General features: G+C 45.4%; 1 protein-coding gene across 1 annotated transcript; it reads right to left on the bottom strand.

The window, feature by feature from the left end:
* Positions 1-64,175: 64,175 nt before the first annotated feature.
* LOC147710302 (uncharacterized) lies at positions 64,176-253,549 on the bottom strand. Its single transcript, XM_086919974.1, has 8 exons — positions 253,404-253,549; positions 206,786-206,883; positions 132,845-133,028; positions 127,805-127,948; positions 114,572-114,705; positions 98,228-98,436; positions 74,601-74,707; positions 64,176-64,878 (listed from the first exon to the last, which is right to left on the bottom strand). Exons 1-8 carry the CDS (start codon positions 253,424-253,426, stop codon positions 64,806-64,808), a joined length of 972 nt encoding a protein of 323 aa, XP_086776100.1. The 5' UTR covers positions 253,427-253,549; the 3' UTR covers positions 64,176-64,805.
* Between the last annotated feature and the right edge of the window lie 34,809 nt (positions 253,550-288,358).

Raw genomic sequence — 288,358 nt, 5'->3', positions numbered from 1 at the left:
AACAAATCTAGTGGCGGCGAATGCATTTCGGCTCTCGCCTTCCTCAGCGCCCTTCACCAGATAGATGGTCACAGTGAATGTTTAGTCCCGCTTCCTTTAATGCAGTCGGCATGGGTTCGCTCCTCCCCCTAGCAATGGAGCTCACCTGTTGTAGTTCGTGTTCAATCCTCTGAACTACAACACCCAGAAGGCCCCGTTGTGACAGCCCTCCAGGTAGGTGGAAGTTTGGGGGAGACAGTCGTTAGATGTAGTTCCCTGTCGCGGAACCCCCAAGGAGCAAGACGCGATGGAACACCTGTCTGTAGCGAGATCCTGCAGCTTCTCCTCCAGTCCCCTCGTACTATCACAGCCTCAGCCACCAAAAGTCCAATGTGCGGGGGCTGATTGCAGGATGCAACTTGCCACAGGAGAGGTAAATACCTCAACCGCGCGCGTCCTCATAGTAGCTGGGGCGGGTTCCGGACCAATTCCATTACTGAAAGAGAAAAGGGCCCAAAGGCGTGCCAGTTTGCAGTCCGGACCCACGTCGTGACAGCGACTTCTGAAACGCGCTGCTGGCAAGCGCGGAAAGTATCAACAGGAACCTCCCTCCACAGAAGAAGCAGAAGCCCAGAGGAGAACAGGTTTGGAAAGGCTTTATTTTCCCGAAACAAATCTAGTGGCGGCGAATGCATTTCGGCTCTCGCCTTCCTCAGCGCCCTTCACCAGATAGATGGTCACAGTGAATGTTTAGTCCCGCTTCCTTTAATGCAGTCGGCATGGGTCTGCTCCTCCCCCTAGCAATGGAGCTCACCTGTTGAAGTATATATATTTGTACATTTTTATATATTTATAACATTTAAAAATAATTTAAAATTAATAGTTTATTAATTGTTTTAAAGTAAATATATATATATGGCATTTATATATGTATATTTAATTTTTTTAACGTTAAATGCATTTCTTATATTTGTTAAAATGTGTATTCAATCCAATACATTTTTTAAGTTAATTTTATTATTTAATATATTTATTATTATTTTTTGTATATATAAAAAAATCAATATTTTGTACATGTATATTTTTTACATCGATGTTTATTTTTCAATATGTTTATGCTTACTATTATAAATATAGGATGTCGATGTTTTTAACATAGATATTTATGGCTCGATATTTGTGTATGGGGATATTTTGGGCGTCAATATTTTATCAGTGAACCTTATATTTTAAGGTTGTATGTGATTCTGTAGAAAACCACAGTAGAGGAGTCCTTTTCGGTGGAATCTTCCTCTCCAACCTGTTTCCCTGAATTTTTCTAAATGAAAAAATGTTGAATGCATCCTGGAGAATGCCTTTCACAAATAGTGCTTTAATCAGGCCTTTTTATCTCCAGACTAGCAAAGGTCCCCTGTTTGTCTTTTACAGGGAAACCCTTCTACTCCGGGTCCACTATCCACTTTTTTCTATACTCCGTTTCATGCTTCTTCCTACACCCAAGTCGACACCACTCCTTCTTTCGTGTTTGCCTTTTTCTTTATCCCAGTCCCCAGCTGTTGTCTACAACCTAGCACCTCTATTCTATGTATCCTCGAATATCTCTACCTCTCCCATTCCCTAATAACTCTTCCCTTACCTATACCTACATATTTACAGTATACCCTTAAACTTCAACCCATAACACACCTTCACACCTGTTCCCCCACCTAGACTTAAGTACCTCTACCAATACATTGATACCTTTGCCCTGCCCATACACTACAACCTATACCCTAGTAACTCTACCCTTATCGATACCTAGATATCTACAGTGTACCCTAAACCTCAACTAATAGCATACCACCTGTTCTTTTATCTATACCTTAGTATCTCTACCAAGAAATTCATACCTAAACCTGACTATACCCTATTGCCTAAACTCTAGTAACTCTCCCCTTACCTCTACCTAGATAGCGACAGTATACCCTAAAACCTCAAGCAATTACATACCTCAGCATCTGTTCCCCTACCCACACATTAGTACCTCTACCAAGACATTGAAACCCTAACCCTGCCTGTACCTTACTGCCTATCCCACGGTATTTCTAAACCTCATATTTTCTTACCATTCCTATCTGTACCCTAATACCTATAGCCACATCTAAACCAACGAATCTCCATTCCTAGCATGAAATTTAAATGAACATATGTGAATTAAGCATTACTGTAGCCTCAAAAAGAACACTGGTGTTTGGCAGTTCATGCAAACCATTAGATTTCACCAAAGGGCAGGCGGTAAACGTTAACTTTGGGGAGCACATTGAAGGCAGGGGGGGTAGTCGTAAAATCACCCCGCCCTCGCTGGGTTTACTCAACCCCCCAAACTCTAAATCGGGCCGTGTCACTTAAATTTGGCCTGTCTGGTCCTTTAAAAAAAACACACAAACACATACACACACACACATCCACACTTGCACGCACGTAGAAAACGCAGAATCAACACAGCATGGCAAGTAAGCGAGTACATTTGCACTTGACAACCTCTGTATTGTGCACCAAGAACTGTAGCCGAGAATGACACTGTGGGGCAGATTTACGACTTCCGGCGCATCTCTGCTAATCAGCAGAGATGCGCCAGAAGCATTGCGGCGCATCTGCCCACCGTGCACCACCACTGATGCGTCGCATTCACCGTTGCAAGCGCGACGCAGCTCCAGCAAGTCTCGGGGTGCCCTATCTGTAACATGCTGCGTCAATCCTTACGCCTGCTTCAAGCAGGGGCAGGGTTTTGACGCAGCATGGCCTTAAAAGTGAATGAGTGAAATCTAGTAGATTTCACTCAGCCACTTTTAGGAGGTGTGCCTGCACCGGAATGCCCCCCCCCCCCCCCGTGCAGGAACGCCTCCTTGTGGTGCAGGACTTTTCAACGTGACGCATATCCCAGATGCGTCACGTTGTAAGTACCCCGCACCATGGAGCTGGATTTGCGCTGCCGCTGCGTCACAAAAGTGATGCAACGGCGGAGTAAAAGAGGCATAAGGGGCTTGTAAATCTGTCCCTGTGTATTCTCTCTCTACGTAAAGAATGCCATAACAAGCTGTGAACACGCTGCATATGGGTATTTAGATACAGAAGGCATTCTCAGGGTTGTTTTAAGCAGGTACACTTTACATTGAAATACATTTACCAGTACCTTAAGTTATGTGGTCCTAGCAGAGATCAGGCAAGGTGACCTACAATGTCCTTTTTACACAATTTAAGGACTCTTTCATTCCTTATATTACATTATCCAACCATCCCATTCACCCATGCTGTCTTTTAATCTTGAGGGCTCAATAGTTGTTCCATAAATTCTGGGGCAGCAATAACTCTGAATATTCGTAAGGGTGTCTTATTTACTGGGCAGGGAATTCCCCCTTCCAGGTTTTTTTAGTTTTACGCATGATGCAGCACACATTTTCTCAATTTTACACACTTTTCTAATTCAAAGTACACCTATGAAGGGGAATCGTTTTGCATGTGCAACAAATTCAGCAAAACTAGGAATCATTGCACAGAGCGGTGGAGACTATTAGCCACTTTCTGAATATCAATCCAATGCTATAATTGCAGAAATGTGGGCTAAAAATAGAATTTGAAGTAAACACACCAACAAGCAGCTTGTGATTTGCTATTCAATATATTTAAATAGTTTAACATATATAAACATTTTACAGGTTAACACGTCATTTTCAACTCAGAGTATAGATGAGCATGATCCGTAGAGAGGTTTCTCCTTCAATTACCTCCAGCAGTGAAAGAACTGGATATCCAGGAACAAAAAAAGTTCAGAAGAAAGAAAACTATAAAGGTAGTTGTCTCAGCAGTGGTAATTCTGCTCAGCACCTTGCCTTTCACACTGTCTGCTGACTGGCAGGTGGTATTGTGACCTCACAAATGAGTTGTAATAAACACTTGTAGTAGAGTGGTGATGTCATTCTCTTGTATTATAAGGGATAAAGTACCCCCTGTCGTACATTATAGGGATATTGCAAGTCACACAGGAGGTTCATACTCATATAGAGGAACGAGAATGAATGCTGAGTTCCTTTATGAGGTTATGGAACTCCAAGGTGACTTGTAATATCCTTATCAGGGAGAGCAGGGGTACTTTATTTCTTATAGTACAGGGTCAGTATGTGTAGCTCTTTCATTTGAAAGAGAGAGCATGTTTGCAAACAGGAAGAATAAAAGTAGAAACTGGAGTGCAAAATTAAATACATCAAAAATCTGTTAGCTGCTTCTTGCAAAAACATTAAAACAGTGTAATGTAAGTCAGTTTGTTTTGTAAACAAAACCTGCAGTAGCTCAGAATGTATAGAAACATGCAGAAAGTTTCTAACTTTTCTATAATTATTTAGGGAATGCAAAATATAATCATATTCTTTCTGCTAGTCACTGTAAGTAGAAGAATAGAACAGAAGAAAGAAAAGCCACATTTAATTTTGGTTGCTTTAAACAGCTGCTCTGTCACCTGACCTGACTTGCCTTTCCCCTGGCTGGTGACATCAGCACTCGCCTGCAATAACTTTTTACAGTTGAGTTCTGACATCTTTTGGATGTGTCACAGGTAGCCAATTATAAATAAATTAGAGGTATGCTTTTAAACAGGGATTACAGAATCCCATGTATTATGGGTTAATGATGATGCCACATCAAGACTCTAACGTTGAAATGAGGTGATGGCTTTTATGGAGTTATTCCAGTTTTTTGTCTCTTTGAACTCTAGCACATCATGCGAGAATGCGTCACATCAGTTATATTTAGTCTTGGCACTCTCCTCTTCATTACGTTTTAATTTGGATACAGTACAGTCTTTTAGTCCTGAAGTGGCTTCGTAAATTGCACGTTACCAAAAATGAGAACATGAAAACAGCGGGGTTCATCTCAGAACAGCAGAGCAGAAGGGACGCTGCATCTGCTGACAGGAGGGTACAATCTCATGCCCTTATAAGAAGCGTCACTGCGCCAAGACACTTTCAGGGAAAACTTATTTGGTTGGAAAAATCACGTACAAATATTTTTACCCTAAATCAGGCGAGTGCAGTGAACATTGTCAGATGTAGATTAACTCTTCTGCGCAGTGCGCGTTTTGTTACGTATCTGAGGGGTCCACTCAAGGAAGTAGTCAAGAAAATCCCCCCCCCCCCCTACTTTGAACCCTATCCCAAATGGCAGAGGGTGAGTGAATGTGGAGCGAGCCGGGTAGTCATTCAGGGGATTGATCCCCGAGGGAATTGTGGCATTTCCTTCCGACCGTCCTACTTTCTCCTTCTTTCTTTCCTTCTCTTGTTCGTTATTTCTCTCTTCTCTTGCTTCCTAATCTCCATCCTTGTCTGTCCTAATCTCCATCCTTGTCTGTCCTTGTATCAATTAATCCATCCACCCATCATTCCTTCCTTCCATCCATTCTTCTGTCTTATCCATTCATCTCTCCAGAAATCTATCCATCCATCTATTCCAATCGATCCGTTTTTCCTTCCTTCTTTTTTTAGTTTAAGTCTCTCCATCTATCCTTCTCTTCATCGATAAATCTTTCCATTCTTCTCTGCATCCATCCACTCGTCTTTCTATCCATCCCTCACCCCCCTTTCCATCCACACATCATCCTCTCCAGTATCTCACATGCATCCATCCTTCTCTCCAGCCATTCGTCCTTCCATCAGTCCATCCTTCTCGGAGCCCTCCCTTTCTCCCTCGCTCTGTTGTTCCATTGGTTTCCTGGCCCCACTGGTCCCTCACGCTATCCTCTCCCAGGGATAATCATGAGCTTCTGTTTGGAGACAATCCCTGCCAAAGTAGAAGACGTGGAGAGGCCCATGATGGCCCTGGGCTCGATACATCCCCCCATCTCCCCTCTGCTCAATCTGCGCAATCTCACGCTTGCGTCTGAAATGCAGGACTTTACCCAAGATTTCTGCTCAGTAGAACCTGTCACGCCTATGTCATGTGTATATTCTGAGAACTGAGCTTGATGATCTACTAAAGGACACTGGAGACTATAGAGCATATATAAAGGACACTGGAGACTATAGAACACATATAAAGGACACTGGAGACTATAGAGCATATATAAAGGACACTGGAGGCTATATATAGCACACATATGAAGAACGCTGGAGACTAGAACATATATAAAGAACACATGAGACTATAGAGCATATATAAAGGACACTGGAGACTATAGAGCATATATAAAGGACACTGGAGACTATAGAACACATATAAAGGACACTGGAGACTATAGAGCATATATAAAGGACACTGGAGGCTATATATAGCACATATATGAAGAACGCTGGAGACTAGAACATATATAAAGAACACATGAGACTATAGAGCATATGTAAAGGATACTGGAGACTATAGAACATACCTAAAGAACATATGAGACTATAGAGCATATATAAAGGACACTGGAGACTATATATAGCACATATATGATGAACGTTGGAGATTAGAAAACCTATATAAAGGACATGGAGACAATAGAACATATATAAATGACACTGGAGACTATAGAGTATATATAAAGGACACTGGAGACTAGATATAGCACATATATGAAGAACGCTGGAGACTAGAACATATATAAAGAACGCATAAGACTATAGAGCATATGTAAAGGACACTGGAGACTATATATAGCACATATATGAAGAACGTTGGAGACTAGAAAACCTATATAAAGGACATGGAGACAATAGAACATATATAAAGGACACTGGAGGCTATATATAGCACATATATGATGAACACTGGAGACTATAACATATATAAAGAACACATGAGACTATAGAGCATATGTAAAGGACACTGGAGACTATAGAGCATATATAAAGGACACTGGAAACTAGATATAGCACATATATGATGAACGCTGGAGACTAGAGCATATATAAAGAACACATGAGACTATAGAGCATATGTAAAGGATACTGGAGACTACAGAACATACATAAAGAACACAGGAGACTATAGAGTATATATAAAGGATGCTGGAGACTATATATAGCACATATATGAAGAACGTTGGAGACTAGAAAACCTATATAAAGGACATGGAGACAATAGAACATATATAAAGAACTCTGGAGACTACAGAACATATATAATGGACACTGGAGACTATACAGCTTATATCAAGTACATGGAGATTATAGAACATATATTAAGGACATTGGCTACTATAGAGCATATATGAAGGACATGGGAGACTAGAGAACATAAATAAAGGACATGGAGAATATAGAACATTTATAAAGAACACTGGAGACTATAGAACATATATAAAGGACATGGAGAATATAGAACATATATAAAGAACACTGGAGACTATAGAACATATACAAAGGACCCTGGAGACTATAGAACATATATGAAGGACATGGAGACTAAAGAACAAATATAAAGGACAAGGAGACTATAGAATATAGCCGTATAGCCCGCCATAGCGGGATATACCGGCTTATAAAGGCCCGAGCCGAAGGCGAAGGACTTTAACAAGGGACAAGACTTTAATAGCAGGTATAGCCCTGCTACGAAGAGCTATAAGGCTATTAGAACATTCTGCCACTAGAGGGCAGAATGTTCTAACAAATAAAACAAAGGCCTCTCGAAGCTCGAGGGGATTTAAATCCCCTCGAGCTCCGAGAGGCCTTTGTAAGACATTGGAATGTTGCTCTGCGGGCCTTTACCGGCCCGTAGAAGCAGGGAGCACTCCATTGTCTGCAATGGAGCTCTCAACATTCCAATGTTCTAATATATTTTATCCACAATGCCAGTTTCATTATCCATTCACAGTGGGGATTTAATGTTTCAGTTCAGCCCAAGTGGCAAAGCATCTCTCTGCCAATGACAGACCTGCGTCGGAACAGCTGTATTTCTACTATTTCAAAAAAGGTTTCAAATAAAAGGAGGAGCAAGTTGACCTTAGAGTTGAAGAATATGCAATGCTGTTTGTACATCTTCCACTAATGGAGAAGAACCTAAGAGAACTAAACAGCCTTCTGACCCTTCTGGGTGAAATCCACACCAGCATTTGATGTCAAGTTCTGACCGCATCCTTTCAAAATACCAACAAAACATGACTTGCATCATGAATCACATTAAGAGTGCTTTTAGCTTCCCTTCTATCCTTAATTTACTTATCAGATCTACCATGCACACTAAATAATTGTGCATTTACCCCCAAGAATACTTCCTATCTCTATCTCTTGCCATTAATGATTGGCAGACAGCATTGTCCTACTTGAGTTAATGTATATTGACCTCCAAAAGAGTCTGAAGGATGATAAATCTAAAACCAGGCTGTCTCGAATCATCACCTTTCATTGGTACTTGAATACATCTCTTAAAAAGAAAGTTGCTGAGTGTACTTCTCTTTGGCAGCCTTGTCGAAGAAGTAAGGTATTCTGGCCAATTCTAGTCTCAATGAGCTCAGCCTTTAGCTAGTGGTAACGATTTAAGCTGCTTTATTGAGAGTACAGGGAGGAAGATAGAGCAACCACAGAAAAAAACTATAACTTGAAAGAACCACCCATCCTTTTGTATGGGACTGACATCACTGACTATATTTACCCCAAAAATTGAAGCAGCTGAAGGGCCACTTTGGATAAAATATTTGTCAATTAGAAAAAGTTACTTGATTAAGTTGATTATACTAAATCTAAGACTAGTCAGTGTTCTACCAAAAAACAAGGCAACACTTATGACAAATTCCTCCATCACCCTGACGGAGTCCATGTCCTTCAAATTAAAAAAATTACTCCCAAGTCAGCAATCATTTCTGAAGCTTTGGGTAGAAGCACTGTCACGGCGGTTCCTGTCAATGCATATTTCAGTTTGATGCACGGCTCCGTCAACATGATGGAGCTATCCCTCAAACATATTCTGTTCAATTTTCCTCCCAAAAGTCCTGAAACAGGTTTTTTTTTGTAAACACAAATAAATTCATTTTTACTGCCCCTTACTGCTAGGGTTTTCCTGGCAGTGTAGGGCAGTGAAAACTGACCTGCGTGTTCACCGCCAATCTAAATTAGGTGGGCAGACAAAGAGGACAACCTCCAACAGCCCATACTCCTTTGGGCCGTCGGTGGGGTGTAACCATTGCAAAGACTGCAAAGTCTCTGCTATGGTTACACCAATTGTCTGCCTGAATTTAAGTCGAGCGGGCAGACAATTATCTTGGCGGTAAGGCTATTCCGTTGTGATGAGGTTGCCTTACCCCAAGATATAAATCAGACCCTGAGTCCAAAGTTCAATATATTCACTGGGTGAAAGCACGAAAAGTATCCGACCGGAGAGGGGATGTTAAATTCAAAAGTCAACGGATTCACCGAGAGCTCATCCAATGGTTATCCAATGAGGTTGAGCCATCTTTGGCTGAAGTCTGATGCCTGCTGCCTTGTCCTACTGAGAATTGTTGACTTCCATTTCAGTGACTTGGGGCCAGATGTAGGTCGGTCGGTAATGGCCGAAAATCGGTGTTTTCGGCCGTTACCGACCAGTATACATGATTTGAAATGTAGGGGCACAATTTTACAGAATTGGTAACTTTACCGATTCGGTAAAGTTACCGATTCTGTAAAATACCGAATCGGTATTTTTACCGATTCGGTAAATCTCAGATGTAGGTGGGACTCTTCTGAGTCCCAAAGGCCCTACAAAATCTGTATTTTACCACACAATCCTATTGTGTGGTAAAATACCGATTTCAGGTGTGCATGCACACCTAGCCATGTGACAGACAGACATGTCCTTAGGGCATGTCTGTGTGCCACATGGCGCACATGCCTATTTGTGGGGTGCCAGAGGGTGTCAAAGTGACACCCCCTGCACCCTTGCAAAATTCGGTATTTACCGATTCTGTAAATACAGAATCGGTATTTCCCATTGATTCCTATGGGCTTTGAAGCCCATAGGAATCAATGGGAAATACCGATTCTGTATTTACAGAATCTGTAAATACCGAATGTTACAGAATCAGTATTTCCACATCTGGAAATACCTACATGTCAACCACATTGATTTACCGATTTTCAATTACCGAATCGGTAAAATTCGGTAATTAAAAATCGGTAAATCAATATTACCTACATCGGGCCCTAAGTGGAGGGTAAAACGTCCAAGTGGGTCAAACCTGGTTTTAATGTCCAACCAACACTTGATCGCGGTGAGCCTGCACTCGCACATATGTACCAGTCAAGCACAACCAGATGAGCTCTGTTGGTGCTTAACTCTTCTTGGAACTATTTTCACATTTAAGCTTTAAAAATGCATAACTCCAGTTTCCCTTATTGTATTTTTGTTGTTTTGTGCCAATTAAGTTATCAAAATAGTAAACTTTATTTTTCTAAATTGGTTAGGGATTTTTCTTGTGCTGTGTTTTAACTTTCTCATTGGGTTGGCAATGCATAAATATTTACACATCGCCACTAAGTTAAGCCTGTCTGCTCTGTGCCCAGCTACCCAGGGGTTGAGCTCAGATTATTGTAGTGACTTTAAGGGTTCACCCCGACAAGGGTTTTGGCTATTACTTGAGGAAGGTACTCGTTCCCATAAACGAATACTCCAATGTCTTACATGCATGCCTCTACTTAAAGCATTTGCTAAAAGACATTGGCTATGAATTCTGAAAATCTGCGGCAGTCATAGATTTTCAGGTATGCTTCTAATAGTGACTTAGACTTAGACAGGGGTGCGTCTTGGCACCCCTGTTATTTTCAATCTTTTTGGCAGATCTCCCCGCTGCACTTGAAGTAGAAAGAAGTGCAAGTCCAAAAATGAATGGCCATAAAGTTCCTTGCCTTCTTTATGCTGATGACTTTGTGATCATGGATCAAACTGAAATAGGACTTCAAAGGAAATTAACCGCTTTTAAACACTATTGTGATAGGAAAATACTGTCTGTAAATAGGGAAAAAACTAAGGTTTTATGTTTTGGGAAGAGTAAGAAGAATTTCAATTGGTTTTTGGGTGATGACAAACTAGAGACAGTTAAGGAATATAGATATTTAGGCCTCTGGTTTGACAGTGCACTAAAATGGCGCACCCATTTGGAGGCTCAAAAGGCAAAAGCATTCTCATCCACTTGTGGGCTAAAAAAGTTTAATAAATAATATGGAGACATGACACATAAACCAATGATAAAGGCATTTGAAGCAATGATCCCCCCCCCAAGTATTGTATGGTGCACAAGTGTTATACTTGAGCGGTAAACAGACGTGGGATCAGGAAGAGGGAAAATTTTTAAAAATGTTATTGTCTTTACCTAATTGTACAATGGTTCAAGCAATAAGATGGAACTAGGGCTGATTTCTTGGAGTGTACAATCTCAAATGGCCCTAGCAAGATTCTGGAAGCGCCAAGACCCAGGAGTGACACCTAAGGTCTCACAATGGTGTGGAGTAAGGGTGGGCGTAAAATCCGTTTCGCGGGCGAATTTGCGGATTTTCCGCGATTTCGCGATCCGCGAATCTCGCAAAATCGCGGTAAAATCCGCGAATCAGCGGGGACGAATTTTCAGCCAAGCAAGGGTTACAGCAGCAGGTGCAAAAGTTGAACCTAATTTCTTTGTAACCTTTTACAAAAGGGTTACAAACAAATTAACTTCAACTTGGGCACCTGCTGCTAATTGCTTCCTGGCGCCTCGTTGCCTACTTGCAACTATTCTCTGACCCTGCTCTGACCCTTGAAGCAGGGTCAGAGAATAGTTACAAGTAGGCAACGAGGCACCTGTCCAAGGAATTAAACCTCATCAGGAAGCACATACAGATATAAAAAACAGGAAGAAGGGAGAGGATGGCAAATACACCCATTTTGAGTTGTCAGGAGGGGTTAAACTAAAAGAGACCTTTACAGCACAATTTTCATATGCATTTTGCTAAAAATAAAAAGCTGTATGTTCTGTAGGGGCAACTCAGGAATCTGGCCCTTCAGAGATCCGGCCTCTCTTTCTTTCTCTCGTTCTCTCTCTCCCTCTCTCTTTCCCTCTCTTTCTCTCTCTTTCTATCTATCTATCTATCTATCTATCTATCTATCTATCTATCTATCTATCTATCTATCTATCTATCTATCTATCTATTTCTCTCTCCCTCTCCCATAAACGACTGCATGGGTAACTTCGCTATGCAAGCGGCTCGCGAAGATGCAAAAAGCCCCGCGAACACGCAAAAAACCCGTGAACATGCAAAAAAACCCGCGAACACGCAAAAAACCAAAAATCCGCAAATTCGCACAAATTCGCAAATTTTGCGGATCGCAAATTCGCAAATCCGCAAATTTGCGGATCGCGAATTCACAAAATTCGCCCATGCTTAGTGTGGAGAGGAAATCCAGACAAGCAATCTTGGCTGGGCAAAGGAGGTGAGAAACACTCTCCAGAAAGTATCAGGGCGTCTTAAATTGAGATCTATCCATAACGCCCTGATAGGCGACTTTACAAAGAAAGCACTTAGGGAACAAGGCCAGTCGCTCTCAAGGGCACAGGACCTGAATTACATGCAGGAGAAAAAGTCGGTCCAGTGGTTAAAGATCTCATGGGTAAATGAAGGCTGGTTTACTTATCTGGAAACATTGCCTAACCAAGGGTTACGACATGAAATATTAAGGACCCGGGTTGGGATCAACCCCTGGAAGATAGACGGGAAATTAAAATCTGTACTGATTGGCCCAGAAGGTAATTGTAAGTGTGGGCGTGGTATAAGAAACGATATGTTGCACATTTTGCTTGATTGCACATTTGTACAGGATTTAAGGAAATTGTTTTTACGTCCTATATTCCTATCACATAAGACATTTACACGTGCCCATGCGATATGCTTACTAACAGATATGCATTCGCTAGAAATTGCAATTGCATTGGGCAAATTCCTGAAGGCCGTAAAAGATTTTGGAAGGGAGATATCGAAGGATGGGCACTGATTTTAAGTTCTTTTAAGCTTTTTATAAAGTTTAAATTTGTCTTTTTATTCTTCCAGATATGTGAAAACTTTGGTAAAATTTGGGTTTAATGAATTGTGTATCAGGAGGTGTTACCCTCTTTTAACCTTCTCTTTTTTCTTTTTAACAAATATGAATTTGAACTATTTATGACGTAGTAATATTTTGTCTGCTCGTACTTTGTCCGATTCTGTTTGCATTTTGTTTGTATTGTTTAAAAGACTATGGTCTAAATAAACAAGTTTCTCTCTCTCTCTCTCCTAGAAGTGAAGGCAGTCCCATGAGACTCGGGTTATTTCAGTCCTTCTAATGCCTCCTCGACATACAGGGCCTCATATATGAGGTTGTGCGTCACTTTTGCGCTGCCGGTACATCACTTTTTATGACGCACCAGTGGCGTAAAAAATGCACCTTGTTGCGCCATATTTATAAAGTGACGCATCTAGGTAGATGCGTCACTTTGTAAACCCCTGCGCCACATTATACATGCGCTCGGTATAATGTATGCAAGGGGGGCGTTTAACTGTACTTTCATTATTTTCGGCGTGCCTACCTGCTAGCTCGATTGTGCCTGCATCTGCTCATTTATTCAGTGTGCCTGTGCTGCCTAGCCCGCATTGCTGCTTCGTTGGTCTAATAACTGAAATTGACAGAATCTCTCTCTGCCAACCCGGTCTGAACTCGCGTTTTCAGCTGCCATTATCCGTGTTGTTGTTGTTTTTGCCTATAGCCCGCCCCCTCCACCACGCACCCGCCTCCCTGCTGCTCCTCCCTCCCACTAAGAGACTAGGTCTCTCCCGACCACCTAAGCGCTGTGACCGCCCTGACTTCGTTAGAAGTGGTCGCTCCCTGCTGCCCTGCTGACTCCTGCCTAATTGGGACTGGTATCGTTTGCATTGCGCTGTGGATCTCATTAACGCGCTGCTGACCCTTTTAGCGCTCGAAAGTGCCTGTAGCATTACCCTATTGTATCCATTAACTGTACTTTCATTATTTTCGGCGTGCCTACCTGCTAGCTCGATTGTGCCTGCATCTGCTCATTTATTCAGTGTGCCTGTGCTGCCTAGCCCGCATTGCTGCTTCGTTGGTCTAATAACTGAAACTGACAGAATCTCTCTCTGCCAACCCGGTCTGAACTCGCGTTTTCAGCCGCCATTATCCGTGTTGTTGTTGTTTTTGCCTATAGCCCGCCCCCTCCACCACGCACCCGCCTCCCTGCTGCTCCTCCCTCGCCCCTCCCCTCCACTATCCGCATATGATAGATGTACTCTAGCGCAGCGGTCTCGCGCAGCGGTCTCGCCGAAGGTGCGCCAAAGGTAAGCCCGTCTACGCCCGTCCGCGCCTGGACCGCGCCCAGCGCCAGACCCCCTGCCTCTCGCGCCGCCCAGCCCTCCCGCATCACCTACGATGCCGCCTCCCTCCTAGCCCTTAACCCCGGCCGCGCTCCCAACTGCATCCAAGCCGCCCCTGGACAAACCCATGGACCTTTCTCCTGCGTCACCTGCAAATTCAGCAGCACTGTCAACATCTCCGCTACGCCCACAGCACAGATCCCCGACCCCAATCACCTTCAATGCATCCTTCTCAACACCCGATCCGTCCACAGACATGCCATTGACCTTTGGAATCTACTAGACACCATTTCTCCAGACATCGCCTTCCTAACGGAAACATGGATGAATGCTTCCTCCGCACCAGACATCACCATTGCCATCCCTGAAGACTATAAGATCACTCGCAAAGACCGTACCAGCCACACTGGAGGAGGAATCGCGATCGTCCATAAGAAATCAATCCGCATCTCAACCAGCTCTGACGCCAACCTCGCCAACTCCGAACACCTCCACTTCCAGATCCACATCGACCCCAAGACCACACTCAGAGGCACCCTCCTCTACAGACCACCAGGACCCCGCGCAAAATTCAGTGAAGACATCACGGACTTCATCACTCCACACGCGCTCCCCTCCAAAGACTATATCCTTTTGGGAGACCTCAACTTTCACCTTGAAAAGAGCCACGACCGCAACACCACCACCCTCTTGGACAACCTCGCCAACCTCGGACTTAAACAACTAGTCACTTCCCCCACCCACTTCGCAGGTCACACTCTCGACCCCACCTTCACCTCCAGCAATCATGTCTCCTTCAGCCACACTACGGAGCTCCTCTGGACTGACCACAGCTGCGTTCACTTCACCTACAACAAACCAAAACCCAACATCCACCTCCAACCTACCCTGCAAAGAAACTGGAACAAAATCACCACGGACCAAATCTCCGCATCGCTCCTTCAAAACACCCCAGCCCTCTCTTCTAACGCTAACGAAGCCGCCGCCAACCTCACCCTATGGTTATCCAACACCGCCGACACCTTAGCTCCACTGAAAAAACGTCAAAGTAAACCTGGCAGCAAGAAAGCCTCATGGTTCAACGATGATCTCAAGAAGTCAAAGAAACTCTGCCGTTCCCTTGAAAAGGCCTGGAAAAAAGACCCAACCACCAACACCAAGGACGCCTTCAAAAGCGCCACCCGCACTCACCACCAACTGATCCGAAAAGCCAAGAAAACAGCATTCAAGGATCGACTTGACAACAACGCCCACAACAGCAAGGAACTTTTCAACATCGTCAATGAATTTTCCAATCCCTCGGCCAATTCCAACGACATCACCCCCTCTCAAACCCTCTGCGACTCCCTAGCCTCTTTTTTCCACAACAAGATCGCAGACATCCACAACAGCTTTGACAACCAACCCGGAAACCAACCCACCCCACCATCTGCTGACCATCTTCCCCCCGTGAACACCCTTAACGCCTGGAACCCAATCTCCACTGAGGACACCATCCGCCTGATGAATTCCATCCACTCAGGTTCCCCCACAGACCCATGCCCTCACCACATCTTCAACAAAGCAGACTCCGTCATAGCACCGCACCTCCGAGACGTCATCAACTGCTCCTTCAACTCCGCTACCTTCCCAGAAGACTGGAAACACGCTGAACTCACCGCCCTTCTGAAAAAACCAACAGCGGACCCCACCGAACTCAAAAATTACCGCCCCATCTCGCTTCTTCCATTCCCGGCCAAAGTCATCGAGAAAGCCGTCAACAACCAGCTCGCCGCCTTCCTCGAAGCCAACAAATCCCTCGACCCCTCACAATCTGGCTTCCGAGCAAAACACAGCACTGAGACCGCCCTCATCGCAGCAACAGACGACATTCGAACTCTACTGGACAATGGAGACACAGTCGCCCTCATCCTCCTCGACCTCTCTGCAGCATTCGATACAGTCTGCCACAGCACCCTTCTACAACGCCTCAATAACATCGGAATTCAAGGAAAAGCACTTGAATGGATCACCTCGTTCCTCACCGGAAGAACCCAGAGAGTCCGCCTTCCTCCATTCAAGTCCGAGGCCTCTGAAGTCATCTGCGGCGTACCTCAAGGATCCTCACTCAGTCCCACCCTCTTCAACGTATACATGAGCCCCCTCGCGGCCATCGCACGCCAACACAACCTCAACATCATCTCTTACGCGGACGACACTCAACTGATTCTTTCTCTCACCAATGACCCCAGCCAAAACTAACCTACACGAAGGAATGAAAGAAGTTGCCGAATGGATGAAACAAAGCCGTCTGAAACTGAACTCAGACAAAACAGAAGTCCTCATCTTAGGCACATCCCCCTCTGCTTGGGACGACTCCTGGTGGCCGGAAGCCCTCGGAAAAGCACCCATCCCGACAGACCACGCACGGAACCTTGGCGTCATCCTAGATTCTTCACTCTCAATGAACAGACAAGTCAGCGCCGTATCCTCTTCCTGCTTCAACATTCTTCGCATGCTCAGAAAAACATTTCGCTGGATCCCCTCCGAAACAAGGAAAACAGTCACCCATGCTCTGGTCACGAGCCGACTGGACTACGGAAACACCCTCTACGCAGGTACCACCGCTAAACTCCAGAAGAAACTCCAACGAATCCAAAACGCCTCAGCCAGACTCATATTAGACATCCCACGCAACGAACACATCTCTGGCCACCTTAAAGACCTCCACTGGCTACCGGTCAATAAGAGAATCACTTTCCGACTGCTTACCCACGCACACAAATCACTCTACGACATCGGACCAGATTGCCTCAACTCTCGACTGTCCTTCTACACCCCCTCCCGCCAACTACGCTCTTCCAGCCAAGCCCTCGCCACTATACCTCGCATCAACAAGACCACCATGGGAGGCAGATCCTTTTCATACCTGGCTGCTAAAACATGGAACTCACTCCCCGCTTACCTTCGCCTCACCCAGAACCACCTAGCGTTCAGAAAGCAGCTTAAAACGTGGATATTTGACAAATAATCCTCCTCCCCTTCCTAAGCGCCTTGAAACCCTCTGGGTATGTAGTGCGCTATACAAATTTTTTGACTTGACTTGACTTGACATGTGAAAGTACACATTGCTGGAGTTGCATCACTTTTGTGACACATTCCAGCAATGCATCACTTTTGCGCCTACAGATACGTCAGAAATACTGACGTATCTGTAACTCCTTGCTACATGATGCGTCATATTATAAATACGACGCATCAATCATGACACAAGGAGTGCGCACTGAGAAGTGACGCATCGCTGCTTTCACGCAGCGATGCGTCATTTCTCATAAATGAGGCCCACAGTGCCTCCCTCCACTCTGTGAGATGATTTACAGAGGCCTGCGTTGCACCAAACTCGAGAAAAATCACTCCGTTGTAAATTTCTTTCCGAGTAAGATTTTGTGAAGTGAGTTGGACACTGGTAAGTCCAGCTTCGTGCATTTCGACCTGGCGCGTGCTCAGGGCTTTGTAATTTGGGCTTTAAATAAACATCTGGCCTGTTCCGAGTGTGCAGGTGCACCATTCCCAAACCAGGCAATGGAGCAAGATCAAAATTCAGCAGCAATAGAGAAACGGTATAGGAAGATTACCTTCTGGTGTGAGGGAGGACACGTGTATTTTAAACTTGGCAAATATTACTTTGTGTTGTTGAACACTTTCTTTCATTAAAATAATGTTTCACCCTGGTTTTGTCAACTCACTGAGTGTCTGTGTAGTGGGACACAGATGCTCGGTCTCTGTGATGGAATCCCTTCTTAACTTCGCTGCCTTAGAGCATCTGCACCCGCCTGCTTCGTGCATCCCTGGACCCCGTGGACTGATGCTCTGCAGACGTTGTGTTTTATGCAGGTCATGCTGAATCTTGCCTTCGCCCCTGGCAGGCAGCCAATGATGCTCAGCAGCAGGCTGCTGATGGGAAACCATGAGAAGGTGACTCCACCAGAGGTGACCCGGTGCAAAGCAGACACACTGCCCTGGTGCAATGCTTGTTGGAGGTCTGCTTGAGTTATATGCTTCATCAATGCCAGGGGTGCAGACAGAGAAGGTGTGTGAGTAGCTTGTACATACTGGAGACTCCTTTACTGATAATCAGTGCTTGAAGGTCACTCCTCAGGGCGCTGCTGCAATTTGTGCAGTCATTTTGGAGACACTTGTGAAAGCCTGGAAGACATGTATTGTTAATAGAAACCTAAAACCTACACCCTATGACCAAGTATCAGACCATTGAGAGGGGCACAGGGCAGACAAGGGATACTGTGGCCTCACCAAGGGAGCTGAGGTTGTTTGCCGCTCCGCTACTGTCCTGGGATTCTTCCTACTACGGGTCTGCAAAGTGGGCACGTTCACCCTCTGCACTTGACTCTCACTATAGCAAGGGTGAACAGTTCGAGGCTTCTCTGGAAGGTAGTGAGGGGGTAAGAGCTCAGAACTCAAAAGTCAAACTACAGACATAGTACTGTACTGTCCAGCCCAGTGCTTACCTTTCATGTAAAAAGAAAGTATTTCTAACCTCACAGCAGAACTAAGTGCTTAACAAATCGGCGACAGCGTAACAAAGGGTTGTATTCTAAGTTGCTTTTAACAGCGAAAGGCCCTCACACTTGTGTCCTATCTCCCTGGCAGACTGGGGATTTCATGCCTACAGTCCCCAATACAATGCAGTTTACGCATTGATGCGTCACAGATGCTTTGATTTGGCACAGATGCAGATGGCATATAGTGGGCATGTGTACAAGGTACCAATTCACAAAAAAGTGGTCGCAAATTGAGCACTTATTTTTGCAAAATCAATTCTGAGTACTAATAGTTCATTTTGCAAAATCATCATTTCGAGTAGATCGCAATTTGGTCTACCTCAAAATATTTATGAGGTAGTCTCATCGCAGGGATGGTACCCCGCTGGGCTCATCAGAGTCCCATATCTGTAATCACATTAATTAAAGTTTTTTTTTTTTTTTAATGGAGCTCGTTTTCCTTAACGGAAGCAAATTTGCAATAGTTGAAAATATGTAAAAAGTTTGCAGGCATACCCTGGAGCACTACCCCTCCCAATATATTTATTTTTTTCACTGAAAGGGGTAAGCCACCCAAGGGGATCCCTTGAGCTTTGCAAATGGGCACCTTCTATGGTTTGTGACCAAAATTGCGCTTGCAAAGCATTGACAAATAGCAAATCCCAGTCTATGCAATCACTAAATGACTTGGTACATCTGTCCCTTAATTCTTTCACATGTCAAATGCACCTCAGTTAAATGTGTTTTACCCCTTCAGCAAAAGCTGTTGGTAGAGGGTGCTAAACCTTACTAAAGCAACAGCCACAATCAAATAAAAATCAAATCAAATTACCTCTATTGTGTGATTAGTTAAAATCTTTACAAAAAGCAGAATTCATAAAATACTCCATTATGTACATTTGGATAGCAATAAGTCCCTAAAATTATATACATCTTTAGTACAAAAAAGTTTGTAATAAAATTCATGTGTTTAAGACTTTAAAAGGAAAGTAATCATTCTTAGTTTACAGTTTCATGCAGTTCTAATTTTTCCCATACTTTTGCTAAAAATGTTGTCAAAGCAGAATTGATGAGTATATCATCTGGACAGAGACAACGAAACAATGCCTGTCTGCATGTCCTTATCCCTATTTCGTTAAATAGCCTTTTTAATATAATTAGTCTTTCTTTTTTTAGTTCAGGACAGAGACACAAGAGATGGATAATATTTTCCTCACCTGATTTACAAAGCCTATACAATATGGTGCCTTCAAGTTTCTTCCACGGTCGTGCATGGGATTGGCCCGGCCATACTCCAAATCTTGCTTTAATAAAAGTCTGTTTACTTTTCAATGACCATGCCTTGTCAAGATATTGCTGAACCATCTTTTTTGAGTAGCCATTTATTATGGAACATGCATGTTTTCTTTTGACTAAGATGGCCTTGTCGCTTATTAATGATAGGTAATCAGTTGTTTTGTTCACAACTTTCTTAAATGATTCCTGGGTTATGATGGAGTCCCAGATCTCCCTAAGCTCAAATTCGTCCAGAGCCGTGTCCAGATATTTCCAGGCAGATGATTTGTTATTTCCTTTATTTCTTTCCACAGTAACTGGGACATTAAATTGTCTTCGTCATTTTTCACTCTATTCCAAACTTTGATTGCATGGCCCTTTCGTACGTAGAGCTGATTGTTCAAACCAAATTCAAGCCTAATCTGAGCTTGCGATGCATTGCTAGGAAGATGGAAAAGAGATCTAAACGTTTTTGAGATAGCATTGTTGATGATGACAGCAGCTTTTTATTTAGGGCATCACTACCATATGTTAGAGAGCGTAACAATTTGGCAGATATCACCTTAAGAAGAGGTCGGTATGTTAGGTCACTAGTTGATTTTTGGATGGTACTAAATGCAGCTGTTAAAGCATTAGCTTTCCTATTGATATTGAGTTTCTGAGGGATAACATTTCCATTGTCGTTGAAAATGACACCGAGATATCTGTGGGTGTCTACTTGTTCCAAGTGCTGCTTTCTCAAAAAACATTTAGAATTATGTTTCTGTCTTAAGTTTTAGTAATGACCATAACTTTGGATTTTGTTTCATTTATTACTATCCTGTTTTCTATTGCGCACTCAAATGTGCGCGTTATTAAGCGTTGCAGGCCCACCTTTGTATTACTTAGAAGAATAACATTGTCTGCATAGAGAAGATTTGATGTGTGTTTGTTTGCAATCTTTGGTGGATAAGCATTTGTATCATTCAAGGCCTCTGTCAGGTCGGCTAAGAACAAGTTAAATAATAAAGGAGTCAATACATACCCTTGCTTTAGTCTGCCTGTCGTTGGTATTTCATTGGTGAGTGACAGCCCATTCCCGATGCGCACTCTGACCCAGGTATGTAAATGCAAGAGATGAATCAGGTGCAATAGTAAGGGTGAATTCCCCTGAGTTCGTAGCTTTTCCCATAATAGTTCTCTATCCACACAATCGAAGGCCAATTTAAAATCGACAAAGCATAAGTACAATGGTTGTTTTTTTTAAAAATTGCCTTGTCGATTAGAACGGAGAGGGCTAAGATGTTAGTAGCTGTTCCTAGGCCTTTAATAAAACCGGTTTGGTTAGGTGGGAGAATGTTGATATCCTTTGCCCAGTCAGATAAACTCATCAACAAAATCCCTGCAAACAATTTTGCATCCGTGTCCTGTAGGGTTATTAAACGGTAGTTCTCAGGGAGGGCCCAATTTACCTTTTTAAAAATGGGGGATATTAGGGACCCTCCGCAAGATTCAGGTATAACCCCTAAATGGACTACTTCTTTAAAAACCTTGGTGAGATAATCCGCCCATATAACTGGATCCTCCTTGTACAAGGCAAAGGGGATACCATTTGGACCTGGAGGGGCATCTTTTTGCTTTTTTATTAGATTAAGTACTTGATCTTGAGTTATTTAAAGTCCGTTTTCTTGATCTGAATTAGAACTTTCCTTCCTTATATGGTTGATTTAATTTTTTATTAACTTGCAATCCGGGTTCAAATGGTGCGCCAGGAAGTTCACCCATTCGGTCTCAGTTAATACTGATGCTACTACAACTTTATCTTATCCTATTAAGTTGTTTATCATCTTCCAGAACTCCCTTGAATTTCCTTGATTGCAGGCATAAAACATTTTGGTCCATAGATCATTCTTAGCTTTGGTTTTTTCATTCCAGATTAATTTCCTTATGTTTTGATTTAACTCCTTTATGTTGGCTTTTGTTTCTTCTTTGTTAGGGAATTTTATCAGCTCTTTTCTCAGTTTATTTTGAGTGCGTTTCATTTTCCGCACAGTGTATGTAAGGTTGATTTTTGTTTCCTTTTTTTCTGTCAGTGATTCGTATCCCTCCCTAACTTCAATACAGTTATCCTGTTGTTTAACTAACTTACATATAAAGTTTACCCACTGATCAATTACTGATATAGAGGTTTTTTCCTGGAAGCCTTCAATAACCAGTTTTTGTGCTGAAGCTCTGATAAGACCTTTATTATTTGGTTTCCAGATTAATTTCCGATAGTTGATGGTTCCAACCTGACCTTGCATTGATAAGTACAATTGAAGCCACAATCCTTGTCAGGATGAACCACAAAAAGTCACTAATTAACCTTCGCCTTACTCTCTGGTAGGTTGGCATAAAAGTAGTCAGGCTTAACTTAGAGGAAATAAAGTATTTAGACAACATTTCTAACAGTTATAAAGTGAAAATAGAATAATGAAAAATCCCACATCAATTTGAAAAAACAGAGTAAAATTTGAATTAATTATTTGACAACAATCAACAAAAATCCAATCATTAGAACCAGTGGTATGCAATTTTAAAGTTTTCAAATAAGTATAGCGCCTACAAGCCCGAAGGGCCACTCGCAGTTATCTTTTGGTGCAAGAGCAGGTGAAGGTCACAAGATCAGCTCTCTATGGCTCAAGGGTCCAACAGGACTTCATGCTGAGTGAGAGCCAGGCTTCATACTCCTATAGCCTGGCTCCAGCTTTCAGTTGCCCACCCACCTCTACGCTTAACCCAATGGTAGCTTGGCCCAAAGCAGTCAGGCTTCACTTAGAGGCCATGTGTAAAGTATTTAGTTTGAAAAATAAAATGAAAACACAACACCAGAGAAATCCCAAACAAATTTAGGAAAACAGATTAAAAATTGACACTAAAGCTACAAAAATCCAATTAGAAGAACCAGAGTTATGAATTTATAAAGTTTACATTTCAAAATAGCACCAAAAAGCAAGAAGGGCTAATCATAGTCATGTGATTGTGTTTGACTGGGAAAAGAAATAGGCTTAAGGTCAACCGTGATGGAGCACAGGTCAGATACTGGGACCAAGCGTGTCCTGTTGAAAGGTTTTACCTGAAGACTCAGGGACGAATTTATATATAGGCAGGTGACCAGTTTTTCCATCAGGGAGATGGAGTAATTACTCAGTCACACGTGCCAGAGGTGTAGTCTGCCAAATTATGAAATTAACACCAATCTGGTGGTCATTTGTAAAACACTGGCAGGAATCGCCGGCATGGCAGTTACTGTCAATGCTGCTTGTAGTTTGGTGTAGAGTTCTGTAAACATGACGGAGCCCCTTACCAAGCTGTTTTCTTTTTTCTTTTCAAAAAGAAGACCCCAAAGCAGGAGTTTATTTTTGAAAATAAAAAATAAAATGCTCCCCTCGCTATGTGGGTTTCCTTCCATGGCAAAGGGAGCATTTAGCAGTTTTCACTGCCCCTTACGGCCAGGGTTTTCCAGGCACTGACAAGCTGGGAAAACTGACCTACAATTCTGCCCATCTAAAATAGGAGGGAGGAAATAGAGGTCTGCCTCTGAATCCCCTTATTTTCCTCAGGGCTGTTGGAGGGTCTAATGACTGCGGAGACAGAGTGGTCTGCACTGTCATTAAACCTAAGGTATGCCAACTTTTATATTTGGCCAACGGGCCTTTTAATTGGGTGTATTATACTCTGGCGCCATTGCTACTGATTATGCAAGCCACCAAGATATAAACCTGGCCCATAGTCTCTGGGATGGAAGTAAAACCTCCTTGACAGAGCAATGCAGCATGCTGTAGCTAAAGAGGGCTCCACATCGCTGGGCAGCCACTGGAGGAAGTCTTAGAAAAGCCTTTGACTTTTGGCACGAAAGCTCCGAGCAGGACACATTTGAATTTCGCCCCCAGAGAAGGTCCCTCGCTGGCCAGACACCTGTTGTGCCCTCCTTCGGTGGAGATTTCTACCTTCGACGTAGTCACTTTTTTGGAGTTCAGATTCTTCCTGTGGGGTAAGGCTGCAAACTGTAGCTGAAGAGGACTCTACAAAGCCAGACACCTTCTCTGTGAAGTCCCATTGAATCGGATTTGCTGCTCCTGACAAGAGCATAGGGGGAGCAACCTGAATCTTTGGCCCTACGGTGATGCATCTTCTTAGAATTGGCTTTGTAAGTTGATCCCGGTCCCCAGTGGTTCTCAGAGCAAAGGATTAGCAAAATGTTTTCAAGTCCCAGGTTTCAGGAAACATTAGGTGGAGTACAATTTGACTCCAGCCAAGGGTCCCAGACCTTGGGGACAGCAATCGGGGGTTAACACTCACTCCAACAGAGGCCAGCAACACAGTCACAGGCAGTTCCAGTTGGAAGTGGTCAGCTTGCCAGTTGCAGGAAAGGCCTCTGGAAGCATCCTGTGTCCCTGCAGCTTAGCCAACTAACTCTTGGAGTGATTTCTGCGGTTCTGAATTCAAAGCATGCAGGTTGAATCTTCTTTCAGGTACTTCAGACAGCAGACAGTCCTTCTTCCTATTTCTCATAGGTCCAGTAGCATTCTGAAGGTTGCCACGTGTATGCTCAGTGCCATCCTGTGGAAGGGGAAAAGCCCTGACCACTTCCTAACCAATGGGGTAAATGTTTCTAGGGGTGACCTACCCACTTTTGCAAACCTTCCTGTGTATTGTACTGTAGGCTCTCCCACAGTACCCTCTCTACCTAAATCCAAAATGACGGTACCCTTTTTTTCCTGGTCTCAGCTCCCTGTGTCCACCCAGAGGTGTTGCCAGGATAATGGACAAACCGTGCTTTATAGTCATTCAGAACCACTTCTGGGGCTGCTCGTACCTTCCAAAGGTCATTGTGTCACGGTGACTGGGAAGACAAAGGAGAAATGAGGGGGCCCAGTTGTGAGCTACAATAACATGGTAGACCACCTATGAAGCTCAGGAAACAACTGGTACTAGCCCCTCAAGCAAGCTCGATCAAAGAAGAAAAACACCTCTCCTCATCAAAGCCTTTTGTCCACTATATGGATGCAATCAACATCCCACCACATGGGAGCCATTCAATGGTCATGTGACACGTAATGCTGGGAGAAAGGCGCCGCATTTGGGTTAGGCAGGAAAATGGTAACATTCTGAAAGTGTCATTTCAAAATAGTAATATGAAATCAAATGTTACCATTAAGTTGTATTTTAAATTGCTATTAAAATGAGTCCTTGAATTATTTTCTAGCTGCTCCCAAACTGAAATTATGCATCATAAGTTATTCTAATGGAACCTAGTGTTTTCCTATGAGAGAGCCAGCCTAGCTACACTGAAAAACGATTTGGGGGTGTTTCTCTAATAGGATATGTAAAACTTTAAATAGATATGTCCTACTTTTTCAATACACCATGCACCCTGTTCCGGCATTTAGGGCCCACCTAAACTGGCCCTAGGAAACTTTCATAAATACTAAAAAAAGAAGTTTTAGACCTAGCAAAAGGTTTATTATGCTTTATTTTGCAAAATGACAGCTTGATATTGCCATACAGGCTAGCCTAGAGACATGTTGTACAGTCCTACTTTAGTGGTGCAGCCCACTTATAGCATTTAATTTACAGGCCCTAGGTCCATGTAGTACTGTATACTAGGGACTTATACATAAATGACATTTGCCAATTAGTTTTATGCCAATTTTACAATGTTTAAAAGGGAAAGCACAAGCCCTTTACCATTGCTTAGCAGGAAGGCCTAAAGTGCACAGAGTCCTATGGTCAACAAAAACTGGTTCAGTTTAAGAAGGAAACAATATTGGGGAACCCCATGAATAGATGGTCATTTCCAACAGTGCATATATTTAAGAGTCCCTTGTGAGGGCCTGGGTGTCTTTTAGGCAGTACTATCGAGGTCACATAAAATGACGGCATTTTGTGGTTTGCTTTAAAGGTCACAAGTAAGAGTCAGGGTACATTTTCTGTATTATGCTAGAGGTCATTTGTGGAGGCCTCACTGCATTTTTGGAATATTTTAGGATTCACTTGTTATGGCCCAGCTAAATTTGATGCAGCTTTATGATAGTCTGGATGTATTGAGTGCAGCTTTTTAAGGATTGTATGTGAAGATCAGGCTACGTTTTGTGCAGTTTTAAGGGTCACTTGCCAGTGCCTGACGGGATGTTGTGTTGTACTGCACCAACTATGAAAACATGGATGCTATCTGGAAGGCCCTTTTTTTACCCAAGATATAAAAAGAGCTGTCTGCCAGTTTAAAGGGAAAAGAAGGAAGCAATGAAATAGTCTGCTGTGCATGTAACTATGATACACCCTTCAGAAGGTAGGAGGAGCTCTAAGACCATTTTGTATGTAATACTAGCAGCCCGCCCCAACGTTGCCTGGGGCAGAAGGGGCCTGGGGGCAGCATTTCAGGCTTGCGTGCACTCCCGCCCCGGCCCCCGCCCGCCATGACATTGTCAGTGTCCCGGACAATGTCGTGGCGGGCGGGGGCCGGGGCGGGAGTGCACGCAAGCCTGAAATGCTGCCCCCAGACCCTGAGCCTTACCGCAGCTGTTCCGGCCCAACCTCCCGCACCGGCTCCCTCCCGTCCCATGTCCCAGAGCCTTACCTGAGCCGCTGCTCCTCACTTCACAGCTGCTCCTCCTCGCAAGCCTGAAATGCTGCCCCCAGACCCTGAGCCTTACCGCAGGTGTTCCGGGCCAACCTCCCGCACCGTCTCCCTCCCGTCCCGTGTCCCAGAGCCTTACCTGAGCCGACGCTCCTCCCCGAGCTCCTCACTTCACCGCCGCTCCTCCTCGTCATCACGTACGTTGCGGCCAGCGCTACGTTGTGGCCGTCAGCGTCGCGGCCGGCGCTACTTTCAGGGCACTGCTTTTTTTTTAAGTTATATTTTTAAATTTACGTTTTTTTTTATTTTCTATAGCCTATGTCCATCTGCACACCCTGAGGATTACAACAATATATTGGGTGTGTGGATTGGCGCTGTGGTTCCCGAGTTTACCTTGCCAAAAGGTTTGTGTTCTCTCTTTATAATAGTAGTATACATTTTATAATAATCATAACAACACAGAGGTGTAGTAGGTCAGATTTATGAAGGAGTTAAAATGGAGAATGACAGGCCCATAAAGTGGTGGCTGCTGCCTGGAAGCGTCAGTGACTTGGTGTGGGGGAAGGGATGGAGAGGCAGAGGGGAGATGAGTTATAAAAAAATTGCTTACCTCCTGGCTGGCCGCACCCTCTCCTACGTCCTCTTCCTGTCTTCTTTGGGGGACACAGGAAGCAGGAAGCACGAGGACTCCCAGGTTCCCTGCAACCAAGCAGGAAGCACGAGGACTCCCAGGTTCCCTGCAACCAATCACAATGCTGCAATGCAGTGTTGTGTTTGGTCTGAGCTCCGTGACATGACGCTCAGCCAGGGGCTTAGGGGGTGGGCATGTTCTCCATGCTGGCTGTAAGGTAAGGCCTAAATGCCAGAAACCGGTCCCCGGTAGCTTATCTCCTTTCTGGTGAAGAATTGGCTTGGTAGTTTAGTCTGCCCTGTTCCCATGATGCACTGGGCCAGGGACAGACTGATTTGCATATAGCCAGGTTCTGAGCTGGGTTGGTGCAGTGAGATAAATAACGGTGATGGATCATGCCCTGATCTTTGGACTGGGTAAGAGTGGTCTGCTTAATTCAGACACTCTGTTCATCACCACCCCCTTTTCTGAATCGTTTTTGGCCACTATAGGTGTGGCAGGGTATACTCAGACATGAGTCCCTTTCTCACTGCACCATCAGGATTCAAGCAAGCCGGGCCGAAGAAGGCTGAAATGCCAGAAACCGGTCCCCGGTAGCTTGTCTCCTTTCTGGTGAAGAATTGGCTTGGTAGTTTAGTCTGCCCTGTTCCCATGATGCACTGGGCCAGGGACAGACTGATTTGCATATAGCCAGGTTCTGAGCTGGGTTGGTGCAGTGAGATAAATAACGGTGATGGATCAAGCCCTGATCTTTGGACTGGGTAAGAGTGGTCTGCTTAATTCAGACACTCTGTTCATCACCACCCCCTTTTCTGAATCGTTTTTGGCCACTATAGGTGTGGCAGGGTATACTCAGACATGAGTCCCTTTCTCACTGCACCATCAGGATTCAAGCAAGCCGGGCCGAAGAAGGCTGAAATGCCAGAAACCGGTCCCCGGTAGCTTGTCTCCTTTCTGGTGAAGAATTGGCTTGGTAGTTTAGTCTGCCCTGTTCCCATGATGCACTGGGCCAGGGACAGACTGATTTGCATATAGCCAGGTTCTGAGCTGGGTTGGTGCAGTGAGATAAATAACGGTGATGGATCAAGCCCTGATCTTTGGACTGGGTAAGAGTGGTCTGCTTAATTCAGACACTCTGTTCATCACCACCCCCTTTTCTGAATCGGCTGTAAGGTAGCCTGCATGGACAACACGCAATGTGCGCTTGTCTGTTTTGGGTGACCCGAGAGAGCCGGTCTAGCACTCATGCTCACATAGGGAGTGCAAACCACTCATCCCCCTGCTCTGAGATCAGCCCTGTCCCACAAAGACCCAGCAACGGGGAACAGTAATATGATAATATTACCTCAAATGATTATCATTTCATTTTTCCTCCTCAAAATGCAGAAGGACAATGCTCCTCTGCCTTAGCGGAGGAGCCGCCACTGCCCTTAAATTTATATAACATAGATTCCCCGCTAAAGGAACAAAGGGCATTCATGTAGGAGATAGTTTCTAAGACCTTTTACTACCCTTTAGGAAGAATATTTCCAATAGGATCTAATGGCACATTTAAACTTAGGATGTATGTCGTTACAACGCATGCTTTTTCCATGCATGGCTTTACAACGCAGGTTTTACAACGCAAGTCGTTACAACGACTTGCGTTGGGGGCGCTGGATAGTGAATAGTTTAATTTACTATTCCAACTCCAGTCCCCGTGGATAGTAGGGAAGGTTTTGGATAGTAAATTAAACCATTCCCTATCCTACAGCGCCCTCCAGCGCAAGTCGTTGTAACGACTTGCGTTGTAATTCCTGCGTTGTATAGGTACTGCGTGGAAAAATTTTCGTTGTAAAGGATGTTTCCCTTAAACTTAAGAGAATTTTAAACTAGGATGGGTCAAGTAAAGGAACTAACAAAGTAATATGCCTTCCTGTCATATTTGTGGGCCAGCCTTATTATCTAAAGACCAGGAGGCCTATTCATAAAGGTATTTTTGAGAAAGGGAAGCAGCACTCCATCATTAATCATGACCACTACTCAAGGATTTACAGCCACACATCACCACCTCAGCTGTTCTAACTCTTATGTGCAAAGGTCTCTGCCCAAAGTGCAGAGATCTGCATCCATGGATGCCTTCGTTTTGTAGGAAATGTGAGAGGGAATAGGGGTCGCAGGAAACCGGTGAATATTTATTACTGAATGGGTGCTGTCTAAGTAAATTCAAGGAGAGGCTTATGATGGTGGACTTGCAAATAAAACACACTCACCAAACTTTACAACTTTTACCTCTGACAAAAGTTACAGCAAAATCTACTACAGTAGTGCTACTGACAAACAGGCTTAAATCTACTCAGCCAAGCCTTTCTTTGAGAAAGTTAAGCACTACACAGAGCCAATCCCTGGCCACTGAAACACACTCGCTTAAAAGTAGGAAGAAAAATTAAACATAGTTTTGAATCCCAAAAACATTACATTTTACAATTGTATAGATTTTAATGCTATTTTAAACCTACAAAAAATATTTTTAGATACATGTAAAAAATATCACATATTTCAACAATGCATCTGCTACTCAATGGTGGAGGAGCGAGGACTCTGCCACACCCATCAACAGGCGAAACTAAGTAGAACATCAACATAAACTCACAAAGCCCACCCATGTAAGAAAGCTGACCAAAACATACATTTGTTTCACTATATCAGTGAACACCTTTATTGCTTCACCCCTTTCAGGAAAAATTATTAGAGGAAAAATAGAAGGAGAAAGAGAATTTACTAATACGTGTGCTACTTACTAGGTTGGATAGCAGTGCTTAATTTGAGCCTGTGGTTTGCAGCAGGGGCGTAACAAGGCCCGCAGGCCCTGCGGTGGGGGGCGGGGCACTCCCTTCAGTAAATGAAGGGGGCCCCCGGCCCCCCTCAGCTCTTCAGTGAGAGAGGCTTGCTTTGCACTGAAGCTGCTGGGACCCTGGGGTGGGGGTTCCAGAGAGCAGGAGGCAGCACAGAGCACTGCTCGGGACCCTGACAAGGACGGGGGTGGGGGCCCCAGAGAGAGAGCAGGAGGCAGCACAGAGCACTGCTCCCTGACCAGGGTGGGTGTGGGGGCCCCAGAGAGAGCATTCTCCAGGGCAAAGCTCATATGAGAAGGGATGAGGCAGCAAATTGGTGCCCTCAGGTAAACACTCTTGTTGGAAGCACCATGTGGACGTCCGCAGGGGGGTAAAGGGGGGGCCGAGAAGGGTGCAAGGTAGAGAGGATAAGGGTGCAAGGCAGAGAGGAGATGGGTGCAAGGCGGAGAAGGGTGCAAGGCGGAAGGGAGAAGGGTGCAAGGCAGAGAGGAGATGGGTGCAAGGTAGAGAGGAGAAGGGTTCAAGGCAGAGGGGAGAAGGGTGCACCGGTGAGGGGAGAAGGGAGCAAGGCAGAGGGGAGAAGGATACAAGGCAGAGGGGAGAAGGGTGCAAGGCGGAGAGGAGAAGGGTGCAAGGTACAGAGGAGAAGGGTGCAAGCAGAGGGGAGAAGGGTGCAAGGTGGAGGGGAGAAGGGTGCAAGGCGGAGGGGAGATGGGTGCAAGGTAGTACGGGGTGGAAGGGGGAGGGAGAGAAGGGTGCAAGGGGGAGGGGGAGAAAGGTGCAAGGCAGAGGGGAGAAGGGTGCAAGGCAGAGAGGAGAAGGGTGCAAGGCGGAGGGGAGAAGGGTGCAAAGCAGAGGGGAGAAGGGTACAAGGCAGAGGGGAGAAGGGTGCAAGGCGGAAGGGAGAAGGGTGCAAGGCAGAGAGGAGATGGGTACAAGGTAGAGAGGAGAAGGGTACAAGGCAGAGGAGAGAAGGGTGCAAGGCGGAGAGGAGATGGGTGCAAGGCGGAGGGGAGAAGGGTGCAAGGTAGAGAGGAGAAGGGTGCAAGGCGGAAGGGAGAAGGGCGCAAGGCAGAGGGGAGAAAGGTGCAAGGCATAGGGGAGAAAGGTGCAAGGCAGAGGGGAGTAGGGTGCAAGGCAGAGAGGAGAAGGGTGCAAGGCGGAGGGGAGAAGGGTGCAAGGCAGAGGGGAGAAGGGTACAAAGCAGAGGGGAGAAGGGTGCAAGGCAGAGGGGAGAAGGATGCCAGGCAGAGGGGAGAAGTGTGCAAGGCAGAGGGGAGAAGGGTACAAGGTAGAGAGGAGACGGGTGCAAGGTAGAGGGGAGAAAGGTGCAAGGCGGAGTGGAGAAGGGTGCAAGGCGGAGTGGAGAAGGGTGCAAGGCAGAGGGGAGAAGGGTGCAAGGTGGAGGGGAGAAGGGTGCAAGGCGGAGGGGAGATGGGTGCAAGGTAGTACGGGGTGGAAGGGGGAGGGAGAGAAGGGTGCAAGGGGGAGGGGGAGAATAGTGCAAGGGGGAGGGGGAGAATAGTGCAAGGGGGAGGGGGAGAAGGGTGCAAGGGGAAGGGGGAGAAGGGTGCTAGGGGGAGGGTGAGAAGAGTGCAAGGGGGATGGTGATGAAGTTAAAAATGTGCCCCCCCTGGAAACATTTCTGCGGACGCCCATGGCAACACACACTACTTTGTGAGAGAGAGTGGAGTGAGAGAGAGAGTGGAGTGAGAGAGAGAGTGGAGAGAGATAAAGTGGGTAGAGAGTGGAGAGAGAGGGAGTGGGTAGAGAGTGGAGAGAGAGAGTGGGTAGAGAGTGGAGAGAGAGAGTGGAGAGAGAGAGAGTGGAGGGAGAGAGAGTGGAGAGAGAGAGTAGAGAGAGAGAAGGGAGAGTAGAGACAGAGAAGGGAGAGGGAGAGTGGGAAGAGAGTGGAGGGAGACGGTGGAGAGAGAGTGGAGAGAGAGTAGAGAGAGTGAGAGACAGTGGAGAGAGAGACAGTAGAGAGAGAGACAGTAGAGAGAGAGACAGTAGAGAGAGAGAGACAGTGGAGAGACAGTGGAGAGAGAGACAGTGGAGAGAGAGAGACAGTGGAGAGAGGCAGTGGAGAGAGAGAGTGGAGAGAGGGAGAGAGAGTGGAGAGGGAGAGAGAGTGGAGAGAGAGTGGAGAGAGTGGAGAGAGTGGAGAGAGAGTGGAGAGAGAGTGGAGAGAGAGAGTGGAGAGAGAGAGTGGAGAGGGAGAGTGGAGAGAGTGGAGGGAGAGAGGGGAGAGGGAGAGTGGAGAGAGTTGAGGGAGAGAGGGAGAGAGGGGAGAGAGAGTGAGAGGGGGAGAGAGAGAGGAGAGAGAGACACTGGAGAGAGAGAGAGAGAGAGAGAGAGAGAGAGAGAGATAGAGAGAGGGAGAGAGAGAGGAGAGAGAGAGTGGAGAGAGGGAGAGTATAGAGAGTGGAGATGGAGAGAGAGTGGAGATGGAGAGAGAGTGGAGATGGAGAGAGAGTGGAGAGAAAGAGAGTAGAGAGTGGAGAGAGAGAGTGAAGAGAGAGAGAGTGGAGAGGGAGAGAGAGTAGAGAGAGAGTGGAGAGAGAGTGGACAGAGAGTGGACAGAGAGAGAGTGGAGAGAGTGGAGGGAGAGAGGAGAGAGAGAGAGTGGAGGGAGGGAGAGGAGAGAGAGAGAGAGAGAGTGGAGAGAGAGACACTGGAGAGGGAGAGGAAGAGAGAGAGAGAGGCGAGAGAGAGAGTGGGGAGAGGGAGAGTAGAGAGAGTGGAGAGAGAGTAGAGAGAGTGGAGAGATAGTAGAGAGAGAAGGGAGAGTAGAGAGAGAGAAGGGGGAGAGAGTGGAGGGAGAGTGGAGAGAGACAGTGGAGAGAGTGGAGAGAGAGTAGAGAGAATGAGAGACAGTGGAGAGAGACCGTGTGTAGAGAGAGTAGAAAGAGTGAGAGAGTGGAGAGAGAGTGGAGAGAGAGTCAGCAGAGAGAGACAGTGGAGGGAGAGACAGTGGAGGGAGAGACAGTGGAGAGAGAGTGGAGAGATAGACAGTAGAGATAGAGTAGACAGAGTTGAGCGAGAGCATGGAGAGAGAGAGATTGAGTGGAGAGAGAGTAGAGACTGACTGACTCAGAGACTGAATACTGACTGACGGAGACTCTGACTGGCTGAGAAACTGACAGAGAGAGAGAGACTGACTGACTGAGAGAGACTGACTGACTGACTGACAGACTGACAGAACGAGAGATAGAGAGACTGACAGAGAGAGAGAGACTGACTGACAGACTGACTGACTGACAGACTGACAGAGAGACTAAATGACAGAGAGAGAGAATGAGACTGACTGACTGAGAGAAAGAGACTGGCTCACTGAGAGAGAGAGAGAGAGAGAGAGACTGTGATGGAATTGAGGTCAAAGTGTGTATGAAGCTATGCAATGCCTCGTAAGATTGCTATTGTCTACTAATAAAAATGTATTATCAAAATGTGCTCTTTGTAGTTACATCTGCTTTTGAAATACTGCATTGTCGCTTTGTCTAATGTTTTAAAACGGAAACGAGACGGAGCAGTGGATGCACTTTTGTCAAAACTGAACGATGAGTCGGCCCGATATTGTATATCATGACAGGAGTCTGCATCAGGAAACCCACCTAAAATTGGGCAAACTTCCCCGGCCTACTGATGGCAGGGACCCTGTAATGAATGGACCACCACATATGACAGCCTGCTGGCAGACTAAGCCCAACCTTTACCTCCACCATTCAGTGTTACTTATAATGGCTGGATTGGTGACAGTGGTGTAACGATCGACCCGCATCTCCTGCAGTATGGCGGGTCGCTGGCCTGAGAGCTCTAGACTGGCACGGAGGATGGGGGGCCCCCCTCCATGTAGTTTGCAGGGGGGGCCCACCTCAAGTTTCGTTACGCCACTGGAAAAGCCACAATGTTGCGGAAAACACATGGGGCCTCCAAATCCCACATTTTCATTGATCCTTACTATAGGGCATTATTACGTTATCTCAACCCAACAAATGCACTTGCTCCTCTCTTTCACAGGTGGAAATGTGTGTGTGTTTCCAAGACAGGAATCACCCTGCCAGGTTATATGCACACTCACACATGCACAGCTTCCTGGTTGTCCACTGACACCTGTTGGATGCCCGCCGAGAAATAATAGTTCCTGACCTTTCACCTTCATTTACAAGTGTGGAAAATCCAAATGTTGATGGGTTTTCCGTATTTTCAAACATACTCTGTGACGGCAAAATTAATATATGCCAACACTGGAAACAGGTGAGAGGAAGATTAAAAAAAAAATGCTAATTCATTTTCCCTTTTGACTTGCATTGCATTGAAGTGGTGGCAATTTTATGCAGTAAAACCTCAAATAAACCCATTGTTGCATTTAAAAATCAAGAATCTCCCTCCCGAATCGCATGTTTTGGAATGTATTAAAATGTTCCCAGTCATGATGGTTCTGTGAATTAAGTTGATCACTTTTGCTTTTGCAATATGATGTTTTGGGGCACCTAACTTCAATTTGGGTAAGCACTTCTATTTGTAAATTGGGCCAATGAGAGATGAATCTACTATTGCATTGTTTCCCCAGTACATATTTCAGGGTAAAGTCCTGCCTGTACATAAATATGAACCCTAATTAAGGCTCTACGTGGACTCTAGTGCCATCAGTCCCTGAGCACTTGTTAGTTGGACATATAGCGCGCACGGCAACTCAAGAGTGTCCCGGCGCGATAACATTTGGGGAGCAGGAAACTAGCAGATGAAAAGATACGTTTTAGGATTTTTCTTAAATGCAGACAGGTCTTCAACACTGTGTAGAGCCAAGGGAAGTGCATTCCACGCTGCTGCCGCCCTCCTAGTCAGAGACATGCCGCCCAGCCTCTGGAACTGAAATCGAGGAACCAGTGCTTGCTGGAGGGATGCCAATCATTCGCAGCAGTCTTGAGGGTGCGTAGAATGTAAAACGTTTTTTCAGATAAGAAGGGCCAGTGCCATGAAGGGCACGGTGGGTTAGTACCAGCAATTTAAACTTAACCTGTTCAGCTAAGGGAAGCCAATGGAGTGAGTGCAAGTGGTGCTGCACGCTCTGTCTGGATGAAATGCCCATCAGAAGTCTGGCTGCCGAATTCTGGACAACCTGCAGTTTTTTAATCAGGTAGCCAGGAATACCAATGTAAAGCGCGTTGGCGTAATCCAGTCGAGACAAGATGAGGGCACAAGTGACAGCGCCTTGAGACCCTTGCGGGTGAGTAGTGCGCTATACAAGTATCAAATTACAGTTTCTCTGGCTGCTTGAGGCAGGAGAGGGAAACATTTTCTCAGGGTCTTGAGCAGGCCAAAGCAGGTGCCGGCAAGCTTTGTGATGTGAGAAGAGAAGGTAAGAGTCTCATCAAACCAGACCCCCAAGTTCTTCGCCGGCTTCCCATCAGATGATGGCTGGGGAAAATCCGGTGGCCACAGAGTTTCCCTAAACCTAGGAGGGAATTTTCCAAACGGAAGAATCTCCGATTTCTCGTCGTTGCATTTTAGTTGTGCTCCCAAGAGCCACCTAAAAATAGAGCAGAGACAGTGATGAACTACAGCAACCGAATTGTCATCCCTGTCCCAGGTGAAGAGCAACTGCGTATCATCAGCGTAAGCCATCACCTTAGCCCCCAAACTCTCAGCCAGGTAAACCAGAGGAGTCACATAGATATTAAAAAGAAGGGGACTAAGAGAGGACCCCTGACTTACTTCTTGGCCCCACCAGCCTGTGGAATGCCTTTTCCCTTGCCCCTCCACTCTTTATACATTCATTCCTTAAGTGATGAGAAAAAACATTTGACAAATAACTGGGACTAGCAACTCCCAAGGGGAGGTAAATTATGGTACCTTCAGCTGAAATCTGCAAATTCTTCTTTTTGTTTTGAAGGGAGGCAGCGGCGTGAATGCAAGATCATTTTTAGGTCTGGCTTAGAGCCAGCTTTAGCTGTCTCGTCAGCCTCTTGTTGTCTAACAAAATTGGAATAAAAATACATATATGTACGTATGCATCCATGCAGAGTCTTTCACTCTTTCCTCTTCATCCTTTGGTCTCTTCAAGTGACATTCACATTTTGCTTCTGCCCACTGCAGCAGACAGCATGGGCCAATGAGTCAGAACACGTCATTCTTTGGACTGTGAGTGACACCATTTTGTCTGAGCATGTGTGTATCACCTAAAAAAGTGCTTTTCAGTGCCTGGCCAACTGAGCCACTCCCTTATTTTTTAAAGCTTTGATATTCTTGCCAATTGTTTGCATATTGCTTGTTAAAAACAAGAAGCTGAAGGCCTGACTCTTAGAATAACTCTACAAGGACCACACACCTACACATCTGCTCAAGCCCCTGGAACCCTCACAATTCTTACAGTTGCAGACTGTCACTAGGGGGCATATATACAGGGGGATAGCGCCACTAGTACGTTACTTATGATGAAGTTCGGGTGGCGCAATGCTCTGCACCAAATTTACAAAGTGACGTTATGCCACTTTGCGTGGCTTAAAGCACCTTTGTAAACATGGTTCCCTTTCAGGCAGTTTTCTGCGTGGAAGGCTTGTGCAGTGGGTGTTGCTGTGGGCGTCCCCTGCAGCACCCATTGCTTTTTGATTCTGCCCCAGATTTACAAGGATCTGTACATCTGAGGCAGTGCCAAATACTAATGCCATTAAAAAGCAGGCATTAGATTGGCGCAAAGAGGAGAAATACTTTTATTTCTCCTTGTTTCTTCCTGTACATCTAAAATCATTAAATAATGGCAATTTGCTACTTCTAAGCAGCCCACATAGAAGTATCAAATCTCCATTATGGATTGTTTATGTGCAGGAAAGGACACCTTCTTGCGCATAAACAGAAATTTCCTGCAACACAAGCACCCTTGCACTACGGCGCAAGGGTGTCTGTTTTGGCACTAAGGGCCAGATGTATCAAGGCTTTTGCGACTCGCAAACGGCCGATTTGCGATTTTTGTTATGTATCAAAAAAATCGCAATTTAAGGAATCGCAATTATTTGCGATTCCTTATTTTGCCATAGCATTTAAGGAATCGCAAATTTTGCGATTCCTTAAATGATATGTATGACACATTTTTGGTTTGCGAATTTGTGTTAAGAAATGCAATTTACCACCAACTTGTAGTTGGTGGTAAATTGCGATTTCTTTTAAAAATGCCCTAATTGGCATTTGTAAGGTTGGCATGTGACACTCATACATGCCCATAGGGCATGTATGTGTGCCACATGCACACACATGTAGATTTGAGGGGTGCAGCAGGGTGTCTTTGAGACACCCCTGCACCCTTGAAATAATTCTCAAATTGCGATTAGCAATTTGCGAATTCGCAATTTGAGAATTATTGCACTATCATTCCTATGGGCCTCCTGGCCCATAGGAATGCATTGAAAATTATTCTTTATTTGCGAATTCGCAAAATGCGAATTCGCAAATAAAGAATAATAAGGAATCGCAAAAAAATTGCGATTTTGTACATACATACCGTTTTGCGAATTCTAAATAGCGATTCGCAAAAAATCGCTATTTAGGATTCGCAAAACGGTATCTTGATACATCTGGCCCTAAGCACCTATTTTTAGCGCAGCGCTAAGGGAAATAAAGGTGTGCGGCGTATTGTTGTAAATACGGACCATACCTGCGTTTTCTAAATGATGCAGCACTGCCCCATTTCCTTGAAGATTTGCCCCGATGTTCCTTGTGGTTGTACAAACGTTACAGTCAGCCCCTCCCTCGTCATTTTGTGAGGGCATGAGCGTGGCGTCAACATGCTTCCAGAACCACTAGCCTGACCCAAAAGCGGCAAGTGCGTGGACGTTTCACCGATCCGCTACTCCTTCATGTTACAAAATTATGAGAATACAAAATGTACTGCTGGGAAGTGTCTTGAACAATTAGCAAGGAAGCAGTTTACAAAGTTCACCAAAAGAAAAAAACACATTCTCCGATTGCCAGGCAAGCTGAATTGTCCTATTAAGAAGAAAAGAGCGAGCTTTATAAATGTCAGGCCACGAACTATTGATTAATGGACGCTTCAGATGTATTCCCCACAGAAACGTGCCCGTAATCTCCTCTTCAGTCTTCGGGCATCAGGCGGCCCGCCGGGCTCAGGCGCCATCTCTCTGCGGAGTCTGCCACCGCACGCTAGATCTCGGATCCGCACTTTTCACACTTTTTACGAGTATTTGTTTTACTGATACCTGATTTAGCTTAACCTTATTCTCCGGGATCCATAATTGTTTAACATGCCGAAAGGCATGTGCTGTAATTCGTTTATTTCAGACAATAATCCCTTACAAACACTTACACAGTTAATGCTACCAAGATAAAAAAGCTTTTGCTGGCAAGAAGACTCAGCACTTTAAGCAGTCGTTGTTCACATTTCGGACGATTTGCAGATTTCGTATTTCAGTTCTGGCAGGGCCCACTCAGCCTCTCATTCTTCCAAAGTTGATACTCTGCATGTCCATAAAGTAAGTAATGCCAGCACCTGTTAATTACACTGCCTACACACAGCAACATCTGTAGTATTAAGTGCTACAGCAACATCTGTAGTATTAAGTGCTACACAGCAACATCTGTAGTATTAAGTGCTACACAGCAACATCTGTAGTATTAAGTGCTACAGCAACATCTGTAGTTTAAGTGCTACACAGCAACATCTGTAGTATTAAGTGCTACAGCAACATCTGTAGTATTAAGTGCTACGTATAAAACAGTTTTATTGATATTGCCGTCGGTGGACCGTCTGTTCGGCTTAGATAGATGCGTACACACCTGATGTCTCAAAGCCTTAGATTCACTTGAATCTTGACATGTTTTGAGGTAATAATGTGAGGAAATTAGTTTCCACATCTCAAAGCAATTACTTAATTCTTGCAAATTATATGTTTCAGACAATCAAAAGTCTAGAAAGAGAGTTTCTCTGCTTGATTTCTTGGTCGCCATTTAATCTGACTCAAGGCATGAAACTGCCTTTCATAAGGAAATACACTGACCATTCCAACGACCCTGAGTCCACAGGTCACATAACCAGGGTACTGAAAGAAAGATAAACATTGTCTGCCCACTTCTCGCATCTGCCATTTGTAACTTACCTTTCCTGTGTATTTACTCTCATGTTTTCAGTGTTGTTCTCGGATGCGGCGTGTATTCAGGAGGGTTGGGGGGGGGGGGGGGGGGGGGAGTGGGGGGCGGTAACCAGGGCAACTCGAAAAGCCGGCGAAGGCCACAGCTCCACAGCCGCCTTGTTTTCTGGCTAGCTGGTCATTTCCCAAAAGTAACCTTACTCATGTGTTACCACCTCAGCTTTTGCAGCACCACCCTTTGTCACTGAAATACAAGCTTCGCAGTTCACAATAGGGTGGTTTTGCAATGAGGGGGTGGGGGGGACCAAGCGACCCTCCAATGCGACCCATTATCTTAATTCCACGGGGTCAGTCTCAGGGGATCATATGCGCCTCGTCTCTTCTAAAACTTGTTCCTACCTACACATTTTAGATTTGAGGCTCGAAACCTGTGATGAGTAAATGTGTTTCTATATAATAGGGAAAGAGCCCTTCATACACATTTCAACTCCCTTCTTTTGTCATTACTTCAAAGAATTTGAGATGCAGCATTCCATTGTCTTAATCTTTAGTTTAATAAATTGTTTCTATATGAACCGCTTATACACCGTCCCCCACATGCATCAATCTAGGATTTTGCATTTCTTAAATAGCGAAAATTAAGGAATCGCTATTTAGGAAATGCAAAATGCTATGCATCAAGAAATCCTAAAAGTTCTTAGGATTTCTTAATTTTCGGAAATTGTGATTCCTTAATTGCGAAGTGCAATTAAGGAATGGCATTACATTGATTCCTATGGGCCTAGAGGCCCATAGGAATCAATGTAGTCAATTGGAAGGCAGTAGCAAATTGCGAGTGGCACTTAGAAAATTTCATGGGTGCAGGGGGGGGTCCAAAGGACCCCCCCTGCACCCCTGAAATGCATTTGAAAGTGCATGTTTCACACACACATGTCCTAAGGACATGTGTGTCTGTAACTGGACAGTTTAAAAAATGCATTTTTAAGCATTTTTAAACAATTTCGCAAATTACCACGAGGTTGAACCTCGTGGTAATTTGCACTTCCAATTTGAATAATCGCAATTGTTTTTTAAATGATGCATAGCTTTTAAGGAATCGCAAATTTGCAATTCCTTAAAAGCAATCGCATTTTTGGAATTCGGTAAAAATACCGAATTACTCAAAAATGCTTGATGCATCCCAAACACATATTTAGGAAGTGCAAACGGCCGAATTTACCGATTCGCACCGTTTGCACTTCCTAAATAGGTTGATGCATGTGCCCCCGTGTTTCTTCGTCTTCTACAGCTCCGCACGGCACTAACCCATTTAGAGAATATTTTCTTGACAAAAACTCTCCACATCCAACCATGCGCCTGCAGCCATGCTGGTGTATTGTTGAGCCTATCTGACTGACACATTGCAGTCTGTGGGGGAAACAAGCACTAGCAAAGACAGGTGCCTGCCCGATTTGCTGTGCTAATCAGGGCTTTAAGTGTGCCGGGTCTCACCAGTGCTGAGCACTGGCAGTTTTTTAAAGGAGGCCTCGAAACGGGTCCCCTGGCACAGGGGGTCCGTTTTTTTCCAGACTGCTGTGACAGCAGGCACATCGATGTGCGCATGCTCACACAGCTCACTTCTCACAAGCGGAGAAGTTACGTCATGACGTCATGCCAGGTGAGCGTTGTAGGGGAAGGGAAATCCTTTCAAGAGAGTCATTTTCTCTCTGGATTTCTCTTCTCTTTTTGAAACTCAGGAGCAGCAACATTGTTGTGGTGTCACCAGGGCTTTAAGTCGAAGCTTTTTCTATATTATGTACAAGCCATAGATTCTGCTTATTCATCTTATACGACTAACTACCATTGACAAAGCCAATAGTCCCGAATTGTTGTAGGTATGATATTACTTGTTGTATCATATCTGGATGCAATGCCAGAAACAGCAAAATAAAGTCGGGCGGCACACTAAGCACAGGTTTTTATCTTATGTGTTTTTAAGCCACGCCCTTAATTACATTGGCTACGCCCCTTTGAGAGACCCCCAGTTTTTTCATCACACTTAAAGCCCTGGTGCTAATATTTGTAGAACTGTGAACAACTGCTATCCAGTATTTGTTTTCTCAATGCTTTGACGAGCAAGCATTGGCAAAGATTATAGTGCTGGATAGCCATTTTGAAATGGTATTTTCTATTCTTTATTATTGTTGTACAATTCCAAGTTTTTGGAATGGTTCTTAGTAAAGTTCTATGGCATCCTAGGGTGTTGTGTCTAGATTCAATGTGACACTATCTTGAATAGCTACAACAATAATAAATGAAATACCATTTCAAGATGACCACTTAGCGTTACTATGTTGCTCATTGTTTGCGCACTAAAACCAACAGTGAGAAGAGAGAGGGAGAAAGAGCAATAGAAACAGAGAGAGATTGAGAGAGAGAGAGAGAGAGAGAGAGAGAGAGAGAGAGAGAGAGAGAGCGAGAGAGAGAGAGAGAGGAAAGCGTATTCTTGTGTGTGTGTCATAAACTAATGAGATAGTCTGAGAAATGTAGTGTTACATGGTAAGTTGGGGTTTATTATAGCCTTATAGCCCACCATAGTGGGCTATACCAGCAATTAAAGGCCTTTAACAAGGGAGCAGACCGTTAATGGGTGGTGTGGCCCAGCTACGACGGGCTATAAGGCTATTAGAACATTCCACCACTAAAGGGCAGAATGTTCTAACAAATAAAACAAAGGCCTCAGGGACTTGAGGGGATTTAAATCCCCTCAGGCTCCACAAGCCCTTTCTTCACAGTAACAGCTGTAAACAACAAACATTGGAATGTTGGAGCTCTGGGCTTTTACCAGCCATTAGAAGCCCAGAGCACTCCATTGCCTTTAATGGAGCTCCAACATCCAATGTTTTAATCAGTGCCTTTAATGGCTGGTAAAGCCCGCTACGGCAGGCTATAAGACCATATTAGCGATAGGGTGTATTACAACAGTGTCTGTATCAAGTTAGCTTGGGCTTAAGAGCATTCAGCTCAAGCAATGTATCTACTGCCACAACTGTGGGTGCTGAGAGGCCTTGCACTCTCCATCATGGGCCCAAGAAATGGATTGGCTCGCACCTCAAGGATCAGTACCAGAAACCCCAAAACTGATGGTGATGGCTAAGCCCACCCGCAGAAGCTGGAGCTATACTACCCCAGGTTTAGAGACTAGTACCATTAGTAGCAAATTTGTCACAAGTGTGTATGTGTGGGATGGTGGGAGGTGTTGGGGTGTAAACAGCTTAGAAGGTCACACAAAGGTTAAAATAAAAATAAAGCTACCCTTTTCTGTTGTTGGCCTTCAGGGTGGGAAGGAACTTGTATTGGAGAGGAATACATTTAATTTAAAATGCATCTCTGTGTCAGTGGTGTAATATAAAATGATGCCCCCTCCCAACCATTCAGAATGTGAAGAGGGGCTTCTGAGTTTCCAATATCACACAGATATTCATTGATCCTGGGGCAGAATGTGGCCCCCCAAAGGGATGGGGCCACCCTGCACTGCAGAGGCTGTGGGAGCTTGTGTTACGCCCCTGCTCTGCAGACTGGGATGGGAGATATGAGAAGGAGATGACTGAAATGGAATGAGTCCAACGGACAGTGTATCCTAAAAACAAGCAAGGATTTTATTGCGTGTGCTCTTGTCCAAATGGCCTCCCCAATAGCAATATGGTCGCAGCTATGTACACATTTGATCAGACTTTATCCAGCGACAAGGCAGGGCCTTAACCGCACACCACCAGTAGGAGCAACAGCACTGGCTATGATACAAACATTAAAAAGAACGAGAAACAACGCACTGAGGTTGCTCTTAAAATCTCCAGAGAACAGCAACCTCCTTGACACATATCGTCATGCCCAAAAGGCATTTAGGAGGGCAGTTACCCAAGAGAGAAAGGACCAGGAATCTCAATTCTGGGTCAAACTGGTATGGGAAAGTAAACGACAAAACTCAAAGTAATTTTGGTCACTTATCAACAATATCGATCGAAACATAACATCATTCGGATCAGCGAACATTCAGGAAGCAAACTGGATCTTGTACCTAACAGAGCATTTCCAGGCACAAGATAACCCTGACAGCCCTGGATTAACATGGGTTTCTGACACTGGCACGGGTGCAATACCGAATTCTTCATTCAATCAAATGCAGGGGCCTTCCTCATTTGAGGAACTGTCTGAAGAAAGAGTAGTTAAAGCTCTTACCAAAGGAAGACAAGATGGAGCACCAGGCCCGAACGGCCTGCCGCAGAAGCTATTCAAGTCCGATGTCCCTTTCTGGTCCAAAGTGCTACTAAACCTTTTTAACTACACCCTGACCTACCAAACCATCCCGGATTCTTGGAGAGGTGCTATTATCCATCCCATCTATAAAGCCGGTCCACGAGGCAACCCAAACAACTACAGATTAATTGCCTTGTTGGACATAGAGGCAAAACATTTTGCAGGCCTCATTTTGGAGGATCTGAGACAATGGGTAAAGGATAAAAATCTGATTCCTTTTAATCAAACAGGATTTGTTGCCAAATCAGGAACAATGACAAACTTACTGGCAACCTCCACCATCATTGACAAAGCCCTTACAAATTCCAGGTCGATTTTTTTCTGCTTTGTCGACTTCAAAGCAGCATTTGACAGGGTGCCTAGGGTAGCGCTGTGGCAAAAACTGAAGCAGTGGGGAATCCCAGACAACATCTTGAACCCCATCATCCTCCTGTACTCTAATACATGGGTCCGAGTGAAGCTAGGGTCTGGCACGCATCTCTCCCGGAAAATCTGGACCTCTCGTGGAGTCAAACAGGGATGCGTGCTGGCTCCCCTTCTCTTCAATCTATTCATTGCGGACCTATCAAGCACCCTAGAAAAAGTAATCAGTCATCCACCAAAAGTAGGAGGCACAGCATTATGCAATCTTTTATATGCCGACGACTTGGCACTGTTCAGTCTCACCAGAGTGGGGCTACAGAGACTTCTGGACGCCTTAACGCAATACACGGCTAAAAACCAGTTAGAAATTAACATGAAAAAAACTATGGTTGTCCAGTTTGGCAAAAAACGCTACAGAGGTGGAGGCTGGACTATAAACAAAGAAAGCATTTTAATCGGCCAATCGTATAAATACTTAGGGGTCCATTTGGACTCCAGGGGCAGTTTTACTAAACAGAGCACTGTGATTGCAGCGAAGGCAACAGCGTTAATGATATCCCTGGCTAAGTTATCGAGGAGACTCTCTGGCCCCACGGTTTTGCCCTTACTGGAAGTGCTTAGAGCAAAGATCGGGCCTACTCTTTCGTATGGTATAGAGATCTTCAAGGGAAAAATGAACAATTCCCTAAACAAACTGACAACCAAACTCTATAAGAAATTGCTTCACCTGCCAAGGTCCTCCTCGCCAGCACAGGTCAGACTAGAGCTGGGCCTAACAAACTATGAATCCTCTAATGTTGGCTCATATCTTAATCTGATCTACAAACTAATGAAGGCAGAAGCTGGTACCTTGGAATTCCTGGTCTGGAATGAAATTAGTGTGAGCAATCCGGAAGGAACTTACGGTCGCCTCCTAAACGACTATATCCAACAAACGTCTGCTACAGACCTTTGGGCCCTCAACCCAAGTCAGACTGCCTTCAAAAACACAATCAAAAAAGTGATAAGACTGAAATCCCTGATCATGGACAAAGCTCTCCTTGCGAAACGTAGCCATGCTTGGGCAGTAGCCAACTCCTATAAACAACTTCATCCGGCAAATTATCTGTCAATAACATTTTCTTATCATCTAAAGCGATGTCTGATCACCCTAAGACTGGGAGACTGGCGCTTCCTACAAAATCTCCCTGCATGGCGTCAAAAAAAAAGGTTGATCAAACATGCAGAGGGTGTGGGTCAGCAAACAAAACTTTTTTGCACGTGCTTTGTATATGCCCCTTCTTCATTTCCCAACGCAGACGTCTACTCAGGCCGGAATGGAACAGGCTGGGAGTTCGGACTTGCAGACACGCCATTACTGCTGCTCTGTCCTTAGAGAACATTGACTTAAACATAAAATTGTGTTTTCACAGAACAAGGGAAACCCAAAAGGAATAACACTAGGGTCCTTGGGCAGTAGTATATTTTACAGAACAGAGGACCCTAGTAATTAGGGATCAACGGAATGATAGACATATACTAGATAGTATATATGACTTCTGTCCAGCCGGACACAATTTTTATTTTTCACTTTTCAGGTTAAGAGTGTAAATATATTATTTATACAAAAGTGGGCACAGCCTGTGACCCACAAGGGACAAGACAAAACAGGTGACAAAACAATTATGTAAAAGCGCACAAAAGCGGTCTGTACTATTAATCTGTTTTACAGACTAGAATTAGATCGTAGCAACCCATTGTTTTACACAATACATGAATTCAGGCAAACATATGGTGCAATAAGGTCGACGGCGTTTCGATGCAATTACTGAATACATGCATCATCATCAGGACAAGAACTGGTGTGTCAAGTTTGTCTTGAGAGTTTTTTTCAATTTCATTACCCCTATGGCAATTTACATAATGTTGAATTAACATTTAAAGGAAAATGGAAAAAATGGGAGAGAAACATAAAACAAACTGTTTTGTCTTGTCCCTTGTGGGTCACAGGCTGTGCCCACTTTTGTATAAATAATATATTTACACTCTTAACCTGAAAAATTGAAAAATAAAAATTGTGTCCGGCTGGACAGAAGTCATATATACTATCTAGTATATGTCTATCATTCCGTTGATCCCTAATTACTAGGGTCCTCTGTTCTGTAAAATATTAAACATAAAATTGGCCAAATTTGTTCAGTATGCCTACAGACTCTTAGAAAAAGTGGACCACTGTGCAGAATAATGTGCATTTAACTCTACCTGCATTGTCCGGGAGTGCTAATTTCTAAATTGACGTTGCAGTAAGCACTGATAAGAAAGCCACATTGCACTCTGTTTTTATTTTTTTCATTTTTTAATTTCTTTTAAGTTGTAAGATTGTATTAATGTGCTGGAAGAATCTTTTAAAGATATGTTTTTATATATCTAAATAAAGAAAGTTGAAATCTGAGAAGGAGATGAAGGGACGTTCCCATGATGCTTGCGGCATAATGGGAGTCAAATGGAGAAACCTCTAAACTTTAGAGGTGAAATAGACATAGTGCTGCAGAAGTAAAGGAAGTGAGGGGCAAATCTGAGTCTAGGCCTCTTAGTAAGCCAGAGTTTTAGGCAGTCATGTAAAAGGGGGGTGGGGTCGCACACCACTCACTCACCAGCGGGATCGCCCCTAAGGACTATGGTCAGTGTAGTTTAGTATTCCGCGATGTATCCTTCTTCGCCATCCCTGGACACGTGTTTCGGGGTATTTACCCCTCATCAGCAGGGAATAGGCCATCTTCTTATCTTCTGGGGTTGCCGGTGGCTGCCAAATATTACCAGGTCTAGTACCACACAGGCGCGCAGGTGCGGGGTCCCAGGCTCGTCAGCCCGACAGCTCGAGGGAGCTTTAAACATTTCAAAAGGGGGGTGGGGTCGCACACCACTCACTCACCAGCGGGATCGCCCCTAAGGACTACGGTCAGTGTAGTTTAGTATTCCGCGATGTATCCTTCTTCGCCATCCCTGGACACGTGTTTCGGGGTATTTACCCCTCATCAGCAGGGAATAGGCCATCTTCTTATCTTCTGGGGTTGCCGGTGGCTGCCAAATATTACCAGGTCTAGTACCACACAGGCGCGCAGGTGCGGGGTCCCAGGCTCGTCAGCCCGACAGCTCGAGGGAGCTTTAAACATTTCAAAAGGGGGGTGGGGTCGCACACCACTCACTCACCAGCGGGATCGCCCCTAAGGACTATGGTCAGTGTAGTTTAGTATACCACTGTGCAGAATAATGTGCATTTAACTCTACCTGCATTGTCCGGGAGTGCTAATTTCTAAATTGACGTTGCAGTAAGCACTGATAAGAAAGCCACATTGCACTCTGTTTTTATTTTTTTCATTTTTTAATTTCTTTTAAGTTGTAAGATTGTATTAATGTGCTGGAAGAATCTTTTAAAGATATGTTTTTATATATCTAAATAAAGAAAGTTGAAATCTGAGAAGGAGATGAAGGGACGTTCCCATGATGCTTGCGGCATAATGGGAGTCAAATGGAGAAACCTCTAAACTTTAGAGGTGAAATAGACATAGTGCTGCAGAAGTAAAGGAAGTGAGGGGCAAATCTGAGTCTAGGCCTCTTAGTAAGCCAGAGTTTTAGGCAGTCATGTAGTTTATCTGGAATGAATCACACATATTTGACTTTAAAAACACTAGGGGGCAGATGTACGACTGTTTTTAGTGGTCGCAAATGGAGAATCGGGACGTTTGCGACTGCTAAAATGGCTTTCAGCATGTACTAACCCTATTTTGCGAGTCAGTAACCTATTACCGACTTGCAAAATAGGGTTTGTGAGTCAGTATTAGTAAGGGGCATGGCAACGGCATCTCTTTCCAATACTGTGTACCAGGGGCACGTATGAATGTTTTTCGACCGGAATGAGGTTGCAAAACATTTAATTTTTACCGACTCCGTGAAGGAGATGGTAACCCATTCGCAAGCAGAAAGGGTCCCCAAGGGACCCCTTCCCCTTTGTGAATGTGGGTGTCAACATTTTTTAAGAGCAGACAGTGGTCCCAAGGAGCACTGCCTACTCATGAAAAATAAAAAAGGAACTTTTCATTTTTTCATGTTTTTGGAAAAAAAAATGCATCTTGTTTTTCGTTTACGGAACATGGGCTGCATTAAAAAAAATGTGTTTATTTAAAAAGCAATGACAGACATGGTGGTCTACTGATTAGAGGCCATTGCCAATGGGTCGCAAATTGCGACCCGCCTCATAAACATTGATGAAGCAGGTCTATTGAGACCCAATTGGGAATTGCTAAATGTGTCTGAGACACATTAGTACATTTCATTTTGCGAGTCCATAATTGTGAGCCACAAAAATTACAATTAGAGACTCGCAAAATGAAATGGTTGCACATCTGGCCCTAGATTCATTGTAGCTAAACTGCAAAGGTTGTTGGGTAGTCATATAAAGTACTATTCGAGGACCTCATCACCTCCTTAATCCAGAGGCGTAAGCAATTTGTCTGGAATACTCGATGCTACCGGGTGGAGTGATTACTGGGTATACTATCACAGAATGATTATGAGTTGTAGGGTCTGGTTTGAGAAAAAGCCATGGAAATCTCTGTTTCGCATTAATTTCTGCATGTTTTCCCCATATTCCAGGAAATTCTCAGGGGGAAAAATTAATCCAGCAAATGCCTTACCTACAGTTTACTCGGGCAACTCGGATTCTGAATACTCCATGTGGTATTACTAATACAGCAGTGCATGGTGTAATTCTGAGGTGCAGTAATATGGTACCATTAACCCCTTCGCTGCAGGGGGTTATTCCACCGCTGTGCTGGGGGGAGGGGGGCACGCACAGCGCTCGCATGCTCATGACGAGCTGAGCTCGTCACAGGTGCACCGGCTCCGGTGGAACCCTCAGCATAACAGGGGAATTCTCCCCGCACCTGAGCGTTCCACGGGCCATGACGAGCTGAGCTCGTCATGAGCACTGGAGCGCCATGGCTATTGACGAGCTCAGCTCGTCATGAGCATGGGAGGGGTTAAGGAGTTTTAAACTGAGAATTGGAATAATGCCTGAATCTGTTATTGCACATTGAGTCCAAGATGTTTTCCTTCGTTTTCTACCTTTTCTCAGTCAAACATTTGGCAGTTTTTTTTCCAGATGAATTGTGAACACAGCAGCAGCTGGCAACCCCCAAGAGTGATGGGGTAGCCAAATGGCTGGAGGGTTGGTGCAATCACGTAGATCAATCAATCAATGAGCATTTGTATAGCGCATCACTGTCACCTCTAGGGGTATCTGGGCACTGTGGAAGTGACATTTTCATTGAAGAGCCAGGACAGAGACTAGCAGAAAGAGGAATAATAAATGTCAGAAACGAGAATAAATAGGAAAAATGAAGGTAAAAAACGAGCAGCAAGAGAAAAAATAATGGTCATCAACGAGCAGAAAGAGGACAAATAACGGGCAGAAACACGCAGAAAGAGGTAATATAAAGGTCAGAAAAAGGAAAAATAATGGGCAGAAAGAGGAAAAATAAAGGCTAGAAACAAGAAGAAAGGGGCAAAAAAAAGGTCAGAAATAAGCAGAAAGAGGCACAATAATGGGCTGAAAGGCAGAAAAAGTACTTACCCACTCCACTGGCTCGCCTTCTTTAGTCCTCTGCTTCAGTCCCTCAGTGCTAGACGCTTGAAGCTGTTGAGTTTGCAGGACCAATTCAGATGCTGCTCTCATGCAGCTGATAATGTCCACTAGCATGAGAGCAGCACCAGGATTCGCTGGAGCGGGCTGCCTTGACACTCTTACAGGCACTGTGTCCCTGTGCCTGCTCTCGACCAGCTGAGACAGCTGGGTGGAGAGGTTTACACTGCGCATGTCAGGCTGACTGTTGCAAGACTGCCAGCCAAAGTGACATGCACAATGTAAACTGTTGGATTGAGCACCACTACCATGCTGCTAGTCAGCATCAGGGGGCCCACCCCCAAACACAGCCTGGGACTTGGGAAAGGAAAAATAAAATGGTAATAAATAGATTTTTTTTTAGCCATTTCTCCACAAATCAAAGATCTTCCCTTACTATCCGGGTATAAATCAAGCTGAAGATCTGGATAGTAGATCTTTAAGAAATACAGAACATTTGCCACTGCTAATATGGCTGAGATACCCGCCACCCCCTCTCAACACAATCCCCAAGGATGGGAAACCGGAAACGGTTCTGAACTTTTGGAAGACGGGAGGGAGTGACCCTCCCGGCCGTATTTATTAAAATATGAAACAAAATTAAAACATTAAAATAACAGTTTCATATTATGTACAATTTCATTTCCACATTGCTATGTTTGGCTAACCTTAACATATTCGCTAATACAAAGGTTCACCTAGCCGAACTAACATCCTACAAGACATTTAACTTGAAATTGTACATCCTAACGTTTAAGGGCCAACGGCAAGGTCGTAACCGGTGTCAGATCCCTAAACCAGAAATATCCCCCTCACTTGTGAGGGGCGACCACACAGAGGTGTACCTCAAGTGCATCTACCAATTTCCCTTGACTTGACGGGGGCCCCAATAAACTCGACGCCATTTAAAGGTCGTCCGAGGACTCGTGTGAGGTGTCTAGAAGGTAGCGTAAACCCCCTCCCAAACCCCACACAACTTACCACATCTGCCGTCGCAGATGTCCTGGCCCCGGGAAATTCCCCAGGAGGGGGCTGTAGCCCCTCCTACCCAGGAAGGGGCCTTGACCGCCTTTCCTTTCCTTTCGGCGGCCCATCCTTAGAAGGGACCGCCTCCCCGTTGAGGGGCCAATGGCCACCTCCCCCGAGCGCTCCCATCCGTAATGGGTGACGCCCACCCATAGGGATCTTCCAATTACTGCTCACCGATCATGACCTTACCGCCCGACCAAAATAAATACGACAATTCTAACTAAATTCTAAATGACTACATTACTACATGACAGTAACAATTACCGCTTATTAAAAGGCATGATTAGTGATCAACACTAGTGCAGAATTACTTTATTTGCAAAAACAAACTAAAATTGACCATTCTTTATTGCGTACTCAAAGTTATCACGATAGCATCACAACCTGCAAGAAATAGAGTTACCACATCAAAACTTTATTCAAAAACCACTTGCTGTCCTCAGGGGCTGGTGGGTGGGTCAAAATTGGCTCTTCGTTCCGTCTCGAGCTCACGTGCAGCGAGGAGGTGCAGCTTCAGAGCACAGGAACAAGAAGCTGCTTCCTTGGCTTGTTGCTCCTTTTATCCGTCTTCAGGGCGGGCGTAAACCCGCCCCTGCCTGCCCCAAGGGCGTGGCCGGCCGCGTCAGTGTCTAGGCCAGCCCACTCCAGGGCGGGAAAAGGCGCGCCCCGGCTACGCCGCTTCGGGCATACCAGCCGAGACTCGCCTCCCGCCCAAGATGGCTTCCCGGGGGGATCGTGGTACTCCACCATACGTTCGGGGGGACCGAATGGTCGCCCCTTTCCATATGGCTGAGATACCCGCCACCCCCTCTCAACACAATCCCCAAGGATGGGAAACCGGAAACGGTTCTGAACTTTTGGAAGACGGGAGGGAGTGACCCTCCCGGCCGTATTTATTAAAATATGAAACAAAATTAAAACATTAAAATAACAGTTTCATATTATGTACAATTTCATTTCCACATTGCGATGTTTGGCTAACCTTAACATATTCGCTAATACAAAGGTTCACCTAGCCGAACTAACATCCTACAAGACATTTAACTTGAAATTGTACATCCTAACGTTTAAGGGCCAACGGCAAGGTCGTAACCGGTGTCAGATCCCTAAACCAGAAATATCCCCCTCACTTGTGAGGGGCGACCGCACAGAGGTGTACCTCAAGTGCATCTACCGATTTCCCTTGACTTGACGGGGGCCCCAATAAACTCGACGCCATTTAAAGGTCGTCCGAGGACTCGTGTGAGGTGTCTAGAAGGTAGCATAAACCCCCTCCCAAACCCCACACAACTTACCACATCTGCCGTCGCAGATGTCCTGGCCCCGGGAAATTCCCCAGGAGGGGGCTGTAGCCCCTCCTACCCAGGAAGGGGCCTTGACCGCCTTTCCTTTCCTTTCGGCGGCCCATCCTTAGAAGGGACCGCCTCCCCGTTGAGGGGCCAATGGCCACCTCCCCCGAGCGCTCCCATCCGTAATGGGTGACGCCCACCCATAGGGATCTTCCAATTACTGCTCACCGATCATGACCTTACCGCCACAGGCCGGATAGTTGATCGGCTATCCGGACCCCCCCACAACACTCCTGCCTAAAGGTCATGTCATAAAGTCTTTAGCCAAGCTATCAGGTCTCCTATGAGTAACTCGTTCCCCATCCGGGACAAATGAACACCATCCCCAAAATACATACTGTCCCCTTTAATACAACCATGCGAAACAGAATGCAGTGTACTTGAACGGAACAATCTACTCACTTTATTATTAATTTTCCTTACTGAATGGTTCAGAGCAGAAACCGAAATAGCCCCCCGCCACACTTTCCGTGGGATCATATGGGACCATGCAATTGTGCACCCTGGAACTCTTCTCGCTAACCAACTTACAGTGGAAAGCATCGCCTCAAGAAGAAGTCGTCTACCAGTGGTCACCAAATCGTTGCCCCCAAGATGTACTATAACTACAGACGGCGGTGACCTTGTCCGCCCTAACAAACCCTCGAAAAATGATTGAAACTGGTCAATACAGAGCCCGCCCTTTCCGTAGAAGGACACCCTGTACCCGTATTCCCCAGCCACGTGAATCATGTCACCTGCTTTGAATACGTCCGCGGCACGCCTCACGTATGAGTGGCCCACGACCCACACCTCCTTTTTCACAGCCGGAGTTGTCTGACCGCTGACCCCCCGGTGTCGGGTCGACTGCACAGTCCGCCCCGCCTCGCAGGCTCGCGTAACTGAAAACCAAAAACACAAGAAGCGTGAGTACATCATTACAGCTTCACAACATATGCAACCGCACATACCTCTTATAACAGTTCGAGGACCAACGCCCCACACGTTTTACTTGTTCTACATTGAGACCCCTGGCTGTAGCCTCTGTAGCAGCCCCTATACAAAAGGAATGGGTCCCAAACTCGCCGGGGTTCAAGCCCGCGGCCGAAATCGACATCGCAAGCACCCGCTGGAACTGAAACCTCGTCAGTGGGGTGGCGTCAGCGTGCCTCAACAAGGTCCCCCCCCATGATGCCACCCTTTGCGCTAAATATTCCTCTATGCACACTACAGGGCACATGGAAGACCCGGGAATCCTTTGTATGATTATGCAGTCCCCAACCGCACCCTGATCGGTCTTGGACTTGACCAACGAGACAGTCATTGTCTCCCCCCTGACCTGAACGTGCTCTCGGCACAGTCCCCCCATGGCATCCTGCTTGTTCTTCGCCACTAGTTCGCTCACCCGCATAGCCCCATGGAATGCTAGCGCAAAAGCGGCTCGGAATAACACTGTTTCATACTGGGATGAACACGTTGCAGGAAGTACAGATAATAACAGGGCCAACCTATCCAGACCTATCGGGCGCCTTTCATCTACTCTGCGACCCTCAAGGCGTTGCCACCCACGTAGCGCTTTTTGCACAACGAAAGACGCAGTCGGGTCCTGGATCCCATGAGCCCTTGCCATAAAGGAAATGGCGGCCCGGTGCCTCTGGGCCGTAGCCACTGACTTGCCTGCCTGATGTAAAGACAGCAAAAATTTTACTACCAACTCCTCCTGGCCCCAAAGCTCCCCCCTAGCAACCCCCAAAAAGGCCCAATAGGAACGGAACGCCCCTTCATATGCCTTCCTCGTCCTGGGTGCTAAACTCTCTCCCACGAGGTTTTGTAGTTCGGGGCACCGAGAGACCAGAGAGCTTCGGGAAAGGGTGCCGCCACCGGGTCCGCTGTGGGCAGAAAACCCCAGAAGGCCTGCATATGAAAACGAGAAAGCGCATCAGCCGCTTTGTTCATCACCCCCGGCACATGTCTTGCCTTAAATAGCACATTCAATTGCATACACAATAACACGATTTCTTTGAGCAATCTCAGAATCCATTTGCATCGTGCTGCCTGGCTATTGATACACTCAACCACGGTCATGTTATCAGACCAGAACACCACAGAGTGATCTCTGAATCCCTCGGGCCACGTTTGCAGGGCCACCAGAATGGGGAAAAGTTCAAGAAAAGCAATGTTACTTGTCAGTCCACACTCATGCCACCACGACGGCCATCTTTGAGCCGACCATTGTGTGCCGAATATGGCACCAAAACCCATGCTCCCAGCCGAATCTGTCCACAGCCCCAGTTCCTCGGAGGACACCGCCGGTTTGTTCCAAACAATTCGACCATTGAAATCCGCCAGAAATGCCAACCAAATGCGCATGTCCTGGCGAACCTCTGCCGATAGCCTCGTGCGATGATGACCCTCCTTTAGGCCGACCATGGCTTGAGCGATCGAGCGGGAAAAGGGGCGGGCCATCGGCATTACTCTCAGGGCAAAATTCAACTGGCCCACCAATTGTTGTAGTTGATGCAATTTAACCTTAGACTCACTAATACACATTTCAAGGGATGCCCTGAATTTTAACACTTTTTCTCTTCGTAATCGAAAACAGCCTTCCTCTGAGTCGAGCTCGATCCCCAGAAACTCGAGGCAAGTCGAGGGACCCACAGTCTTACCTGGTGCCAATGGCACACCAAAATGATTCATTAAAACACAAAATTCGTCCAAAGCCTGTCCACATTCTGGATCCCCGGCTGCCCCCAGAAACAAAAAGTCATCGAGATAATGCATAACATGTTGAAAACCCGTCTTCTCTGTGAAGACCCATTGCAGAAAACAACTGAACTTTTCAAAATAGGCACAAGATATAGAGCATCCCATTGGCATACATCTATCCATGTAATAGCGACCCTGAAACATGAAACCAAGGAGACGCTGATCGTCTGGGTGTACCGGGAGCAACCGGAACGCTGACTCGATGTCTGATTTTGCCATCAGCACCCCGGACCCTAGGCGATTCAACATGGCGACGGCCTCATCGAAAGATGCGTACCGCACCGAACACACTTCCGGGTCTATCGCATCATTCACGGAAAGACCACGTGGGGCTGACAAATTATGTATCAGCCGAAACTCACCCGGGTCCTTCTTGGGGACCACCCCTAAAGGGGAACAAACAAAGTTAGCCATCGGTGGCACATCAAATGGACCGGCGACTCGACCTCGAGTAACCTCCTTCCCAATCTTTTCCTGTACCACGGTCGTATGTTGCAAGACCGACAGTTGGTTCTTACATTTTGCTACACCCTGAAAATCCCCCACTGGGATGCGGAAACCATATGAAAACCCGTTCCGCAACACCCCAGCGGAAGCATGATCCGGGTATTCGTTGAGCCAAGGAATCATTGCCATGGTATCAATCGGAGTAGGTAAAGGCGCCCCTCGGACTATTTCAGACCTGTTTGGCGCTTCCCCTACCACCGTTATCACCCGTTTTGGCTCTGCACATGGACTCAGGATGGGATGGCTGCCCACACCATCCACATTCGTGTCTAAACTTGCATGACCCCTGGGGCCTCGTACATTTACCCCTGTTGAAATTCCAACAAATCCCCCTTTTACCTGCATTGCCATTCGGCTTTGAGTGATAGTCGTTACCTGCACCCGACCGAAAGGGTGTCCCAGCGTATTGGCAGGAGGATTCACCCCCGCTACTTCCCACCAATGGTACTTTTAACATTCCTGTACTCTCCATTTTTGACCATGAAACGGAGTCGTAACAATCCCAAGTCAAGTTTTTGTCGTGTTCTTTCGCCTTTCTAAAAATATTATCGTAGCAGAACCACTGATTGCCCCCATATGATACGTAATACTCCATGATGCGTGACTGATAAATAGGCAATTCGGTCAACAACTCGGGCCTACGTTCGCCCATGATGGAGGTAAAGATTCCCCATGCCCTGCCCCAAGTGCCAATGTTTTCGTCGACCTTAAAGGCGGCCATTTTTGCGCGCCAAACACTCGGATGCATGAGCTCCTTTTGGCTCTTAACATGCTCCATCTCATAATGGTCGGTAAGCAAAGAAAAAATGTTTACATACTCATCCGCCCACATCTTTTCCTTAATTGCCAGAGGAACATGCTGACCAACCTTCTCCCTTCGTGAAGGTGCAGACCCCTCCCTCGCCATCGGCAATGGCCGCTTACCTGAACCAGAAGCTGCATCTGCCGCCGGACCTGGGCCTGTTGCTTTTTCTGCCGCCGGAGACAGCGGGGTAACTGACGATGGTGCCTTCACCGCCTCCCTAGTTTCACGCAGTTGTCTCATTAACACCCGGGCGTCGTCAGCCGTGGCGCCCTCGCTATCTTTCCCCAACCACGCTGCCAATTGTGCTGCCAACTCGGGAGGCAAATCCTCCCCGGATACGGGAGTGACCACCACGGGAATCGGATTCCCCTCCTTCGGCACTGGAGTTGGCTCTTCAAGTGGGATATCGGGAACCGGGGTTTCCCCCCCAGCTGCCCCCCTTCTGGACCTCTTGCCTCTCCCTCCGGGGGCTGCTCCCGACAAAGGTCGTTTCGGTCCCCCTTCCCCGTCCTTAGCTGCCATCTGCTTCTTCAGATCGGTTACTTCTTTCATGAGCATGCGGAGCATCTGATCAGTGCTGACTCGCTTTCCGACTTTCTTGGGCATTCTCAGACAGAGTATCTGTAAGACAAAAAGAAAGATTACCACGCTCAAAATTGGCTCTTCGTTCCGTCTCGAGCTCACGTGCAGCGAGGAGGTGCAGCTTCAGAGCACAGGAACAAGAGGCTGCTTCCTTGGCTTGTTGCTCCTTTTATCCGTCTTCAGGGCGGGCGTAAACCCGCCCCTGCCTGCCCCAAGGGCGTGGCCGGCCGCGTCAGTGTCTAGGCCAGCCCACTCCAGGGCGGGAAAAGGCGCGCCCCGGCTACGCCGCTTCGGGCATACCAGCCGAGACTCGCCTCCCGCCCAAGATGGCTTCCCGGGGGGATCGTGGTACTCCACCATACGTTCGGGGGGACCGAATGGTCGCCCCTTTCCAAGATGCGATGTTACGCTGTTGTGATGCGCCTTATTCAGTTGCAAAGTAAGGGCCATTTTATGATGTTTAATTACTGAAGAAAGTGCAAAAAGAGCATGTACATCTGTGCAAAAATTCTATTTTGTTTTCTCTTAAAGTGCACATTAGTTTTATGTTGTTTGGTTAAGTTATCTTACGCTAATTTGTCCTATTGTATGTTGTCTTAATGCATCCTATCTTATAATGCACTTTTATACCTCTTGGAGTTTCTTAGTGCTAATGGAAAACTGTAAATGACTGACATAACTAGAGCACATAATAAAAGTGGGCGAGAGGAAGCAGATGTATTGTATATTTATTTCTGTAATTTTAGGTGGTCAAGTACATGCCCCACTTTTTCATAACGTTTTTCCGAGTTTAACAGGGGAAAATTGAAGAGGCCTGTATACCTTTAAAAAACTTTTTTTTTTAAAAAAGGTTTTTCATTAAGACGTGATTTCATTTAGAATTTGATAGCCTGGGCACCAAAGAGTTGGGTTGGTGGAAGCACACCATCTGCTACCCTGGGGTTGGCTAGCCCACCTTATTTTTAGTGAACCACCACCTGAAAGTCAGAAAAGAATAGCCACATTCAGGGAGTCTCTCAAACTTTCCTCAGCATTACCTTCTCATTCCCTCCCAAAGCAATTCATGGTCCCTGCCACCCACTCTCAGCACCATCTGAATTTACCCTCCCCATCATCCAACAAAGTAAAAAAAATGGTGTCCTGCCGTCCATATCACTATCTCTTCAATCTCTCTTCAATTTATCTCCTTACTGCCACTCAACGATAAAACAAATATTTCCTTGTTGTAGGGAATCCACCTTTTCTGGGTGACCGCCCCAGACTTTTCATTGTTTGTGGACCTCCTACTTATATTTCTGCTGGTTTTAGTACTCTGTGCACTTTACCCCTGTTAACCAGTAGCAAACTGCATATGATCTCTCATTAAACATGGTTTAATTGGCTTGCTACTAATTGGTATATTTAACTTGCCTAAAAGTCCCTAGTAAATGGTAGAAAATTTAAGTAGGGTCTAGAAGTGGAATACCACTTGTAGACTGCGGCAGCTATTGTGCCATCCACCATAATGGCAGTGGAAACACAGCTTCAGGCCTACCCTGTGTAGCCTGACTGTTGTAGTGTAAATCTGCAGTGCGACCTGGTAAAATAACCTTTTTGACAGGTAAAAACCTCCCTTTTAAAGAATTGGTTGCCATGTCCCTGCTATGACACTGCCCTAAAAAATGTTTTCACTGTGGCAGGCCCAGCTGTTGCAGTAAGTAAGAGTACATATTAAAATACAAATACTGTATCTCGGGAATGAGACTACTTAAAACAAAAATAAACAACTATTATTAATGGTTATTAAAATCCAATTTATTGGTGAAGTTGGATGTTTAACAAATACGAGAAGTATATTTTATAAAGTTACACTTTGCCTTCTAGAACTGTCAGAAAGCATATTACCATACCTCAACCAGCTCCCAACCTGCGCTCAGCCTTGAATTGGTGTGAAATAGGTGAGAAAACAATAGGCTGACCTGAATGAGCAGATAGGAATCCTCTGAAAGCCACACAATATGCAGGGTAGGGGCTGCGGGTATTTTTTAACATCACACTGCCAAATCCTGCAGGAAAGGTCTGTTCAGTTACATGTAACACTCGGGGCACACTTAAAAGGGAGCAGAAATGCCCTGCACGTGGGATGTTGTGCCTGTTGCAGTAAGACAAAAATAAACAACTAAGGGGCATATTAGCAAGAACCTCGTTAAAATTATCGCCGTTTTGGCTGCAGTAAATTGCCGCTAAAACGGCGATAATGGGCTTGCTAATATGCGTTATAGAATTCCAATAGAAGCCCAGGTTAGATGTGCAAGACATCTAACCTGGGCTTCTATTGGAATTCTATAACGCATATTAGCAAGCCCATTATCGCCGTTTTAGCGGCAGTTTCCTTTCGCTAAAACAGTGATAATTTTAACGAGGTTCTTGCTAATATGCCCCCAACAAAAGGTTGGGATTGGCCCCTTTAACTTTTATCCCATGGATTAGAGAGTGCCCAGGAGTTTCCTTACCCACCAGTTGGTGCGAGGCATAAATGTTTCACCTCCAAGCACCCACTTCAGAACACTTTCTTGACCTGAGGAAAATCTGAAGAGGATTGGACCTGCTGTCTGTGACCTGAGAGGAGCCCTGAAAACTGGCCCTGCCCCTTCTTGTACCCAGGACAAAGAAGTGGACTCCAAGAGTGAGATGGCTGATCTTCTATGTGGATTCAGTTAGACAGCAAGCTCCAAGAGGCATTTTCCTGGAAGAAGTACCTAGCTGACCAGCGGCAATGGGACCTGCATTGACCCTGCTGTTGGCCTCTGATTGACACCTGTAAATCTTTAAGTGCCTCATTTGAGGTCACTGGGGGACTTCCGAAGTGCACTCCTGGTGTTAATATAAGTGATGCTTTATGCTTTTCTAAGCTATTTTTACTTATAAATTTAACAATTCATATCTCTGGCTACCCTTATTAAATTTTTTGTCATATTGGAGTCATTGTGTTCATTAAATTCTGCTAATTTGTTCTAAATCGGCTAAGGGTTTTCATTGTTTGGTAATTTGACATTATTACTCTTTTGGTAATGCATACAAACTTTACACATTGCCCTAAGTCAAGATTGACTGTTCTGAGCCATAGGGACTGGCGGGTGAGTTTAGATTAATTGATCAACTTTAAGGGTTGAGCCTGACTTTCATAATAGACAAATCAGGCCTACAGCCATGTGTCTGGGCATTTTTATGATGGCAAAAGTCTTCAATCACACTAAAGCCTCTGGACCCTATCTTCTCTTCCAGTGACACTTCCACATAACAGGGCATCAAACATCCCTACAGAGTCTAAGAACACCCCAAGTCGCTGCTAGAAGATTGTTACTGAAACCTAATGGCTCAATGCCCTCCAACTGAACTACCCAGAGCCCACCAACGACCTCATGAACAACACAAACAACTTCAACAACCTGGCGCCCCTGAAAAACACCAAACCCAAAAGATCAAACAAACAAGCTAGCTAGTACAATGCTGACTTCAGAGAATCCAAGAGAGTTTGCAAACAACTTAGAAGGAAATAAGGAACCACCCAAGGAACCATCACAAGAAACATCTACAAGGCAGCTCTTAGACATTATCACCATCAAGTAAAAGAGACCCAAAAAAAAGCACTGACCCTGAGAATCGAACCAAGCTACAACAATGGCAAGGAACCTTTCGCCATCATCAAGGAATTCACCAACAAAACAGCTGCAACTCAAACCATCACCCCTACACAAGAACTCTGCAACAACCTCTACGACTTCTTCCATGAAAAAAATCACCAAGATCTATAGCAACTTTCAACCGCAGCCATCTCCCATCGACCTTACCAGCCTGCTAACCTCATCCACCAAAGACTACCAAATGAACCCACCATCCTTCGAAGACACTGCAGCAATAATGAAGGCAATTCATTCAGGGGCTCCCTCAGACTCCTGCCCGCACCATTCTACAACTTGGGAACACCTCCCTCAAAACAGCCACCTTTCCAGATAGCTGGAAACATGCTGAGATTACCGTCCTCCTCAAAAACCCTCAGCTAACCCCAAAGTAAACGGCAACAACCGACCCATCTCGCTGCTCCCGTTCCCAGTCAAAGACATCAAGAAGACCATCAACAGACAACTCTCTGACCAGCTAGAATGCCACAAACTCCTGGACGATTTGTAATCGGAATATTGAAACAATCACAGGACTGAAACAGCCCTCATCACTGCCACAGAAAACATACACACCATCCTAGGCCATGGACAGACTGCCACCCTCATTCTCCTCTACCTCTACGCCACTTTTGACACCATCTACCACCATACAATCATCGCCGGCTACAAAAAGTGAGAATACAAGGAGCAGCAGTCAAATGGATAGCCTCCTTCCTCTTCGTAAGTACAAACTGAGTCAGGCTCTAGCTGTTCTCATCAGAACTCAAGGACATCACCTGCAAAGTCCCATAGGGTTCATTACTCAGCCCTACACTTTTCAACATGTACATGACGTGTTTGTCAAACATCATCAGATCCCATGGAATCATCATCTTCTTGGCCAGCTAATTTTTTCCTTTGCAGATGACACCATCACCACCAAGACAAACTTCAAACAATGCATGACCAGCGCGGCCAATTGGATGGAAGAAAACTGCATAAAACTCAACACTGACAATGCTGAGGTGCTGATCTTCTTGAATAAAAGTTCACCTTAGGGCTCCATCCTGGTGGCCCACCGATCTTGGACCCACATCCACCTCAACCAACCGTGTTAGGAACCTAGGCCTCGTCCTGGATACCAACCTCCCCATGAAGTCCCAGGTCAACGTTATCACCTCCTCATGCTTCCACATCCTCAGCATGAAACGTAAAATCTCCAAGTTTTTCCACTAGACACCAGATGTACCATCACACAGGCCCTAAACATAAGCAGATTGGACTATGGCAATGCACTCTATGGGCCCGATTCACAGAATGAACTTAAGACTCAATCCTAAACTTACTACTATTTTGGTATTCACAGAATGAACTTACTACTTTTGGTATTCACAGAAGTTAGGATTTTGTCTTAAGTTTGTCTTAAGACAGACTTAAGACAGACTTAAGACAAAATCCTAACTTCTGTGAATACCAAAAGTAGTAAGTTAATTCTGTGAATACCAAAATAGTAGTACGTTTAGGATTGAGTCTTAAGTTCATTCTGTGAATCGGGCCCAGAGTCATCATCCCAACCCATCTTCTTCACAGACTTCAAACCATCTAAAAAGCTGTAGCTAGACTCATCCTCGACCTCCTGCGCCTAACCCACACCACACCACTCCTCCAGGAGCTCCACTGGCTCCCCATCCAGAAGCGCTGCCAGTTCAAACTTCTCACTCATGCATTCAACATGGGACTCGCATACCTCAATCATCGTCTTTACTTCTACCAAGCCACCAGACAAGTTCACTGAGCATCACTCTCGCTTGCACACACCCCACATCTGCAGAAGCACAATGGGAGGTCATTCTTTCTCCAACTAAGACCCCATGTCCTGGAATTACCTACCCCAACACATCAGGACTCCCTCATTACTTTTTAAAATCTGCAAGAAGCTGAAGACCAGGCTATTCAATCAGTCTTCTTGCTGGACCATCAAGATGGCCTGTATTTCATTCCTAGCCTCACCACACGCCTGCACTCACCTACTCAGCACCTGGATATCCTCATCAGCCTCTATCAGCAGTACTCTGAAAGCTCTTTTTTTGTTAATCACATAAGGTCAGGCAGCAGCTGTACTTTCGAGCCAGGCCTAAAAATCCATGCAGATTATCGTAGTCCTGGGCATCCCTCACTGCTCATAAACACACAACTGCACTCTGAAGTCTAAAGTTAATGATGGAAGGGAAGGATGCTGGGACTGGAATATAGAAATACATTCTTCAATATCACATTCTTCCCATCGGTGCTATGCTAGAGAAAACAAACGCCATAAATGATCAACTTATCTAAGACAGTTTAACAACTTTACAGTGCCATGTGTGCACAGTCAAAAGGTCACGTTCTATACCATTGTAAGCTTGATACTTAATGTGTGTTAGAGAGACTCCTGTAGGCAGCCATACTGCTGCTGGCTCAGGCAGCAGGATTAACAAGCACATTGCTAACAGCTGTATGGCAGGAAAACACTTTTTCTGTGGAAGTACTCCTCTCCACCAGCATGTGGGCAGAGCCAAAACTCCACTGTCAAGCCAGATCTAAAAATATGTAACAATTATCCCACTAAACAATGGCATAGCACAACGGTTGACACTTTCTTATATTATTTTGTGAAAACAGACTCTCAAATCATGTGTCTGTCCTCATAACATTTGAAACTATTGTAGCTGAATCTTCTGTAAATCTTCTCCTAGTCATGTGGGAAACTTTTAAGAGGCGGTGGATTCATGATATGGGTGGACTGAACAACCACCACATTTTACAGTCAACGTCTGTATGCACTCCTTGAAACTGAGAACACTGTGTGCAGCCAAAGATATATGTTAGGAGATAACTGGCCCACAAGGAGGAGTCTTGGCTATAGATAGTTCACCGAACAACACACAGGGCCTGATTCACAAAGGTAAACTAGCACTTTTGTGTAAGTTACCTTAGTAAGTTTATGAGTGTGGAGAACTTCACACACAAAAAGATACGACATGCCTACCTTTTCATGTGCTGAGTTCTCTGCCCTGACTGTGTAGTCGCCACACTTGTAAACTTACCAATAAAATGTAGTTTTGTGAATTCCAAAACAAACTTAAACTTTCACAATGTGTAAGTTTACCTTTATGAATCAAGCCTAAAGTGTCTTGGAAGGGTGAGAGCAGAAAGGGGAAGGCATATAGACACCTATTGGCACTTACAAACATAAAAGGCATGGAAAATAGCCCTGTAAAAAATAGGCTGTTGGGTGAACACATTATAGCTAAGCAGTTGTTGCTATGAAGAAGCAAGTTAACAAGAGGACTATTGTAATTCTGAATGAGAAGTTAACCTTACCACAAATTCTAAATATTAATCCTTGAGAAGATTCCGACTACCAGATCAAAAGTGCAAGGCTTAATTTGTCAAGCTCAGAGGGGTCAGGAAGATTAGTGAAAGTGACTTTGTGCTATGGCTACTATGTCTAAATACCTTGATGTAAGAAAAGGAAAGTATAAAAAATATAGGTGATGGAGAATGAGGCCATATGGCTGGTAGGGAGGGGGAACATCCTTTTACAACGAAACTCTAACAACGCGGTACCATTACTACGCAGGTTTTACAACGAAAGTCGTTACAACGACTTTCGCTGGAGGGCGCTCTAGGATAGGGAATAGTTTAATTTACTATCCAACACCTTCCCTACTATCCACGGGGACTGGAGTTCGAATAGTAAATTAAACTATTCACTATCCAGCACCCCCTACGCATGTCGATGTAACGACTTGCGTTGTAAAACCTGCGTTGTAACGGTACACGCGGTATTACCACGTGTTGTACCGTCATACATCCGTAGGGAGGGGGAAGGTGATCTTCAGTTAATCATGGATCCATTTCTATTCTCGATTCAAAGGTTTACTGTGGAACATACAGGCCAATATACCCTATTTAGGTAGGAGAGTCCCAATTTTTAAGCCCAAAATGGCCTTATCTTGGCTGTCTCAAGCCTGAAATTGCCTCTTCCTCAATAGAACTCAGTGGGGGAAATACATTCACCTGATTATTTTTTTTAAATCTCCCATTTCCTCATCTAAAATGTTGCCATATATGTTAGAGGTCTTGCAGCAGGCTGGCCTTGAAGGCCAAGGGATCTGCACTGTTTATAAAATGAGATTATTCCAGCTACAAATAAATTATTTATACGCATCATTACTCTTCATCACCACAGTTGAGGTGGGTTCATCTCTGAGCGGCAAACACAAGTGAATCTACACCATTAACGTTGATAAGGGAGATGACCGGAGCAACTTTAAAGGCTCTAATCGTGGCTTGGAACACCTGAGGCCAAGAGGCGAATCCCGTGAATTTATGAAACTGTTCTTCAGCTTTTCTATCAAATATCAGCCTTGAACACAAAGTGCTCTAGGCTCTTTCGTTGAAGAAGGTTATTTCTTGTTGCATTCCTACAAAAAAATATGAAATGAACTGTTCCCCAAAAAGTTTTTCGTTTCAGCTTCCACTGCTGATTCAGCCTCTTCTGTGTGCAGTCGCCTGGTCAGACAAAAGCCTCCATTTCCACAACAGCAACTCCTCCCCCTGGATGGCGGGACTTCATATTTCCAAATGACCTAGAAAGGAAGAAATAACAAAATACTTTTATTCAATGTATGTAAGTGGTTTTAGTGCCTACACCTCACTGTTTGGATTTGTTTTGATTAATGAGCTCCTTAAGTATTCTTTAAAAGCTACCAATGATGTTGTGTATGGGACACAAGGAAGAACTTCTGACTCACTACCACTCTCTGACTCTTTGAGTTAGGTCAGGAGTGAACATGCTGTGGCTGACAGTTCAGTTAATAAGATACTGACTAATCATTAGTGAATTATTTCAACCTTCTGGTGATGACAATACAGCAGTTGGAACTGTGGTGCTAAGTGAATTGAGCTTTTTCTCACTCTTTTGATCACCCATGAATGGTTGGATGCCCATCAAGTCCTAAGGATGGTCTCCATGAATTGCTAATAAGGGGACCTAAACGTCAACAGAAAAAGAGCTCCCAAGGGCAGTACTGAACTTAGATGAAGGAAGATATCCAAGCTCTACTTTTCAAAACTATCAAGGCTTGACTTCTTGAACATTACCCTTTGGCCCTTGGCTGACTTCCTATATATTATCTACTAGCGGTCACCAATAGGTAGTTATAGTTAGGACCCAGTTTCCATAGGAAAAGCAATTTTTGACTGTAACTTTGGCGCAGTTTGACCAATCTTCATGACATTTTCCCAAAAAAGTGTCAAGGTAGGTTCTGGTTGTCATAGAAAGTGTGGGGGTGATCCGTGAACTAAAGACCAAGAATTTGGGGTGCAAAATAAGGATGTGTTTGTAATGTTAATTTGCATAGAAACCTTTAGCCACAGTTACAGCCCAATACCCTCAACAGACTTCCACCAAATTTTACAGGGAGGTAGATGTTGGTTCAAGTAAGTACCTTTTTCCTATTTGGTGCTTATACATTTGGTAGATCTTGTGAAATTTAAGCAGAAAATTATAGTGATATCTCTGGTTGTGGATATTTCACAATGGTTACACGAGTAATCCGATATGCATACGCAGGGCCGGACTGAGACTAGCATCGAGCCCTGGCAGGTTGCTTCTCCACTGGCCCTGGTAATGAGAGGGGAGGGGGTTGTTACCCGCAAAGCACTGCTACCGCTTTTCTTACAGAGGGCCGATTTTGCAGCGCTGCTACAAAATTGGCACTCTGCAAGAAAAGCGGCCCCCTGCGGCCACACAACCAGCCCCCACCCCTCCAGCCCACCGGGGAAATGCCCGGTGCCCGCAAATGCCAGTCCGGCCCTGTGCATACGGAAATGTTCTGATTGGCTGGACGGAACCTGAACAGAAAGTTGTGCCTGCCAGTTTATTGATCGGGAATGGTTCCCCGGGCTGAACAATTGTGAAAAAGCTAACATAAGGAGTCAGAGTAGAGGTACTCCTTCCCCATGTTTGAGAAATGGGAGTGTTAGTGACACAAGTTATGTGTCCAAAATAGACCTTTTAGTTGCACTTGACATTTGTGACGATGCCACGACTGCCAGCGCGGTCCCCCGTGTACCATCGCGGGACATCACGAATATCACAGCGACACCGCGAATATTGGTGGAACGATGAAGAAGTTTATCGGGGAATCATTAATACGCATTGTTATAGACATATTGAGATTCTGATCATTGTTTTTATAGAGTTATTTATATAGTGAGTTATCTATTGTGATGGTTAGAATGAATTATATAGTTATCATTTTTTTATTTGGTGGTGGCTATTGAATTCCTGCTTTTGCTTTTTTATCAATCAAGACGTAACCACAGGGATCGCGACAACCAATGTCATTGTGATCTCCAGCCTCACTGCGAAAACGGAAAAAAGGTTTTAGAGATGGTTGTTATAGAAATACAGTAGAAAAACATGATTTTAGAGAATTTTATAAGAAACCCCTAGTGTGTATAATACTGTAATATGTGTGGATATATGTGTTTCAGACTTTATGGAACAGGTGCGGTCAACGACGTCATCACGACGTCCTGAATAACTGCGAAAATGGAAAATAGGTCTGAAATATGGTTTTAAAGAAACTTAGTACAAAATATGAGTTTAAACATGCTTTGAAAGAAGTATGTAAATAGTAATATGTGTAATGCAATGTTCAGAATGGATTTTTAAAAATATTTTTGGATATGTTGTTGGTCACTGAATGTCAGGTTACTTAGAAAAGCCCTGTTGCCTTCATCTGTAAAGTGCACTCCATCATTTCTATAAATTTCATACATGTCAAAATGCAGATTGTTGTTATAGATACCACCTATGCGATTGTCTCGGAGGAATGAAGAAACAGATTTATTAACTTGTTTCCAGGCTTTGTCAATCTGGGGACAGAATTGATTTGACAAATTCCATTTCTGTCATCAGTGATGTCATTTGAGATGTCATCAGTGATGTCACTGACCATGTCATGAATGATGTAATATGTGACATCATCAGCAGTGGATTGTGGGCGCGGAGTTATAGTTAGTACAACTAACTGTAACAGGGGAATTTCAATGGTTTAATATGAGTGAAATGTCTAGCTAACTATAACACGCCTAAAACCTATGTTTTTTTCAGTGAATTTTGATGGTTTAAGCAAAACACTACATGTCTCAGAATGCCGTCAGGCAGGGCGTTCAGAAGGAAATGAGGTAATTCCACTTGTGTGTTGTGAAAGGGTAAAAGGACAGCATGAATTGTAACGCATTACCGTGAACAAGGCATTTGCAATGCCGAAACGTGTAGGGAAATATCCGGCGTCTGTCTTTGCATAAAGATTGCAAATGCTCACAGAAGTAAAAGAATAAAACTTGGATTACCAACTTGACAACGAGTGCGGCCCATTTTCCCTGGGAGATTGGGGAGCTTTGGAATTATATATATATATATATATATATATATATATATATATATATATATATATATATATATATATACGCCCAAAAACGAAGGAGGGGTTTCCGCAGGTGTCAGCTAAGCAATCCGACACCGCAATATTCTCGTACTTCACCCAAACCTTTCTCGTGCAAGTAGAAAAAAGGATGAACACGCGGACCCAAAGTACTTCGTGCCGTTTATTCCAAAACACCCTGCATCAAAGCCGCCATGACGCGTTTCGGTCCCACCTGGACCTTGATCACATGACGCGTTACGTACAATTAAACGCCCTTTTAAAGTGCTAGTGTTAATTAAATTACAATCAGCTATGCCATGCCAAGAATTGTAATGGAAAAAAGACTGTACATATGTAATGTCGGCATAAGTGCACCATAATATTACATTTGATTTTGTCTGTACAGATAAATATAGCAGCATTAATAAACATTTGTTAGGAATGTGATACATATGGCAAATAACCACGGTAGATGGATATAAAACCAAAAATGCGTGTCTGTGTTTAAAATTATAAATATTAAAATAGAAATATTTATAAAATTGCTAAATAAGCACGGATTCCACCATTAAAATACATAGGCGGTAAAACTGGGCGAAGTTCAATATAAAATACCTCAAATCTATATACATGATTGTCTGAGAGATCTCAATGGTTAGGGTGCCTGTAGTTTAAGACACCTCCCAACAGATCGGGGAGCTTTGGAATTATATATATATATATATATATATATATATATATATATATATATATATATATATTCTTTCACCAAAGCGATCCTTAGACTCCGTGCGCTCAACTGTGGGTGCTCAGCAAAGGGGCCGGATCCTGGCCCAATTAATTATCCACCAAGAATGGGGCATATATATATGCTATAGCTCTGGCCCCTGCAATGCACTGCTTATGACCTCACATATTCCATCACTCACATGGTAAGTGACAATACTGATGACATCTCAAATGATATCACTGATGACATCGTCCAGAATCTCTAATGCACCCACTCACACCCCAATATAACTTTTCATAAACCCACTCCAACGTCTAAACTAGCAATCTCTAAAACATTGACACATCCATACCAGTACTTACACACCCACTTACTGACTCATAGGTGTACACACACATCCACTTAGTTACCCATACTGCCACTGATACACCAACTCACTCAGTAATACAGACACTGATATATCCACCCATACAGTCACTCACACAGTCAGTCACTCATAGAGCTACTCACACACCTACTCACTCACCTATAGAGTCAATTGCATTGCCATTTACTCACCTATACAGTTATACACACACGCACTCATTTATTCATACAGATACTAACACTTACTCACTCTCCTATACAGTCACTGACACAAGCACACACTCACCCACACAGCCACCCTCACAATGCAGTTACTCACCCATATACCAGTGACACATCTATTCACTCACCGACACAGCCATACACACACTAACTCACCCATACAGCCCCTTATACACACACTCACTAATCCACAGAGGTACTAACTCACCCACGCACTCATCTATATAGGCAATTACACACATCTTGGCCCACGGACACAGACATTGAGACACCCATGCAGATACTCAGACATCCAACCACTCACCCATACAGAAACTCACGAACCCACTCACACACCAACTGACAGACAGATACAGACAATAACACAAGTTACTCACCCATACGTTCAGTGAGACACTTAATTATTCACTTATTCAGTTACTCACTCACCCACTGAATCATCCAGTCAGGCTCTTATACACCCACTAATTCACCAATACACCTGGGTATGTATACTTAACTCTCATAAACTTTTAAAAACACTCAGTCACTGGATGATATCATTAGTGATGTCATCAGTGATATCATTTGAGATGTCACCAGTGATGTCACTGACCATGTCATGAGTGATGTATTATGTGAGGTGATAAGCAGTGCTTTGTGGGGGTGTGAGTTATACTTAGCTCAGCGAACTTTAACTGCTGAATTTCTCAGGTTTTGTACAAGTGAAATGTCAGCCTGACTATAACGTCCCTGTAACCATTGGCTTTTCAGTGAATATATAGATATATATGTAGTGATGGAGTTCAATTGTGCCACCTAAAATGGGACATAAATAGGATACTTGTACACTAAAATATGTTTCTACGTTAAAGCATTGAATAATCAAAATGATTTCCCCATTTTGTGAATTGGGTAACATGAAATGTAAAATTATTAATAGATTTATTTGTTGATTTCAGTACTTTGCTTCCATCCTAGCCTTGAATTTAAACTCCAGACCAGACTTGGGACCTAATTTAAATGACGGTGTGAACAGGAATTTCAATAAAAGTTGAAAGGTTCCCTATCCACCCTCTTCTCAGTTCTCCTGCTTCATTTCATGGTCATGAAATGAGGTTTTCCCAAAGATAGAGCAACTGTCTATCACCTGTAATAGCACAAAAAAACACAACATTAAGTCCAAACCCTTGAGAGTACCACAACCTCCTTTCACTGGCACACCAGCATTGTAAACATCAAGGATATTTGATAATCTTTCAAATTGAGAGAGACTTCACAGTTCACCTGGCGATCCAGAGACACTGTTATCCTTAATAATCTGGGGGGCCAAGCTGAATCAGTACAGACTAAAGCATTTTATTGGTGGCCAGCAGCTGTCCAATGCTGATGTAGCTCCACCCTTTTTCCCAATGGACCAATGGAGGCAAGTTACTTCGGGTCATGAAGGTAGACTGACATTAAAAGGACTGAAGAGTGTTTACTAGGGAAAGGTCCCCCACCCATACCCAGCACAAAACAAGGATCCTAAAACCCATCACCCTTTAATCTATATCTTGGGGTCTTCTTTAGAGCCCCAGTAATATTTTTGTTTTGTATGATGACTCAAGATTCCCCCCAAAAAGGAGCTCTATTTAAACACCTGGAGATTTTAACATTACCTGTACCTTACGCTTTCTACAGAATATGTAGAACAAGAATTCTTTATAGTGACTGGGCGGTCCTTACTCCAGGGTCGGACTGGCCTATAGGGTACTCAGACAGTGCCCGATGGGCTGGTCTAAAAGATCAGTGTGTGGGCTAGTTTTTGGCTGCTTGAGTGCCTGTTATATGGTCTGCTGGCAGGTTTTTGCTGTTGATGTCCCTGATTTTAAAGCAAACTTTGCTTGCAGCAAGCTTCAATCCATACAGTCTTCTATAATTTGCAAAACACTAACGTGTGGGCCTGATTCACAAAGAGACTTACGACTCTTAAAGTTATGAGTGTGGAGTCTCCCAACTCGTGGTAGAACTCTTCACTGTAGTGCTCAGTGTGGACATTTCAACCCGAATGCTGGGATTCCGCCCTAAGTAAGGAGACTCCGAACTCATAACTGTACCAGTCGTAAGTCCCTCTGTGAATTGAGCCTGTATCTTTACACGTTCAAAACTGCCCTCGTTTGGAAACTTGGCCCACTTTTTTAGCTTTCGAATTTGCTAGTAGGAGACTTTTATTTTGGTGTCTGGGCCTATTTTCTGTCCCTAATCCGTCCCTGGCAGTGGCACTCCCTGAGCATCTTACCTTGATGGCCCACCTGTGATGGTGCCTAGTTTAAGGCAGTACCATCAAATTTGACTCCCTAAAACCAGGTTGTGGCACCAACAAACAAAATGAATATAAAGAAGATTCCACTAAAAAATAGATTAATGAATGGACCTGCAATAACCTATCCCCCTCTCCAACCCTCATTCTTCTGCTGATATGAGTATGCTTCATGAAAAAGGTGCTTTAGGGGTTCATTTGCATAGCTTGGTCCTCCACAAGAAGCAGCCTGTAAACACGTAGGTCACAGACACCGACACCCACAGAAGGATGATGGGATAAGACCTACAGGCTATTTCCTAGGATCACTGGTCCTCAGACGATGGCATATGCCCGCTAGTCAATGACATGCAGTGCACAGGGAATACGCAAGTGGTCAGCACATGAGTAGGGGCAATTTAGAAAGAAGATTTTCCAAACAGTCAGTAATCTGGGCAATGCTATGTGCATAAGCAAGCAACACTTTTATATTTTATGGTTGGACACTTAGTACAGACAATCGATAGCATTTCACAGTCACCTCTCAAATCCCCCACTACTAATGACTATTACAGGCGCCCCCCCCTTCCGACTGATAACCATTTCCACTCTGCAACCACACTGGAGCCTTCAAACTGAACCACTCTAATATTATGCTCTACACTTCACCCAAATATAAAGAGTTATGTTTACTAAGAGTATGCACCAAAGTCTTCCTTCTCAAAAAAGCGGTTCTTAGCATTTGTTTTAGCTTTGGGTCACATGTGGATCTCTGTTTTTATTTCTGCTTGATCTTATTTTTATTTAAAGCATTTACAAAGCACATGAATGCTTGCAGACATCCTGGTGCTCCACTTGAGGTACAAAAAAGCAGTGCCAAGCACTAGTAGATAGAATTAGTGCTGGGTTAGCCATGTTTTAAGGCTTTCCTGAAATTCAAATAGTTTGACCTTGGACAATGGACATCTCATGAAGGCCTTTCAGGTAAAAAATACATGATTTTATTTAGGTGAATTTCCAGCTCCAAAGCAACTAAAGGTTGTCCTATGAAAAGAAAGCATTGTGTTCAGATTGAACTGTATTTGCCCATTATCCTGTGGAAAACCACTATTCATTTACATTTTAGAAATGCTTTAATACTTGGTTGGACTGTGTGTAATTCTTCTTCCAAATGGTATTTTTAGGATTGAATTGATTTATGCTTTTGTAAGTTTGGTGCTTTTGTAGGTCCAGGTTGATATAGTAGCTTTTGTCTTTTGCTGTTTGCGTGCGTATAAAGCATGACCATAAAATAAAGCTAGGAAAAGAGAAGTTTACATATTATCTATGGGTATTTTTGTAATTAAGAGTTTATTGGCTTTGGTTATTACATCCTATTAGGCAGGAGAGAATGGACTGGTGTGCTGGAATGCAGAGCCGATTTGTAATGTATTTTATGTCCATGTTTATGTTTAAGAAAGAGTTTTGACAATCTACAAAACACTACACACAGAACCATCTAGTGATAGTGATAGAGGAATATATGCACAAGCGTTGCAGAACCTGTAGGTCCATTGTCCAGCAGCAAGGGTTTAGGCACTGGCACAGAGTTCCAAAATGTATGAATTGAGCATTAAATCCTAACTATAATGCAATAAGCAATGTTTCGGCACAATGCTTCATCAGGAAAGCCTTCCACTGGATGGGTAGTTGTGAGTAGCAAAACCTATTGTAGCAAATTGAGCACAGGAAAAAAAACTACTGCAGTGGCTCACAAGAAAGCTTTTGCAGTCCTCATAACCAAGTAGAATAAGGGTTTTGCTAATGAGAAGAAAGGGGCATGGGCATATCTTTGAACTAATTAATAGATACAACTTAGTGGCTGTGGCTACGAAGGTCAGAAATGATGTCAGCCTCATTCTGCTGTTAAAGTAACCAGTTAAGCCCTTAGTGGAAAGTGAAAGTGAAAGTGCGTTGGGCTTTAAAAGGAATTGAAGTAGGACAGGCCGTAGTTTGGCATTAGGGAAATATGTTGGAGGAGCTAATCCATTTGGAGCAGAAAGTGAACCATACACAGAAAGCAGTGATGCAGTCTGGTGTTCTGTAGTGATGAAAGGAGGTGACGTGTGAAAAGGGAATTTGAGATATGAATGTTGTAAGTGAAAAGTTGATTCAAGAGTATGACTCAAGAGATGATGTAAACAAAGGAAAAGATGTACAAAAAAGAGAGCCAAGACTAACCATTGGTCGATGACCAGTAGTATGGTGGGGATGAGAAGTTCAAATAATACTGCAAGACAGAGAAGAGGTGGTCATGGAGAGAGGAAGAAAATGAATCATGGGGTGAAATAGTGATCCCAAGAGTGGTGAAAACGTCTAGCCTGTGTATTGGTCAAGTGCATCAGATGTGGTAGAGAGTTTTCCAATAAAAGAAATATGATGTTGGTGGCCAGTGATGGTGAAATAGCACAAGTGTGAAATCGGTCTCAGTTGAGGGAAGGTTGTGAAGCACAGACTGGAGAAGTTAAAAAGGTTTAGAAAACATGTAGCTATGAGACAGTAGAAATGTTGATTGGGGAGGAGAAATCCACCATTAGTTTATTAGGAGTGCGGCTAAGCACAGCTGATTTAAAACAATACAAGCAGATCAGATTCAAGGCAGAGGTAAAAGATGTTGGAGAGGAGAAAGAGAACATGGTTGAAAATTGAGAGGGCATAATAGTTTAGTGGCCCAACACTTCAGAGAGGGGTGCAGGGGTGGCTTGAGGTTAGGAGTATGAGAAATAGTTCACCGAACATGCTATCTGGAAGAGAACAAGTTTAGTGTTCTCGATGGGATGAGCACTAGCTTGGAGTGAGTGATAACGACTTGGTGATAGCATGCTCTGGGTGTATACAGGGCACTCTTTATACGCTTACTCTGCTTGTAGTGTAGAGTGCAACGTTGGGTCTTGCTGCAGTAAAATCATCTCTTACTTCAGTGATATTTAGGCAAATTCAACTTCCATTTCCCACACAAAAAATGTTTTTTACAATCTGACCGTAAACCTTGTCCACCACTCTGGACATGTCATGTTTCGGTACTAGATACTCCACTTTCAAAAGGTCAGTGAGTGTCCTTTAGTCAATTTCAATGGTCATATACTGAAACAAGATACATAGAAACTCTACTGCAGAAATTATATTAACTTTCAGAACCAAATAGAAGTGTCTTTTTTCCATATTGGTAACTCCTAAATTAGTACTAGAATTCAGTTTACAATGATATTAGTCCATTTAAGAGATGCTGGAAGTTGTAAAGACCTATTACATTACCTCCATGCTCTTGATTCCGAGTCAAATGCTTCAACGCTTTGCAGATTGACCATTCCATCAAACCCTCCTATGGCCATCAGGCGTCCGTTGGCAACAGTAAGACACACCTGAAGAGAAGACGAATTGAACATTGAGTAGGGAGGCATAATAGGTAGAGTGCAGTTATCTGTATTGAACTGTGTGTGACTGTTTTTAAACTCTTCTTTTCAAAGTGTCAATGCTTTCCTATACATTTCATGACAAGTGTAAGCATCATGGCAATAGGGCAGCTCCAACACGTTTTTGTTTGAAGAAATATTCATTTGATTCACTGGAGTTTAATCCTGGTCTGGCGGGTGGTGCTTTGGCGGCACCAAGGCGGTGACTTTCTAAGACTCATTGGAAAGGCCCTGCATGAGTGCGCGACAGCACATTCCTGAACGATATGGACTGTGTAGTCCAAGCCACGCAGGAAGGGATAACCCCTTCGTGGCGTCATCCGGGTCTGCAACAGCAGCTGGCTTCTTCCGCGGCCGGGTTTCAAATGGCCAGACCGGTTTCGGGAGTGTTTCCCTTCATCAATGACAGACTTTTCGACGTTATCACGATTGGGAGGTATTTTCCAGAAGGCAGCTGAAAATGACATTGGTGCTTAGATGAAAGGAACATCATACCCACTGGGGTGTTTATTTTTAACTATTGCTGGGATTTCTGATGAACTCACTCGAGAAAGACGGCATAGCACTACAGGAACCAGAAGGCTGTGAATACAGCCACGCCCATGAGGCAGGCTCTTCAAAAGTAATTAGTGCAAATGTCGAAAAGTCTGTCATCCTACAGCGTGCCATTGATGAAGGAAAACACTCCCGAAACCGGTCTGGCCATTTGAAACCTGTTGACTGTTTCCTCCGTTTTCCCACTGTATGCTGCTGCCCTTCAATAAAGAATGGAATATTTGCACTTACCTGACGGCTTCTTCCATGTGGGTAACCTTGTGTGAGTAATATATATATATATATATATATAAATATGTATATATATATATATATATTACCTACTGGCGGTCGCCAGTAGGTATATATAGTTAGGATTTTTTTGAATAGGGATTTCTGAAAATTCTATGTTGAATAACTTTGGCGTTGATGGACGTAATTGGCTGAAATTTTCAGGAAAATGGCACATTTTGTTTCTGAGTGTCCCCTTAAAGTTTGGGGGGGTTTCGTCAAGCGGGCCGAGAAAAAAAGGGGTGTCCCAAAACGTGTTTTTAACATTGAGTTTTCCATAGGGCGGTTGGACTCACTTTTAGCTCGAACGGCGGAATGGATTTCCACAAAACTTGGCAAAATTGTAGGGACTGGTAGCCCGATGTGCCTTTGCTATGTCTCAAGATATATGCTCCAGTGGTTGTTACGAAAATTAACTTTGAAAAATATATATTGGGCTACATTGGGCTATATATATGTTAGAGCCCAAATGTAGCCCAATGTAGCCCAATGTAGCCCAAAGATGGCCACCAGAGACAAAAAAAACAAATGTAGCCCAAAAATCAGCCAGATGTAGCCCAACTATAGCCCAGTGACAGAATGTCCCAGAGTGTTCTAAAGAACAACTAGAGCGCTAACAGTCTTACTTATGACAAAAGTATGGCACACCTGAAGTCATCTTGATTGGAATAAAGTGTTAACACTTAAAACATTTAATTTGCAAAGGAACAAAATGAGGGGGTTCATTTTGCCATAGAAATTATGATTAGTGCTGAAGAAAGAAAAATTAGGGCACATTTTGAGTGACTTCTCAAATCCTCTTATATTTCATTTAAAAAATTCTGATATGCAGTCCCCCAAGATGGCCACCAGAGACAAAAGAGCCCAAATGTAGCCCAAATATCAGCCAGATGTAGCCCAACTATAGCCCAATGACAGAATGTCCCAGAGTGTTCTAAAGAACAACTAGAACGCTAACAGTCTTACTTATGACAAAAGTATGGCACACCTGAAGTCATCTTGATTGGAATAAAGTGGTAACACTTAATACATTTAATTTGAAAAGGAACAAAATGAGGGGTTTCATTTTGCCATAGAAATGTTAATATATATATATATATATATATATATATATATATATATATATATATATATATATATCCTACTGGCGGTCGGCAGTAGGTATATATAGTTAGGATTTTTTTGAATAGGGATTTCTGAAAATTCTATGTTGAATAACTTTGGCGTTGATGGACGGAATTGGCTGAAATATTCAGGAAAATGGCACATTTTGTTTCTGAGCGTCCCCTGGAAGTTTGGGGGGGTTTCGTCAAGCGGGGACCGAGAAAAAAGGGGGGTCCCAAAACGTGTTTTTAACATTGAGTTTTCCATAGGGCGTTTGGACTCACTTTTAGCTCGAACGGCTGAATGGATTTCTATGAAACTTGGCAAAATTGTAGAGACTGTTTGCCCGATGTGCCTTTGCTAGGTCTCAAGATATGTGCTCCAGTGTATTTTGAGAAATTAACGTTCAAAAAAATATATATATCTGTGACAGCGTCCCGGTTAGCGCCCCGGTTCGCTTACCAGACGCGTAACGGAACTTCGCGAGGAGAAGCGGATTGGCTCTCCGGTGACTGTCAACATTCTAAACAGTCCGGAGAGGCCGCCATCTTGTCTCTCGGTAGGATCGAGAGACACGAGGTGGAAATAAACGAAGGGGGAAATGAATGAAAGGGGGCAAGGTAGAGCCCTCCTGACCCCCTAGGATTGATGTGGGGGCTATTAAAGGGCCCCGGGGGCAAAAAAATAAAATACATTTTTTTTCGATTTTTCGCGGTGGAAGCGCTACCCGGTAGGCGAACCGGGTAGCTCACCGGTAGCGTAACGGGAGTCCGCCATCTTGTGTTTCGGACGAATTTAGTCAGCAAGATGGAGGATAAACAATGTTGGGAATGGGTATAAGGGGGCACGGGAGACATATCCTGAACCCCTAGGTTTTCTGAGGGTGGCTGAGGAGGCCCATATATGTAAAAAAAAAACAACTTTTTTTTTCAAATTTTCGCACGGTTAGCGCCCGGTCCGCGCACCGGGTAGCGTTCCGGAAAGCGTAACAAGGGGAAAACCAAGGGAAATAGTAAAATAATATTTTAGAGTGCTTTGAGGTAGGGTAGCTCTGAATAGAGCTGTTGTGTTGTGTGGGTGATGTAAGTACCAACATGTAGGTACCAATGAAGAGTCTAAAATTCAATGTACACCGTCTCCTCTGTAGATATTTTGTATGTTCTAATATGGGTTATTTAAATGTAAATGTGTGGAAAAGCACTTCATGCTTTAACACCTTAAGTGCTGCGCCCGTCCAATGGCCGACGGCACCACTACCTCGGGATTGCTGCCGTCGGCCATTGGACGTTCCAACTGCACCTGCGCAATGGAACGTTCAGCACTGGAGCTGGACGTTCCATAGCCGTTAAGGTGTTAAAGCAATTGTATTTTTGAACTGATTGTTCTTTCCTCTTAGTCCTCCTCTTTGGTTTTTTTCCCCACACTCTTCTTCAGCATGATAGTTGATAAATTCGTTCCCTCAAAAAATGTATATACATAAAAAAATTATATTAAATACATATAAAATATATTTTTCCTTTAAAAGAAGAATACATTTTACAGCTTTTAATATTTGCTATTAAAAAACCATTGAAATTCACTGAAAAAACCATAGGTTATAGACCATATATAGTTAGGAATTAGCATTTACAAAACCTTGAAAATTCACTGAACAAACCATAGGTTATAGACCATATATAGTTAGGAATTAGCATTTACAAAACCTTATTTTACTCACACAAAACCATTGAAATTCGCATATATAGTTAGTTGCACTAACTATATATCGCGCACCCGCAATCCACTGCTGATCATGTCACATATTACATCATTCATGACATGGTCAGTGACATCACTGATGACATCACTGATGACATCTCAAATGACATCACTGATGACATCACTGATGACAACATCCAGTGACTGTATGTTTCTGTAAAGTTAAAATATCTCTTACATATTGAAGAATGAGTGGATGTATAAGTGTCTGGATGAAGGATTTAGTAGGTGCATGACTGACTGTATGAGTGAGTGATTAAATGTGTCTCACTGAGTGCATGGGTTAGTGACTAAACTGTCTTAATTTGTGCATCATTATGTCTGTTGTTCTGTAAACTGCTGCATGTGTTGATCAGTAGCTATATGAGTAACTATATGGGTTATTGATTGGTTGCCCAAGTATTTGTATGGGAGACTGAGTGTGTGTGTGGGTGGCTGGGGGGTGTATGACTCTGTGCATAGATGTGTGAGCAGTTGATTCACTAGATGTATGGGTTCAAAAGTGCATGTGGAAACAGCTGTATGGGCGGTTGACTGTGTGCATGAGTGTATTGGTGAGTGAATGGATATCTCAGTGCTACATGTCAAAGTAAGTACATATGTAAAACACAGTACATGTGAGAGTTGACATATATAAATAACTGTGCATAAGAGCCAGTTAATGTGTGAGTGGCTGTATGGATCATTGTGAACTTGTATCAGGGATTGTATAAGAGAGTAAATATGTGTTAGTATATGTTTGAATAAGTAAGATGTGTATAACTGTATAGTTGAGGAAATGGAGGTGTGATTGATTCTTTGCATGACTGACTAGGTGTGTGAGTAACTCCATGGATGAGTGACAGTCTGTGAGTGTCTGTTTACACTGAGTGTATCTAAGGTTATATTAGAGTCTGAAGAGGTTCATCGTATAATCACATGAATTATGTCATCAGTGATGTGATCAGTAATGTCAAATGAGATGTCATCAGTGATGTCATCAGTGATGTCATTTGAGATGTCATCAGTGATGTCATCAGTGATGTCATTTGAGATGTCATCAGTGATGTCATCAGTGATGTCACTGACCATGTCATGAATGATGTAATATGTGACATGATCAGCAGTGGATTGCGGGTGCGCGATATATAGTTAGTGCAACTAACTATATATGCGAATTTCAATGGTTTTGTGTGAGTAAAATAAGGTTTTGTAAATGCTAATTCCTAACTATATATGGTCTATAATCTATGGTTTTTTCAGTGAATATATATATATATATATATATATGTCGTCAAGGTATATATATGTGGAGTTAGGTATAGAAAACCTATAGTTACTTACCTTTCGATATTTTGCCATTCTATATTGTGTCCACAGTGTTTGGTGCCATCAAGATACCTGACTTGATATTCCGGGGGCACACAGCTCCACTTATTATAGATATCAAAATATCTTAATGCAGGACATTGCTCAAGACCAGTCAAGCAAGCAAGGATCACCATACGGGTTCCTTGCTTGATTCCTATCAAATCTCCTTTTATGATCCAAAGTGTCGAAGGCTTCTCATTTACCCTGATCCAGTGCTGTCTCAGACCCACCTGGTGAGGAAATGATGATTTTAATAAAGATAAGGAGAATGATGTAATATGACAAATACCTCTTTAACCGTAATCCAGAGAAGCAGTGATATCAACAAAAAAGGAACTCATAGACCAAGCCCTCTCTTTTGATTGCAGCTTTGACACATTTATATAGCTCCTTCTCATCTCTCTTTATACAGCCTTTCTTTTTTGTCTCAGATTTTCATTGTCGTAATTGTCATGATTTTTCTGGCTCTTATTTACAAGAAAGTGCTGCAGCGCTGCACCACAGCCCTTAGGCTGTGCCACGCTGCTGCACTTTCAAAGCACAGGGATGCGTCATATTTACAACAATATGACACATCCCTGTGGTATTCCCCTGTGCTGGCGCACAATTGGCAGCCATGCGCTGGCACAGGCATCCTTGCGCCATGGTGCAAGGGTACCTGCGTTGTGCGGAGATTTTTTTTGTGTGCAGGAAGTGACGCTTTACTACGCAAAAACAATCACAAAAAGTAATTTCCACTTTGCATGTGTGCTGCAGAAAGCAGCAGGCATAGAAAGAGGAAAAAACGAGGAGAAATGAAAACATTTCTCCTTGTTGCACCTCCCTACACCTCCCTAAGGGAGGCGTAGGATTCTGACCCATTTCCAGGTTTACAATTTCTAGTAAATCCGGAAATGAGGCAGAAGCCATCGGTGTTGCATGGGAACACCCACAGCAATACTCATGACATGCCCCTTTAAGGCAAAGTGCTGCAAGTAAATGGGCCCTATTTACAAAGACACGAAAAGCCATGAAGGGCAGCAAGATGCGCCACTGGTGCGTCACAAAAAGTGACGTACCGGTGGCACAAGGGGCTTGTACATATGCCACTTCTGTCTATAATGTATATTGCCTTGATGGTAATATGTCTCATAATTTCTGAGTTTATGCCTCATTTATTACCCTTTAGCACTTGCATCTGAGCTCTACAGGCATATCCTTCCCGCTTCTGTTCCATAGATGTTTTCCCAATTTTCATGCCTTTTTGATGATTTTGTGCTCAGTGCATACTCAACCTAGTTACTCAACGTTTTGGAGCTCACCTTTAGTCTTCACAGTACATTATGCCGTTTTCTAACTCATACCAGTGAACATGGGTCCAGCACACACATCATGCCACTTATGGCCTCTCTCCCCATTGTTCCCGGTGACAAATTTCTCACAGCTTCACTCACACGCAAGTCTCATGGGCCCCATGAGCACATCATGATGCTCAAGCGACCACTGAGAAGGTGAAAGATATGTACACTTCTGATGAGGAACTGTTACTAGCCTTGCCACGTTTCAACTCTGGATATTTGTATCAATCTTTCCGGACCTCAATCGAGAATCACTTTTCAGTGCACCAAAGCATATAACACCTAATATCCAGGGAGTGGTTATCTATTCTTCATGTAGCCCAATCCACCAACTACAGACCTGTTCATCCTTTGGATAGAGGTCCTAGATCTACACTTCAGGCCAAATGCCCAATGACTCAGATTCTCATGATCATAAATTGGTGTCTTTCTCCCGAGATTTGCGTGGACCATAAAACAGGCACGTACACGGGGTCAAGAATGTGGTTGCAGACTTCTTGAGCCGAATGCCTATTCCTACTTTGGCATTGTGTGAGCACGAAGAGGAAGATGAATCTTGCATTGCCAACATACATGAAGAATTACATGGAGTATCTATGGATGAATGGATGCATGAGCAAAGTAAAGATGCAGTTGTTTCTGAGGTTCTGAATATGTTGTCCAAAGGCTGGTCTAGTAAAAGTACTATGTCTGAATCACTACACCCCTTTTGGGTAGTCAAACACGAACTATCTGAAGAAAATGGTTTGCTGTTGAGAGGTGGTAGGGTGGTTCCCCCCTCCAGCCTTAGACTGAGAATACTAGACATATGCCATGAAGGGCATTTGGGCATCTGAAAGACTAAGAGTAGAGTAAAAAACCTGATTGTTGGCCTGGCTTCAGCATTGCAGTCGGAAGAATAGTCAGGGACTGTGCACTTTATGACGATTCAGACAAACCCACGTCTCTTTCAGACCTCCCCTACATCCCATCACATATTCAACCATGCCTTGGGAAAGAATTGGCGTGGACATGATGGGGCCCATTCTTGACCAGGAAGAGCAAGTGCACCCAATAGTTCTCACAGATCATTTTTCTAAATGATCTGAGATAAAGTTTGTCACCAAGCCCGATTCACACAGTGTCATCAGTTTCCTTGGTGACGTTTTCACCCGTGAAGGCTTACCTACCATAATTAGTGATAATGGACCCCAATGTACTTCAGACCTATTCAAGAATTACCTTGAAAGAAACAAAATATGCCATAAAACCACCTCAGTCTATCATCCAGCTGGTGATGGTGCCGTTGAACATTTTAACAGGCTCATGAAGGGCATCATCCAGTTAGCCAATAATAACAAGTTGGAGTGGAAACAAGACATCCTCAAAACACTTTAAGTCTATCGTATTACACCTTGCAGCAGTGCTGGCCACAGCCCCTTTGAAACCATGGGGGGGGGGTAGGACACCCTTGTCAAAGGACAATGTGGGTTGTTTATCGGCTGCCAGGAGAGTTAATTGGTCTTCCGACCAAGTGAAAGGTAGGCTTGCAGAGGCAGAATCCTGTTACAAGGACCGTTATGACAGGAAACATGGTTGCAGGCCGGTTAGATTAAAAAGGAGTGGAGACACAAGCAAAGGAATGAACAAGTTCTCTCAACCCTTATGCAAGGTATTTTGCAACACAGCACTCCTTAGTGATGGCAAGGTATGGCATTTCTCTGCGCTCTCCTTGAGCAAACAAATACCTGCAGAGGGTGCCAGTGCCAAAATCAGCAGTCACACAGGGATAGTGACTGCAGCAATGAGTCACATACACCCACCCAGGGAAGAGCATTTTGTGATTTCAAATGAGGACATGGACTGTGATTCCTTTCAAACCAACATTGAGGTACAGGCTTTACCTTCCGAGTCCAATGCCACACCTTTGCTAGAGACTCCCCATACCTGTAACACAGGTAGAGTTGGAAGAAGGTTGGTGACTCCAATGAAACTCTCAGATTAAGTTTGTGAATAGTACCCATCTGTACTCTATGCTATCCTATGCTCAGGCTCACAGGTTTTGTTACTATTTAGTACCCCTCCTACCCTTGTGCTTCCTTCCCCCCATCTTTCCTTCCTCCTCCCTTGGGGTGAAGATGTGTTGCGATCTGTATTCTAGTGTCCTTTCAAGGACACCGTAGTTTCACATACCTTGTCACCAGCTGAGTTCTGTAATGTTGACAGTTCGCAGTTGGTGACCGAGTGAGCTGTTGTCTTTTCTTGAGCTCCGCACCTTCGCGGGGTACGTGTTGGTATTTCACAATAAAGGAAGTTCTTCACCTCTACGTTGTACGAGTCTAATTCTGTACAACATCACAGTCTATGTTGCTGCCAACACCATCTGTTATAAGTTTGGGTCTCGCATATCAGACTCCTTGACATGCTTGAATTTGCTCTATTTTTCCTTAGAAGAATGAAGATTAGAGTATATTGTATTATTCTTGATGTTACCGGCACCACAATCACTGCTGAGCTGTGAGAGTTTGTCTTCATGTACATGGATTGCAAAATTGCTAACATCTACTTCAACCCAAGTGGGTTCTTTCAGTGGAAACCATTTTCTCAAGGAGATTTCCAAAAAAGTCTGGTAATGCCCAGACCAAATGTGACATGTCCTGTACAAAAGAGTGCTTTTGCAGGAACAACAACAGATGAGGGCACTTCGCCAGCAAGAGAGGCCTTCCTTGCTGTGGTTGGGGATGCAGCAGGTGTTTCAGGCCTTGCACTATCCATAGACTCTTCAACCAAAGAACCAGCTCCTGAGGTGGTCAGAGCACGGTATTGCTCTTTCAAACATCTTCTTTTTCTCAGTCAAGTCTCTTGTTCCCCTTCAATTGAAAGTGGGTGACTGCATAATTCATTTTCTTCATAGATTTTAGAACTTCACGTTCAGTACCGCAGACCACCCATGCCACCTCTTCTCTTCTCTTCTCAGGAAAATGCACCGGTAAATAAAGAGATGGCAGAGTTATGCAGGAAGAGAGTGATCAGTCCCATCTCCCCTTTCATGGATTCACCACTTAGATTTGTTTGCATAGCTTGCATCCCACCATAAACCTGAGGTCAAACAAGTGGGTTGGGTATCATTGCTTCAGAATCGAAGGAATCGGATTTCCAAGAAAGACCATTCTTGCCATAAACTCTGTGGTGCATCTGGCCTTAAAAGACCTTGCTTCTCAATTCCCATCTGTGAGGCTTATCAAGAGTTCATCAACTTCCAGTGGGGCATTACATTTTGGCTGTTTTCTTGTCTCCCCTTTAGCCTGTTCATTGTTCCTTGATGTTTTCTAAACCTCTTTGCAAAGTAGTGACTCATCTTTTTACCTATGGGCTCTGATTAGTGATGACATTCTTCTGATGGCTAGGCACATCTAGTTGCATCTGGAAAATCTTTAGTACACCATGTCCCTATACTCAACTGGAATTTTTGATGAATTTTAAGACTTCGGCTTATACCATACCACTTCTCCGGTGATATTACAGCAACTGGCATTGCCTAATCGGACTCAAGCCACCACATGCCGGTATCACATTTTTAAGAAGGTAATATGAGAAAAGGGGGATATTTTTTTAGTGAGCTGGGGATGATGAACGTGGATATATGAAAGGAAATTGGGTCTCAGCGGTGGTAAGGGAGAAGGGAAATTAGAAAATGGAGAATGTTCATGTAGGTTTTCACAGAGCCGGTCAGGGCAGGACATGTCAAAATGGACACACGCTTTTGAAATATACACTCCAACACAAAGGGTGGGAGTGTAAAAGTTTACATCTAAATTATGTCATGGACTGTGAGGGGACTCAATGACAGAAAGAAGTCCCATAATGTCTTGGCAAATGCCAGAAGACATCACATCACTGTTCTGTTATTACAGTGGGCTCACCTTGACCCTGAGATATCTGACTGGGTACCAAGGAGTTGGAGCGCACATCGCTGTTTCATGGGGTACTCTACCTATCTAGTTGGGGTTGCAGTACTTTTCCACAAGGGCTTCCCACATCAACTTCTTACCACTGTAGCTGACCCAGAAGGTAGCTACCTAATTGTCCAGGCCATGCTAAATCACATTCACACTCCCATTGTAAACATCTATGTCCCGAACCATGACAGCCCCTCATTTATTCTCTGAGCTGGTGACACAACGAAGTAAACTGAAACACTAAATGATTATAAGGGGAGGAGACCACAGCATTACACTCGATATCACATTAGATGGCTCTAATATTACTGACGGGCAGAAAGGGGGGATGAGAATGGCATTAGGAAGACCCTTGTAACACCATAATTTCCTGGAACTGTGGAGAGCTGTGTATACATTTAACTCGGCAGGGCACGGGCCATCCTAGAGGTTAGATGTTTGGATTGAGAATAGGGATGTAGCAAGATGGACCAAAAGGATCGAACATCCCCGCGAACATACTTGGATCACTCCCCATTTGCACTTGCACTTAACCCTCCTGAATGCCCACAAATGAACACAAACTGGAGAGTCTATCCTTCCATGCTGCTTGACTGCGCCTTTACAGAAGAGCTCAGACCCAGCATAGTTGAATACTTCCAGCATAACAAAGACTCTGCGGGCAACAAGGGAGTGATCTGGGAGGCATTCAAGGTGGTGATGAGGGGGGAATGCATCATCAAAGGCCATGGCATTCTATAATCTACCAGACTGGCCACACAGAATTGAGATCTCCAAAATGTAGAAATGAGGCACAATGTATATCCGGACTCAACCTTACGAGCGATCATGCAGTGCACACTCATGGAATATAGAGAGGAACATAGAGGGAGGTGCACTATCTAGGGAAATAGGAAGGGGCTAGGGGATACGGGGAGGGAGACCATCCTGGACGCACACTGTCCAGTTTTCAAAAACCTATTTCGCAAGTAGACCACATTGTCACTATCGAAACAGGGGATGGGATCACACACCAGACAATCTCTCCACATTTGCGGACTAATACACCAGACTATGCAGCTCCCCACACAGGAAAAGACTGACAATGTTGACTGATTCCTGGATTCAGTAACACTGGTCTGGGTTAAGTTGGCCGAAAGAGAGATACTATGCTCTTCTCTCACTAATGACAATATTAAAAGAGCCATTGCAAACTTGAAGGCCAGGGTCTATAAAGATTACACTGATTTATTAGCCCCATGTTTCCTGGAAATGTACAGAGAAGATATCCTGAAAGGCAAACTATCCCTGACAGTATGAGAGGTGATCCCCATCAGCTGGACCTGGACCTACATGACGTGACAGTCTTTCTAGATGTAGCCAAGGTGTTTGACTCTGTTGAGTGGCCCTTTATAATGGTGACGCTTAATAGACTGGAACTGGTCAGAGATATGATGCGCTATTTAGGCCTCTTGTACAGACACCTTATGGTATGAATACAGAGTAATGGGCTACTCTCTAACATTTACAAGTACAAATTATATCCACTAGCGTGCAAACTAGAAGTACTTGTCCATGAAGACAGGAGTATACAATTCAGCATGTGATGGATACTGATATTTCTATACACAGATGAGATCCTCGTAATAGTTCAAAAAAAGCAGATGTAAACCTGCAACCATTAATATATGCGATCACGGCATTGGGGAATGGTAGGATTTGACCATCATTTGGTCAAAATTCATCATTATACCGCTCACAGATAACACCACACGCTGGCAAGAGACCCCAATTTGTTACCTGGGGGTGCAATTCGAACGGGACCTGGGAGTCATAATAAAGGAGAATTATGAAAAAATAATGGATAAAATTACGACCAATATTTAGATATGGATAAAACTACCACTATCCATGGCAGGCAGAATCGCAATAATAAAAATGGTTATCCGACCACAATTACTATACCTATTTCAGAATGTACCCATACCTTTCAATAATGATATTTTTATATGGCTTTAGTCAATAATGATACAACTGGGACTCACGTCTGAGCATACCCATCCCAATCGGGGTGGCAAAAAAACGATGGATTTAGGCCCAGATCTCTGTCCTGGGGCGAATGTATGACATTGTTCTGCATTCTGCCCATCAACTGTGGTTTTTGCATTTGTCACCCCGAGTGGGATGGGTATGCTCAGACGTAAGTCCCATGCTCTCCACACCACTGGAGTGAAGCTATCCTGGCTGAAGACGGCTGATAGCCAGAAACCGGTCCTAGGATGCTTGATTCCGGTCCAGGAAAGACATGGCTTGGCAGTTCGGGCTGGACTGTTCCCATGAGGCACAGGGTCAAGGCTGATTTGCATATGGCCATGTCTGAACTGGGGTGGTGTGGAGTGCAAAAAAACGATGGATTTAGGCCCAGATCTCTGTACTGGGGTGAAAAAATGACATTGTTCTGCATTCTGTCCATCAACTGTAGTTTTTACATTTGTGGGATGGGTATGCTCAGACGTGAGTCCCATGCTGGCATGCTGAGCAAAAACAAACAATGGATTTAGGCCCAGATCTCTGTACTGGGGTGAATGTTAAACATTGTTCTGCATTCTGTCCATCAATTGTTCTTTTTGCATTTGTCGCCCCGAGTGGGACGCGTATGCCCAGACATGGGTCCCGTGCTCTCCATGCCACTGGAGTCACGCTATCCTGGCTGATGAGGGCTGAAAGCCCGAAACCGTTCCTAGGATATTTGTTTCCGGTCCAGGAATGACCTAGGCCTGACAGTTCGGGCTGGACTGTTCCCATTGGGTGCACGGTCAAGACTGATTTGCATATGGCTTGGTCCAAACTAGAATGGCATGCTGAGCAAAAACAAACAATGGATTTAGGCCCAGATCTCTGTACTGGGGTGAATGTTAAACATTGTTCTGCATTCTGTCCATCAATTGTTCTTTTTGCATTTGTCGCCCCGAGTGGGACGCGTATGCCCAGACATGGGTCCCGTGCTCTCCATGCCACTGGAGTCACGCTATCCTGGCTGTTGAGGGCTGAAAACCCGAAACCGGTCCTAGGATGCTTGTTTCTAGTCCAGGGAGGACCTGACCTGGCAGTTCGGGCTGGACTGTTCCCATTGGGTGCAGGGCCAAGACTGATTTGCATATGGCTGGGTCCAAACTAAAATGGCATGGTGAGAACAAATTCGATGGATTTAGGCCCAGATCTCTGTACTGGGGTGAATGTATGACATTGTTCTGCATTCTGTCCATCAATTGTTCTTTTTGCCTAAGGCTATTTGGGGCCCCCTAAGGACACACCTGGAAATTTAAATGGCAGACCCAGAGGATGACACACTAAACTACAGGGAACCTGCAGCCTAGTCACAATAAAAACAAGGCTCTTAGCATGCGACAAGAAATGTAGGAAAACACACTTGCTGTTAAGTGTGTGTATCATATTGATGCTCTATATCTCTTTGCTAAATAGCGGTATTGTAAAATGGAACATGTATGCATGTACTTTAAAAAGGTATTGAACTGGTTGGTATTGTATATTGGCAGTTCGATAAATAAAGCATTAGGCAAAAACATATATTAAACATATGTTTCATTTCTGCTCTCTTCTTGTGCTAGTGCACTTGTTACAGCCTAGATCCAACACAGGCACCTTAGCGCCATGGTGCCATAGTGTCTGCGTTGTAGTAAGGATTGTTTTTGTACAGGTGGGGATACTTTTCAGCACCACAATTTTTTTACCCGTACTGCAGAATGCAAAGAGAAAGTAACAGGGAGAAATAAAGATATTTTTCCTTGTTATACCAAGGACGGATAGACGCACAATTTTTGCGGAAACCCTGGTTTACAGGCGTTAGTAAATCTGGGTTTGCATTCAAATTCATGGGTGGATGAATGGGGATGCTTATGCTCCACCCATTGAACACCTCCCAGAAGCAAGGTAATGTCAGGCAAACCTGTGCACTGTGAGACTTTATTTTTAACTGAGTCACGCAAATCCACGTAAATCGGGCTCTGCCTGGCTTAGTAAATCCTGCCATATATTTTGCATCAAGGTTGCATCAAAAATGTGAAACAACCCTGATGCAGAATGTTTGTAAATCTGGGCCTTGATCTTCTTGACAAAGATTCATTGAAAGAACTGCATTCATGGTTGAATAATGTGGAAGCAAGAATTATATGAGTCTGGAATCGAACACATGAATTCTCGGTTCAAGCTCCAACCTTCAGGGTTGAACGGCTGGAAAACTGCTCTTCACATCAACAGTTTGGAGCTTGTGACTTAGACACTCACCCAGAGCTTAGTGAAGGAACACTACTATTGCAACTTTCCCCTCCAAATAGACATCTCAGCTGTCCATTATCTCATCATGTTGGTCGGAAAAGAAATAATCTTCCCTGGCCGATGATCTGAGGTCTTACTGTTTGGTGAGACACTGAACTCTGCAAGTGGTGTTTCTTCTGGGACTTTAAAGTAATACTTGAGACACCTGAGGCACTCCATAAACTGGATTCTATGGGCCTCATTTGTTAGAAGTGACGCATCGCTGCGTGATAGCAGTGATGCGTCACTTCTCAGTGCGCCCTCCTTGCGACATGATGGATGCGTCATATTTACTGTATGACTCATCATGGCACAAGGAGTTACAGATACGTTAGTATTTCTGACGTATCTGCAGGTGCAAAAGTGACGCTTTGCTGGAGTGTGTCACAAAAGGGACGAACTCCAGCAATGTGTTCTTTTACATGGGGCAAGCCCCATGTGAAAGGGCCAGTGTCAGTGTTACGCCTGCTGTGAAGCAGGCGTAAGTTTTTGACGCATTTGCACCCTAGAAGTGACGCAGTGAAATCTCGTAGATTTCCCTGCGCCACTTCTATGAGGCTTACTTACGTGGGAACGCCCACCCTGCATACATTATACCTGACACAGATATAATGTAGCGCAGGGAATTACAAAAAGGCGTAAAACGCATCTGTTTTACGCAGCCGATGCATCACAAAAAGTGACGCAACGAAAGCGCAAAACTGTCGCAAGGCCTCATAAATAAGGCCCTATATGTCCCACTTCTTTTAGGCAATCTTACTGCTTCGGGCCCACCTAGAGCTAGACGTCTTTGCTTACCAACTGAACCATTTTGTGAGATGCTGCCCAGGCTCAGAAGCCTTGGTGACAGATGTCTTTCTCCAAGACAGGAATCTGTATTGGACCTATGCCTTTCTTCCATTTGCCATGATGCCCAGAGCCATGGTCCAGATTCAGTGTTCTATGGCACACCTGGTCCTAGTGAATCTTCAGCCTTCTCAAGCCCAGTGTCCAGCCCTCATGGAGCACTGAATGGATAGCTTCCATCTGCTGCCCAACCAAACCACCATTTTGCATGATCACCAAGGAAATCCTCACGCTCTAGTGCTAGGGGATCACTTTCCCATTAGCCTTGGCTTGTTTCTAGAGTTAAAGCAGGTTCCTGGTATTTTTATTTCAGGCTTTGAAACTTGAGTTCAAGTTATGTGCCATTGGCATTATGAGAGCATGCAAATCGGTCTGGTCAAGGTGGATAGGCTGGTGCATCGAACCAGGTGTTGATCCCTTTGGATCCACTCTTGCAAGTCGCCAACATTTTTAGGTTTCCTTCTTTGTCTATGGTCTTTCTTACCATTAATCTGTACCATTCAGTGGATTCCTCTGGCCACACTTTCTTGGACTCCATTCCCATTTGAATGGATCCCTCGAACTGTAAGTTGATGAGGGGTATTTCCCTTTTCTGTGTTCCCCATAATAGGGACTTTTTGATTTGGGACATCATCCTAGTGCCTTTTGTTTTGATGCATTGGTCTGTGGGCCCCATCTTCTTACTGAATAAGCAATCACCCAAATGGGCCATTCTTCTTTGCCTCCTCTTCATCAAAGTCACCAAAGGTCATTAATGGTAGTAGAGCATATGGAGTGGGTGGTTGTTAGGGTACAGGTAGGTAGATCACCTTAATTGATTTTATTGCATTACTTTATTTAGCAATTTACACATAGTCATATTTATGGCACATTAGAGCCTTGGTTATAGCTAAAAAGCAAAACAGATATTGTAAAATTCAGATGAGGCTCTCTTTGTTTAAAATCGAATAGTTAATGTGGGTTTGCTTTCAAAGTATGAAAAGGTCTATTTTAAATGGTTGAACATTGAACAAAAGTAAGTGTGATGCTAGCTTAATAATTTGTATTCTTAGTGTTGATGGGGAAGTTCTTTCTCCTTTTTATTTCATTTTATTTTATTTATTTTGCATATTTATAGAGCGCTCTAATACCCGGAGGTGTCCTGGCGCTAGAAAGATAGACTGGTGTGACGGCGCATGCTTACTGAGTGAAGAGCCATGAGACATACTAGAGTTATTGTTTATTATAGCCCTGTCTGCATTTGGTGTACACATATGTTTGTGACACGATTATTGTTTTAGACAATGGGGAATATGTAGGTGTTTACTTGTTTTATTGGTGTATGAGGTCATGATTGATTTTCTTAATGATTTGTGATATGAAAGCGCCTAATTTATTATATTTCTTTAATTTATAAATGTGAAAGGTGTGAAATGTCTTACCTATTATTTCTATTTATTTACCAGATTTGATTTAATTTGAACATGCAAAATATGTTTTTTTAAAGTGTATTATATTCCAGCCTTTTGCATCAAGGATAGATGCAGCTCAACTAAAGCTGTCGATTTGACATCTCCTTGAGAACCAAGACTGCCCGTCTGTCTTGTATTCATGTTTTAGAGCGCATACCAAGTTGTGTGTGGTTGCCTTTTTCAAGCAATATGAGAGGTAAATGTTTTTTTAATATCATAAGTCACTTGTATAGCGCACATACACCAAAAAGGTTTCTTGGAGCTGAGGTAAAGAGAGGCAACATCTATCATGAAATTAGAAATATGCTTGTCTGAACAGCCAGGTTTTTAGGACCTTCCTGAAGTTTATATAGGTGGTTGACGATCTGTCTTCAAGAGGTAAGGAGTTCCATGTGTGGGGGCCTATCACTGAGAATCTTGCCTCGCCCAAGCTCCTTCTCTTGAATCTGGGTATCATTAAAAGGTTCATGTGGGCCAATCTGAGACTACGCTTTGGGATGTAGCTCTGGATTCTTGAGGATATGCACACCGGAATATAGTTGATAAGTGATTTCAAGTTGGTGCAGCCTATTTTGAAGATGGTACGCTGAGCTACCAGGAGCCAATGCAGCTACTCCATCAGAGGTTTAAGGTGACAATACCTGGGTTGTTGAAAGACCAGTCTCGCCACTTGATTTTGCATCATTTGAAGCCTTTGATTTAGGCCAATTGGAAGGCCCAGATAGAGGGTGTTTGCATAGTCAATTCTAAGGCAATACTGTCTTGGATGGTGGCTTCTACCGTGAAAATTTACCTAACTTTCATAAGTTGAAGGTAGCACAAGGAAATCACTGTTCCCATCTGTGATTTAATGGAGAGATTCTCATCAATTTAAATACCCAGACATGTTATGACTTTCTTTGGTATATGGGGGTCCCATCTAAGGTGGCCAGTAGGAAAGATTTCAATGGTTGATCTTGTTGTTTGCAACGACAATCTCTGTCTTGTCTGAGTTCAAATTCAACTGATGACTGTTCATCCAATATCTAATGTATAGCATGGTGTTTTGGGAGAACTCCATTGATTTCAAGGTGTTGTCAATGTTGAGAATTAGCTGCACATCATCAGCATTAGAATATATTTTCACCTTCACCAGCTGAAGAGAATGTACCAGAGGGGGAATGTAGAGAGTGAGAGATGGGGGGATAGGAATGATACTTGTGGTACACCGCAGTTTAGTTGGACCTTGCATGTGCAGGACATCTAACCTGGGCTTCTATTGGAATTCTATAACGCATATTAGCAAGCCCATTATCGCCGTTTTAGCAGCAGCTTCCTGCTGCTAAAACGGCGATAATTTGAACGAGTTTCTTGCTAATATGCCCCAGTATCTTTTATATCCGTTATTTTGTCAACAAAGAAGGAGTTTAAAGCATAGCATAATTTTTGTGTAGGAATGACTGGTAAGGTCACTTGTTTTGGGTTGAAGAGATCACTGCCAATTTCGAAATGTCTTTAGTTTTATTTTCAGAGTTTATTATTTTGTTTGAAAAAAAATTAGTTTTAGTCTGCAGAACAGATGGTTTGTAGTCTTTCTGAGGTGGCAAAGTGAGCTAAAGAATGATGATGGATTCAACTCAGATCTGTGACTGGGGGTGAGTGTCTGAAAAGTTTCAGCGCTCCGTCCATCATCTCCTTGTGTTTCCTTTGTTTGCCCTAAGTTGGCATGGTATGCCCAGACGTGGGTCCCTTGCTCACTTGGCCACTGGATTCAAGCTAGCCTGGCTGATGAAGGGTGTTACCCACAAACTGGTCCCAGGATGCTTGTTTCCGGTTCAGGTAAGACCTGGCTTGGCAGTTCGGGCTGGACTGTTCCAATGAGGCACAGGGTCAAGACTGATTTGCATATAGCTGGGTCTGAACTGAGGTGGCAAAGTGTGCTAAAGAATAATGATGGATTCAACCCAGATCTGTGACTGGGAGTGAGTGTCTGAAAAGTTTCAGCGCACCGTCAATCACCTCCTTGTGTTTGCTTTGTGGTCTTACAGGCATTGGACGAAAGTTTACTTATTTTCGGTAGGTATTTTGCTGTTTCTGTTCTGCTTGGCGAAGTTTTAGTTTGGCTAGCTTTAAATCTTCTGAAAACCATTTCAAAGCCTCATGTCTTCTAAATGATTTGGTTCTTTGAAGAGGAGCATGAATATTGATGGCCAGTGTTTGTCTGTCTGAACTTGCGTCCTCAAATTCATCCAGGCTCTCAGTAGAAGTAGGCTGATGAAGTGCCAATGTGTCACAAAAGTAGTTAAGTATTATACAAATACAATTTCTGGAGAAGGTACTTGGACAGGTAGCAGGTTTCGATGGAGTTAGATCATCTAAGGTGAATTTAATTAGATGGTGGTTTTACCATATACATGGGGAAATGGAAAGATTAAGATATTGTTAAATTAATGTACCAAACTTGGTCTAATATATGCCCTTTAATGTGTGTTAAAAAAAAATGATTAAACAACAGGGGGTGGTGATGGACAGAGTTTCTGAATTAAGCAGAATACTCTCACCCAGTCAAGAAATCAGGGCTTAATCCAACACTGTTTTTTAGCTCACTGCACCATCCCAGCTCAGAACCTGGCTATATGCAAATTAGTCTGTCCCTGGCCCAGTGTATCATGGGAACAGGGCAAACCAAACTACCAAGCCAATTCTTTCACTGGGAAGGAAACAAGCTACCGGGGACCGGTTTCTGGCATTTCAGCCGTCTTCGGCCAGGCTTGCTTGAATCCTGATGGTGCAATGAGCAAGGGACTCACGTCTGAGTATACCCTTCCACGCTTATTGTGGACAAAATAATTAAACAACAGGGGGTGGTGATGGACAGAGTTTCTGAATTAAGCAGAATACTCTCACCCAGTCAAGAGATCAGGGCTTAATCCAACACCGTTTTTAGCTCACTGCACCATCCCAGCTCAGAACCTGGCTATATGCAAATTAGTCTGTCCCTGGCCCAGTGTATCATGGGAACAGGGCAAACCAAACTACCAAGCCAATTCTTTCACTGGGAAGGAAACAAGCTACCGGGGAAGGTTTCTGGCATTTCAGCCGTCTTCGGCCCGGCTTGCTTGAATCCTGATGGTGCAATGAGCAAGGGACTCACGTCTGAGTATACCCTTCCACGCTTATGGTGGACAAAATAATTCAATTTTGTTTGAAAAAAAGGTAGTTTTAGTCTGCAGAACAGATGGTTTGTAGTCTTTCTGAGGTGGCAAAGTGAGCTAAATAATGATGATGGATTCAACTCAGATCTGTGACTGGGGGTGAGTGTCTGAAAAGTTTCAGCGCTCCGTCCATCATCTCCTTGTGTTTCCTTTGTTTGCCCTAAGTTGGCATGGTATGCCCAGACGTGGGTCCCTTGCTCACTTTGCCACTGGATTCAAGCTAGCCTGGCTGATAAAGGGTGTTACCCACAAACTGGTCCCAGGATGCTTGTTTCCGGTTCAGGTACGACCTGGCTTGGCAGTTCAGGCTGGACTGTTCCAATGAGGCACAGGGTCAAGACTGATTTGCATATAGCTGGGTCTGAACTGAGGTGGCAAAGTGAGCTAAAGAATAATGATGGATTCAACCCAGATCTGTGACTGGGAGTGAGTGTCTGAAAAGTTTCAGCGCACCGTCAATCATCTCTTTGTGTTTGCTTTGTGGTCTTACAGGCATTGGACGAAAGTTTACTTATTTTCGAGCAGGTAGGTATTTTGCTGTTTCTGTTCCTCTTGGCGAAGTTTTAGTTTGGCTAGCTTTAAATCTTCTGAAAACCATTTCAAAGCCTCATGTCTTCTAAATGATTTGGTTCTTTGAAGAGGAGCATGAATATTGATGGCCAGTGTTTGTCTGTCTGAACTTGCGTCCTCAAATTCATCCAGGCTCTCAGTAGAAGTAGGCTGATGAAGTGCCAATGTGTCACAAAAGTAGTTAAGTATTATACAAATACAATTTCTGGAGAAGGTACTTGGACAGGTAGCAGGTTTCGATGGAGTTAGATCATCTAAGGTGAATTTAATCAGATGGTGGTTCTTCCATATACATGGGGAAATGGAAAGATTAAGATATTGTTAAATTAATGGACCAAACTTGGTCTAATGTATGCCCTTTAATGTGTGTTGAAACAAATAAATGTTGGTCAAAATTTCAACTATTTAGCATATCGGTCCGGTCCGTGGAAGTTAGGCCACCAGTCTCTTCATTCGCCCAATAATTCGGATCTCCAAGATGCATAATTTTTGCATGATCGATGGCCAGGGAGGACATAGAGTCAACTAAGCATTGAGAAAATTCCTGCATATGACCCGGGGGTCTATATATGAGAATACAAACCAAGGGAGAGGTGGGTGACTCCAATGCAATCAAGATACTGTCAACTGCCGAAATGGATATTGGGGTAAGCTTGGTAAATGTAAGATGCTTTTTAACAGAGGCAATCCCTCCACCTTTTTTCCCTGACGATCTACTGGTATTCAGCAGATAGTCATTTTCCGGCAGGGCTCTTAAAATATCAGAGCTTGGATTTGTCAGTTAGCCATGTTTCAGTCATTAGCAGTGTATCCGGAGATCCTGAGTTGAGTGGAGTAAATATCTCTAGTTGATGCTTAACCAATGATGGTGCATTGAGACAGGTGATTAGTTTTTTGTTTAGTATGAGTGGGGGGGTAGTATTATTGACAGTGGCAATGTCGATGGCTAAGCTCTGTTTTAGTGAAATGGTCAATGGCGGGTTAGAGTTTAGAATGTCGAACTTGCTAAGTTTAGACAGTAGGGAATGCTCTAGTTGGTTTCTTTGTAGAGAGAAGAGTTTTAGATTGCTAGAAGTGTAGACCAAATTTTTAGCATATTGGCTGGCCCCTGGCCCGGGGTGGACACAGACTGAGGCAGACGGTTTGCCTTTGGTACGCCGGCGCTGCACCCGCTGTGCATGTCCATGCTCCCGCCAGTGTTTTGAGTGCTTGGGGCTCTTACGGACTCGGCCCCTTGGCATTCCAATTGGTTCCCTCCTGCTCTAAGCCAATAAGACTTGAGACTAGCACATCTTGAACAGCAAGGACACAAGTGCAATACAGCGATTTAAAACACTTGAGGTGCATGTTTCACATCAAGTGAAAGTTTTATAAGTAGATTATGGCAAAAGTATAGCCGAATGCAACCTCCTCTACAAGCATGTCTGCACTGCCGCAAGTGTTTTAAGGGTTTGGAGCTCAAATAGACTCAGCCCCTCTGCGTTCCAATTGGTTCCACCTAACCCAATATGGCTGAAGCCTAGTGCGTCCTTAACAGCAAGGATTCAACTGATATATGGCGATTTAAAACAATTTAGATACAAATATCACACCATTTTTTTAAGTAGATCCTTTTGTGCACTGACACGCATTTGGCGTTTCAGCGGCACAGTGAAATTCGTTTTATTTCTTTATTTCTTTACATTACTCCGGTCGTCCGTGAGCTGGATTTTACCACTCCTCACCCTCCCCCTCCCCCACCCGCTCCACCCCCCCACGGCACTCCCTCCACGAGCCGCTACAAATTTGTTCATGACTTCTCCAGATCTCTCAAACATCCCAGGTTCATGTGTCAGTAGCTCCTACAGTCTTGTTTCTGTTTTTCTCTTGCAAACTGGTAAGTGTAGTGCCAAATTTGAAATGAAACGAAAAGGAAAAAGTGCCCACAATGTATAATAAGCCCTGAATGGGTTTTGCTATTTTGACATGGAACTGAGTGCTCGTATTTCCTTAGAGAGTTCCGATATATGTAAGGGTGGTATCAGAATAAATGATTTAACTTTAGCAAACAAGGTTTGTTTGAAAACTCAGGGCCTCATTTATGGGGTTTTGGCATAGGACAGCGCAGCTAGTCACTTTGCTGCCCTACATCAAAGTAAATGTCAGGATTACTCACTATTCATCTAATACAGTGAATTCCTGTCCTTTCCCCCAAAGCTGGCGCCATTTCGGTAATCTAGCGCCATTTCAATTACTCTTGCACCATGGTGCAAGGGTACCAGTGCTGTGGGCATCTTTCTGCACAAAAACAATCCTTAGAGGCTTTTCATTCTTTCTATATGTGCTGCAGAAAATAAGTTATTTCTCCTCGTTGTGCTTCCCCTGGGATGGCGTAAGGTTTTGGCACATACCCATGTCTACATGTCTTTGTAAATCTTAGGAAGCATCAAAATCCATGGGTGTTGCGTGGTAGCACCCATGGAATGCCTGCCTAGCACAGAGTAAGGCAATTTAGCGATTTACACTGCCTTGCCTTACTCTACAACTATGAGGCCATTCAGAGTCACGCAAAGTGGCTTTGCAAAGCCTCATAGATACGATTTTGTAGTTTGCGCTGCTGGAGTGCCACAAAATTGACACTCTGGCGGCAAAAGGGGGTCATAAATATCCCGCTTAGTGACCCTTTTTTAACTCTAGAGTTTTACATCTTGTGGACTTGGGCAGTTAAGCGTCATGATCATAATTTTTTTACATTTCGCTGTACTCCCAAACATCAGTATCACAATAATACATTTTACCATACCTTATTCCGTTTGGATTTCATCGGCGTCAAAGGTGACCACTGAGTGGATGAGGGGTCAAATCTTTCAGCACTGCAATGTTCTATGATGTCATCACGTCCACCAGCGACATAGATTTTTCCTTCAAATACTGCACAGCCCAAGCTCTCCCGGCAGTTCCCCATTGGAGGGCAAGTGAACCAGGTGTTCTCTTCCACGTTGTAGCGTTCCACTGAAATGAAAACAGAGATCTAGGCACGTCAGGTGTGACATCATAATGTTTTTCATTATTTTATTCCACGTCCGTTTCACTTCCCCCTATATGCTATAGCAGAGATGACGGGGCATATTAAAAAGGGATGTAACTCTGCTTTTTTTACTTAAAAAGCCAAAAAAGCGGAGATAAAACTATCGCCCTATTTACAAGAGGGTAATAACATGCATAATCGCATGTTAGCACCCTTTCTCCCCGACGCCTCCCTTTGCATCTCTAATGAGATGCAAAGTGGGCGTCACTGGGCGTACCCCTGATGGATTACCTTGTAAAATATCGCTGATGTGCACATCGCAATATTTACAAGGCAGCCCACAGGATTTTAGCACACGTTAGATTTTGGCGAAAACTGCGGTTTTCGACAAAAACTAACATCTGCTAAAATCCTGACTAGCCCATGCTTAACATAGGGGCTGGATTATGCTGATACGGCCACATGGTCGTATCAGCAAGGTTATCGCCGTTTTGCAGGGAACACAGCTGGAAAACCAGCGATGTTCCCTGCAAAACGGCGATTTCCCCGCTATTGCTGGATTTCTTATCGCCGTTGTGAAAAGCGGTGTTGATACAGCGCTCTCGCGGCGATGAAATCCAGCGATAGGATAAACATTGCTAAACGTGCTTAGTAATGTTTATCTCTAATCGTTGTGGATATGCCCGACATCCTTTGTGCTAAAACAGCACTAAGCAGTTGAGCACGCTGTGTAAATTGTCACATGCATGCACTTAGAACACATTATCCGAAAAAGGGAGAGTTAATGCAATTAACTCCTATTCGCCAAAATACCAGGAATGTTTAAGTGATATCACACACCCTTTGAACCCAAATGGCATCATATAGTTGACCCCATTTCCTTCCCGGAGCCGCCCCCCCATACCCCCATTGCTGAGGGGCAATTGCTGCTGCCTTAATGAGTCTTGAGGCTAGGGGTAACGAGCAGTGAAGAAGCCATCAAACAATAAGGGGGGGTAGCATCTCAACCCCAGCTAGAGTAAATGATTTTGGGGACCATAAAATAGTGCAAATAATTAGCCAAATTGCTGAACTATTCCACTAAAGGTCCGTGTACACACGTGTTTCCCACTTCCCACCTCATGCTATGTAGTTTGTTGAGTACAGGGGACATCCCTGCGACTCCAGTGCATTCTCCTTAAAACACGAACGCCAAAATAAAACAGCAAGCCCAGCTCCCTGTGACATTATGCCCCTTTTCCACAAAAACTCACTGCGATAAAGGTGGCACCGGGCACAGTAAGCTTTTATCATAACTCATCTTTCATAGGCCTGAGCAAAAGTGTAATACACCAGCGAAATGTCCAGAAGCATGTATCAGCCACATTTGTGAGATTTCGCACTGTGTCATTTTCTGTGCTCTTCTCACGTGAAAAAGTCTCTGGAGAAACCGACAGGTGAATGACTGATACAGAAAATGTCTGACTGATTGACATTTTGTGCTCAAACCAGTCTTTACACAAGAAGGGCGCTCAGATTATATAGTGGCAGAGCTGCTGGCAAATCTCATTCTGCTACAACAGTCTAGGTGTAAGAAATGGGGTTACTGGTTAAGGGTGGTGAAATCATTATTAAGCAATAACCACACCTCTCTTCAGGGTTAAGCCTGACTGTTCTGAACCAAGCTGCCAAAGGCTGAGCACAGGTTAATTTAGAGTTGCTTGTGACTTTACCCTGTGAAGAAGTTAACCTGTGATCAACTTTGGGGTAGTTTGGCACAGAGCAGTCAGACTGAACTCAGAGGCAATGTGTGGAATATTTGTGAATCACTTCAAACAGTAACCCAGTGACAAAACACAACAAAAGGAGCCTGCAATAGAGTTAGAAAAATAGAGTAAATAAACCAAGACCGAAAGGACAAATATCCAATCAGTAGAACCAGAGAAATTAGTTTTGAAATAGTTCCCTAAAAATAGCACCAAAAGGTCTAATGCTCCAACTATGCATATCTGGTTGTGCTAGAACTGGAAAATATCATGAGTTCAGGCCAACCACAATGGAGCACGGGCCGGCTACAAAGACCCAGTTAGGCCCACTGAACAAAGTACCTTCAAACTTGATTTGCAGAGATTGGGAGGGTCTGTGTGGAAGATGCTTCACGCAGCAGAAGTCATGCATCGGTTCTGAGATGTAGCGAGGCTGCAGTGCAAAGTCCTGCTCCGTAGGCGTCAAAAATCCCATCCACGAGGACTTGCAATGTGAATTCCAGAGTCACGGTTGCTTCGTGCAGTTGGGACGATGCTTCAGTTTCGAGGCGCTGCAAGACTGTGATGCGGAGTATATCGTCGTCATCGAGGCTGCCGTCGACGATGACGAGGTCCTGCACTGATGAAGCATCATGCAGCAGTGATTCCGATGTGGTGACTGGCTGCGATGCAATGGCAGTTCTGATCCACACAGCTGCAGTGATGCGTTGGTTCTGCTTGGGGTTGTTGTCCCACGCAGCAGAGGAGATGCATTGGTTACACTGAGATGACTGAGCACCTTAGGCCAACCTCCAAGGGTCCTGGACTGAGGTGACACTACTTGACAGGCTAGACTAACAGATGACTGAGCCCAGGTGCAAGGTTGTTGAAGCCTTCTTTTACTGAGCCTCAAGCAAGGAGGTCAGCCAACTAGCCCTTGAAGTCATGTTGGAGTTCTGGTTTCAAGAGATGCAGGTCAAGTCCTTCTCATCCAGGCAAGAGGGCAGCAGACAGCAGGTTAGCACAGCAGGTCAGCAACACAGCAAGACAGTAGTCAGCAGAGTGCAGTCTACCAGAGTGACAGTCCCTCGGCAGCAGAGGAGTCCTTCTTCCTGGCAGAGTGTACTGGAGAGTTGGTGTCTGAGGTCCAATTATTTAAAACCAGTTGTGCTTTTGAAGAGGGGGAGAAGCTTCCAGAGGTTTCCCTTTGAAGTCCCCAGGAATCAGGCCTTCCCTGTCCTGGCTCCAGACTAACTACAGGGGTATGCAGACCATTGAGTGGGGGAAGGACAAAGCCTATTCAGGTGTTAGTGGGACTGGGCCCAGCCCCTCCCTCCCTCCCATCCTGCCAGTGACGGCCTATCCAGGCACACCTAATATCTCTATTGTGTGTGACTGTCTAGGAGGAATGCACGAAGCTCATGTCAGCTTCATCCAGTCATGTAATCTAGGTATAGACCACAGGCACTAAATGGCTATGGCAGGAAAATACCAAATTTCTAAAAGTTACATTTTAACAATTGTAATGTAAAAACTGACTTCACCATCAGTTAGGCTTTTAAAATCCAATTTCAGAGACACCAAACATAAACTGGTTACCAGTTCCCATTTTAAAATTACCCTTATAAGATGCAGAATAGGGTAATTCTACCTCTATTCTATGAGAGAGGTAGGCCTAGAAGTAGTGAAAAACTATTTTAAGAGTGTTTCCCTACCAGGACATGAAAAACATAAAAGTACACGTCCTACCTTTTAAATTTACTGCACCCTGTCCTCTGGGCTGTCAGGGCCTACGCTAGGGGTGTTTTATATGCATAAAAAGGGGAAGTTTGGTCCTGGAAACAAATTTACTTTCCACGGTAGACAAGGCAGTTAAGTGCTGCACCCATAGGGAGCAAGGCAGCCCTGAGATGTTTTAACTCCATGGCTGCTAGAGCAATTCCCGCTGGGTGCTGAAATATTCAGAAACCCATGCTCCATGACGAGCTCAGCTCGTCATCAGTGTATGAGAGGTGTACATCATGACGAGCTGAGCTCGTCATGAGCGTCGAAGGTGTTAATGACTACTTAAGTGGGTGGCACAATCAGTGCTGCAGACACACTAGTAGTGTTTAATTTCCAGGCCCTGGGCACATGCAGTGTCATTTTAGTAGGGACTTACAAGTAAATTAAGTATGCCAGTTGGGTATAAGCCAATGTTGCCATGTTTCAACCACATCGATGCTACAGCAATTCCCCTGCTGTGCTGAAGGGTCTTCATATCCATTATACGTAGGCTGAGGGGTTTTAGGTTTAAACCTATAATAACTGATAAAACCCCACTGAAAGATAAATAGCCCTCACCGGTGGAAACATATAAACACTGAAAAAACACCTGCACAACCACAAATTAAATGCCATTCAAAGAAACGAAAAAGAGAATGAAAGAGTCATTTTTTTCTTCCTGAAGTTGTCAATACAATGTAACTTTGTTATACAAGCTAGCAGTAAGGAAGACTGGCTAACATTATTCTGCTTGAGTTTTGTTCTTTAGGGATGCCACTAAAATGTTGTTTCTTCTTCCTTTTACTTTTTTCAGTTTTGTGGCCTTTGGTCTAAACATGCAGGGTTTAGTTTCATGTTTTAGGTCTAGTTTAATTATTTTATAAACTGTAGAGATTCAGAAAATTTCAAACTCATATTTGATATTTTGGCTGCATTTGATTCTTTCACTGATAGGTAAAATGGCTGGTTTCATAAAAATATTTCCTAATATGTGTCATCACATTTACCCACAGAGAATGGGTAAAAACCCTTAATACATCAGACCATAGTTTCTAGTGGGTCAGTAGTGATAGTAGGTGAATTGCCAACACCTCAGGCTTTAAATATTCAATGCAAGGTATAGTGACAAGTATATATATATATATATATCACCAAGCATCTGGGATAGTGGTGAAAACATGACACCAGACATTTAGAAAGCATTGAACTCAGTGTCACTTGTAATGCTCTGCAAAAATGGTTCTTTCCAAGTTCAACAAATATTGGAGTCATATTGTTTGTATTTGCAGTGATTCAGCTACCTATATTAAAAAGTTGTGTGATGACCTGTCAAAATTGATACCCGAGCTGAAGTGATTCCCTGTAGGAGATCCTTGCCACTTGTTAGATGGTATGCTGAGAGGGGCTTTTCACAGAAGATTACATGGGAAGGAAAGAGCGAGTGCACATGACCCAAAGACTCACTGAAGAAGTATTGTATGGTGCACACAATAAGATTAATTTGCAAAAATCTATTTGGACCTCATATACACTATAAGTACACTGTCTAAATACCGTGTTCTTTCAGTGCAGAAAGCAAGCAATAACAAAAGGAAAACGTTCTATAAACACAGGAAAAACACTTTTTCTGTGGTTTTTAGTGGCGCGAAAATGTGTAACCACTGATAACAACTGTTTTTTAAGATATTGAAAACACTGAAAAAACCCCACCAGAATTTACCAAAAATAGAAACTGAAAACAGGAAAGCCTAATTATACATGACGAGCTCAGCTCGTCATTAGTGCAGCTCCACTGTGCCTCATGACGAGCTCAGCTCGTCATTAGCGTCGATGTGGTTAAGGAGTGATCACACGCACTTTGGCACTGGTTAGCAGTGGTAAAGTTCACAGAGTCCTAAGGCCAACAAAAACTAGATCAGTAAAAATGGAGGAGGAAGGCAAAAAGCCAGGTGGAAGCCCATACTATGGCTGACAGGTCTAACAATAAGTTTGTATGTTTTCATGGAATTTGTTGAAAGAAATGCAGAGGTTCGCACATTCCTAAAAATGAATTTAAGTGATGCCTATCAATGAATGTTTGTGCTAAAACAGCACTGGGGTACATGGGAATAGTAATTTTTACCCCTACACTATCCAACACTTACCCTACTGTTGCATTTACTGGAGTGGGAATAGACATTTTTACCCCTACACTATCCAACACTTACCCTACTGTTACCCTAAAAGTATTATGTGTTGTAATGGGTTGCATTGTAATGGTATGCGTTGAATTGGAATGCGTTGTAAAGGTATTTTAAAATAAATGTGTTGTAATGGCATACGTTGTAAAATCATGCAATGTAATGGTAGTTGTGATGTAAAGACTGCATTATAAAAGCATGCATTGTAATTGCATGCCTTGTAACGTCATATATTCGATTGCCTGAAACCGTTGTTTGTTTGACCGGGGTGGATTAAAGGAAAAAGCTGAATTTGGTAAGTTTTTTGAAATGCCTATAAACGTGAATGTGGTAACATCAGAGATTACAGAGGTCTACAATCTAAGGTTACAGTGCTCGGGTGCCATAGTGGATTCAAACGTCTGGGATTCTGAACGCAATAATGTGTCCATAGTCCGGGTGCAATATCTGCATGTTATATTAGGGCACTCAGCGTTGTGTACAGCAAAAACCCTACATGTAACATACTTGTTTCTATGCAGCACCTCAACCACTGTGAGGTGAAGGGTAGAAGCAATCTCTCAAAGGCCTTTTGCTCTCAGCTCTACTATCATCTTTCGGCTGATGACGGAATGATCAGCAGAAACTGTGTCCTCAACCTGGTACAAATAAAATGTGCACCAAGGAGTTTTTTCACCCACTTTTTCACAATGTTCTAAATGACCAACTATGTCCCCAGTTGCTCTAGAAAAGGGGGGGCCAATCGGCCCCCACGCATGCATGGCGGGGCCCGGCCCCTCCCATATCCCGTTCCCTTCGTGGTGGCCTGTCCCCGCCCCCTCGCCCCGGAAGTAGTTGTGCACTTCCGGGCCAAGGGGGCGGGGCCGTGACCGCGAAGGGGTTAAGAGCCTGGGGAGCGCGGGTAGTGGCCTCTTTGTGCCCGCGCTCCCCAGGCTCGCTCCTCGCCCCACCGTGGGGCTGTTTAATTTTCTCCCGTTTTTCTTGCAGATGTGCCTATGTGCCTTGTAGCTGTTGAGGATTGCGGTGATTTCGGGAGTTCCAGGGATCGAGGAGCGTTTTTTCGTGGCGGAGCGGGAGAATCTGCCATGACCGGAGATCGGGCGAGCTGTTGGGCCCCCAGCGGCCCGTAATTTCTTTTCTTCTTTGTTCCCTCTGCAGGTCTGCGGTCTCGTACCTGGGGAGCAAGCAGAGTCGAGGAGGATCCTGGTCTCGGGAAGGAGCGGATAATGGCGAACAGAGGAAGATTCCATCCGGAGGCCCCGAGGCATGGTGGACAGCCTTTCAGCAACGCTGGAGCACCGGGGAACGTTCTTCCCCATCACTTCTCCTGCCTCGTCCCTTCTCCTGCCCCGTCCCTTCTCCTGCCCCGTCCCTTCTCCTGCCCCGTCCCTTCTCCTGCCCCATCACCTCTCCTGCCGCGTCACTTCTCCTGCCCCGTCAACACTCCTGCCCCGTCACCACTCCTGCCACGTCACCACTCCTGCCACATCACCACTCCTGCCCGTCACCACACCTGCCTACTCACCTTACCTGCCTAGTCACCTCTCCTGCCCGGTCAACTCTCCTTTCCTGTTGCCTCTCCTGGCCCGTCACTGCTCCTGGCCCGTCACTGCTCCTGCCCCGTCACTGCCCCTGCCCCATCACTTTTCCTGCCCCATCACTGCTCCTGCCCGTTCACCGCTCCTGCCCGTTCACCGCTCCTGCCCCTTCACCGCTCCTGCCCGTTCAGCACTCCTGCCCGATCACCGCACCTTCCCCATCACTTCTCCTGTCTCATCACTTCTCCTGCCCCATTCACTGCTCCTATCCGTTCACTGCCCCTATCCGTTCACTGCTCCTGCCCGGTTACCGCTCCTGCTCAGGACTAATCACCGCCCCTGCCCCTTCAATTCTCCTGCCCCGTCACTTCTACTGCCCCGTAACCTCTCCTTTCCTGTCGCCTCTCCTGTCCCGTCACTGCTCTTGCCCAGTTACCGCTCCTGCCCAGTCAATTCTCCTGCCCCTTTACTTCTCCTGCCCCTTCACTTCTCCTGCCCGTCACTTCTCCTGCCCCATCACTTCTCCGGCCCGTCACTGCTTCTGCCCCGTCACTGATCCTGCCCCGTCACTGCTCCTGCCCCGTCACTGCTCCTGCCCCGTTACTTCTCCTGTCTTGTCACTTCTCCTGCCCGTTACTTCTCCTGCCCTGTCACTTCTCCTGCCCTGTCACTTCTGCTGCCCATTACTTCTCCTGCCCGGTCACCTCTCTTGCCCCATCACCTCTCCTTTCCTGTCGCCTCTTCTGTCCCGTCACTGCTCCTGCCCCGTCACTGCTCCTGCCCCGTTACTTCTCCTGTCTTGTCACTTCTCCTGCCCGTTACTTCTCCTGCCCGTTACTTCTCCTGCCCTGTCACTTCTCCTGCCCATTACTTCTCCTGCCCGGTCACCTCTCTTGCCCGCTCACCTCCCTTGCCCCATCACCTCTCCTTTCCTGTCGCTTCTTCTGTCCCGTCACTGCTCCTGCCCAATTCACTCTGTGTAGAACATTGACAAATTACACAAGGGGGCAAGTTCCCCACAGTACTCTGTTTGGGGAAAGCTCCTCTGTTATGCCCTCCTCTTTCTTTTTTTTTATTTTTTTTATTTCAAGTCATTTTTATTGAAATAGAAAGACAAAAGGAAAAAACAGTACAGTAATTCTTCCAGTACACAAGATGTTCGATTCATCTATTGATAAACACATACAGAAAATGAAATTAAATTAATAGAAAATAAATCAACTCTTGCTTGCATTATCATAACATACATACAGACATAACTCTCAGTGCGTAGGTGTGGTGGAGTGGGCTCTAATGGATGACAGCAAGTGTATTCACAGGTGGCATAGGCCGTTGCAACAGGATCGCCTGAATTGCATCAAGGCGGCTCATAATGGAATGAGGAAGCATCTAGCGATTTCCACAGCTTCCTATTGGATGGTTTCCACGAAGCTGCTTGTAACGCTGGATTATTAGCACCTCTCAGAAATGATAACCACTCTTGCCAAATTTTAAAGTTTACCTCTTTCGCGCATTTCCATTTGCAAAGAACCACTTTGCACGCTAGTGTCAGCATTAAGTCCAAAAGCAGGCGGTCTTGGTCATTCGATAACTGTGGGTCAAGTGCTCCTAGAAGTACATATACAAAGTCCTGTACAGGTCGTATCTTGAATACGTATTGAATGCTGTCAAATATTTTCCCCCAATATACACGTAAAGAGGGACAATTGAAAAGCATGTGCGCAAGGTCGCCTGAGCCTGACTGGCAGTTCCAGCAGGTAGGCGAATCCCTTAATTTACACTTGAAGAGCCTATCTGGAGTCCAAAAAGCCCTGTTTATTAGCATGTACTTTGTTTGAAATAGGATAGGTGAGACTTTATGGGTAAGGGACGTCTTATGAATCATCTCCCAGTCAAATTCTATGCCTGTTAAATTCGGCTCAGCCTCCCATTTCAATTCGACCTTTCTGTGAGTCTTCCTGGGCAAGGGCAGTAAAAGTTTATACACCTTAGAGACGAAGTGACCTGCGTGAGCAAGACGTGGAAGATGAGCTACTAACCATGGTGTGTATGGAGAGAAGTTACGTGCCGTTAATACCGCTTTGATTTTCAAGAAGTCATAAAAATCCATCGGTGTGAGATCATGCCTCTGTTGCAGAGTCGAGAATGGGAGTGGATTTTTCTCATCGTATAAGTCCCTTGCCATGTTGATGCCCCTCTCGGACCATGACTTCCAGAAGAGTTCACCACCATTAATTTTTAAATATGGGTTTCTCCAGAGTGATATAAAAGAGGACTTAGCGAATGTTAGCTTAGTTCTATGTGTCTGATCTAGTCTGAGTAGAGCCCGTCTGGTGTTCAGCAGTATGTATTTGGAGTGTGGCAAATGCGATAGGTCCATAGTGAGGAGGGTTTCAAGTGGGGCATGGTTTATTAGCGACTCCTCAATATTGATCCAAATGGGTGTGTAGCTTGGTGATCTAATGAACCATTGGGCTCCCTGTTTGCAGAGAAAGGCTGTTTGATAATTCCTGAACGAAGGAAGACCCAGGCCTCCTTTGTCTTTGGCCAATTGCAATTTCTTTAGTGATACCCTGGCCTTCTTCCCACGCCACAGGAAACTACCAAACAGCTGGTCAACCTTGGTGATAAAGTTGTTCGAGAATGTCATAGGAAGCATGCTAGCCAGGTAGTTAACCAATGGAGTAGACATCATTTTGAGCGTCTCTGCCCTACCCCACCAGGAGAGAAATTTTGGAGACCAGCTCTCGAGCAATGTGGATATCTTCTTTAGAGTTAGTTCCTCGTTTATTTTCAGGGTGGAGATCAAATCTTTGTCAAAGTCTAACCCCAGGTATTTAAAACACTTAGGCTGCCAAGTAAGGCCGGAGTCCCCAATGATTCCCTTATCACCAATATTGTTCAGAAGTTTAACCTCCGTCTTGTCTTTATTGAGTTTATACCCAGAGACCTTGGAAAAGTCGTCAATGTCAGACAAGAGCGCAGGTATTGCCTCATCGGCTTTCTCTGACACAACAAGCACATCATCCGCATATGCCGTTAATTTAACCGTGCAATCCCCAAAAGGGATGCCTACAATGTTAGGGTTGTTTCTTATATGGTATAAGAATGGCTCGATCGCTAGTAAGAACAATGATGGAGACAGGGGGCATCCCTGTCTCGTGCCCTGCTTTAGACAAAAGGAGGAAGAAAAGGATCCACCGGCTCTCACTCTCGCTGACGGGCAGCAGTATAGGGACATCACTAGTCTAGTAAATGTTTCCCCTAAGTTAAACTTATGGAGGACTGCTCTAAGGAAGGACCAATCAACTTTGTCAAAAGCTTTTTCAGCGTCCAATGTTATTGCTGCCGTGGGTGTACCTAACAACTTTGCCTTTTCTAAAACATGAGCCAGAATCCTTGTATTATCGCTGGACAACCTATTTTTAAGGAAACCTGCTTGAGACGGGTGGACTAACTTGGGGAGAACCTTCTGGAGGCGGGCGGACAATATCATAGCCAGGATCTTGCAGTCTATATTGATCAGTGAGATAGGTCTATAGTTTTTCGGGAGCGACGGGTCTTTTCCCTCTTTAGGAAGCACTGCAATTATTGCTTCAGCCATTGTGCCTCTAACCTCACCTGTGTCATTTATTTCCTGAAATAGATGTTGAAGGGGCTCTATCAGGAGGGAGGGGAAGGTTTTGTAAAATTTAGCCGTGAAGCCGTCCGGGCCTGGTGCTTTCCCCGATTTCAGACTTTTGATTGCATTCCCTATTTCCAAAGCACTAATCGGACCATTAAGATTAGTCTGGTCCTCAGCAGAAAGTCGTGGAAGATCACAATCATCTAGGTAACCCTTGATCTTATCTTCCTCCACCGTTTTATTCTTAGCATAAAGGTCCTCATAGAATGCCCTAAACACCTCTGTTATCTTGTCTGGGTCCGAGTGTGAGGAGCCTACGGTATCTTTAATGACACTGATTGAATTCTTTTGGATTTTAAACTTCAAGTATGAGGCTAGGCTTTTACCAGCTTTATTAGAGTCGCAGATCCTGAACCTCCTACTACTATCAAGCCAAACTCCCGCTCTTTCGCTGACTATTTTATTGTATTCGTATTTTTTATTCGCCAGGGCATGAAGTGACATATCATCTCTGTCTTTCAAATGTTTACTTTCTAGGTTTACAATTTCACTTTCTAGGGACTCCAGCTTTGTGTTATAATTTTTGTTCATTGCTGATCTGATTTTAATACAGACCCCCCTTATGTTGCTTTTCAAGGCCTCCCATCTAATGAGATCAGATGTATCCCCTTCTTTGTTAACCTGCAGATAAGAGGAAATCTCCTCTTGTATTGTGGTCCGATGTTGTTCATTACTTAGAATTTCGTCATTTAGGCGCCAAGACGTCTGACGAGAAGAGGGTTTGACATTGGCTATGGACAAGGAGATGCAAGAATGATCAGACATTACTCGGGGTTCTATGGTAGAGGACTCAATTCTAGGGACGCCGTTCTGTGATATGAGGATATAATCGATTCGGGAGTACGAGTCATGTGGTGCTGAATAAAAAGTGTAATCCCTCCCTGTAGGATTTTGAAGCCTCCACGCATCCACTAAGTGGAAACGTTGACATAAATTGATAAAGGCCTTATGTGATTTATTTGATTTGAAGGGACAGTGGGAGTCTCTATCTAGCGTTGCATCCAAGGGGAGATTAAAGTCTCCAGCCAGTATGTGGACAGCATTATCTGGGATGTTTCCAATATGCCTGTTAAGCGCCTCCCAAAAATTAAGGTCGCTAGTGTTAGGAGCATAAATGTTTGTGACGTAAAACTCTGTGTTGTCCTTACTCAACTTGGCTGTGACCCATCTCCCATCATCACTTGCTTCAGAGGATAGAAGCTCAATCTTAGATTTCCTCGCCAAAAGAATCAAGACACCATTCTTTTTGTGCACAGCTTCTGCACCCACAACCTCATTATAAAACTTGTTCCTCATATGGTAGAACTGTTTAGACTCAAGTTTCGTCTCTTGCAGCAAGACAATATCACCTCTCAATCTCCGTATGTAGTCTAAGATCTTCTGTCTCTTAACAGGTTGGTTCATTCCTTTAACATTAAGAGATAATATCTTCAGCTTATCTACGTTACATGCCCCTAACGGAGTACCAATAGTTCTATGCGACATCAATGGAATGAACTATCATATTAGAGTCATATATCACACAAGGCATTAGTAGTAGTATGACAGAAAAACAAAATTCCACGGAATCAATAAGGCTCATATAAGTGATTGTACGATAACAGAGCTCACGACCTCCCCTACCACCGAGCATTAAGACAGTAATCAATATGCAAGCACAAGGAAACAAAATCAAAAAACATAGAACATATATCCCTACCCATAAACCCCACAACCCCCCACCCTTCCCACCCCACCTGTACTTAGTAGGCATGGTGACTGGAGAGAGATTGTAGTGCATCCTCCCCGTGCGTGTACAAGATTGAACAAGTTTGGAACAAACCAATTTCCACATCGTACCTGTGGATTGCCGCTAACTAGGGTAACCTGGATGAACAGCGGTCTAGGGACCATAACTAAGGACTTCTCGAGAAGAGACATTTACATCATACTATAGTTCCTGTTGATCTTAAGGTAACTGATTAAAACAACAGCAATATCAACATACACAGACCCTCGGAGTACGTATGGTAATCGTAGCAACTATCGGACAGATATCCAGTATCTGATGAACATTATATTAACATGCTATGGTAGAGCATACTCTTTAACCAATGGAACAAAATCAATTGCAAACCTTACAGTCGTTATTATGCCAGCAGGCATTGTAGGACTTTCTCCTTATCTATTGAAACAATACCAATTGTAACCATCACAAAAGCCTTAAAAGTGTAATATAGCATATGCAAAGTTTAGAGGCTCAGAGCCCCTCTCTGTAGAGGAAAAAAGGAGTACATAAAGAACTGCCTTGAAGACGTGGATGAGGACCATTCACTTGTAACCTGAGGCCGAAGGCTGGCCTGCTGAGTCCTCAGTGTTGCTCGTTTCCATATCCAGATCGTCCGGACCATCTAACATACGCTTCAGTTTCAATGGATCTGAGAAGATGTGTGGAGATCCTTGGATAATCACACGATATTTTGCTGGGCCCATGAAGCCATACTGGAAACCTCTCTTCTTCAACATTGGTCGCAGTGCTAAGAACGCTTTCCTAACATCAACTGTCTCCTTGCTAAAATCCTGTGATATGTAGATTTTAGATGACTTCCACAGGATATGGTTGTTTTTCCGCATAAAGCTGAGAATTTGCTCTACATGTTGGTAGCGTAATGGTTTACACACAATGGCTCTAGGGCCTTTTTGATTCTTACTTATCCTGCCTGGCACTCTATGCGCTCTGTCAAATTCCAACGGATGGACAAAGGTCATGTTAGTAGCTTGGGTGAACCATGACTCAAGGAAAGCCACACAGCTCCCCTGTTGATCCTCCGAACCTTCCGGAATACCAAAAATTCGTAGGTTCCCCCTTCTGTTCCTGTCTTCCAACTCTGCGAGTTTCCGTGTCGTTTGGTCTGCCGCTATGCACAGACGTTTAATGGCTTCACCTGACTTGACTTCCCTATCTTCGAGTTTGCTAATCCTCGATTCTGCTTCCAGCAATTTTGCATTGGTATCCCGGTTATCCTGCCTGATCGCCGCCACTTCCTCCTTGGTTGCCTTTGCCAGATCCCTTACTTCATCCAATCTGCTGAGTATCAGGTCAATCGGGTCTGGGCTGTTTTTCCCCCCTTTGCTGGGCGAATTCGGATTCGACTGATCGGATTTAAGCCTCTTCAGGCTTTTCACAAGTTCTTTATTGTCCGCCATGACTAATTAGGCGTAGATTCCTTTAGTCGAGGTGGGTATTTTCTCTTTACTCCCAGCCGCCCTTTAAGGAGTGTTAACAGACACTAATCATACCATCAGCTACCACAGTACATGGAGATGAGAGTTACTATATGATTCGCACATTAGTCGCAATGATCGTCTCACCTGTGGTCGTTGAGCGCCGTAAGGAGGTGCGCACATTCAATCGCTGCATTAAGCCTGTGCCGCCATTTTGAGAGCCACCATTTGCGTGAGGCATACACTTTTGGGGACACTCTAACAGCCTCATTCCTGTACTCACTGAAAATTGCGACATGCACAACTTGATTTGTCAGTCTAGAGCTTCATGATGCAGCCCAGGACTCATTCATAGGTTTGCTGTTCCCCACACGACTGCGCAGCAACTGTTTCACCAGTGAAGCAAACCCTGCCTCTATGAGACGTCATACACACTGCCATATATTTTGGGCCGTATTGTTCTATGAAAGCATTGCTATATTGCAGCGACCTGTGCTGCAGTAATTATGCAAGTGACCACCGCTACTGGGCTGTAGCTTAAGCCGACCTTGTTCTTCTCATCACATCCGGCATCGGTATAAAAAAGAAAAAGAAAAAAAAAAAAAAAAAGCACCGATAATAAGGGCTGACTTCACTGCATTTAAACGCCCTATTTTATGCCATAGTGGTACACAACTGCCACTGCGCCCGTTGGTTGCATTACAGTGTCCGACAGCAAAGTCTAATCTCCGTGTGTAGCATAGGGAGTCCTCGCATAAAGAGTAGCGCGAGCCGCCAAGTGTTCTTTCACGGGTCTAATCTCGCCCGGTGGGGGTTGCGTTTACTCACGATTTCAGAAGCCAGTTCATTCAGCGCTACCTCCAGTAAACATGTTTGACTCCCGTCAGGGTCCTATGACTCAGCCGCCGATACTTGGGCGGCCATGCGGTCTCTTCTTCCGCCTCACTCGCTGCAGCCTTCGGGGCGGGCCGCCCGATTTAGCTGAAAAGCTACTTCTCGGCCACGGAAAACCACGGGAATACTTCCTGGATGATCCCCTCACATTCCGGTGCTCGATTCCGCCGCCTTTGACGATGTAGGGGTGGTGAGGTGCGTTCCACCTTTGGATTTCGGTCTCCGCACGGGTAGAGAGATTCACCGAGCCACCATCTCTCCCGGCGTCCAAACCACGCCCCCCCCATGCCCTCCTCTTTCTTGAGCTCCCATGTGCTTCTCCCCATTACTTCCCCACAAGCGGCCTCCGTGTTGCTTTCCACCAATCCTTGAATTGCTTTTTCTCCTTCCTTTCCACTCTTGCTTTTGCGTCCCCTGCAGCTCTCTCCATCTGTTGCTCCTGCGTCCCTACTGTCTTGCTGCGGTGCCCCCCACCCTCCCGTTCACTTACAAAAAAAACACACCTTTGCACATTCATTTTTTTAGTTACCTGGTACAACTTGGATCAGTAATAAAAAGGTTTTTAAAGCAACACGTAATTTTGTAGGGGCTCACATGTATGGTGCATGCGCCTCTAAATATACACAGGTGGTCATGTCGAAGGCTTTCGTATTATTTTTTTTTTACTTTAGCCACCCTGCCTTGGATCACTGATGCTGTGAAGCATTGCTGAAAACTATTGCCATTTATTATGGCTCACACAGGCGAGACCTAACGGCTTTGTCTGGCACATGATATGCAAAAAGGCAGGCAGCGGGTGGGCGCATTGTCATTCCAAAGGGGATAATCAGCCTCAATCGGAATGACAATGGGCCTGCCCACAGTCTGTGAGAGCTCAGGGAGGGGCTGCTGCAGCCTCTGGAGCTCACCAGAGAAGTGCGAGCCGCCCCTGGGCCACCACACAAGCTGAATGAAAAAGTTATTGTTTTAATAAAGTACAACTATTCTTGCTGTCCCGGGATGCTCCTTTGAAAGAAAGAAGTAGGGGAACGGACTGAAATATTTTTTTTAAGTAGGGGCACGCTGTGCCCTTCCGTCCCCGCCCACTTCTACCACTGCTGCTATGAGACAGCGAAGTAACCACTTCTTACCCGAGTTTAGCGCCGATCTGCCGTCCGAGCCTCCGACAGCATAGAGGCAGCCATTCAAGACGACAGCCCCTAGTTTCATGCGCCGACTGTTCATAGGAGCCACCTTGGACCATCTGTTTTCCTCCGGATCGTACCTGATTGGACAGAAAATGAACAAGCAATCAAAGGTTTCCAGGGATGTCTAATACATGCTGAACCTAGACGGGCACAAGGGCGACAGGTTCCTAGGTTACTAAACCCTTCCACCCATGACCCCCACACTCAGCTATCATGTACCCAAAACCCACACATACCCTTTATGACCTCTGTCTGTTCTATTGCTCTATCTAAACCTCCCTGCCTATCTCTACCTTTGACTCTGCCTCTCTGCCACATGTCATCTTACTGAATTTGGGGATTCATATTTCAACTGTTTGCATGTGACCCATTAAAGTGTAACATATTATTTAGTATTGTTTGGGATCGTGGGCTTGAGTTAGCAGGAAAAGGGTAATAAAATAAAATAAAATTGTTCTGTAAAGAGACCTCCAAAATATGTCTGGGCCCGGGTCCCCCAGACCCTCAAGATGGCACTGCAGTCGACCTCTGTCATTGTCCTTTACAAGCACTAATGTTTAGTCACCACTCTTCGCAAGCACCCATCCTCAGCCCTCGCCCTTTACAAGCACTCATCTTCAGCACTCACCCTTCGCAAGCACCCATCCTCAGCACTCTCCCTTTAAAAGCACCCATCCTCAGCCCTCGCCCTTTATAAGCCCTCATCTTCAGCAATCACCCTTCGCAAGCACCCATCCTCAGCTATCGTCCGTTGAAAGCACCCATCCTCAGCCCTCGCCCTTTACAAGCACCCATCCTCAGCCCTCGCCCTTTACAAGCACCCATCCTCAGCCCTCGCCCTTTACAAGCACCCATCTTCAGCACTCACCCTTTGCAAGCACCCATCCTCAGCCCTCGCCCTTTACAAGCACCCATCCTCAGCCCTCGCCCTTTACAAGCACCCATCTTCAGCACTCACCCTTTGCAAGCACCCATCCTCAGCCCTCGCCCTTTACAAGCACCCATCTTCAGCACTCACCCTTCGCAAGCACCCATCCTCAGCCCTCGCCCTTTACAAGCACTCATCTTCAGCACTCACCCTTCGCAAGCACCCATCCTCAGCCCTCGCCCTTTACAAGCACTCATTACCTCCTCGTCAGCCCTCCCCGTCCCAGTCCTAACTACATGAGCATAGCTCCTCCCACCAGAAACTCCCAAGCAACTTGAAACCCATCCCTTCCCTCCAGGCCACACCCATACCCTGAGGCATATAACCCCAAGACCTGCCAATCAACAACCTGTTTGTTTTTTCTGCGGAATCACTTCCGAGCAGACTTCATCGAGGGGGGCACTGGAATTGGCCTCCTGTCTGGTAAGTGTGAGACGGGATGTTAAGCACCTGTTTTTAACCCCTATTGTGCCCGTTTTTATTTTACCTTGTGGGAATTTGCTTTGAGTCCCTGCTGTAGCGGGACCGTGGGGTTGGGGGTCCGGATGTGTCCTCCCTGAGGGCTCAGTGGGCTGCTGTTCGGGCCTTTCGGGGTTCGGTCTGTGACCCGGTGGTTCCCCTGGTGTCCCGTTTGTTGCGGAGTTGCTTCCTTCAGAAGCCTGTCATTCGGTCCTTTGCTCCTAGTTGGGATCTGCCTCTGGTTTTGGGGGCTTTGCAGGGGGCTCCCTTTGAGCCTCTACTGGAGGTGTCTTTGAGGTTTCTGACGATCAAGGTGCTGTTCCTGGTGGCTATTACGTCGGCTAGGCGGATTGGGGAGTTGGGCTCCTTGCTTTGTTCGGCCCCTTTTTTACGTTTCTTTCCTGATCGGGTGGTACTGCGGCCTGATCCTTCCTTTGTTCCCAAGGTCACTTCCTCTTTTCACTGCTCTGCGGATCTGGTTTTGCCTGTTTTATGTCCTGATCCTCTTTCAGAGGTTGAGGTGCGGCTGCACTGTTTGGACGTTCGGAGGGCCCTTGAGATCTATTTGTTGCGTACTGGGCCGTTTCGTAAGGTGGAATCCCTTTTTGTGACCTTTGGCCTGGCTGGTCAGGGTCTTAAGCCTTCTGGGGCTACCCTCAGTCGTTGGCTGCAATGGGCTGTGGGTGCTGTGTATGAGGCCTGTGGTGTGTTGGCTCCGGGGTCTGTTCAGGGAAGGTCGACTCGGGGGGTGGCGGCTTCCTGGGCTTGTTTTCAGGGGGCTTCCATGGCTGAAATCTGCAGGGCTTCTACCTGGAGTTCCCCGCACACCTTTATGTCCCATTATCGTTTGGTGGTTGGGGGGACTGATTCTGCTGGGTTTGGGGACGCTGTGTTGCGTTCCACTCCAGTGGTGTGACTTTCTGTGCTTTAATAAAGTCTGTTTTTTGCTACTGAGTGAAGCCGGTGATTGCTTTGGTATCTGCTCATGTAGTTAGGACTGGGACGGGGAGGGCTGACGAGGAGGTAATGACCGGTTACTCACCGGTAATATTCATTACTCCGAGTCGTAGCCCTCCCCGTCCCAGTCCAGGTTCCCATCCCTCCCTCCCTGTTTCGGCTTCTTGTGCTTGTTGGGTACAGGTTGTTGATTGGCAGGTCTTGGGGTTATATGCCTCAGGGTATGGGTGTGGCCTGGAGGGAAGGGATGGGTTTCAAGTTGCTTGGGAGTTTCTGGTGGGAGGAGCTATGCTCATGTAGTTAGGACTGGGACGGGGAGGGCTACAACTCGGAGTAATGAATATTACCGGTGAGTAACCGGTCATCTTCAGCACTCACCCTTCGCAAGCACCCATCCTCAGCCCTCACCCTTTACAAGCCCTCATCTTCAGCACTAACCCTTCGCAAGCACCCATCCTCAGCCCTCGCCCTTTACAAGCACTCATCTTCAGCACTCACCCTTCGCAAGCACCCATCCTCAGCCCTTGCCCTTTACAAGCACTCATCTTCAGCACTCACCCTTCGCAAGCACCCATCCTCAGCCCTCACCCTTTACAAGCCCTCATCTTCAGCACTAACCCTTCGCAAGCACCCATCCTCAGCCCTCGCCCTTTACAAGCACTCATCTTCAGCACTCACCCTTCGCAAGCACCCATCCTCAGCCCTCGCCATTTACAAGCCCTCATCTTCAGCACTCACCCTTCGCAAGCACCCATCCTCAGCCCTCGCCCTTTACAAGCCCTCATCTTCAGCACTCACCCTTCGCAAGCACCCACCCTCAGCTATCGTCCTTCGAAACCACCCATCCTCAGCCCTCGCCCTTTACAAGCACCCATCCTCAGCCCTCGCCCTTTTCAAGCACCCATCCTCAGCCTCGCCCTTCGCAAGCACCCATCCTCAGCCCTCGCCCTTTACAAGCACCTATCCTCAGCCCTCGCCCTTTACAAGCACCTATCCTCAGCCCTCGCCCTTTACAAGCCCTCATCTTCAGCACTCACCCTTCGCAAGCACCCATCCTCAGCCCTCGCCCTTTACAAGCCCTCATCTTCAGCACTCACCCTTCGCAAGCACCCACCCTCAGCTATCGTCCTTTGAAAGCACCCATCCTCAGCCCTCGCCCTTTACAAGCACCGATCTTCAGCCCTCGCCCTTTTCAAGCACCCATCCTCAGCCTCGCCCTTCGCAAGCACCCATCCTCAGCCCTCGCCCTTTACAAGCACCCATCCTCAGCCCTCGCCCTTTACAAGCCCTCATCTTCAGAACTCGCCCTTTACAAGCATCCATCCTCAGCCCTCGCCCTGTACAAGCACCCATCCTCAGCCCTCGCCCTTTTCAAGCACCCATCCTCAGCCCTCGCCCTTTACAAGCACCCATCTTCAGCCCTCGCCCTTTACAAGCACCCATCCTCAGCCCTCGCCCTTTACAAGCACCCATCCTCAGCCCTCGCCCTTTACAAGCACCCATCCTCAGCCCTCGCCCTTCGCAAGCACCCATCCTCAGCCCTCGCCCTTCGCAAGCCCTCATCTTCAGCACTAACCCTTCGCAAGCACCCATCCTCAGCCCTTGCCTTTTACAAGCACCCATCCTCAGCCCTTGCCCTTTACAAGCACTCATCTTCAGCATTCACCCTTCGCAAGCACCCATCCTCAGCCCTCGCCCTTTACAAGCCCTCATCTTCAGCACTCACCCTTCGCAAGCACCCATCCTCAGCTATAGTCCTTTAAAATAATTCATCCTCAGCTCTAACCATTTACAAACACTCATCTTCAGCACTCACCCTTCGCAAGCACCCAGCCTCAGCCTTCTGCATTTACAAGCACCCTACCTCAGCCAATATCGTTCTAGAAGGGCTCTCCTTTAGTCCTAACCATTTAGAACTTAAGCAGCCATCCTCAGCCCTCGCCATTTACAAGCACTTATGCTCAGCCATCACTCTTTACAAGCACTTATGCTCAGCCATCACTCTTTACAAGCACTCATCTTTAGCCATCGCCCTTTACAAGGACCTATCTTCAGCCATCACACTAGACAAGCACTCATATATACTGCTCGCAATTCACAAGCATCCAGCCCCAGCCATCTGCCTTTACAAACACCCTTCCTGAGCCACCACCCTTTAAAAGCACCAATCTTTAGCCATAACCTTTTGAAAACACCCATCCTCAGCCATCAGCCTTTACAAACACCCGTCCTTAGTTATAACCGTTTACATGCACCCATCCTCAGCAATTAGCCTTTATAAGCAACCATGTGTAGGGCCTCCATATGGATTAGGATGTCTGTTTCCACTGCCCAAACAGGGCCCCCAATGGGCCACCGATAAGTGGCCAGGGGGGCACATGTGGTGCACCCAAACATCCATGCACCATGTGCCAGGCACCACAAGGTGCCTGAACTCGACACATGGATGTTTGAAAAGTGCCTTTTTCTTCTATGGCTTGTGATGCAGCCCTTTTCCTGGCTGCAGCAGAAGCCGCAGTAGAATAATGCATTTTATGACCGCCTGCACGGTAGTTGTGTTATGATGGAGCAGGCGAAACCACTGAGATCTTGTCGGGTGGTCACCTGCCCGCAGCAATGGCGGCCTGATGCTCGTTCACCTGGCATCGTAATAAGGCCCTAAGTCACTACCTTTACAAGCACCCAAGTTTAGCCATTGCCATTTACAAGCACCCATCATCGGCCATTTCCCTTCACAAGCACTCATCTTTAACATTGCCCTTTACAAGCACCAATCTTCATCCATCGACCATTACCGGTTGCCAACTTTAGCCATCACACTTTTCCTACACCCATTTGAAATCATTGCAATTTACAAGCACTTGTCCTCAACCATCGGGCTTTACAAGTACCCATTTATAGTCACAGCCCTTTACAAGCTCCCAACCAGAGACACCGCCATTTACAAGCGTCCATCTTTAGCCATTGCCTGATATAATCACCCAGAGAAACAACAATTTTAGGAAGGGTCAAGGGGATAAATATTTATAGACTCTCCATATTCAAACACCCCTACTTGAACTATGAACAAACAAAAAGAATTGGAGGGTCTGTGAGACAAGATGCTGAGCCTGTAGGGTCCTTAAGATACCACACAATTGGATTGCACAAGACCAGCCCAAGTGGTCACGCGACACTCAATGTATCATCAATATCCTATCCGACCACCCATTTGGCGGAACCTCGTCATATAGGACACCTGGAACCAGGGTAGTGCGTCAAGGCCCAGATGAATTGGCCATACACCCCATAGTTCTGGTTCAAACGGTGAAAGTGTCCATGCCACTGAATGGTGCTGGTCATGTGCAGTGCAAACGAAAAAGTGAGTGGGTGATGTTAAAATGGCGTTCCAGGCAAAAAAAGTTTTTTATTAGTATTCACCTGGACGTCAGGTTAAAAACAGGTGTAGAACAGTGTGAAAAAATCACTGTTTGCTTAGCTTATGTTGTGAAATCGGCCAACATGTTTCTGCCAACTGGTGTGACTACACCGGCATTCTTCAGGGCCATATAAATAAGCTATTGCTACTGCATAGAAAACACTCTAATATTTCTAAAGTGATGAAGACAGACCAGGAATCCTCGAGGACTGTCAAACTAATGGTGTGGTCAAATTGACCATCCTACCGTATCCCCTTGTGCAAATGTCTTGATGGAGGATACATTCCTGTGAAAGAAACAAAGAAAACCAAAAACTATTTTGTGTTCAATAAGCAATGTAAGTATAGAAAATGTCATAAGGACCAATAAGAGGCTCAGCGAGGCTAATCCTAATTAGAACAGCCAATGAATTTTATTTAGTTGCAAAAAAGTAAACCACAGACACTGCTAAATGTAATTTATCAAACATCAAACAGGACTTACCCATCAGTATGTGGGAGTCAAACCTCACCTCACCCGGCAACGGCTCGGAGAATGAGGCCCCGCTCTAAGCACAAAAAACATATATAAACATGTAAGCCTAAGCGACTCAAAGGGCTAGAATAGTGTCCTGAGTCACAAACTATGTTTTTTTTAAAAAGGATTTGTGCATGCAAAAAACTGGTTGTTAGATTGCCCACAAAGATCATGCGTCCCATGGAGAGTAAAAGAGGGCTGGTGAATTTGATATAGAAATTATTAAAAATACTAGACTGACTGAAAAAATCCTCTGTGAAAACTCATTCTTCACTGATGGCAATCGTCACATGAAAATGTACTGTGGTATATTTCAATCCCAATACAGTATCAGGTTTCCAGGCTATGAATGACAGGTCTAGCCCATGCCTGCATCTAAAGTTTCATTACAAATCTAAGGCACATTGCAAGTCCTCACTCAAACCATCAGTTGTAAGTAGTTACTCTTATGAAAAGCAGGTGATTTTAACCAAGGCTAAGTGATAAAATAAAAACCAAGGCTAAGTGATAACATAAAATGCCCCTGCACTAGTTTTGGCACAGCGCGGCGCTCCTACCTTACCTCTCCGTCGGTACCTCTCGACTGGATGCGAAGCCGAAGGGGAGGCGACGAAAAGGGGCAGGGCGCGTGGTTATATACCCGCCTTGATTGAAGCAATCACCCGTAATAGCAGAAAGCTGTTGTTAATTTTACGGAGACGATCTGTAAGCGTCAGGTGTAACGCGCATGCGCACCTCTCAGATAGAGACGATCTGTAAGCGTCAGATGTGACGCGCATACGCACCTCTCAGACATAGATCTCTGTGACGCGATTGACGCGATAGATACCCTGGGCATGCGCAACAGGATAGAGGCGTGCCACTGGTGTAGTAAACAAAATCCACCGCTCAGTCGCGCATGGTTTGTTTTAACAGTTTCAGCAGGAGAAGTGGCTCGCCAAGTGAGCGTGGCCGCTCATCGTGCTGTGAATGATTATAAACACAAGACAACCGCAGAGTGTGCGGTGGAGGAACGGAAACGCGCTGGATATAAGTGTCAATACCATAATTTAGATGATTTAGCAAGGGCACTGTGTCAGTTCCGAAGGAAAATAGCAACCCTCGTGTTTCTGGCAGATGTTGGAAAGTCTTTCAATATTATTGAAAAAGAAAATTGGAGGGCTTCATGAAATATATGATGCACCACGATTATTAAGGCTGATAAGAAGCACCACAAGGCTAAGCCTTGAACAACCCTAACACTTAATATAGATCGTGTGGTTAAGTGTAAGCTAAAAAGGAGGGTATAATCTAGCCATGAGTTAAGCTCCTAATAAAACAGGGCGAACACCTCTAAGGGAACCAAATGAATAGAGCCAACCATGATGTATAGGCTATCCCCCCAGAAAGGATTCCAAAGGGATGATTATAATTAGTGCCCAACCTCAATGGCATATGGTTTTGAGGTTTATAGAAAGACCATTTGCGAATTTCTGTACTCAAACTCAGGAAGTGTTGACAAAACCCCAGGGTTAAGTTTTCATGGAAAATCAAACATGGTCATATGGACACCCAAGGGATGTTATCGTTCAATCCTGATATATCAGTCTTCATTTTAAAGATCCAGCGTTGTTCCTTAATGAAAAGAAACCGTGAGACATCTGTTATGTGCGCTGGGATAAAAGGTTGTTCCAATACCACCCACCTCAATTCATCTGCTTTGTGTTTCTTGGTTAGAAAGTGGTTCGTCAGGCAGGTGGACTGTTTGTTGCACCTTATCGTGCTCTTGTGTTCGCCGATACGCAGCTTCACTTTTCTGGTGGTATGTCCGATATACGCCAGACCACACGGGCATGTGATCATATAGATCACTCGCTCCGAGTTGCAGTTCGTGTGGTTAAACAATTTCCAGGGTTTAGATGTTCCAATGTCAATGGAAAGAGTCTTGCGGGTCTGCGGGCAAGCCGTACAGCTACCACAAGGGTGGTGCCCCTCTACCGGTGTAGTATTCCAGATGGTATCAAGAGTGGTGGTCTCTCTCCTCTGTGTCTTCGGTCTCGTGTGAACCAGGCTGTCTCTAATACTGGGTCCACGTTTAAAGGCAAACAAAGGCCTGGATATCGCACCAGAAGCTGTGTTGAGCATTTTCCAGTGCTTCAATACTATTTTCTTCACTGTGTTAGATCGGGTACTGAAGGTATGTACCATTGTAATCCTGTCAGTCGGTGTTCTGTTATGTTGCTGTTCAATCAATGCCTCTCGGTTATTATTGAAGGCCCTCTTGTGCGCCTTGCGTATCAGATGATTGGGATAGTGCCGTTCCTTCAGGTTTCGAGATAACTCTTTAGCGTGTTGTTCGTACAGGCGATTAGAGGAACAGTTTCGCCGAATCCTCAGAAATTGACCCACCGGTAAATTGTCACGTAGTGACTGTGGATGAAAACTCCGGTATGACAGTAAGGAGTTTCGAGCCATGGGTTTCTTGTATAGTCGACTCTGTAAGCCATCTTCGCCCGGAAAAATGAGAAGATCCAGAAATGGAAGTTGCTCCTTGCTGTGTTCGACTGTAAATCGGAGATATTGATTTCTCGAATTTAACCACGTATGGAAGTCTTTGACCTCCGGAATAGTGCCTCTCCATATGACAATGATATCGTCTATATATCTGCGCCACAGCAACACCTGATGAAAATAAGGGTTGCTGTGGTTTAGGACATGATGTTGCTCAAATTGATGCATATACAGGTTTGCCAAACTGGGGGCAAAGACACTCCCCATTGAGGTCCCGGAGACTTGGAGATAGAGGTCATCTTGATATTGGAAATAATTCTCCATCATAGCCAATCTGGCGCACTCCATGATGAAAGGTATCGGGGTGATAGTCTCCGGAGGTTTGGATTCAAGTAATCCCCTGATACAGTCCAAAGTTTCTTGCTGAGGGATGCATGTGTAGAGGGACTCAACGTCGAAACTCACCAACAGGTCGGTCTCGACGTTGAACTCGGTCTCCGCAAGAAGTCGTAGAACATCACCAGTGTCCTGACACCTACGTACCTCCAGGACACTGGTGATGTTCTACGACTTCTTGCGGAGACCGAGTTCAACGTCGAGATGGAGTGCGCCAGATTGGCTATGATGGAGAATTATTTCCAATATCAAGATGACCTCTATCTCCAAGTCTCCGGAACCTCAATGGGGAGTGTCTTTGCCCCCAGTTTGGCAAACCTGTATATGCATCAATTTGAGCAACATCATGTCCTAAACCACAGCAACCCTTATTTTCATCAGGTGTTGCTGTGGCGCAGATATATAGACGATATCATTGTCATATGGAGAGGCACTATTCCGGAGGTCAAAGACTTCCATACGTGGTTAAATTCGAGAAATCAATATCTCCGATTTACAGTCGAACACAGCAAGGAGCAACTTCCATTTCTGGATCTTCTCATTTTTCCGGGCGAAGATGGCTTACAGAGTCGACTATACAAGAAACCCATGGCTCGAAACTCCTTACTGTCATACCGGAGTTTTCATCCACAGTCACTACGTGACAATTTACCGGTGGGTCAATTTCTGAGGATTCGGCGAAACTGTTCCTCTAATCGCCTGTACGAACAACACGCTAAAGAGTTATCTCGAAACCTGAAGGAACGGCACTATCCCAATCATCTGATACGCAAGGCGCACAAGAGGGCCTTCAATAATAACCGAGAGGCATTGATTGAACAGCAACATAACAGAACACCGACTGACAGGATTACAATGGTACATACCTTCAGTACCCGATCTAACACAGTGAAGAAAATAGTATTGAAGCACTGGAAAATGCTCAACACAGCTTCTGGTGCGATATCCAGGCCTTTGTTTGCCTTTAAACGTGGACCCAGTATTAGAGACAGCCTGGTTCACACGAGACCGAAGACACAGAGGAGAGAGACCACCACTCTTGATACCATCTGGAATACTACACCGGTACAGGGGCACCACCCTTGTGGTAGCTGTACGGCTTGCCCGCAGACCCGCAAGACTCTTTCCATTGACATTGGAACATCTAAACCCTGGAAATTGTTTAACCACACGAACTGCAACTCGGAGCGAGTGATCTATATGATCACATGCCCGTGTGGTCTGGCGTATATCGGACATACCACCAGAAAAGTGAAGCTGCGTATCGGCGAACACAAGAGCACGATAAGGTGCAACAAACAGTCCACCTGCCTGACGAACCACTTTCTAACCAAGAAACACAAAGCAGATGAATTGAGGTGGGTGGTATTGGAACAACCTTTTATCCCAGCGCACATAACAGATGTCTCACGGTTTCTTTTCATTAAGGAACAACGCTGGATCTTTAAAATGAAGACTGATATATCAGGATTGAACGATAACATCCCTTGGGTGTCCATATGACCATGTTTGATTTTCCATGAAAACTTAACCCTGGGGTTTTGTCAACACTTCCTGAGTTTGAGTACAGAAATTCGCAAATGGTCTTTCTATAAACCTCAAAACCATATGCCATTGAGGTTGGGCACTAATTATAATCATCCCTTTGGAATCCTTTCTGGGGGGATAGCCTATACATCATGGTTGGCTCTATTCATTTGGTTCCCTTAGAGGTGTTCGCCCTGTTTTATTAGGAGCTTAACTCATGGCTAGATTATACCCTCCTTTTTAGCTTACACTTAACCACACGATCTATATTAAGTGTTAGGGTTGTTCAAGGCTTAGCCTTGTGGTGCTTCTTATCAGCCTTAATAATCGTGGTGCATCATATATTTCATGAAGCCCTCCAATTTTCTTTTTCAATAATATTGAAAGACTTTCCAACATCTGCCAGAAACACGAGGGTTGCTATTTTCCTTCGGAACTGACACAGTGCCCTTGCTAAATCATCTAAATTATGGTATTGACACTTATATCCAGCGCGTTTCCGTTCCTCCACCGCACACTCTGCGGTTGTCTTGTGTTTATAATCATTCACAGCACGATGAGCGGCCACGCTCACTTGGCGAGCCACTTCTCCTGCTGAAACTGTTAAAACAAACCATGCGCGACTGAGCGGTGGATTTTGTTTACTACACCAGTGGCACGCCTCTATCCTGTTGCGCATGCCCAGGGTATCTATCGCGTCAATCGCGTCACAGAGATCTATGTCTGAGAGGTGCGTATGCGCGTCACATCTGACGCTTACAGATCGTCTCTATCTGAGAGGTGCGCATGCGCGTTACACCTGACGCTTACAGATCGTCTCCGTAAAATTAACAACAGCTTTCTGCTATTACGGGTGATTGCTTCAATCAAGGCGGGTATATAACCACGCGCCCTGCCCCTTTTCGTCGCCTCCCCTTCGGCTTCGCATCCAGTCGAGAGGTACCGACGGAGAGGTAAGGTAGGAGCGCCGCGCTGTGCCAAAAGTAGTGCAGGGGCATTTTATGTTATCACTTAGCCTTGGTTTTTATTTTATCACTTAGCCTTGGTTAAAATCACCTGCTTTTCATAAGAGTAACTACTTACAACTGATGGTTTGAGTGAGGACTTGCAATGTGCCTTAGATTTGTAATGAAACTTTAGATGCAGGCATGGGCTAGACCTGTCATTCATAGCCTGGAAACCTGATACTGTATTGGGATTGAAATATACCACAGTACATTTTCATGTGACGATTGCCATCAGTGAAGAATGAGTTTTCACAGAGGATTTTTTCAGTCAGTCTAGTATTTTTAATAATTTCTATATCAAATTCACCAGCCCTCTTTTACTCTCCATGGGACGCATGATCTTTGTGGGCAATCTAACAACCAGTTTTTTGCATGCACAAATCCTTTTTAAAAAAAACATAGTTTGTGACTCAGGACACTATTCTAGCCCTTTGAGTCGCTTAGGCTTACATGTTTATATATGTTTTTTGTGCTTAGAGCGGGGCCTCATTCTCCGAGCCGTTGCCGGGTGAGGTGAGGTTTGACTCCCACATACTGATGGGTAAGTCCTGTTTGATGTTTGATAAATTACATTTAGCAGTGTCTGTGGTTTACTTTTTTGCAACTAAATAAAATTCATTGGCTGTTCTAATTAGGATTAGCCTCGCTGAGCCTCTTATTGGTCCTTATGACATTTTCTATACTTACATTGCTTATTGAACACAAAATAGTTTTTGGTTTTCTTTGTTTCTTTCACAGGAATGTATCCTCCATCAAGACATTTGCACAAGGGGATACGGTAGGATGGTCAATTTGACCACACCATTAGTTTGACAGTCCTCGAGGATTCCTGGTCTGTCTTCATCACTTTAGAAATATTAGAGTGTTTTCTATGCAGTAGCAATAGCTTATTTATATGGCCCTGAAGAATGCCGGTGTAGTCACACCAGTTGGCAGAAACATGTTGGCCGATTTCACAACATAAGCTAAGCAAACAGTGATTTTTTCACACTGTTCTACACCTGTTTTTAACCTGACGTCCAGGTGAATACTAATAAAAAACTTTTTTTGCCTGGAACGCCATTTTAACATCACCCACTCACTTTTTCGTTTGCACTGCACATGACCAGCACCATTCAGTGGCATGGACACTTTCACCGTTTGAACCAGAACTATGGGGTGTATGGCCAATTCATCTGGGCCTTGACGCACTACCCTGGTTCCAGGTGTCCTATATGACGAGGTTCCGCCAAATGGGTGGTCGGATAGGATATTGATGATACATTGAGTGTCGCGTGACCACTTGGGCTGGTCTTGTGCAATCCAATTGTGTGGTATCTTAAGGACCCTACAGGCTCAGCATCTTGTCTCACAGACCCTCCAATTCTTTTTGTTTGTTCATAATCACCCAGAGTCCTTCTTCACTGATTGCATGCCCTTCTCCCGAGCAGTCTGCCTTTGGCTCCTTGTAGATTTTGTACATCAATTGTTACTGTACCGTTCCACAGTGCTGACGCAGGTTACTCCATCATGGCCGCCAAGACAGTACAGGTATCCTCCCATCACTGCCACTCCAACATCACTCCGACCACCGCTCAATGGAGCCACATCATGTCTCCATTCGTTTTTCTTGGGATTGTACCTTCAAGTGCAAGTAGCAACAAAAATACTTTGTAAAAGAAAGGCTCATTTAGTAAGCACATTGTACATTAATTAAATCAAATGTGAGTGGAAATTAGGTAAGAGTATGAAAAGAAAAAAATGGCTAAGTCTGGACAAACCAAAGTCTTCGGTGAGGAGTCCTTTATTGTTGAGCTGCAATGATTAAGGTCCCAATTAGAAGTCTGGAGGACAGAAAACTCAGTTACAATGGCAATGGAGTACCTTGTCCATCAAATTCTCAGTCTGCCTACCCTATGTTGAGTCGAGTGGACCACCAGGATTACGCACATGGAGAAAAATGTACTTGGTTAGTTAAAACCTTTGTTAGATGGCCCAAGAGAGCAAAAGGTGTTGGAGGTAAACCGTTCGCCTTCTTTAGATTAAGAGGTTGAATGGTTTTTTTTGTCAGTGGTGGAGTTCTCCTTATGGTAAAGTATAAGGAAAAGTAAAGAAGTTTATTAAGAAAGATTTTGATGTTAAATACTTATATCTATTTATTTTAAATGTAAAACAAATAAAAAATGCTAAAGAACTATTGACTTCATATTGAATTAGATATTTAATTAATTTAACTATACTAAATTAATTAAAATAATATTCTGAAGTATAAATTAAAAAATCCCACAAAAAGTAAATATATATTTTTATCATGTATTAAAACATCTTAAAAGTGGTGTATATGATTATTTAAAAGTAATTTAATTATAGTTTAATGAAAATGAATGCTACATTTAGGTTTAAATTGAAAAAAGATTTTACAAATAGTTTCAACTAAAATAATGAATATGTTTTATTTTTAGATACTTTTTTAAAGATAAAAATATATGTACTTATATTTTTAAACAGTTTAAATAATTTAATTTGACCTTCTTTGATATGTGGTTTTATTTTATACCCTAACTTCATTATTTTCCACATAAGGGTGTTACAGTATGAGTGGCTGGCCATGTGTGGTGTTGCACTTGTGACGTCTCTGAGTTAGACTACATTTACTACTGATTTTTTTTTTTTTTTTATGAATTGACTTTAGAATTGTTGTTTCTGTATTGCAACGGGTTTACTAAAGTGCTTACTTTTAGCCAGTGGTTGCTGCTGGGGCCCATCAGCTATCATTTTTGGTGTACAAGCACTTCTTTTTCCTCATAATTGTCTTTACATTTAATGAGAGCACAGAGGAAAACTACATAAAGGGGAAAAAAGGAGAAAGTGAAAGAAGGAAAAATCATCACAAAGGTGAAAAGCAGGAACCTGCAAAAGTGAGATAAATTGGTAGAGAGTGTCTGGTAGTCGATTAGAGAGGCATGAGGTGGATTCAAGACTATAGAGCCTCTGAATTCAATGCACCGGTGCCAGCCAAGGGCTTCTGAGCAGAGCTTTGGGCACTGCCACATATTGTTTTATAAATTGCCCTACTCTTTTTGTGTGTGGGTTATTGTTTTGTGCGCAAGGTCCCACCAAAATCCCCCTAGACCCCCTTAACCCATCCTTACGCCTCCTCAAACCTTACCTTGTTTGAAGTTAGAGCGCCCCATTTTCCAACCACTCCCCTCGTCTTGCTGATATTTAATATAAGGGCCCTATTTCAATGTTGGTTGGAAAGCCACCGACCTGTGGTCCGAGGCTTTCCGACCTACATCTACAGTTTCACTTCCGACTGCCTGCGGGGGTACACTGTCACATGGGATACATACCAAATATTAAGGGAATTAAGGTATTCGGGATCTGAAGTCTCTCTCTCGCTGGATGAAACAAGCGCTCGCCATAACAGACAGTTTCCTCTCTTACTGCCGTCCCTTTGAGACTGACTTGGTCTGACTTACGTTTATGGTAAAAGCTTTCTTATCTTCTTTATGGGGCGAAACAGATGGCCCCATAAAGAAGATAAGAAAGCTTTTACCACAGCAGTAAGTCAAGGAACCCAGTCTGAAAAGGACGGGGCTTAAGGAGAAAGAAATACGTCACTGGGACCTCTTCTCCAATGGCTGGCCACCGTTTAGCATGAACGGTGATGCCAGCCAATGGAAAAGAGGTGCAGGGCTTAACCTTGCTAGTGACAATACCTCTATCTCATTAAGTCTCGCCAGCGATACTGCGCATGTGCGCAGTCTTACGCTAGCCAAGACCACCTCTTCAATGCTAATGACAAGGGTAACTCGTCATGCACTGCCCATTCATTTCAATGGAAATCTCATTAAATGGACCTGATTCCCTTAGCGTCCAAGTGGTTAAAAGGAATTTGAAGTGGTCACATTCATCATTTTGTAGGGGCATGTACCAAGTGATGCGGGGAGGGGGCATCACGTGGAGGAAGCAACAGGAGGAGGTGGACAGGGCCAACGTACTTGGTTCTATTGTAAAGCGCTCTGACACCTTTGGGTAAGGTCTGCGCTATATGAATAATAAATGAACCAACATCGGGGGGGGGGCAGGCACGGGTGGAGGAGCGGAGAAGCAACATACTATGTGCAATGTGGAGCAGGTGGGGGAGGCACATGGGAGAGCAGGTGAAAGGGGTAGTAGTACTGCGGAGGGAGCAGAAGCAAGGGGCATCAGAGCTGGGAGGGGGAAGCAACATGGAGTACAGGGTGGGGAGGAGAGGCAATAGGTGAGAGAGCAACATGGAAGCGGATGGGAGAGAAGCACACAGAAAGGAGTGGGGATGTACACAAAGGCGAGCGCAACATGGAAGGGACCGGTGAGAAGTGCACGGATGACAGAGAACAACACAGAGTGCAGGGGAGAGACGCACATGAGGGAGACAGCTGGAAAAACATGAACATAAAAGTTGGTGGGGAAGCACATTGGTGACCAGGCAAAGGGGGACTAGTAAGGTGGTGGGAAGGAGAAGCAAGAGACAAGAAAGGAGGACTTGGGAGAGGGTAGCAACATGGAGAGGGGCGTGAGAAGTACACGGACGAGGGAGGGCAACATGGAATGCAGGGGAGAGAAGTACACATGCGAAAGACTACTGGAAAACACATGCAATCTCTTGGAGTGATTAACCGAAAAGAAAAAAATACTGCTTGAAATACACGCAGTGGAAGCATAGACGTCAGTCAATCAAAAGTGATTTGCAAAGAAACAATGCTCCATGGGGGAACAAACACAAGATTGACAAACTGGGACATGAATAAGAAACACAAATCAGAGGACCTAAAAGCTATTCGAGGATTAGAATTAGGCTCCAAACACCTGTATGTTCTTGGTAAGCCCACAATATTTCAAGCAATAGACAGCATAGGCGAGACCTAACAAGCCAGTGGAGCACCATCGCAGACCTTGCAAAAAAAAAAACATTGATGGATTGGTGCCATAGTCCAAGATACCGCTTGCATTTAAATGTGCTTTATAGAAGTTATCTTTCATTTGTACGCCTTTCCCTATGACTGCCATGCCCTACAACTGGCCAAGTGGTCTAATAGATTGAATGTTGGTCTAATGCCAGGAATGCCATGAAACATAATGATGTGATATACGAGACCCTATCCGAAATACACAATTGGAAAGATAAATTACAAGTGGAAAACCTGCCCACTGCCAGGCGCATACCATCCAGCAGCAGAGGAACCATCAAAGGGAACAAAGCAGCTTGGAACCGTCCCAGGAACAGGACAAACTGGCCTTCATCGATGCTGTCCGCCCCTTCTCGTCTTACTGATTAATGAGGTACACAGCAGCAGCGACGTGGCCGGCCCTCCCTGTGACATTCCAGCCGGTGGCCAGGGCATCTAAACTTACCCACACTGACGGCGCCACGCCTGCAGCATGCCGTAGAGTCAATGCCACGGCCGTCTGCTTAGCAAGACTTCAAATGTGCATCCACCAAGGCACACAACAAGCACTGACAAAGCCAAGACGTTTGGCTTGTGCATGGTGCAGGTATGCAGAAGCACAACAAATATATACGTGTTTATCTAGAGCTTGCACAACGATGAACAGACACTCAATACCCGTTTTCACAAAGTTGGCAACACAACAGTCACCTGTGCAGAAAAACATACAAGCACGAATGCACATAGACTAACAATCACACAAAACCGGCATAAGCATGTGCAGTACTGGGTACAAGGTGATGAGCATCAGTGGAGCAAAGGGTGATTTGCAAAATGTGGCACAAGGTAATGTGATGTGCAGGAAAGTAAAGGAATGCCAGCGATGCAGCTGACGAGAGAACTGGGAAAAGATGATGCAGGGAATGCTCGCTAAGGCAGCTCAGAAGAGCTGGGGGAGATGGAAGGGGGGCCCTCAGGGGCACCACTAGAAGAAATGGCAGGGCCCTATGCCATGCACTTTTACAGGGCCCTGCATTCCTGATTCAAGAAATATTTATAAATCTATAAAGCAAGATTGGATATTTTTTTTATTAATGATGAGGAAGTTAACATCCAAATGCCACTAGGTTGTGCTAGATGGTGTGCAGAAACCAAGCAATGCCTGTGCTCTTTCGGTGTAAGACATTTATGTTTTAAATCAGGTGCTCGCAACACCTGGCATAAATTGAAGAAGTGGGCCCCATATATCGGGTCCTGATACATTTCTGACAAATCTAGAAGCTCTGGGCACTTTGAATCCAGGGAGCACCTAAAGATACCTCTCAATGGGGGGCCGTTCATGTTGGACCCTGTATCAAAGTATCCCCTGCTGTAGGAATAATATGGTGCAGAGGCCAAACCCAGTGTATGAAGCACAGAGACTGAATTTAAGTCTTGCTCAACAAATGACAAAGCTAGTGATTCCAGACAGCTCACTTGAGTCCCCTATTTATATATCTTCAAAGGAGTTTACATAAAAACCCTACAATCTATAGCCATAAAGCCACAACTTAAAGAATAATAGGTTTCCAGGAAATCAGTTTTCGTTATAGGCCAGGCGCTACCTTTCCACGCTGCTGAGGCAGGAGGTACCATCATGGCCACCCACTGTGTAGATGAAGTTTTCCAAGGTAGCCACACCAGCGCCGCAACGCTGCCTGCGGACGGGCGCCACCACCTTCCATTCATGCGACAGAGGACTGTAGCGCTCCACGTTACAGGCTGTGTTCTTGGGACTCCATCCTCCAACTGCAGAAGGAATTGCAAGAGACACATAGGTTTCAAGTTGTGATAATTAAGGAAAGAACAATGTGGCTGTATGGCGGCTAATAGTTAACATTCTGCCTAATGGAAAACCAAAAGGCAAAGAAAAATGTTAGTAGGTTGGTGTATAGGGAATTTTTCTTTCTTACCTGCCAGCAGGAGCATGCTGTCAGCTGGTAGGGGCAGGAGACTGCTTTGTGAACTGTAAGGTGTTATTTACAGGTGACTGGAGCAACTACAACCAGTGGACAGTCATGGTTTTTGGTTTATGGGTTATGTGTTTTCTAACTCCCAAAAGATGATCTCACCTTTTAGCCTGGTATGATGTTGGTCCACATTAGTTTATGCATATTTATTTAAATAAGCATCAACTGGAAGTGCATCTGACCCTTTTCATCATTTGGACCCACACACTTTCAAACATGTGGAGCAGTAGCACACCTCCCAACAGACATATTTGACCTGTTGTATCTCCACTGGGGCCTGCCCCCAACTCTCAAATTCACAGCTTGCATGCTTGATCTACCCATGTATCCAATATTTTACCTCCCACATGTTTAACCTCTTTCCTGTTCCTTCAACATTTGCTCTTTGTCTCTTCCAGGTGCTACGTGGTATCTGCCTCTCCTCAAAGCCACCAAGACATGTCGGGGCATATTAACAAGGACAAGCGATAATTATCACTAAATGCCCTTAGCCCGTTTTTCATTATTGCCATCTATCGCTGGAATACAACGGCGTGTTAGCATCGTATCAGCAACGCTTAGCTCACAGGCGATGTAAAATCCTGCGATAGACGGTGAAAACCGGCAGTAATGTTGGAAATGCAGCGATAATTGTACATCGCTACTGAACAACTTGCTAATAGGCAAGTGTGCACTTAACCATTCAATCCACCTCCCATGCAAATTATGGTTAAAGTCAAGAATAATGCAGGTGTTAAAATCCTGCGATAAACCCACTTAGCGCAACTTTTTTTATCGCGACGTGGGTCCGGGACCACATTGTAAATAGTGAGTCTGCGACTGTTTCAATGTAGGTTTAGTGAGGAACGCCCACTTTGCATGTCATTAGCGATATATATCGCTGACATGCAAAGTGGAGAAAAGACGGCTGCTGACTCAAGGAAACACGCGTTAGTGTGTCCTTGATAATAGAGCGATATTTAAATCGACGCTTTTCGGCCAAAAACGGCTGCTAAAGTGGCAGAATCGGGGTTAATAATATGCCCCGTCTTCTCTTCTATTTCCGCAATCTCCATTTGGTCAACTCCTAAGGGTGTGCTCCTCTCCTTGGCATAGATTACCAGTGCCCTTGTTCCTCCCTCTGTTTTATCTGCCTTCATGCAGCCTTGCTCACTCCACCCTCTTCTAATTCCTCACCCGCTGAGTATCAGTGGGCCTGACCGCCTCTTGCGTTCCTTTAGCGATCTTCCTCTCCTTAACACCCTCCATGCCCTCACTTTTTGAGCTTCTCTCCTGCCTTTTTGCCTTGCCCATCAGGATATGAATTCTTACTTACCCCTTACCCCATGATTGTTGTATCTGCAGTTCTGTGACAACATCTCTATTGCCCTGATCCTTGTCAAGGGCAACAAGTCAATCAACCTATGTCAACGTATGACAGCCATTAGTGCATAACATGTACCTACACTTTGTTGCTAGTGGAAGGAATCATCACATGGCAATAATGGCATGACCCTTCAGACAGCACTTTGTATTCAGCAGACATTCAACCTCATCACAACCAAGAGCACAGCCTGGCCTAAGACGCAAGTCCTCACTGAGTACTTCTTCTTGGCATCTTCACTTTTATCCAATGACACGGTGTGGACCTAAATATACGATTCAATCCAAGTAGGGGGATGCACTGAAACAGGGTGGCCCATTAACTGAGCTTGTAACAGACGGACATGAACTCATAAAAATAAAAAGGCTTAAACCGTGTTTAACCCCTTTGCTGCGGGGGTTATTTTCCAGCTGTGCTGGGGGGGGAAGGGGGCACGCAAGGCGCCCGCATGCTCATGACTAGCTCAGCTCGTCCTGGCCACACCCGTTCCCGTGGAACACTCAGCACAGCAGGGGAATTATCCCCGCATGCGAGCGTTCCACGGCTCTTGACGAGCTGAGCTCGTCATGAGCACCGGAGCGCCGTGGCTCATCGTCATGAGCATGGAAGGAGTTAAGCAAAACAGACATGAGAAACAAAACAAAAAAAGTATATGTGCTCGATGTAAGTTATACAAGCAGTGCATAACTTTTACTTATGTGTGGATGGGTAGCCTGCTACTCTGTGGAGAACAAGTTTTGTAGTGTTAGTTGTAAATGTTTCAACATGGTGCCTGTTAGACCTGACATCATTGGCTTGAGTCTCTCCTCCATTTTTTCTGTTTGCCTCTACTGTTTTACGATGTTTTGCTGGTATATGCTTTGGGCGCCGTGTCACTGCTGATCAGTGCCATAGCGCAAGTGCTCCCTATGTTAAAATGATGTATCTATTGTATCCATGTTTGGCTTATTTGGTTTACTGTCAGTCCCTAGTCTAGTGCACCAGGAGTGCCGGGGCTTGTAAATACAAATGCCGCTCGTGGGCTTGCAGCACGTGTTGTGCCACCCACAGGAGCGGCCTTGTAAACGAATGTCTACGGGTCGGTCATTGCGAGACCCACGTGCAGTCTTGCACTGTCACGTCGGCTGCGCAGGTATACCTGCCTGCCAGCCCCTCCAACCTTCCCTTAACTTCATGTTAGTCACCCCTATGGTAGGCCCATGGGCAGGGTGCATTGTAAGTGTAAGGTAGGACAAGCCTGACCAAGTTGGCATGTCCTGATAGTGAAGTGCCGCCATCTTAGGGCTTCACTATTGCGAGGTAGCCTGCTCTCCGTTGGATAGAATGGGCCGCCGGGATTATTACCGCTATAATCCTAGCTGGCTCGGGGAGCATGGTGCAATGTCGAGTTTGGTATCCCTGAACTCGGGGTTTAATTACGCATCCATTGGTGTGGATGGTTTTTGGACTCTGGGTTCGAAAATAGCACTTTTAGAAAGTGTCTATTTTCTTGTCTAACCATATTTGGTCTCTGCTAGTCTGCGTGTATGTGACAGGAGCTGGGTGGCTCCAAGAGGTCTGGATGAGTCAGTGCGGGATGAGTGGGACGTTACGTCGAGAGTAGGGGGAGAGTAGTTGTTGATAGCCTGCCTTGCCTGATACAATGCTGGCTCCACCTCCTGCCGAGCGACTGATGGCTCTGTACCTGCCATGGACGATCCTAGCCCCACCTCCTGCCAGGAGGGTGATAGCTCTGCTCCTGCCAGTGTCAATGCTGGCTCCACCTCCTGCGGGGCGTCTGAGGACCCGGCCCGGCTCAATGAATAGGCCAGGTGCTACTGCCTAGCTCCACCCACCACGGACCCAGGGTGTTGGGAAATCCCCGGCATAGACAAAGGGATCAAAGACGAAAAGGGGTATAAGAGAAGGACCCCTGAACTAGGAAATCAGATCACTTCTGACAAGGAACCCTGTAACCAAGGACAAGAAGCCTGCTGATCTAAAGGACTGCTTACCCCTTCTGCCGGTGTGCTGCTGTTGGGGGAATCCTGCGGTGCTTCTTTATTTTTGCCAAGGAACCAGGAGAGAGGAACTGTGTGTGTACTCTCACGCTTGCTAAGAAAATCTCCAAGGACTGGAAGAGTGCCAGTCTCCTGCCGAAGTCACAGGGCTAAAAGACTTCACCTGCTAAAAAGTGCTATCCGCTGGAAGTGTGAATCCAGCACCTCTGAAAAGAACAGCAATCACGACGACCGGACGCTGGGCCCAACCGACGCCAGCAGCAACGCCAGTGAGTAGGAGTACGGCTCTAACTCCAGAGGACCTTGTGTCTGCCCCGCTGCTGATCGCATCAACCGTGTGCCCTCCGACGCCGTGAGCGCTGCTCACTCTGTGCAACTGCATCATTGACAACGCCTGCTGTGGCCTGATCGACACCGAAGACGCGACGCCGGAGTGCTCGACGCCGCTGATCATCGTGTGCTTCATTTTCCTAAGGTACTGTGTTGTTGGGGGTCCGTGTGACTCCCGGCCCGACGCAGCGCTCCTCGCGGTCGACGCCGAACCTGTGGATTACCTTTGCCCCAGCGTTGTGTAGCTCCCGTGTGAGTTACCCTGTTGCTAAAGAACTGTGTTTCCAAGAAGAAGATTTGCTTGATACTAAAACACTTTTGTGCTAAAGAAGAAACTACCTTTGAACTATCCTTTTTCCTTCCCGAACGTATTTATTCCGATTGTGTACAGTTTTGCCGTTATTTTGGTCTTGTGCTAAGCCTTATATAAAAATACTTATTTTTATAATACTACGGTGTCGTGTCCATTTGTAGTGTATTCACTGTATTACTGTATGTGGTCATAATTGCTTAACACACAGCCTCTGAGATAAGCCTGTTCTGCTCTGCCAAGCTACCAAGGGGGTGAGCAGGGGTTATCGAAGGGTGTGATCCCCTTGCCCTGACTAGAAAAGGAGTGTCCCTATTTGTCAGAAGTGTATACCTCTGCCAACTAGAGACAGCCGGTTCTAACATTGGTGGCAGCGGTGGGATTTGGACCTTGCATTTATGACCCATGTACAGTGATTAGTGTGCGCTACGTAGTGAAAGCAGACCATAACGCAGTCACAATCTGATTCGGAAGGATCCTATTTTTGTTCTCCGCTTTCCTGAAACTTGATTTTCTGAACACTGCCAGTTTAACCATGAGTGACAACGGAGTCACTGCCCCAGCTATCGTTGTTGTTGAAGAGTTCGATAGGAGTAAACTCAAAAGATACAAGAAAGATGAGCTGAAACACTTTTGCAACCAGTTTGAAGTTCCTACCACCGGCCTCTCGAGAAAAGATGATTTTTATAAAGCATTACAGGCCTGGTGGGAATCCAGAAATCCCTCTGATGTGGTGGTGGTACCCACAGAGGAAGGGGATGAGGAGGTGCCAGTGAATGGACCTGTGCCCTCTCCCGGAAGCAGTGTTTCCTCCAAAGGTCTTTCCCCTGAAGAAAGAGAAGAAAGGGCGAAAGAGCGAGCTTACAACATGGAGATGGCAAGGCTAAAGATAAATGGGCAGTTGGAGTTAGAAAATGCAAGAGGTAGAAGGGAAGCTGATTTAGAGGTCAAAAAGTTGGAGTTTGAACGAGAGAAGTTAGCTTTGGAGCGTGAAGCCAGGTTGAGGGAACTGGATATCCAAGCTAAAAAGTTAGAGTTGAATCCCTCTGGTGGCAGCATTCCATCCGAGCCTGCAGAAAGTAAGTTTTACTTCCCGAAAGATGTGATCAAAGATTACAATAAGAATGAAGATATTGGTCAATGGTTTAAAGCATATGAGTTAGCATTGTTGGCCCACCAGGTCCCTGAGAAGAATTGGGGAGCGGGGTTGTGGGGTCGCTTTGTGAATGAGGGAAGAGATACCCTGTTAGACATGCCTGTTGCGGATAGGATGTCGTATGCTCATATGAAAGATGCTTTAATGTTGCGATATGGTTTAACCCCTGAGCAGTACAGACAAGCTTTTAGAGAATGTAAGAAGTTGCCTGGTACGACGTGGGTTGAATATGTGTCTTATTTTTGCAGAGCCATGGATGGTTGGGTAAAGGGCAGCAAAGTGGAAAGTTATGAAGCTCTTTATGATTTGTTTGCGTGGGAGCACTTGTCTAATAACTGTTTTCCAGAGCTGCGCCAGCACCTGATTGATAGCAAGATATCTAACCCTAGAAAACTTGCTGAGGAGGCGGACCGCTGGGTCAGTACCAGGGTCCACAAGGGTCCAGTGGGAGACTCAGCCAAAGGTGGGCAGGGTCCCCAGCAGAAGAGTGGGGGGGACAAGGGAAAACAGAAGGAGTCTCAGAAAGGGCCCCAAAGTAATCCCCAAGGGAACCAAGGGAAGGGTTCCCAGCCTCCCCCTGAGAAGAAGTCAGGGGCCCCGACGGGTAAACCTGTTCATAGGGGCCCCCTAACCTGCTACGGTTGTGGGCAGGTGGGACACCGGTTTTATGACCCCCAGTGTCCCAAGAAGGATTTGAATGCACCGCCGCGTGCACCCCCTCGTCAGTTGGCAAGTGTAGCCTTGGGAGGGGAGGAGATGGTTGTCCATGGTGGGAGGGGTCCCGCAGAAATGTCCCTGGTCTCGCTAGGAGACATGCAAATGGTCCCTCCACCCCCTCTGCCTAGTAACACTAGTAAATATAGGCAGTGGGTGACCATCAATGGCCATAGAGTGGAAGCCCTCAGAGACACCGGAGCGAGTGTGACAGCTGTCAAGTGTCACTTGGTGTCCAGAGAGCAGGTGGTTCCCCACGCATTCTACCCCGTGATAGCTGCCGATAACTCCCAGAAAGAGTGTGAGGTGGCTCAGGTTTCATTTGAATGGGGGGGAGTTTCAGGTACTCTTCAAGTTGCTGTGAGGCCCGCCATGCCTGTCGACTGTCTCCTGGGCAATGATTTGGAAGACTCCCCTTGGGCTAAGGTGGAGAGAGCGGCGCACTTGAAAATGTTGGGTGTACCAGAGTGGGTGTGTGCAACCACTCGATCCATGACAGCGAGTAAGGGTGTTGATGGGGTCCCGGAGCCTGAAAGTACGGCCCAGGACCCAGCTGTGAAGAGAAGAGGCAGGAGGCGCGGGAAACCGGCCCCGTTGTTCCCGTGGTCCAGAAGGAGGTAGACCCTGAGGGGGATGCCCTGGAGCCAACCGGGGAACAAATTGCCGAACTGGGAGATCTGCCCGAGCTGACCCACTGGCAGCAGGATGGTGGTCCCTCCAGGGAGGAATTCTGTGCGGAACAGAAAGAGTGCCCTTCTCTTGTGGGCATGAGGCAGCAGGCCTCAGCCCAATCCTCAGGTGATCAGTCAGGGTCACATTTTGTGTACTGGGAGAACGACCTCCTGTATAGCGAGCCTAAGGCTGCTGAGCCTGGGTCAGCCCGTGTGCTGGTGGTACCCCAGCGCTTCAGAGCCTTCCTACTGGGTTTGGCTCATGACGTACCGTTAGCTGGACATCTGGGGCAGGACAAGACCTATGACAGGCTTGTCACCCATTTTTATTGGCCTCAGATGCGTAGGGATGTAGACATCCATTGCAAGACTTGTCGCACTTGCCAGGCAAGTGGGAAAAGCGGAAGGAAGCAGAAGGCTCCCCTCCAACCTTTTCCAGTGGTCAGCACCCCCTTTGACCGGGTGGGTATTGACATTGTTGGGCCCCTGGACCCCAAGACAGCCCTGGGCAACAGGTTCATCCTGGTCTTGGTGGACCATGCCACAAGGTACCCGGAAGCCATCCCTCTCAGGACAGTGACGGCCCCCGTGGTGGGACGGGCACTGATGGGTGTTTTCTCCCGGATGGGGTTCCCCAGAGAGGTGGTGTCCGACCGAGGCACCAACTTCATTTCGAACTATATGAAGTCTCTGTGGAAGGAGTGTGGGGTAACCTACAAGTTCACCACTCCTTACCACCCTCAAGGGAATGGGCTGGTTGAGAGATTCAACCGGACCCTGAAAGGCATGATTATGGGTCTTGAAGAACCAATGAGGCGGAAATGGGACGTCCTCTTGCCATGCCTGTTGTTTGCTTACCGTGAGGTGCCGCAGAAGGCTCTAGGGTTCAGCCCCTTTGAGCTCTTATACGGTCACCCGGTAAGAGGACCTTTGAGTCTGGTCAAGGAAGGCTGGGAGCAATCTCCCAGGAAACCTCCCCAGGATGTATACAGCTACATGCTGGCCTTTCGGAACCAGACTCGGCGCTTCAGAGAACTTGCTCAGGCAAATCTGGAGGCCAGCCAGGAGGAGATGAAGTGATGGTACGACCGGAATGCCACTCTGGTAGAGCTTCAGCCTGGTCAGGAAGTGTGGGTCATGTCCCCTGTGGAACCTTGTGCGCTCAAGGACAGGTGGACTGGACCGTTTAAGGTTGTGGAGAAGAAGAGCGATGTCACCTACCTGGTGGACTTGAAATCTCCCAGGAACCCCTTGCGGGTCCTGCATGTCAACCGTTTGAAGCCCCACTTAGAAAGGTCCGAAGTGGGCATGCTCTTAGCCACAGATGATGGAACGGAGGAGGAGAGTGAGCCTCTTCCTGACCTCCTGTACGCTAAGGAGCAAGACGGGTCAGTGGATGGTGTGGTCCTCTCTGACACACTAACCCTTGAGCAGAAACAGGATTGTCGCCACCTGTTGGGACAATTCCCGGATCTGTTTTCCTTGGTTCAGGGTGTCACGCATTGGTGTGTCCATGACGTTGACACCGGAGACAGCCCTCCTGTGAAGCACAAGGCTTACAGGGTGACTGACAAGGTCCGAGCGTACATTAAGGAGGAGGTCTCCAAAATGTTCGCGTTGGGGGTGATTGAGTCCTCTAGCAGTCCTTGGGCCAGCCCAGTGGTCTTGGTCCCGAAGGCTGCGGCGCCTGGTGCTTCACCAGAACTCCGGTTCTGCGTGGATTACCGAGGACTCAATTCGGTCACGAAGACTGACGCGCACCCCACCCCCAGAGCTGATGAGCTCATCGATCGGTTGGGGGCTGCCCGGTACCTTAGTACGTTCGACTTAACGTCTGGGTACTGGCAGATCGCCTTGACTGATGGGGCAAAAGAGAGGTCAGCATTCGCCACACCAGATGGGCTATACCAGTTCCGGGTGATGCCCTTTGGGATGAAGAATGCCCCCGCCACCTTCCAGAGGTTGGTCAACCAGGTCTTGGCTGGACTGGAGGACTTCAGTGCCGCCTACCTGGACGACATCGCAGTGTTCAGCGCCAGCTGGGAGGAACACGTGCGTCACCTCCAGGAAGTGTTGTTGGCCCTGCGCGGAGCAGGCCTCACAATCAAGGCCAGTAAGTGCCAGATTGGGCAGGGTTCTGTGGTGTACTTGGGGCACCAAGTAGGGAGCGGCAAGGTTGTTCCCCTGCAACCCAAGATTGATACCATCCTTGCTTGGGCACCGCCCAAAACCCAAACACAGGTGAGAGCCTTCTTAGGACTCACGGGTTATTACAGGAGGTTTGTCAAGGATTACGGTAACATTGTGCACCCCTTGACTTCGCTGACTTCCAGGAAGCAGCCACGAAACGTGATCTGGACTGATGCCTGTCAAACGGCCTTTGACACCCTGAAAACTGCAATGTGCACAGCACCTATACTCCAAGCACCCGACTTTTCGAGAGAATTCATTGTTCAGACGGACGCTTCAGAGCATGGCGTGGGGGCTGTTCTAGCTCAGGTGAATGAAGAGGGCCGAGACTTGCCTGTAGCCTTCATCAGTAGGAGGTTACTTCCCAGGGAAACGAGGTGGAGTGCGATAGAGAGAGAAGCATTTGCTGTGGTCTGGGCGCTGAAGAAGCTAAGACCCTACCTGTTTGGGACTCACTTCCGGGTTCAGACAGACCACAGGCCCCTCAGATGGTTGATGCAAATGAGGGGTGAGAATCCAAAACTGTTGAGGTGGTCCATTGCTCTACAGGGGATGGACTTTACGGTGGAACACCGCCCTGGTACAGATCACGCCAATGCTGATGGTCTGTCCAGATTTTTCCGCCTTAGTGATGAGGACTCCCTAGGTTAAGGGTAGTTCTCCCCACATTTCAGCTGGAGGGGACACGTGTTAGACCTGACATCATTGGCTTGAGTCTCTCCTCCATTTTTTCTGTTTGCCTCTACTGTTTTACGATGTTTTGCTGGTATATGCTTTGGGCACCGTGTCACTGCTGTTCAGTGCCATAGCGCAAGTGCTCCCTATGTTAAAATGATGTATCTATTGTATCCATGTTTGGCTTATTTGGTTTACTGTCAGTCCCTAGTCTAGTGCACCAGGAGTGCCGGGGCTTGTAAATACAAATGCCGCTCGTGGGCTTGCAGCACGTGTTGTGCCACCCACAGGAGCGGCCTTGTAAACGAATGTCTACGGGTCGGTCATTGCGAGACCCACGTGCAGTCTTGCACTGTCACGTCGGCTGCGCAGGTATACCTGCCTGCCAGCCCCTCCAACCTTCCCTTAACTTCATGTTAGTCACCCCTATGGTAGGCCCATGGGCAGGGTGCATTGTAAGTGTAAGGTAGGACAAGCCTGACCAAGTTGGCATGTCCTGATAGTGAAGTGCCGCCATCTTAGGGCTTCACTATTGCGAGGTAGCCTGCTCTCCGTTGAATAGAATGGGCCGCCGGGATTATTACCGCTATAATCCTAGCTGGCTCGGGGAGCATGGTGCAATGTCGAGTTTGGTATCCCTGAACTCGGGGTTTAATTACGCATCCATTGGTGTGGATGGTTTTTGGACTCTGGGTTCGAAAATAGCACTTTTAGAAAGTGTCTATTTTCTTGTCTAACCATATTTGGTCTCTGCTAGTCTGCGTGTATGTGACAGGAGCTGGGTGGCTCCAAGAGGTCTGGATGAGTCAGTGCGGGATGAGTGGGACGTTACGTCGAGAGTAGGGGGAGAGTAGTTGTTGATAGCCTGCCTTGCCTGATACAATGCTGGCTCCACCTCCTGCCGAGCGACTGATGGCTCTGTACCTGCCATGGACGATCCTAGCCCCACCTCCTGCCAGGAGGGTGATAGCTCTGCTCCTGCCAGTGTCAATGCTGGCTCCACCTCCTGCGGGGCGTCTGAGGACCCGGCCCGGCTCAATGAATAGGCCAGGTGCTACTGCCTAGCTCCACCCACCACGGACCCAGGGTGTTGGGAAATCCCCGGCATAGACAAAGGGATCAAAGACGAAAAGGGGTATAAGAGAAGGACCCCTGAACTAGGAAATCAGATCACTTCTGACAAGGAACCCTGTAACCAAGGACAAGAAGCCTGCTGATCTAAAGGACTGCTTACCCCTTCTGCCGGTGTGCTGTTGTTGGGGGAATCCTGCGGTGCTTCTTTATTTTTGCCAAGGAACCAGGAGAGAGGAACTGTGTGTGTACTCTCACGCTTGCTAAGAAAATCTCCAAGGACTGGAAGAGTGCCAGTCTCCTGCCGAAGTCACAGGGCTAAAAGACTTCACCTGCTAAAAAGTGCTATCCGCTGGAAGTGTGAATCCAGCACCTCTGAAAAGAACAGCAATCACGACGACCGGACGCTGGGCCCAACCGACGCCAGCAGCAACGCCAGTGAGTAGGAGTACGGCTCTAACTCCAGAGGACCTTGTGTCTGCCCCGCTGCTGATCGCATCAACCGTGTGCCCTCCGACGCCGTGAGCACTGCTCACTCTGTGCAACTGCATCATCGACAACGCCTGCTGTGGCCTGATCGACACCGAAGACGCGACGCCGGAGTGCTCGACGCCGCTGATCATCGTGTGCTTCATTTTCCTAAGGTACTGTGTTGTTGGGGGTCCGTGTGACTCCCGGCCCGACGCAGCGCTCCTCGCGGTCGACGCCGAACCTGTGGATTACCTTTGCCCCAGCGTTGTGTAGCTCCCGTGTGAGTTACCCTGTTGCTAAAGAACTGTGTTTCCAAGAAGAAGATTTGCTTGATACTAAAAGACTTTTGTGCTAAAGAAGAAACTACCTTTGAACTATCCTTTTTCCTTCCCGAACGTATTTATTCCGATTGTGTACAGTTTTGCCGTTATTTTGGTCTTGTGCTAAGCCTTATATAAAAATACTTATTTTTATAATACTACGGTGTCGTGTCCATTTGTAGTGTATTCACTGTATTACTGTATGTGGTCATAATTGCTTAACACACAGCCTCTGAGATAAGCCTGTTCTGCTCTGCCAAGCTACCAAGGGGGTGAGCAGGGGTTATCGAAGGGTGTGATCCCCTTGCCCTGACTAGAAAAGGAGTGTCCCTATTTGTCAGAAGTGTATACCTCTGCCAACTAGAGACAGCCGGTTCTAACAGTGCCACAGGATGTGCAACACACTGTAATGTGTTTGGGTGTTTCTAACACTTAGGGGCATATTTACAAGCCCCTATCACAGCAAGAACGTCACTTTTTAAAACGTTCCTGTGGCAATAGGGGCTTTCCCTTATTTACAAGGCATCATTAAGCCACTTCACATGGCTTAACGCCACCTCGTAAATAAGGCCCCCTTTCACACTATACTTAGAGTGAAAAGGGAGGGCAGTGGTTGTTGCAGTGGGCGTTCCGCCTCAACACCCATTGATGTTGATGCTGCCCCATATTTACAAAAGTGGAGTAAATATGGGGCAGGGCAAACCTGGTCCTAACATGGTGAAACGAGGAGAAATGCTTTATTTCTCCTTGTTTTTGCTATTTCTAAGTGTGCAAAATGCCATGAATGATTGCTTATGTGTAAGAAGGTGTCTCTTCCTGCACATAAACAATCATTAAAAAAATGGAATTTTGCAAATTTCTTATGTGCTGCATTCTGCAGCACACATGGAAGTTACAAACTGCCATGTGCATGGAAGCGTCCCTTCCTGAACATACACAATCATTCCCCCCAATGCAGGCACCCTTGTACTATGGTGTAAGGGTGCCTGCGTTGGCGCCAGGCAATTTAATTTAGCACCAGCACTAGGGGAAACACAGGGGTGTGCAGTATCTTTGTAAACACAGTGCATCCTTGCGTTTTCAGAATGGCGCAGCGTGTGGTTAGCAAGTTTTGCTTAACGCCATGCTCCATCATTCTGTTGTACATATGCCCCTTAGTTCGAACAGTGAAAAGGGTTTTGTTATTCAATGAACGAACATTAGTCGTAGGGCGTAACTCAGGGAACAGTCCATGTAGGTTTAAAGTCGAGATGTCAATCATTCTTGTCTTAAGTATGAAAAGGTCATCGTCAAGACAGATATGAAAAATCAATCACTTAAGTCATAGCTGCCAAGTTTTCATTGTATGTGGCACATTTCTGTGCATTGTGTGACATTTTGAGTGACGTTTTATCACGAGCGGATCAAGGCGGTTATAGCAGTGTGATGAGATTAACTTTAGGAACAATCCCTTTTCTTAGATGCACTGGTCCAGAAGGGGCCTTAGAACACTTGTATTCCGTTTCTTTTTCACATTTTTATTTTTCGTTTCCCTAGAAGATACAATAGTTGAACAGGCTGTCCTTACAGGCCATTAGTGTGTCATCAGTACCGTCAATCTTTGTTGGTCTTGCTCCCACGCCAATGCTGATCTCTTTCACATGTTCTTTCAATGTCCCCCTATTGTTGACCTATGGTCCAGAATATGGTCTAAGTTAAATGATATTCTTATGCCAGATATTCCTTCTCACATGGAACATGTTTTCTTAGGTCATTTGTCCCCTGCTTTCGATAATTACAAAGAATGCAGTAACTTTGTCAATCTATTTATTGCTATTACCCTTCAGATTATTACTTCTAATTGGAAAGATTCATCGAACATTTCCTTTCTAGCATGGTGGAACTTACTTTGTCATCACCATAGAATGGACAGAGCTTACGCTACCTCCACTCCCTTGTTGATTAAAAGAGACTTATTGTGGTTACCTTTGACAAACTTTTTGTTTGGGAAGCTACCTTAACTGTTTATTCTGTTATTTAATATGATAGATTGTTGCTTCATTTGTTATTGTTTTCCTCTTCTTTCTTTCCCCTTTCCTTCTTTCTCCGTTTCCTTTCTTCTCTTTTCTTCCTTCCTTTCTCCTCTTCCTTGTAATAATACTCTAAAATGCACTTGTATTAAGTATGGTTTTATTTCATAGGGTTACATTTCTACTATTGTTTTTCATCATATTCTTAGTTGTCATTGTTTCCTGCTAATATTGAATCTGTACTGTTGTTGTACGTCGTTTTACTCTTTTAATAAAGCATTTTAAACAGAAAAAGTACTGTCAATCTACAATCAAGTACATATTTATATACAATTCATTTACACGTTATCCATGACTTATCTTGGGCATTTATTTAGTAACTTCCTGTGTGAGGCTTCAAGCTCCCATGTGCTTCTCACAGAGTACTTGTGGCCTGAACTTCAACTACAGACTTTGTTAAGCGAGCTGCTCCCTGTGAGACAATTTCAGTCTCCCACACCACTGCCTGCAACACCCCCCCCATGCTGCCAAGCCCTCTGCTATTCTATTGTCACGCCTCACTGCCTTCAGCCAATGCCCACTCAAGAACATCTTTCTTCCAGTCACTTTCTTTGGGCCCTCGTGGGTTAAGCAGTGCTTGAAATGGAAAAATAGAAGTGCAGGTACTCTGTACCAGAGTATTTGCTTGTTTCTGAGAAGTGCCGGTACTCTCCAATTGAAAGTATTGCACTTCTCTTGAGAAGTGCCAGGACTCTACCTCTCAGAATAAAATAGTGGCGGTACTCTGTCCCGGACAGTACTGGCCCATTTAAAGCACTGGGGTTAAGCCAGCCAATGGCTATACGTCTCTCCTCAGACACTAAGCGCAGCTTCACACATCTGTCTTGGACCTTTCCCAGCTTGGGTTTTGTGAAGAAGAGCTGCGATTTTGAAGTGCTGATACAAGATATAATACCGAAGGTGCTCAGATTAAGCACAGACCCCTTCCCTGCAGCCCACCTGCAGTTTTGTCACCAGGGGACAGGTAGGCCTAGGTGATCGCACATGGGTATATCAGCGCTGCCGGGGCATTTTAGAGCCTGTGGCCACGAGCAGGAAGGGTGTGTGTGGGTATATACTGGGAGCCTGCCCTGCAGTGTCTCAGCCTGTCAAGAGGGAGACATAATGGTGTAGCGAGGGTGCCATTGGCCCTACTGGAGGCCGGCAAAATGGTTCTCCTTCAGCAGTAGAAGAGGAAGAAGTAAAGCTTTATTCGAGTTATATACTCATAAAAGCACAACATACATATAAAAACATCACACTTGGTCAAAACATTTCATCCAGTACATATTAAAATGGTTGCGCAAGCTTAATCGTTGTAAAAAAATATATATATACAAGCTAAAAACATTAATCAAGAAACATTAAGAGAAAGAGCTCTCCGCCTAATGGACCAAGCCCACCCCAAGTACTTAGATATTCCCATAACAATAGGCTCCTCAGAAGTAGTACAAATAATTCTCTGAGCCTCAACTGCACTAGATGTCCCAAGATTCTTGCAGACAGGGGTTAACCATACCCTTCTTGGGGAGGCATAAGCATTACAAGCAAATAGAAAGTGTCCTACACTTTCGTTGATTGCGCCGCACGCTGGGCAGCACAGGGTATTCAAACTCTTCCATCTGCCTGTTAAATATCTCAACGGGAGGGAACCAGATCTTAATTGGAAGAACAACTTCCTGTCCATAGGGACAGTTATACTGTCCCAATACTGTTCTGTTACAGGACACATTTTACTTTCCAGAAAACGACCACCCATTGAGTCCGATTTAACCCCCCTCCAAAGCCTGCCGTCTATCCACTCCCAATATAACATTTTAAGTGTATCTTTGCTTGGGAATACTTACCCCGATGGATTGTCCCAAAGATTGGAAAGACCTAGTTCACCTAGCATTACCCTTAAGTTTTTCAACCATGATATTTTATGGAAGGTATCAATTTTGATTATTGCCAGGAAACCTTCCGCATAATGCCTAATTTCAGGGGTGGACCAAAGTCGTCTCCAGTATAAAATGGGACGTAATCTGGCTTGGTCACTAACCGATCTTCTCCCCAAGTCAAGACTAAGAGGGATTTATGGGGTACTCTGGGGCAGTCCCGTAATTCCCCTAAGACTGTAAGAAATGTGTTACCAGGAGCCCGCAGCAACGAGGGGGAACTCGTCAGAGTTTGACAGGACCTGACGTCTGAGGCAGGGAGGAGCCAGGGATTATTCCCTTCAGGGTGCACCTGTCACAGCTCCGCATGGGAGAGAGAGCCCCTGATGGATCACGGGAGACTAGCACACAAGGAAAGACAGGCTCATTGAGAACCAAAACGATGCAAAGTGTCATGAAGCCAAGGCACGGGCGAGTCTGGAGTGCGAACACTGCGAGCGCTGCTGCTGGCCGTTCCCAGCGAGCTCTGCCACTCGTGCTGCCTGTTCGTACTTTGGCCCTGCATCAAGCAGGGCTGGAGTAGGAAACGCAGTGCTGCCTCAAAGGCTTAAACCGGTCTCGCTCTCTTCATATCCTCGTGCAATTTCTCACTTTCCATCCATCCATCTATTCTCTCTCTCTCTCTTCTCAGGGTTTCATTTGTAAAAATAAAATAGGTGAGAGGGCCCTTGTCAGGAGGCCACTTCAGCTTACACCGCCCATTGTGGCTGTCAGGGCTGCCAAACAAGGTAACAACACAACTGCTAACCATCAGACTCCTCCTACGAGTGTGACAATTCTGCCTAATCCAGGCCCCCAAAGCTCTAAGAAGGGCTTCGGCGGCATGTATTAGTCACCTTAAACCTATAATGAACAAATAACAGCTGTTGTTGGGCTTGTCTTTAAAGTAGACAAACAACGCCATCAAGTGGCAGACTGTCATCAGTGCAGGTGTTGAGAGTTAAGTGCCGGAGCGAGCACCACTGGCTCAAATTAAGCTCTTTCTCTCTCTTTCTCTATCCTCTCCCTCTTTGATCACTTACTCTCTACCTTCTTCCTCCATCCTTTATCTCTCTCTTGAAGCCTTCAACAACCTGCTGAAATAAACCTCGAGGAACTGGGAAAAGAGACAAGACAAGAGCGGTTGTGGACTTTAAAACCAGCCTCCAAGGGCTTCAGCCCACTGTGGAAATGGCCCATGGATTAAAATCCTTGTCCAACCCTGCATGTCTGACTTCAAAATTATGGCAGCAGGGCTGTCACAGCTGGTCACAGCCAGCATTTCTCCACTGACCTGTGACTTCTTGCGTAGAAGACACTCACACACCCAGGCAGGAGGTCCAACCCATGGTAATAGTGTGGGTGGCCAAGGTGAGCAGCGCACCAGAAGTGAGACAATATGTTAGTCAATGGAGGCCTGTTTAGTATTTCAGGCACACACAGAACCATCCAATGAGGGTGGACGCTTAGCCATGTCCCAATTGGCTACAGTGAGCCAGGCTATTTTTAGGGCGAGCCTGGGCAGCCCATGCGCTGCTCCGCGAGGCATGCCGTATTCGAGTATGGACTTGAAACTCCACCCACTCTCTGCCCACTCTCTGCCCATATTTATTGTTGGGCTGTATCATTGTCCCTTGAAAATGCTGGATTCTGATTCGTTAATAGGTTTGTTAGTCGCTCCCTACTACCGCCTTGTCTGCATTTGTAACCTCCCATGAGGACTGACCCTTTTACTTCTGTTGTTACACGGTAGGTCTTACTTAGTCTGTGAGCACTATTTTCTTTAATAAGTGCAGGCATGACATGCTTTCCTGCAACATTCATCGCACCATGCACGCTTTCACTTTCCAAGCAGCCCGGGACAATGGTGGCCTCCTCTTGGAAATGTGTTTGCACTTGTGAAATATGATATTCCTTTTGGGCCTACTAGCAGAAAGTCTTGGCTTTTCTGACAGCAGGACTCAACGTCCGACAGCATTCAGCCAAGTAAATCCACGGTATGGGTCTATTTATTATTCAGTCCAATTAGGGAAATGAACAGAAACCGGATGGCCTATTCACTGTGTTGGTAACAGACGGACGTCAACACATAAACAAAAAAAGCATAAACTGTGCACGAGTAAAACAAACATGAGAAACAAAACAAAAAAATAAAATGTGCCATAAGTAAGATATGATAGCAGTGAATCATGTTGATTCAGGCTGTGGAAGTTAAGTGTGCTGAAACATCGAATGGGAGACCAAAGTACGAGCTGAGAGGGTGGGGGAGCGCATACTAATGTGCACGATTACCCATGGTGTCAATTGCCCCATGTTTCAGAGTGCCCTACATCTGGAAATAAACTGGAGCAAATTGAATAAAACATTTTGTAATAATTCCGAACAGAGGAGCAAATTACTTTTCAAAGTGAACAAGACATCAAATATATTTTCCACACATTTCAATGTGTGTCTTACATCATGCGTAATTTAAGAATGGTACCAGTGGTGGCATTGGTTGATTAGAATAGTACATGTTAGAAATGCAAATATTTACAACGCATGCTTTTACAATGCGTTTTTTACATCGCAACATTCATTACAACGCATGATTTTACATCGCATGCCATCACAACGCATTTTTAGAAAATATTTTAACAATGCATTCCATTAAAATGCATACCATTAATATGCAAAATCCTTTTAGGGTAACAGCAGGGTATGTTTTGGATAGTGTAGGGGTAAAATTACTATTCCCACTCCAGTGAGTGCAACAGTAGGGTAAGTGTTGGATAGTGTAGGGGTAAAAATTAGTATTCCCACTCCAGTGAGTGCAGCAATAAGGTAAGTCTTGGATAGTGTAGGGGTAAAAATGACTATTCCCATGTACCCACAAACCCATACCCACCCTAAAACTTTAAAAAAATCCATTACTTACCTTATAATGCGTTGTAATGGCATGCGTTGTAATTCTATGAATTGTAATGGCATGCAATGTAGTGACAAGCGTTGTAATGCCTGCGTTGTAATGGCATGCAATGTAAATGCAGTTGGGTTGTAATACCCGTGTTTTAAAGGTACTGCGTTGTAATGACTGCATTGTAATGGTTGTTTCCCGGTTGATTACTACAACATAAGCATTTTACAATCAGAAGCAAGCTAATTTTGCACTGGTAGAGCCCATTTGCCACAGCTATTGTGCCGATAAGTTTTTTTTTTAATGAATATAAATGATTTACTCAGAGTAATTTTTTTGTGTGAGTAGATCTATTCACAGGGTCGAACAGAGTAAAGGGAGTGGTCATAAGTGACCATACCAAGGCTGGTATATCCTGTGCGAGTTGGGAAATACAAGTGTGTATTAAAAACTCCTTTCCAACTACTTCCACACTGAAAAGGTTGGAAATTGACTCCCGGTATCTAAAGTTTTTTTTATAACACCCAACACAAATTTGTCTTGACCCGCTTTAGACTGGATATTTTTCATCGCTCAGTTACCTTCCCCAATCAGAATGATTGGTCAAAAAAACTTTTAAGACTTTAGGAAACGCTACATTGTACCGATTTTATGCAACCTCAATTTTAAACAATGTCGCCCAGCTCTCCTGCACTTTCAAACGTTACTGTCTCTGTCAATTTGTTATTATGTAGCAAATTGCTTATGTAGAGTTTTACAATCCAGGAGAAAAAAATAGATTTCATGCAATGATTTTAATATAGCAATAATTGTTACTGCGGACTGTTTTTATATAAGGTGTATACGTTTACGATTTTTGATGAAATCGAATAAAGTTGATTTTTGAATGGATTTTTTGATTCATGGCAATGTTAAAAATAAATCAAAGTGAGTGTGGCCAATGGGTCATTGGAAACATCCCTGAGGCACTCAGGGATGTTTCCAATGACCCATTGGCCACACTCACTTTGATTTATTCACACTCGCCCAGAGTGATGGGCGACACCTGAGAGCACCTATAAATCTTCTAACTTTCCACAGAAATTTACAAATAGCAGTGCCTGGCTCTCTCCACTTTCAGACTATAACAATGTTAAAAATAAAGACATTACCATAAAGGGAGGGGAGGTACCCCAAAACTTGCAGTGTGTATGATTGCCCCATAGAAAAGAGAACTGTCAATAGTTGCAGTAGTTGCAGGCTACCAAGTGTAACCTGTCTAACCATGTGATCGAGGGCCTATGGGCCCGAAACGCGTCATGGCTGCAGTTTGTAGCTGAGCTGCCAATAAACTACACTGAATTGCACAAAATCGTGGTCCGGGCTCCTGTTCTTCGCCGCAGTAATTGCACTAGGAGAGGAGTTCCTGTCATAAATATATATATATATATATATATATATATATATATATATATATATATATATATATATATATATATATATGTATATATATGTATATATATATCTTTTTTTATATATATTTACATATATACACAAACACATGCACACATTTATATATATATATATATATATATATATATATGCTGCATGTTTGCGTACATTCGGTGTGCTGCCTGAACACGGGGGTGCTTGTGATACACCCAGTCCTGAGCGTATAAAATGCACTTGTTTCCGTTGTTCATCCCACACAAAATGGCCCTCCGGTAGCATTAGCAATCCTTTATTTTCAGTTCAGCACTATGGCAGGTCAATACGGCAGACGCGTTTCGGCATTCTCATGTCGTGACAAAGGCAGGAATGCCGAAACGCATCTAACGTCTTGACCTGTCATAGTGCCAAACAAAAAATATGGGAATGCTAACTCTGCCCGAAGTGTCATTGCGTGTGTGACGAACATTGTAAACAAGTGTATATATATATATATATATAGATATATATATATATATATATATATCTATATATATATATATATATATATATACTAGCGGCCCGTCCCGACGTTGTCCGGGTAAAAAAAAGGCTAGGCAGCAATGGTTTTAGTATCATTGTACATTCGTCCCACAAGATAAGAGAAACATTTTCAAGCAGTGTCCCCAAAGGTCCGTTTTTCCGAATAGAGCATATTGAATCCCTTTCAAGGGAAACTGTTAGAGGCAGTTCAAAGGTAGAATGTGCTCTTTTCCCGGCTGTTAGCAAAGTGGCAGCTATTCCAGATGAAGCAACAGCTAGAGCCAAATTCCCAGAAGATCGAACTTTGGCAAGTATGAGGTTGATTAGGTAAGTCTTTCCTGTGCCACTGGGGGCGTCTATGAACAATAGTTTGCCTTGCTTCTTTTCAACACTATCAACTGTGGTGTTGTAGGCGAGTTGTTGATCGGGAACTAAGTTAGGCAAGTGTTGAGCAAGGTAGTTATTTAGCTCTGGAATATTGTGTGCGGTAGCGATATTGTGGTATCCAGTTAGGTTAGTTCGGACCGCTGGCGGCAGGCTGAAATCTTGTAAGGACTTCTCGCTTAATAGATACAGTGAGTCTTCAATTTCTATAAGTCCTTGGTTTATGATTTCATTGTTGATAGCAGCCTGTGCCAACGTTGTCCGGGTATGAATTGTTGCCGGCCAGTAGTATATTGTTTTGTAGGATTTCGTTTTGATAGCATTTCTTATCTGTGACAGGCCTGTGAAACGCTCCGGTTCACAGTGCACTGCTGATGCACTTATGAGTGCGCGTTCAGTAGTGTGTGAACTCGAGTTTCCCTACTTTATATTTCTTTGCAATATTATATAGCGCAAACTCGACAACATGGCATGAGCACAATTTACATTACAGAAGAACACATTCATTTGTGGTAGGCACGGGGAGACAAAGCCATTTGCCTGGAATCTCAGGATGTTGAGCTGATGCCGAGATTCGAACGTAGCTCCCCAGCTCTAAAGTTCGCAATTCTAGAACTTGTGGCGGGAGATGTGTCTAAAAGTGTATGTTGGTGCTGGCCATCAATGAGAGAGACCTGTGCATTTTTCAAATGGGTGGTGAAAAAATATGAGTATGTTGCTGGAGATGTGGGCCGCCGTGCCACCATTGTACTTACCGGGGGAGGGTAAACACCGATTATTCCGCAACTTTCTTTCCGCATACCAACACTCTGCATACTTTCATTAGTACCATGACTCCGCAATGCCATTATAACGCATGGCATTACATTTTATATGCTTTTACTACGCATACATTTACAACAACATTCGTTGTAAATGCATGAATGGTAAAAGCATGTTTTTTTTAATGTTTGGATAAGGTAAGTATGGGTATAGGGGTATATGTTTTGGGGTACTGAGGTATATGTTTTGGGGTGTTTGGGTATTTTAAGGGTTCAGATATAGTTTTGGGTTATGGGGTACAGGGGTAGTTTTAGGGTTTAGGGATAGGTATGGGTTTTGGGGTACAGGGGTATTTTTAGGGTTCAGGGCTAGGTTTGGGTTTTGGGGTATAGGGGTATGTTTAGGGTTCAGGGGTAGGTTTGGGTTTTGGGGTACAGGGGTATTTTAAGGGTTCAGGGCTAGGTTTTGGTGTACAGGGGTATTTTTAGGGTTCAGGGCTAGGTTTGGGTTTTGGGGTACAGGGGTATTTTAAGGGTTCAGATATAATTTTGGGGTATAGCGGTATTTTTAGGGTTCAGGGGTAGGTTTGGGTTTTGGGGTACAGGGGTATTTTGAGGGTTCAGATATAGTTTTGGGGTATAGAGGTAGTTTTAGGGTTATGGGGTAGGTTTGGGTTTTGGGGTACAGGGTTATTTTAAGGGTTCAGGGGTAGGTTTGGGTTTTGGGGTACAGGGGTATTTTAAGGGTTCAGGGCTAAGTTTGGGTTTTGGGGTACAGGGGTATTTTTAGGGTTCAGGGCTAGGTTTGGGGTACAGAGGTATTTTAGGGTTCGGGGTAGGTTTGGGTTTTGGGGTACAAGGGTATTTTTAGGGTTCAGGGCTAGGTTTGGGTTTTTGGGTACAGGGGTATTTTAAGGGTTCAGGGCTAGGTTTGGGTTTTGGGGTACAGAGGTATTTTAGGGTTCAGGGGTAGGTTTGGGTTTTGGGGTACAGGGGTATTTTTAGGGTTCACGGCTAGGTTTGGGTTTTGGGGTACAGGGGTAATTTTAGGGTTCAGGGCTAGGTTTGAGTTTTGGGGTACAGAGGTATTTTAGGGTTCAGGGCTAGGTTTGAGTTTTGGGGTACAGAGTTATTTTAGGGTTCAGGGGTAGGTTTGGGTTTTGGGGTACAGGGGCATTTTTAGGGTTCAGGGCTAGGTTTGGGTTTTGGGGTACAGGGGTATTTTTAGGGTTCAGGGCTAGGTTTGGGTTTTGGGGTACATGGGTATTTTTAGGGTTCAGGGGTAGGTTTGGCTTTTGGGGTACAGGGGTATTTTAAGGGTTCAGGGCTTGGTTTGTGTTTTGGGGTACAGGGTATTTTAGGGTTCAGGGGTAGGTTTATTTTGGGGTGCAGTAGTATTTTTAGGGTTCAGGGCTAGGTTTGGGTTTTGGGGTACAGGGGTATTTTTAGGGTTCAGGGGTAGGTTTGGGTTTTGAGGTACAAGGGTATTTATAGGGTTCAAGGCTAGGTTTGGGTTTTGGGGTATAGGGGTATTTCTAGGGTTTATGGATAGGTTTGGGTTTTGGGGTACAGTGTGTATTTATAGGGTTAAGATGGGTTAGTGTTTAAGGGTTTTGGGGTATTTTAAGAGTAAGGGTGGGTTATGATCATGGGGTGCAGGGGTATTTAAAGGGAGCAGGGTGGGATTAGCACACAATATGAGGCATGGCCACACGCCCCCAGTGTTTGTCACGCCCCCAGCACACGCCTCCAGCACACGCCCACAGCACAACGCAGACACGCCCACAAGGGACTACTTTGCTGGCACGGTTCTTTTACCTTTTAAATGTATATGGTGGGCGTCTGTATAGCCTATGTCCTTCTGCAGCATCTGCCCTTTCCAACGCTGTATTGGGTGTTGTGATTGGCGCTGTGGTTCCCGAGTTTACCTTGCCTAAAGGTGCAAGTTCTCTCTTTATAATAGTAGTATAGATATATATATATACTAGCAGCCCGTCCCGACGTTGTCCGGGTATGAATTGCTGCCGGCCAGTAGTATATTGTTTTGTAGGATTTCGTTTAGATAGCATTTCTTATCTGTGACAGGCCTGTGAAACGCTCCGATTCACAGTGCACTGCTGATGCACTTAAGAGTGCGCGTTCAGTAGTGTGTGAACTCGAATTTCCCTACTTTATTTTTCCTTGCAATATTATATAGCACAAACTCGACAACATGGCATGAGCACAATTTACATTACAGAAGAACACATTCATTTGTGGTAGGCACGGGGAGACAAAGTGATTTGCCTGGAATCACAGGATGTTGAGCTGATGCCGAAATTTGAATGTAGCTCCCCAGCTCTAAAGTTCGCAATTCTAGAACTTGTGGCGGGAGGTGTATCTAAAAGTGTATGTCGGTGCTGGCCATCAATGAGAGAGACCTGTGCATTTTTCAAATCGGTGGTGAAAAAATATGAGTATGTTGCTGGAGATGTGGGCCGCCGTGTCACCGATGTACTTACCGGGGGAGGGTAAACACCAATTATTACGCAACTTTCTTTCTGCATACCATCACTCCGCATACTTTCATTACAATAGTACCATGACCCCGCAATGCCAAATGGCAATACATTTTATATGCTTTTACCACGCATACATTTACGACGAAATTCGTTGTAAATGCGTGAATGGTAAAAGCATGTTTTTTTTAATGTTTGGATAAGGTAAGTATGGGAAAAGGGGTATATGTTTTGGGGTACTGAGGTATATGTTTTGGGGTGTTTGGGTATTTTAAGGGTTCAGATATAGTTTTGGGTAATGGGGTACAGGGGTAGTTTTAGGGTTTAGGGATAGGTATGGGTTTTGGGGTACAGGGGTATTTTTAGGGTTCAGTGCTAGGTTTGGGTTTTGGGGTATAGGGGTATTTTTTGGCTCAGATGTAGGTTTGGGTTTTGGGGTACAGGGGTATTTTAAGGGTTCAGGGCTAGGTTTGGGTGTTGGGGTACAGGGGTATTTTTAGGGTTCAGGGCTAGGTTTGGGTTTTGGGGTACAGGGGTATTTTAGGGTTCAGGGGTAGGTTTGGGTTTTGGGGTACAGGGTTATTTTTATGGTTAAGGGATAGTTTGGGGTTTTGGGGTACAGGGGTATTTTTAGGGTTCAGGGGTAGGTTTGGGTTTTGGGGTACAGGGGTATTTTAAGGGTTCAGGGCTAGGTTTGGGTTTTGGGGTACAGGGGTATTTTTGGGTACAGGGGTATTTTTGGGTTCAGGGGTAGGTTTGGGTTTTGGAGTGCAGGGGTATTTTTAGGGTTCAGGGCTAGGTTTGGGATTTGGGGTACAGGGGTATTTTTAGGGTTTAGGGCTAGGTTTGGGTTTTGGGGTATAGGGGTATTTTTAGGGTTCAGGGGTAGGTTTGGGTTTTGGGGTACGGGGTTATTTTAAGGGTTCAGGGCTAGGTTTTTGGGTACAGGGGTATTTTTAGGGTTCAGAGCTAGGTTTGGGTTTTGGGGTACAGGGGTATTTTAAGGGTTCAGATATAGTTTTGGGGCATAGGGGTATTTTTTAGGGTTCAGGGGTAGGTTTGGGTTTTGGGGTACAGGGGTATTTTAAGGGTTCAGATATAGTTTTGGGGTATAGGGGTATTTTTAGGGTTCAGGGGTAGGTTTGGGTTTTGGAGTACAGGGGTATTTTAAGGGTTATAGGGTAGGTTTGGGTTTCGTGGTACAGGGGTATTTTAAGGGTTCAGGGCTAGGTTTGGGTTTTGGGGTACAGGGGTATTTTTAGGTTTCAGGGCTAGGTTTGGGGTACAGAGGTATTTTAGGGTTCAGGGGTAGGTTTGGGTTTTGGGGTACAGGGGTATTTTTAGGGTTCAGTGCTAGGTTTGGGTTTTGGGGTACAGGGGTATTTTTAGGGTTCAGGGCTAGGTTTAGGTTTTGGGGTACAGGGGTATTTTTAGGGTTCAGGGGTAGGTTTGGGTTTTGAGGTACAGGGGTATTTATAGGGTTCAGGGCTGGTTTTGGGGTATAGGGGTATTTTTAGGGTTTAGGGCTAGGTTTGGGTTTTGGGGTACAGTAGTATTTTTAGGGTTCAGGGGTAGGTTTGGGTTTTGGGGTACAGGGGTATTTTTAGGGCTCAGGGCTAGGTTTGAGTTTTGGGGTACAGAGGTATTTTAAGGTTCAGGGCTAGGTTTGAGTTTTGGGGTACAGGGGCATTTTTAGGGTTCAGGGCTAGGTTTGGGTTTTGGGGTACAGGGGTATTTTTAGGGTTCAGGGCTAGGTTTGGGTTTTGGGGTACAGGGGTATTTTTAGGGTTCAGGGGTAGGTTTGGGGTTTGGGGTACAGGGGTATTTTAAGGGTTCAGGGCTAGGTTTGTGTTTTGGGGTACATGGGTATTTTAGGGTTCAGGGGTAGGTTTGGGTTTTGGGGTACAGTAGTATTTTTAGGGTTCAGGGCTAGGTTTGGGTTTTGGGGTACATGGGTATTTTTAGGGTTCAGGGGTAGGTTTGGGTTTTGAGGTACAAGGGTATTTATAGGGCTCAGGGCTAGGTTTGGGTTTTGGGGTATAGGGGTATTTCTAGGGTTTAGGGATAGGTTTGGGTTTTGGGGTACACTGTGTATTTATAGGGTTAAGATGGGTTAGTGTTTAAGGGTGTTGGGGTATTTTAAGAGTAAGGGTGGGTTATGATCATGGGGTGCAGGGGTATTTAAAGGGAGCAGGGTGGGATTAGCACACAATATGAGGCATGGCCACACGCCCCCAGTGTTTGTCACGCCCCCAGCACACGCCTCCAGCACACGCCCACAGCACAACGCAGACACTCCCAGAAGGGACTACTTTGTTGGCACGGTTCTTTTACCTTTTAAATGTATATGGTGGGCGTCTGTATAGCCTATGTCCTTCTGCAGCATCTGCCCTTTCCAACGCTGTATTGGGTGTTGTGATTGGCGCTGTGGTTCCTGAGATTACCTTGCCTAAAGGTGCAAGTTCTCTCTTTATAATAGTAGTATAGATATATATATATTTTTTTTTTTTTTTTTTTTTACATTTTTTTTGCACACAAAGAAAAGAAAGCAAGTGTAAATGCTCTTAATTACTTTTTTCTATTGGTCACTTCTCTTTTTGACCATGGAAAGAGGTTTTCCCCAGCCTTTACCAGGAGTAAATCTCCAACCATTTCCAGAGTGAGAAATGGTCAACAAAAAGGGTTTCTGAATTCCTATAAACATTCACACATTTCTAGGTTGTCCTAACCAGGGAATGTCTCTCCCCACCCTCATAGAAGGAGATTTACTCACATGGAAAATGTGCAAAAAAATCCTTTTACCACTGCGATACTGACTTCAGTGAGTCAGAAAATAAAATCGTTTTGCACTTCTAAAAAAAGATATTTGACATTTCACGTCACTTTTCGAATGATGTGCTTTAAACGCTTTTACTGAATCATGCCTAGAGGATTTGGTGCAAGGGAGTTGATTGATGTGATTGAGTGCGGAGGGTGGAAGGTGTTAGGAGTAATTCCCAAAAGGCCCAAGACATCCAGACGACATTTAGAGACACTGGGAATTGACACGTGCCAGGGAGAGGAATTCACAAGTGCAGCAAGATGATACAGAAGAGGTCAAAGGGCACACTGTGGTACGTGCTGAAGGGAGGCCAAATCAGTGAGTGGGAATTTGGAAGCGGAATGAGGAAGCTCAGGAAGGGGAGGATTGGGCAATGCATATCTAGTGATTAGAAGTAATTGTAGGTCTGGCCTTAAGAGAGGTTTAGCTGTGCGCCTTTGAATTTTCCCCTAAAAATTCACAATAACAATACATACATGTATATATATATATATATATTCACTGAAAAAACCATAGGTTATAGTCGATATATAGTTAGGAATTTGCATTTACAAAACCTTGAAAATTCAATGAAAAAAACCATTGGTTTTAGGCCATATATAGTTAGGGATTTGCATTTACAAAACCTTATTTTACTCGCATAAAACCATTGAAATTCCATATATAGTTAGATGCGCTAACTATATATCGCGCACCCGCAATCCACTGCTGATGATGTCACATATTACATCATTCATGACATGGTCAGTGACATCACTGATGACATCACTGATGACATCATCCAGTGACTGTATGTTTCTGTAAAGTTAAAATATGTCTTACATATTAAAGAATGAGTGGATGTATAAGTGTCTGGATGAAGGATTTAGTAGGTGCATGACTGACTGCATGAGAGAGCGATTAAATGTGTCTCACTGAGTGCATGGGTTAGTGACTAAACTGTCTTAATTTGTGCATCATTATATCTGTTGTTCTATGAACTGCTGCATGTGTTGATCAGTAGCTATATGAGTAAATATATGGGTTATTGATTGGTTGCCCAAGTATTTGTATGGGAGAGTGAGTGTGTGTGAGGGTGGCTGGGAGGTGTGTGACTCTGTGCATACATGTGTGAACAGTTGATTCACTAGATCTATGGGTTCAAAACTGCATGTGGAAACAGCTGTATGGGTGGTTGACTGTGTACGAGTGTATTGGTGATAGGCGTGGGCGGAAAATCCGTTCCGCTCGCGGATTTTGCGGATTTTCGGGAAATCCGCAATCCGCGAGATTTGCGAATTTCCCGCAAAATCCGCAAATCCGCGAGCAGCGGATTTTGCTCGCACTGCTCGCACTGTTCGCGTGAGTTCGCGCCCCGCGAATAAGTGCAAAATTGCAGAAATACGATTTTAGCAAAACTGAAAGTAACTACTTACCAGGTTCAAAAGTTCAGGCTCATCATTAGTAGCCATTTCCTGGAGTGCTTCCTGAGGGGCCCCTCCAGAGTTCAGTTGCCAGTTGAAACTAGTATGTGACCCTGCTCTGAACCTCAGAATAGTTACACATATGCCACAAAGGTCCTGAATTACAGCTAAGGGAGACAAGCAGGAGCCAGGCTGGAAGTTAAAATCCATTAATCAGCCCCTAATTCATTATTGTCAGTTGGGGCAGGGCAGGTGTTGTAACTAATTTTGCAACAATGAAAGCACTTAGCAAGTGCAAAAGATCACTAATCAGGGCGCACTAAGGAAGCAGGTGCCAGCTAAAAAAATATTCTGTGACACATGAATCAGCCCCAAATTAATTCAGGTCACTTGAGGCAGGGAAGGTGTGCTTTGCTTTGCCGAAAATAATGTACACTGGACAACCAGAGGGTGTGGTGATGAAACAGAGGGTGGCATGGGTGGGCCAGAGGGTGGCATGAGTAGTCAGAGAGTGGCAGTGGTGACAGAGAGTGGCAGTGATGAAGAAGAGTGTCCCAAACAGGCTGGACACGTAGAAACAACAAGTTCGCGAAACTTGCGACCCGACAGGTAAGTTCGCAATTTGCGAAAGTGTACAAAACCCTCGCGAACTGGCAGAAACACGGGCGAACACAAAAAAAAAAAAAATCCGCAAATTCGCGGGAATTCGCGGATTTTGCGGATTGCGAATCCGCAAATCCGCAAAATTCGCGAACGCGAGATCCGCAAAATTCGCTCATGCTTAATTGGTGAGTGAATGGATATCTCAGTGCTACATGTCAAAGTAAGTACATATGTAAAACACAGTACATGTGAGAGTTCACATATATAAATTACTGTGTATAAGAGCCAGTGAATGTGTGAGTGGCTGAATGGATCATTGAAAACTTGTATCAGGAACTGTATAAGAGAGTAAATATGTGTTAGTATATGTTTGAATAAGTAAGGTGTGTATAACTGTATAGTTGAGGAAATGGAGGTGTGATTGATTCAGTGCATGACTGACTAGGTGTGTGAGTAACTCCATGGATGAGTGACAGTCTGTGAGTGTCTGTTTACTCTGAGTGTATCTAAGGTTATATTAGAGTCTGAAGAGGTTGATCGTATTATCACATGATTGATGTCATCAGTGATGTTGTCAGTGATGTCAAATGAGATGTCATCAGTGATGTCATTTGAGTTGTCATCAGTGATGTCATCAGTGATGTCACTGACCATGTCATGAATGATGTAATATGTGACATCATCAGCAGTGGATTGCGGGTGCGCGATATATAGTTAGCGCATCTAACTATATATGGAATTTCAATGGTTTTATGCGAGTAAAATAAGGTTTTGTAAATGCAAATCCCTAACTATATATGGCCTAAAACCAATGGTTTTTTCATTGAATTTTCAAGGTTTTGTAAATGCAAATTCCTAACTATATATCGACTATAACCTATGGTTTTTTCAGTGAATTTCAATGGTTTTTTAATAGCAAATATGAAAAGCTTTAAAATGTCAAGTACGTGATAGATAAAAACTTTTTCGTGTTTATGCACTCTGATGTGCTTTGAACGCTGCCCCCCTCCCCTCTTTTCTCTTAGTAGTACTCTCTCTTTGCAGATACTGAAGAGTAGTTAACGCAGGCCTTTACCCCCGTTGTAATCCGTCCTGCCTGCTTGTCTCTCCATTTGATTGATTATTATCCAAGCATTTACTGTTTTACAATTGATTCTCTTTGGTTCATTCTCTATTTACAAACAAGCACAAAGTCGCAATACTCTGTTTAGTCTTTGCAGATCGGGAAAAATCGTGTAAAAAAATTAAAGTAATCGAGCAAAATCAGTACGCCACTAATTGGATCTTTTTTTGACCTCGCTAAAATAGAAATATTATAAACAACCCTTCATGAGAAATACGAAAATAGTGAGATGAACTGAGCTCCACACCATGAGGGCTGCAAGACAGCTCGGCTCCATCACCCATCCCGCCCAAAATAACGACAAACTCTATGCAAATATTAAAAATATAGACAACACACCAGCAAAGAAACAGGGTAAAACATTTTATTAAATAACTATTTACATAACGTTGGTTTATAAGATGATGTCAGTAGTGGACCGATGTGTGAATAGGTCAAAAGCAGCACAAGGCGCCAAGATCCGGATGGCAAGTCCTGGATGTTGGGTGCCATAGTTCAGAGTTCTGAGTTTGAGCCTTTTTCAATGCCTGTGCTTTGTTGTTTCCCCTCCATCAAAAACAAAAAAATATATAAAACTGTGCAAAAATACCAAAAAAACAAAAAATGTTTACAAAAGCAGTGCTTGTAAGACTGTCTGAAGCTTATTTCCACCTACTGCAGCTTCACTATTCTCAAAGTAAGTGAGGGTCGTTTGTGGACCTGACTGCATTTGAAAACAATGTTATATGGTACCTCCCTAATCCGCTTGACGGAGGCCCCCGAGGGACGGTGTGATGGCACGGACTCGGAGAAGACGCTTGGCTCCGACCCCCTCCCCAAGTCTTATAGCACTGGTGTAGCCTGAGATGGCCCCCGACATAGGCGGCCGGCTCCCGGGGTCCGGCGGAACTTTTTGCCTTTTGATGACTCTTCTATTCTGGACTTTGTCCCACAATCCGTTTCACCTGAAGACACGCTGTAGTGGGGCGCCCCTTTACCGTTTTAGTTGCCATTCCGCCCGCTTTTGCTACACTGTGCATCTTCCGCCATTCAGCTGTTTACCGCCCGCTCTTGCTACTACAGCGTCTCGCTCACCATGTAGTTAAGTTGCTCCCGCTCTTGCGGTGCAGCGATAGGCGGCTGCCACAGTACTCTCAAAATGGCGGCCGGCTCTTCGGTTTTGGGCCTGGACCACTAAAATGGCCCTGGGACACCTTGGAACTCGGACGCTTCCCTGATAGGGCTTGGGTCCCATTCTCGAAAGCGTCCCCTCAGCCGTGAAGATTCTACAAAAGTCTTGGGGGCCCCCGACTCCCGCAGGCTTCTGGTGGGGAGCGGCTGCCATGTCTGCTCGTGGAATGGCCACGACGGAGCTACGAGATGGTAGTGCTCTCACGCTTTTCGAGAATGGAGCCCAAGCCCTAGCAGGCAAGCGTCCGAGTTCCAAGGTGTCCCAGGGCCATTTCAGTGGACCAGGCCCAAAACCGAAGAGCCGTCCGCCATTTTAAGAGTCATGTGGCAGCCGCCTATCGCTGCACTGCAAGAGTGGGAGCAACTCAACAACATGCTGAGCGAGACGCTGTAGCGGCAAGAGCGGGCGCAACTCAGCTGGATGGCCGCCACCTGGGGAGGCCCGTTCACGCCGCCTCCCCCCCCCCCCACCCCCCCCCCGGGCCGCCCCACGCCAATTTTCGGAGCAGCATTGTAGGATACCAAAACCAGTGCGGCAGTTTACTGGACATCACCTGGGTGCCATCAACATCTCAGCGCGTTCTGCTGCCTTGGGACTATTCGCACAACAGACCGCTACTGACGAGGCCTCCCCCCGCACCACCCGGGACGCCCCACGCCAATTTTCGGAGCAGCATTGTAGGATCCCAAAACCAGTGCCGTCCAGAACTCAGCACGTTGTGCTGCCTTGGGACTATTCGCACAAAAAACAGCTTCTGACCATTGTTGCTTTTTTGGGTGAAAAATGTTTAAATGTTTTTACAGTTTTTGTTCCGTTCATTATATTTAAAAGTTAATAAAGTTTTATAATCTTACTTTGTTGGAGTGTTATATATTTTTTTTAAAAACGGGTGAATGGGGCCTTGAATCGGGTTATTGTCATGTGTGGGCTTTGGAAGTGTGCTGCTGCAGGATCGGACATTTCAAACTCAAATGCACGTTCTTTTTCTTACCTTTCCGAAGCATGGAGCGCAATAGCAGGCAGAGAAAGGGTGATGCACGTGTTGAACACTACCTGACCTGGCAAGTTGCTGGCAGTGCCCCCCCGCCCGCTCCTGAAAGAGAGCACACACACACAGCCGCCCCGAGTACTTCACAAATCTTTAAAAGACCATGCGCTTGTTCATGAGGCTTAAATGGTTTATCACCTCTTCTAGAACCCCTGCATCGAACCTCTGACGTTTCCTGGAAAAATTACCACGTAACACAATACCAAGCCCTGTCAGCTGAAACCCCCGAGGAATCGTGGGGCATATTATCAAGGGGGTTTATCGCCGCTTTTTTGGCTTTAAAAGCCATGAAAGCGGAGATAAAATTATCTCCCTATTACCAAGCTGTCGCTAACACCAGTTAGTGACAGCTAAAAGGAGATAGCGACCATCTTGGGCCCCGCTTTGCATGTCAGTGATACTTATCACTAATGACATGCAAAGTGGGCGTGCCAAGATGTTAGCGACTGGAAACAGTCCCTAACATCGCTATCTCCTATTACCAACTTTTTGAGATATTCGCGCTAAGCGCGAATATCTCCAAAGCTAACACCTGCCCTGAGCAGTTCTTAGCCATGTTATCCAATGGGAGGTGGATAACATGGCTAAGAGCATTTGCTCGATAATACATGAATATCGCTGACTTTTCTGCGATAATAGCAAGGTTTATCTGCGATAAAAATCGCCGATGTGCGGCGATAATTTTTGTCTCTAAACAAGTTAGAGACAAAAATTATCGCTAGTTGTTCGTAATATGCCCCCGGGTTTTTGCTTGCAGAAATCGGGAGGCGGGAGACTAGCACTAAAATCAGTAGTCTCACGCCTGAATCGGGAGGGTTGGCATGTCTGGATTCTCTACAGCTGGGGCCATAAACTACATCCGCAGGGGTAGGTGATAGCCTGGGACCAGCCTGGCATCTAAAATGGCTGCCGTGCACGACAAAATTGTGGCATTGGAAAAAAGGCAAGATGGCGCAGCCGCTGGAAGAGATGTATCAACATATATGAGCCTCCTCAGCCACCCTCAGGAAACATAGGGGATTAGGATACGTCTCCCGCACCCCCTCATACCTAGTAATTTAATTAACGAAGCACAAAATGGCGAATTCCCGTTTCGCTACCAGTTTGCGGCCCAGTTTGCGGCCCGTGAAGCGCTTCTACCGTGAAAAATCGTTTTTTTTTTTATTTTCCCCACGGGACCCTTTAATAACCCCAACAACATTCCTAGGGGGTCAAGAGGGGTATACCTTGCCCCCTTTCATTAAATTCCCCCTTCGTTTTTCACCTCTTCTTCTCTCTCGATCCTACCGAGAGATAAGATGGCGGCCGCTCCGGACTGTCACGCAGCAAAAAAAAAAAAAGCTCACGCACAGCCGCTGGAAGAGATGTATCAACATATATGAGCCTCCTCAGCCACCCTCAGGAAACATAGGGGATTAGGATACGTCTCCCGCACCCCCTTATACCTAATAATTTAATTAACGAAGCACAAAATGGCGAATTCCCGTTTCGCTACCAGTTTGCGGCCCAGTTCGCGGCCCGTGAAGCGCTTCTACCGTGAAAAATCATTTTTTTTTATTTTCCCCACGGGACCCTTTAATAACCCCAACAACATTCCTAGGGGGTCAAGAGGGGTATACCTTGCCCCCTTTCATTAAATTCCCCCTTCGTTTTTCACCTCTTCTTCTCTCTCGATCCTACCGAGAGATAAGATGGCGGCCGCTCCGGACTGTTTAGAGTGTTGACAGACACCGGAGAGCCAATCAGCTTTCTGCACGCAAAGTTCCGTTTCGCGAAAAGTAAGCGAACCGGTGCGCAGCCTGGAGCGCTGTTACAGATATATATCTTGTTTTAAACGTTAATTTCTCAAAAACTACTGGAGCACATATATTGAGACCTAGCAAAGGCACATCGGGCTAACAGTCCCTACAATTTTGCCAAGTTTCGTGCAAATCCATTCAGCCGTTCGAGCTAAAAGTGAGTCCAACCGCCCTATGGAAATTAACATGGGAAAAACGCGTTTTGGGACCCCCCTTTTTTCTCGGCCCCCCCTTGATGAAACCCCCCCAAATTTTCAAGGGCTGCTCAGAAACAAAATGTGCCATTTTCCTGAAAATTTCAGCCGATTCCGTCCACAAACGCCAAAGTTATTAGACATAGAATTTTCAAAAATCCCATAGGGAATAAATCCTAACTATATATACCTACTGGCGATAGCCAGTAGGTAATATATATATATATATATATATATATATATATATATATATATATATATATATATATATATATATATATATATATATATATATATATATATATATATATATATATATATATATATATATATATACATACAAATGCTTTCTGTCACCCTTCATCTACTGGTCTGTTCAAGTGTTATTCACATTTGGTTTCCACCCGAACCTGCATGGGGCAATTGGTCAAACCTCTCCTTTAACGGTCTCTCTTGCACTGTGAGTGATGGCAAGTTGGCTTTTCACAATATAATCACACGCACAACAGCCAGGAGTTTACAACAAAAACAGAATTAGCCCCCTATTTACAATCAGAGACCTAGGATGATATATATAGCAAAATGTCAGAGTGCGGTGTTACACCAAAATTGGTAACGCAGCGCTCCGACATTTTTAAAATGCATGGTCCGCCGTATTTACAAAAAAAAAGCACACCCCTGTGTTACCCCTATCTTGAAAGGCATCGCTCTTTCCATGTGTGCTGGTGAATGCAGCACACAAGGAAAGAGCAAAAATGAGGAGAAATTATTAATTTCTCCTCATATCGCCAGTCTAAGACCAGGTATTCCCTGGTCTTAGTTTTTAGCACTGCCCCACCCTTGTAAATCAGGGCAGCGTCAAAAAGCAATGGGTGTTGCGTCCTACTGCAACACCCATTGCACGCCGCTTTCATGCTAAGTGAAGCGTGAAAAGGGGCCTTATTTACAAGGCGGCATTAGGCCACGTTAAGTGGCTTAACACTGCTCTGTAAATAAGGAGAAGGGGATATCGCCACCAGAACATTGGTAAAAGTGACTTCCTGGTGGTGATATCCCCTTGTACATATGCCAGATGTCTACATTTAGTAGTGGTGAAGGCAGCAATACAGTACGATTGGACTGATTTTTCTTATATTTGCTTATAACGTTGTTTGTCGGTGTTAAGTGGTGTTTACTATATATAAAGTTCCACGTCTTCAAGGCCTAGGATTCTTGGCAGTAAAGGTCTGGATTCTGGGAGTGTTCTTATTGATGTGTCCCACTGGCAGTGTTGGTGCCTGCCCGTCCTAGTGCCTGTGCTCCCCTGTACATTTGCTTGTGCTTCATATCCCAGTGTCCGTACACATGTTGCTCTTTGGTGGTAAATGTGGTTTCTCACACTCTTGCAGTATCTGTGTCCCTCTGTTTCAGTGTCATATCTGTCTCCTACTGTCATGCCTCTCTGTCATGTCTGTCCATGTCTCCCTGTCAAGTACATGCATGTCCCCTTGACCTAGAGCCTGCTATGCTGTCCCAGTATATCCGAGCATCACTGTCCAACTTTCTGTGTCCCAGAGTCGGTGTCTCCCCATATCCCAGTACTTATCTCATTCTTCCTACCCCAGTGTCTGTGTTTCTCTATCCAGGAGTATGCGCCTCCCTGTCCCATCGCCCCGTCTCTCTCTATCCCAGTGGCCCGGCCTCTATGTTGTAGTTAAAGCTTCTGTATCTGTTTCTCTATCCCAGTGGCACAGTCTCTGTATCCCAATGCCTTTATCCCTATATGTGTAACCCTTTCCCAGTGTATCTTTCTTCCTCTCCCAGGGCTCTATCAAAGGCTCTCTTCCCATGGTCTATGTTATTTTCAACCTATTCTTGTCTCCCTGTCCCAGAGTCTGTTTCCGTGGCCCAGCCCTCGTGTCTCCCTGTTCCAGTGTGTTTGATTAACTGTCCTATGTCTGTATAACTCTGCTCCACTGTTCGTGAATCCTTGTTTTAGTGACTGTGAGTCTTGCTCCCTGTGTCTCTGTTTCCCTCTTGCAGGGATGTCTTCTGTGTCCCAAGATGCTCTCCTACCTTCTGCATCTCCCTGTTCCAGTGTCCCTTCTTACTCTGGTAGTGGCTTGATCAATGACTCTCTGTCCCCAGGGCCTAGCTAACTATTCATAGTGGTGTAGCTATCGGTGGTGCAGTTAGTGTAGTGTTACCAGGGTGGTGGATTTAAGGGTTTACACATCCTTGGAGGTTGGGGGATGCTTTATTAACTAGTACAGTGTAGTTGCTAGCTTTCACAGGCAAGAGGCCAGGACAGAGCATTATCATCATCTGGAGAATGGCTGTGGTGAGGGGAAGTAACATGCTTTAGGGCTCAGATCCGCACTTACCGTAGGGCAGGGTCTCGTATGTGTCACCAGCGGTGTGTTTCCTCTTGCTTTCCTAGTTCCTACTCCAGAATGATTAATTTCTGAAAACCTGGCAGGGGGTGACAAGCTTTACTTCTGTGCTGAGTGGCCCAGTGAGGTATTTCACTATTTAAATCTAACAGGTGTTTAAAGGGAATGTTTTCACAGAGGAAGTGTTTAGTAACATCATTCTGAAGCACAAAAGCTCATTTTAATTGTCATGATGTCACTAAGAAAACCAAGGTGACAAGCACCTCAGTTATTCAGTTATTTGTTGATAGAGCTGTCAGCCTCAGTGTGGTCTTCTCCCAAACTTTTTGCCTCCACCCTCCTATTTCTGCCCCCATTTTGCTGGCTTTGCACATTGCCACTGCCAACCAGTGCTAAAGTGCCTGTCCTGTCTCCTTTAAACATGGTGAAATTGGCTTACTCCTAATTTACGGATTTAATTAACTTTTAAGTCCCTCGTAAAGTGCTACAACATGTACCCAGGGCCTGTAAATTAAATTCTACTAGTTGGACTGTATCACTGATTGTGCCACCCACTTACTTAGCCTTGGAAACTTGTCTCAGGCCTGTAATTGCAGCCTGTGTGTTCAGTTTTAAACTGTCCTTTTGAGCTGGCAAAATAACCCCTTTTGCCAGGCCTAACCCTTCCTTTTTAATAAAATAAGTCACCCCTTCGGAGGATCTAAATAGTCCATGGGCCAAGGTGCATTGTATTTAAAATGTTGGGTATTTACTTTTAAGTTTTACATGTCCTGGTAGTGCTATTGCAAGGCCTACCTCTCCCATGGGATACCATTGGGTTTTGGTATTGCATTTGATAAGTGAAAACTTTTGTTTAGTAGCAGATAGAAAAGTCATATTTGCTATCTGAGGAATTGTAATTTAGAACCCTCTTTAATGGTAATGATTTGTAGGTCATAATTCTGAAAATGCCACTTTTAGAAAGTTGGCATTTTTTGTCCTATTCATTTGGTGCCTGCCACCTGTTTCTGGGTCACATTACTAGTTGTAGTTGACAGTTGGCATTTGTGTATTTCTCCTGTACAGCGTCACAATAGAGGGTCTGGGTGTTGACAGGACAGCCGATCTCTGACTTGAGAGGGGCAAAGCTTTTACCTACCACATCTGCATTTAAAAGGCACTGGCTCCGCTCAGACACCAAGGATTCGCACTAGCCTATTGTGCCGTAAACAGACTGGGACCAGGCCAGAGAGACAGGAAGTATCTGACATCTCTGTAGGGGGAAACTACAGAATCTTCTCCCACTTCAAAGCTGACAAGTAAAAGTCCTGGACCCAACTCTTCAAATCACTTCTGACCTGTGGAAGACTCAGAAGAGAGACTACTCAGCTGCTGTGCTGCAAGAAGGACTGCCCAGTTGCTCTGCCTGCAAGAAGGACTACTGTCCTGCTCTGCTGCCTGAAGAAAAAAGACTGTACCTGCACCTCGAACCCAGGACCACCAAAGTGGCTCTAAGACCTTGAATCCTGCACCTGGACTCTGCCTACTGTGAGTCCTAACCCAGAAGTGGTGCCTCCACAGTCATAGACCCTTGGAACTGTGGATAGAGGTGCTCTGCCAGATGAGCTGTGGTCCCCACCAGTGACCCAACGCAGCCCTTGCAGCGCCCAACTGGAGCCGTCATAGAGTGACGCAGCTCAATGCGGACCTTGCATCAATTGCAGCTCATCATCGGAACTGATGCAGTGTGACACAACTCGATGCAAGACCCCGCATTGTTCATCTGAATCGGCGCTGAGCTGCTCAACACCCTGCATCCAGGATATAACGTACAATTCTCAGTGGGCCGAACCTGGTCCCTGTATCTAGCCCGCACCCCAGCACGGACGGCCAGAACTTGTGACTTTGTCCTTGCCTGGTTTGTCCAGATAACCACAGTTGACGCCTTGTGTTTATAGGCACTACTTTTACCTAAATCTTTAAAATTACATATTTCTGGTTCGACCAATTCAATGTTTCTCATTTTTGTGTCAAATAATTTATAATATTTTATTATATTTTTCTAAATAGGTGTGGGCTCTTTCTTATGTTGTGTTTTGACTTTATTAGTGTTTGCGTGCTGCATAAAAACGTTACACATTGCCACTTAGTTAATCCTGATTGTTTTTGTGCCAAGCTACCAGAGGGTTAAGCACAGGTTAATTTAGTGACTGTTTTACCCCTCCAACCAACAACCCAATTTCTCACACCTGTCTACAAATGTATGTTATGTATGCCCACCAAATAAAATGTCCCTGCTTTCAAAAGCTTTATACTACGGGACCTCACCTGCTTCAGCCCCTGCTCTGGGTTACTCCTGATATCCTGCCATAATTCCCACCACCCTCCGGCCACCACCCCCCCCCCCCCCCACACCTAAAATTCAGAGAAGAATAGTTGCATCCTGGAAATCTCCCAAATATCATTACCGTCTCACTGCTCCCAAACAAATACCTAGTGCAGTGGTTCCCAAACTGTCATCCGTGGACCACCAGGGGTTCCTGACACATTCCCATGGGGTTTGGAGGCAGCAGTTTTAAAAGCACTGCAAAGTTTCTTGTATAATCAGCATTCCTCTGGCAACAATAAAAGTGTCAAATAACTTAGGTGATTAATATACCTGCTGGAGGGAGTTTTGTCCCTTGGCAGCTTTACTCATTTAAGGGAGTGCATATGATTAATATGCCAGCTGCAAATAATGTGCACCATGCATTTAAGAAAATTGTATTTAAGGGCACAGCTCAGTAGGTTACTGCTTTTGTCACAGAGATTCTTTTGTTACTGTGAAGTTCATGGGTTACAATTGTAATCCAGCCCGGTTAGCCAGGGACTGCCATCAACGAGCAGCATGCAAAATGCATGATAGAAATTAGTAAATTATGTTTTTTCCCTGCCTTTCATTATCCTGATGTTGCTAATACTGTTTCTTTGGGTACAAATACATTCTTATTATTAAAGTCAGCGCTAACCACTGTGTTATGTTCTGAATCAAGAGTCTATGGGGCCCATTATGATGTCAGGCGGATTGCCCCCGCCAGGCTGGCGGTAGCCACCGCTGGCTTGGAGGAGGCAATCCGCCCGACATACTCTCCAGAATTCCCCCCGCCATATTAGAATGGCGGGGGGACCGCGGCGGACGGAATGACCGTCTGCCGCTATTCTGTCCCGGTCGCCTTGCGGCCGGGGCGGAAAATGTTTAATATGGTGGCAGTGTCTATTAGACAGCGCCAGCCATATTAGCATGGGCTTTCAGACATGCCTTTCTGTGGTGGCAATGCCGCCATGGAAAGGCATGAGGTCTTCACTCTGGGGGCCCCCTGCAGGCCCCCAGAGTGTAGGAGGGGTGGGGGTTGCACACGGGGGGGGTACCTGCATTTTTAGCATTGTGGCTGGCGGTGCTGAGAGCACCGCCCGCCACAATGCTAAAAATGCAGGATGTGCCCGCCACTATGGCGGGCACATCCTAATACCCCCACGGGACCCCTGCCCTTATGGCGGGCGGTCCCAATCCCCGCTAGGATGACGGGCGGACTTTGTCCGCCCGTCATCCGAATAGGCCCCTATGTTTCTCCAGGCCAAGCACCCTTAAAAAATGCCTACCAGTATAGATGACATGTGAATCCTACACCTTGTAGTCCCCTTTGCCTTGTGTAACATTTTCTACACACTGATTTACACTTGCATGATTCATGGTCTCTGTATGTGTGTGTGTGATGTAAAATGCTCGAACACCTTACACTGGTATGAGAGGTGTTATAAAACAGTTGAAATCCACGGGGGAGAGGGGCTGTTGAGAGATAAGAGACACTGTTGGATAGCAAGGGAACCATTGAAGAGCCCCAACAAGGATTATCGTATCCCTGTGCATAGTAAGGTGAATGCACTATTTATTCCAAAATGTTCTTGGGGAGAGAGCACCCCAAAACCTCTTTTATAGTGGTCAGGCTCACTCGCTACACTTGGTGTGCCTCGTATGGGGACTGGTCTGATAACATTTCCCAGGGTTTCCAGTCCAGCCCAGGCAGAAGCGAGAGCCTCGTACTGTGAAAGAAAACAAAACATGGATAAGTAGGTCACCGAGATGCAGCACCAACCTTCCCATTAAAGTTTTTAACATTTGCAAAATTTTCAATTTAAAATACTAAAGAGTTTAGTATTTTAATTATTTGTTTAGTGTGCACGTGTGTTTTTATTTTTTTCAAACTATTGTTTTAATGTTAAATAATTAAATCGCACAAATTGCTTGGGTGTCCCAGCTTCCAGAAGTGACTCAATGGGAGTCCTCGGGAGTCAAAAGTTTGGGAACAACTGACGTGTTTTGTATTGTATTGTGGCATACTTGTATAGCGCAACCTGTCACCACAAAGGGCATCCTGGCGCTTTGACCCGTACTCAGTGAAAGACAGTAGCTCAGCCTATCCTGGGAAAAAGATGAGTTTTTAGAGCCTTTCTGAAAGATAAGAGATCTCCAAGGCTTCTCAAGGATATAGGCAGAGAGTTCCAGAGTTTGGATGCCGCTACTCTAAAGGAGCGGCCCCCCATCCTCACTCTCTGGAATCGCGGGACTACCAGTAGCCTGGATGACGAGGAGCGTAAAGCTCTAGCTGGACAATACCAGGCAAACATTCGCCGCAAAGGAATGGGGCCCAGATCATGAACAGCCCTAAACACAATACATGCTGCTTTGTAGCGCACTCGTAGATGAACTGGCAGCCAATGAAGTTCTCGCAGTGCTGCCGTAGAAGAGCTGTGGTAGGGGCGCGAAAGGGCGAGTTTAGCAGCAATATTTTGCACCCTTTGCAACTTGCCCAGGAGTGTTACCGGGGCCTCCAGAAGTAGTGCGTTACAATAGTCAAGTCGACTTAGGATGGTACAACGCACTACTTCTGGTCTGGCTTGCGCAGGGAGGAGAGGAAGGACCTTGCGCAGCATGCGGATCAGCATCATACATGTTGAGGAGATCTTATTCACATGTAGATCCAGCTGCAGATTGGGCCCAAAAGTGACACCCAAATTGCGCGCTGATTGTGCCGCAAACACTGTCTCTGAGAAGGACGGAGGCCAGAAGTCCACTGGAAGATCGCGAGGAACCCGATCCGCGGAACAGTGTAAGACCTCCGTCTTCGTTCCGTTGAACTGTAGCGAGTTCAACCGGAGCCATTCCGCTGTCGCCTGCATGCATCGGTGAAAGGTCTCCAATGAGACTGCATCCTGTCCCTCCAGAGAAAAGACCAGCTGGGTATCATCCGCATAATTAAATGCGGAGATACCGAAGGTTTTAATGAGCTGGACTAGGGGGCGGAGGTAGACATTAAAGAGTATGGGGCTGATGGCCGAGCCCTGAGGTACTCCTTGTCCCACTCTCCGCTCCTCAGAACTGAAGGGGGGTAACGAGACCCGTTGCTGACGGCAGTCCAAATAGGAGATTAACCAGTCCCTGGCCTTGTCACTGACCCCGCACTCCTCCAGCCTAGAAATCAGGGTGGGATGGCTGACCGTGTCGAACGCGGCCGACATGTCGAGCAGCACCAAAAATGCTGCCCGACCGCTGTCGACTCGCGCCCGCAGATTGTCTAGCACGGTCACCAACGCGGATTCCGTCCCATGCGCTGGGCGAAAGCCAAATTGCGTCTCATCCAGCCAGCTGTTCCCTTCTAGAAAACTGGACAGAGCGCGGGTGACCAACTTTTCCATAATTTTAACCGGAAAAGGAAGCAGGGAAATTGGCCGGTAGTTAGAGAGGCAAGCAGGGTCGAGCGTAGGTTTTTTTAACAGCGGGGATACCACTGCCTTCTTCCAGCAGCTTGGAACAATAGCTGTCTCAAATGACTGACAGCAGATAGCGTGCAGGGGTTGGAAGAGGTCCTCTTGAAACACCTTCCATAGTCTTGGAGGGAGAGGATCCAAAGGCGAACCAGAAGAAATCGTCAGGGCTAAGTCGCCGAACTCCTTCAGGGATGGAAGGGGGAAGCTACTCAGCTGGGGTCGACTGGCCTCGCTCGCCGGAGCTCCCAAACTGAGAGCCGGCTCCAAGGAAGGAGAAAAGGGACTCCTCTGCTGGGGTCGACTGGCTACGGTCTCCGGAGCTCCCAAGCAGAGGGCCTGATCCAAAGTGGGGACAGAGGGGCCACTCAGCTGGGGTCGACTGGCCTCACTCGCCGGAGCTCCCAGGCTAAGAGTCTGCTCCACAGGAGGAGGAAGAAGGCTACCCTGCTGAGGTCGACTGGCTACAGTTGCCGGAGCTCCCAAGCAGGGAGCCGGAACGGGGGCTGCGAGGGGAGAGCAGTTCAGCTGGGGTCGACTGGCCGCAGTCGCCGGAGCTCCCAAGCTGAGGGCCTGATCCAAAAGAAAGAGAGGAGGGCTACTCAGCAGGGGTCGACTGGCTTCCGCCGCCGGAGCTCCCAAGCTGGGGGGCTGCTCATTTGGTCGGGGTCGACTGGAGGGCATGACCGGAGCTCCCTGACAGAGATTAGTAACCCTCTGCAGGGGTCGACTGGCCAACTCCTCCGGAGCTCCCGCCTCAGTGGTGGAATTCCGTGGGTCCTGCAGACCAGCTAGAATTTTACGGATTTTTTCCTCAAAGGCATCCGCCAGAGAGTCACAGAGAGCCTGCGACGAGGGAACAGCACTGGCCACGCACGTAGGGTGAGCCAGGTCCTTAACGATTTTAAAAAGGGCCTGAGCCTTGTTTGGGGCCTGATTCAGAGTGAGTTCAAGGAAGGTCGCTTTCGCTATCTTAATTTGAGCTTTATATTTATGCATAGCAGACCTAAATGCGGTTTTCTCAGAGTCTAGGTACTGTTTCCTCCAGACCCTTTCCGCGCGTTTGCAGTCGAGTTTGAGCTGGCGAAGTTCACTTGTGTACCAAGGACTAGCTCGGTTCACCCTCCCTCGCGACTTCCGAAGGGGCGCTAACTTATCCAGCGAGCTAGCAATAGACTGACAGAAGAGGGTATAACTTTCTTCGACTGTATTGCCAAGTTTGAAGTCCTCGTCTAAGATGTTCGGCAATGGTGTGAAAAATAAATACAAACTTGGTGAACATTATCGGCGCCATCTTGCCCCTTTCCAGGCCCATTCGTGCGCGTAAGCGGCAGCCATTTTGAGCACCATGGCCTCCCTGCCCCTCACTAATAGCCAGCGCGTCTCTCTCTCTCTTAACCTCGCAAGCATTCCCCCGCACGCTGACAACCCCCCCGCTCTCTCATGCCTTGGGTCATAAACCCCTCTCCAGCGCAGCTTCACCACGGAACCCCATCCTGTTCCCAGCGCGACACCTCCCTTCATTCCTTTCATGGCCTCAAACCCTTTTGATGCAAACCCCCTTTTCCTGTGTCCCCGTTTGTCTTCCTCGTTCCCAGGCTGCCACCTGACCCTGCGGATACTGTTTATTACCCCGTACAGTAGGAAGCTTCCCCTCCCCATCAAAAGACCCCCGAACCGATCAAAGCCCCCACCCCATGAGATCCGATCAACCCCACGCATTCCGTGAATCGGCGGAATGCCCTGCTGTGCGACCACCATCACCTGTTGTGACCGGGGTGGGGAATCCAACTGTAAATGTATGTGGGAACGGGTCTGGAGGGGAGATTCCGAGGATGTTCTTTCAAGTATTAAAATATTACGAGAATGTGTTATGTGCAATAAAGGTCGTAAACTCTAGTATAAGAGGCCCGGCCTCAGAGATGTGGTTAGAGCACCTCGTGACGATACTTGCTGTCTGAATTGATGTGTTCTCCTCCGGAGAGAATAAAATCCTCGTTTCCCGCCTTCCAGTCTCCAGCGCCTGCTTCTTCATTGATTAATATTGGTGGGTCATAGAGGCGATACCGCCGGGCAACATAAAAGGGTCTTTGGTTACCGGTTGTCTTTGGAACCCTTTTTAACAATTGGCGTCCCAAACGTGGGGCCCATCAGCGACTCGTGGATCCAGTGGGAGAGGTCCTGACGACAGAGTGAACGACTGCAACGATCGGAAGGTACCCTGTCCGATAGACCCTTGTCTGACAGCCGATCATCCGAACTTCACTGGTTCCGAACAGACCTCTCTCGAGTGATCTGCGGTCCTGACTGGGAACCATCAGGAGTGCCACGAGAAGTACGAAGAGAAGAGGACGATCGGGCGCTGGATTCGGAAGACGAGAAACTGTCCATGCGGTCCGGGTAAGGTCGTGTAAACACGACGAAATTGCGATAGTGATAGATAATTGGAAGTAATTGATAATTGTTGTGAAAATACTAGTATTACTCTTTGTTAATTTATTGGAGATTCGCTGTCTGCAAACGGAGAAACAACAGGCTCTCCCTTTATAAACAGCGAAGGATAGGTACGCACCCGTCGGACCTATTTTCCCCCTCCCCATTGAACAAATTGCCCCCCCCCCCATTGATTAATTGTTATAGATCGTTTTCTGGAGATTCTCTGTCTACAAACAGGGAAGATTAGGTCCCCTCTTTGCAGATAGTGAAAGGGTAGGTGACGCGAACCTTTGCGAGCCTACTTATTCTCCCCATTGACCATATTGATTTTTTATTTTTGACCTAACATTGATTAACTGTTATAGATTGTTTTCTGGAGATTCTCTGTCTGAAAACAGGGAAGATTAGGTCCCCTCTTTGCAGATAGTGAAAGGGTAGGTGACGCGAACCTTTGCGAGCCTACTTATTCTCCCCATTGACCATATTGATTTTTTATTTTTGACCTAACGTTGATCGATCGCTCAGAATTGGTTCATGAGGTATTCACTACGTGCAAACAACGTAGAATAGAAATATTCTGTCTAGTCTTTGCGCGCAGTGATAAGATAGGTAGTGCTGACTATTATCCCATTGTGATCCGTCATGCCTGTCTTCTCCCCACTGGTCAGTAGCCTGTTTTACCCGGACCGCTTATTAGAGATGAACCATCCGGCTCCGCTGGAAGGCACCCCTAATAAGGACATGTTCATGAAGCATGGATTAATTGCTATAGCCTATAGTGAGCTGTGGCATAAATATACGAAAAAGGATCGAGAAAGACAGTGGCCACTGAGAGGATCCTTTGATCTCGACAAAATAGAAACAGTAGAAATAGCCCTTCGTAGGAATGAAACAACACCTATTATGCTCGATAGTCTCGGTATGTGGCGCAAAGAAGCCACGCAACGAAGGGAAAGCGACGAATTTAGAAAAGGTGAAGGGACACGACGGACAAACCTCCAAACGTCTAGTAGGCAAAGGGAAGGGCCAGCGATGGCACAGCCCCGAGGAGTAGACATGAAAAGCGAATGGTGTAAGGGGATGTGCCGACAAGCCAACCCCGGAACACAACGACCTGAAGGTAATCCCCCGACATTACGCACAGGACGGACAGATTTAAAACAAAACCAATGTGCTTTCTGTAAATGTCTTGGACACTGGAAAGCCCAATGCCCGACTCTGCAAAGCATAGGTAAGAATGAAGGGGTGACAGAAAGGACGGACCGACGGAAAGGAAAAAGACGTGAGATAAAAACCAATCAGACTAGTGCAGACAGAACAGACAGGACCACCCCGTTCGATTATGCTCGGTGGCACAGATTTCGTCAGACCAATTTTAACGACATGTTAGAGTTCTGGGACTGATTGCTCTCTGTTGCTCCCCCACTCTGAAAAACAAACACAACTGCAGGTCAGTGTAAACAACCCCCCGTTAGAGAAAAGATTCAAGAAAGCCAAACGTCTATTATATAACTTAGGATTTAATTACGGTAAAACACACAACCAACAGTAAATAGAATAACTAGTAGAACTCTCTAAAAAGCAAACTTGACTAATAGGAAAAATACAAAACATGTTATGCTCACTCCGGAAGTCCTCGAAATGTAACAGTTCGATGGTCCCGCCCATCCGAAACACATAGCACGTGTGGGGCGGGGCCTGCCAGCAACCATGGGCCAAAAAGAGATCGCCGGCGAGAAGGTACTGGAGACTCCACCAAGCAGGCAATGAAATGGTCTTCCCATACTGCCCTTCCAGGGATGGCGTCCCCCGGGCCGCGAGTAGGGAGGGGGCGGATGAAAATGACCCCCTCCCTCATATCTCCTGGTCCGGCCATCACGAATTCCTCCATCGAACGGATGCAGGGTGGGCAGGGAGGAAGAGGCGACGCGGACGAGCCTCTTCCACCTCCACAGGTAGGAGGCTTCCCTGCCCTGGCCCGACGCCGATGTCCTCCAGCCGGGCGACGGCCATATACCTACGCTGCACAGGAAATATAATGTCCGGCTGGTATATTTCCGTAACACAGGACATATAATGCCCGACTGGTATACTTTCTCAGCACAGGACATACAAGACCCGGCTGGTATACTTGCGTAGTACAGGACATACAATGTCCGACGGGCATATTTACGGAGTACCGGATGTACAGTGGTCCCCCAAGAGTCGGAATCAGGGGTGTAGGGTGGTCATCATGTGCGCCCCTGATTCCAAGAGACGGCGTAGGATGCACCGGGAGAGGAAGACGGCACGGTGAGCCTCCCTCACCTCCCCAGATGAAGGCTCCACTGCTGCACCCTGGCGCCCCGAACCAAAATGTCCTGCTCCAACCGCATGATGCTCTGTTTTTCGCCATCACAAGAAGCTTTCCTCCGCTCCTGATGGATACGGCAAAGGTTGCTGCAGGGCCTCAAAATGGCGTCTGGGCCCTTGAAAGGCGGGTCTAGGCCGCTGGAGTAACTTTGTCCGAAATTGCAACTCGGGCGCTTGCCCACCTGGGCGCAAGCCCCCACCATCAACAAAACATCCCCTCGACTTTGAAGATTCTACCAAAGTCCCAAGAGCCCTCGGCCCCTTCAGGCTTCCGGTGAGGAACAGCTGCATTGATCTCAAATGAAATAACCACGGCACAGCAACAAGATGGCGGTGCCCTCGTGTCTGCATCAGCTTCCGTCTGAACCACCCAGGAACATTATGGGCTAACGAACTTGAACAAGTTCCGGCTGAACATCAACATGACCCGGTAAGAGAGACTCTACCCCCTCCCTCTCTTGATTGACGGTCCGCACCACCAGCCCCTCTGTTAGCACAGTTTTCTTTTGAACTGCCGAAAGGGACTCTGGTCCAACCGCCAATTGCCGGGGATATTTTTGCCCCTGATGCTACTTCCGGACTAAACCGACCTCGCCCAAAATGGCGCTGGTACCAATGGAAACTAATGAATGCCTCGTGGTGTTCCTTAACTAATGAAACTTGATGTACTAAGATATACATATATATATATACGAACCATTGCGCACTCGATGTTAAAGGGAGGAGGGTTCACTTGGCGAACATTTAAGAAGGGTTCCATAAAATGTTGATTTCAATGAACAATTTATTTTCGATATTTGTTGTAACTGATACATAACGTCGCTTATGATGCACACCCGCGGTTTACATCTAGGAAATGTGATTACGATGAGCTTGACTGTGTTTCCATTTATGAACTGAAATGCCCCTGATTCCTTTTGTCACGCAATGAAATGTTTTTGGTTACTTACAAATAATTAATTAGACCTTTTTACATGTTCTTGTACTACAAAATAACCCCCTACTGTATGTGCTTCCATCGACGACATGTCAGGCCAAAATATGAATTGCGCTCTCACCTTTTACGTACTGAATAACTCTACAAATAAAAGTCTTAGAAGCTATGGATAGGCTCCGCGTACTTTTGTAAATACGGGTATCGGTGGGAGGGTTTTTCTGTGCGCAACTGTTCTGCTCTCTTTTTAAGGTTATCCGAGAAATGGTTGTTCGGCCCTGGGTTGATGGTCAAAACGAAGGTATGATACGCTGCTTATGAAGAAGGACCTCGACTTCAGAGAATGGGTAAAGTAAAATGGTGTGATTGATAAATTGCTATAAGGATATGGTGGTCGAAGGTACTAAGGTACAGGGTTGAACAAAGAACTGGTATGCCTTAAGAACATCACAGCTTTGGGAATGATTTTGGGACCCCGATGACCGGATACATCTACGAAACCGGGTACCTCGCGCTAGGCACCTCTGATTCCTCTTTTTAGCGTTTTTCACTACACACGATCCTTAACGCCATCCTCGAACCTCCCCATGAACCACCTATCACATTGCCTGCCCCCATGACTTTAAGAAACCAGAACCCTAAGGGATTATATCCCGAAGAGACAAGTACGATTATGTGGTAAGTAAAGGATTTTCGTGCCCTTACATTTGATGTGTTCGAATGTTGTCCCCCTACCTCCCCCTTTTTCTCCCCCTTTTTCCCTCTGCAGGTTACATTAAGAATCCCGATTAGAGTATCATAAGGGATCTGGAACCACGTCACGCCCGATGCATGAAGACGGACTAGCGCTACAAAATGGCACAACAAGGACGCTCTCACGACCTTTTTACCAAATCTAACGCTTTTCTGTCCCAAAACTGCATGCTTCCCACCTCCTAACACAGACCCGAAACGTCTAACGTTGGGTAACGCACTGAATAGCCCAAACAATACACGGTCATTCTCTATGTCACACGTGTACTGTTCGGCCTATTGTCTCTCTCTCTCTCTCTCTCTCTCTCTCTCTCTCTCTCTCTCTCTCTCTTTCTCTCACTCACTCTTCCACCCCTCCACACTTTCCCTCTTCCTAGCAACTGGCACCTAATTGGCGAACCTGGTGCACCTCCTGATTGGCCCCAAATACCACAAGTATTTGTGCAAATCTGTCCTAAATAAAATTGTATTGGTACCACGTTACTACCTCTCCTTTTCTACTAAAAATATGGATGAAATTTAAATTGGCCGATAGGAAAGGGACAGGTAAGACGACTAAGGTTCCCTAAATTTGGCCCACTCCCAGGGAACTCTTTGTCAGTGGCTCCTATGATAAAAATGTGTCTGTGGTGATGCGACCATCCCCATTGAAAATTGTCTCCGTACCCCAAGCTGTAAGAAATGATCGAGACACCCCCATCTACCCAAAATGCCCCCAGTTTGGTATCCATCAGATCCCTCCTTCCCCGAGGATAAGTTTAATAATTATTGCAAACCACCCCTCCCGAGTTTTTGTAGTAACCAGGTTGCGAGGATTTATATAGAAAGTTAGAAGGATGTGTGCAAAGTTGAAAATTAGATTGAAAAACGAAAGAACTTGTTGCAGTAGGCATGGTTGAAAATAAGATGTTTTTATGTAATGCAGACTCGTTTAGCCTATGTTCATCCCTCAGAAGGATGCTTATCAGACTATGGTGAATAGCACGTTGCACTTTTTGTAAAATACAAGGCCCTGAAGACTAGCCTAGCCTTGCAAGACTCGTACTAGGGAAATGGGTCTCTGCCAGAAGAACTGACATCTACTATAATAGACATATGACAAATGAACGTAATAATCATCAAAGCGTCAAAGAATTAGCCAACAAAAGGAAGTTGCAAGGAATCCAGCAAACCCATCATCAATTGTTTATACGTAAGCCGCAAAAAATCTCAAATGTAGCGAGTGCTTACGCTAGTCGCTTGGTGTTGGGAAAGAAAATAGATTCATGTAATTACCTTTTTCTGCAAAATCTCTAAAGACTGTCTTTTCAACACTCATTTAAGGATATCACTGTCGGAGGAGAAAGAGACCGGATGTGGGAGCACGCGGCCTGACTGCGGATTGTGGAACGTCAGCAACGGAGGCCGAGGCGAGACCCCAGCAGTAAGGAGACGCCGGACGGGGCATTGTTTCAGACAAAGCTAAGGAAAGGGCTGACCTGAAGCCCCTGCTATGTGATCAACGTGTGCCAAAAGCCCCCGCTCTCTGAACATGGTTGCGGACTCGCCTGTCGCAAACTCTCCGCCTCCCCCTGATCTGTTCCCGACTTGGCCTTGCTCCATCCCCTCCTCCTCCGATCTACCATAAGGACTGTTCACACCCGCACCTTTCCATCCGAACTCCCAAGTTCCTCCAAATCCTACTGAGCTCCCCAGAGAAGAGTACTCCCTACGTCAGAAGGGAGGGAGCTCCGACTAAGTAGACCACGAACTATGTTAATCTTAGAACGGTGACCTAGAACTCCACCAAGGGTCGCCTCCAAAGAAAAGATGAACGAAGTATGTGGTTCTACCCGCTGCTGAACGCCTCGAAGATGATGGAAGCGACAAGAAATGCCCACCACAGAGACTCAAGAAACAAACAGATCTCACAATTCAGGAACAATCGCATTTTTTTTTATTGCAAATCTATGCTCTGCATTACGGAAGAAGATGCATCTGCTCCAAAACAGTAACGCATTGCTCCTATGAGGCCTGGCGAAACAAGCCCCTGCCCGCAGACCTCCAACGACTCAATCCACATGAACATTCCTGTTGACAGACCGAATTGTAATCCAGGTGCTTAACAGTGCCGACAGAAGACGACAAAAGACAACGAGAACTCTGATATTTTTTCTATCTCTCCTTTCTCTCCCAATCACCATTGGACTGACTATGCACCCGCCGTATACAAAAAGGACTTACTTATATGATAACTTACCAGTTCTTATTCTATGATCTGTACCCAACGCCCTCGCTACGTGATTCTAGTCTGATATTGCATTATGATGACTTTTTCCTGCAACCAACTTAACAATGAACCCGCCTACTGACTGATGAGATTTTTCAATATGATGTTTATAATGTGATGTTTACGTACAGTTCTTCCACCCAAGTCCTCTCTCTCTTACTTATGATCACTGCATATAGGGGTAGATAGGAAATAGGCCAGCAAGATGTCTTGGAAATGTTAAAGGGAGGACTGTGAAAAATAAATACAAACTTGGTGAACATTATCGGCGCCATCTTGCCCCTTTCCAGGCCCATTCGTGCGCGTAAGCGGCAGCCATTTTGAGCACCATGGCCTCCCTGCCCCTCACTAATAGCCAGCGCGTCTCTCTCTCTCTTAACCTCGCAAGCATTCCCCCGCACGCTGACAACCCCCCCGCTCTCTCATGCCTTGGGTCATAAACCCCTCTCCAGCGCAGCTTCACCACGGAACCCCATCCTGTTCCCAGCGCGACACCTCCCTTCATTCCTTTCATGGCCTCAAACCCTTTTGATGCAAACCCCCTTTTCCTGTGTCCCCGTTTGTCTTCCTCGTTCCCAGGCTGCCACCTGACCCTGCGGATACTGTTTATTACCCCGTACAGTAGGAAGCTTCCCCTCCCCATCAAAAGACCCCCGAACCGATCAAAGCCCCCACCCCATGAGATCCGATCAACCCCACGCATTCCGTGAATCGGCGGAATGCCCTGCTGTGCGACCACCATCACCTGTTGTGACCGGGGTGGGGAATCCAACTGTAAATGTATGTGGGAACGGGTCTGGAGGGGAGATTCCGAGGATGTTCTTTCAAGTATTAAAATATTACGAGAATGTGTTATGTGCAATAAAGGTCGTAAACTCTAGTATAAGAGGCCCGGCCTCAGAGATGTGGTTAGAGCACCTCGTGACGATACTTGCTGTCTGAATTGATGTGTTCTCCTCCGGAGAGAATAAAATCCTCGTTTCCCGCCTTCCAGTCTCCAGCGCCTGCTTCTTCATTGATTAATATTGGTGGGTCATAGAGGCGATACCGCCGGGCAACATAAAAGGGTCTTTGGTTACCGGTTGTCTTTGGAACCCTTTTTAACAATGGAACCGTGTTTAAGATGCGGGACCAAGGTCTCTCTAGCTTAGCTAGAGGTAGTCCAGCCTTACGCGAAGTAGGGTCCTCCGACCAAAGGGAAAACCTAACCAGAAAATGGTCCGTCCAATATTGGCACTTGATGTCCACGAGTGATGCCCATTGAGGATCCGCAAACACCAGGTCCAAGGTGTGGCCTTTCTGATGCGTGGAGGCGTTCACCAGCTGTACTAAGTTGAGATCTGTACAAGCTTGGCTAAGAGAAAAAAATGCATTGTCCAGCGAGCTGCCTGCCCACAGATTGAAATCTCCAAGAACTAATAACCTGGAGTGGGAGCTGGCAAGTTCATAAATCAGGTCAATGAGAAGAGCAATGGATGGTGCTGGTCCCGGGGGACGGTAACAGAGGACACCCGAGCAGCAGATCGACTCCTGCTGTTTGACTGAGAAACCCATCAGTTCAAATCCCGGTACCTCTCGGATCTTTAACAGGGAGAGGGAAAGCGAGTCTCTGTGAATGTATCCGATTCCCCCTCCTCGGTTGAGTGGGCGCGGTGAATGGCTGATTTTATAGCCTGATGGGCAGGCTAAGCCCAGCTCTACCTCACAGTCCTCCCGAGTCCACGTTTCTGTGAGAAAGAGGACATCGAGCTGTTCAGACTCAATGAGGAAGGCTATTTCCGTGTGGTGCTTGCAGAGGGATCTGACATTAAGCAGACCACAGGTAATTGGCTTAGAGGTGGAAGGTCTGACCGGGTCCTGACCAGGTCTGAGGTCGAAGAGCTCACTCCGAGTGTAAGCTATGCGGTTTGAACTAGAGGGGCCAGAGGTAGCGGCCCTAAGCGCGTCCGTTGCGCGAACGGGCGCAAACGGGCTTACCTCTGGCGCACCTCCGGCGCCCCTACGGCGCCCCCGCTGCGCACCGTCGCTGCGCACTTGTCTAGTGGCCATCTTAAATGGTCGACTGGATGTCACGTGGGTCCTGTCAGGGCGAGTGTCTCTCCCTCACCAAGATGGCGCTGAGAGTGGAAGGACTTCTCCCCACTCCAAGATGGCGCTCACAACCGGCGCGCTGATGCTGTAGAGCCCCCGAGTCCCTTCTAACCCACAAATGTGGGAATGTGGCGAATTATGGTGCGGGTAAGACTCCCTTATTTCCCCCTAAGCGGTAGAAAATACAAATTAAAAGCGCGAAGCGCTCGGCGCAATTTAGATAAAACAGTGCAAGGCAAGTAAGCTTTAAAAATTCTACAGACAGGGAATAATAAGCGCGCAGCGCTAGAGCAGCGTGGCACTAAGCACTAAGTCAAGGTCTGCCTGAACAGGGTAGGAGGTCCTACTTATAATACCTCCTCCTCCAATGCGTGGGTCCTGTCAGGGCGAGTGTCTCTCCCTCACCAAGATGGCGCTGAGAGTGGAAGGACTTCTCCCTACTCCAAGATGGCGCTCACAACCGGCGCGCTGATGCTGTAGAGCCCCCGAGTCCCTTCTAACCCACAAATGTGGGAATGTGGCGAATTATGGTGCGGGTAAGACTCCCTTATTTCCCCCTAAGCGGTAGAAAATACAAATTAAAAGCGCGAAGCGCTCGGCGCAATTTAGATAAAACAGTGCAAGGCAAGTAAGCTTTAAAAATTCTACAGACAGGGAATAATAAGCGCGCAGCGCTAGAGCAGCGTGGCACTAAGCACTAAGTCAAGGTCTGCCTGAACAGGGTAGGAGGTCCTACTTATAATACCTCCTCCTCCAATGCGTGGGTCCTGTCAGGGCGAGTGTCTCTCCCTCACCAAGATGGCGCTGAGAGTGGAAGGACTTCTCCCCACTCCAAGATGGCGCTCACAACCGGCGCGCTGATGCTGTAGAGCCCCCGAGTCCCTTCTAACCCACAAATGTGGGAATGTGGCGAATTATGGTGCGGGTAAGACTCCCTTATTTCCCCCTAAGCGGTAGAAAATACAAATTAAAAGCGCGAAGCGCTCGGCGCAATTTAGATAAAACAGTGCAAGGCAAGTAAGCTTTAAAAATTCTACAGACAGGGAATAATAAGCGCGCAGCGCTAGAGCAGCGTGGCACTAAGCACTAAGTCAAGGTCTGCCTGAACAGGGTAGGAGGTCCTACTTATAATACCTCCTCCTCCAATGCGTGGGTCCTGTCAGGGCGAGTGTCTCTCCCTCACCAAGATGGCGCTGAGAGTGGAAGGACTTCTCCCCACTCCAAGATGGCGCTCACAACCGGCGCGCTGATGCTGTAGAGCCCCCGAGTCCCTTCTAACCCACAAATGTGGGAATGTGGCGAATTATGGTGCGGGTAAGACTCCCTTATTTCCCCCTAAGCGGTAGAAAATACAAATTAAAAGCGCGAAGCGCTCGGCGCAATTTAGATAAAACAGTGCAAGGCAAGTAAGCTTTAAAAATTCTACAGACAGGGAATAATAAGCGCGCAGCGCTAGAGCAGCGTGGCACTAAGCACTAAGTCAAGGTCTGCCTGAACAGGGTAGGAGGTCCTACTTATAATACCTCCTCCTCCAATGCGTGGGTCCTGTCAGGGCGAGTGTCTCTCCCTCACCAAGATGGCGCTGAGAGTGGAAGGACTTCTCCCCACTCCAAGATGGCGCTCACAACCGGCGCGCTGATGCTGTAGAGCCCCCGAGTCCCTTCTAACCCACAAATGTGGGAATGTGGCGAATTATGGTGCGGGTAAGACTCCCTTATTTCCCCCTAAGCGGTAGAAAATACAAATTAAAAGCGCGAAGCGCTCGGCGCAATTTAGATAAAACAGTGCAAGGCAAGTAAGCTTTAAAAATTCTACAGACAGGGAATAATAAGCGCGCAGCGCTAGAGCAGCGTGGCACTAAGCACTAAGTCAAGGTCTGCCTGAACAGGGTAGGAGGTCCTACTTATAATACCTCCTCCTCCAATGCGTGGGTCCTGTCAGGGCGAGTGTCTCTCCCTCACCAAGATGGCGCTGAGAGTGGAAGGACTTCTCCCCACTCCAAGATGGCGCTCACAACCGGCGCGCTGATGCTGTAGAGCCCCCGAGTCCCTTCTAACCCACAAATGTGGGAATGTGGCGAATTATGGTGCGGGTAAGACTCCCTTATTTCCCCCTAAGCGGTAGAAAATACAAATTAAAAGCGCGAAGCGCTCGGCGCAATTTAGATAAAACAGTGCAAGGCAAGTAAGCTTTAAAAATTCTACAGACAGGGAATAATAAGCGCGCAGCGCTAGAGCAGCGTGGCACTAAGCACTAAGTTCTGCCACTCACCCTCACACCCTCTATATTTACTCCCCCTTCCCCCTCCTAAATAAAAGAAAATTATGTTCTGCCCCATTTATCTTCTACTACCACTCAAATATAAAAACAAATATTTCATTGTCTCCTGCTATACTCTCACACTTGCCATCTGCAGCTTCCCTCCTCCTCTTCGGTTGATGCTGTTCCCTTTACTCTCCATGAGTCAGCACCGCATTGACAGGCTCTCTGAGAACCCTGTAAGAAGTATGGCCTGTGTTAGACTTGGCACCATTGGTGTTGGTCTCCCTTCCATTTTTTGCTGTTGCCTCCTGTGTTTTTGCGGGTCTAGATGCTTTGGGCACTTTGCCACTGCTGTTCAGTGCCAAAGTGCAAGTGCTCCCTGTTGTAAATTGTTGTTATGGATTAGTGATTCCATGATTGGTTATTTGATTTACTTGTCAGACCCTAGTACAGTGCTCCATGTGTGCCCAGGGTCTGTACATCAAATGCTGCAGGTGGGCTAGCAGCACTGATTGAGCCACCCACAGAAGCAGCTTGTAAAATGTGGCTCAGGCCTGCCATTACAGAGCCTGTGTGCAGTCTGGGACTGCCATGTCGACTTGGCAGGTACACACACTTGCCAGTCCCTAAACCTTCCCTTTACTTCATGTTAGTCACCCCTAAGGTAGGTCCAAGGTTCTGATAGTGAAATACTGGCAATTTCGTTTTTCACTATTGCAAGGCTATCTGCTCCCATAGGCCAGAATGGGCAGTTTGTTTACAACATTATATAAACATAACTGACACTGGTAACAAGATGGGAGACTAAAGTATAGTATGCCTGAACTCAGAATGTTAAAGTGCATCTTTTAGTGTGGGTGGTTTTTACATTCTGTGTTTGAAAATAACACTTTTAGAAAGTAGGCATTTTCTTGCCTAATCAACCAGGATGCCTCTGCTAGGCTTGTGTATTGCATGTCTGGCTTTTGAATGACAGGGGCTGGAGGAGGGCAGTGGCTCCGGCAGTCTGATGAGTCAGGGCTGGGCTGCATGGCCCTTGGTTGAATTTAGAGTAGGGGGGGATATTTCCTTTCACCTGCCTGGGCCAGGTCTGCTTTCAACAATGCTGTCTCCACCTCATGCCAGTAAGCTGCACCAGTGAGGACAGAACTGGTTTTGGCTGGGTACAGACAATCTCTGCCTTCAGAGAACAAATAATTTGTGTATATAAAAAGTGGGACCCAGACCCCAGAACTTTAGATCACTTCTGGGAATCAAGAGGAACCTTTGCCAGGGAGAAGAAGTTGAGAAAGAATATTTCCCCAGGGATGTTGGCTGTCTGGGGTTGGCCTGCAGTGGCTGCTTGCTGCAAAGGAAAGGAGAAAAGGACATGCGTGATCATGCAAAGAGGGATTGTGCCTGTCTATTTAAGTTTGACGGCACATGAATCACCTTGATATTCATAGGTGACCTTTGCTCAATATTAGGTTTGTGAATACGTGCCAAGTGAATGGAACACTGTGCCATGATTCATTTTGTTATTTTATTTCCCTCCGCTCTTGTGCCCTACCCATTTTGCCCTCCTCTCCTCCATCCCCTGTGCTTTGTCCCTCATATCTATAAATCTTTTACCTTTTACCTTTCCAACTAAACCTTATCCCCATGTTACCCTTCCCTAACTGGTACTCCCAATATTCTAACTATCCTTTCACGCTGTAATTGTCCGTACCCCCCTTATCTTAATACACCCTTTTTTCTTTTTTCCTTTCTCCTATATCCACACCCTCTCAGCCTTGAAACACCCTCTCAGCCTTGAAAAAGCCCTCGGCCGATGGACCATATGGGTGAAACACGTGTCGGCTGTTTCTTTATTTTTGTTCCTGTTCCATGTTTAAGAATATAAATAAATATTACGCAGTTGAAAAAAAAGAAAGATTGGAAATCATTCCACTTAAAGACATATAATTCGAGGAGGCATAATCCTCCATCCCCCTCCAGGCATATCTGTGTTCCTGCTCTGCCATCTTGCTGCCATGGCAGAGCAGTTGCCACTCTATATGCATAGCGGCACATAGAGTGGCAACGCTGCAAAAGGCTGTTCAGTGGAAGGCAGAGCATGTGATGTAGGGCAGAAAGAGTGCAATGAAGGGCCAGGGCAGGGATGTATCTATCTGTAGTGCAGCAGGTGCAGTGGCACCGGGGTCCTTTGGTCTAACAGGCCCACTGTATGCTATGGCTCTCTTAACTGAACCAAGAAGTACCAGGAATATTTTTCTCACTTGTTTTAGTACACAGGGCACCATTGCTTTGTCTCTGGCGGGTCCCTTGTCTGTCTCATTGGCGCCCTGACCGCAGCTCCCTGTCCCAAAATCAGTTTTTTTACCTTGTCCCTTGTGGCCATGTAATCTTACATTTCATCCAAATGTTTTGATAACTTTCTTAACATAAAATAATAATTTTAATAAACCATTGGCCATAAAAACCACTGTTGCTACATAAAACATAAAAATATATTCATAATCGAATAACATGTATTTTTAGCTATTACGTTTTCTTTTCCAAGGTCAGATTTCTCCCTTGGATGCTCATATTTTTGAAGCCATGCCGGTAAAGCAGTCTGTGACACCTGAATAGGCCCAGCAGTCTTCTGGGAGTGGACGCGTCTGTCAGATGTAGTGTCAGGAATGCCATGATGCATTCTGCTTATCCGGGTGTGACGCGTGGTGTTCCCTTTTTAGCATCATTAGTAAGTGGGGACTCGAGTTTCACAACCAATGACACTGGACTACAAGTATGCTCAAGAGAATGTGAACTGCTCCTTCTCACATGTCCTGTTTAACCTCCCTTGTGATCCTCGACTGCTGCAAAGGTGGAACTGAGGGGTTGTTGTCCAGATCATATACCATGAATCTTCATCACTCTGAGTCCTACTCTTCCTCATCACAGTCCTTATATGTGAGGTTAATCATCCTTTTCATAGGTGACTAGCACGATTAACAACTTTTAATGTGTATTCTTTTGACAACTCCCTCTATAGGGAATAGCCTATTAAAGGCTGCCCTTTCTCCAAACATTGCTTTCAAATATTAAGCAAGATGCATCCTACAGATTTACCACCCAAATGTAAGAGACTAACAATGCATCACTCCTTAGGAAATACTGTCCAGGGCAAATAAACCAGAAGAGAAGTTCCTGTTTACACCCACAAAGGGCGCTGTGGGTCGTTGTGTCAGAGAGGACCCAGATATAACCCCCTGGTGTTGCCTGTAAAGCGTATAATGTAAACAACAAGGACCCCCTGATCGGAATTATCAGTTCCTATAACAGGGACATAACACGTGTGTGAATAGTAGCACAATTCTAACAAGCAAAAGGGAAGGTTATTAACATGAAAAAATACTAAAAAAAATTCTTCAGATATAAAAACTCTATTCCATTTAATAGTTATTCATATGAAAAAAACACATACATTACATACATAAATGTTACTTAAAAAATAATCACAAGGACCAAGAAAACATAATGTATACAATTATCATAAAAAATATAATCACAGATGTTTAAAAAAAGGTTAACAAGTGGCAAACAATACTTTCTCAATTTGTATTGTTTGCCACTTGTTAACCTTTTTTTAAACATCTGTGATTATATTGTGTATGATAATTGTATAAATTATGTTTTCTTGGTCCTTGTGATTTTTTTTTAAGTAACATTTATGTATGTGTTTTTTTATATGAATACCTATTAAATGGAATAGAGTTTTTATATCTGAAGAATTTTTTTTTAGTATTTTTTCATGTTAATAACCTTCCCTTTTGCTTGTTAGAATTGTGCTACTATTCACACACGTGTTGCCTGTAAAGCGATCAGAGCTGGTGCGACTAGGAAGGACGGTCTCCTGCTGGAGAGGTGTCACAGCAGGTGGAGCACTGGGGTCTCTCATCAAACAGTTGTCTTTTCAGTTACCACTAAGCTTCTGTAGGAAGGACACTGACAGGGCCGGACTGGCCGTAGCGGGCACCTGGCATTTTCCCAGTTGGCCGGTTTTGGACCCTCATGGTCTGGTTTTTCAGGAGTGCTGCAATATAGGCCCCCTGTCACGAATGCGGGAGCGGTGCTTCCCACTAGCACAACCCTCACAGACACCCCCATACCCCCCACCCCCGCCAGGCCCGATGGAGCACATTGGCGAGGTCGGTTGCTGTTCCCAGTCTGTCCGTGAGCAGTGGGCTGTGGACACTGCTGCGTTGAAAAGCTAAACTCTGGTGTCATTCCCATACCTATGAGTTCTATCTCCATTTTGTGGAGAGACAAATTAAGCATGGTGAAGCAGGCCATCAACTTCCTGTTTCAAATGTGATGCTTCCGGTGTGTTTCTCTACCACTCAAACACAGACACCCTCTCTTCTTGTCATATTAAATTTTATATTTAGAAAATGAGCCTGTTCAGCAAAAATGCAAGCGGGTTATAAATTCTGCAACTAGGCATATTCCCTAATGCAGCAACTCCACACATTGAAGTGAATGATATCTAAAGTGGGAGGTAGACAGATAAACTCTGGCGCGGAATCTCATTTAAATAAGTCCCTCAGCTGCCACAGTGCTTGTTAAAGTTATTTCATGATGTCAGGTCTGCAGTTCTGTAAGGGAGATGTCAACACATGATATATAATCTTTATAGGCCAGACACTTCGAGAAGGACTGTTCTTAGTGGAACACGACCTAGTCCGATTTGAATATGTTCGATCCCCATCTGAAGTTACAAAGTGGGCTTAAAAATAGACAGACTGGGATGCGGACAAGTTATTGCCAGTGGCTGAGATTAATTGAAGCTTTTCACCCATCACCTTTTTATTTCTATGCATCCTTTATTGGACCAGGCAAACATTTTAACCAAGCACTGGCAATGCCATTAAATTTGGCTTTAAAGAAATGTATGGTAATGTAAAGCATAGCAAGGAAATAGCATAGGGATAGATATGTATTTGTTTGGAAGCAAAGAACTGTGGAATAATATTGGTGTTGGTTAAAATGTCAGGTGATAGTTGCACTGTCAAGCCGGACCTAAAAATCCATGTGGGTTAATGACTGCTCTCTTCCCATTTATGCTTCTGCCGGTGAAAAGCAACATAAATTATGTAGTTATCTAAGACACTTTAATAACATTACAATGTCATGTGTGTGCCCTTGAAAGTTCAACCTTAGGCAGCTGGATAGATAAATAAAGTGATCTCAGCTGTGTGAAGGGCAAGGACTTTTTTGTGGGCACAAACAACTTCTGCCCAATCAAAAGAAGTACTCCTGATTCCCAACATGTGAGCGGAGCCAAAGCCCCCCTCTGGTAATGGTCACACAAATTCTAGTGACAGCTGCGCTACCAATCCAGACCATAAAAAGTGCTCTTGGTGTTTTGCAAACTCCTAAATTGTTTAAAAAGTACAGAATCTCCTTCACAAATCAAAAATGTCAAGGGACTAATTTGTATTCAAAGGCAGAAATTAGTTAAAACACATAGAAATGGAAATTCAAATGGAGTAACATCTACCTGAGAGGCGGCTAGAAGAAAGGGATTCGTATTAGAATTATCGGACTAGACGGCAGACACAGGGAAAATAATGGTGTGTATTTATGCTAGTTATCCAGGCAGGTAAGCTATTTAAACACTGTTGTAAGATATGTCATTAGGTGAAAGCCCCATAGATCTGTGAGTAACCTGCAAATCACAGGTGTGAATGTAAGAGCTGATGACTCAGTATTTGAATGTAGTAGTAGTTGTAATTGTAGATAAATTTGTTAAGCGCGGTTGCTGCCCACGGGCGTCCAAGCGCTGAGTTGTACCAGAGATGTGACAGAGCAGAGGAGTTAGAACTCGGAGGATTTAGCAAACAGTAATGTTTTCAACTTTTTACGGAACGAGAGCAGGTCTGGGTTGGACCGAAGTGGAAGGGGGAGAGCATTCCAAAGCTTAGCGGTGTTCAGGGAGAACATCCTACCCCCGGTCCTGGCTCTCTTTACTCTAGGAACAACTGCCAAGAAAGCCTCCGTGGAGCGGAGGTTCCTGTTTGGGTGGTAGGGGATGACAAGGTTGTCATTGATTGCTGGGCCTGTCTTCCAGAAGGCCCGATGCGCAATGCATAGCGCCTTAAATGCCACTCTCTGCCTCACTGGCAGCCAATGCAGACTTTTTAGTCCAAGTCTGGCTGACTGGGTTCGCGGAATCTGTAGCAGGGTACGTGCTGCGCAGTTTTGTACCACCTGCAGCTTCCGGAGAGTCATCTCAGGGGCCCCTACATATAGGGCATTGTTTGAGTCTAGGCGGGACTGGATGAGGCCTTGTACTGCCACTTGTTTGGCTTCAAGAGGTAAAAACGGAAGGACCTTCCTCAAGGTTCTGAGTAGGCCAAAGCATATGGCGGACAACTTGGTGGCCTGGGTGGAGAAAGAGAGCTTTTTGTCCAGCCACACTCCTAGACTCTTTACGTTTTCCTTAGGGGTGGGAGGAGAGCCTAAACCGCGGGGCCATAAGGAAGTGAAAGGCACAGGCGAGGCTGGACCTAGAAGCATGAGCTCTGTTTTTTCTCCGTTTAATTTGAGGGAGGAGTTGGTCATCCACTCCTTGACGTCCTCTAAGCATTTCAACAGACCTATCGGGGATTGCCTGTTGTTCTCCTGGGCCAATGAAACCACTAGCTGAGTGTCGTCGGCGTACGACACGATTTTGATGCCGTACGGTTCGACGACCCCAGCCAGCGGTCTCATATATACATTAAATAGCGCAGGGCTCAGGGAGGAGCCCTGCGGTACTCCGCAGCTGAGTGGTTTGCTGGATGACACTGTGTCACCGTCGAAGATCTGAAAAGATCTATCAGACAGGAAGGAGTCAAACCACCTTAATGCGTCGCCTGATACTCCGATGTCATAGAGACGGTTCAGCAAGGTGGCATAGCTGACCGTATCGAAGGCAGCACTTAGATCAAGGAGGATCACTGCCACTGATCCTCCCTGATCTAGTACCCTTCGAGATTCTTCGGTGACCGCTAATAAGGCGGTTTCAGTGCCGTGCTTCGGTCTGAAGCCTGTCTGGGACGTGTGTAATAGGGAATAGTTCTCAAGGAACTGGATCAGCTGAGCGAATGTAAGGATGAATGACTCAGCATGTAATTATTTATACAGCTGACAGAATAAGTGCAGTTTAAGGGAGTAATTCTGAAGGTTATTCTACAAGCCAATCACATATTAAGAGTGCAGTGTTCAGCGTTTCATCCTTCTTAAGGTGCTAAACAAATCATTTTTCTTATTACAACGTAAGAGAGTCCCTGTACCATATTTCTCACACCTGTCAAGTAGCAGTGCTTAATTTGAGCCAGTGGTTTCAGGTGCTCGGAACCTGCACTTATTTTGTCAACATCGCACTTATGACAGTCTGCCACATGGTGGCACTGTTTGTTTAATTTAGAGATAAACACAACAATAGTTGTTTCTAAATTCAATATGCATTAACAATGACGAAGTACTGCTGCCCAAGACATTCTTATAGCATTGTGGGTCTAGAATAGTCTGAATTGTCACCCTTGTAGGAGTGTGATGGTTAGTTATTGTGTGTTGGTACTGTCATTGGCAGTTCTGTCAGGGGCAATGAATAGGTGGTGCAAGTGCCAGTGACCCACTGAGGTGGGCCCTGGCACCTATTTTGTTACAAATTAAGCACTTTTAAGTAGCCCCATACCCCATGTCATTAGCGTGTTTGCAGCAGTGATGTAGCAAGGCTGACAAGAGCCCTATTGCAGGCAGTGACAATGGACCTGCTAACCCTGATGGATATTAAAAGACTTACATAGTTTGGATGCGAAGCCCCCTCGCTCCCTTCGGCCCAGTGCCACTGCACCTGTTGCACCATTGACAGCTGTGTCCCTGATATGTAGATCTCTGCTATGTTCTTTCTTTAAAGGGCACATTCATTTGTCAGCTGAAAACAAAGCTGCAGTCAGTGGCATGTTGTTTGCAGTGAAGAGCTGCAGACAGCACCTGGTCTGACCTTCCCTCATGGGGGGCAGAAATACTGAGCAAGCTGGACCTGGCATGTCCCTCTGTACTCACTCACCACTGGAACTGAGGGAGGCAGAGACCATTGTCTGCTAATGGAATCATCTCCACTTGACCTCAAGAATGATGATAATAATACAACATTAACAACTGTAGACCCATGCACGATAACATGATCACAAAAAGAATGACAATAATGCAGCATGCATGTGCACGCTCATAGCATGTTTAAACAACAAAAAACAATTCAAATCACTTAGAAAGAGCTAAAAGACGCTCATTCTTCCAAGGACAGTGCAGAGACCAAGGCAACCCCATGGCACAACGTGCGTCACTAGTACATACACAATAACCTCTCAAGTCATATAGTGTTTCATGTCTTTGAATGTAGTCAAATGTGAGGTCATAATAGGAGCACCATAAAATATAATGCCATACAATGCTCGGTAGATAAAAGCACAAGACAATATCATGCAATGCTGTCCTTAATCAGTATAAATAAAGTTGATTAACATGCCATAATATTTTATAAATATAAATGCAGTAATGTGCATTGTCATATTGTTCTTAATAAATGCAAGCACCAGAGATATAACCTAATAATATGATACAAATATAATATAATATCATGTAATATAATATAATATAATATCATGTAATATAATATAATATAATATAATATAATATAATATAATATAATATAATGTAATATAATATAATATAATATAATATGTACACTATAATATAATATAATATTGTCCCATGAATATAGATATGTAATTACAAAGAAAATTCCATTCAAACAAAAGTGAAGAGTCAGTAATGTGGCTTGTTTCATGTTCTGTTTTTCAATCATAGACTGTTGTATTAAATTATACTGTAGTTTTATAGTGCTTAATTCTGTCTTTTGTAAGCACTCACTTGTTTGGCAGATGAGAATACTGAGGGAATGTTTTTCAAATAAAAAAGCACATGTGCACCACGTAATCAATAGTTCATATACGGCTGATTATGTGGTTCAAAAAGCAATGGATAACAAAGGCAGAGATCTTCAATTTGATTTCTTTATTCCATTTTCTCGTTGTGTAGAAAAAACAATACAGCCTGTATTGTATTTTTCTACACAACGAGAAAATGGAATAAAGAAATCAAATTGAAGATCTCTGCCTTTGTTATCCATTGCTTTTTGAACCACATAATCAGCCGTATATGAACTATTGATTACGTGGTGCACATGTGCTTTTTTATTTTAACTTGTTAAATTCCTGAGGGAATAGGCACTGTGGCAGTGGGTGCCGTTCGGTGTGCACACTGACCACCGTGAGAATAAAAGAGGTAAGATATTGGGAGCGGATAGCAGGTTAGGTGCTGCCAGTGAGAAGGTTCCACTGTCTTCCGAGGGGAAACATCCTTTACGACGCAACTTTTACAACGCAGTGTCTTTACAACGCGGTATTTACAACGACAACCATTACAACGCATTGCGCTGGGGGGCGCTCTAGGATAGGGAATAAGTTTAATTTACTATCCAACACCTTCCCTAGTGTCCACGGGGACTGGAGTTGGAATAGTAAATTAAACTATTCACTATCCAGCACCCCAAAGCACTATGCGTTGTAAAGGTTTTCGTTGTAAATACCGCGTTGTAAAGGCCTGCGTGGTAAAAGTATGCGTTGTAACGTCATACATCCTCTTCCGAATATTCTGACTGAGAGAATGTTATTGAGTTACCTGCTTATGAATATCTGAACTCCATCTGTTACCTCATCTTTAGATTTTAAAGAAATATGTACGAGCCCCATAGGAAGTTAGGAAAGTCTAAAGTGCACCAGACTTCAATGTGTTAGGAGTGCTGATTGTTCTGAAATTAATGTTGACTTAAGACAAAAAGATGCATCGGCCTGGCATGTGCTAGATATTTAGTATACCTTTTGAGTTTTCTACATTGCTACCAACTGATGAAATGAATGCAATGGATATCCTGAAAATATCTGATAGTTTTAGCTATCTTGGAATAGCATTGTGGATCACCATAAAAAGTACATTATTTCAGCTTACATATCATTGACAATTTCAATAAGGAAGTAACCAGCTACAACTGCGGATGGCAAATTATGGAAAGATGGCAATATAAACTCAGACACTGTGAAGGGTTTTGGAAAACCCCTTCAACTGCACACAATTGGAAACATTTGAAAAATAAGGCGCAAATATGTCAAGCCCTTTTTACAGGATTAAAGCATAGGTTTGTTTATCTCTGATTATTGACCTAGCCGTATTTCGTGAAGTTTTCTACTTTTTCGATGCACATCCACTCACCTAGATTTTTCTACTTGTATTAGTTGCCACTGATAACTCGTAAGCATAGTGTATGTAAATGTCTAGCATGCCTAGCTTTCTCTTGCAAGTTACTTTAAAACCTTCTCACATTGCTATTCGAGTGCATTTTGTACCCTAGTGAATACATTGCATAGATTTTTCGCTCAGTGACTCAACACAAGTTACACTTGTGCACAAAATGCTTGCAAAAGTCCTGATTTGCACACAAAAGGTCCTTGAACCAAGCATTGGCAAAAACAATAGGTATTGCCTGTGGGACCTGTAAGTTGGTACTGTACATCCATTGCATACTTTATGAAAGTAACGATCTTGAATTTGTTGACATTGGTAAAGTTTATTTGCTTAGTGCAATTTTGTATTGTATTTGGAATTTACTTTACTAAGTTTTGGCAAAGCCAAGAGGTCTTGGCTCTAAAAGGGTGAGAACATTGGGTTTTTCAATGCTTATAGGGAACATGTGAGCTGAGTTGCATGTAGGTGTCAGGTGAGTTCTGGTTGTAGTAGGGTGTTCAGAATGGAGCATGACTGACAGCTCTGGAGCTGAGGCCAAAGGCAGTGTGAGCCAGTATTCCATAACAGAGTTCAAATTACATGCTCATCCAAACCTTGTCCTCTCTCCCTTGCACACACAGAATTATATGTACCATTTGTTACTACCATTTCTAATTATTTACAATAAAATCATTCTTCTTGCTCATTTATGTTAAACTGATAACAAACAATCCAAAACCAATAGGGTTGCTTGTTTGAGGCATATGTTTGTCTGGATGCAAAAGGACAAAACTCACAAGGAGGCACCTAAATCCTGGCCAGGCAGCATGCTGTGATGAGCACAGGATTGTAGTATATATTAAAGCCAAGCTCTTAATTAATTAGGCCTTTTAGATAGCCCCCACGCCATTTTCATCCCTCTTAAAGCACTGTGGTCAACAATAAGCTTTTGACTAGAAACAGAAGAGGGCATTGGAGAAGCACACAGGCGAGAGAGAGAATGTAACGTGGTGCACGGAGAGCGGAAAAGAAGCACACTAGGGAGGTAGCTGGAAAACATGCACTCCCGAGTGTTTTAACAAAAAAAAGAAGTTCCTAAAAAATGAACAGTGGAAGGACACATGTAATTCAGCGATACTCCGAGGATAGGGAAAAAACAAGAAGAGAAGGAAAGTCTACACACGCTAACGCATAAGAAGCAAGCAAATTAGAGTTGCAATGAAATCAACTAATGGTAAGCAACGGATGGTCTCTAAACCCACTGTAAGCCAATAATATGTTTCGCAATTGGCAGAGCATGTGATGCTTAGCAGGTGAGACCTAAAAACTATAGGTACTGTGAATGCTTAATAGTTTCCGCCAGAATAACGTGATCTTTGTAAGATAAAAACGTCATAACTTTGAACACCCTTAAATATATTTCCATGGAGATTATTAGCATATTTGTTGGTCATTTGGAAAACTCACCTGATTGTTGCCGCCCCTGGTCGATATGGTATGTGTAAAGACCAACCAAGCAGTTCTCCCACAAACAAATGAGGTCAATGTGGCAGATGGCCGTACCCACCAAATCATAAATGACGCCCGCTATCATTTATATTAAAGTTTCAGCGTCAGGCAATGGACTACAGCGCAAAAAGTAAGATGCTTTACTTGGATATTTCTGTGAGAAGTTGGCCTGATATATGATGCTCACTAGTTCTAGTGATCACCTTGTATCAGTCCAAACAACCCTTATGGTGATTGGTTGTAAGTCAACCTTATAGACCAGCTATCCTAATGGTAGCATGGACAAAGCAGTCTTAGGCTAAACTCTTTTGGCATGTGAAGCCAGCTGTTTTACCACATATAACCCCTTGAATACCAAGTGAAAGGACACCACACAGGTTGTTATGAAAATAAACAAGTATTTATTAACTAACATACACCTCTGAACTCTTTATGAGATCAGAGGGCTAAGCACATGACAATCTCTTAGGAATAATACGTTTAAGTTGTACAAATTACAATGGTGCCCTAGGGGCACGACAAACCATATACTAAGTAAGGGGAATGTGAAAGTCGATAAAAGGAATGGAGCTGTCCAGAGGGTGTAGGATCGCTGGGACCACGCTATACTAACTCTAGGTAGGTAATAGGAGGCCCACGGAACGCGTGTGCAGAGTGTGAACTCACACGCGAGATGCGTAACAGTGTCTATGGACAGTACAGTTCAAGAAAAATGTGAGAACGGACAATCCTGACTAGGTAGAACTAAAACGACTGTGGAACTGGACACTAGGAGAGTCAAGCTACCCTTGAGCACCGAAATGCTCGTGTTACCTCACCCCAGGCTGCGGGTGCATAGGTGCCAAGTCGTGTCGGGTACCGGCGTTGAAGTCTATGGAGCCTGGAAGAAAAGATGCTGCAGGCGATCAGGAGGAAGATGTCCGGTGTGATCTAAGGGTGGATCAGTGAAGAGAAGAACCTGAAAGCAGAGGGGACAATATTCAAAGTCACTAGCCAGTGACTGGAGTGGAACCAGGTGTCGTCGTCGCGATCAGGTGAGGGTGGACGCTTGTCTCGGTAGCCATGTGGACCAGGTGGTGTCTTCAATGACCAGGATGGAGGCACGAGCTGTCCCACGCAGGCTCTCGCTGTCGGCGGTGTCGGCTTCGGATTCGGAGTCAACAGGCCTTGGCAAAGGCAACCCACGCGGTGAGTGGAAACGGCATCAGGAGTGGACCAGGAGGGTCCGGGGTGTTCCTCTTTTGGAATGGAGCAAGGGCCAGTCTGGAGCAACCAGACCAGCAGTGAAGATTTCAAGGTTCGTCGTCTAGGAGGTCACTAGCCAGCCGGCAAGTGACCAGATAACGCGTCGAGCAGCAAACAGGCAGAAGGGCCCCACGCAGATCTCGTGGATGCTGGAGGGCTGGTCTTCGGTGCAGGAGCTGCTCGGGGTCGGGGCTTCTCAGTCCCCAAAGCACTTGGATGAGGTTACCTCAGAAGTCGTGCTGGAGCGAAGTGCTGCTTCTTTCAAGATGGCCGGTCCCACATGTCTCGTCGCACCCACGGATCTCAGCTGTGCTGCAGATGTAGGTAGAGGTCGGAGAGGTCTGGGAATCCGGGTCTCGTCGGGCTCTGAAGTCTGGATCCTCGAGGGAAGACGACAAAGGGAAGCCGCTGGACGCTGATGGTGCCTGCTTGTGCAGGGTGGACACTCCTTGCCCACAAGGGAGATTTATTCAGTCTTCTGTGGAGCAGAACGTCGAAGTCCAGAGTTTCTTCTTGTAAAGTTGTTCAGGATAATCTAATTTGGAATGGGACCAGCTCCTACCTTTATCCGGCTAAAGGGGGCTGTACTATGACTAGGTCCCTCCTCTGGGTGGGACCAGGAAGGGGGGTGGTTACACCCCCTATCCTTTGTCCGGTCTTGCGCCAGAGCTGGGGCTGGAGAGCCCCAGCAACTGGTATAGACCGGAGTATGCACAGGGACACCTTGTTTGCCCCAGGCATGTCTCATTCCTTTCTGCCCTGTCCTACCTAATACACAAAATCCTGTCTGGGGTGGTGCTAGCACCTCCCAAGGCAAGAAACCCTTTACCCAAGCCTCCCTCGCTCAGTGCTTAATTTGTAAAATTTGAAGTGCAGGTGCTCAAATCTTTGTCGGAGGCCACACCTACTTTTCTCTGGCCCACCCACTTTCTCGATTGGCTCCACCCACTCCCTCTATTAGCTCCGCCCACATCCTCAACTGGCACTGCGAAAAGACAGATGAATTTCAGCAAGGGAGTCTTTCTCATAGAGAGGAGCGTCAGAATCATCTAGGTCACTGTGCTGGCCTGCTCTCTTCGGACTGGCAACTGTCTCTAGCACATCACAGCCCTGCCCATAGTCTAAGCAGTAAGCAGCTGTCTTCAGTGAGAGTGACCCCACAGGCTGCAGTATACAGGTCAAGCAGCATAAGTTATTTTCCCAGCACTAACTCCATTAATTCAAAGAGAACGTGGGGTTTAATGTTCCTCCTGGGAGAGATCAGAGGTTTGCCCAGTGCAAGTTGACTCACCAGAGTAAAGGGTTAATGTGCCTGCTGCGAAGAACGTGCTTCATGCATATCACAGAACCTAATGTTGCTAAAAGGTATTACTTTGGTTAGAAATGGATTCTTATTAGCAAACCCAGCCCCACAACTACTGTGGTAGGTTTTCAATCCTCAGTTGTGCCCCCTCCAGATCAAACACTTAAAATATACTGCACATTTACACAATTATTTTACTGTGCAATCAGCTCACAAGGATACTAGATAAGTGCCCTTCCATATATGTTCCGATCGTCTTCAACGCTCGATTGTGCTTGCAAGAAAGTGTCACTCATAGTTGTTGAATGTCACTCATAATTACACTGAAATTACGAAAATGTCACACATAGCAATCTGGAACCTTGGCAGCCATGGCTCACCAATAATTAACGTTTACGCTTCTTAATCCTCACCCGTGTGCTAGAGTAGAGACAAGGAAACAGGTGACACTACAGCTCAGGAAGACAAACGGAAACCACACTTCCATGATGGCCCCCCACCCAGCCTGCAAAGACCCCTTGAGTGCAAAAACGCTCGTGTGTGCTGTTGTTACAGCGGCCGCCTCGGCCACTGGTAGTATCACACACTGGGCTGGCTACTGTACAATACACAGACACAGTGTACTAAGTAGCTGCAGTCAGCAACCACAACCAGTGACCAACGTCGGGTAGCGCTACTGGTCTGGTGGTGAAGTCAGAGTTGTTGTTGAATCAATACCCGACCGCCCGGACCCAGCCAGAGCAGTGATGGATCACATGGCTGATGACTCGGTGTTCGGCCGGTATGCTTGGGCATGGCAAATCAAATGCGCGCAATCTACAATCTATCTAAACAAATAAAACTGCGTAAGCACAACTCCAACCGCCAACCCCCTGCAGAACCAAAAGTCAAAACCAGTTACCAAATCCCAAATCATTCACCCGGCACTCCCTCCCTCCCCGCCCACCGGGCCGGAAACACGCCATCAACATAGAAGATAGGTCATTCCCATCCCAATCATCATCCCACCATAAAATACAAATTGAGGAAAAGAAACTAGAAGTTAGAACCGAGTAGTCTCAGATTCATTCAGCATCATGAATCTCCCTTCTCGGCAGCCTGGCTTCATTGTGATTTTATGATCCTCGTGGGGTAGGCCGCGGCCGCATGAGGCGATTTTGTGACTCACAGTTCACTGTGATTACATACAGTACTTATATACACTACTACACTAACGCCGGTACTAATTAAAGACGGTAAAGTAGTGTCCCGCCGGGACACACGTCTGATTGCAGGGCACTGGTCTGGCAGTCAGTCTGAGACTGTGTCCACAGTCCTGCCTTTCAACCTGCTGCGCTGCACAGTAGTAGCTTGTTATTTTTTTAGTAACAGATTGGCTGGCGCGGGCTGGTGGCAACTGCAAGGCCTACCAGGTGCCATGCCAACTTACCTGCGGGCAGCGGTGCCTGCCTCACCTGGGTCACGGACGGACGGTGCTGTGCGTTGACTGCTGGGCGGTACAGTCTGGCTACCGTTAGACACACAGTACTTGAAGGCCGTGGCCTGTGGCGTTGATTTAAAACACGAGTGTTGGTGGGATGCGGCCGTGCGGGTATGCTTGGGCGTGGCAATGCGCAATGAAATCTGCGCATGTTGCCTGCTTCCTGCCGCACAGCCCTAACCCTGGCCATCCCCTGCAGAACTAAAAGTGAAACCAAGCCCAATTCAGTGTTCCGAGTCCGACCCGCCCACCGAGCCGAGAAGTTGAGAACACTGTAGTGCTGCTAAGGGCGGCCTTCATGATGCCATTGCCATTAACACAGTATCAGACATCAACAGTACTGGAGGGATCATCAATGAGTCAGACATACACACTGGCTAGAGAATTTGAGTTATACTTATTCATGAAGATTGAGATTCATTCATTCACATTTCATGATGAATGTCAATCTTCATTTATTTTTTCTCCACTGGGTGGGCCGAGTGCAGGCCAGCCAGGCAGACTGCTCCCAGATGCGAATGTGGCCAAGTCGAGGCCTACGACGGAGTCTACAAGTAACTACTACCCACTGGTGCTGACTGAGTGTGAGTGAGTCTGTGCTGCTGTGACCGCTGTGCAGTCAGTGCGTGTGTGCGTGGGACTGAGAGTCAGTGGGCGGGGACCGTCACCGGACCGAGTGACTCGGCACCAGGGATTGCGCCTTTTGCGGACGAGAAGCACAGCAGTCAGCAACACAGCACTGGGACACACACACTGCACTGGATGGTTGTTGTTGGTCACGGACTGAGTGACACTGTGACACTCGGATGATGGACACTGTGTTGCGGACTCTAACTATCTCTTCAGTCCCAAACCAGTCCCATCCAGCCAGGTACGGTACTACCGGCAGCGCACTGCGCAGCATTTTGCAACCATCAACTGTCACCACCTGATTGTGTACGGATTTAGGACTACAGACGTCGCACCTGACCTGGCGCAGTGGTGTGGCGCCTTCCCAGCACCGCAGCAGCACCCACCACTCCCAGACGTGTTTTTTAGTTTCCTGGACCCGGGCCGGCATCGTCGAAACAGGAGAAGAGAAGAACAACACACTCAATCACACAGACAGTTTTCCCTGAGTCATGCCTCGTGACCATGATGATAGAGGGCTCAGGGCTGGCTTGCCAGTCGGACAGTGGACTCCTCCTGCTGTAGTATCAGCAGTTGACTGTGTGTGTGTTTCTGTTAAGTTCCGTGACAAAAACAAACACTCTGTGCGGAAAAAGCAATAGAAATGAATGCAATAATGCAGCATTGCAGTGTAGACCCGGCCCTGTCAATTAAGTGCCGGTGCTAAGCACTGGACAGCACCGGCACAAATTAAGCCCTGCCCTCGCTGGAAGGACTCCCAGCAGCAGGAGGTCAGACTTGTGTCTGTGGTGGCAGCATCCATTTTGTGATGCTGAGGCTCGAGTTAACTTTAACCGGGGCTCACAGTTACATACATGTTGTGTCCCTCTAAAAGGGTGGAATGCTACCCCCGTCGCCAGAATTGGCGCGGGGGTAGTAATCCAATTTGTATGACACCTTACTCGACATTGTTTGATAATGTTATACCAAAGTTGGGAATAACCGCGAGGATTATAATGCACTTAAGAGTATATGGTATAGCGTTATCATGGAAACAGCTAAAGGACTTGGTTCCGAAAGCTGCAGACAGGCTCAGCGCATGCTAGAGCATCCTCTCACATAATTCCAAGCACTCTGCCTTCAGGATTGATAAGGCCTGCCATATGAGTGACTGATAGGAGGATATGTGTCCATTTTAGGGTTAGATATAGGGATACTATATCTAAAGCAAAGGGTGATGACACCACCTTGCCCCAGCTGATTGATCAGCCAGTTGTGTCAGATTTGGATGGCCAGCCAGGGGTGGCATAATACATGCTGCAGCCCCTGGTAGGCCCTGAGTGCACCTATGCCCTGGGTACCTAAGGTACACTGTATAGGGACTGATAAGGTGACTCAGTATCCAATTAGATATGCACCTAAGGTACATGGAATCCATTTTACAGAGAGAGCAGGGGGCCTGGGGTCCTGAATAGAAGGGCCCCAGGTCAAGTAAGTCGAAAAACCAGCAAAACACCAGGCAAAAAGTTGGGGGCAACCATAGTCAGATATCCACCTTCCTACAATTTCTATATATCCAAGACAGATGTGATCCTATTCTATAGGCATGCAAGTGTTGAAATCCTGTGCACACTGCTCCATCACTTCCTGTATGAAGATCAAGATGCAGAAAACAAGCTCGAAAAACAATTTCTGTCTGCTTCAAAGAAGTGTTCAGTGGGTGTCTTTCCTATATTGGTTTTCTTTTATTTGGATATTCATGATTTGTTCATTAGTACACTAAAGTTATTTATTTTCTCCCTAGTTGAAACTTTTGTGCATCACACCTTGCATTACATTCTTACTGTGACTTAAAAGACAGCAGCATGAACTTTCAATGGTGATACTTCAATTGTACTTACTAGCAAATATCACTTCCACATTTCTGCAGCTTGTGGGATATCCAGAGGAGGGCACCCTTTCCAATCTGGGGGGAGTCCTCTCCCGCGCCAGTTGCTCCCTGAAACAAAATACATTATTATTTAGAGGGATCCCAAAAGTTGTCTAATGTGTCAGTCTCAAGGAATCCACACTTGGCTCAGGAAACATCCCTTAAAGGCAGGGGGACTCAGGCACAGTACAAGACACCGAAATGCATCACACATGGGAAGCACAACAAGGTTACTATTGATCAGAGCATTTCAAGAGTTGTGCACTGGGAACACCATCAAAAGGGGAATCGGTCAACAAAACATATTTATTTACATTATTGCTCCAAAGTATTGCCTTATTTTTTCATTTCTATCCTTGCTGCACCTTTGTTGCAGTCTTCTGATACAGATGAATAATATTTGCATACAAAGTAAGCCAACGTTTTTCATTTCTTGATCACCATTTGTCACTTGGCCAGTTTACAGTGCTTAATTTAAGGCGGGGGTTTTCCAGTGGTCAGCGCCCGCACTTAATTGTCAACACCTGCCATTATGATGGTCTGCCACATGGTAGCGCTGTCTGTCTAATTCAGAGATGAGCACAACAGTTGTTTACTAAGTACATGTACATTTAAAAAGGCTTATACCTGCCTCCCAAGCCATTCTTACAGCGATGGGGACAGGACCAGACTTGGTGTAGCAGGCACAGGGCGTTTCCCCGGTGGGCCAGAAAGTGGTGGGGGCTGTTTTTTGTTAGCAGGGGCCAGTTGTAACAAAAGCGCATGCAGCAGCGGTGTTCCTGCCAGCACCCCCTCCCTCCTCCCCTGGGGAGGTCGGACCTAATTGCCAGGGCTGGTTTGCAATCCCAGTCCGGACCTGGTTAGGAGCCTGAATTGTCACACTTGTAACAGTGTGATGGTCAGTGATTGTCCTTTGCAACGGTGGCTGGAGCAATGGGCGATGCAGCCTACAGTGATCTCCTGACGAAGGCATTTGTACTTCTGTTTTTCACAAATTAAGAATTGGCAGTTTATATGACCTCTATGGAGGCAAGAATGAATTTTCTACCAACATGTGTTACAATAACAATAGCGTTGACTTGCTCCCTACTCCTAATTTACAAAATCAAGACTTGGCTGATCTCTGTTATCTCATGTTTATTGACTATGTTCAACAATTTAAGAGATCAACGAGAAAGGAAAAAGAAGGCAAGTGTTACAGATTATTTTCCCACAGTGTTTCTGAATTGGAATCAGTCATACAGGTGTATCTTTGGCATGCATGAGCAATATATGTTCCACCATCGACCGATCTGTCCTTCACCAGGAGGTAACAGTATACTGACGAGGTCTGCACCCACCCTGTCAAAGACATCTGGGCTTGTTACATTCACATTACACTTACTGATGTGTGCATTAACTTTTAGCCGCTGCAGACATTGTCTTTGTGCAGTTCTCGTTTTGGAAAGGTTCTGCTGCTTTTGGGATGTATAGTTTCACAACTAAACAGTGCTGAATAACACTGTCCCAAATCATGCTGTTGAGATTTTGCAGACTTTGGGTAAAATCAGGAACGTCCCTTAAGCTTCTCATCTTGTGATCAGATACATTTACACCTCTAAAATAGTTGGTGCAAAATGTCACTTTCATGGCTCCTGTGCACAATCCAAGTCAAGGCGCAGGTCAAGCAGAGTGTCAGCCATAAGAAGCGCCATCCATGGACCTTTGGGTCCTCTGTTCATTATTTTTCACACATGGAGCTCCAGGTGGAGGATGGACACCAGAAGCAAGCAGAACACTGCACTATCTCAAACAGGTGGACAGGAAACTAGCTTCCTCTAGCCCATTAGGTACAATAGGTCAAGGAAGAATAGCTCTATACTGATGTACAGTTACTGGAAAAACAAAAGTTATTGTTAGCTGAAAATACCAGTGAAAACATACCGTCTTACAATTTTAAAGAACCTGAAATTCACCAGTTATAGTCAGGGCCACTGGAATTATGTGACAGGGGAGCACCAAATTATTTGGCACGGTTGACTAAATTATGTGGCAAGAAAAGGCAAATTATGCAGCATAATGCAGCATATTTGTTCATAGTACTAGTTCATTATTTTGTATGTTATACACATGGTGCATCATTATGATGGCGGGCGGACAAAGTCCGCCCCCCACCGCAACGGCAAACGGGACCGCGCGCAATAGGTGCGGCTGTCCCGCCATGTCAATCAGGATGCGTCCGCCACCATTTTTTACATTGCAGTGGGCAGTGCTGTAAACAGCATCCGCCGCAATGTAAAACATGCATATTGTGCATTTGCATTCAAAAAGTGCCTGCCACCTTGTGCATGCAAATGTAGGCGGGGTACCATAGGTTCCCCCTCATGTGCACGCCCCACCCTGCAACATCCTGGGGGCCCGCCGGCATCGCCGCCATGGAAAGGTGATGTTCCGCCTTCATCATAATATGGATGTCGGTGTCTTGCAGACACCGCCACCATATTGTGTCCCTTTTCCCTCAGGTCAAAATTTCGACCAGTGGAAAAACGGCAGACGGTCTTTCTGTCCACCGCGGTGTCCCCGCCATACTAATATAGAAGGGGGCTAACCAGGGACTTATGGCAGGTGAGCCCCGGCGGTGGCGATCCACCCGCCGTCGTAATGGGGCCCATGGTAATACACTCTAGTCAAATATTTGCCTTGTTAGTGATAGTTTAACAGGACGTCACATAAATAAGCAACTGAAAGATGAACAGTTAACCTAGGCAAAGGGTCTAGAGCACATATCATAATTTTATTGTAATCTAGAAACAATTTACTTTGTTATAATCTGCAGATCATGTGCAGATGATGGATATGTGGCAAATGTGGCCAATACTTACTTATGTAAAAAAGATATAGTTATAGTTTACTGGGTTTCACTAGGACTTTTTCCCCACAATGCCCAGTGGATCACCAATAAACCTGGGCATTGAACTACGCTCGCAAGAGGATTCAGGCGAAAAGCAAAAACTCTGTTCCGGAGTCAGCTACTAAACTACAACCACAAATGCTTTGATAAAGCAACTTTACATGCTAAAAAGCATATAACCAATTCACAAAAGTAAACATATATATATATATTTGGATATTTTTTTCTTTTTTTTTCTTTTCATCAGGTGTGTACCTCAAACGCCATTTGATTCAATTGATTGTTTCCATGAGACAATAATTAAGGAGTTGAACAAACTAAAGAAAACCACTAGTCCAAAATCTACTAAGAGGGAATGCAATTTAAGGAAGGCCCCTTGGCAATCAATACTGTTATTCAAAAACAATGCATCTTTAGTCATAAAACCTTTGGACAAAGGAGGAAAGGCTGTGTTACAAAATAAATCCAATTATCTTGAAGAGGCTCTTGAGGCTATTGAGTGGCAATCAATGTTACTTGCCCATAATAAAGGAGGTATACAATATAAGCATACAGAAATGTTAATATCTGATAACTGTCTGGTGAGACAGGAGTGTCCTAGATCAAGTTGAATATACATTTTTTGAAGGAGGACAATCCGTTGGTTCCCACCTTTTATCAGATACCAAACATTCATAAGAACAGGGATAGGCCTCCGGGAAACCCTATTGTGTCTTCTATTGGAAGCTTGCTTGGAAATGCTTCCACCTTTATAGATTACTTCTTGTTGCTATTTGTCAAGGATTTGAGCTCATACATTAAACATTTCTAATTTTGTAAGAATTATTCAGGATAGGGTTTGAGCAGAGAACTTTTTATTGGTCACCATGGATATTGCTAGCTTGTACACATGCTTTTCACATCAGCAGGGTTTACATACAGTGGAATTCTTTTTGTAAGGGAAATCCCTGAAATTCCAAGAACACATATGATGGTGTTACAGCAAATATACTTCTGTCTTACCAATAATATTTTTGTTTGCCCTGGGCCGCTGTACTTGCAAAGACAGGGAACCGCAAGGGGCACGTGCTTTGCCCCAGCTACACAAATCTATTCTTGGGCTGGTAGGAGAAGCATGTGGGCTGGGCAGAACCCTATGAGTTGTGAGTGGAAAATGTGGTCCTATGGGCCAGGTACATTGATGACCTGTTTATTGTATGGCGAGGCTCACAGAAAGAAGTTGAAAACTATATTGCAGGTCTAAATAACAACAATTTAAATTTGAAGTTTACAAGTTGTATCAACAGCCCCAAGGTAGCCTTCCTAGGTTTATTAGTGTATGACAAGACTATTTGACTGCGGAACAAGAAGGTGTTAAGAGATTCACTAGTAGAGGATATTCTAGGAATGTCTTGAAGGAAGCAGCTGAGAAAGTTCAGGCAGTGGATAGGCAGGAACTATTGATCCCCAAGTTGAAAGAGCAAGAATGGAAAACAGCAGTAAGGTTCATTTTGAATTTCTCTGCAGAATCCAAAGAGATCCACAACGTAGTAGAGAAACATTGGGGTATTTTACAGGCTCATTCCATCATTGGCCCCACCCTGCCCTTGAGGCCAAATATCACACACCGGATATGCACCTCATTAAATGATCTCCTAGTTCACAATCATTGCACTGAGAAGTTGAAAGAGAAGCCGAAGGTGATCGGTTTCTTTCCTTGCACCATATGCAAGGCATGTAGAAACAGTAAGAAGGTAAAGGAGTATGAAGTCCCGGGAACTAGAGAACCAAAATAGATCGCAAAGATTTTAATTTGTAACACAAGCTTTATGGTGTATTGTCTAATATGTCCATTTGACAAAAAATATGTCAGAAAGAAAAGAATATTAGAACATTCCCAGGCCGTAACAAACACGGATGAATCCGACTCAGTAGCAAGTATTTTGCTGTCACACATAAGAGTGACAGCAGCCTCTTGTGCTTCTTCTCTGTGGACCAGGTACCACAGAAGAAAGGGGAGGAGATAGAGTGAAATCCCTAAGATGACTTGAATCTAAATACATTATTGAAATGAGAACCTGAACTCCTTGTAGTCTAAACAGTGACTAAGAACTGTGGACACTCATAGGTTGAGTTTCCTGTAGAGAGATGTACTGTCACCTTCAACAATATTTTACAATTTTGATAGACATTTTCTTAATTTTAGGTATTTTAGGAATATTTGTTTTGCACTGAGCACATAGTCACCTCATTGATAAGAAGAGACACTTTTGATGGTGGTCTTGCTACAAATCCACCCAGGCCCTTTCAGGGTGTAACATAGGGAGCAAGCCTAATACATCTTTTTAGGATTCTTAGCCCAGTCAGGTCAATATTGTTGAATCTGGAATCCCATGGGAGGCTGATCTGTATCATTTGTACTGTATATATTTGGTACTATTGGGGAGAATTGCATGATGAATTGCGCAATATTAAGTAACATCACTTTATTATTTGTTTTAATTGGGCAAGTGCAATCATGAACCAACTTGAAAACCCTGTTTAAAAATAATATGATCTCCCAGTCCGGGTAATGAATTGGTTTTATGAAATGCATTGTTTTTTAAAGTATATATTTTTGTCGATTTTTATAAACAGTAATTATTGATATAGATGGTATTTATTAATGGAACCTAAATATAAAATTTGGTATGTGGATTACCAGATATAACGGACTAAAGAACAAAAAAACACTATATATTTAAACATGTTATGCAATGTTTAGATGTCAGAAGCCCATCTTTTGTTTCTATGCCATTCTAGCCATCCTGTCGTGGTCATTTGAAAATAAAAATGTATACATTGATTACTCCTGAGTGTGTGGTGTTCCTTGGAGGAGTGAAACGAGTGTAACGCAAGACCATCCTTGTGAGACGCACCACGCACCACGCTTGAGAGCGGCAGCCTGGTAATCAAAACAGACTGCACTTCACAGCGTAGTGTAAGATTCATACTCTTTATTGTTTATCCATTTATTATAAATTCGGTGCAAAGTAATGGTCAATGTGTTAGAAATGGGGGTCTCTAGTTGGCAGAGGTATGTACCTTTGTCTAAATAGGGACCCTTGCTTCTAGTCAGGTAAGGGGGATACACACTGTAGCTAACCCCTGCTCACCCCCGTGGTAGCTTGGCACGAGCAGACTTATCCCAATGGTAATGTAAAAAGTATTTGTACCAACACTCACAGTAACACAGTGATAACACCACAACCGGACACCACACTGGTTTAGAAAAATAAAGTACCTTTATCTAAAATTAACAAGACCAAAACGACAAAAAATCCAACGTACAAGTATTAAGAAAAATGACTTTTAAAAGGTTTTATAGAAAACCATGGATGCGTGACTTCTTGCAAAGTACCTGCTGTTGTGACAAAATTCACTTAGCCAAACAGCCGCAGCGATGGGAAGCGTCGAAAAACAAACAGATGCGTAGATTTCTGAGACCTTCATGAATGCGATGCTACAGTTCTGCTGGACACAGAGGAGCAGTGGGTCGGGTCCGGTCTGTAGGTGGAAGCGATGCGACGATTCTGAGATGACTCCAATCCGCAAGTTATGCGTCGGGGAAAACTTGCTGCACATGGACGATGCGTGGAAATCCAGGATGCGTCGGCAAACGATGCAGAGGCATTGAGCAGTGCTGCATTGATTTCTTCAGCCGCGATCCCACGATGCGTTGATTCTTGCAGCGGCAACAGGTGCTGTGTTGGTTTCAGCAGTGGCGCTGCGTTGCGGGGAGATTCTTCTTGCACAAAGGCATTGCGTCGGAAAAACTGTCACAAGACGAGCAATGCGTTGATTTTCTTGTTGTTGCTTTGCTTTCCAGCTCCCAGTAGCAGAAACAACCTCCAGAGGCCACACACAGCCACAGGTACTCCTGTCAGGTCAGAACTCCCAGCAAGGAAGTTCAAGGGAGCTGGAGGTGAGGTCTTTGTGTTCCTGAGACTTAAAAAACAGGAGGCAAGCCCTACTCAAGCCCTTGGAGACTTTCCTCGAGCAGGGGACACAGCAAACAGCAAATTTCTTCTCTTTTCCTTGGCAGAAACAGCAATTGCAGACCACCCCCAGACTCACAGCAAGGGCAGTACTTCTCAGTTTCTCCAGCTCTTCTCCTTGGCAAGGGTTTCTCTTGATTCCAGAAGTAGTATAAAGTTCAGGGGTTTTAGGTCTAAATCTTATACCTCAAAATGTATTTGTTCCCTTTGTGCAAGGGTCTCTGAGCCCAGTAAAAACCAGTTCTGTCCTCTCTGGTGTAGCTCCCTGGCAGGAGGTGGAAACAGCATTGTGTAAGGCAGACAGGCCCTATTCTGGTGCAAGGGAAATCTCCTCCCACCAGCAATGGTAAAGTGCCCAGAGTCCTAAAACCAACAACAGTAGGTTAGGAAAATTAGGAGGAGGAAGCAAAAAGTATGGGGTTACCCCTGCCAAAAGGGCCAAGTCCAACACCATACATTTTGGTTTCTCCACCTTCCACTAGGCCATAGAGCCAAATATATGTTCCAAGTGCTTGTGTAGTCCTTTCACCCATTTAATAAAAGACAACAACTAGACCGCTGGCTTTCTTCTCATCATAGTAAAAGAACAACACAATTGCCAGTACTAGATATGACCGGATATGAATGAGGTATGTATGATTTGGCCAAAGTATGGGTAGGATGTGTGTCAACTCGGTAATGATATTGTTTATTGAAAAAATTTATTGATGTTATTAACTGTATTGTTTTTTCATCTGACTGTATAGGCACAAACATTTTCTGTAACGTGAAAAAAATGATTTAAAAGAGTTTTTCATTAGTGGAATAAATAAACTAGTGACGTAATTGATAAAACGGACCGGTATGTTTCATTCATAAAGGTCACTTCAAAATAGACTGAAAGTCAAATCCAGTACTGGCAATTGTGTTGTTCTTTTACTATATAGGGCTTAGCCTTACTGGGTCAGAGCCACGACCCTGTGTTGTTTTCTAGTTTCTTCTCATCATGGCGGAACCATGTGGATGGCATTTTTTCTCTCAAGGGATTATTCTCTTTAGTATTATAAGAATGTCCTGTGCCATCATACATGTATTATATCTCTGTCAATTTTCCTTTTTTCTTCTACCTAAGACTTTTCAGAAGCACGTTCTGTTCATGAATGAAAGAGTTGATATTGAGTCCAATAAAATCTTTAAATTTCCTTTTTATTTTCATTAAAGTGCATTGTGCTCATATTTTATAGCTTCTCGTCTTCTCCATTCTCATATGATAGATGAGAGAACTGATATATCAATTGACATTCAGTGTATAATTGTCAGTAAAGCACTTGCTTAAGCATATCCAAGACAACATGGTGTGATTAATGGATAATTTCATGATCCATTCTTAAAGTGTAATGTGCAGAAAATGAAACCAAGGATTGTCCTTTTCATTTTTACTAAAATCGATTTTGTCCATACTATGGGGGTCATTAGGATGTCGGGGAGATTGCCTCCGCCAGGCTGGCGAAGCCAACCGCCGGCCTGGTGGAGGCAATCCGCCCGACATCCATTGCCCATTTTCCCCACCATATTAGGATGGCGGGAGGGACCGCGACGGTGAAAAACACCGCCCGCCTGTTTTCCGCCCCGTTCGCCTTGCGGGCGGGGCGGAAAATGTTTAATATGGTGGCGGTGTCTGTTAGACACCGCCAGCTATATTACAATGGGCATTTTGGCAAGCCTTTCGTGGCGGCAATGCCGCCACGGAAAGGCAGGCGGTCTTTGCTTTGGGAGCCCCCTGCGGGCCCCCGAAGGTGAAGGCCGAGGTGTTTGTTGCAAAGGGGGGTACCTGTGGTACCCCCTGCATTTGGATACACCAAGCAGCAGGCACCGCGGGGTGCCTGCCGCTTCGTGTATGCAAATGCGTGCATTTCATTTTAAGATTGTGGCGGGCGGTGCAGTGAGCACCGCCCGCAACAATGTTAAAATAAGGATTGCGCCCGCCACTGTGGCAGGCGCATCCCAATGCACATTTCGGGACCCCCGCCCTTAAGGCGGGCGGTCCCGTTTCCCGATAGGGTGGCGTGTGGGCAAAGCCCGCCCGCCATCCTAATGAGCCCCTATGTGTCTTCTTGTCTTCTACATTTTCAAGTCACATGGAGAAGATGCAATCATCCAATTATTATTGGGCATTCAATATGCGGTGAAGTAGTTAACTGAACATGCTCAAACCTGCATAATGCAATTTAGTTAGGAAACCTCATACACCATTCAAATCGTATCCTGTGTAAAAATGATCCTCCGTGTTATTTTATTGCAACTCTATTATTTTCCCTTTATCTATTTCTTTTTTTCCACCATTTTCGTATTATCCATTGTTTTGTATTATAAATTTGATTTTAATAGGTGTAGGTGCAATTTGTCCCATCTATCCAATACAGCAATCTTATTTTACCACCCATTATCCCCAACTATATGGAGTGTTTCCTCCGATAGATGTATAAATGGTTCTGCCTCCTTACTGTGGCTCCACCGTTCCTCTGTGCCTATTAAAAAGATCATCCTAGATTCCGTTTTTCTCAATTTTAGCTCACTATTACCTCCAAAGTATTTCAGATCACTTATGTTACCTGCATGTTTCTCCCAGTAATGTTTGGCAATTGGATAGCTGAAGTCCTTGTTTTTTATAGCTCTGAGGTGCTGCAGTATTCTCAGTTTCACTGCAGACACTACATGTTCCATTTCACAATATGTTCTCTTTAATTGTTTACTTGCTCCCGTTCAAAACGTAAACATAGATGTATTTATTCCATGTTTGAATGCTTTACATGTGGAGCATTTCCAGAATCCATTTTTGTTGCAGCTGGTCAATCGATTGGTTGATTCCTTTTGCATTGCTTTAAAATTACTAGTGGTCAGCATATTCACTAATGATGGCACAGTATGTAATTTACAGGAATAGTGGTTATTTATTTTTTAGGTATTCGTCTATCAGTAATATCCGCCAATTCTCTTGCAATATGTTGGACATGGCAGTTCTTGGGGGGTTTCCCTAAAATGTTTTGCTTTTTGTGCTCCTGGTTTTTTCTGTTCGCGTCCTTAGGACTCTCTGCACTTTCCCACTGTACTCCAGTGGGAAAGTGTGTGGGCTAGTACTACACATTCAAGGAAGGGATGCATAGTTGATTGGTTTAGGTGTTGTACATGTGAGTGCCCTGTAAAAGGTACATCATATGCCCAGGCTGGGTACTGCACTTGCTAGTAGAGGTACATGACGCTGATTGTGCCACCCACCGGAATAGCCTTTCAAACATGTATCATGCTCAGGTGGGCCTTTCTCACTCATTAGTCAACCCTGAGGGGGCCTTTTATTGCCACCAGAGCACCCCTAGGGTAAGTCCAGAAGGGGTGTAACACGTGGTAGGTAATCGGCAGGGTAGAAGCTCGTGTGTTCTCTCCCCGGGTAGAGAAGAACCTCCATGTGGGTTTTCCCTACCTATAGGTTTCAAGTCTTCCCCTGGGAATCCTCCTACGTTTTGCTGATTCTCTTGTTGTGGCCTTCGGGCTCTGGGCACTTTCCCATTGTAAATGCAGAGTGAAAGTGTGCGCGCCCTTCCTACACGTTAGACAGTGGTGCTTACTTGATGTTTTTAACACATCATACAAGCCTGCCATCGTGTGTGCGCACTTGCACGAATTATGTTTTTAAAACATGTCATCAGCCTGCCATTGCAGGCCTGTGTGTGTGCACTTGCACCAATGATGTGCTTAAACATGTGCCCAACCTGCTATTGCAGGTCGGTGTGCACATTTTCTCCCACTGTGTTTTTAAACATGTGTCCAAGCTGCCATGGCAGGTCTGTCTGTGTGTGCACATTGCGCTTATGCTAAGGCTGGCCATTCTAAATCACTAGCCATCATGAGGGGATCTTTCACTACAGTGAGAGCACCCCTAGACTAAGAACAAAGAGATGATGCAAGTGGTAGGTGAACGAACGGGCAGGTACACATGTGTGTTCTTTGCCTAGGTAGTGAGGACAGAGGCAATCTTGCTTCATTCCCCATTCCTCGATTGTTACCTTTTTGTCCCTCAGTGCAGCGGACCAACAGTCCTTTCCTCACTCAGGCCCCAATGACATTGTGTTGCCAGTAGTATTGCCTGGTTCGGGCCTGGGTAATGAGAGTGATTGACTGGGCTGAAAGAATGCTTCAGAAAGCAATAGGAAATGGGTCAAGAGACTATGGGCCCGATTCACAGAATGAATTTAAGACTCAATCCTAAACTTACTACTGTTTTGGTATTCACAGATTGCACTTACTACTTTTGGTATTCACAGAATGAACTTACTCATTTCCGTATTCACAGATGTTAGGACTCCTAACTTTAGGACTCCTAAATGCCTTCTGTGAATACCGAAAGTCTTAAAATTAGGATTTTTCTCAATTTAGTAGTAGTAAAGTTAGACTTTACTACTACTAAATTGAGAAAAATCGTAAATTTAGGACTTTCGGTATTCACAGAAGGCATTTAGGAGTCCTAAAGTTAGGAGTCCTAACTTTACTACTACTAAATTGAGAAAAATCCTAATTTTAAGACTTTCGGTATTCACAGAAGGCATTTAGGAGTCCTAAAGTTAGGAGTCCTAACATCTGTGAATACCGAAATGAGTAAGTTCATTCTGTGAATACCAAAAGTAGTGAATGCATTCTGTGAATGCCAAAAGTAGTAAATACATTCTGTGAATACCAAAAGTAGTAAGTGCAATCTGTGAATACCAAAACAGTAGTAAGTTTAGGATTGAGTCTTAAGTTCAATCTGTGAATCGGGCCCTGTGTGACCCTCCCCTGTGCTTCACAGAACTGGGCTGGTGATGGAAGGTCCTTGTGGAACCCTTTTGAGTGACTGACTATTGCCCTGAGCCCGTTTCTGCTCTGCATCCTGTGGGTGAACTTCCAGAGTGGGTGCAAAAACCCCCCATTTGATTCTGCTTCCCTGGGAATCTGACTAAGCGTTGCTTCTGCCTCGAGCAGCCTAGTGTCCTGGGGAGGGCTGGTTATCTCCAATATGTGGGCGTAGGGTAGTCAGGGTGAGTTGGTGGGTGCAGGGAAGCTTGAGTCATGTGATCTGCAATGTGCTATTAATTGACCTGCCGGGTATCAGTTACACTGCATTACTGTGCTGTGTACGTATGTGTGCAAGCATATACTGTAAGGACCTGCCTGATATCCATTGCGCCACATATCGGTGCTGAGTTAGAGTGTGTGTGTGTGGGAATGAGAGCCTGCAGACTGCCTGTGATTCACTTGCTGTGTTGCCTTACATGTTGATTTCTTGCCAGAAGAAAACTACATTTGACATTGGTGTTATCCATGCGGCCACGGCCCGCCGTGCTGCTGAAAAGTGTTATAATTCTTTGTATATACATATGTCTGATATTGTTGTGACCTATGGTGCCCCCTATAACTGTGTTGTATTGAATTATCAGATTTGCTAGGGTGGGCCTAGGTTTGACAAACTGTTGCACAGCATAAGGGTGCTCAGGTGGGGGGTTAGAATATAGGATCTTTCCCAAGTGTGCATACTACTGATGTCATTTCAACACGGTTGGGGCTAGTACTGCTAATAATATTTCAAGTGTGATCTATGCCCAGAAATATATGATGTTCATGTTGTGTTGATTATTGTATGTGTTGAATACCAACGTTATTCAGATACATCACATGTGACGCCTATTTTGTGAAGCTCAGTGTAGGTATTGTGAGTGAGTGCTGTGCCTGTGCTTTACACTTTGCCTCTGTGATATGCCTGACTGCTCAGTGCCAAGTTACCCAAGGGTGAGCACAGGTTATACAGTGGGTATAATCACCCACCCCTGACGGAAGTGTAAGGCTCTGCCTGGCTAGGGCTTTTCCTCAGCTAACCAGAAAGTGCCAGTCCCAAGACAACATTTTTTTGATTTCTTTATGTGAGTGGTTATAATCTAGGTTGAATCTTAGAGTTGATCCCTTCTGTGAGCCGATATATATATATGCCTACCTTAACCTGTGATGGATAATAAACTTCATCTGTAACACTCGAAGAGCAGCGTGGTGGTCCGTGATTTTTCTGTGGTCCGAACCTTTGCCAGCAGAAACTGACCCATATATATATATATATATATATATATATATATATATATATATATATATATATATATATATATATATATATATATATATATATATATATATATACTAGCAGCCCGTCACAACGTTGTCCGGGTATGAATTGCTGCCGGCCAGTAGTATATTGTTTTGTAGGATTTCGTTTGATAGCATTTCTTATCTGTGACAGGCTTGTGAAAGGCTCCGATTCACAGTGCACTGCTGATGCACTTAAGAGTGTGCGTGTTGGTTTCAGCAGTGGCGCTGCGTTGCGGGGAGATTCTTCTTGCACAAAGGCATTGCGTCGGAAAAACTGTCACAAGACGAGCAATGCGTTGATTTTCTTGTTGTTGCTTTGCTTTCCAGCTCCCAGTAGCAGAAACAACCTCCAGAGGCCACACACAGCCACAGGTACTCCTGTCAGGTCAGAACTCCCAGCAAGGAAGTTCAAGGGAGCTGGAGGTGAGGTCTTTGTGTTCCTGAGACTTCAAAACAGGAGGCAAGCCCTACTCAAGCCCTTGGAGACTTTCCTCGAGCAGGGGACACAGCAAACAGCAAATTTCTTCTCTTTTCCTTGGCAGAAACAGCAATTGCAGACCACCCCCAGACTCACAGCAAGGGCAGTACTTCTCAGTTTCTCCAGCTCTTCTCCTTGGCAAGGGTTTCTCTTGATTCCAGAAGTAGTATAAAGTTCAGGGGTTTTAGGTCTAAATCTTATACCTCAAAATGTATTTGTTCCCTTTGTGCAAGGGTCTCTGAGCCCAGTAAAAACCAGTTCTGTCCTCTCTGGTGTAGCTCCCTGGCAGGAGGTGGAAACAGCATTGTGTAAGGCAGACAGGCCCTATTCTGGTGCAAGGGAAATCTCCTCCCACCAGCAATGGTAAAGTGCCCAGAGTCCTAAAACCAACAACAGTAGGTTAGGAAAATTAGGAGGAGGAAGCAAAAAGTATGGGGTTACCCCTGCCAAAAGGGCCAAGTCCAACACCATACATTTTGGTTTCTCCACCTTCCACTAGGCCATAGAGCCAAATATATGTTCCAAGTGCTTGTGTAGTCCTTTCACCCATTTAATAAAAGACAACAACTAGACCGCTGGCTTTCTTCTCATCATAGTAAAAGAACAACACAATTGCCAGTACTAGATATGACCGGATATGAATGAGGTATGTATGATTTGGCCAAAGTATGGGTAGGATGTGTGTCAACTCGGTAATGATATTGTTTATTGAAAAAATTTATTGATGTTATTAACTGTATTGTTTTTTCATCTGACTGTATAGGCACAAACATTTTCTGTAACGTGAAAAAAATGATTTAAAAGAGTTTTTCATTAGTGGAATAAATAAACTAGTGACGTAATTGATAAAACGGACCGGTATGTTTCATTCATAAAGGTCACTTCAAAATAGACTGAAAGTCAAATCCAGTACTGGCAATTGTGTTGTTCTTTTACTATATAGGGCTTAGCCTTACTGGGTCAGAGCCACGACCCTGTGTTGTTTTCTAGTTTCTTCTCATCATGGCGGAACCATGTGGATGGCATTTTTTCTCTCAAGGGATTATTCTCTTTAGTATTATAAGAATGTCCTGTGCCATCATACATGTATTATATCTCTGTCAATTTTCCTTTTTTCTTCTACCTAAGACTTTTCAGAAGCACGTTCTGTTCATGAATGAAAGAGTTGATATTGAGTCCAATAAAATCTTTAAATTTCCTTTTTATTTTCATTAAAGTGCATTGTGCTCATATTTTATAGCTTCTCGTCTTCTCCATTCTCATATGATAGATGAGAGAACTGATATATCAATTGACATTCAGTGTATAATTGTCAGTAAAGCACTTGCTTAAGCATATCCAAGACAACATGGTGTGATTAATGGATAATTTCATGATCCATTCTTAAAGTGTAATGTGCAGAAAATGAAACCAAGGATTGTCCTTTTCATTTTTACTAAAATCGATTTTGTCCATACTATGGGGGTCATTAGGATGTCGGGGAGATTGCCTCCGCCAGGCTGGCGAAGCCAACCGCCGGCCTGGTGGAGGCAATCCGCCCAACATCCATTGCCCATTTTCCCCACCATATTAGGATGGCGGGAGGGACCGCGACGGTGAAAAACACCGCCCGCCTGTTTTCCGCCCCGTTCGCCTTGCGGGCGGGGCGGAAAATGTTTAATATGGTGGCGGTGTCTGTTAGACACCGCCAGCTATATTACAATGGGCATTTTGGCAAGCCTTTCGTGGCGGCAATGCCGCCACGGAAAGGCAGGCGGTCTTTGCTTTGGGAGCCCCCTGCGGGCCCCCGAAGGTGAAGGCCGAGGTGTTTGTTGCAAAGGGGGGTACCTGTGGTACCCCCTGCATTTGGATACACCAAGCAGCAGGCACCGCGGGGTGCCTGCCGCTTCGTGTATGCAAATGCGTGCATTTCATTTTAAGATTGTGGCGGGCGGTGCAGTGAGCACCGCCCGCAACAATGTTAAAATAAGGATTGCGCCCGCCACTGTGGCAGGCGCATCCCAATGCACATTTCGGGACCCCCGCCCTTAAGGCGGGCGGTCCCGTTTCCCGATAGGGTGGCGTGTGGGCAAAGCCCGCCCGCCATCCTAATGAGCCCCTATGTGTCTTCTTGTCTTCTACATTTTCAAGTCACATGGAGAAGATGCAATCATCCAATTATTATTGGGCATTCAATATGCGGTGAAGTAGTTAACTGAACATGCTCAAACCTGCATAATGCAATTTAGTTAGGAAACCTCATACACCATTCAAATCGTATCCTGTGTAAAAATGATCCTCCGTGTTATTTTATTGCAACTCTATTATTTTCCCTTTATCTATTTCTTTTTTTCCACCATTTTCGTATTATCCATTGTTTTGTATTATAAATTTGATTTTAATAGGTGTAGGTGCAATTTGTCCCATCTATCCAATACAGCAATCTTATTTTACCACCCATTATCCCCAACTATATGGAGTGTTTCCTCCGATAGATGTATAAATGGTTCTGCCTCCTTACTGTGGCTCCACCGTTCCTCTGTGCCTATTAAAAAGATCATCCTAGATTCCGTTTTTCTCAATTTTAGCTCACTATTACCTCCAAAGTATTTCAGATCACTTATGTTACCTGCATGTTTCTCCCAGTAATGTTTGGCAATTGGATAGCTGAAGTCCTTGTTTTTTATAGCTCTGAGGTGCTGCAGTATTCTCAGTTTCACTGCAGACACTACATGTTCCATTTCACAATATGTTCTCTTTAATTGTTTACTTGCTCCCGTTCAAAACGTAAACATAGATGTATTTATTCCATGTTTGAATGCTTTACATGTGGAGCATTTCCAGAATCCATTTTTGTTGCAGCTGGTCAATCGATTGGTTGATTCCTTTTGCATTGCTTTAAAATTACTAGTGGTCAGCATATTCACTAATGATGGCACAGTATGTAATTTACAGGAATAGTGGTTATTTATTTTTTAGGTATTCGTCTATCAGTAATATCCGCCAATTCTCTTGCAATATGTTGGACATGGCAGTTCTTGGGGGGTTTCCCTAAAATGTTTTGCTTTTTGTGCTCCTGGTTTTTTCTGTTCGCGTCCTTAGGACTCTCTGCACTTTCCCACTGTACTCCAGTGGGAAAGTGTGTGGGCTAGTACTACACATTCAAGGAAGGGATGCATAGTTGATTGGTTTAGGTGTTGTACATGTGAGTGCCCTGTAAAAGGTACATCATATGCCCAGGCTGGGTACTGCACTTGCTAGTAGAGGTACATGACGCTGATTGTGCCACCCACCGGAATAGCCTTTCAAACATGTATCATGCTCAGGTGGGCCTTTCTCACTCATTAGTCAACCCTGAGGGGGCCTTTTATTGCCACCAGAGCACCCCTAGGGTAAGTCCAGAAGGGGTGTAACACGTGGTAGGTAATCGGCAGGGTAGAAGCTCGTGTGTTCTCTCCCCGGGTAGAGAAGAACCTCCATGTGGGTTTTCCCTACCTATAGGTTTCAAGTCTTCCCCTGGGAATCCTCCTACGTTTTGCTGATTCTCTTGTTGTGGCCTTCGGGCTCTGGGCACTTTCCCATTGTAAATGCAGAGTGAAAGTGTACGCGCCCTTCCTACACGTTAGACAGTGGTGCTTACTTGATGTTTTTAACACATCATACAAGCCTGCCATCGTGTGTGCGCACTTGCACGAATTATGTTTTTAAAACATGTCATCAGCCTGCCATTGCAGGCCTGTGTGTGTGCACTTGCACCAATGATGTGCTTAAACATGTGCCCAACCTGCTATTGCAGGTCGGTGTGCACATTTTCTCCCACTGTGTTTTTAAACATGTGTCCAAGCTGCCATGGCAGGTCTGTCTGTGTGTGCACATTGCGCTTATGCTAAGGCTGGCCATTCTAAATCACTAGCCATCATGAGGGGATCTTTCACTACAGTGAGAGCACCCCTAGACTAAGAACAAAGAGATGATGCAAGTGGTAGGTGAACGAACGGGCAGGTACACATGTGTGTTCTTTGCCTAGGTAGTGAGGACAGAGGCAATCTTGCTTCATTCCCCATTCCTCGATTGTTACCTTTTTGTCCCTCAGTGCAGCGGACCAACAGTCCTTTCCTCACTCAGGCCCCAATGACATTGTGTTGCCAGTAGTATTGCCTGGTTCGGGCCTGGGTAATGAGAGTGATTGACTGGGCTGAAAGAATGCTTCAGAAAGCAATAGGAAATGGGTCAAGAGACTATGGGCCCGATTCACAGAATGAATTTAAGACTCAATCCTAAACTTACTACTGTTTTGGTATTCACAGATTGCACTTACTACTTTTGGTATTCACAGAATGAACTTACTCATTTCCGTATTCACAGATGTTAGGACTCCTAACTTTAGGACTCCTAAATGCCTTCTGTGAATACCGAAAGTCTTAAAATTAGGATTTTTCTCAATTTAGTAGTAGTAAAGTTAGACTTTACTACTACTAAATTGAGAAAAATCGTAAATTTAGGACTTTCGGTATTCACAGAAGGCATTTAGGAGTCCTAAAGTTAGGAGTCCTAACATCTGTGAATACCGAAATGAGTAAGTTCATTCTGTGAATACCAAAAGTAGTGAATGCATTCTGTGAATGCCAAAAGTAGTAAATTCATTCTGTGAATACCAAAAGTAGTAAGTGCAATCTGTGAATACCAAAACAGTAGTAAGTTTAGGATTGAGTCTTAAGTTCAATCTGTGAATCGGGCCCTGTGTGACCCTCCCCTGTGCTTCACAGAACTGGGCTGGTGATGGAAGGTCCTTGTGGAACCCTTTTGAGTGACTGACTATTGCCCTGAGCCCGTTTCTGCTCTGCATCCTGTGGGTGAACTTCCAGAGTGGGTGCAAAAACCCCCCATTTGATTCTGCTTCCCTGGGAATCTGACTAAGCGTTGCTTCTGCCTCGAGCAGCCTAGTGTCCTGGGGAGGGCTGGTTATCTCCAATATGTGGGCGTAGGGTAGTCAGGGTGAGTTGGTGGGTGCAGGGAAGCTTGAGTCATGTGATCTGCAATGTGCTATTAATTGACCTGCCGGGTATCAGTTACACTGCATTACTGTGCTGTGTACGTATGTGTGCAAGCATATACTGTAAGGACCTGCCTGATATCCATTGCGCCACATATCGGTGCTGAGTTAGAGTGTGTGTGTGTGGGAATGAGAGCCTGCAGACTGCCTGTGATTCACTTGCCGTGTTGCCTTACATGTTGATTTCTTGCCAGAAGAAAACTACATTTGACATTGGTGTTATCCATGCGGCCACGGCCCGCCGTGCTGCTGAAAAGTGTTATAATTCTTTGTATATACATATGTCTGATATTGTTGTGACCTATGGTGCCCCCTATAACTGTGTTGTATTGAATTATCAGATTTGCTAGGGTGGGCCTAGGTTTGACAAACTGTTGCACAGCATAAGGGTGCTCAGGTGGGGGGTTAGAATATAGGATCTTTCCCAAGTGTGCATACTACTGATGTCATTTCAACACGGTTGGGGCTAGTACTGCTAATAATATTTCAAGTGTGATCTATGCCCAGAAATATATGATGTTCATGTTGTGTTGATTATTGTATGTGTTGAATACCAACGTTATTCAGATACATCACATGTGACGCCTATTTTGTGAAGCTCAGTGTAGGTATTGTGAGTGAGTGCTGTGCCTGTGCTTTACACTTTGCCTCTGTGATATGCCTGACTGCTCAGTGCCAAGTTACCCAAGGGTGAGCACAGGTTATACAGTGGGTATAATCACCCACCCCTGACGGAAGTGTAAGGCTCTGCCTGGCTAGGGCTTTTCCTCAGCTAACCAGAAAGTGCCAGTCCCAAGACAACATTTTTTTGATTTCTTTATGTGAGTGGTTATAATCTAGGTTGAATCTTAGAGTTGATCCCTTCTGTGAGCCGATATATATATATGCCTACCTTAACCTGTGATGGATAATAAACTTCATCTGTAACACTCGAAGAGCAGCGTGGTGGTCCGTGATTTTTCTGTGGTCCGAACCTTTGCCAGCAGAAACTGACCCATATATATATATATATATATATATATATATATATATATATATATATATATATATATATATATATATATATATACTAGCAGCCCGTCACAACGTTGTCCGGGTATGAATTGCTGCCGGCCAGTAGTATATTGTTTTGTAGGATTTCGTTTTGATAGCATTTCTTATCTGTGACAGGCTTGTGAAAGGCTCCGATTCACAGTGCACTGCTGATGCACTTAAGAGTGTGCGTTCAGTAATGTGTGAACTCGAGTTTCCCTACTTTATTTTTCCTTGCAATATTATATAGCGTGAACTCGACAACATGGCATGAGCACAATTTACATTACAGAAGAACACATTCATTTGTGGTAGGCACGGGGAGACAAAGCGATTTGCCTGGAATCACAGGCCGTTGAGCTGATGCCGAGATTCGAACGTAGCTCCCCAGCTCTAAAGTTCGCAATTCTAGAAGTTGTGGCGGGAGGTGTGTCTAAAAGTGTATGTCGGTGCTGGCCATCAATGAGAGAGACCTGTGTATTTTTCAAATCAGTGGTGAAAAAATATGAGTATGTTGCTGGAGATGTGGGCCGCCGTGCCACCAATGTACTTACCGGGGGAGGGTAAACACCCATTATTACGCAACTTTCTTTCAGCATACCATCATTACGCATACTTTCATTACTAAAGTACCATGAATTCGCAATGCCATTATAACGGATGGCATTACATTTTCTATGCTTTTACCACGCATACATTTACAACGAAATTCGTTGTAATGCATGAATGGTAAAAGCATGTTTTTTTAATGTTTGGGTAAGGTAAGTATGGGTATAGGGGTATATGTTTTGGGGTACTGAGGTATATGTTTTGGGGTGTTTGGGTATTTTAAGGGATCAGATATAGTTTTGGATTATGGGGTGCAGGGGTAGTTTTAGGGTTTAGGGATAGGTATGGGTTTTGGGGTACAGGGGCATTTTTAGGGTTCAGGGTTAGGTTTGGGTTTTGGGGTATAGGGGTATTTTTAGGGTTCAGGGGTAGGTTTGGGTTTTGGGGTACAGTGGTATTTTAAGTGTTCAGGGCTAGGTTTGGGTTTTGGGGTACAGGGGTGTTTTTAGGGTTCAGGGCTAGGTTTGGGTTTTGGGGTTGAGGGGTATTTTAGGGTTCAGGGGTAAGTTTGGGTTTTGGGGTACAGGGCTTTTTAATGGTTCAGGGCTAGGTTTGGGTTTTGGGGTACAGGGGTATTTTTAGGGTTCAGGGGTAGGTTTGGGGTACAGGGGCATTTTAAGGGTTCAGGGCTAGGTTTGGGTTTTGGGGTACAGGGGTATTTTAGGGTTCAGGGGTAGGTTTGGGTTTTGGGGTAAAGGGGTATTTTTGGGTTCAGGGCTAGGTTTGGGTTTTGGGGTACAGGGATATTTTTAGGCTTCAGGGGTAGGTTTGGGTTTTGAGATACAGGGGTATTTATAGGGTTCAGGGCTAGGTTTGGGTTTTGGGTTACTGGGGTATTTTTAGGGTTAAGGGATAGGTTTGGGTTTTGGGGTACAGGGTATATTTATAGGGTTAAGATGGGTTAGTGTTTAAGGGTGTTGGGGTATTTTAAAGAGTAAGGGTGGGTTATGATTTTGGGGTGCAGGGGTATTTAAAGGGAGCAGGGTGGACAGCCGGAGCTGGAATGTACAGAACCTGGGAAGAAAAAACAATGAAATATTGGGCGAAACGCTCGCTTTTTTTCCGTAATCCCGCGCCCCGCCCACACCCACGCCACAAGCACACGCCCACAGCACACAATATGAGACATGGCATGAAGGGCGGAACGTACCACACGCCCCCAGCGTTTGTCACGCCCCCAGCACACGCCCACAGCACAATACAGACACGCCCACAAGGGACTACCTTTTAAATGTACATGGTGGGCGTCTGCATAGCCTATGTCTTTCTGCTGCAACTGCCCTTTCCAATGCTGTAATGGGTGTTGTGATTGGGGCTGTGGTTCCTGAGATTACCCGCCTCAAAGGTTTGGGCTCTCTCTTTATTATATTAGTATATTTGTATTACCGTCCTTATCAGAGGCTTCTGAATAGGACTTTTTAAACCACATTAAAATCTGTCCAGAAACACACAAGTGGCCCCAACAAATCAATTTCATGGATACTAAACATATGTAATGTGAAAACTGATAGAGATATTATCTTGCACATGCGAATTTGCACAGAGCTAGAAGAGAAATGAGTCTTTTTAATCAAATGTATATATATTTATTTATTTATATATTTATTACACTCTTTTAGTAATCTGCTCTAGGGTATTTATACCGTGATACAATGCACTTTATTGCGAAATTTGCACAGAAAGATAAATTGATTATGTACATATTACTATGTAAATGTGTCTTAAGGTATTTATACCGATATGAAATGTATGCCAAAATGCAATATGGAGCCAAAAATGCTTTTATAGCGAATGTACAGATTTGTTATTATAATTAGAGCACTGTCACTTTAAATTGCATCACCAACAAAAGAGAAAAAAACGTAAATGTTGGTATATAAGAAACCAGGTGACCATTTACTGTGTCATGTGATCAAGGTACGTCAGTACCGAAACGCGTAATGGCCGACTGAGTAGCAGCTAAATAAACCAACGATTTTTCTACTAACCTGGGTCTGTGCTCCATGTGTCTCTTCGGGAGAAGAGAGCGCCTGCGTCTTGCTTGCGAAGTGGAGTGGCGGAAATATATATATATATATATATATATATATATATATATATATATATATATATATATATATATATTCACTGAAAAAAACAAAGGTTTTAGGGGTGATATATTTAGTTGGGCATTTCACTCGTACAAAACCATTGAAATTCCCACTTTACAGTTAGTTGTACTAACTATAACTCGCGCACCCGCAATACACTGCTGATGATGTCACATATTACATCATTCATGACATGGTCAGTGACATCACTGATGACATCTCAAATGACATCACTGATGACATCACATCATCCGTGTTGAAAAGACCCCACGCCATATTATTATTGCTGGGGGGTCCGCGGCGGAACGGAAAGACCGTCCGCCGCATTTCCGCCCCGGTCGACTTGCGACAGGGGCGGAACGGCTGCAATATGGTGGCTGTGTGCTTGTATGAATGCCCCGGAAAGGCATACTGTGCCTGGGGGGTGTGGGGTGCACACGGGGGGGTACCTATGGTACCCCCTGCAGTTCCCTGCACAACATGGCAGGCACCGCACGGTGCCTGCAATGTTGTGCATGGAAGTGCACCACATGCCTCCATAACATTGTGGCGGGTCGTGCTGAGTGCACCGTCTGCCACAATGTTAGGGATGGAGGATGCTCCCACCACTGTGGCTGGCGCATCCTAATGGCAGGCACGGGACCCCGTGGTTCCTCTGTATGACGCCATCCTAATGTGCCCCTTAGAAACTTTTCTGCTGAAAACCACACAATGGATTCCTATGGAACGAAATAGAAGTTACTGGTAAGAACGCATAGAATTACTTTTCAGGGTCAGTGCTGGGCTAAAAGATGCCACACTGGGTTCTCTCCTGATAACAGGTGAGTAAATCGGAATTCGTAGTTCGACTGATTTTACAGGAATATTTGTACAATGGTGAAGGAAGAGGGCGGGCCTGAGGTGACGTGGTAACAAACACGCCCTGTGGCGTGTTTTAAGTTGCAGGATTAAGTGCCCTTGAATACTGAGGTCCCCTGGGGGCCAACTAGCCCACCAGGTACATCTAGTATACATCAGGGGGCTACGATGCAGAGTGGTGTTCTGAGGCCATGCCCCTTTTTACAACACTCTGCAATTCAGCTCCATGATGCTTACTAGAGGTACCCGGTGGGCTAGTTGGCCCTCAGGGGACCTCAGTATTTAAGGGCACTTAATCCCGCAACTTCAAATGAGCCACAGGGCATGTTTGCACAGATGTCACCTCAGGCCCCACCCCCTCCCTTCACCACTGTGCAAAAGCGCACTATGGCGCATTTTAAGTTGGGGGATTAACTCCCCTTGAATCTTGAGGGTCCCTGGAGTGCACCTAGCCCACCAGCTACCTCCAGTAAGCGCCACAGAACTGCATTGCAGAGAGGTGTAAAAAGGGGAGAGGCCTCAGAACACCTCTCTGCAACGCAGCCCCCTGGCACATACTGGAGTTACCTGGTGGGCTAGTTGGCCCCCCAGGGACTCCCAGTTTTGAAGGGGAATGTGTTCCCCCTCTGCAAATGCGCCAGGGGGTACGTTTGCAGGGTGGTGCAATAGGGGGGCGTGGCCTCCGACCACGATCCCTTTTTTTAAAAAAAAATAAAAAATTTAAGAAGGGGGACTGAGTAGCCACCCTTCTTTTAATACTTTTTGGGCCCTGAGGACCCCATCCCCCAGGGCCTTCCCCCAATTTGTTTTCTTTTTAATTTGGAAGGGGGCCCTGTGGCCCCCCTCATGCGGTCATAGTCTGTCCTAGGGACCCCATCCCCCGGGGCAAGGACATTTAAAAAAAAAATTGTTACGAGGGGCTGGCCCACTCCTTTGGGGACCGTGGGAGGTTCCCCAATCCCCCAACGGTCCCTCAGGAGCTAGCATTGCTTTCCCTCAGGGTGAGCAGCTAACATGCTGCTGCACCTGAGGAAAAGCAATCTGCTTTCCTATTTGGAAGAGAGAGCAGGTTTCCGGCTCTCTCTTCCAAATAGGAAAGCACTTTGCAATGACAGGGTGGGAGCCGTGAGGCTCCCGCCCTGTCATTGCAAACGGCAGTGTCTCAGGGGTGGGCACCCCGGGACACTGCAGGAGTTGGCCCTGTAGGGTGTCGGTCCCCAGGGCCCTCAAGGAGGGGGGCCACGCGGCACCCCTCCCATCATTTGAAAAGCCCCGGGGTGGTGGTCCCCGGTGCTTGGGGTCCATAAAGGACCCCCAAATTAAAAATGCCCCAGGTAGGTGGTGATCCCAGGGGCGTGTGGGGAGGGCTCAAACCCTCCCCACACAGGTTTATTTATTTTTTTAAAAGCCCCAGGGTGGTGGTCCCCGGGGCTGCAGGGGGCTCACGGGCTCACGGGCCCCCCCATGCATTTAAAAGAATCCCTGGGGGGTGGCAGTCCCCGGGGCTGGGGGCCTCAGAGCCCCCCACCCATTTAAAAAAAGCCCCGGGTGGCGGTCCCCAGGGCTGAGGGGAGCCCCGTGAGCCCCCGCATGCATTTAATTAGAGCATCGGGCGGTGGTGGTCCCCGAGGCTGGGGGGACCTCAGAGCCCCCCCACCCATTTCAATAAAGCCCCAGGGGTGGCGGTCCCCAGGGCTGCGGGGGGCCCGTGAGCCCCCTGCATACATTTAATTAGAGCCCCGGGGGGTGGCAGTCCCCGGGGCTGGGGGGGGCCTCAGAGCCCCCCCACCCATTTCAAAAAAGCCCCGGGGGTGTAGGTCCCCAGGGCTGCGGGGGGGCCCGTGAGCCCCCCGCATACATTTAATTAGAGCCCCGGGGGTGGTGGTCCCCGGGGCTGTAGGGGGGGCCTGTGAACCCCCTGCAATCATTTAATTAGAGCCCTGGGGAGTGGCGGTCCCCGGGGATGGGGGGCCTCAGAGGCTCCCCACCCATTTCAAAAAAGCCCCGGGGGTTGCGGTCCCTGGGGCTGCGGGGGGCCCCATGAGCCCCCACATACATTAACAAAAGGGGCAAATTACCATATCTACAGGGAGACCGCCTTTCTTTTTTTTCTATTGCTAGGATGCGTGGATACTACGTGCATCTCCTGATTTTTATTTTTATTAAAAACATTTTTGTTGGCCCTGTGCGTCCTTGTGGGACCCCCCGATTAGGCCTAGGGGGTCAGGGTGTGTCTACCCTGCCCCCTTTTCGCGTTTTGCTGCGTTTGTTTTTGGTTTCTTGTGCCTCGGTTCTACCGAGGCACAAGATGACTGTCAACACTTCCTAATTTTGACAGTTGTCAGCCAATTAGCATTCAGCTCGTGCACGGCACGGTGCTTGTAGGCTCCGTGTAGGGTACACAGATAGATACGTGGATCCACCGCACCCATAGATATAACTGTCATTTTCTCAGGAACTACTGAACGGATTTACACCAACTAAGCAAAAGGCATGAGTCTGAACCAAGGACTACCTCTTTGCCAAATTTGGTGTAATTCCGTTTAGCAGTTCGGGCTGTAGCTACAGCTAAAGGTCCTAAGGGAAATTGCATGGGGAAAATGAGTTTTGGGACCCACCTTTTTCTCGGCCCCCGCTTGACCAATCACCCCCAAACGTTCAGGGAAGGAGCAGAACTGAGCTGGCCAAAAGTTTGGAAAATTTCACGCACATTCATCAAGCGGCGCCAAAGTTATTCCAAATAGAATGTTGCAGATTTCCTATGGATAATAGGTCCTCACTATAACTACCTTATATATATTTATTTACTTCCAAAGGGGCGATAAAGGCTCATGCACTCACAAGGTCGTTCTCATTAATTTTATTTTTCCAGGACAAACGCTTTTCACCAATCATGCCTTTTTCCATCTCATTTTCTCGGCGCCATATTGTTCTCTAAATACATAACATAACAGGTGTATTTGTAAAGCGCACATTCACCCCAGCAACGGGGCATCTTGGTGCTGAAATAACAGATGTATATTGTTATCCAACTCAATGGTACTGATTTTATCGCCCTCAAACGGATGAAAGGCTGAGTGGACCCACCGGGATTTGAACCTGTGACCTTGAGGTCGAACACAGGCCCCTGCAGTGGATGCATTTGTCCACTGAGCCACCAGACCCTGAGATCATGTGACTTGAAATGTTTCTCAGCCCTTAAAATGAACAAGGACTGGCACTCTACAATTGCTCATATCCACAGTGTGGCTGCCATCTTTTACTTCTTTTTTCGCATATAATTTCATAATTCAGTTTTCTTAATGCATATAACACCGGCAGTTTTTCTTCCTGTTTTTTACAACAAACTTCATTGTTATGTTTTTATCGATCTCCTGGTTGTTAACATTATGGGCAAATTCAAAAGACCACAATGGAGCGCGGTGAAATACATAAGGTGGGTTAGGCCCGGTCTCGGTTCACCTTTGGACTTAGAAGAAATTTTGAAGAAAAGTTGAGGAGAAGGTAGAGTTCGGTGTGAAAGCAGCAGGCTGTGTCTGAGGAGAAGGCATTAACACAGGAAACTGCAGGACAAAGTCTCAGCGAAGCCATTGAAGAGGGCAGGAATAGCTCCATGTCGGAAATGCTGGATTTTCCGGGCAAAGAGGTCATCGTTCTCAATAGGGAGCCTCTTGCTGTCATGCCTGGTGAAGACTTTTACCTTTGGACTCAAGCGGGAAGAAGCTGCTGAAGAAGGCTCATCGAGGTCGGATACATTGATGTATTAATCTCAGTTTTTAAATATTTTATGTGTAAAAAATACCCTCCCAGTCGCCAATGAACGCCACACTCTGACTTTAAAGCGTTAATACATAACTTAACAGGCTATAATACATTTAAACAAAGTAATGCCAATATAAATATTTTGTAAAAGTAACTAATCAATTAGCCTAAATGAATATATAATTTAAAAAAATTAGCCATCAAATACTCAAATAAATCCCACAACTGGAGCTTATAATGTAATGCATAAATTCAACATTTAATAAGCAATTAATCCAATAAATAATAATTCAAATACATAAAACAATCAACAATTTCATCAGAGATCATTAATTCATATATATTTCCTGAAACCTCCACCTACCTAATTCACCAAAAAGCCTAGCAGCCTGATATAAAAATGTAGGACAGAATCAAGAAATGTATAAATCCTTTAAACGAATAAGTAACACGACAAAGATAAAGCATAATTAATAAATTGATTAACATAGGTGAATATACATTTTAAAATAAAAAAAATCTCCAATACATCAAACAGCCTGAGCAAATATATAAATAACAGTGAAACTGTATACAATAATAATCATACAATAACACATATAATAAAATAAAAGAATACAATAGAACATCATAATAAAAAAACAATAGTAAAATAAACAATACTTGAACCTCGATATAATAGTAAAACAACAGTCACAGCGATGGTAATCTTCCCGCACCGGTCTAGTGCGTCCCGCAAACGAACAATGCGATGGCTCTGGCAGCGGCAACAGGCGCTGCGACGATCTCGGCCTTCGTAGCGGGGGGAATTTCCTCGCACTGTAGGGGATGCGCTCCGCAAGCGAGCGATGTGACAAAACTTACAGAAAGTCTTTAAAAGCTTGGTTTCCAGCTTCCTAACACAGGTACAACTTCCAGAGGCACCACAACTGGGCCACGCACTCCAGGAAGGACAGAACTCTCTCAGCAGAGTTCAGGAAAGCTGGGGGTGAAGTCCTTTTGTTCCTGGGACTTCATAACAGGTAGCCAGCTCTTCTCAGGTCCTTGGAGATTCCTTCAAGCAAGGGAACATAGCACAAAGCAAAGTCCTTCCCCTCTCCTTGGCAGCAAAGCAACTGCAGGTCAGTCCAGCAGAGCAACAGCAGGACAGTCTTCCTTCTTCAGATTCAGCTTTCTCCTTGGCAGAGGTTCCTTCTTGATTCAAGGATGATCTAATTTTCTGTAGTCAGGGGTTCTGTACTTATACCCCTAAAAGTATTTGTTCTCTTTGTGCAAGTGGGCCCTGAGCCCGGTCTGAACCAGTTCTGGGTGTTCCTTGAGCACTTTTTTTTCCTGGCTTCTCCTTTCCTTTTAGAGTAAGGGGCAGGGTCATCAGCAGGAGGTGTAGCCAGCATTGTGGAAGATAGGCACAGCCCTATTCAGGCCCAGATGCTATGCCCTTCCACCACTCAAGATGCAGATGCGGTCATTCAGCCTATGGCTGACTCAGCCAACCTCCCGGCGGCTCCCCAGCCCCTGTCACTCTCAAACCAGACAGTCAATTCACAAACAGGCCAAGGCACACAGAAAGGTCAGACAAGAGAACAGCAACTTTCTAAAAGTGCTGTTCTCAAACACAGGATTTAAAAACAACCTTTAATAAAAGATGTGTTATTAAATTCTGAGTAGAGGGACACCAGACTTTTATGTCCTATCTTGTTCCTATGGGACGATATGTTGGTAGCAACTGTAGCCAGCATCCTCCATGATAGCCTATAGAGCAAGATAGCCTTGCAGCAGTGAAAAACGAAAATGTTTGTAATTCACTACCAGAGCATGTCAACTGCACAAGTACATGCTCTACCTTTCACATACACTGCACCCTGCCCAAGGGGGTACCTTGGGCCTTCCATAGGGGTGACCAATGTGCACAGAAAGGGAAGGGTTAGGCCTAGTCAGTGGGGACACTGACCAGGAGGACATGGCAGTTCACAGACTGCACACAGGCACTGCGGTGGCAGACCTGAGACACCATTTTAGGGCTACTCATGTGGATGGCACAATCAGTGCTGCAGGCCCACTGGTAGCATTTGTCATCACCAGCCCTGGCACACCCAGTGCACTTTACTAGGGACTTCTTGGTGATACAAATATGCCAATCGTGTATATCCAATTACAATAACAATTTACACAGAGAATATCTACTTTTGCACTGATCAGCAGTGGTAAAGTGCGTAGAGTCCTATTGCCAACAGCTATAGGCCAGGGAAAATAAGGGAAGAAGAAGCAAAAAGTTTGAGGATAACCCTGCAAGAAGGGCCAGTTCCAACACAACCCCCTTCCAGCCTAAAGCGAGGATAGACCAAATGATACCTTGATGGGATTCCCTGCTTAAGGCGATAGAAAACGGAAACTGGCCCAAACAGCAGGGCACAATTCCTGTTCTATGCCGACCTGAACCTAGTTGGATCACTTTATCCATACTCTCAGGGTCCACCATGCCAATCCAGGTGGAACCCTTCTCCTCACCTGTGGACACCACCTGTGCAGCACCTAACTTTAACTTACTCACAGGTGTATCCCAACAGACAGACAGCAAGCCACAGTGACCACCAACAGTGATCAGGGACGAGACCCAGGCCTTATGCCCCTCAGGGCTCTCAAACCCCTGTGGTGTCAGAGGGTGGGGGGCAGTAGCCCCGGGTGCTTGGCACCCTTTGTCCACTCTCCCACCTGTCAGGTCTGGTCTAACATCCTGGCACTGGCCCACCAGTCCCGGACCTGTATCCAGCGGCTGGACAGGAGGCTGAGATGGGCTTCTCCACACCCGATCCTCCTCTTCCTTGGAGATCTGTACCCTCCCACCTGGAGCAGTTCCCACTTCTAGAATAGTCAGGGCACCTGTGGCAGGTGTCCTGTACCATTCACCCACCAGTTCAGGGGTTCTATCCTGCAACTGGTATTCCAGGTCAGGGGGGACACCCAGGACCTGGCCCTCAAACCTAGGCTCCAAAGCCTCCAGGTCAGACAACAACTGAACCTGCCTTCCCCACCCAGGGACCAACCCCTGCAGTGGAACACTTGCCCGGCGCACGAGGACTTCACTCACAGATGTGCCCAAACTGGTAGAGAATACCCACCTGGCCAACACAAGGGTGTGGCCTAGTTCACCCCCAGGGTGAGACTCCTGCCCCCCTTCTAGGGCAACCCTATCCACCAGGACAACCAAGAACACAACTCTCCTACCAGTTCAGGACCTCCCTCCAGCAACTGGTCTCCCAACCTAGGGTTTAAACCCTCAGGTTGCACCGGGGTCAGAGACGAGGACTCCCTCCCTCTGCACCCCCTTTCCAGAGCGCTGCACTCTCCCTACTGGAGGGGTACCCCTGGAAGCAAAACTGGTTAGGACACTAGTTACAGATGTCCTTCCTTCCAGGTCAGGTAGATCCTGAACCTGGTCTCCCAACCCAGGGACCAATACCTGCGGTTATGCATTTTCCTGGCACGTCAGGACTTCTGGGGACTCACATAGTACCTCCTTGAGGGTGACACATGACCCATGTGTCTTGTGACAGTCTGCCTGGCGCAGATCTCCCAACCCCTGACCATCTCACAGCATGGGAAGATCCCCCAGCGCAGAAGTGAGGTCACAATGGTCACTCACCAGGGACTCAGCCCTTCTGGCTGATGCCTGACCCACCGGTTCTCCCACTGGGGACTCCTTCCCCCTCTCATCGCTCAGTCTCGACTTCTGTACCCTCCCAAATAGAGCAGCACCGCCAGACACCAGAACCACTAGAGCCCTGTTTACAGAGACACGAGGTTCTTCTGACACTAGGAGATCCTCTTCAAATGGCCTACTAGCACCTTCTAGGCCCTCAACCTGGTGTGCCCTTATGGAACCCTCCAGGCCCTGAGACTGGGTTTCGGGCACCATGAGACACACCGTCCCACACTAACTCCTTCTCCAATGAGATCTGACATGAGCCCCTACACCCCTCCCACTACACTGGGACCTAACTGGGCTACACTGAACCTCTTCCACCTCACAGGTCTGGAAGATATCTAAGCCACTCCTTTTGGGATCACTCCCCAATGCCTCCTCAGACTCTCTGGAATTCACCAAGAGGTCTGCTTCCAATGCAAGCTCTCTGGAGTCAGAGAACGCACACTCCACCGGGTGTTGGCATAGCTCTGGAAAACAGGGACTTAAAATATGCTCTCCAACAAATGAATCACACAGCCCCCACAGTTGTTAACCAAGCTACCCTTTGCCTCACCCTCCAGTGCCTCATACAAGTACCTCACACCACTCTCCTGAGAATGGCAAGACAGTATCTGACTGTCCCTGTCACACAACCCACACTCTTTTGGCTGGTCTTCACACACACACACCAAGGTTTCTACCATGGGGGGAACCCCTCTCCCTGTACCTCTCATCTAGAGTCATTAAAGTGTCCCTCCCACCACTAGGAATATGGTCCCATGTGCCAGTCCCCCAATCTATTTCAGGGACATTGCACTCCACTGGAACTACATCATAAACCTGAACCCCTTGGTGTATGTCAACCCCCTCCCTCAAGTTAGGCGCCACATCTCTGGGTGTTTGTACCTTTCTCTCAGCACTGGAAACTATAATCTTGCTGCCACCATCTGAGATGGACTCCACCTCCAACTCAGCAAAGCTCACCTCTTGAGCTACCCATGTTTCTTCTTCAGACGAGACCCTCATGGCCTCACGCCTCTTGAGCTCCAACTCAAGCTTCCTCATTCTTAATTCATGGGCCAAGGTAAATTTCAATTCCTCCAGGGCATGGGCATTTTTGCTCTCCTCCGCTGCCCTTTTTCTCTCAGCTCTTTGATTCTCTTTTTCCATTTCCAATTGCTTCATTTGGAGTCTCAACATTTCTAACTTATGATCTCTAGCCCTTTGGTTTTCCTCCAACTCCTCTGGGGAAAACTTTCAGCTGAATGGTTGCTGCCAGCCCTTGAGGCTGCTCTGGACACAGGCAGATTCTGTGACCTGAAACCATCCCTTTGTTCATCCTCATCCACTTCTGCTCCATATGTCTCCCCAGCCTCTTTGGTCTCCCACCAGGCCCTTAAGGCCTACTGTAGCTCCTCCTTCTTGGAGAGGCGCTTCATGGGGCATCCAAAGTTCCTGCAGAACTGCCTGAGTTGACCTACTTTGTAATCACTTAACATTTCAATGTCAAACTCCAGTTCTGCAACATCACTTGCTGGTTTACCATTCAGAGACATGATACTTGGATTCCTTCAGGGTTACGATCAAAAATAGAACAAAAAATAATAAACTCAACCGTAGTATCTGGTGGCGTAGTGGTCTGCACTCACTAGTGATTTACACCAATCACTGTGGGTCTAGTACAAATACAAGTTTAAATCCCACTGCTGCCCAACATTGTTAGAACTGGGGGTCTCTAGTTGGCAGGGGTAGATACCACTGTCCAAATAGGGACCCTTGCTTCTAGTCAGGGTAAGGAGGGAACATTCTTTAGAGAACCTCTGCTCACCCCCTTGGTAGCTTGGCACAAGCAGTCAGGCTTATCCAAAAGCAATGTGTAAAGTATTCGTACCAACACTCACAGTAACACATTGAAACCACCACAAACTGCCTCCACAACAGTTTAGAAAAATAAAGGTATTTAATTTAAACTACACAAGACCAAAACCACAAAGATCCAACATACACAGTTCAAGAATATGGTTGCAAAAGAGTTCTTACGGTTGCGATAAAATAATCCACAGTTGTGTGAAAAGTTCACAGTTCCGTCATGTTTAGCCAACAGTACCTCTTAAATGCGACAAAGTTCCTAAGCAGAAGCTGGTGTGGTGGAAAACAAGCGATGGCTCCTGAGACCCTGGGAAGGTGATGCGACAACTCTGCTGCAGCAGCGGGCGTGTTGTGACGAATCCGGTCTGTACGGGGAGGAAGGCGGACTTGTATAGATTCTGGTGCGTAGGTTCCGTAGGAAGTTTTCTCTCGCAAAGGCACAATGCGATGATCTTTGGAGTTGCGATGATCTCCGGGGCAACGATGCATGGACCAGCGGTGATCTCTCTCTCGCAGCTCGATGCGATGGCTTCTGCAATGACACTCGCAGCGATGTGATGCGGTCCGCAAGCAAGTGGTGCGGCGATCTCACCCAGCGACGACACTCATAGCGATGGTAATATTCCTGCACCGGTCTGGTGTGTCCCGCAAACGAACGATGCGACGGCTCTGGCAGCGGCAACAGGTGCTGCGACGATCTCGGCCTTTGTAGCGGCGGGAATTTCCTCGCACTGTCGGGGATGCGCTCCGCTAGCGAGCAATGCGACAAAACTTGCAGAAAGTCTTTAAAAGCTTGGTTTCCAGCTTCCCAACACAGGTACAACTTCCAGAGGCACTACAACTGGGCCACGCACTCCAGGAAGGACAGAACTCTCTCAATAGAGTTCAGGACAGCTGGGGGTGAAGTCCTTTTGTTCCTAGGACTTCATAACAGGGAGCCAGCTCTTTTCAGGCCCTTGGAGATTCCTTCAAGCAAGGGGACACAGCAGAAAGCAAAGTCCTTCCTCTCTCCTTGGCAGCAAAGCAACAGCAGGTCAGTCCAGCAGAGCAACAGCAGGACAGTCTTCCTTCTTCAGATTCAGCTTTCTCCTTGGCAGAGGTTCCTTCTTGATTCCAGGATGATCTAATGTTCTGTAGTCAGGGGTCCTGTACTTATACCCCTAAAAGTCTTTGTTCTCTTTGTGCAAGTGGGCCCTGAGCCCGGTCTGAACTAGTTCTGGGTGTTCCTTGAGAACTTTGTTTTCCTGGCTTCTCCTTTCCTTTCAGAGTGAGGGGCAGGGTCGTCAGCCGCCCAGCAGGAGGTGTAGCCAGCATTGTGGAAGGCAGGCACAGCCCTATTCAGGCCCAGGTGCTATCTCCTCCCACCACTCAAGTTGCAGATGCAGTCTTTCGGCCTAGGGCTGACTCAGCCAGCCTCCTGGAGAATCCCCAGCCCCTGTCACTCTCAAACCAGACAGTCAATTCACAAACAGTCCAAGGCACACAGAAAGGTCACACAAGAGAACAGCAACTTTCTAAAAGTGCTGTTCTCAAACACAGGATTTAAAAAGATGTGGTATTAAATTCTGAGTTCAGGGATACCAGGCTTTTATGTCCTATCTTGTTCCTATGGGAAGATATGCTGGTAGCCACTGTAGCCAGCATCCCCCATGATAGCCTATGGAGCAATATAGCCTTGCAGCAGTGAAAAACGAAAATGGCTGTAATTCACTACCAGAGCATATCACCTGCACAAGTACATGCTCTACCTTTCACATACACTGCACCCAGCCCAAGGGGGTCCCTTGGGCCTTCCATAGGGGTGACCTATGTGCACAGAAAGGGAAGGGTTAGGCCTGGTCATTTGGCACACTGACCAGAAGGACATGGCAGTTCACAGACTGCACACAGGCACTGCAGTGGCAGGCCTGAGACACCATTTTAGGGCTACTCATGTGGGTGGCACAATCAGTGCTGCAGGCCCACTAGTATCATTTGTCATCACCAGCCCTGGCACACCCAGTGCACTTTACTAGGGACTTCTTGGTGATACAAATATGCCAATCATGTATATCCAATCATAATAACAATTTACACAGAGAGCATATGCACTTTAGCACTGATCAGCAGTGGTAAAGTGTGCAGAGTCCTATTGCCAACAGCCACAGGTCAGGAAAAATAAGGGAGGAAGAAGCAAAAAGTTTGGGGATAACCCTGCAAGAAGGGCCAGTTCCAACAGTTTCTTTCTGGCAACAGCTGGCAGGAGGTAGGTTTAAGGATGCTCTTTGTCCTGCTGTTCTACAGGTGAATGGGATGTGCTTATGGTAGAGGATTTTGTGGGTATCTAGGCCTATGGTTCTCCTCAAATAAATCCAAAACATTGAAATTGAATTTTGATCACATCATCAAAATTTTATCTGACACTATTGAACTTTGGCATCCACTCTTTCTCTCTTGGAGGGAATATTGGATTCCATCAAGATGATGCTCTCCCCTTTGATTTTATATATTCTTTTAATGATCCCTGGACATATTCCTGCATTTTATTTTAAGAAAATTGACTATTAACGAAATTCCTCATGAAGGGTAAATTTCCCTGCATAGCCTTAACTTCCTTGAAAACAGACAAATCTTCTGGTGGACTTAAATTTTCTGACTTCAAATCCTATCACTATGCTTTTTCTTTAAAACAGTCTTCTTGTTGGCTTTCCTTTGATCAATGTATTCATCCTCCTATTTGGATTTCTATAGAAAAGTCTTTTATATCCCCTTTTGATTTAACTGAATCTCTCGTATTTACTAATATAGCATCCTTTCGTCCTCCAGTTATTTCCCATACGCACAAAATTCTCAACCCTCTTTTACCCTCCTCTTATCATTCGCGTTCCGCGTTAGATCAACAGCCTATTTGGCATCATAACTTATCTATACTACTATTATTAAGTAAGAACTGGGCACCTTTGAGGCGGGTAAACTCGGGAACCACAGCGCCAATCCAAACACCCAATACATCATTGGAATGGGCAGGGTCTGCAGAGTGACATAGGCTATAAAACCCCCAAAAATATACGTTCTTTAAAAAATATAACTTACAAAAAAAATAGTCCCTTGGAAGTAGCGCCGGCCGTGTGCGCGAACATGCTGACATCATCAGCAGCGCGAGGAGTACAGCTAATGCGGCGTTCGGCGGGAGGAGCACGGAAGAGAGCAGCGGCGACAGTGGGGACGCGAGGTAAGGGACTTCCTGGAGCACAGAAAGGAGCAGACCATTTGTGACGGGTGTCAGTATTGCAGGGGGCCCTGAAGCAGGCCTGTGGTTACTCGGAATCGGAAGAAGTGTGCAGGAATACAGGGACTGAGGCCCGGATTGACCCTCCTCCCCCCCCCCCCCCCCCCCCGAGCTACCGAGACTCACAAGAGGCAGAGATAGTTGATCAAAACCCCTGATAACGGAACATGGACGCAGCAGGCAGGGGAGGGAGGGTGGGAGGGAGAGAGAATCAGTGGTTTGTGATATTCATCGGGTGAAGTCATTTCATATTTGTTTGATTACGGTTTTTTATTATTTCCCCTTACATGGGGCAAATGTCACTATATGTGTACATGTAAGTAGGACGAAAATCACAATAATTTAAAGGGCATTAACAGAGTACACATGCCTTTTGCCCCTTTGCTATCAGTAGTTGGGATGATGAATACATAAAAACACAACACATTTCTTTTCAAACCACAGCAAAGGGTCTGGGTATTCCGTACAACACCTGCCCAGACTGACACACAAATCAATTTAGAACAGCAGCAAGTATGAGATCCTGTGAGAGAAAGAGAAAAATAATGTATGATGGAAGTAAAAAGAAAAAAAACGGAGGTATGATAACCAAAGTTAGTGAAAGCTTGTGTACCATCTTGTGCTGTCAAACTTTCAGACAGCTGCTGGCATCGTTCATAGCATATGGGCCCCACTGCCCAAAGGATTCTGAGACTTTTTGAAGTGGACCCACTCCCAAAACAAGTTCACGATATTCCAAAATGGCACTCATTTGCCAGAGGAGACTGGAAACTTCCTTAAGCATCTCAGCTCCTCAAAGTTTCCCAAAGTTTCTGAAAGTTTCCGAAATGGCCTAAACTCCCACAAGGATTCTGGGACATTCTAAAAGGCATTCACGCGCCAAAGGATTGCAGTAAATCCCAAAACGGCCATAACCTCCAGAGTTTCCTGGTTCTCCCTTAAGGCATCATGGTTTCAGCTTTTCTCTGGGCGGTTGCGATTCAATACGGCCTTGGGTTTGAATTCCATTTCATATTTGTTGCTGTTTCCACTTTAACACCACGCACAGTAAATGTCTCTCCTGTTATAAAATCACATTTATAAAAAATGGAATTCTACATCGCAAACAATTTGGGTGCTGAGTTTTTATCAGGTCTCTGCCAAAGCGCTGCTTTACAGTGATCAATGAGGCGTTTAATCAGGGCGTGAAGATACCAGCATCACTTCGACCAGAGGCCCCAGTTTACGGGAATTGTGGCATTATAAATTGTCTGCACATGTTAAGGTTTGTCAGCATTACAGTGACATTGCAACATGCGTTTTTACACACCCCCTGGCGACGGTTGCAGACACCACTGCGACCAGAAGCCCAAGTTTATGAGACTGTGCCGCTAAGCTGTGTGCAAGTTATATGGTCATCAAAATACATGAATGATGGATGCAGGGTGGGTGCATTAATGATTTCTGGGTGGATGGGTGCATGGATGGATGGATGCATGCATAATGGGTGGATGGATGCATGAATGATGGATGCAGGATGGATGGGTGGGTGGGTGGATGGATGGGTGGATGCATGAATGATGTATGGATGGATGCATGCATGATGGGTGCATGCATGATTGATGGATGGGTCGATGCATGAATGAATGATGTATGGATGCAGGATGGGTGGGTGGATGGATGGATGGATGGATGGGTGGATGCACGAATGAAGGATGTATGGATGCAGGATGGATGGGTGGTTGCATGGATGCATGCATGATGGGTGGATGCATGATGGATGGGTGGATGCATGAATGAATGATGTATGGATGCAGGATAGGTGGGTGGGTGGATGGATGGATGGGTGGATGCATGAATGAATGATGTATGGATGCAGGATGGATGGGTGGATGCATGAATGATATATGGATGGATGCATGCATGATGGGTGGATGCATGATGGATGGATGGATGGGTGGATGCATGAATGAATGAATGATGTATGGATGCAGGATAGGTGGGTGGGTGGATGGGTGGATGCATGAATGAATGATGTATGGATGCAGGATGGATGGGTGGATGCATGAATGATGTATGGATGGATGCATGCATGATGGGCGGATGCATGATGGATGGATGGGTGGATGCATGAATGAATGATGTATGGATGCAGGATGGGTGGGTGGATGGATTCATGAATGAATGATGCATGGAGGCAGGGTGGATGCATGAATGAATTATGGATGGATGCATGATGGGTGGATGCATGATGGATGGATGGGTGGATGCATGATCGATGGATGGGTGGATGCATGAATGAATGATGTATGGATGCAGGATGGGTGGGTGGATGGATGGATGGGTGGATGCATGAATGAATGATGTATGGATGCAGGATGGGTGGATGGGTGGATGGATTGATGGATGGATGGGTGGATGCATGAATGATGTATGGATGGATGCATGATGGGTGGATGCATGATGGATGGATGGGTTGATGCATGAATGAATGATGTATGGATGCAGGATGGGTGGGTGGATGGATGGGTGGATGCATGAATGAATGATGTATGGATGCAGGATGGATGGGTGGATGGATGGGTGGATGCATGAATGATGTATGGATGCATGGATGCATGCATGATGGGTGGATGCATGAATGAATGATGTATGGATGCAGGATGGTGGGTGGGTGGATGGATGGGTGGATGCATGAATGATGTATGGATGGATGCAAGGTGGTTCGGGCTCGCTCGCTGCGGTGCAATATGCAAATTAGTTTACGCTGCACCACTTTCAAATGTCACCAGCCACCCCTGATTGTCTGCACTTTTTAGTTTATTCCTGCATAACGCTTGCGCTGTGCTTGTGAAATCAATTGTATCTATCCATAATCTATACTATCTATACTACTATTATAAAGAAAGAAGTCTGTCCTTTGAGCCAGGTAAACTCAAAAAGTACACCACCAATCTAAACACCCAAGACATCTATGAAAACCTCAGGGCAAGCAGAAGGACATAGGCGATATAAAAATAAAAAATATACGTTACTTTAAACATTTACGAATGAAAATGAAGTAGGCCCTAGAAAGTAGCGCCGGCCGCGACGTCTGCCTGATGACATCGGGAGCGCGGGGAGGAGCGGCGTTCAGGAGCAACAGGAAGAGCGGAGGACATGAGCGCGGGGAGGAGCTGCGGAGGACAAGCGGAAAGGAGCGGCGAGAAGCGGAGGAGCAGTGGCAGCACGGGGAGGAGCGGCGGATGAGGTAGCAGACAAGCGGTCAGGAGGAGCGAGAAAGCAGGGGAGCAGTGGAGCGGTAAACACAGCAGCGCGGGGAGGAGTGGCGGATGAGGTAAGTCAAGCCGCCGCAGGTGCGCAGAGAGGGACGGGCGGGGGCCATGAACAGAGAGTGAAAGTCGGGACGTCGGGGGAAACAAAGATTGGGCAGAAGCGGCCGCTCTGCTGCGCCTCTCCTGCTGCGATGCTGCACCCATCCCCTTTCTTCCCCGGGCAAGGCCGGGGCGGGCTGCTAGTTACGTATAAAAAAAATCGCACCATTTACTGGACATCTTGGAGACTCAAAGGATTACTTTGGATTTCACAACTGTTATTTAATGATATTTCCTTATTGTTTTCTGAACTTCAAACAAAATTTTCATTACCATCATCTTTTTAAGGCACAGTATAATCTTTTGCTTCCTTCTCTTACGCAATTTCTTCTTTCTTTATCATCTGCCCCCAATCCACCCTCAAGGTGCTCCACCCTTTTTCCTATATTACTTTCTTCTCCTTCAGCTTCCTCTCTATTTAAACATGTATTTCTTTCCTCGGAAAGAGTCAAAACGAAGACTGAGCTGACATGGGAAAAGGATTTAAAAGAGTGCTGGTCGACTCTCATTTGGGATAAACTGTGGCTCAAAATCCATAAAACTTCTAGAGCTGCTAACACCTCTCAAACCCTCTATTTTATTTACCAACGCCTTTTATTTTCCCCAGCTAAGCTTTCCTCCTTCACTCCAAACTCTTCATCTACATGCTGGTCTTGTCCCTGCACCCATGCTGATTTATGCTTTTTGAATGTCCCTCTATTTCTCTTAATAAAATCTTTAAAACGAATGTGTCTCTCTCCCTTTCTACCATTTTCTTAGGCTCTTTTTCTCCTCACTGGCCCCAATCACCATCTAATTTTAAAATAGTATATTTATTACTAGCAGTAGCCCTCCATTTAATAACCTCTAACTGGAAGCAGGCAGACAAAGTTACTTTTAAAGCATGGTGGAATGCCATCTGTTTTCATCACAGACTTGATACTAATTACATTACTCCTATATCTTTATATCTATCTATAAAAAGAGATCTTTTATGGCTCCCTTTAACTACTTACTTAACCTGGGTAGCCTCTTCTACTGCTGCACCAATCAACACTCCTGATGAAGTTCGGAAACCTCCATAATGAACTGTGTTGTCTTTTATTTTACTTTTTCAATTATCTTGTTATTATTACTCCTTACATTGTATTCCTTATCACAATGTGGTTTTTACTCTTCCGATGTTTTTTATGCTTACAGTGATTAGTTTCATAAGATATTTCTTATTTTGTGATATAAAGTTATCATATGCTTTTCTTCCTTTGTTTTTCTCCCTCCCTTTCTATCCCCCCTCCCCTACTTTCTTTTACCCTTTTTTAAATTCTATAAAATATGTTATTTGATAGATTGAATTTTGGTTTTACTTCTATCTTTAGAAGTATTTTATATACTTAATGGACTGCCAGTGTCCATGTGTTAGACGGACCTGGCATCATTGGCATGGGTTTCCCCTGTATTTTTTCCTTGACCTCCTGTGTTTTTTGCTGTGTGTTAGACTCCGTTTTGCTGGTTTAGATGCTTTGGGCACTTTGCCACAGCTGTTCAGGGCCAAAGTGCAAGTGCTCCCTTTGTAAATTATTGTTATGGATCGGTGTTTCCATGATTGGCATGTTTGATTTACTAGTCAGCCTCTAGTACAGTAAACTGTGTGTACCCAGGGTCTGTAAATCAAATGCTGCTAGTGCGCAGCAGCGCTTATTGTGCCACCCACCTAAGCAGCCTGTAAATGTAACTTAGGCCTGCCATTGCAGAGCTTGTGTGCAGTCTGGTACTGCCATGTTGACCTTCAAACCCAAACCTTTTTTTACATGATGTTAGTCATCCCTAAGGTAGGCCCAAGATATCCCTGTGGGCAGGGTGCAATGTATGTGAAAGGTAGGACATGGCCTGATGTGTGTGGCATGTCCTGATAGTGAATTACTATCAAATTTCGTTTTTCACTGTTGCATGGCTACCTGTTTCCTTAGGATAGAATGGGGAGGTTGCTTATAACATCTTATAAGCCTAACTACCCCTGGGAACAAGGTAGGAAAATAAAGCTTAGTATGCTTGAACTCAGAATGTTAAAATGCATCTGTTAGTGGGGATGATTTTTACATTCTGTGTTTGAAAATACCGATTTTAGAAAGTAGGTATTTTCTTGCTCAGCCATCCAGTGTGCCTCTTCCAGGTTTGTGTATTGCATGTCTGGCTTTGAAATGACAGGGGCTGTTGGAGGAGTAGTGGCTCCAGAGAGCCTGATGAGTCAGGGCTGGGCTGAAAAAACCTGGGCTGCATTTAGAGTAGGGGGAGGAGATTTCCTTGCACCAGAATGGGCCTGGTCTGCCTTTCACAATGCTGTCTCCACCTCCTACCAGGAAGCTGTACCAGAGAGGACAGAATTGGCTTTGACCAAGCACATGGCTTCTCTGCCACTAGAGAACAAAGGATTTTGTTGTATAAATATTGGGGCCCAGACCCCAGACTTTTAGATCACTTCTGGGAATCAAGAGAAACCTTTGCCAAGGAGAAGAGCCGGAAAAGCTAAGGAGGAATACTGCCCCTGAGCTGTTTGCTGTCTGGGGTTGACCTGCAGTGGCTGCTTGCTGCCAAGTAAAGTAGGAAGGACTTTGCTGTTTGCTGTGTTCCCTACTTAAGGAAGATCTCCAAGGGCTTGAAACTGAGCTTACCTCCTGTTCTGAAGTCTCAGGGACACAAAGACTTCATTTCTTCTGTCTTTCTGCACCGGCGACTGTGAAGCTGTAACCTGTATCAAAGCTGTGGGCACAGCTCGGGAAGAGCACGACTCACCGCCCCGACTTGCATCGTAGGCCCGACGCCTGCTGACGCTGTGCCGCCTCGACTCTAAAGGTCGCTGCCTGCACTGGAGCTGAGGACAGGCTCATGACATCCATGATACACCGTCCCGACTCGCACCACAGCCCTGACTTCCCCAACGCCAGTGCTTCATCGACACAGAGCCAATACTCGACTTGGGTGACTCCCGAATCCTTTGACACAGCACCGTTGTAAGGAACCGATGCCTCGTTGCCACCATGACATCACCTCTCCGACACAGTAAGGAACCGACCTCTCACCTCCCCTACATCGCAATAAGGAACCAAGGCTTCACCTACCCTGAGGTTGTAAGGATCCAACACTGCCCGGCGCCAATGAAGCATCACCTCCCCAACGTCGTGCACTGTCTTAGCTTTCATCATTCCCAAGCTACTGTTCTTTGGGGGTATGCTTGACTCCACGCCTAATGCCGCGCACCTCGCGGTCGGCGCTGTACCTTGGGGTTTCTCATCTGTCAAAGTAATAACTTCAAGTTGAGTTATTTGTTGCTACAAACTTTATTTGAGGGATTAACCTATTTTTAAGGATATTTTGATAACTGTGTTGTGGATTTTTGTCGTTTTGGTCTAGTTTGTTTTAAATGAAGATTACTTATTATTTTATAAACTGGTGTGGTGTCCACTTGTAGTGTTTTCACTGTATTACTGTATTTGTTCACAAATGCTTTACACACTGCCTCTGAGATAAGCCTGTCTGCTCGTGCCAAGCTGCCAATGGGGTGAGCTGGGGTTATTTTAGAAGTGTATCCCTCTTACCCTGACTAGAAGCAAGGGTCCCTATTTGGACAAAGGTACCCACCTCTGCCAACTAGAGACCCCAATTTCTAACACCATGTGTCTCTGTCATGGTGTCTGCCTCTCCCTGCCAGCTATGCCTGGCATAAAATGGCCAAACTTTGGCATGTGGTGGCTTAACTTTTATCAAGGTCAATGTGTGTTTTACAAAGCATTTAACCTTGACATTTAACATAGCTCTAAATACTCTCTACTATGGAATAAGGAAACAAGACTGATTTGCCAAGAATCAATCTATTTGGTCAAGTTTAAGTCGGTATTTGCATTGAGGTCTTCTGGATACACATACAGTCACTGGACAACACCATTTTGTGCCTCTAAGCCCACAGTACCTTGCCAAAGAATTGCTGTGCCACGTTTGAATACAATTAAAATTAGTGTTACACTCGTAAGGCTAGCACAATCCGAGATACGGAAAGAGAACGTGTTTGTGTGTCTACGGGGTTGGAGTAGAAGAGGAGACGAGTCCCTATACAATGGTGGTGCAAAAGGACAGCAACACTGCCCCCATCTGCCAATTGTCTTTGCATATCTGTAAGGCAACAACACCTAGGGGGTCATTAGGATGACGGGCAGACTTTGTCCACCCGTCATCCTACTGGTGAAAGGGACCGCCCGCCATAAGGGCGGGGGTCCTGTGGCTAGCATTAGGATGTGCCCGCCACAGTGGCGGGAGCATCCTGCTTTCCTACCATTGTGGCGGGCGGTGCTCTCTGCACCGCCCGCCACAATGGCAGGAAGGCATGCTGTGCCCTTCCATGCACAGATTGGAAGGCACCGTGCGGTGCCTGCCATGCTGTGCATGGACCTGCTGGGGGGTACCATAGGTACGCCCCATGTGCACCCCCTGAGTCCTTGGGGGCCTGCAACGGGCCCCCAGAGCAGACTCCGCATGTCTTTCCGTATCGGCATTGCCGCCACGGAAAGGCATTGAAAATTGCGCATCGTAATAAGGCTTGCGGTGTCTGATAGACATCGCCACCATATAAACCCTTTTCCGCCCCGGACGCAAGGCGACCAGGGCGGAATAGCGGCGGGCGGTGTTTCCGTCCGCCTGGGACCCCCCGGCCATGTTAATATGGCGGGGGTCTTTGCAGCAAGGATGGCGGGCAGATTGCCCCTGCCAGGCCGGCGGTGGCTACCGCCAACCTGGCGGGGGCAATCCGCCTGCCATCCTAATGGGGCCCCTAGTGAACACTCATCGAATTTCACTGTGCCATTTCACAAATATCTAGAAGCCCTGGGACAAGTGTGGCATTCCAGAGGGGCACCGCCACTACCACAGGTCTTGTGAGGGGCACAGTAGGATGTGACGTTTGTGGCCCATCCTATGCATCTGCCACCCAGGTACTCCCCTCTGGTGCTCCTATCTGGCGATCAGCACTCTTGAACATAAGATACAGTGATGTGTGCACGGCAGATGGGTGTTAAAGAGGGTGGGTTGATGAGGAAAAAAAGAAACTTGCTTAGGATGCCAACATTCTTTGCCGCTGCTCTTTGAATGTGGTGTCACATAACAAACAGTGGTACAAATACCTACTCTGATCCAGCACTTAATTTGCGAAGGGGCAAGTGAATTGATCTGGAGCCTGAAATGCTAATCCCAGGGCAGCTGCATAAACTTCCAGAAGTGCTTGGCTTTCATGAAATCCCAGTGCTCGGGAACACATTCTTACCCCTCTCACAGTCAGTCTATATCAAAGCTCATGTCTCCAGCAGCCTTCAGAGGCTCTCTCTCGCCTCTAGGGACTTCTTGCTCTGTAGCTTAAAGAGCAGCTGCTAAATGAACGTAAAAGGTAATCACATTAACATTGACATATTTCACAGTGCACAGCCGAGACTAAACCGGTGTATGTTACCGGACCCCAGGGATGGGACCATAGGCTTGCAATTCACAAGAACCCAGTTTTTATTTAGCACATAGGACCCGATTCACAGAACTAACTTAAGACAAAATCCTAAAGTTACTACTTTTGCTATTCACAGAAGTTAGGATTTTGTCTTAAGTTTGTCTTAGGTTTGTCTTAAGACATACTTAAGACAGACTTAAGTTTGGATTTTGTCTTAATTCTGTCTTAAGTCTGTCTTAAGACAAACTTAAGACAAAATCCTAACTTCTGTGAATTCCAAAAGTAGTACGTTTAGGATTTTGTCTTAAATTAGTTCTGTGAATCGGGGCCAAAGTTAGTTCAGCAATTTTGAATTGTAGCCCACTGCCAGGGGCTATACCGTTTGTGATCGGCCCTTTGCCAGAGTCATAGGCTTGACTGCAGGGGAGGGCCTATAATAAGCGAGAGGGACATTCGCAACCACATAGCCCAAGGCAGAGGGGCTATAAGGCCATTAGAACACACACTGAGGGTAGAATGCTCTAAATTAAAAAGGGAGAAACATAAGGACAAACATTGGCAAGTTGGAGCTAAAGGTCTGTACGGGGTGTCTCTCTTCCCTTTGGGAACAGAGCCAAGTTAAAGGGGTCGTCTGTGGGATCAGTACAGTTTGACAGCACTGAAACCCCCTTTAGGCTGTTATGAAACTGAGGCGTCAGAGCGGTGACACTGGATTTCGAAAAGTGTGATAATATAAGTGTTTGCATATGTAGTCCATGCGTCACAACCTAGATATCTGAGGTTTATAGTTGGGCAGAAGGTGGCATTTTGCTGTCAGTGAAACTGCCTTTTAATCTTATGATGCCACTTTTTGAAGCATGGTTTGTTTGCACCAGTAGGAGGCCTTACCACATGTTGTTTATATGTCAGCTGGATGAAAGGCTGAGCTAACAAGAGGAGCAACAAGGGGTTCCCTGTGTGTTTGTTGTTTGTCAGGAAGAATGGAACTCGGGGAGATCAGAATGAACTTGTCGAGTGAAAGCTGAATTTCCCCGTGTTTTGTTTATTCCAAAGAAAGGATGAAATGAGGAGCTATCAATGGGAACTAACTGAGAGGTGAGATGGGATGTTAGAGGAAATTAAATCATTAGTTACAAGTCGAAGCAATATATACATTGGACCATTATATATATTCAAGACTGATGCAAATTCACTGTCATTTGCATGCACTTCATTTTATCAATCCCAGAGGATAATATGCTGCGTCCTGCCTGTCAGGCAGAAACGTGTAACCTAAAAATTACCCAAAAATGTCAGTAAACGTACAGTCATACCTTACAGCATGCATTCAGTATATACATTAAAAACAAATGACAACATTCACCCTCCCATCAGCCTAAACACGAGCCACTTTATAACAATAATTAGCGTTAAGTCTGAAAGTTCTCACTCAGGTCTGTCAGTTTCAAGAAACACCGAGTTCTCTTCAACCCCACTGGCAATATGTGGGTGAGGGAGCGGTCAATAATCTGCGGGAGTGAAAAACACTCTTGGAGCCCGGATGTATCCGTCTGAACTATTTTCAAGCGCATTGAACAGCAAACAGGACACTGAGAGAATTTATGTCCGTAGTAAACTGAACCAGCTGGTATAACCAGAAACATTATTGAGATCAATCTGGTGTGATGTATTCTGATTTGCTATAAAAAAAAAAATTAACCAGCGATGTCACGGCATGATTGCTTGCGAGCAGACTTAAAGGGAACATTTGTGTTTTTATTCAAAGCAGCAATTTGTTTTTCTAGGCATGCTGCTGAGAAGAACATTGGTCTGCAATGATAGGCTCATCTGCTCTGTTGCAATAAACCAATGCTCCTAATATCAAGTCGCTTTAATAATGGATGCGCCTATTACGCGAATGCAATGCCAACCATGTTTTCAACCTTGGAAGGATGAACGGCTAAGCGATCCTGCTGGGATGAAACCTGTGACCTACAGGCTAGACACAGATCTCCGCAGGCGGTGCATTAACCTAGAGAGCTACCTACAGCTGTTCAGCTTACCCCTTGTCGTCTTGCACGCCCATCGCGCGGCAGTCCCGGAGTTGCAGTCACAAGGAGGCGCAGGCTGGTTCTGAGCACAGACTGGACAGACAGAAGACTCACGCGGCTGTGTCAGAGACCAGGACGCCCAAAATAGGAGCCCTGCCCAGGGTTCCATGCGGCTGGGCTCAAGTGCCACTCACACTGATGTTTGATTGATGGTGAGGCTCTGTTTCACCACGGTGCACCATTAGATATGCATGTTTACCCAGCCAGCTTCTGACACCCCTAATCTACCCTGCACAAGTGCTTAATTGTGTACCCTGGCCCTGTCCACCCTTCACAGGGTTGTCTCCCAAAACACCACCTGGTGGGCTGGCAAGCTAGCTCCCCGACACAAAAACCTGGCCTTTTAGGCTCATTATCAGTTGGTTGGATGTTTCGCTATAAAACTACAGACAGGTAATCGAGTTACAAACCCACATAATGTTGATGGTACTGAAAATGCAGCTTTAAATTACGAATAACTTTCAGGAACAGTGTTTTATTTGTATTATTCTGCATTTAGATCTGTAATGTTAGCCCACACGTTTTGCTTGTGCGAAGGGGCGCGGTCTACCTGTGAACAAAAAGCAAATTTACTTACTACATTTTCACTGCGGCAAACCCTCCAGAAAGTAGCAAACTATTTTTAAAGGTGCAGTAGGCCTAAAATCACATATTTAACATTTTTTTTCCATTTTAACCTTTAAAGGACCCTCATTTAAATAAGGTTACATCATTTACGGTAATGCAGCATTACTGCTTCATTCATGCAAATAACAAACACACGTTCAATGCATGCTATCCTTGCTCTGACAGACCTTCTTTAAAGGAGACGGGGGACTATCCCTAATTCAGCTGTCAATCATCAAGCCTCAGTCCCAGATCCCAACTCAAGCCCAACGTTGGCACACCTTGGTACCTTCTCATTTGTTCTCGAGCTCAGACAGTATCAAAGAGTAGCCAAAACAAAGCAACTATCGCCAACTACAGGAAAAATAACTTATTGGATTCAAATCATGCAACCTAGCAAGGAGAGGGGGCCGGGGGGGGGGGGGGGGGCAGCCAGCAGCTGCCAGTCTGGGACTTTACCGCATCCCAGAGAGATGATAACAAAGATGGCTCAGATTCATAGCGCCCAGAAGGCTGCAGATCTTTTGACATTTCATTGCTTAGCGTTAGCGAGGTAGGAAAGAATCGCACAATACCATAGTCTGTCATCTCCAATACCTCCTACGGTCACGTATACAGAACCCACCCACATCAGTTCGGGGGGGGGGGGGTGAGGGGGGGTGTCGTATTACGAAAGCGCCCATTTTTCGCACTCCTGGGCACGCATGGTAAAAAGACAGAGACAGAAATACTTATGCGGTTCTTTCTGTAATGTGGATTGTCCTGGCACACATTCTGCATTCATTCAAATGCTGCCATGGTCCCATGCAAATGAGCGAGGGTTTTGCCCTAGGCCAAGCCATAGTACAGATCTGGACACAGGGGCAAAGAGACTGCTGAGAGATGCCCTCATTGCATGTCACAGAGGTAGGTAGGTGTGCTCTGTGGGCAGGGATGGATTGGGATCAAAAATCAGCCCGGGCACGCAAAAAAAGTGGCCCACATTTGCATATTACCTTTCCGCAAAACACTGCTTCGGCGAAATTTTATAGAAAAAAGGGGTGGGGTAAAAAAAATGCACGGATTTGTTTACACTGGTGATACACACCTGAAAACAAGTGAGGCCACTTTTGCTCAGCCCCCCTGCTAAATATGCATATACTAATGGGCCGGCCCAGCGAGAGGAAGGGAGTGACACCTCTGCCTGTTGATCATAAGGGTGGTAATGGAGGCCCATCTGCCTTCAGAAAAGCCACTCAGGCTCCCACTGGGCCGCTGGCGGCACCCGAAAAATGCAGAAACCTCCCAAATCGGCGCCAGGCTGCTCAAAAAAGGGTTCCTCACCTTCAGTCCGCAACTTTTAGTCCGCATACCTTCATTCCGCATACCATTATCCCGCAAGTACTTTTATTCCGCAGAATATTACAACGCATGTCATTATATCTTATATGCTTTTATCACGCATGCTTTTACAACGAAATTCGTTGTAAAAGCATGAATGGTAAAAGCATATGTTTTTAAAATTTAAGTGTAAGGTAAGTATATGGTTTAAGTTTGGGGGTGCTGGGGTATATGTTTTAGGGGTTCAGGGGTATTTTAAAGGTGGGTTTGGGTTATGGGGTACAGGGGTAATTAAGGGTTATGGGGTATGTTTGCGTTTTGGGGTGCAGGGTTATTTTTAGGGTTCGGGGTAGGTTTGGGTTTTGGGGTACAGGGGTATTTTTAGGGTTCAGGGCTTGGTTTGGGTTTTGGGGTACAGGGTTATTTTAAGGGTTATGGGGTAGGTTTGGGTTTTGGGGTACAGGGGTATTTTTAGGGTTCAGGGCTTGGTTTGGGTTTTGGGGTACAGGGGTATTTTTAGGGTTCAGGGCTAGGTTTGGGTTTTGGGGTACAGGGGTATTTTTAGGGTTCAGGGCTAGGTTTGGGTTTTGGGGTACAGGGGTATTTTTAGGGTTCAGGGCTTGGTTTGGGTTTTGGGGTACAGGGGTATTTTTAGGGTTCAGGGCTAGGTATGGGTTTTGGGATACAGGGGTATTTTTAGGGTTCAGGGTTAGGTATGGGGTTTGGGTTACAGGGTCATGCTGGGGGTAGTGTTTTAGGGTTTTGGGTAGTGTTGTAGTGTTTGGTCATGCTAGGGGAAGTGTCATAGGGTTTAGGGTAGTGTAGTGTAGGGTCATGCAGGGGGTAGTGTTTTAGGGTTTAGGGTAGTGTTGTAGCGTTTGAGTAGTGTAGGGTCATGCTGGGTGTAGTGTTTTTGGGTATAGGGTAGTGTTGAAGTGTTTGTGTAGTGTAGGGTCATGCTGGGTGTAGTGGTTTAGGGTAGTATTTTAGTGTTTGTGTAGGGTCATGCTTGTTGTAGTGTATAAAGGTTGTGTTGTAGTGTTTGTGTAGGGAAGTAGAGTGCTTTATGGTAGTGTTGGGGGGTCGTGCTGGGTAGTGTAAATATAGGTAATGGACTGTGTGTTAAGGGTGGGTGGTGCAGGGGTTCTACTTTAGAGTGTAGTGTAAGGTAGTGTAGGATAGGGTGCTCTTACTTTCTTTAACAACTTTTAAAACGAGTATACATTTAATATGCATGCCTTTTCGTTTTAAAGGCATGCGTGCTAAAGGCATATTCGTTATAAAAGTATGCGTTTTTTTTGTTTGCGGCCTAATGGTATTTGCGGGATTTTTTTGGCGGACTAATGGTATGCGGGATTTTTTCATGCGGGATAACGTCATATATTCGTCAAAAAAGCAGTCCATGGCTGGAGTTCGAATACCGGCCCCTCGGGCATTGCCCGAGTGCCCACCTTACCAATCTGATCCTGTCTGTGTGGGCACTGCTTTGGAGGACACATGGTATCCTAGGAAGGATGAACCTATCTCTCTGTCACATGGGTGTGCTCAGACACTGTCCTGGCCCCTCTCCTCATCTCAGGCTGGTTCCGCTGCATTGAAAGTTGGACCAACGGTTTGAAACCACTGCACGTCTTTTAATGCTCCGTGGTCTCCAGCGTAGGTGGCAGTTCACACCGGTAACAGGGGCAGCCCATTCTGTTCATGACAATCAGTCACACTGTCACAGTTTACACTGAGGGTATGGAATCCAAGAAGGGCGCGGCATAGTACAAACTGGAGAGAGAATGTTCCCTTGGGGCAAACTGAGCATAGGTTAGGAATACCAAGCCTTACAATGTCACACGTACATATAACAGAAACAAATAGAAAATTAAAAATTCATTTATTTTGAATAAGTTAAATATACAATATACAACTTGTATTCAACGATTTTATGTTGTACCTGTTCTGTCTGTTCTCAATTGTGCAGGTCACTATTGAGTGTACTGTTTTATTGTGTTTTAGATTAGGGAACTAGACCAGTCAGCCCTATAATTGTGTTCTTTTTAACTTATTCAAAATAAATGAATTTTTAATTTTCAATTTGTTTCTGTTGTATGTACGTGTGACATTGTAAGGCTTGGTATTCCTAACCTATGCTCAGTTTGCCCCAAGGGAACTTTCTCTCTTAGGCAGTGCTTTAAGTGGGCCGGTACTCACCGGTACTGAGTACTGGCACTTCCGAATTTTCTTGCCGTCAGTACCGGCACTTCTCTGCAGCCAGGGAAGAGTACCGGTACCCTGATCATCGGCACGGAGGGCGCAGGTTAGGCATCTCTCTCCTCAAGCTCAGGGCAGTCGCTGCTGAAGATTCCAGCAGCGCCTCCTTGAATGTCCCAAGACTGCAGGGTGTTGAGAGGGCTTACATCACGCTGTGATTAACAGTGCAGAGTCTAGACAGACCCTGCACTGTTCATCAGATGCGCAATGACCATTCCACTGAAAGCGATTTCTCCCGCCCCTCCCCATTAGGTGAATGAAATGGGCTGGGACTGCCAGACAGTCATCCAGTCCCATTTAGTGTATTGCACTGGCCCTACTAAAACATGTGGCTGCGCAATCCAATCCTCGACCCAAAACGTTTTTCTTTTAATCTTTGTTTAGCACAGGAGCTGCTTCCCTTTGTGTGCCCTCCACACCACCCACCCCAAACACTAATTGCTGCATTTAGCATTTACAAGATAACACGGACTGGGCAGCAGGGTACTGGGACAATGGGTGTAAATTCAGCTCTGCCCCTAGGGCAATCCACAGCAGGGAATGTTGGAACGCTCCGGGGAATTAGCTCCTATGACAACTGATGATGCATTTGGTTGGGAAAAGACGAGAGGAACATAGTAGGACGAGGGAGGGAGGAATGTAAAGTGAGTTGATGGGTGAAGTTAGGATTTGCCGCTTTTTCAGATAAAAATGACAGATATTTTTTGGGGAGAGTTTTATAGCTCGAACGTATTTGCTGAGTTCTGAAATCATTAATGGACATAAGTGTGAGTGTTTGCTCATGTCTGTGTGTGCCTGCTTTTGAGTAAGAAAGAGGGAGAGTATCAGGACACTCTCAGGAGATATATTAAAGGGAATGTGTGGAATGCTTTTGTGTACGTCTGTTTGTTTCTATCTGTGTGCGAGCTGGAGAATTATTATTATGCCAAACAACAATTAATAACAGTAGGGCATTAAGGAACAGCAAATGTTACAAAACAAGGACATTTTAACATCTCTTGTTTGGGTTTTGTGTAATGATTTAACCTGTTTCATTTACATAAACGCATTTTATGTGTTATGATGTGTTGCAACTGGTACAGAAGCCTTATGTACCATCAAATCTTACCCTTAGCCCCGCCCCTAGCTCCGCCCACTTGCCACACCTCTAGCTTATTTTATTGAGTACCTGCACTTATTTTTTTCCCATTTAAAGCACTGCTCTTAGGTTAAATAACCCCAATTCCCTTGGTTGATTCAAGGGGTACCTCTCTACTTTACCCATAGTACAAACTGGGACAGTGCACCCAAAGAAAATTTGGTGCTTGAATTCTGTGATTTAATATTTTCTAGTCAAGGAAATTGTTGTGCTCCACTCCTAAAATCTCACTGGCCACTCTTCCTCAAACTCTGTTTTTTGTCATCAACCAATATGTTCTGTTTAATAAGAGAGAACATTTGTGTGTAACCTAAGAGATTGCTCTACTGCATGGCTTTGGCTAACTATTAATAATACAATAACAGCATACCTAGAATCAAATCAAATCCTGGATTCTTCGCAACCCGGCTTTCGACCAGGCCACAGCAAGGAAACGGGGCTTCTGGCAGTGACTGACTCTCTGCGACTTGCACTCGATGCAGGCAGTCCTGCCATGCTTGTGCTATAGTATCTCCCAGCGGCCTTCAACATGATCTCTCATGTCAAAATGATGGAGAGGCCGCAAGAGATTGGAGTACAAGGCCCGCTCTCAAATGGCTCCACCATTTCCCGAAAGACAGATGTCAAACTCTCATTCTTGACCCTTATTCTTCTCACAAAATGCGACTAGACTGGGTGTCCTACAGGGCTCTTGTTTGAGCCCCCTCTATTTAATATCTATGTATCCCCCCTTGCTAAGATCGTAGAGCCATAGGGCTTTGAGATAATCTCTTATGCAGATGACACCCAGCGGATGTTCACATTCAAGTTAGATCTGACTGCTACTAAAAAGCGAATTGCCCTGGGTTTGCTAGCCATTTCCAACTGGATGAATGACAATTATCTCCAACTAAATGTAGACAAGGCGTAGATTATGCTATTTGGCAAGGCCTCCTCTGTCTGGTCAGGTGAGTGGTGGCCGTGCCCCACCTGGGATCTATCCCTATCCCTAAACACTCTATTAAGAACCTTGGGATAAAAATTGACCAGGATCTTATAATCAAAGATCACATTCTGACCACCTCCAGATGATGTTATCAGAATATGTGTCTTCTGTGCAGAATATTTCCATACTTCCCTCCGTCTGCCAGAAGAACGCTAGTTCAAACCCTAGTAGTAAGCAGATTAGACTATGGCAACGCTCTTTTGGTGGCAGCTAATGAGACACTGGTAGCCAAATTACAGGCAATTCAAAACACAGCTGCCAGGCTCGTTTTCAACCTCCCTCCAGTACCTCTTCTGCCCCAATGTTAAAGGAGCTGCACTAGTTGACAGTGAAAAAAAAATGCATTTTTGAGTTGCGCTCTCTTACTTACAACACGCTAAAACACAAAGGACCCAGATACCTTCAACTAAAAATCAAGCAGCCCACACCCAGCAGAATCTTAGGATCACAAGATAAATCCCTATTGTGTGCCCCCGCACTCGTTTAACGAGATACGGGGGAGAGCTTTTCCTTATCTTGCCCCCTTTTATTGGAATAAGCTTCACTACAAGTTTGCACCTGTGCAAACTATTGCAAATTTAGGATATAGTTGAAAGCCCACCTATTCTAATCCCTTTCTACTGATTCTTGTTAAATTGGCCACAGCACCAAGATGCCCATGGGTGAGTTGTGTGATATATTAAATTTAAATAACATAACATAACATGAGCCCTGGATCTACGGCATGGTCCTGGGTCTTCTGCATGAGCCCCAGGTCTACTGCATGAGTCTTGGGTCTAGGGTATGAGTCCTGGGTCTTCTGCATGAGTCCTAGGTCTGAGGCATGAGTCCTGGGTCTGCTGCATGAGCCCTGGGTCTACAACATGAGTCCTGAGTCTAATGCATGAGTCTTGAGTCTACGGCATGAGTCCTGAGTCTAGGGCATGAGTTCTGAGTCTGCTGCATAAGTCCTGGATCTACTAGACGAATCCTGGGTTTACTGTGTGAGTCCTGTGTCTGCTGCACGAGTCCTAGTGGGCAAGAAAGCTCTGCTGTCTAAAGCTTGGGCTTGTCAGCTCTGTCACCGGAAATATATTGCTGCTCTTTGAGACTAAGACTTGTAAATTTGGTGCAGTCTGAATCATAGATGTATTGTCTAAAGCAGAACTCTGTAAGATCTGTGTAACCTGAGAGACAGCTCTGATGACTTCTCTTAAAATTCAGTGTAATAAACACGCGGTGCAGAACAGGTCAGGGGAAAACCAACCCAGTAGGCAAAGAACCCCTGCACTGGTGTAGGAAGGCCTATACCAAACAGAAGAGAAACAGATACTGTGCACACGCTAATGAAATAAGTGGTCCTGACGTCAGGACTCGAGAAATAGGAGCAAAAAATCCCTTGAGGTTGAAAAGAAGGTCAAACAAAAAGGTTTATGAAGGTGAAGAAGATTTATAAATCAATTGTTGGTCAATACAAATAATAATAGCCAGCCGACACGTGTTTCGTCACAACGTGAAGGAGATGTGACTCATCAGGACTGATAATGCTTGAAAGTATTCAATAGCGTGGTGGTGGTTCGAAATAAATTGCCGGCCTCGTGTGCACATTGAAAGGAATAAGTCAATGTGTACCCTGCTCCTAGTTGCGGGATCGGTGAATCAGGATGGGTGCGTCCAAATTTCAAAAACAGGGACCTAGGAAAGGAGAAAGCGCACTAATCAGTGCGTGCGGGAAGCGTTCGTAGTCGGGGTAGTGGAACCGCCACTACGCTATTGAATAATCAGATTGAACATATTCATGGTTGGATAAATACTCAAGTAGATTGTTTGTCTAGATTGTCTGTGGATTGGCAGGTTTTGGATAGTTAGGCAGTATTAGCCAGTGAGAGTGAAGGTGCTGTGGCTTCTGTTCAGTATGCAGTTGTAGATGGTGAAGGTGCGTTAACCATTGAAGAATAGTTGCATGAGATGGAGGAGGATCTTACTTTAAAGTAGGTAAAACATTTGGTGGTAGCTGGAAGTAGAAGGGACAGTTGTATGGGTTTCTCCCTGCGTCCATTCGTTAAGAATTTGGATGAATTGACCATATGTGGTGATAGATTGCGGATGAGGGGTGACAGATTTGTACTGCCTTTGGGGTGTAGAGCTAAATTTAGAGCATTAGCCCATGAAGAGCACGTAGGGCAGAAGTTAACTCAGCGGAGGCTTAAAGTCCAGTTTTGGTGGCCAGAGTTAGATGGACAAGTGACTTTGTGGATTAAAAAGTGTACTGTTTGCAAAGAGAGAGAGAAGAGGCTAAAGTAAAAGTTGGTATGCAGTCTTCCATGGGGCAAAATGCAAATCCCAGTGAGCCTTGGCACAGTGTGTGTGTGGATTTTATTTGCCCAATGTGCAAACTTCATAGTGAGTGCACATTCGCTTTGGGAGCGAATATGTATTCCAAATGGATGTGTGCTAAGTTTCTGATGGAAATTACTATAGGTGGTTCAGAGGTTGAAGGAGATCTTTTTAGAAGAGGGTATACCATCATTATTAAAAACAGATAATGGTACTTAACTTGTATCTCATGAGATGCAAGCTCCTTTCTCTAGTTTTGGGATTGCACATCATTGCTTCTCACTTTATAATCCACAAGGTGATGGTGTGGCGGAGAAAGCGAATAGTTTGGTGAAAGGCATTATTCAGATGGCAAATGCTAAAGGACTGGTTGTAAGAAAGTCAGTGGATGACATGCTGTGGGTGTATCGCACCACTGTGCAAGAAACTACTCACAAATCTCCTTTTGAGGTGATGAGGGGAAGAGTACCAGGCACAAAGTTAATGCCATCTTGGATAAAGGATTGGGTGCTGGGAGCTGGTGGAAAGATAGAACCCTTAGGGTAATGCTATTTGTATGAATGATACGGTGAAGCATGGTGATTGGGTGAAGCTCAAGCCTGACAGAGTAAAGAAAGGGTTGTCCAGGGGTACAGACCCTTTCAAAGTCAAACCAGTTCATCAGTTCTATATACAGTTGCAAAATGGAGAGCAATGGAATTGTCGCAGTGTTGCACTGTATCAAAGAGGAGGGAAATGTACAAAAAAAGAAGATAAGGTCTGTAGTAGTTTCATGCTGATGAAGGATGCAGAGTTTGGATTGGGAGATGGTTTGGTTAATCCTTCTTCTTTGAGATGTGGTGGAGATTTATGAACAAATTCAGTAAATGTTCCTCCAATAACAGTGGGAGAGAGAGTAAGAGATAGGAGGCCACCTGTGTATTTGCGGGATAATGTTCATTAAGTGAAGGGGGTGCATCTATTTTATGTTTAATTATTTTGCATTTTATTTACCAGCATTCTGTTATTTATATTTATTCTATAACTAGCAGCCCGTCCCGACGTTGTTCGGGTATGAATTGCTGCCGGCCAGTAGTATATTGTTTTGTAGGATTTCGTTTTGATAGCATTTCTTATCTGTGACAGGCCTGTAAAATGCTCGGATTCACAGGGCACTGCTGATGCACTTAAGAGTGCGCATTCAGTAGTGTGTGAACTCGAGTTTCCCTACTTTATTTTTCCTTGCAATATTATATAGCGCAAACTCGACAACATGGCATGAGCACAATTTACATTACAGAAGAACACATTCATTTGTGGTAGGCACGGGGAGACTGGAATCACAGGATGTTGAGCTGACGCCGAGATTCGAAAGTAGCTCCCCAGCTCTAAAGTTCGCAATTCTAGAACTTGTGGCGGGAGGTGTGTCTAAAAGTGTATGTCGGTGCTGGCCATCAATGAGAGAGACCTGTGCATTTTTCAAATGGGTGGTGAAAAAATATGAGTATGTTGCTGGAGATGTGGGCCACCGTGCCACCAATGTACTTACCGGGGGAGGGTAAACACCCATTATTCCGCAACTTTCTTTCCGCATACCATCACTCCGCATACTTTCATTACGAAAGTACCATGACTCCTCAATGCCATCATAACGCATTGCATTACATTTTACATGCTTTTACCACGCATACCTTTACAACGAAATTCGTTGTAAATGCATGAATGGTAAAAGCATGTTTTTTTTAATGTTTGGATAAGGTAAGTATGGGTATAGGGGTATATGTTTTGGGGTACTGAGGTATATGTTTTGGGGTGTTTGGGTATTTTAAGGGTTCAGGTATAGTTTTGGGTTATGGAGTACAGGGGTAGTTGTAGGGTTTAGGGATAGGTATGGGTTTTGGGGTACAGGGGTATTTTTAGGGTTTAGGGCTAGGTTTGGGTTTTGGGGTATAGGGGTATTTTTAGGGTTCAGGGGTAGGTTTGGTTTTTGGGGTACAGGGGTATTTTAAGGGTTCAGGGCTAGGTTTAGGTTTTGGAGTACAGGGGTATTTTTAGGCTTCAGGGCTAGGTTTGGGCTTTGGGGTACAGGGGTATTTTAGGGTTCAGGGGTAGGTTTGGGTTTTGGGGGTACATGGTTATTCTTAGGGTTCAGGGCTAGGTTTGGGTTTTGGGGTACAGGGGTATTTTTAGGGTTCAGGGGTAGGTTTGGGTTTTGGGGTACAGGGGTATTTTAAGGGTTCAGGGCTAGGTTTGGGTTTTGGGGTACAGGGGTATTTATAGGGTTCAGGGCTAGGTGTGGGGTTTGGGGTACAGGGGTATTTTAGGGTTCAGGGGTAGGTTTGGGTTTTGGGGTACAGGGGTGTTTTAGGGTTCAGGGGTAAGTTTGGGTTTGGGGGTACAGTAGTATTTTTAGGGTTCGGGCTAGGTTTGGGTTTTGGGGTACAGGGGTATTTTTAGGGTTCAGGGGTAGGTTTGGGTTTTGGGGTACACTGGTATTTAAAGGGTTCAGGGCTAGGTGTGGGTTTTGGGGAACAGGGGTAATTTTAGGGTTTAGGGATAGGTTTGGGTTTTGGGGTACAGGGTATATTTATAGGGTTAAGATGGGTTAGTGTTTAAGGGTGTTGGGGTATTTTAAGGAGTAATGGTGGGTTGTGATTATGGGGTGCAGGGGTATTTAAAGGGAGCAGGGTGGGATTAGCACATGATATGAGACATGGCATGAAGGGCGAAAAGTACCACACGCCCCAGCGCTTGTCACGCCCCCAGCACACGCCCACAGCACAAAGCAGACACGCCCACAAGGGAATACCTTGCTGGCACGGTTCTTTTACCTTTTAAATGTATATGGTGGGCGTCTGCCTAGCCTATGTCCTTCTGCTGCAACTGCCCTTTCCAACGCTGTATTGGGTGTTGTGATTGGTGCTGTGGTTCCTGAGATTACCCGCCTCAAAGGTTTGGGCTCTCTCTTCATTATATTAGTATGGATATTTTCAGTGTTGCTTGGCTTGGTTTATGAAAGGGAAGGAAATGTGTTACAATGTGTTGTGCTTTGATTGCTTTGTGCTAGAATGGAATCTCCTTGCAGTTCCATAGGTTTTGTTTGAGTGGTGGCATTCCAAGCTTGGACAGTTGACCCCTGGCCAGCTAGGGAGTGACCTCACTTTGTTGTAGCTCAAATAAAGCTGTAATTTAAAGAAGGAAACTGTACCGCTTGTCTTGTTTACAACAGCATCCTATATGCCCTGAATTACCTCTAGCATGCCAATAGCAGTATTTTACTATTGGTGCTCTTTATTCCAGGAATTACCTCTAGTGTGCCAGTATTTTGTCACAGGTATATGGCATTCTAAGAATTGGCTCAAGTATACCAGCACCGGTATTTTTCTCTGGATGTCTCTGTCAGACAATAACTACCTTAAGTATGCCATGGCAAACAAAAAGCTTGCAAACATCACATCACATTCTCACTCACACTCCCATTCAGTAATTTACACTAACTCTTTCACTCACATTCTCTCTCACTAATTCATTCCTTACTTGCACTCTCTCACTCTCTTACACACATTTACACTCATTCTTATTCATCCTCACTCACTCACCTGCCTTCACTCTTAATCTCACCCACTCATTCATACTCATACTTACTGACACTGAATCTCACACAATCTCATTCATTACCTGTCACTGACTCTCACTCACTTTCACTCACACACACATGCATACAGATACACAAATGTTCGCACATGCACACGCTCTGTCCCATAAATACTCTCAGCCAAGGTCCAGTTCTAAATACGTGTGTTCCATTTTTGATTGCACTAATTGTGTATTATTCTCTATTAGTGTAATGACAAATTGGCAGAAAAAAAGAAATATGAAGCCACCCCTGTTTTCTTGGCACTGATTTTACCACCTTGGAGGTTAGTGGTAGCAAAGGCAGTGACAGAGGTCACAAGGGCAAGTTTGGGGTCACAGTTGATTACTAGTAGTAAAGAGCTTGTTCTCTTTCTTTCAACATGGTAACATTAGTATATTTAACTTAACTATAAATCCCTAGTATATGGTACCAATGTGTATCCAGGACCTGTAAGTTAAATGTCACAAGTGTAGTGCTGCACCCAGTGGGCCATTCATAATAGTGACAATGTAAGCATGACTACAGGCCTGTCACCAGTAGCCTGGCTGTGCAGGTTTTAACTACAAATGTAACCTATCAAAGTAACGCTTTTTGACTGGCCTACCTTGCTTTTAAATATGTCTGGCATCCCTAATTAGGCCTTATTGCCCATAAAGCAGGTTGTATGATATAAGTAGGGCATGTAAATGTTTTATGTTGCTGCACCCGTGAGTTAATTGTGGTTTTTATCATCCTTGCGTGGGCTGCGAGAAGCATAGCAATAGCGGACTGATTTTAAAAGTCAAGTATCTTTTATTTTAGGACAGCTTTACTTGTCCCCCAAATACCTGCATTCTCTCCCTGCAATAGACCGCCTGGGCTCGATATTGAAGCCTGGCCGCCTCGTTCCGACTCGGCAACCAGTGCCGTTGTGCGGAGGGCGGACAGGTAAGAGCCAGGCAGCACTTCCGGTTCTGCCGGAGCTGAGGTTAGCGCTCTAGTGGCTACCTCACTCCGGGCTATTTAGACCGGCCTGACTCTCGGGCGCACGCGGTAGGGAGACGGTGGCAGTGTCTCCCGGACCCGCTGCTGCACCCGTGAGTTAATTGTGGTTTTTATCATCCTTGCGTGGGCTGCGAGAAGCATAGCAATAGCGAACTGATTTTAAAAGTCAAAGTATCTTTTATTTTAGGACAGCTTTACTTGTCCCCCAAATACCTGCATTCTCTCCCTGCAATAGACCGCCTGGGCTCGATATTGAAGCCTGGCCGCCTCGTTCCGACTCGGCAACCAGTGCCGTTGTGCGGAGGGCGGACAGGTAAGAGCCAGGCAGCACTTCCGGTTCTGCCAGAGCTGAGGTTAGCGCTCTAGTGGCTACCTCACTCCGGGCTATTTAGACCGGCCTGACTCTCGGGCGCGCGCGGTAGGGAGACGGTGGCAGTGTCTCCCGGACCCGCTGCTGCACCCGTGAGTTAATTGTGGTTTGTATCATCCTTGCGTGGGCTGCGAGAAGCATAGCAATAGCGGACTGATTTTAAAAGTCAAAGTATCTTTTATTTTAGGACAGCTTTACTTGTCCCCCAAATACCTGCATTCTCTCCCTGCAATAGACCGCCTGGGCTCGATATTGAAGCCTGGCCGCCTCGTTCCGACTCGGCAACCAGTGCCGTTGTGCGGAGGGCGGACAGGTAAGAGCCAGGCAGCACTTCCGGTTCTGCCGGAGCGGAGGTTAGCGCTCTAGTGGCTACCTCACTCCGGGCTATTTAGACCGGCCTGACTCTCGGGCGCGCGCGGTAGGGAGACGGTGGCAGTGTCTCCCGGACCCGCTGCTGCACCCGTGAGTTAATTGTGGTTTTTATCATCCTTGCGTGGGCTGCGAGAAGCATAGCAATAGCGGACTGATTTTAAAAGTCAAAGTATCTTTTATTTTAGGACAGCTTTACTTGTCCCCCAAATACCTGCATTCTCTCCCTGCAATAGACCGCCTGGGCTCGATATTGAAGCCTGGCCGCCTCGTTCCGACTCGGCAACCAGTGCCGTTGTGCGGAGGGCGGACAGGTAAGAGCCAGGCAGCACTTCCGGGTCTGCCGGAGCTGAGGTTAGCGCTCTAGTGGCTACCTCACTCCGGGCTATTTAGCCACGCCCTTCCTACAAGCGCGCAGCGGTTGCGCGCAGGGGGCGCCTTCGAGCGCGCCTAAGAAGCGCAGAAGAAAGCCCGTCTGCGCCCGTCCGCGACAGGACGGGGCGAGGGGCGATGGACCCTGACATAGCTCAACGAGCCTCCATCGGTAAGGGTAACCACATATTCACCTACTCTGGCCAAACGCTACTGAGCCTTAGACCATCTATGCAGTGTAGCACAAAAATTCCATGGCACCGTATAGAGGGAGGCTTTTCCTGCCTACAATGTCGGCGCCTATCCAAAAACAGCACTCCTCCTTCCGACCTTAATACCCTCCTACAGGGCCTGAAGAGTTTCCTTCTAAATGTGCGATCACTACCCAAACACCAACATCAGGTTTGGGATTTAATTCACTCCACTCAGCCGGATATTTGTTTTCTTGTTGAAACATGGTTAAAACCCCATACAATTACAGCCATAGCAATGGGGATTCCATCCGGATATAAGATCAAACATTTAGATAGAGAAATTAAAACAGGAGGTGGCCTGGCAATTATACATAAGGACCACATAAAATTTACTATCACAGAACAACATTTACACTCACAGTTAGAGATTATGATTTTTAAAATCTTTTTAACCAACCACATTACCTGGAAAGGTGCTTTGGTTTACCGGCCCCCGGGACCAAACCCTAATTTTGCACTCACCCTCCAAGAAATTCTAGCCCCCCATCTTAAATCCAAAGAAGATTTTCTTCTTTTGGGTGATTTTAACACGCACGTAGATCGGCCAACACTGTCTGAATCCACGGCTTTGATCACAGACCTTTCGAACCTGGGTCTAGAACTACAAAACCATGGATCCACCCATAAAGGAGGACATATACTTGATCTACTCTTCTGCAACTGTGCCAAAGTAATCTGCTCCCCGGCAAAAGAAATATCATGGACAGATCACTCCATGTTAGAATTTTTATTACTAACTCCAACAAGACCTGTTAAAAGTGCATCTTTTCCCCCTATCTGGCGACGACAATGGCACAAAGTTACTGCCAACAAAGTCCAGGAAGTCTGGACAAGTCCCGATATTCTGGAAACAGACACAGCAGATATGGCCTTAGCTAAGCTCAATGATTCCATTAGGCAAGCCATTGACATCTTAGCTCCTTTAAAACGGCAAACGCAGTATCCTGCGTCTAAACAAGAAAGCTGGTATACCAATGAATTGAGAGCAGGAAAACAAAAATGCAGACGAGCTGAGAAGGCAGTGAGGAAAAGGAAAACCGAGAATAGCCGAGCAGCTTTCCTAGATGCCCAATCAGAGTATTACAAAAACATAAAGCTAGCTAGGAAACAACACCTAACACAACAGATAGCAGAAGCGAGCAATTGCTCCAAGGAGCTCTTCAATATTCTGCAGAATTTTATCAAACCAACTGCATGTGAGAGCTCCGACGACTTCTCGCAGGACTTATGCGATGAAGTCTCTCTATTCTTTGAGGACAAAATAAATACTATCTACGAAAGAATAGTAGCAGCTAATAATGTTATAAATAAGACTAACAAATGCCCTCCTCAGACCCCGGCAATATACAATAAACCTCCTCTGATATCCTTCCCTCCGATTGACAATACAGAGCTCCTCTCCCTCTGCAGTCATATTAAATCAGGGTCCCCCAATGACCTCATTCCTGCCAAAATGGTTGGCCCTATGATCTCTCTTCTGGGACCCCACATACTGGAAGTGATTAATACCTCCCTTATGAAAGGCCAGGTCCCAGCAGACTGGAAAAAGGCAGTGGTGAACCCGATAAGAAAAAAAGCATCATCCCCATGGACAGACCTCTCCAACTTACGACCTATCTCTCTCCTACCCTACTTAGGCAAGATCGCGGAAAGGCACGTGAACACCCATCTCTCCCAACATCTTGAAGCGACGGAAGGCCTGGACTACTCACAATCTGGGTTCAGGCCAAACCACAGCACAGAATCAGCCCTTCAAACAGTGACCAATAACATCAAGATGGCACTGGATGACGGCAGCTCTATGATTCTAGTGCTGTTGGATCTTTCCGCCGCTTTTGATACGGTGTCTCACACGGTGCTTCTCAACCGCCTAAGGGAGGTAGGCGTGGAAGGAGGGGCTCTGGCGTGGATGGAGAGCTTTTTGTCTGGTCGATTTCTAGAAGTTAGGCTGGGCTCCCATAAATCCATTCATAGGGAGCTCAACAAGGGAGTGCCACAAGGCTCTTGTCTAAGCCCCACACTTTTCAACGTGTATGTGGCCCCCCTAGCCAACTTAGCAAGATCTTTCGGGTTCACCCCGGTGTCGTACGCTGACGACACCCAACTCCTTTTTCCCTTCAAAAACCTTACACCTGCAATAAAAAGATCTTTTGCAGATGGCATGAGAGCCATTGCAGAATGGATGTCATCAAACTGTCTGCAGTGTAACGTAGGGAAAACCGAGGTCATGCTGTTCGGGCAAGCGGCAACACACTGGTCATCTGACTGGTGGCCCCCAGAGCTAGGCCCCGTCCCCATTCCCAAGAGCACGGTTAGGAACCTGGGAGTGCTACTTGATCAGCAACTTACATTTAAAGATCATGTAAATCAAGTTGCCGGTACCTGCTTTCGGGCTATTGGGATGTTAAGACGAGTCTTCCCCTACTTACCGGACCATCATAGGAAAACGCTTGTACAGGCTCTTGTCATCAGCAGGGTGGATTACTGCAACGGTTTGCTCCTTGGAGCAAACGAGGAACAACTTAACAAACTGCAGGTAATCCAAAATACAGCAGCAAGGATTGTCCTGAACGCTCCACCAAGGACTCCCTCCTGTCCCCTACTGACCAGACTCCACTGGCTTCCAGTGAGGAAACGAGTCCAGTTTAAAACTCTATGCACTATCCACAAGAGTATGATAGGGGAGGGCCCTAAATATCTGACTGAAATCTTCCAGCCCTATATCCCCGGGCGCTCTTTGCGCTCCAGTAACCAGCAGTTACTGCAGGTACCTAGAGTAAAGAAGACCAGACAAGGTGGCCGTGCGCTGGCCCATGCTGGACCAGTACTCTGGAACTCTTTGCCCCCAGAATTAAAATCTCTTACCAGTCACCTGATTTTTCGGAAAACCTTAAAAACATACCTGTTTCCCAGTAACTAATTGCCTCTCTTGCCTAAACATCACCACTGGATACACCGCTACATAACACTCCCTTTGCAGCAACAGCGCGGAGATACCCCTTCGGGGGTCTATTCTGGCGCTTTACAAGCATATAAAATAAAACAAAATAAAACATGCTCTTACAGTGACTAGCACATCAAAGCTATTTTCACTGCAGCAAGAATGGCTGTTCCTCAGTAAAACATTGGGATGCAATATTAAATACTAATACTGCATTTCGGGAATGAACTAGCTCCAAAAATAATTAAACAGATATTTTAATAGGCATCAAAAACACAATTCAATGGTGACGTTTTTAAAAATATTAAGGAAAAGGAACTTTTAGAAAGTTATCTTTGCTATGCTTTAAATCCCTAAAGGCTAAACCTGTATTTTTGTCACCCACTTTAGCCAGCCAGCAATTAGCTTTTAAATAGGCATGAATGAGGTGTGAAGTTGCTCCCAAGACCAAATAATAGGCTCACCTGAATGGGCAGAGATGACCGATCTGAACGTGATAGAATGTGCCAGGAAAGCTAGGAGGATCCTTTTTGGCATTAAAGTGTCATGTCCTCCTTGAATGTCACATTGTGCTTGACAACTCTATTAGGGTTTTTCATATGGCACTTGGGGCACACGTCAAAGAGGCCTCCCCTGTCACAGGCAAATGTTGGCTGACACTTGGACAGGGCCCTTCTCTTGTCCTACCAGGCAGTGAGGCTCCGATATTAGGAGGCATCCTTTTAACATTATAGTGTCACAGCCTGTTTAACAGGTCTGCTGGATTTACATTTAGGATTCACCTCAAAGGAAGAAGGCAAGATGTAAAAACAATTTTTGTGTATCCCATGTCTGGTTGCTTTGTTCTACCATACTACTGTCTCTGAGGTTGTTGTGAGTACAGGGAATGCATCAAATTTGACTTTTGTGTTAGGACACTAGGATTACTATAGTACACTTTCCACGCACACTCATCATCCCAGAGAGCCCAGGTTTAGTGTGGCTGAAGTCTTCTGCCACATCAAAAATACCCTTAATAGGTTGTTTTGCCCTGGGTAGCTTTAACCCAATAATTATGGGGTCATTCCCACCCACTAGCTTGTGTCAGACAAAAATAAGGAACCTCCAGACTGGCATCCTGTTAAAAACATAGGGGCACAACAAGCTACAAAAGGCCTGCTGCAACCGGACCTGGACTGGACTCTCCTGTTATCCTCAGCCTGCCACAATGGGAGTCTCCCTGAGGTCCCAGAGGACCTAAAGGACTAAAGTCAGAATATAAAATCTTTGACCAGGAAAAACTTGCTTAGTGTATCAGACTACTTCTCTATCGCGGTTAACGTTGATATGTGTCTAGGTCAGGTTCCATCCTGACCACTGACTATCTTTGGCACTTGGTGCTTCATGGCACTTTTTCTACTTAAAACTTCACAAAAATCATATCTCTGATTACCCTTGTTAGATTTTTGTCATTATGGTGTAATTTTGTTTTTTAACTTGCATTCTATTTTTCTAATTCTTTTTTGGATTTTTATTGTTTTGCATTTCGATTTTAATATTGTTTTGGTTCTACCTAAAAACTTTACACAGTGGCTCTAAGTTATGTGGTGGATACTTATCCACCGGGAGCTCCGAACGGGTCACCCAGTCGACCCCAGCCGATTGTCGCAGCTCTCACACAGGGTACTCTTGGCTTGGGAGCTCCGGCTGGTCCGCCCAGTCGACCCCAGACGGGTACTTCTGGCCCCAGTCTGGGAGCTCCGGATGGACCACCCAGTCGACCCCAGCCGAGCGACCCAGTTCTTTGCTTGGGAGCTCCGGAGACTTCCTCCAGTCGACCCCAATTAAGACTTTTTCCTTGTCCCTCCTTTGAGGAATTTTGCAGCTTGGCACATACGGTAGCCTCGGGCTCTCCCACTTCCTTCCAAATTCTGGAAGGCCTTCCACGCAGAACTCTTTCAGCCTCTGCACTCCATCTGTCTCCAGTCTTTGGAGTTGGCATCTGTTCCCGAGTGCTGGAAGTTAGCAGTAGTGTCACCTCTGCTCAAGAAACCAACGCTGGACCCTGCCTGCCTTTCTAACTATAGGCCAATCTCCTTGCTCCCATTTCCTATTAAGATCATGGAAAAATGGGTGACCCGCTCGCTCTCAGGCTTCCTGGAGAACATCGGTTGGTTTGATGAGGCACAGTTTGGCTTCCGCCCCGGGCACGGGACGGAGTCTGCACTGGTAACCGTACTGGACAACCTTCGTTCGCGTGTCGACAGTGGTCGGGCAGCCTTTTTAGTGCTGCTCGACATGTCGGCCGCGTTCGATACGGTTTGCCATCAGACCCTTATCAGGATACTAGAGGAGTGTGGGGTCACAGAGGGTGCAAGAGACTGGCTGATATCCTATCTGGGTAGCCGGCAACAGCTGATCTCGCTTCCTCCATTCTGTTCTGAGCCAAGGAAAGTTGGACAGGGGGTCCCACAGGGCTCGGCCATCAGCCCTATACTTTTTAACCTGTACCTTCGCCCCCTGGTCCAGCTTATAAAATCTTTTGGTGTCTCGGCTTTCAACTATGCCGACGACACCCAGCTGGTCTTTTCTCTGGAAGGAAATAATGCGGTCCCGCTGGAGACATTTCACTGCTGTATGGCAGCCACAGCGGACTGGTTACGGGCCAACTCCCTCCAATTTAGCAGCTCAAAGACGGAGGTGCTCTACTGTTCCATAGACCGGATCCCGCGGGTTCTTCCAGAGAACTTTTGGCCTACCACCTTTCCCGAGCCAGTAGCGGCGGCGGAATCAGCTCGTAACTTGGGGGTGATCTTCGGCCCAAATTTACAGCTTGACTTGCACGTCAATAAAACCATCTCTACGTGCATGATGTTGTTACGCATGTTGCGTAAAGTTCTGCCCCTTCTCCCCGCCCAGGCCAGGCCAGAAGTAGTCCGCAGTACCATTCTAAGTCGTTTAGACTATTGCAATGCGCTGCTTCTGGAGGCCCCAAAAAATATGCTGGGGAAGTTACAACGGGTGCAGAACATGGCCGCCAAGTTGGCTCTTTCTCGTCCTAGGTCCAGCTCTTCCACTCTCGCTCTAAGAGACCTACACTGGCTTCCGGTACATCTGCGAGTGCTGTATAAAGCTGTGTGCCTGGTGTTTAAGGCAGTACACCAACAGGGCCCAATACCACTGCGGAATATGTTTGCCTGGTACTCTGCCTCGCGGCCCCTTCGTTCCTCTTCGGCACAACTGCTGGTAGTCCCGAGGTTTCAGAGAGTTAGGATGGGTGGCCGCTCATTCAGGGTTGCAGCGGCCAAACTCTGGAACTCCCTGCCTCTTTCTCTGAGAAGCCACAAGGACTACCTGCCGTTTAGGAAAGCGTTGAAAACGCATCTCTTCCCGAAAATTGTTTGAGCAGTGAGAAGTGCAATCGTCCCGAAGTTCAAAGCGCCAGGATGCCCTCTGGGTGACAGGTCTGCGCTCTACAAGTACACAAAATAAATAAATAAATAAATAAATTATCCCCCTCCACTAATAACCCAACGCCTGACAATGCCCATGCTCTCCATGCATCTTTTTCTTAGATATCTTGGAGCACAAACTATCTCATTGGTTAGATTCCTTGGACCCTCAAGCCTAAAATAGGCCAAGCCCTCATGTGGCTTCTGCCTGCCACTCACACTCTAATCTCATGTACAAAGAACTGAAAACAAAGCAGTGAACTTTGATGCAATGAAGAGAGAAACAGATACCCATAAATTGGATGTAAAGCACAATGTGAAGCCAGAAAGCCTGGATCAATCCTGGCTATCAACAAATTGTGATATCCTATGGAAATATTTTGCTATGCTGTGCTTCCTTTTTCTTTATTCTAGCACATGACAACACCAGGAAATGTGTGAGTTGAGTATGTGCCCAGTGCCGTAATCCAAAATAACAGGGCTGTCTGCGGAATGTGATGAGGGGCTCCCTAGTCTCTCAAAGATATGCATTGACCTTAGGATAAATGGTGAACCGCTTGGAGGGTGCTGGCACCATGGAGGTTTGGGGTTGCATTGGCTGCAGGAGCCTGCACTAAGCTCCTGTTGGTGATCTGTGCAATAATCTCTCATATATTTGATTTAAAAGACTATAATGTTGCTCCATGAATAATAAGAATCTAGCCAACATACACAGGCACATGACAACTGATTTGCTTGTTACATGGCTAACTGTATTGTCATCAGGAGTATTGAAGAGAATAAATGTTTAAATGTTCATATGTAAAAGAATTACTTATAATAAATGACTCACAACGCAGTGAGATAATATGGTAAATTTTACTAGGGTAAAGGCTTTGCATGTTAATAAAATTCAATTTTTCAAATTTTCTAAAGCCTTTGTCATATTTTTGCATGATTCAATTCAATTCAATTCAGAAGGCTTTATTCGAGTAATTCTCATAAAAAGCACATTACATACATACATTTAAAACATCGTTAAAAAAATCATTAAATAAACGCCTCCAAGGAAATCAATTAAAATACATAAAATATCAATAATAAAACAATTTACAGGTCAGCAAAGATTTCCACAATTAATCAAATATGTGGAAATACAACAGACCCTATGTGGATCGACCCTTGATTATAGCTTTCTGCCTAATAACCCATGCCCACCCCAAATATTTAGCTGTTGCTATAGCTAATGGCAAGCAGGAGCTAGTACAGATAATTCTCAATGCCACTGAGCTACTAGAGGTGCCTAAGATCTTACAGGCAGGTGTTAACCAAATCCGCCTTGGAGCGACATAGGCCCTACAAGAGAATAGAAAATGCCCAATAGTTTCTTTTATGGTTCCACAGACAGGGCAGGTGGTGTTAGATGATCCCCTACACCTGCCAGTTAAGGGCTCCTATCCTCATCTGGAAGAGAAGTTTCCTATCCCCTGGCTTGGTTATGTTATCCCAATACAGTTCAATGGCAGGGAATGATTTGACTTCCAGATATCGTCCTGCCATAGTTTCCGCATAGGTTTTTCTCCAATCCCGCTTAGCCACATAATCCCAATAAAGCTCCTTGATTATTTTTTTACTGGGAAAAGCGACTCCTAGTGGATTGTCCCAAAGGAATTGAAGGCCAAGCACACACAACAAAGTTCGAAGATCCTTTAACCATTTTATCCTATGGAACACATCAGCTTCGATCATTGCTAGGAAGCCATCGGCATAGTGTTTGAGCTCTGGAATAGTCCAGAGTCTCCTCCAATATAGAATCGGGCAAAGCCTTGCCAGATCACCTATGGCCTTTCTGCCCAAATCATATCTAAGGGGGAGCAAAAGGGGTGCTTTTGGGAAGACCTATAATTGTCCTGAAAAACTTGTTTTCGGACTTCAGCATACAGAGGAGCTTCCCGAATCCCCACAGCTCTGCCCCATATAATGCTGATCCCAGGGCTTTTGCCTCATATACCTTTAGAGCTAGCGCAATTGGTTTGGACTTTGATTTTCTATGCTCAGCCCCAAGAGCACCCACTATTTGCCTATGCCTTAGTGTTGCAAGGTCGATATGCTGGGACCATCTTAGATCATCAGTTACATAGATACCAAGATAATTAAAGGCTCAAACTACCTCTAATGGACCTTGGTTCATAAACGCCCTGGACCGAAAATTATGATGGGGGTTGAATGTCATTAATTTGTTTTTTGCTACATTGACTTCTAGACCGTTCTCCCCACAAAATTAATCAAAAATATAGAGAGCACGTTGTAGGCCACTCGGGGTCTTTGATAAAATCAAGGTGTCATCTGCGAACATTAAAATCGGTACCTTAATGCCCGCCAACGAGGGTGCATCAACATTAACAGATAACATTCGTGCAACTACCCCGTTAATAAATAATGAAAAAAGCAAGGGGGCCATTGCACACCCTTGCCGAACACCCCGTTCGACCGGGAAGTCATCAGTGATCTCCCCCTGCCTACCCCACTGAATTTTAGCAAAATTCGTCTCATGCAACCTCATGACCAGGGTTAGTAATTCCTCTGGTAGTCCCAGGCTCCTCAATACCAACCACAGCTTTGTCCTAGGGACAAGGTCGAAGGCAGCCCGCAAATCAACAAAAGCTGCATACAGGCTGCCCTCCCCTAGCACCACCGTTCGCCACCGTAGCACAGTAAAGCGGAACACCTGGTCCACCGTGCTTATGACCTTCCGAAACCCAGCCTGGTATGGGGATAGTGCGTTATGCTCATCAACCCAGTCCATAAGTTTGTTAACCACCATCCTCCCCACCACCTTTTGGATGGTAGCTATCAAGCTTATGGATCTGTAGTTACCCGGCAAGCCCCGGTCTCCTTTCTTGTAAATTGGGATGTTAATTGCACCCTTCCAAGAAGATGGTACTAATGCACCCCGGGCAATAGCATTAGACAAAAGAAAAATATATTTGCCCCAGCGTTCCATATCATTAATAAAAAGGTCCGCTGGGACCCCGTCCAGACCTGGTGCTCTGCCCCTAGACACTTTACTGAGAGCCATTAACACCTCACCATGGCTGAAGAGATTTGCTTTGGGAAACGCAGCCTTGAACCCATCCATCTCCCTGCTAGGTTTAGCTTCAGCATATTGTGGCTTAAAATAATTGACCCAATCCTCCTCCGGGACATTATTATCAGGACAATCCAGTTCACCTCCTGTTCCCCATTTATCAATATTCCAGAAAAGTCTGGAATCTTTAGTACTGCATGCGTCCTTTAGCTCACTCCAATGCAGCTCGTCCCACAATTTTTTTGCAGTAGCTATACTGTCTTTATAATTCTTTCTGGCACTACGAATAACAGTCTGTTCCCTAGTTTTAATAGCAGTGCCCAGAGCAAGCCTAGCGTCCCTACACTGTGCATTATACCACTTTGCAGGCCTAGTTGGTGCCCTGTTGGTTTCCCTGACTGGTTTCTGAAAGTGAGATTTAATAATAGAAAAGAGGTTATCATGGACAACTGTAGCTTCACTTGACCCTGGCGTATCTATAGTAGCCTTTTCCAAAGCTTTAATTGCACCATCTACCCCTATATTAATGCTGTCCATGGACTGTTGGTTAGCCAATACACAGGGCCATTTCAGCCAACGCATATCGTTAGTAGGAACAGGGATGGGGAGACCTTCCCACTTTACATTTGGCTTCCCATTCAGGGTTGGCCACCATTTGTGCACTACACACAAGGGATCGTGGTCGCTTTCGAGCCTGTGCTTAATTTCCATATCAGAAACTTGCTTCCATAGCTTCAGGCTGCACAATACATAGTCAATCCTGCTCTTACTTTGCCCGTTGTCAAAAGTACAAGCCTCCCCCGTCACTCTTTATTCTCTCATTCAGTGCCCTAAGGCCCCTTTCGAGACAAATCGCATTTAAGCAAATAACGTCCTCAGACCACCGTCTAATAGGCTCTAAGTCTAATCTGGGGACCCTCCAATGCCTATCCTCTTCCGCTCCAACAGAGTCGTCGCAAATATCCAGGGGTTTAAACATGCAATTAAAGTCACCAGCAATTATAACATTATTGTCAGGGGAGTGAGTTTTAAGTAAGGAGATAAGAGCCTCTAGTACTTCTGACTTTCCTCCATTATTACCCCTAACATATACATTATACATGTCAAGACACCCCAAAATGCCCATGTCCAGATTTATAAGTTGCATGTCCTTACTGCCTGAATCTATCATCTTGATAGGGAAAGACAAACTTTGCCTCACCCAAATTGTCAAACCTCCCTTTGGCCGACCCTTTTGACCTTTGGTTGCAGGAACTGAGTAGTTCAGATACCCCTGGAGAAAAGAAGGTTCACACATCCAGGTTTCTTGGAAGAGACACACATCAAAACCATTGATAAAATGTACCCAATCATGTGACTCATGTCTATGTCGCAAGCCAGTTATATTCCAGGATACTAGACTCCCTCCCCCTTCCCAAGCATTACTTACTAATTCACCAGCAGAGCATACCATTGGTACAACTAAATCTAAAGAGCTACCATCGACAACTACTGGATTAGAGTCACCCTTTATCGTAGATACATGGTTAGAACGAAGGATGATCCAGGAGCGGGTTAGAATCATACACCAAATTGCTGCCAATTTGGTTAGAACCAAGTCAATCGCATTCATTGAGCCCTGATAGGACATTGAATTTATTTCTAACTTCGATACCACCTCTATTCCATAGATCACCTATGTGCCATGGACCCATTGGATTCATATGAGGTGTATACCTCCTCCCTTGACCTACCATAGGGCGAATTTGGTTGTTAAAATTCCTTAATATGGGAATCCTAGGTGTGGTTGATTTGTGAGTACCTGGTCTATAAAAGAACCCTAGCAGTAAAATTTTGATGCCCTGCCCCCTTGATAGTGAATGTTGCTCTATCTCTCAGAGGACCCTAGCAGTGGAATTGGGGCTATTAAAGTTTATGACTACAGTCACCTTCTCTGGACTTCCTCGAGCGTCCCACCCATGCCACTCTGCGTGCCATGATTATATTGCGGCCAACCCCGTGGCCCTCCTCCAAATTCTTTGAAAACCAATGTGTAACTTTAGACTTTAGTTGGCAATAGTCCTCAGTTATCCCAGCACGGAGGGGGGGAACATTGGCCATAACTACTACCAGAGGCACACTTTCAGGTGGTAAATCTAGTGTGGAATGTTTTCTCATAGTTGAATCCAATCTTACGGGGGCAAATGGCTAAATATTGGTCTCGGTACTTCAGGGCGCACCTCCTGATATGAATTTAGGGCCCCTTGCTTACCATTAATGGTGTCACTACATGTATTTGGACCCCCAGAATTAGTCGGTCTTGTATCATTGGGTAGTACTGATATCTTCCCATTCTGAGCTGGAGATTTACTCGTAGAGGGTAGTTGAGCACCTCCTTTGTCTACCTGTTTATGGTTAGCAGTAAAATCTGTTCCCTTCCTCATTTCATCAGCTAACGATATTTTTGCATGATGTCCGTGTCACACTTTATATTCCAAACATTTACACTGTTGGGCTGTGCATTGGTTCTTAGACAAGGATTAACTTGAAAAAGAATGAGCGCTGGAGCTCTGCTCAGAAATCCATGGCTGGTGCAATTGAATGTCAGCATGACAAACATAAGACTGCCTAGTTGTTAATCCACCTCATACCATTTCAAAGCTACAACCAGACACTCCCTGCCAGTTTATCTCACTCATGCAGATTACTGCTTTCTCCCTTTGTGAATGTTTTTACATCTTTCGATTCCTCCTTCCTTCCGTTTTGTGTGTTTTCCCTCCATTGCTCTCGTAAATGTCTAATGTGAAAAAATAAGTGTAGGTCCCCAAAAAAGAGTGCCAGTGGCCCCTACCAGCAACCACCAGCTCAAATAAGACACTGCTATTAGAGTAAGCCAGAACGCTGGCTCGGCTCTTCCTGTTCATTTATTGGCTCGCCCATCTCTACGGGTTATGCTATTGGAGTATCAGAACCCTGGCTCGGCTCGTAGTGTTAATTTGTTGACTAGCCCATCTCTATGGGTTATACGGTGAGGAGGGAGGCCCTTCCACATGACTGTGGGTAGACAGGACTGTTAAGTCGCTTATTGATACTAGACCAATAGCTGTCCTAGAAACGTACTTGAGTAGCGTGTTCATGCCACTTGGTCAACAAGCACTAAAACCTATGGGGCATATTTAACATACTTTCATGCAGTGCAAAGCAGCAAGCCACCTCGCTGCGCTGCGGTGCATGAAAGGGAAGGGTAGGAATGCACCATATTCAACATCATACCGCACATTCCTGTCCCTTCGTTGCACTGGTGCACTTCAGGCAGCCTCGCGCCATCGCAGGTACCCATGCAGGGGGGCCTGTGTTACAAGGAGAATTGATTTTGTGCAGGTTCTTGCACAAAAACAATCTCAAGAGGCATTTTCCTCTTTCTATGTGTGCTGCTGATTGCAGAACTTGTAGAAAGAGGAAATAACGAGGGAATAAAAAGCCTTTTCACCTTGTAACGCCACGCCATCCTCAGGGAGGTGTAGCGATTTCACGTAATTTCAGGTTTACAAACCTTTGTAAATCTTGGATTGCAAGAAATGCGTGGGCGGATGCGTGGAACGCCCATGTTCCACCCATGGAACGCCTCCCAGAATGAAATGTAAAGTTCAGCCGTGCAAGCCGCTGTATTGTGTTACATTTTTTTACAAAGCCACGCAAGATGGAGCAAATAACTCTTTGCATGACTAATGACTTTATAAATATGTACTAGCATTTTCCGTCATGGATGTGCCTCAAAAGTGGCGGAACGTTGACACAAATGCCTCATTCTGCTAATCTTACTGCTCAGTGCACCCAGGGCTGGTGGTGGGTGAGAGGCTGATGTCAGGATAACTATACAAAAGAAACAATAGATGAAAAAACAGAAAAGGTGCGCAACGAGGACGTTGAGGCGAGAAGAAAGGACAAGTGTGTTGAAGGAAAAGTAGAGACAGGTGGGACAAGCAGAGAGGGTGTAGTGAAGGAGGGAAAGGAGAAATACAAATAAGAAGGAGCAAGAGCGCGACCAGGGAGGAAATAAATACGCTCGGCATTCTAGATTTCCTTAAAAAGCATTTTTGAGAACCTCCAAAAATGGATAAATCTGTCAAAATTGTTCGGGAGGCATTCACAATACAGAGGCTTAATCACCAACAGGGGGCGCTGCGGTCAGTATTTAGAGCAGTAAATTAAAAATTAAAAAGTGAGTTTTATCCCCATTGGACATATCAAAGCAACAGCATACCGAAAAGCAGATAGGTGGCCATTGGTGCAGCAGGTGCCGCTGCACCGGGGCCCACTGAACCTTGATACGTGCTCTATTTTATTACCCCGACAGCGGTCAGAGGGGCCATTTTCGCTGCTTTGCCCTCGGGCCCCTGGCAGGCCAGCTACGTCACGGGCAGCAGAGAGGCGCCGCGTCTTCTGAGGCTGCGGACAGTGCGGTCCTCTTACTGTACCGGGTACATTCTGTGCGGATCACATTTCCTCTCTGACACAATTTGCCTTTATTGAAGCATTCAGCTGCCTCCAGAGCTCTCTCCACCCATCCGAGAGGGAGAGGAGGCTCGGATAGGGTGTCAGTCTGCAAGCAGAGCCCCCGTGCTGTCAGCGCAGGTATGGGTGTCAACAGGCCACGCGTCCTCGCCCCCCTCACCAGGCTCCCTCCATGGAAGGGGCAGACCCCCGGCTGCCATCTCTGCGCTATAAGCAGCCTCTCAAACCACAAGCATGCATTCCAGCGGCATTGCTGGACCTGCCCAGCCAGCTGCAGGGTGCCACATTTTATGTGTGTAATGTGAAGCAGCGCGCGACAGGACATTAACATACTGGAGCACTATGGGATGGATAAAAATGGCGAGAACACTTGGATGCTGTCCATCCCAGCAATGCCCTTAATCTGCAATTACCATTGGATGCACTCGACTTTCCTTATCCACTTACCTCCCTCTCTACCTACATTTGAACCCATCATCAGTTCCCCTCGAGTGCACTGAATCTTTCCTTTACTGTCATGTTCATCAACTTCCACTTTGCAACCAGATGTGTCGTCCTAATGCTTTTGACATGTGTGACTTAAAAACGTCACATGCTTTGGGTTGCCTGGATAGTGATTCTCCCAGGTACCAGACTGCATCTGAAAACTCTTGCATGCAAGAGTCATTCGTGCCAACAGGTGGCAACATCTGCCGCCATCGTGATGGTTTCTTTCATGGCGCCACCTCCCTATGAAGATTAGTCCCCGGCGGAATGTTGGGGCATATTACCAAGCAGTAGCGATAATTATCGCTATTGCTTGGTTAGAGACAAAAATTTACCGCTAAGCTGCTGCGATTTTTACCACAAATAAACCTTGGTATTACCAAGGTTTATCGCAAATGCGATAAAAATCGCCGCAATGCATGAATATCGCTGAAAAGTCCGCGATATTCAGGCATTACCGAGCTAATGCTCTTAGCCATGTTATCCACCTCCCATTGGATAACATGGCTAAGAACTGCTCAAGGCAGGTGTTAGCTTTTGGAGATATTCGCGCTTAGCGCGAATATCTCCAAAAGTTGGTAATAGGAGATAGCGATGTTAGCGACTGTTTTCAGTCGCTAACATCTTGGCACACCCACTTTGCATGTCATTAGTGATAAATATCACTGACATGCAAAGTGGGGCCCAAGATGGTCACTATCTCCTACTAGCTGTCGCTAACTGGTGTATTCATTGCACAGTAATGAATGTAGAATTGGTAATTCTTAACAGCCTACCTTTCACATAATTACTATATTACTTCATTATATGCAACCCAATATAAGAAAAGATCTTCACCCTATAAGTCAGACAGTGTTGCACCCAATGTAATCCTATGTTAGATATACAGTAAGAGATCTTCACCCTCGTGTCTGAGAGGTGCATCTCTCCACGAGTGTGTAATCTGTACTCTACTGAACTTACACTGGTTCTAATGACACTCGAACACGGATTCATTGCACAGTAATGAATGTAGAATTGGTCATTCTTAACAGCCTACCTTTCACATAATTACTTCACTACATGCTACCCAATATAGGAAGAGATTTTCACCCTCGTGTCTGAGAGGTGCATCAATTCAATTACCTGAAGAACGTACAATTTGTACTGATGCCATCTACATCTGTAGACTTACTGCACTGTGATCCCTCTTAATAATGTGACCCCTTCCAGTCATTTTTTAATGATTAGGCCGGGTTCACAACCATGACATAGTGTAATTAATATCTATCTTGGCTACTCGTAAATTATATGGACATATTGCGGCTGTTGCCGTCACCCCAATGTGCGTCAGGTTGCCATTCGCAACGCTCAGGACTCAGTGTCCTTCTTCTGTTTTCCCGAACAGTCCCTGGAGCTTCATGTTGCTATTAACAACGCTCCCGATTCATTGTCCTCCCTTTATCTTTAAAACCCTCCCCACAGGTCACGCCCACTCGCTTGCATTCAGCAACCGCGGGAAGGCTGCAATTGAGAGCTCCGTGACCGTTTTACAAAGGTAAGATTAATCCCCTCTCCCTAGACGTTCTCCAACCTACCAACTCCAATGAGTAGGTCATAACTTACCCCCCTTTTCCCCGATTGCTTCATAGATGCGGCACATTTGAAGCGATCGTGATGACGCTCAGCCGAGTTTTGGGATAAGGACACTCCGACCCTCATGGGCTATATAGGTAAGCCCTATTCCCATATGATGTTGTGAATTCACGTCTATATGGATGATCGATTCATTGACACTCATTTACCCGCCTACAGATCCAGTGCGTTAAATGTTACGTGATTTAAACCTCCACAACGAGCCACGCTCATCTGCTGCAAAACCGCGAAAGGCATCATTTTGAAATTCCGTGAATTGTAATACAAGGTGAGATTCAATTCTCTCTCCCTGGCTTTAGCCATTATACTGGTGAGTTGGTCTTAAACTTCCCTCTCCTGGTTTACTATCTAGAGACGCGGCGCATCGGAAGCGATCCTTAGTGACGCACCGCCGTCACGGAGAGATGGTATAGGAGCTGGATACTCCTAACCTTGGGTGATCATATAGGTAAGCCCCGTTCCCCACATAATGTCGAATTTCATCTGAGTAATGCCGCTTAGTCTATTAATACTCGTCGCCTTGCCCACAGATTCAGCCTGATTATCCGACGTGAATAATGAGGACATAATCCTGCCACTTGCTCGAACTGAGCAGGTATGTTTCTCTGTGTTCTATTTAACCTTGCTAGTAATCTGAGTCCCCCATGCCTCTCTCACTCGATACATTCTTGGCCTGACCTAATTATGCTCAAACGTCACTTCAGACATAGCACCCCAAACAGGATGGGCTGTGTGATCCTAAGGGGTCACTATTTCGCATTGGACTAATTGGTTTCCCCTGGCCAAGTCAGGATTGTTGTGTTTATGTGCGTTATCCTGTATACGCCAGATAATAATTTTTAAAAACTAGATACCCATCACGGGTTGTACAGAATTGTTAGAAATGTGTATTTCAGTTTTGATTTTTTCTTGTGTGTGTTTTTTAAAAGGTATTGATCATAGTAACTGCAATCTTTTGCCCGCAAATGGCCATGGTAACAGTGTTAGTAATGTGTTTACCGCTCACCACGGTAACTTTGACATTGACTGTCGGCGCTTTACACCTTATTGTTTTATATTTCTAGATATTGTAGTGCTCCCTTGCTGACTACCCTGTCCTGATGAAGACCCCGATGTAAGGCTAGACAAACGCCTACAAGTGTAGCGTGGGGTCGAAACGTCGACGGCTACTTCTATGTCCTGTTCAGTTGACACTCCCCCATTTTCTGAACTCTTCGGTGTCAACAGAAATAGTTCAAACCTTTGGGATATGTTATAATCCCCCAATTTCTTCGGCTCAGGGATCTGAAGCCATGAAACTGTATTGCATTTTAAATTAATATTGCAATATATAAGTTGTCACGAACTTTATTCCCTCACTGTTCTTCTCCTTCACAGCATCACGCTATCCCACTCCCCTTTCCTTTCTTGGGGCACTTTTATTGACCAAATGATATGGATCATGCATTGTGATTAACTGACATTGTATGTTACTACATTCGATTTTTCTATAATAAATGCAAGCAAATGTATAAAGCTCTACTGGGACCCTTCTTTCCTACACCATTGCTTGGTTAGAGACAAAAATTTACTGCTGAGCTGCTGCGATTTTTACCACAAATAAACCTTGGTATTACCAAGGTTTATCGCAAATGCGATAAAAATCGCTGCAATGCATGAATATCGCTGAAAAGTCAGCGATATTCAGGCATTACCGAGCTAATGCTCTTAGCCATGTTATCCACCTCCCATTGGATAACATGGCTAAGAACTGCTCAAGGCAGGTGTTAGCTTTTGGAGATATTCGCGCTTAGCGCGAATATCTCCAAAAGTTGGTAATAGGAGATAGCGATGTTAGCGACTGTTTTCAGTCGCTAACATCTTGGCACACCCACTTTGCATGTCATTAGTGATAAATATCACTGACATGCAAAGTGGGGCCCAAGATGGTCACTATCTCCTACTAGCTGTCGCTAACTGGTGTTAGCGACAGCTAGGTAATAGGGAGATAATTTTATCTCCGCTTTCTTGGCTTTTAAAGCCAAAAAAGCGGAGATAAACCCCCTTGATAATATGCCCCTTTATTTTCACGAATGGAACTGGAGAATTTTGGCGACCCTGTGTTACTTTTGTAACGTGGAGTTCGTGCCAAAATCATCCAATCGCGGTGGTTCGGTTTTTTTTCCCTGTTCGCGCAAATAATGCGATCACAACTGGAACAACCTAAGGCTTCAGGATGTGATCTGGCGAGCTTGGCACCCCCTAGCGGGATTTTTGGTCACTAGAAGAACTTTCAGCAAGATTTTACGAACATAGGCTGTTGCGAATGTCAGTGGTCAGAGGTCTGCTTTCTGAGTCGACTTTCTACTCAAAAGGCAGCAAAATCAATTTGAAAATAGCAGGGTGCCATTCGCGCTGATTCTTCAGCAAATAATGCACTATCTGCACTAAAACCGGCACGTGAGCAGTGCGACATTGGCGGAACGCTGTGAAATCTCGCAGGGTTTTTATGTAACTTTGCGTGAATATGCAGAATGAAATTCTGAGATTTCCGACAAGGCCTAGTGAAGATACTTGATTGCGCTCTGAATCTGTTTGCAGACTGCCGTGGCCCGTGGAGGGAGTTCCAGTGGAGCAGAAAGGCGGGGCGGGGGGTGCTAAAAACCGGAATATGGATAATTGGAGGTAAGTAAACAATTTAATTAATAAAACGAATTTCGAAGCGCGTGCTGCATCGCATTTTGCGATGCAGGGCGCGCTACGAAATTCGTTTTATTTATTAAATTGTTTACTTACCTCCAATTATCCATATTTCGGACAATGTAATTAATAAAACGAATTTCGTAGCGCGCGCTGCATCGCATTTTGCGATGCAGGGCGCGCTGCGAAATTTGATTTATTTATTAAATTGTTTACTTACCCCCAATTATCCCCCGCCCCACCTATCTGCCCCACCGGAACTCCCTCCACAGGGTGTGGCTGTTTGCAGATCCGGAACAGGTTTCAACTCGGGCACACTCTCCAGTTCCCTTGCTTTACAGACAATACCAAAGGAAACCCTCTTTGGCTCTGATTAGGGTGTTCTTCAAGGCCGTGAGCACACTGCAGAGAAGAGACAGCTTCTTTAGCAGTGCTGGTCTGCAAAGCCACAGAGCTGCTAGATTTACAGCATTCTACAGTGGAATGTAGGGTCAACTTTCTGGCTGAAACTTTAATACCCGTTCCCTCTACTTCAGGGCCCTTATTAACAGTGGCAGAACCCCTGATTGAATCCTTTATGGGAGAGTGGTACACGCCTGGTTTGGTACTTCCACTGAATCACTCAATTGCTAAACAACCGAGACCTACCTCAGGTGATCTAACTTTACTGACACATTATCATACTTCTCAGAGTATTACAGTTCAGGCCTTCACTAGCAAATTCAGTATGAATTATTTTCCCTCTGTTCGAGTGGAGAGAGAATTGAAGAAAATAGACTGTATGTCTACACAGCCCTTTGATCAGCTGGCATAGAACTCGGATCTTTTCATGCGATTCGCTTCTTGGGTCACTACACTTACGTACTCTGGGAGTTTTTGCCTGAAGACTTCGGGAATTCCTTTGCACAGACAGTTGAAGATGGTGAGGATGCCATGAAAGATATTTTGAGGTCCAGCCTGGATACCAACATATTGTATTGCCCAGGCTTTGGGAACCAGGGATTTTATCAGAAGTGACATCTGGATGCATGCCATTGGGTTTTCAGGTGAAGTCCAAGCCTTACTCATGAACATGACCTCTGATGGGGCTCTATTGTTTGGCAAGAAGGAAGATTAGAACATTGGAATGTTGGGAGCTCCATTGAAAACAATGGAGTGCTCTGGGCTTATAATGGCTGGTATAAGCCTGGAGCTCCAACATTCCAATGTTTCTTTGTTCACAGCTCTGGCTGCGAACAAAGGCTTCAGGGAGCCTGAGGGGATTCCAATCCCCTCACGCTCCCAAAAGGCTTTGTTTTTTTGTTAGAACATTCTGTCCTCTAGTGACAGAATGTTCTAATAGCCTTATAGCCCTTGGTAGATGGGCTATACCGCTATTAAAGTCCCTCTCCCTTGTTAAAGGCCCTCGCCTTCGGCTCGGGGCCTTTAACGCTGGAGAGGGCCTTTAATAGCCGGTATAGCCCTCTAGGGCGGGCTATAAGGCTATATACTGCTCCAGAATTCTGCAAGAATAGGGGAGCTGCAGCTCATTCCTTGCGGATGCTTTCTCCTGCCCGGCAATTCCACCAGCAGCATTAGATGTCCC

This window comes from Lissotriton vulgaris, chromosome 5 (assembly GCF_964263255.1).
Source record: "Lissotriton vulgaris chromosome 5, aLisVul1.2, whole genome shotgun sequence".
Classification (NCBI taxonomy): Eukaryota; Metazoa; Chordata; class Amphibia; order Caudata; family Salamandridae; genus Lissotriton; species Lissotriton vulgaris.
The sequence above is the reverse complement of the archived record's forward strand: the minus strand, read 5'-3'. Positions and strand labels throughout refer to the sequence as shown.

Coding starts and splice junctions, on each gene's coding strand:
- LOC147710302 (XM_086919974.1), bottom strand. CDS start 253,426: ATGGGCGTGCAAGACGACAAGGG. Junction 206,884..253,403: donor GGCGTGCAAGACGACAAGGG/GTAAGCTGAACA, acceptor ATTTTGTTTCAG/GGAGCAACTGGCGCGGGAGA. Junction 133,029..206,785: donor TGTGGAAGTGATATTTGCTA/GTAAGTACAATT, acceptor TTCCTTCTGCAG/TTGGAGGATGGAGTCCCAAG.